Here is a 288,358-nt window from a genome sequence, read left to right as displayed (position 1 = left end):
TGTCTCAGGACCATTTCAGACTGAGATGAGGAGAAAAGTTTTCACTCAGAGGTAATGAACCTGTGGAATTCTCCACCACAGAAGGCTATAGACATAAAACTACTGAATATATTTAAGAAAGAAATATAAAGATTTCTAGAAACTAAAGGTATCAAGGAATGTAGGGAAAGAGGAAGAGTATGACATTAAGGTAGAGGATCAGCCATGATCATGTTGAATGACAAAACAGGCTCAATGGGCCAAATCAAATCATTGAGTCATCATACAGCACAGAAACAGACCTTTCACTCCAACTCATCCATGCTGATCAAACTTCCCAAACTAATCTAGTCCCATTTGCCAGCACCCGGCCCATATCCCTCCAAACCCTTCCTATTCATATACCCATCCAGATGCCTTTTAAATGTTGTCATTGTACCAGCCTCCACCACTTTCTCTGGCAGCTCATTCCATACACTCAATACCCTCTGCATGATAAAGTTGCCCCTCAAGTTCCTTTTAAATCTTGTCCCTCTCACCTTAAACTAAAGACTGTATTTTATGTGAATGTAGGAAGGGATTGCAGAATCCTTCAAGGTGGTTGATGAAGTTCTTTAGATTAGATTAGATTACTTACAGTGTGGAAACAGGCCCTTCGGCCCAACAAGTCCACAATGACCCGCCGAAGCGCAACCCACCCAGACCCATTCTCCTACATTTACCCCTACACCTAACACTACGGGCAATTTAGCATGGCCAATTCACCTGACCTGCACATTTTTGGATTGTGGGAGGAAACCGGAGCATCCGGAGGAAACCCACGCAGACACAGGGAGAATGTGCAAACTCCACACAGTCAGTCGCCCGAGTGGGAATTGAACCCCGGTCTCTGGCGCTGTGAGGCAGCAGTGCTAACCACTGTGCCACCGTGCCGCCCACAAATAAATAATATATATAATACAATATATATAATACAATACATATAATATAATATATATAATATAATATATAATATAATAAATAATATAAAATCCTTAGCTTCATAGACAGAGTACAGAAGCAGGGACATTTAATAATCATTGGCTTGGCCTCTGTAGGAATGTCCAATCCGGGCACCTTGGCTTTGAACTGATGTCACAGATACAGAGAAGTCCAGAGAAGACTTTCAGTATGTTCCAGGACTAAGAGATTTCAGTCACATGGTGAAGTTGGGACTGTTCTCCTTAAAACACAGCAAGTCAAGAAATTATTTAATCAAGATATTCAAAATTATGAGGGATTTCAACTAGATTAATAAAGAGAAACTGATTCATGTAATGGGAGATTCAGTAACTAGAGAATACAAAATCACAGAGATTGGCAAAGGATCCAAAGGGAATAGACAATAGACAATAGACAATAGGTGCAGGAGTAGGCCATTCTGCAATGAGGGCAATGTTTTACACAGTGAGTAGTTGTGAACTGGAATGCTTTATCTGAAAGGGCAGTTGAAGCAGATTCTAGCGGATCTCTCCAAAAGGGAATAAGACTTTTATTACATAGAAAAGAAGTTTATTCATAAAACATCTCAAAATTGATTCCAAAACATTTCAAATTGAACATATTGGCAAATGCAATAAAAATAAATATCCTCCATTGATCATGTTACATTCATGGGTGTCTCAACCCAATTGCAAAACAAGTGACATTTACTCTGCATATTCAGTGACAAGGTGTTATATAAGTTACCATTCTCCAAAAGGAAGAATTTGCAGGACTGATAGTCAAAAATGCTGGGCCACACTCTATAATCTTTTATCTGATGGAGATAGACATTACAAATATGCCCCAATAATAGGTCTTAGGTCCAATCTGTTGCTATATATACAAGTGAACCCCTGTTTACTGATTATCTAGCATTGATTATAATTAAAACCGTATGAATATACAATTAACATAGACTATGTAACTAATGATGTGGAGGTGCCGGTGTTGGACTGGCATTGACAAAGTAGAAGTCACATGACACTAGGTTATAGTCCACAGGTTTATTTGAAACCACAAACTTTCAGAAAATAGTTGGCGCTTATTGCCTGATTTAAATGTTTCCAGGTTGAGACTTAGGTTGGAAACTGTTGAAGCCCAGGCAGACCATATGGAAGTCCTCATAGAATGACTGTAATATCTTTTTTTTTGCTTTATTTCTTACTTTCATAACTTATACATTTGTGGGATGCGGGCATCGCTGGCTGGACCAGCATTTACTGCGCATCCCTACTTGCCCTCAAGATAGTGGTAAGCTGCCTTCTTGAACCGTTACAAAATACCTTTGTAAATCTGAATATAGTGTAACTTTTTTTCTTTATTCTCTTTATTCTTTGCACCTAAGATTTGTACCGAGATACTTTATACCTCAGACGTTGCTGTGTGTTAGCGACATTGTACATTTTTCACTGCGCCCCTGTTCTCTTGTAAATTGAGTGCACATGACAATAACCCTAATTCTAATTCTCAGAAGTGAATCCCATAAAAGATAGAAAGATCATGTATTTCACAAAGTGCAAAGTGCTTCACAGATGTTCAATTTTGAAATGTGGTACAGGTCGTTCTGCTATAACACAAGTTTGTTCACACAAATTCGCTGTAACGCAATGGACGAATTGGGGACACTATTTCTAAAGCACAAACTTTTAAACATGTGTTGGCTGTAACCTGATTACATCAACCACATTGCACAAGAATTTAATTCATGTATCGTTGGACATCAGAGTGCAGAGGGTGGTACGTGTATGGAATGAGCTGCCGGGGAAGTGGTGGAGGCTGGTACAATTGCAATATTTAAAAGGCATTTGGATGTATATGTGAATAGGAAGGGTTTGGAGGGATATGGGCCAGTGCTGGCAGGTGGGACTAGATTGGGTTGGGATAGCTGGTCGGCATGGACAGGTTGGACCAAAGGGTCGGTTTCCATGTTGTATATCTCTATGACTCTATGACTCTATAACACACCCATTGCGTTATAGAAGAACTGCCTGTATAGTGGTATGGAAAATGCAATTACTGATGTTCAGCTTTACGCAGAGCAAGATTCCACAAACAGCACTGTGACAATTCAAGACACTTTTCAGTATCCCTTTTAGTTATGATGATTGATGGATAAATATTTGGCCCTTGACACAATATTTACAAATCACCACTTTGAAAGAGAGGACCAAGAAAGCCTTGGGCTTTGGTTTAATATCTCATCCAACAGAAACATTCACAACAATGCAGCACAGCCTTAGTACTAGCGGTAGAATATGACTAAAGAAGAAAGGGTCAACACAAAATCGAAAGATAAAACGTTGCAACAATCTATAAATATTGGTGTCTGGAAGTAAAGCCCTGCAAAAGGTGACCAAATAAATAACTACAAAAAGACAGTATAGGAGAAAAACTTGCAAGGGACACCAAAATCAACACAAAACAACTTTTCAATTATGTTAGGAAAACAAGGATGGGTCAGTGTTAATGTGAACCTTTCCCCCCCCCCCCAAAAAAAAAGCTGATACAGTCAAAATAAAGACATGATGGACCAGCTGAAAATGATTTTGCATCAATGTTGGTGGCAATGAATTTGTGGCAAATAGATTTCAATGGAGGTAAACATACCCAAAATGTAGAAAACATGGGACACACTAAATGGGGGAATGCAAGAAACTTCAATGTCCAGGTAATACAGATTATTAAAATGCAAAGAACAGGTACAAAAAGTAATCAAAAAAACCCAGTGGAATGCCAGCCTTTATGTTTAGAGGGGTAGAACACATGGAGTTGAGGTGAAGATTCAGCTGTAAAGCCCTGATTACACCACACCTGGAGTTACTGTGACCTGTTACTGTGGGCGGCACGGTGGCACAGTGGTTAGCACTGCTGCCTCACAGTGCCAGAGACCCGGGTTCAATTCCCGACTCAGGCGACTGACTGTGTGGAGTTTGCACATTCTCCCCGTGTCTGCGTGGGTTTCCTCCGGGTGCTCTGGTTTCCTCCCACAGTCCAAAGATGTGCAGGTCAGGTGAATTGGCCATGCTAAATTGCCCGTAGTGTTAGGTAAGGAGTAAATGTCTGGGTATGGGTGGGTTGCGCTTCGGCGGGTCGGTGTGGACTTGTTGGGCCGAAGGGCCTGTTTCCACACTGTAAGTAATCTAAAAGTAATCTAGGAAGGACATATTTGCCTCAGAGGGAGTGCAGTGTAGATTTATCAGGTGATATTTGGAAATCAAAGGTTAAATTTCAGAGAATTACTACCACATAAAATAAAGGAGAATCAGATGGGGTTTATTAAGGGCCATAGATCATCCAATAATATTAGAAGGATTTTGAATATGATTCAAGCCTGCCATCAGGGAAAGATACCAGGAGTAGTAGTCTCATTAGATGTGGAAAAGGCATTCGATAGGGTTGAATGGTCATATTTGTTTGGCATTGGAAAAGTTTGGCATTGGAAAGGTGTTTACCAAATGGGTCTCAATATTGTATAGTGATCCCAAAGCAGTTGTGGTTACCAATGGATTAGGCTCGGATAGCTTCAGTGTGGGTAGGGGCTGCCGTCAGGGATGTCCCCTCTCGTCATTGTTATTTACGCTAATAATTGAACCACTAGCAGAAGCTATACGAGCTGATCCTAATATAATGGCCCTGAGGATTAGTACAGGTAAACATAAAATTACCGTTTGTGCAGATGATGTTCTTCTATGCCTCAGTAATCCTCTGATGTCCGTATGTCTCGCTTAATCCAAGTTATTAATACATTTAGTGCATTCTCAGGCTATAAAATTAATTTCTCAAAATCGGAGGCTATGCCAATGGGTGGTCTTGCTAGCATATCCCACTTATTGGACGGATCCCACTTTCCCTTTCGGTGGTCCCTGGAGGGTTTCTTATATTTAGGCATTTTTATTACCCCAGTATTTGGTCAGTTATACAAGGCTAACTTTGTGCATTTACTGGAAAGGATAAGGCAGGACCTCCAGCGATGGGGAGACCTTCCAATTTCCTGGCTGGCTAGAATAGCACTAATTAAAATGAATGTCCTGCCCCGTCTCCTATATCCTATGAGAATGCTTCCGGTGATGCTGCCGAGGCTGGCACTACGTAAATTATATGGCTGGTGGTTCCTTTATCTGGAATCATAGACGGCCCCTCATTAAGCTGAAGAAGCTACAGCTTCCACAGGCAAGGGGAGGATTGGACTTCCCAGATTTTAGGAAATATCAGTTAAGTTCCCTATTTAGTTACATAGCTGATTGGGTCTTGTCTGACCCGCAATCAATGTGGTTGGACATCGAGGCTTCTCAAGTAAAATGCCCACTTATTAACCTTTTATTTTCAGACAAGAGGAAAATCATTACGGATCACTGTAAAAACTCTATAATACTAAACGCAATTAAAGCTTGGAATATAATGCGGCAAAATGAGGGCAACTCACATAAAACATCCCCCTATGCGCCGATAGTGGGAGCATGGGGATTCCAACCGGGGTTTACAGATGCCACTTTTAAACTCTGGAGATCCAGGAGTATCTCATGTCTAGGGGACCTATTTAAAGATGGGGTCCTGATGTCTTTTGAACAGCTGCGTCAGAAATTCGGATTATCTAATGGAGACCTCTTTCGATATTTTCAAATTCGAGATTATATACAGAAGAAGACTACGTTATTAGATAGTCTTTATAAATCAGATAGAGAATGTAGAGTGCTACGACCAATGGGGGTATCTTCCGTCAGTACTATTTATCATTTACTACATGATGAAGTATCGGGAGATATGGACAATCTGCTTAAAACATGGGACCAGGATTTGGGACTAGAAATCTCTATAGAAACGTGGAATGACATTTGGGAAAACGCCAGAAGAATCACCATCTGCAACAGAACTCAGGCTATCCAGCTGAAGATACTTCATAGGGCCCATATAGCACCGGCTCGATTGGCAAAATTTAAGGCAGGAGCATCTCCAATGTGTCCCAAATGTAAAATAGAGGTGGGCACTCTTGTACATTGCCTATGGACCTGGCATAAGATCCGTAGATACTGGATTAAAGTAGCAAGTACCCTGACAGAAATTTTAGGAACGGGAATTAAAGTGGACCCTGTATCTCTCCTTTTGGGCTTTTCGAATTTACCCTCCCTGGATCTGCATTGGAAGAGATTATTTTCTATTCTCTCTTTCTGTGCAAGGAAAAATATTTTGGTAAACTGGGTGGCTGAGGGCCCCCCTGGACTTTCAAATTGGCACAGACTAATTATGGAATGTATTCCCCTTGACTTCCTTACAAATATGGTGCACCAAAAGACCAAACTATTTCATAAAATTTGGCAGCCCTTCTTGAATTATATGAATACAGTTATTTCGGCTATCCTAACAAGGGCTTTTATTTAATTGAGATTGCGAACCTGGCTGGTCCAGGGCCCCTTGGGAGAGGAATCCCGCAAGAATACGGGTTTTGTTACATTTGATGTTAACACATCCCGAGCATATATCTCACTATCCAATTTCTGTGTTATCCGTTGGCTTTTTTTTCTTTCTCTTACTTGAATAATGTAAGAGACGTAATTATACACTCTGGTTAGTTGTAGGTTAGATTAGTAGTTAGTTGAGTTTTGTTTTTATTTCTCGGTATTTTTCTTTTGTTAAATTTTGGTTATTGTTTATTTAAGATTTAATTGTATATCAATGTTTGTACTTGAGAGTTTTGTTTATTTTTGTAAACTTGTAAAAATGTTAAATTTCCAATAAAATTATCTATAAAAAAAAATTTCAGAGAATAACATAACACATAGAACTGGAACAGGCGACTAGTGTTTATGCTTCACTTGAGCCTTTTCCCATCTTCTCTTACTTAAATCGATCAGAGAGACACTTTCTTCCTGTCTCTCTTTATCCAGCCTCTCCACAAATGTGTTGTTACTATCCTCCTCAATTTTCCATGTGGGACCCATGAAGAGCAGCAATTACGAAAGCGAGGATTGTTTCCCGTGGAATTTGGAAGATGGAGGGGTGATTTGATCAAACGTTTTAAGGTATTAAGGGGAAGGTTGAATTGAGAAAACCGCAGGTTGGGGAATCTAAGACTGGTCCACAATTGGATCCAACCTTTAAGGAGCAAAACGATGCAAGATGTTTGGGACTTCCTTCCGTCAACAGCAATGGATCAATTATTAATTTGATGACAAAGTTCAATTGTTGTTCTATTTCCATAGGAATAGGAGGCAAAGGTGTGTGGTGTTACACTGCAGATTGATTTCATTGAATGAACAGAGTGGAGGAGCTAACTGATCTCCGTCTATTCCTATCCTCTAGGTACTGACCTGGATTAAATTCTGATGTCTCTCAAGTAGGACCTCGAACCCAGAGCCCCAGAATATCTGATCCCGGCCTCATTCTAATGATTAAATCTCCCCATCCCGCACACTTGCTCAGGCACATAACATCAACAAGAGCTGAACACAATCACCATGTGCTCTGTCAGCTCCCAGCATGGGCGCTATTTTACCGCATTGCCCTGCTACACATGTTGGCAGTTAAATGCCAAAGATTCAGGACTTTCATTGATGTATTGTTTTTGTGTTTTTCTAATAATATTGAGGCTGTGGTGGTTGAGGAGGTTTGAAGAATTCCGTTTAGAAAGGGATTAAGGGGTGGGTGGTGGTGAATGGGTGGGGGTTGGGGGGGGGTAGCGAACGTGTCTTTATCCTGATGTGGTAACGACACTTGTATGTGAGACAGGCTTCCGCTGACAGAGGAGAATGAGATAAAACCCAAAGCTAGGGCCTGCTGGTCACCATGAGCTTCAGTCCGGAAAACATACCATGACATGAAGGGAACTGTGATAAAAATGAACTTAACTAGGATATGAAAGCAGAGAGATTAATGATAAAACTGTCACAATAGCTTAATAAGGCTGTGGCTTCAACTTAAAAAAAAAGGATCCTAAACAGTTTATGAATCTTTAAGTGAGGCTTTGCCAGTATTTGTGTTTTGTTTTATTTTCTAGTCACACATGCACATGTCTAATTGTCTCTGAGTGATGTGAGAGGTCACTCAGAATAATTCAGCCACAGGAGTCAATTGTAACGTTCATCACAATTACCCTTATTGATCTAACAGATATTTATAACTTAATGTTTTAGAGTTTTTGCCAGGTAAGGAATGTTATACACAAGAAGATAACAGCATTGAACTAATTCAAAAACACTTTTAGTGAGAGCTTTATTTAAAATAGTCACACTCCCATAAAACTCACTCCCCAATGATCACTCGCTCCTCATATTTATCCAACCGGCTCAAACCCAATTAAGTCTAAATTAGTATATCCATGACCTTTTCACACATTCCATTAGTACTCAGGCATTCCTTCAGACCCTGTTAAATATAAACAAGAGAATTAAGAGACATGCGGGGTGGAACAGGATGAAGGGACTGAATGGCCTTTTCCTGATCTACAGATTTTATTTTGTTATTTTCTGCTGAGCCAAAATGTCCTGATTAAAAGTTAAGGCCCAGAGATTTGCAACAATAATCGGTCTGGTCTGATCTCAGATCAGAATAGGCTGACCTTCCAGCAATTTAACCCTTTAAGGGCTGAGGTGCTGAATATATTTTTCCATCGTTTTTCTACCCCTGTCCACCTTTCAAAAGGTTATGGCTTTCAGTTAAAACATAGACTGCCGCTGTCAATCTAGGAGTACCGTTGGAGTGCTGCATAGCAGAGACACTGCCTTTCAGATGAAATGTTTAATCCTGTAGGGATATGAAAGCCAATGATAACATTTCGAAGGACAGCAGGGGAGTTTTCCACAGTGCCTGGCCAGCATTCATCCCTTGATCTCAAGTCAGGTTATCTGGTCATTTACTCAGTGCTTATGATGGGATCTTGCTGTGCACAAATTAGTTGGCATGTTTCCTGTATTACAACATTGGCTACCGTTCAAAGCATACTTCATTGGCTGTGAACCACTTTGAAACATGCTGAAGCTGTAAAAGGGGCTACAAAAATGCAATTACTTCTTTCTAATGTTCTTTCCATATCATGCCCAGTTCTCCTTAAAGTTGCGATCTATTGCTACCTTACTATTAGAGGAGGGCAGGGCATGTGTTGTGTTGATCTCTGCATCGTGACATTATTCAGAAAGGACAGCCAGAAATGATACCTGAGTGACAGAGCCATCTGTTCAGACGTGATCAAAGATGCTGGCATTGCTGCCACTGGTGTCTGTGACAATCTTTGGAAAATTGGCAGTGGACAAGATCTGACCCAAACGTGCCTTATTCAGAAATAAGTGTCAGGCAATGACAATCTCCAATAAGAGACAATCTAACCACTGCCCCTTAGGATTTAATGGAATTACCATCACTGAATCCTACACTATCAACATCCTTGGTGTTACCATTGACTAGAAGCTCAATGGGACTTGCCATATAAATGCAGCAGCTATAAGCACAGGTCAGAGGCTATGAATACTGCGGTGAGTAACTCCCCTCCTGACTCCCCAAAGCCTGTCCACCATCTACAAGGCACAAGTCAGGAGTGTAATGGAATACTCCCCATTTGCCTGGATGGGGGCAGCTCCAACAACACTCAAGAAGCTTGACACCATCCAGGACAAAGAAGCCCACTTGATTGGCACCACATCCACAAGCATCCATTCTCTTCTCCACTGATGTTCAGTCACAGTAGTGTGTACCATCTACAAGATGCACTGCAGAAATTCACCAAAGTTCCTTAGACAGCACTTTCCAAACCCATGACTTCCATCTAGTAGGACAAGGGCAGCAGATACATGGGAACACATCCCCTGCAGGTTCCCCTCCAAGACAGTCACCATCTTGACTTGGACATATATTACTGTTCCTTCAGTGTCGCAGGGTCAAAATCCTGGAATTCCCTCCCTCAGAGCATTTTGGGTCAACTGACAGCACATAGGCTGCAGCGGTTCAAGAAGGCAGCTCACCTCCACCTTCTCAAGGGGCAACTAGGGATGGGTAATAAATGCTGGGCCCAGACAGTGGCATCCACAGCCCATGAGAGAATTTTAAAAATCTCGATCTCCCTGTCACCACATCACATTGTCAAACTCTGCTTCTACTGACTGGGATTAACATCACTGCTGAAAGATCACTTCAAACAATCTGAATCATCCTCTGTAAATCTGAAATTGTGGCATGAAATCCCATTCAACTACCTCAGTCCAACAAGACCCCAACTATAAAACTCTTATCCTTGTTTCCACATCCATTGGGGTGGTCTCACCGCCATCCTATTCCCTCTAGCCTCTGCAACCTTCCAAGGTAGTTACAGAATAGAATAGTATCCCTACACTGTGAAAACAGGCCCTTCAGCCCAACAAGTCCACACAAATTCTCTGAAGAGTAACCCATCCAGACCCATTCCCCTATCCGGGTAAAAACAATGACTGCAGATGCTGGAAACCAGATTCTGGATTAGTGGTGCTGGAAGAGCACAGCAGTTCAGGCAGCATCCGAGAGCCCTACTCCTATGACTCTACATTTACCCCTGACTAATGCACCTCACTGACACATCCCGAACACTATGGCCAACCCACCCTAACCTGCACATCTTTCGACTGTGGGAAGAAAACAAAGTACCCAGAGGAAAGCCACACAGACACAGGGAGAATTTGCAAACTCCATACAGATAGTTGCTGAGGCTAGGATTGAACTTGGGTCCCTAGTGCTGTGAGGCAGCAGTGCTAACTACTGAGCCTCTGTGCCACCCCTATCTGCACTTAACTCATTCTGGCCTCTTGTGAATTCATGACTTTAGTTGCTCCACCGTTGGTGGCTGTGCCTTCAGCTTTGGAATTCCTTTGCTGACCCTCTCCACCTCCTTCTCCTCTTCGAAGAGCTCCTTGAAGCCTATGACTATGTCTTAACACCTCCCAGTATGGCTTGATTCATGATAGTCCCTATAAACGCTGTTGTTTTCTGTGGCCATTTGTTACAATGTGCCATACATTTAAATATTTTTGCAAGCAAATTAATTTGATTGGCCCAATGGCCCCCTCCAGTTTTTTTTTACTCCAACATTCTGCAGCCTCCTCCTTCAGGGGCAATAAGCATGAATAAACATTTAACAAATCTTTTAAAATAAATTAGTAGGGGGGAAAAAGCCACAAGGCGAAACAAAATGGAAAAGGCATCATTAAACTCAAACAATTTGCAAATCCTTCATCTCAACCTTCTGATTGCAATCTGCTCTTTGTACAAACAAGTAGCTTCAGCCGGGCCTTCAAGCTCTCTGTGATCCTGCTGCATTCTTTGTGGTGCCCACTCCCTGCAGTTGTGGTTTCCAGATTTCTAGTTTTGTGGGACAGACTCTCCAAATCAGGGCCCTGCCAACCCACATCAACACCACCCCAACCCAAACAACTCCTCACATAAACCCAGTCAATCAAAAACACAAAGATGTAAGGAGCATGGTTATAGCCAAGAGAGCCTGTAATTGTAACCACACCAATGGGTCTCTGGGATGCTTGGCCTCTCCCTCCTTTACAAACACTCACCATCACTCACCCACTGCCCATGGTGGAGAGGTAGTGAGTAATTTAATTTCTCTCCAGAAGGATCCTGGAACACGTGGGTACAATCTTTAAAGTTTTGGTCCAAGCCTTTCAAGGGCGATATCAGGAAGTAATTCTTCACTCAAAGGCAGGGGGGGGAGACCACCGACCCTCCCATCACCCCCCGGAGGCTGTGGATCAATTGAAAACTTCAAAACTGAGACTGAGAGATACTCGTTGGGCGTTGATGGTTACAAGACAGGTAACTGAGTTCAGACACAGACAAGCTGTGATCAAACTCAGTCGGGGTCTGAATGGCCTCCTCCTATTCCGACTTTTGAAATAACACGAAATTTTTTAATCCTGTTTTAATCCTGCTCTCACAGCTCAGACGTTTCTTCTGATACTTATCTCAGACATGTCTCCTGGACAATACACAGGACAAAATTGCCATCTGATTGGTGAATCCAGTATCTGGCCTTTAGTGTTAGTCTCTTAGTTGTGGCTTTCATTATCCAATTAGGTATATGCTCCTCTGAACTTCTACTCCTCCTAAACTAGCATTCTGCAAAGAAATAATTCCCAGGATGTGAACATTACTGACAAGGCCAGCATTTTATGAGGCATTTCAGAGTCAAGCACAGAGGGTGTGGGGTTTGCACTCACATTTAGGCACAGACTGGGTAAGAATGATAGCTTTCCACTTATAAAGATATTGACAAGACAATTGGATTTTCGCAACAATCTGGCTAGATATTTTTCCAAATATTAGACGGAAATAAAATTCTCAAGCAGCCTTGTTGTGATTTGTTTTCACAGGACCACCTAATCTTTACACTTGCCCGACACCGTCTCCCTGGTTTCTGCATCTTTACATTAAACTAAAAACAAGTTATGGAGTTATAGATTTCTACAGCATGGAGACAGGCCCTTTGGCCCAAACTGGTCCATACCGACCAAGATGTCCATCCACACTAACCCCATTTCCCTGCACTTGGCCCATATCCTTCTGAACCTTTCCTATCCATGTATTGATCCAAATGCCTTTTAAATGTTGTTAATGTACCCGCCTCAACCACTTCCACTAGCAGCTCATTCCATATGCGTACCACCCTCTGTGTAAAAATGTTGCCCCTCAGATTCTCTTTTTTCCCCCTCTAACCTTAAACTGATATCCTCTACTCCTCGATTCCCTCGATTTCTGGGAAAAAGACTGAGTGCATTCACCCTATCCAAGCCTCTCATAATCTTATACACTTCTATAAGATCCCCCCTCAGTCTCCTACACTCCATAGAATAAAGTCTGTTTGTCCAACCTCTCCCAATAACTCAGACCCTTGAGTCCCGGCAACATCCTTGTAAAGTTCTTCTGCACTCTTTCCAGTTTAATAACATCCTTTCTAGAGCAAGGTGACCAAAACTGAACATAATACTCCAAGTGCGGCCTCACCAATGTCCTGTATAACTGCAACATAACTTCCCAACTTCTATACTCAACGCCCTGACTGAAGAAGGCCAGTGTGCCAAAAGCCTTCTTCATGCCCTGTCTACCTGTGAGTCCACTTTCAGACAATCGTGTATCTGAACTCCAAGGTCCCTCTGTTCCACTAATTGTAGATTCTCTTGAAGCAAAATGATTCCAATCAGTTAAACATATATTTGGATCCACTTACTTTACTCAGGTCGCTAAGGTTGGTTAGTTCCATTGGCAGGATGGCTGGTTTCCAGCACAGAGTGAGGCTAACAATTCCTGCACCAGCTGAGGTTACCATGAAGGACTGTCCTACTCAACCTCTCCCCCTCGCCTGAGACATAGTGACCCTCAGGTTAAACTGTCATCAGTCATCTCTGACTCTAACAACAAAGTGGGACTACGATGACTTTGCCTTTACCTATTTTGCTCACAAGTCTCCCAGTGGGTCACAATTACATTTCTCTTCACAGACCACACATTTCCCACTCATGCAAAGTAAATTCTTTATGACCACCACTACATCCAGTTCAGTGTCTGGACTAGAAATTGATTTCTCATCAACAATGTTGGAACATAGGAGCAAGAGTAGGCCATTCAGCCCATCAATACTGCTGCACTGTTCAATTAGTGATGACTGACCATTCAAGGAGGAAATCACAAGAGGACATGGTGGGACCAAGACAGAAGAACCCTGGATGTCAAGGGACGTAAAAGTTAGAGTTAAGAAAAAAGAGAAGCTGATGGCAGGTACGGAGGGCTTAATATGGCAGAGTCCTTGGGAGAATATAAAAAGTGCGGAGATGGGGAAGGAGTCCTTAAAAAGAAAATGAGGAAAGCAAAGAGCGTACGTAAGAAAGTATTGGCTCGTAGGATAACAGAAAATCTAAAAAGTTTTTTATAAATATATAAGAATAAGGAAATTAATGAGGGAAAGAGTAGGGACCATTAAGGGCCATAGAGGTAATCTGTGTATGAACCCAAAAGACAAAGCATAGACCTCAATGAACACTTTATGTCAGTCTTCACAATGGAAAAGGGCAACACAGGCATAGATTTCATGGTGGAGGACTGTGAAATATTGGAAGAAATTAGCATAGAGCGAGAAGAGGTACCAACAGGTTTTGCAGCCTTAAAAGTAAGCAAATCTGTAGGCCTGAATGAGGTGTATTCCAGGCTGTTGAGGTGGAGGGGGGGTGGAAGGGAGGAGACAGCAAAGGCCCTAGCAGTAATTTCAAATCTTCTCAGGTCACAGGTGAGGTATTAGAGGACTGGAGCTCTGCTAACATTGCCCCATGTTTAAAATTTCTCTGTTCACAGACACTGCCAGGCCTGTTGATTTTCTCCACCATTCTCTGTGGTCTTTTCAGATTTTCCACATCTGCAGTATTTTGTCTTTATTCATGGATTTAATAAGGGAAAGTCATGTTTGACAAATTTAATTGAATGTTTTGAAGAGGTAACCAGGAATGTTGGTGAGGTTAATGCAGATGATGTGGTCTACATGGACTTCAGCAAGACTCTTGATAACACGATCCCTCATGGCAGACTGCTCAAGAAAGTAAGAGCCCATGACAAAGATCCAAGACAAAGTGGCAGTTCCAACAACACTCATCCAGCTCAACACCATCCAGGTCAAAGCAGCCCACGTGGTTGGCACCACATCCACTCCCTTCACCACCAACACTTAGTAGCAGCAGTGTGTACTATCTACAAGATGCACTGCAGAAATTCACCAAAGATCCTCAGACAGCATCTTCCAAACTATCAAGAAGGATGAGGGCAGCAGATAGGAACACCACCCCATCTGTAAGTTTCCTTCCAAGCCACTTATCATTCATGGGCAACAAATACCAATAATACCCCTGAATGAATGAAACAAAAACTTACATGTATGCTTATTTGATTGTTGACCTGCAGTTTTAGTGTCAGTTCTGTCTCACCTGGAAACATTTATGCTTCTGAACCGGAAGTCTGTGTGTTCAAGTCCGAGTTGGGGGAGCTGAGCACATGCTCCAGGATAACAGCCCCACTGCAGTTCTGGCTTTCTTTGGCAAGGTATTCAGCTGAGCTCTTCTTTGCTCTCTCACACAGATGGCACTATTGTCACAGAAGGGGACATTTTCCCAGCCATTATTTATGTGACACATTTGATGTCACATAAAGTGGGGGTTGGCTTGCAAAGCAGTTTGAAGCCAACAGCATGGTTTCAATTCCCATCACCAGCTGAGGTCAACATGAATGACTTTCCTTCTCAACCTCTCCCCTCACCTGAGTCATAGTGATCCTCAGGTTAAATAACCATCGGTCATCTCTTTCTAATGAGAGAATAGCCCATTGGTCTGTTAAGACGATGGCGACTTGACTTGATCACATCAAACAGGATTGCCTTTTGTAACCACGTTGATGTTTGCAAGATCTTGCCATACTCAAATTGCCTCCTGCATTTCCTACATTACAGCAGAATTGAAACTTTGAAAGTAAATTCAATTGTATTTTCCAAGTATGCCCTTAAAAGGGACTTAAAAGGGGCATATAAAAACAGGTTGGCACTTCAAATTTGAATATTAGCCTTGAAATGAGCCCTGACCCTGTTTCAGGCATCTGTTGAAGACACCTAACTGATAGGGCTTTGACTTATGACACCTGCACCAATGTTGAACTTTGAGATGCTTCCGTTTGAGACAGATCAATCAGAAGTCAGTATATTCCAAGGTTCAAAGACTCTAGCCATCCCAAGGAAGAACCTTGTTTTGAACGGACTTTAATCATCTGGCTTTGCCAATTTGAAATACAAGCATTGAGATCTTGGTTCTCAGAACACTTGAGCAAATAATCCTGGTGGACAGTCCCAATACAGTCCTGAGGGAATTCTGCACTGTCAGAGGTGCTCTCATCCAGGTGAGACGTTACACCAAAGCCTATCTCAGGTCCATGGATGATCTCACAGCATGTCGAAAATGAGCATGGGAGTGCCCCCAGAACCAACAACTAACCCCCAAATAACATCATAATGTAAAGGCTTATCTGGTCCACATCAGTGAGACTGCACCTGGAGTATTATGTAACATTTTGATCCCCTTACTTGAGAGATGCAGTTGTTTTGGAGGCAGTTCAGTCTGCACAGCGGAGTTTGACACCTCATGTCTGGCTGATACCAAGTGTGTGTTAGCTGTTCATAAATCATTATGGCTCTGCTTTTTCAATCACTCGTGACACCTAGGGACCTCTTGCCAGTCAGCATTTATTGCCGGTCCCTAGTTGCCCCTTGACAAGATGGTGGTGAGCTGCCTTCTTGAACTTCTACTGTCTACAGGTCATGGGATCATATACAATGCTGTCAGGGATAGAATTCCAGGATTCTAATTCAGCGACACTGAAGAAATTGTGATATATTTCCAAGTCAGGATGGTGAGTGGCTTGGAGGGAAACTTGCAGGGAATGGTGTTCCCATGTATCTGCTGCCCCTGTCCTTCTAGATGGAAGTGGTCATTGGTGTGGAAGGTGCTGTCTGAGGATCTTTGGTGAATTTCTGCAGAACATCTTGTAGATGGTAACCACTGCTTCTACTAAGCATCAGTGGTGGAGGGAGTGGATGCTTGTGGATGTGGTACCAATCAAGTGGCTACTTTGTCCTGGATGGTGTCGAGCTTCTTGAGTGTTGTTGCAGCTGCCCCCATCCAGGGCAAGTGGGAAGGAGGTGTAGTCTAGGTAGCTGTGGGAGTCGGTCGGTTTATAGTAAATGTCCGTGTTGATTCGGTTGCCCGAGATAGAAATGGAAAGGTCTAGGAAGGGGAGGGAGGAGTCTGAGACGGTCCAGGTGAATTTGAGGTTGGGGTGGAAGATGTTGGTAAAGTGGATGAACTGTTCAACCTCCTCGTGGGAGCATGAGGCAGCGCCGATACAGTCATCGATGTAGCAGAGGAAAAGGTGGGGGGTGGTGCCAGTGTAGCTGCGGAAGATGGACTGTTCCACATATCCTATGAAGAGGGAGGCATAGCTGGGGCCCATGCGGGTGCCCATGGCTACTCCTTTGGTTTGGAGGAAGTGGGAGAATTGGAAAGAGAAGTTGTTCAGGGTCAGGACCAGTTCAGTCCCATGAGCACCCACATGGGACCCAGCTTTCCATTTCTATCTCGGGCGACCGAATCAACACGGACATTTACTATAAACCGACCGACTCCCACAGCTACCTAGACTACACCTCCTCCCACCCTGGCCCCTGTAAAAACGCCATCCCATATTCCCAATTCCTTTGTCTCTGCCGCATCTGCTCCGAAGAGGACCAGTTCCAATACCGAACAACCCAGATGGCCTCCTTCTTCAAGGACCGCAATTTCCCCCCCCCGACGTGGTCGACAATGCCCTCCACCGCATCTCCTCCACTTCCCGCTCCTCCGCCCTTGAGCCCTGCCCCTCCGACCACCACCAGTACAGAACCCCACTGGTCCTCACCTACCACCCCACCAACCTCCATGTTCAGCGCATCATCCGCTGTCATTTCCGCCACCTCCAAACGGACCCCACCACCAAGGATATATTTCCCTCCCCTCCCCTATCAGCGTTCCGGAAAGACCACTCCCTCCGCGACTCCCTCGTCAGGTCCACACCCCCCACCAACCCAACCTCCACTCCCGGCACCTTCTCCTGCAACCGCAAGAAATGCAAAGCTTGCACCCACACCTCCCCCCTTACTTCCCTCCAAGGCCCCAAGGGATCCTTCAATATCTGCCACAAATTCACCTGCACCTCCACCCACATCATTTATTGCATCCGCTGCACCCGATGTGGTCTCCTCTACATTGGGGAGACAGGCCGCCTACTTGCTGAACGTTTCAGAGAACACCTCTGGGACACCTGGACCAACCAACCCAACCACCCCTTGGCTCAACACTTCAACTCCCCCTCCCCACTCCACCAAGGATATGCAGGTCCTTGGACTCCTCCATCACCAGACCATAGCAACACGGTGGTTGGAGGAAGAGCGCCTAATCTTCCGCCTAGGAACCCTCCAACCACAAGGGATGAACTCAGATTTCTCCAGTTTCCTCATTTCCCCTCCCCCCACCTTGTCTCAGTCAAATCCCTTGAACTCAGCACCGCCTTCCTAACCTGCAATCTTTTTCCTGACCTCTCCGCCCCCCATCCCCACTCCGGCCTATCACCCTCATCTTGACCTCCTTCCACCTATCGCATTTCCAACTCCCCTCACCCAAGTCCCTCATCCCTACCTTTTATCTTAGCCTGCTGAACACACTTTCCTCATTCCTGAAGAAGGGCTCATGCCCGAAACGTCAATTCTCATGCTTCTTGGATGCTGCCTGACCTGCTGTGCTTTTCCAGCAACACATTTTCAGATCATGTAACTGAATCAGTACTATACAATACAGCACAGAACAGGTCCTTTGGCCCACCAAGTTTGTATCAATTCCTAATCCTTATTTAGACCCAGAATTCATTGCCCATGCATGGTTTCTATATCTCTGTTCTCCTCCTGATCATGTGTCTATCAAGAAATGCCTTAAACATTGCTAATGAGACTGCTTCCATCACCTCCACTGGCAATGCATTCCAGGCACCCACCACCCTCTGGGTGAGAAATTTTCCCCACACTTCTCCCCTAAACTTTCCCCCTCTCACCTTGAACCTGTGCTCTCTTGTCGTTGACCTATCCACCCTGGGAAAAAGCCTCTGACGATCCACCTTATCTATGCCTCTCATAATTTTATAGACCTCTACCAGGTCGTCCCTCAGACTCGATCTTTCCAGTGAAAACAATCTGAGTTATTGTGTAAAGTGAACAGTAGTGACAAGTTGAGGTTTTTCCAACAACAACAATTTTGTGGAGGCTTTTAAAGGTATTAACTTTCTTTATATTAAACCAAATTGAAACTCTCAATCTGCTCAGGGTGGGATTTCGATTCATGATCTCTATATTGTTAACTCACTAACATCACAACTACTCCTTAGGGTGGTGTAGCATTGTAGGATAATGTCACTAAATTGATCATTTATCACCCCAGGTAAATGTTCAGATGACCTGGCTCCAAATTCCTGTGTAGCAGAACAGAAATGTGAATTAAAATTTTTAAACTCTGGAATGAAAAATTGACTTAGTGGCAACTACTGACAATTTCTTTGGTTTACTAATGCCCCTTAGTGAAGGGAATCTGCCACCTTAATCTGGGCTAGTTTACATCAGCACCAATAACAATGTGGTTGACTCTGAATTGCCTCTGAAATGGTCTTGTGACCCACTCAGCTCAAGGGCAATTAAGGACAGGCAATAAATGGCCCTGCCAGGTTCAAATAAAAAAGATCAAAGCCTTGACATATTTTCTTTATCTCAGGATGTGCTGAGTTCAAGCCCAGCAGCTTTTAGATCCAACATGGTGTCTCTCTGAGGGAACAGTTGAATGGCCATCTCCTGCTTTGCACAATTATATGAGGTACAAGGGACAACAGAAAATTATGTGATGAGGAGGAGCCGATGTTGGACTGGGGTGGACAAAGTCAGAAATCACACGATACCGTGTTATCGTCCAGCAGGTTTATGAGAAATCACAAGCTTTTTAAGCACTGCTCCTTTGTCAGGTGAAGTGAGAGGGAAGCACACAGACACAGAATTTATGGGCAGCAACATTAAGAGCAGAGAGATCACAGGATCATACAGATGGTGTGAGTGGAATCGGATAATAAATCTCTCCAGGTGATCAAGAGTGTCAGACAGTGTGAGTAAAGTGTCAACAGCTGAATAATAAGTGAAGGGATGATCTATAATCTGATTAAATATGGCAGAGAGATAATTACAAAAAATTAAAAATAAGGTGGTGCTGGAGACAAACCAAATGACTGGAAATAACATGATAGATATGCTGAGGGTCTAACCAAAGTAATAAATAATACATAAAACTGTACAAACTAATTAAGGTAGAGAGATCACAACAAGTTGACGAAAGTTTTTTGAAGTTTTTTGAAGAAGTAACAAAGAAGATTGATGAGTGCAGAGCAGTAGATGTGATCTATATGGACTTCAGTAAGGAGTTCGACAAGGTTCCCCATGGGAAACTGATTAGCAAGGTTAGATCTCACAGAATACAGGGAGAACTAGCCATTTGGATACAGAACTGGCTCAAAGGTAGAAGACAGAGGGTGGTGGTGGAGGTTTGTTTTTCAGACTGGAGGCCTGTGACCAGTGGAGTGCCACAAGGATTGGTGCAGGGTCCTCTACTTTTTGTCATTTACATAAATGATTTGGATGCGAGCATAAGAGGTACAGTTAGTAAGTTTGCAGATGACACCAAAATTGGAGGTGTAGTGGATAGCGAAGAGGGTTACCACAGATTACAACAGGATCTGGACCAGATGGGCCAATGTGCTGAGAAGTGGCAGATGGAGTTTAATTCAGATAAATGTGAGGTGCTGCATTTTGGGAAAGCAAATCTTAGCAGGACTTATACACTTAATGGTAAGGTCCTAGGGAGTTTTGCTGAACAAAGAGACCTTGGAGTACAGGTTCATAGCTCCTTGAAAGTGCAGTCGCAGGTCTAAACCCTTCCTATTCATATACCCATCCAAATGCCTCTTAAATGTTGCAATTGTACCAGCTTCCACCACATCCTCTGGCAGCTCATTCCATACACGTACCATCCTCTGCGTGAAAAAGTTGCCCCTGAGGTCTCTTTTATATGTTTCCCCTCTCACCCTAAACCTATGCCCTCTAGTTCTGGACTCCCTGACCCCAGGGAAAAGACTTTGTCTATTTATCCTATCCATGCCCCTCATAATTTTGTAAACCTCTATAAGGTCACCCCTCAGGGCCAAGTGCTGGCAGGTGGGACTGGATTGGGTTGGGATATCTGGTCGGCATGGACGGGTTGGACCGAAGGGTCTGTTTCCGTGCTGTACATCTCTATGACTTTATGACTCTAAGTGAGGACTGCAGATGCTGGAGATCAGAGTCAAGATTAGAGTGGTGCTGGAAAAGATCGTAACAAGCTATCAAGGTGACAGTGTCAAAACAGGACAATAAGGAAGATTTTACAGATACAGAACAGTATAGTGGGGTTACAGTCTTGGTCACCTGCAGAGATCTATTATCCGACACTCCACTCACACCATCTGTATGATCTTTTCATCTCTCTGCCTTTGATCTCTCTGCTCATACATTCCGGATTTGGACTGGGGGTTTCAAAGTTAAAAATCACAAAATACCAGGTTATAGTCCAACAGGTTTATGTGGAAGCACTAGTTTTCAGAGCGCTGTTTCTTCATCAGGTACCTAGTACTTCCAAATAAACCTGTTGGAGTATAACCTGGTGCTGTGTGATTTTTAAATATAAATTCTGCGCCTGTCTGCTTCTTTCTTACTTTGGCTGGCAATGGAACAGTGCTCCATAAGCCTGTGATTTCAAATAAACCTGTTTGTCTCTAACCTGGTATTGTGTGACTTCAGAAAATGATGTCTCAGGGTATATGAAGGCATGTGGTTTATTTGTTGATGAAATGTGTCATCTAGTGGCCAAGAAGTTGTTGACAGAGACTCAGCAGTGGTTCAGTGCTGCAATCAAGAGGCAGCATCCACTCAGCAACAACAGTGACTTGCATTCTTGTGGTGCCTTTGATGTAGGAAAAGCTGCAAAGCACTTAATAGAAGCTTAAATATAGTTGAATACATGGGAGGCCTTGCAGTGGAGCAGCACACTGGCTCAGTGGTTAGCACTGCTGTCTCACAGCATCAGGAACCTGGATTTGATTCCACTGTTGGGCGACTGTGTGGAGTTTGCACATTTTTCCCTGTGTCTGTGTGGGTTTCCTCCCACAGTCCAAAGATATGTGGGTTAGGTGGATTGGCTGTGCTAAAGTATACAAGAAGATTTGCCATGGGAAATGCAGAGTTACAGGGATATGGGGCTAGGTGTGGGTGGGATGCTGTTTGGAGGGCCATTGGGCCAAATGACTTGCTTCCACATTATAGGGATTCTAAGGAGTGATTACAGAAATCAAACAGGATGTAGGTGTTGATGGCTAGGTCAGAATTTATTGCTAATTCCTAAATGCCCAGAGCAGTTCTGTTCATTGCTGAGGACCTGGAGTTACATGTAGTCCAGATCAGGTAAAGAGAGTAGATTTCCTTCCCTAAAATACATTGGTGAACTAGATTTTCTTTTAACATGGTCAACATCAGGCCAGCTTCTACCTCACAGAGTTCTAAGGCTGCCAAATGTTGCAGAGATAAGGAAGAACACAGCCATGGAGGGAACTATACTCCTCTTCTTAACATACTGACTGTATGATTTTTATGTCCACCAGGGAGAAAAGATATAGTCTAGTTTCATGTGGACCATCTGAAAGACAGTTCCTCTGACTGTGCAGCATTCCCTCAGTTCTGCAATGGAATGTCAGCCTAGAGTGAGCACCACTTCATTGATACTACTCCAGGGCATCTAACATCAAAGTCAAAAAGGAAATGATGTTTGAATCCCAGCTCTATTTCCTGAGAGTGCCCTTACACTCTCATGTTTTAAATGATCTTTGTGTTCCCATACACTACATTACTCTTCCTACTGTCACCTGGGATTCAGCAGGTAAGTCCAGCTCTGCGAACAGAACATTGTCAGGTTGGATCCCACTGCATAATTCTGCATCCACAATCCAGAAGCCCAGTGCAACATAGAGGGAGTACTGCACTGTTGGAGGTGCTGTCTTTCAGATGAAACATTAAACTGTCTCATCAACTAAATTGAAGGATCTGAGAAGTTAACACAAGACAATGCTTGGCTAAATCCTAGTGAATATTCTTTTCACATTTCACAGCTTATGTTAATTGGTTGACTGGCAATTGCTACTCACAAAAGTTGCAAACAGTCCACCTTGTACTTTATATATAGCCATACCTTACATCTGATCTGGAGGTGCTGGTGTCGGACTGGGTTGGACAAAGTTAAAAATCACACAAACACCAGGTTATAGTCCAATAGGTTTATTTGGAAGCACTAGCTTTCAGAGCCCTGCTCCTTCATCAGGTGGTTGTGGAGAATACTTCACAACCACCTGATGAAGGAGCAGCTCTCTGAAAGCTAGTGCTTCCAAATAAACCTGCTAGACTATAACTTGGTGTTGTGGGACTTTTAATCGTGTTATATGTGTGTGAGAGACAGCTTGTGTTTATTGTGAGAGGAAATGTGTGCTATATGACAAAATGTGTATGTGTGTGTTTTGTGTGAGAGAGAGTGTATGTGTGTGAGGAAGTGTGTATGTATATGAGTGTGTTATGTGTGTGTTGTGAGAGAGTGTATGACAAAGTTTGTATTTGTGTGAGTGTGTACGTGTGTGTGAGAGAATATGTGTGTGTGAGAGAGAGACAGAGAGAGAGAGAGGGAGAGTGTGTGAGCGAGTATGAGTTTTCCTTCCGTAAAACAGTTATATATAAAATCTGCAATTTGTCATTTGGTGAATAGTCTAAATTAAAACGGTTGGTGACCACAAAACCAGACATGTGAAGAGCTGAGAAGCCAGGAGAGATTTTTCAAGCAGTAGTGGAAGCATATTTTCACCGAACATCATTGCAGCTTCATCCTGTGAAATTAATGAATCCAGATCCAAATATCAGACAGAATTCCTCAAAGTTACGTCTTATTCATTTAGGGGATGTGGGTGTTGCTGACAAGGTCAGCATTTATTGCCCATCCTTAATTTCCCTTGAAGTGTAAAGAAAGTACAGAATGAGGAAGAAGCAGTCAGCTGGACTGTGAAACCTGCCAGGGTCTTCAGGTAACATGGGATGTAGGATCACCTTCTGTTGTTGCTCCAAGCCTCCTGACCCTCTATACAACATCCAGCTGTTAGTCAAATGAAACTTCACTTACCCTTCCTGATTCAGCTGTTGCAAGTTAGTCAAAGAGGCCAATTTACTCCTTTAACAGTTTTGTTCAGCTGTGAAACCCCAACTGCAATTATGTCCTGGAGATTGATAGCATATCTGCTGGGTAAGGAGAGAGAGGGGGGGACAAAGAGAGAAATAGAGCAATTAATTTGAATTTGAATTGAATTGAATTTATTGTCCCGTGTCCCGAGGCACAGTGAAAAGCTTTGTCTTGTGAGCAATCCAAGCAGATCACAGAGTTACGTAGCATCGATAGCAAATAATAGATAAACAGTGGCAAAAACAAAAACAAAGGTAGAGGCGAATGTTAAGAGTTTGAGAGTCCATTCAGTATTCTAACAGCAGTAGGGCAGAAACTTTTCGAAAATGGCTGGTGCGTGTGTTCAGGCTTCTGTACCTTCTCCCCATGGTAGAGGTTGGAGAAAAACATTGCCAGGGTGGGATGGATCTTTGAGAATGCTGGTGGCCTTTCCTTGACAGTGGGCCTGGTAGATGGATTCTGTAGATGGGAGGTTGGCTTTTGTGATTGTCCGGGCCGAGTTCACCTCTCTCTGTAACCGTCCCCGATCTTGAATGGTACAGTTGCCATACCAGGTAGTGATACATCCAGACAGAATGCTCTCGATGGCGCCCCTATAAATGTTGGCAAGGGTATTCGCCGTCATGCCAAATTTCCTCAGCTGCCTGAGGAAGAAGAGACATTGTTGGGCCTTTGTAACCAGTATGTCCACATGAAGAGTCCAAGAAAGCTTCTTGCTGATGACCACTCCCAGGAGCTTTACACAGTCCACTCTGTTAATGTATTGGGCTGCATGAGTAACATCCCGCTGAAAGTCAATAATGAGTTCCTTGGTTTTGCTGGCATTAAGAGCTAGGTTGTTCTCAGTGCACCATTTTTCCAGGTCTTCCACCTGCTGTTGTAGTCTGTTTCATCCCCATCTGAGATTCGACCGACTATGGTGGTGTCATCAGCGAACTTGTAAATGGCATTGATCTGGTATTTGGCAATGCAGTCATGGGTATACGATGAGTACAGTAGGGGGCTGAGTTTGCATCCCTGGGGGGGGGGCTCCAGTGTTGAGTTTTAGTGAGGATGAAATACTGTCCCCAGTCTTCACTGATTGTGGCCTGTGGGTCAGGAAACTGAGGATCCGGTTCCAGAGAGTGGGGCTTAGTCCGAGATCATTAAGTTTTGTAATCAGTCTCGAGGGGATAATAGTATTGAAGGATGAACTATAGTTAATGAGTAGGATTCTTACATAGCTGTTCTTGGTGTCAGGACATTCTAGGGAGGAGTGAAGGGCAAGTCATATGACATCTGACATGGATCAATTGGTCCAATAGGCAAATTGGAGTGGGTCAAGAGTAGTGGGGAGGCTGGAGTTGATTAATGCCATGACCAGCCTTTCAAAGCACTTCATGACCAGCGAGGTTAGGGCCACTGGGCGGTAGTCATTGAGACATGCTGCATGAGCAAGGGTGAAAAAAAGCTAAAGAGAAAAGACAGGTCAAAGAAAAGGAGAGAAGAAAGAAAGAAAGATGAAGGGAAGCAAAAGAAGAGGTGAAAGAGGGAAAAAGAAAACACAGAGAGAAAGGGAAAAAGTTGGAAAGAAAGAACTTGCATTTTTGTATTGCCTTCCACAATCTCTGGGTATCTCAAATTGTTCAAAGACATTTGGAACTGTTGTCACTGATTTTTTTTTAAATTTATTCTGAATCTGCCATCATCCCAACTCCCTCCTTCCACCAAGTATCAATCCATCTCATTGATAAAGTAACTCTGTTCTTTGCCCTTTTAAGTAAATGCTCCCTCAACTGATTGAGGAATTTTCCTTTCTGCCTTGCTATCATTGCAGATGAATGTTCATATTCAGTCAAAGATCTTTTTACATTATTAGATGGTTAACAACATAATATTTTGGTGATGTTGACTGAGGAATAAATATTAAGCAGGAACCCAGAGAGAACTCCCCAGTGTCATGGGATTTTTTACATCAACCTGAACAGGTAGAGGGGGTCCTCTGTTTCTACTTGAACACGTAAGAGATTTTCCGAATAATGCTACACCTGAAGGACAATGCAATGTTCTCTCAGTATAGAAGTGGCAGCCTCAGGTTTTACACTCAAGTCCTGGAGTGGGACTTAAACCTGGGAGCTTGATGAGTCAGTGGAAATAGGACTGACCAACTGAGTTATGCCTACTAAGGATCATCTTGATCTAATGATCTGAATCCCAAATGCCGAATAAAATCCAGGCAATAAAGGCCATTCAATCAAGCAGTTGCAAATCTCACTGTGTTTTTTGGATGAGAGGGTTTAACTAAAGACCCCACAGACAGTTGTAAAACATCCCATTGGCATTATTGTGATTAAGAGTATCATGGACAACATCATGAGAAACACATGAACTGATCATTATCTGATCTCTGTGTGGAGTTTGTACATTCTCCCAGTGTCTGTGTAGGTTTCCTCCGGGTGCTCCGGTTTCCTCCCACAATCCAAAAACGTGCAGGTTAGGTGAATTGGCCTGGCTAAATTGCCCGTAGTGTTTGGTGAATGGGTAAAGGGTTTGGGTGAGTTGCGCTTTGGTGGGTTGGTGTGAACTTGTTGGGCCGAAGGGCCTGTTTCCACACTGTAAGTAATCTGATTGCTGTTTCTGTGATTATGCCATGCTGCCACATTTTGTCCCACCCACACTGTATCACCATCGTCTTACTAGACCATAGGTCCTGCTCTCTCATTAGAGAGAAGCAACTGGTAGTGATTTAACCTGAGGGCCACAGGTGAGGGAAGAGGTTGAGAAGGAGAGTCCTTCATGGTAATCTCAAACCAGTGGTGGGAATTGAACTCATGCTGTTAGCATCGCATTGCGCTGTAAACCAACAATTCAGCCAAATGAGCTAAACCAATTCCCCACATTTTATCCATTACAGCAGTGACCACACTTCAATGTTACTTCACTGACCACAAAGAACTTTAGGGTATCCTGAGATTGTGAAAGGTGCTACATAAATGCCAGTCTTTCTTTCTTGCTAGATGTTACAATTTTAAAAGGTCTATAACAATAAAGAAATCTTGGAATGGGTAAGTACAAATGTTAGGCAGCACCTCATAACAAGATGAAGGTATTGATCTAGAACCCAGCTAATATACAGAAGAACTCCGTCTAATATTCATAGGGATACAGGTGTGAATCCCACATTGGCAGAGAGTGAAATTTGAATTCAATTAAAATCTAGAAATCAAGATGAGCAGGTAACCATTGTTGTAGAAACCTATCTGATTCACTAATGGAGAAGGAAATCTATCATCTTACCTGGTCTGAACAAATGTGAACCTCGACTCACATGGTTGACTCTTAACTGCCCTCTCAGCAATTAGGGATTGCAAGAAGTGTTGGCCCATCTAGTGATGCCCACATCCTGTGAGAGAATGAATTAAGAAGAATTGCTGAGCCTTTATAAGGTGTAAGTTTGGATCCTGTTCTGGGCATCACACAGAAAGTCATGAAAGTTTTGTAAAAGGTACTTGAGGTTTTTTGGAATGCTTCCAGGGATTTGGAATTGTGTGCGTGTAGACAGACCAGAGAATTATATATTCTATCACAGGTCCTTTTCAAACCTGGTCTAAAGCTTGTTCCCAGCCAGTGGTCTCCATTCTTCCTCTCATGATAAAGCTGACAATCTGGTACAAGTCATGGCTCTGAAAATTTCTCCCAAAGTTCTTCATTCCATTTCGCTCCCAACTTTAATGGACAGCACTACACCTCTGAGGACAAGTTGCATAGACTTGGCATGAATAAGGCAGATTAATGGGTGATCAACTTGAGGTGTATGAAATGATTTGAGGAATAGACAGATCAGTAGAAAGTCTCAACAAAGAAATGGAAGCAGATGGAGCACCAGCATTGATTTAGACAAGAGCAGAAACAGCCCTGTCAACTCTGCAACCCCGTCCTCATTAACATCTGGGGCTTGTGCCAACACTGGGAGAGCTGTCTCACAGATTGTCAAGCAACAGCCTGAAATGGTCATACTCATGGAGTCATAACTTACAGACAATGTCCCAGACACCACCATTACCATCCCTGGATATGTCATGTCCCAGTGGCAGGACGGACCCAGCAGAGGGGGCAGCACAGTGGGATACAGTTGGGAGGGAGTTGCCCTGGAAGTCCTCAACATCATTCTCCATCAAGAGTGTTTTGGCAGCAGCACTATTAATCGAGCTGGTCGGGTCCGAAAAGACATAGCTGCTAGACTGGGTCTGTGGCAAGTGGTGAGGGAACCACCAAGAGGGAGAAACATACCTGACCCCATCCTTACCAATCTGCCAGCTGCAGATCCATCTGTCCATGACAGTATCGGTAAGAGCGACCACTGCACAGTCCTTGTGGTGACAAAGTCCTGCCTTCACATTGAGAATAACCTCCATTGTGCTAGCTGGCACTATCACAGTACTAATTGGGACCGACTTTAAACAGATCGAGGAACTCAAGACTGGGCATCCATGAGGGACTGTGGGCCATCAACAGCAGCAGAATTGTACTCCAGCACAATCTGTAACCTCATGGCTTGGCAAATTCCCCACTCAACCATTACCATTAAGCCAGGGCATCAACCTTGGTTCAGTGGAGAGTACAGGAGGGCATGCCAGGAGCAGCACCAGGCATACCTGAAGATGAGGTGTCAATTCGGTGAAGCCACCAAACAGGATTGCTTGCATACCAAACAGCATAAGCAGCAAGTGATAAACAGAACTAAACGATCCCACAACCAATGGATCAGATCTAAGCTCTGCAGTCCTGCCACATCCAGTTATGAATGGTGGTGGACAACTAAACAACTCACTAATATCCCCATCCTCAGTGATGGAAGAATGCAGCACATTAGTGCAAAAGATAAGGCTGACGTATTTGCAGCAAGTTTCACCCAGAAGTGTCAAGTTGGTGATCCATCTCAGCTTCCTCCAGTGGTCCCCAGCATCACAGATACCAGTCTTCAGCCATATTGATTCACTCCATGTAATATCAAGAAACTGTTCGAGACTCTGGATACTGCAAAGGCTTTGGTTCCTGACAACATTCTGGCAACAGTACTGAAGAGTTGTGCTCCAGAACTTGCCGCTCCCCTAGCCAAGTGGTTCCAATTAAACTACACCACTGGAATCTACCTGGCAATGTGGAAAATTGCCTAGCTGTGTCCTGTACATAAAAAGCAAGACAAATCCAACCTGGCCAGTTACTGCCCACCAGTCTGGTCTTGATCATCAGTAGGAAGGTGTCAACAACAGTGTTATCAAGTGTGGCATCAAGGAGCTCTGAAAAAGCTACAATCAAAGGGTATCAGGGGGCAAACTCTCCGCCAGCTGAAGTCATACCTGGCACATGGTTGGTTGTTGGTAAGTCAGTCAACTCAACTCTAGGACATCTCTGCAGGTGTTCCTCAGGGTAGTGTCCTAGGCCCAACGTACCTTCAGCTGCTTCATCAATGACCTTCCCTCCATCGTAAGGTCAGGAGTGGTCGCTGATGATTGATAATGTTCAGCACCATTCGCGAATCCTCAGATACTGAAGCAGTCCATGTTCAGATTCAATAAGATCTGGACCGTATCCAGGCTTGAGCAAGAAACATTCATGCCACACAAGTGCCAGGCAAGACCATCTCTAATAAAAGGAGAAAGTGAGGACTGCAGATGCTGGAGATCAGAGCTGAAAATGTGTTGCTGGAAAAGCGCAGCAGGTCAGGCAGCATCCAGGGAACAGGAGAATCGACGTTTCGGGCATGAGCCCTTCTTCAGATTCCTGAAGAAGGGCTCATGCCCGAAACTTCGATTCTCCTGCTCCTTGGATGCTGTCTGACCTGCTGCGCTTTTCCAGCAACATATTTTCAGCTCATCTCTAATAAAAGACAATCTAACCATCATCCAATAAAATTCAATGCTGCTACCATCACTGAATGCCCAACTATCAACATTTTGGGGGTTACCATTGAGCAGAAACTGAACTGGACTCATTACATAAACATCGTGGATATAAGAGCAGGTCAGAGGCTAGGAATACTGCAGAAAATATCTCACCTCCTGACTCCCTGTCCACCAACTACAAAGCACAAGGCAGGAGTGTGATGGAATACTCCCCACTTGCCTGGATGGGGGCAGCTCCAACAACACTCAAGAAGCTTGACACCATCCAGGACAAAGCAGGCCATTTGATAAGCATCACATCCACAAACATCCCCTCCCTCCACTTCTGACTTGCAGTAGCAGCAGCGTGTACCACCTACAAGATGCAAAAATTCAACGGGATCCTTAAACAGCACCTTCCAAGCACACAATCACTTCCATCTACAAGGACAAGGGCAGCAGATACATGGGAACTCCACCCCCTGCAAGTTCCCCTCTAAACCAATCCCAATCCAGACTTGGAAATATACCGCCGTTCCTTCACTGTCAGCTGGGTTAAAATCCTGAAACTCCCTCCTCAATGGCATTGTGGGTCTACCCATAGCAGATTGATTGCAGCAGTTCAAGAAGGCAGCTCACCACCACCTTCTCAAAGGGCAACTAGGGATGGGCAATAAATGGCGATATATTCCCAAGCAGGATTATGATGGGTCGGAGAGAAATGCAAGGAGTGGCATTCACATATATCTGCTTCCCTTGTTTTTCTAGAAGGAAGTGATCGTGGATGTGGAAGGTGCTGTCTGCAAATCTTTGATGAATTGGTGAATACCAGACAAATGTTTCTACCCTGCAGATGCTGTGCTGTCGAAATGGACATTTCTGTGTGAAATTATTTCATTGGATCCTGGACCTATTTTTTTGCCCTGTTCTCAGACTTGCTGCAGAAAGGCATCAGAGTATTCCCCTTTGCTCCCAATGGCAAGCTGACTCATGCTGCCAAACAGGCATTGTACATTGCAGTAATGAGGCATGATGGCACAGAAAGGGTACCAACTGGGTCACTTGCCCCAGGTGGTGAAGTGCTATTACTGATCTCAAGTGAAGCAATGTTAGGGCATGGAATGCTTTTTGCTTGATTAGCTATTGAAGTGAGACCATCATGTCAGCTAAAGGTGGAATTGAACAAGACTGGAAAAGGAAGATATCAAATAGATATGAGTACGGGGAGCGAAATGGAATTACAGTGGCCAGCAGCTCCATTGAAGAGTGCTGAATCCTATAAATTCTGTGAGTAGTGGTGAATTCCAGTCCAATATATGCGTGAAGTCCCAGCCAAGTGAATACATTTCTGACACTGACTCTCTAAAGCCTCTGCGGTTGCTTGAGCATGAATCAGGACGTTTATTCCGAAGTACGGAAACAATAGTGTGCTGCCCAATCATGTCCTCCTCCTCCCGAACCATCCCCACGCCTCTCTAAACACCCCCTCCCCCTTCCCACCTACCCCACCCCCTCCATCCCTTGGGCCAGCTGCTTCAGCATGAGCAACTGAAGACAAGCATTCCACACAAAGCTTCCTGTGTGAATCTAGACAGAGCCTGTGTTGCCAGTCCTGGGTTTCCGGTTAATAGCTCTGCCGCTGCCAGTCTTGGGTTTATCAGTGGGGTGCCAGGTGGTGGTCAGGATACTGTGGTAAAACTGGAGAACAGGAGCCATCATTTGGGGTTTTCTTGAGTGTCAACTCTAAGACAGATTGGAGTTCCCGCATGCGGCCTTGACAGTTAGGATTGCATGAGCTGGGTTGTTTATGTCATTCCTTGACATCTTCAATCAACATGTAGACACTTTATCAAATATTCCAATAGCTACATTGTGAGAATTAAGAGATTACACAACCATTTCAGCCATCCAATTGCAAGTTTCATAGTGTGGGAGCCAAGCACATCAGTCAACTTACACACAGACATCATCAAAGTATCTTTAGTGCTTATTCAATCAAAAGGAGATATAAACAGAAATCTACGCATTTTTTTCTTCACTTATATTATCAAGTACGCCTTTGGTCAGTTCCCATGTTAGAATTTCCTCGTGTTACCATTTTATTTTCTCCTTTTAACCCAAAGGCAGTAATTGCTTACTCACTTATCTCTAGGTCAGAAGGAACCGACATCTTGCTTTGGCATTTCAGGTCAGGACACACAAAGGTGTATAAGAGTCCCACATGCCAAATACCATATGGTTCTGATACTGAAGACATGTCTATAGTGGCCAGATCATGCACTGCAAATGTTTGATAAGCAAATCCTGAATATTGTTTATGGTACTTTGACAATTACAAGGCATTGAAGTTGGTCAAAACTGATATTTTTTCATTCACTCATGGGACATGGGTGACTCTTGCCCTTAAGCTGCCTACTTGAACTACTGCAATCCATGTGCTGTGGGTAGACCCACAATGCCCTGAAGAAGGGAATTCCAGGACTTTGAATCAATGAGGCAATGGTGATATATTTCCAAGTCAGAATGATGAGTGCCTTGGAGGGGAATTTGCAGGGGGTGATTTTTCTTGAGTATGAATCAGGTCACAGAGTGCTGTCAATCATCTCCTCTTCCACCACTTAACTGCTATCTTAAAAGCTACATTGAAATAATACAATATAAATGCTCACCTGTGAGAAATCCTGTCCAAGCTACGGAAACAATAATGAAAAACATCCATGAAAATGCCTCCTACTATGAGACTATGCATTGCTGGCATTGAATGTATACTGCTGCTGACCTGCATGGACAATGAACATTCCAATCTAGCGCATTGTCACAAGTGTTACCTCTCAGATGAGATATTAATCCAAGGTCCCAACTACCTCTTTGAGTGGTCAGTTATGCTAAAGGGCCCATGGAAACCATTTGTTGAAAAGCAAAATGCCTTGGTCTAGCATTCCTCCCTCATCATCCAAAATAGATTGTCCAAGTCATTTATACCATGACCAGTTGTTGGATCTTGCTATTAGATTAGATTAGATTACTTTACAGTGTGGAAACAGGCTCTTCGGCCCAACAAGTCCACACCGACCCGCCGAAGCGCAAACCACCCATACCCCTACATTTACCCCTTACCTAACACTACGGACAATTTAGATGTGTATGTATATTTTCACACTTAACAACAGTCATAATATTGCAGAATGTAATTCAACTCCTCATGAGAACTTTTTTAACATGTTTATAAGAAACCTGATAGGATGGAAGAGAAATTATACAATTTCTTACAACTGGAAATGTATCTTCTCAAAGTTTATCTCAGCCTTGATCTCATGAAAAAATTCCTACTGCATTGTTAGGGTACTCAATCCTATTCTCAACAACCTCTGACCTCTCAGGGTATTAATGTGAACGTAGCGCATGCTATTCTCATGATATTGTTTCCATAGAAATAAATTTCTGCACAGCCCTCAGTTTGATGAGATCTTTGCTCCTTTTTATTTGTCTTCTGCTGTTGTTGTTGTTATTACAAGTTGTTGTTGTTCTGGTCTTTCTCACACTCCTGGATAAAATACTGCCCATCATAAATTATTTCATAATTTATATGTTTTGGAATATAACTTGTGGTTTTAAGAATTAAAGTTTAACAAAAGTGAGGGGGTCCTAATCAGAACTGGTAATTATCTGATGTGATGCAACTCAAACACATCTGTGTTAAGGGAGGACAATGGATTGTGTTCAAATAATGAGCAAAATTGGTGAGTGGCAAAAATGGCAATCCCAGCTCAAGTTTGAGTCAGTAATAGAATCCCAAAATACAGTTCTTACAAGAGCCCCTTTATACACAGTTCTTACACATGTTAAAATTCCATTACTATAGTGTTACATTCTTTTATCTACAGTACACAAAGATTTGATGCATTCATAGTAATTGTCTCTAACACCATTGTAACACAAGATGAATCTTGTGTACAACAGTTAATATCTCTCTCACATAAAATCTCCCAACTTCTTCCTTTCATCCATTTCTTGATTCACTCAACTGTATTGCTATTATAGTAATAGTAATAGAATACAAGCAGGAGTACACCATTTGGCCCATCAAGCCTGCTCCACTCTCTGTTAAGATCATAGCTGATCCATCCATCGCCTCAGGTCCTCTACAATATCCCCATTCTGTCTTTAATTCACCCACCATGCAAAATCCCAACCAATTCTGTCTTGAATATATTTAATGAAGCTGCCTTGTCACAAAGCTGGTCCCATTTTTGACCTGGGATATATTCCATCAGGACCAGGGGACTTATCTACCTTTAGAGCCTCAAGTTTGCTCAACACTACCCCTTTAGTGATAGCAATTGAATTGAGGTCCTCACCTCCAATCGTATCCTTAACACCATTCATTGGCATTTTAGACACATCTTCTACTGTGAAGACTGACACAAAATAGTTATTCAAGGCCTCAGCTGTTTCCACATTACCCAATATTAATTCCCTTTTCTCATGCTGCAAGGGACCTATGTCCACTTTAGCCACCCATTTCCATTTTCTATATTTATAAAAACTTTTACTATCTGTTTTTATATTCTGTACTAGTTTGCATTCATAATCTATCTTTCTTTGTTGCTTACTTTTGTTGTTTCTTAAAGTTTTCTCAATCTTTCTGTTTCCCACTTCTCTTGGCTACTTTGTAAGCCTGAGCTTTTAATTGGATGCCTTCCTTTGTTTCTCTAGTTATCCAAAGCTGGCTCTTCCTACCCTTGCTATCCTTGTTTTTGATCGGAATATACTTTCTATGAGCGCTGTAAAGTCCTCCACTGTTCCTCAACTGTTCCACCATATAATTTGTTATCCCTATCTAATTTAGCGAACTCCTTTCTCATTCCATGATAGTCTTCCTTGTTTAAGGGTAACACCCTGGTTTTAGATGATACTATTTAACCCTCCATTTGTATCTGAAATTTGAACTGTGATCACTCTTTCCGAGAGGATCCTTAACTATGAGATCATTAATTTTACCTGTCTCATTACACAGGACCAGATCTAAGATTGCACCTGCCCTTGTAGGCTCAATAACATGCTGTTAAGTAAGTTATCTCACCTCGCGCCCAGCGATGTTTTGGTGCTTGTTACAAAGTTCTGGTGATGAAGTGTTTTGGAACTCATATTCTGTAAGGTCCAACTGGCTGACCTCATTACAATCACTACGATGGTGATGCATTCCTGAGGCCAACTCCATTTCTCTTGACCTCCATTTTCACTACAGTGAGATAGCATTTGTGTAAATGTAACAATCATCCTAATCCATCAGACTACACCACATAACGGATTTTTTTTGTTTCTTCATTTTCTCTCTCCATTGTAAAGTATTCCCCAATAACCTGGCGTAGTTGTATTAAATTATCTAAAAATATGTTAATCACCAAAATGAAACATTTTTATTCAACTTGTCCAGTCCTCCAAATAATCTGATTGCTGGAAATCACTTTACTGAACCGGTTAGGTTACAGTGGTGTACACCAGATAGTTTTGGCAGTAAATTAAATCACTTTTTGTCTGAGAATGTGTTAAAAATGAGCTGACCAAAGCCTGTGCACTTCACAGTATGAGTGCAATTAAAGAGCGCTAACCAATCAGAGCAATCCCCAGATACTTACTGGTTTGACTAGGGTGGAATGGACTGTTTTATGCCCAGGGGTCTGATTCAGACTAACTGATTCGTGAACTGGTCAAATATTGCAGGAATCCTGAGCATTAGCTGTTTAAGGTGTAACTCACTCACATTAGCAGCATGTTGCTCAGTGGTTAGCACTACTGTCTCACGGTGCCAGGGACCCAAGTTCAATTCCAACCTCATGTTCTCCCTGTGTCTGCGTGGGTTTCCTCCAGGTGCTCCAGCTTCCTCTGTTACAAAGTGTAGGTGTGTACTGTACATACAACACGTAAAGTACAGTCCCTTCAGCTCATGATGTTGTGCCGAGGATTAATCCTAATATAAAATAAAATAACCTAACCTATGCATCCCCCCAAAATGTGCATGTTCAGTAGTTTGCTAAATGTCCCCAACGACTCTGCTTCCACCATCACCGCTGGCATTCCATGCTTCACAACTCTCTGCATACAAAACCTCCCTCTGACATCTTAAAACTATGACACCATGTAGCAGTCAATCCTGTCCTGGGGAAAAGTCTCTGGCTATCAACTCTATCCATGCCTCTCATTACTTTGAACACCTCGATCAGGTCACCTCTCTTCCTCCTTCGCTTCAGAGAGAAAAGTCCAAGCTCAGTCAACCTCCTCACGTAAGACAAGCCCTCCAGTCCAGGCAGCATCCTGGTAAACCTTCTTTGCACCATCTCCAAAGCGTCCATATCTTTCCTATAAAAGGGCAACCAGAGCTGGACACAATATTCCAAGTGTGGTCTCACCAAGGTTTTGTAGAGCTGCAGCAAAACCTTACGGCTCTTAAACTCAATCCCCCTGTTAATGAAAGCCAAAACACCATATGCTTTCTTAACAACCCTATCCACTTGGGTGGCAACTTTGAGGGATCTATGTACTTGCACACCCAGGTCCCTCCGTTCCTCCACACTACCAAGAATCCTGTCTTTAATCCTATATTCAGCATTCAAGTTTGACCTTCCAAAATGCATCACTTCACATTTATCCAGGTTGAACTCCATCTGCCATTTCTCAGCCCAGCTCTGCACCCTGTCTATGTCGCGCTGCAGCCTGCAATAGCCCTCAATACTATCAAAGGCACCACCAATCTTTTTGTCATTGACAAACTTACTAACCCACCCCTCAACCTCTTCATCCATGTCATTTATAACAACTACAAATCACAGAGGCCCAGGAATCGATCCCTGTGGGACTCCACTCACCACTGACCTCCAGGCAGAATACTTTCCATCTACAACCACTCTCTGCCTTCTGTCAGCTAACCAATTCTGAATCCAGACAGCCAAGTCTCCCTGTATCCCATACGTCCTGACTTTATGAATGAGCCTACTGTGCTTTGCTGAATTCCATGTACACCACCTCCACTGCTTGACCTTCATCAACCTGCCTTGTCACCTCCTCAAAGAACTCAATAAGATTTGTGAGCATGACCTGCCCCTCACAAAGCCATGCTGACTACCTTTAATCGCGCTATGCTTTGCCAAATCGTCATAGATCCTATCCCTCAGAATTCTTTCCAAAACCTTGCTAACCACAGACATAAGACTGACTGGTCTGTAATTGCCAGGGATTTCCCTATTCCCCTTCTTGAAAAGAGGAACAACATTCACCTCCCTCCAACCCTCTGGTACGACTCCTGTGGAGAGTGAGGATACAAAGATCTTCACCAGCAGCTTAGCAACCACCTTTCTAGCTTCCCGGATCAACCTGGGATAAATCTGGTCTGGTCCTGGGGACTTATCAAGCTTACTGTTTGCCAAACTTTCCTGAACATCAACTTCCTCAATCTCGACCTGTTCAAGCCTGTTTCCCCACTCCTGAAAGTTCTCATTCACAACAAGGTCACTTTCCTTAGTGAAACCAAAGTAAAAATTCATTTAGGGCTTTCCCTATCTGCTCAGACTCCACGCACAAGTTCCCTACGCGATCCCTGGCCTTACCTTCTCTCTGATCATTCTCTTATTCCTTATGTACGAGAAAAATGCATTTGGGTTCCCCCTAATCCTTCCTGTCAAGCCTTTTTGTGCCCCCTCCTGGCTCTCCTCAGTCCATTTTTGAGCTCCTTCCTAGCAAGCCTGTAATCTTCTAAAGCTGTGCTCGACCCTTGCTTCCTCGACCTTACGTAAGCTGCCTTCTTCCTTTTAACGAGAAGCTCCTCTGTTCTCATCATCCTTAATATTACACCTTCTTCCCTGTCTCTGAGGAACAAATTTATGCATCACTTGCAACAACTGCTCCTTAAACAGTCTCCACATGTCTGTTGTGCCCTTTCTGTGCAACAATCGATCCCAATCTGTACTACCAACTCCTGTCTGATAGCGTCATAATTTCCTTTTACCCAATTAAATATCTTCCCTTGGTAACTGCTCCTTTCCCTCTCAGAGACTATGGTAAATGTGAGGCAGTTGTGGTCACTGTCACCAAAGTGTTCTCCCACTGCAGGATCTGACACCTGTCCTGGTTCATTGCCGAGCACCAAATCCAAAATGGCCTCTCCCCTCATTGAGGAATGCTAATCAGAGAGTACGTCGCAGCTACAGAAATGAAGGTTGTCGAGGAAGGTTTGTCCACTGAGTCAGTATGAGTGGAAGTTAGGAACAGCAAGGGAGCAACCACCTCCTGAAGAAGGGCTTATGCCCGAAACGTCGATTCTCCTGTTCCCTGGATGCTGCCTGACCTGCTGCGCTTTTCCAGCAACACATTTCCAGCTCTGATCTCCAGCATCTACAGACCTCACTTTCTCCTCTCCCCTCATTGGCCTGTCTACATACTGAGTAAGGAAACCTTCCTGAACACACCTGACAAAAACGGCTCCATCTAAACTATCTGCACTAAGGAGGTTCTAATCAATATTGGGAAAGTTGAAATCACCCATAACAACAACCCTGCTATGTCTGCACTTTTCCAAAATCTGCTGGTCTATGAGTTCTTTGATTTTTTTACTGCTATTTGAGGTCGGTAGAAGATCCCCAGTGAGGCGGTTGCTCCCTTGCAGTGGACAAACTCAGTGGACAAACCTTCCTCGACAACCTTCATTTCTGTAGCTGCGACGTACTCTCTGATTAGCAATGCTACACCCCCTCCTCTTTGTCCCCCCTTCCTTGTTCTTTTTAAATGTTCTAAACTCTGGAATATCTAGCAACCATTCCTGCCTCTGTGAAACTGATGTATTCGTTACGGCCACAACATCATAGTCCCAAGTACTGATCCATGCTCTAAGCTCGTCACTCTTAGTTCTGACACTCTGTGCGTTAAAGCAGACATACTTCAACTGATCCCTTTGTTCCATCACATGAAAAACCTTTAAGAGAGATAGGAAGCTAGCAAGGACTGACAGAAAGCAAAGAGAGTGCTGAACAAGGTAAAACTGTAACATTTGGTTGAAACAAATAGCTGGAGTTGCATTTCCATGGAACAAAAACAAATTTAAATTATGCCCCAGATACCAAACTCCAATTTAATTTGAATTTAGAGTTTTGATGACATCAAACCAATGAAATTATCCAATGTTTTGAAGTATAAAAACAGACATTTTGAGCAGTTAGGGGGAGAACTGCCAAGCCACCAACAAGTAAAGACTGCTAGCCGAAAGTCTCTCTGAAAGGCACCTGTCCATAACAGCAGAACCAAAGAAGAGACGACCCAGGAAAATACAGAGGAAAATCTACAGAGACAAATCTACAGAGGAAAGTCAACAAAGCTGACTGGTTTTGAAACATAAATCTTAATCGGGGTTTTTTTATCGGACCAGTAAGTGGGAGGTAAAAGATAGGTTTAAGAGAAAGGAGTTGTAAATAGTGATTTTAATGTTCTCTTTAATGTTCTTTACTGCTATTTGGACTTTAAGAATAAAATTGTTAATTTTTACTCTAATAGTAAAATTTGGGATGGTTCTTTGCCTCTTGAAATTTAATAGATTACAGCGTGAGATGAACTTCTCTGTGTGGCATGTTTAGATTAGCACAGGAGTTTACCCCGCGATGTAACACCTCTCACAGTCCAAAGGTGTCCAGGGTAGGTGGATTGGACATGCTAAAATGCCATGTAGTGTGTGTGTAAGCTAGGTGGTTTAGCCATGGTAAATGTGGGGATATGGGTATAGGGTAGGAGGCTAGGTCTGGGCGGGATGCTATTTGGAGGGTTGGTGCAGACTCAATGGACTGAATGGCCTGAATCTGTGCTGAAGCAATTCTAAGGTTTAAAACTTCCATGATCATTTGCTTTGAGTTTATTTACAATTCCAATATCATTCTACAATTTAAATTTAGCCCCAAATTCTATGCATCCTGATTTCTTAGAATCCTCTCCTGCACCTTCTCCACCAAAACTTGTGGCCACTCATGCAAGAAGTATAAGGACTTCTTTCAGATTAGCTGCCTCTGCTGTGTCTGCTCCTTCCAATGGCCTGCTAAAAGCTTCCTTTAAACTGCCTGTGCCTCAGTCTTGAATTTGTATCCTTCTCTTGTTTCTCTCGAAAGCTGATTGGAGGCAGATGTTGGCAGGTAAAGGGACGGCTGGACAATGGGAAGCCTTCAGAAATGAGATAACAAGAATCCAGAAAAAGTATATTCCTGTCAGAGTGAAAGGGAAGGCTGGTAGGTATAAGGAATGCTGGATGACTAAAGAAATTGAGGGTTTGGTTAAGAAAAAGAAGGAAGCATATGTAAGGTTTGGACAGGATAGATCAAGTGAATCCTCAGAAGAGTATAAAGGCAATAGGAGTATACTTAAGAGGGAAATCAGGAGGGCAAAAAGGGGACATGAGATAGCTTTGGCAAATAGAATTAAGGAGAATCCAAAGGGATTTTACAAATACATTAATAAAGGGTAACTAGGAGAGAATAGGGCCCTCAAAGATCAGCAAGGCGGCCTTTGTGTGGAGCTGCAGAAAATGGGGTAAGTAAGGTGTTCGACAAGGTTTCCCATGGGAGACTGATTAGCAAGGTTAGATCTCACAGAATACAGGGAGAACTAGCCATTTGGATACAGAACTGGCTCAAAGGTAGAAGACAGAGGGGTGGTGGTGGTGGGTTGTTTTTCAGACTGGAGGCCTGTGACCAGTGGAGTGCCACAAGGATCGGTGCTGGGTCCTCTACTTTTTGTCATTTACATAAATGATTTGGATGCGAGCATAAGAGGTACAGTTAGTAAGTTTGCAGATGACACCAAAATTGGAGGTGTAGTGGGCAGCGAAGAGGGTTACCTCAGATTACAACAAGATCTGGACTAGATGGACCAATGGGCTGAGAAATGGCAGATGGAGTTTAATTCAGATAAATGCGAGGTGCTGCATTTTGGGAAAGCAAATCTTAGCAGGACTTATATATTTAATGGTAAGTTCCTAGGGAGTGTTGCTGAACAAAGAGACCTTGGAGTGCAGGTTCATAGCTCCTTGAAAGTGGAGTTGCAGGTAGATGGGATAATGAAGAAGGCATTTGGTATGCTTTCCTTTATTGGTCAGAGTATTGAGTACAGGAGTTGGGAGGTCATGTTGCGGCTGTACAGGACATTGGTTAGGCCACTGTTGGAATATTATGTGCAATTCTGGTCTCCTTCCTTTTGGAAAGATGTTGTGAAACTTGAAAGTGTTCAGAAAAGATTCACAAGGATGTTGCCAGGATTGGAGGATCTGAGCTACAGGGAGAGGCTGAACAGTCTGGGGCTGTTTTCCCTGGAGCATTGGAGGCTGAGGAGTGACCTCATAGAAGTTTACAAAATTATGAGGGGTATGGATAGGGTAATAGGCAAAGTCTTTTCCCTGGGGTTGGGGAGTCCAGAACTAGAGGGCATAGGTTTAGGGTGAGAGGGGAAAGATATAAAAAAGACCTAACGGGCAACTTTTTCACGCAGAGGGTGGTACATGTATGGAATGAGCTGCCAGAGGAAGTGGTGGAGGCTGGTACAATTGCAACATTTAAGAGGCATTTGGATGGTATATGAATAGAAAGGGTTTTAAAAGATATGGGCTGGGTGCTGGCAGGTGGGACTAGATTGGGTTGGGATATCTGGTCGGCATGGACAGGTTGGACCAAAGGGTCTGTTTCCCTGCTGTACATCTCTATGACTCTCCTGTGTCCCCTCTGAGCTCATCTTGTCCATGAGACCCAACTCCTGATCCCTCAACTCTATTCCCATTCAACCGTTGATGACTCAACACCATCGTCGCTATGCTAGCCAATCCTTTTAATTATTTTCTTTCTTTCGGTGTTGTTTCCCTCATTTAAATCTGTTGACAACATTCCTCTCCTCAAAAAACAACCCTTGACTCTACACATCCTAGCAAACCACCCTCACTGTGAAAAGGACAGAAGGAAGTTGCCAGCAATTATAGATAGGTTGAGTGAGTTAACAAAGTGTAGGTGATTAAGTATAATTTGAAAAGAATGTAGAATTGTTCAATTTGGAAGGAAGAATAAAACGTGGAGTGTTATTTATGAAGTGTAAAGGGATCTAGGTGTCATAGTGCAAGAGTCTCAGGAGGTTAGTATGCAGGTACAGCACATAATCATGAACACGTTTGTCAGCAAAACAAAATAACTGACCATTGACTTCAGGAAGAAAGGAGAAAGGCACACCGCCATCTACATCAATGGAGCTGAGGTGCAGAGGGTTGAGCACATCAAATTCTGAGGAGTGACGATCACCAACAATCTGTCCTGGACCTGCCACATAGATGCTACGGTCCAGAAGGCACAACAACACTTCTTATTCCTCAGGAGGTTCAGGAAATTCTGCAAGTCCATAAGGACCTTCACCAACTTTTACACATGCGCCATTGTAAGCATCCTGTCCAGATGCAGAACAGTTTGGTTTGGCAACTGCTCTGCCCAGGACTGTAAGAAACTACAGGGAGTTGTGTGCACAGCCCAGACCATCATGAAAGCCAACCTCCCATCTGTGGACTCAATTTACACTTTTTATTGCTGTGAAAAAGGCTGCCAACATCATCAAAGATCCCTCCCACCTTGGTAGTACTCTCTTCCAACTTTTTCCATTGGACAGTAGTTACAGAAATTTTGAAACACATAGCAACAGGTTCAAGAACAGCTTCTTCCCCACTGTTATTAAACTGCTGAATGGACCTCTCACATTCCAAATCTAATGTTGATCATGCTTTTGTGCACCTTTGGTGCTAACCTTGTCTTCCTTGCTCTGTCTAACACCCTTATGATCTGTCTGTACTGCTTGCAAAACAAAGCTTTTCACTGTATTTGAGCACATATGACGACAATAATTCTAATCGAATCACATCAAATCAAATCAACCAAAGGAATGTTATCCTTTACTGTAAGAGGAATTGAACATAAAAATAAGGATATTATGCTGCAGCTGTTTAGGGCATTGGTGAGACCACATCTCGAATACTACGTGTAGTTTTGGTCACCTTATGTAAGGAAGGATGTAAATCCATTGGAGGTGGCTCAGCGAAGGTTTACCACATTGATACCTGGAATAAGTGGGTTGTCTGATCTGGAAAGATTGGACTGACTGGGCTTGTTTCCACTAGAGTCTAAAAGAATGAGGAGTGACTTGATTAAAGTGGATAAGATTTTGAATGGTCTTGACAAGGTGGATGCAGTGGGACAGTCTGCAACTGGCAGAGTATAAGACAGAGCACATCTACGACAGAGATGAGGAGAATATTTTTCCTCCAGAAGATTGTTTAGTTTTGAAACTCTTTTTTTGAGAAGGTGATGGGGGCAGGTCCATTTAATATTTTTAAGACTGAATTGGAAAGATTCTTGTTGAGCAGAGGAATCAAAAGTTATCAGCAGTAAGTTGGAATGTGGAATGCAAAATACAAACATATTTGGCATGACTGTATTAAATGGTTCAAGAATCAGAATGGCCAGTTCTGCTCCTAATTTGTACCTTTGACTGTTACATCTCCAACCTCCCTTCCCTTTTTTTTAAACTCCATGCTTGTATCTCTCCAATTAAGTTTCTGATCCTTAGGTACTGAAATTAAGTACTTATTCAGCCCTTCTCAAATCGCATCCTGTGAGATTATGACAAAGACAAAGTTTTGCTCCTTGCCGTACTTGACCTGTCTGAAGGTCTTTAATATTGGTGACCATTTATTCCTCCTCCAATGGACAGTGACCTCCACTGTCAGTCAGGAACTTTTCTCACTCAATTCCTATTTATCCATTGTATCACTGCCAGGTGATAAGAATGACATCTCTTCCTGATCGGAGAAAGTGAGGACTGCAGATGCTGGAGATCAGAGCTGAAAAATGTGTTGCTGGAAAAGCGCAGCAGGTCAGGCAGCATCCAAGGAGCAGGAGAATCGACGTTTCGGGCACAATCCTGAAGAAGGGTTTATGCCTGAAACGTCGATTCTCCTGCAATTCCTGAAGAAGGACTTATGCCCGAAACTTCGATTTGGATGCTGCCTGACCTGCTGCGCTTTTCCAGCAACACATTTTCAGATCTCTTCCTGCTCTCAAACCTCATTACCTCATATTTGCATCATTACTAAAACTGCCTATTTCCACTTCTATCGCTTTGCCTGGTTTCTGCCCCTGTCACAGCTCTCTGCTGTTTAAATATCATTCATGCCTCCATTAAAACCTAGACATGATTACCCCAATGTATTCTTGGCTGGCCTTGTATGTTCTATGCACTGCAGGTTTGATGTCATCCAAAACACTCCTGCCTGTGTCCCACCTCTCAGTGAGTCTCATTCCCCTATCACCCTTGTACTTGCTGATCCATATTAGTTCCAATTATGTAACATCTTCATTTTGAAGTTATTATCCTTGCTTTCAGGTCCATCCAAGCTCTCAATCATCCTATCTCCATAATTGTTTTCTCTCCTTCCTAATCTCTGAGATATCTACACTTCCTCTAATTCTGGCATCATGTACATCCCTGATTTTAACAATTCTATTACTGGCGGCTGTACCATTAGTTGCCAGTATCTTAAGTTCTGGAAAATGCTTTCTGCACCATTTTGCCTTTCTGATACATGCTACTCATTTGAAAAAGATTTTTCAGTCCTAACATCTTATCTGTGATGAGAAGTTTTATTGCTTCAGGCACTTTATATATAAAGGTTGATATGTTGGAAGTCAGATAAATGTATGATGAAGAAAGATATATGGAGAGGCTGTGTTAGAGTTTGGTGGGAACCATAAACACTGGTATGGATCAAATGGACACATTTCAGTGCTGTAAAGTAAATAGGTAAAGTCTCCATAGGAGAAAGTGAGGACCTCAGATGTGGAGATCAGAGTTGAGAGTATGATGCTGGAAAAGCACAGCCAGTTAGGCAGCATCCAAGGAGCAGGGCAATCAACGTTTTGGGCATAAGCCCTTCATCATTCCTGATGAAGGGTTTTTGCCCAAAACGTTGATTCTCCTGCTCCTTGGATGCTGCTTGGTCAGTTGTGCTTTTCCAGCACCACGCTCTTGAATAAAAGTCACCATACTGGAACATAGTGTTGCTTTCTCATTAGAGAGATTCAACTTGGGGGTCACCACACCTCAGGCAATGGGAGAGGTTGAGATGGGGAGTCAGTCTTGGTAAGCTCAGCCAGTGCAGCTAGATTGGCATCACTCTGCATTGCAAACTAACCAACCGAGCTAACCAACCCCTTCCATATAAGACATGCATATGGGTATATATGTATGACTGACAGTCAAGAATCATCCAACCTAGTGGGACAGAGGATATGGTGAGGATGGACTTTGTGGACAATTGAAGAGAATGGGAATAGGCGGAAAACATAGTTGTGAGAAAACATCTTGGAATATGTCCAGCCAGAGTCGGCAACCAATCTGGAAAGGTAGGGTGCCCAAATATTATTTCTCATTGGAAATGATAAAGTGATGTTATAAGAGTACACACCGACAATTGACTCATATCACATAAATAATGTAATTGTTATGAGTTTATTTAATCCACGGGTGTCCAGCCTGCAGCCTGTAATCTACATAACTGCCCTCAGAGGATTTCATACGATCTGACTTCAGATTTGCTGGTAAGTGTATTTACAGCTCTCTCATAGGGTTCTCATAAATAATAATTCCAGGAGAAGTGTCATAGACCAGGAAAGAATCATGCAAAAAGTGAAAGTTTATTGTCTTTTGAAATTTTCATTTTATTGTATTAATGTTGATTTGAAGCCAGAGCTTCAAATACAGATAAGTATGAGTGGAAGATTTTGTAATGATTTGCTCCTCCAATCGGAAGCTTTTTCTCTCTGGGAGCAGCCTGGGACCTGGAGCCATGGCAGTGAGTCTGCAGATCGGCTCTGGGAATTTAGACTCTTGCTTAGGGAGGAAGTGAAGGAAATAAAGATCCTGGCATTCCCTCCCTAAGGTCATCGTGGGTCTACATACAGTCCATAGGGTTTAAGAAGGCAGCTTATCCCCACCTTCCCAAGGACAATGAGGGATGGGCAACAAATGCTGGACTAGTTCACATCCTATGCATGAATTTTTAAAAATGGTGGAGAAGGCAATGAGAGTCGAACAGCAGAGGTCCCAACTGTGTTAGGGGAATGATAGCCAAGTCACTCCCACTAATTGTTTCTCAATTCATTATCTTTTCCAAATTACATTTAAGTTCCTCTGGAAAAAAAGATTGGCTTCCTTTGCTTCTTTACAACACGGACCTTTCCTTTGTAATAATCAGAGTCATATAGCGTGGAAGTTGAAAAGTGTGGTGTTGGAAAAGCGCAGCAGGCCAGGCAGCATCTGAGGAGCAGGAGAATCGACGTTTCGGGCATAAGCCCTTCTTCAGGAATGAGGCTGATGTGACAAGTGGGCTGAGATAAAAGGTAAGGGGGGGGGGGAATTTTGGGGAGAGGCACTGGGAATATGATAGGTAGAAGGAGGTGAGGGTGAGGGTGATAGGCCGGAGAGGGGGTGGAGGCAGAGAGGTCGGGAAGAAGATTGCAGGTCAAGAGGGTGGTGCTGAATCCGGGGGTTGGGACTGAGATAAGGTGGGGGGAGGGAAAATGTGGAAGCTGGAGAAATCTACATTCATCCCGTGTGGTTGGAGGGTTCCTAGGCGGAAGATGAGGCGCTCTTCCTCCAGGCGTCGTGTGGCCAGGGTCTGGCGATGGAGGAGGCCAAGGACCTGCATGTCCTTGGTGGAGTGGGAGGGGGAGTTAAAGTGTTCAGCCACGGTGCGGTTGGGTTGGTTGGTGCGGGTGTCCCAGAGGTGTTCCCTGAAGCGTTCCGCAAGTCGGCGACCTGTCTCCCCAATGTAGAGGAGACCTCGTCAGGTGCAGCGGATACAGTAAATGATGTGTGTGGAGGTGCAGGTGAATTTGCGATGGATATGGAAGGATCCATTGGGGCCTTGGATGGAGGAGAGGGGGGAGGTGTGGGCGCAAATTTTGCACTTCTTGCGGTTGCAGGGGAAGGTGCCGGGAGTGGAGGTTGGGTTGGTGGGGGTTGTGGACCTGATGAGGGAGTCGCGAAGGGAGTAGTCTCTCCGGAATGCTGATATGGGAGGGGAGGGAAATATATCCTTGGTGGTGGGGTCTGTTTGGAGGTGGCGGAAATGATGGAGGATGATACGATATACCGGAGGTTGGTGGGGTGGAAGGTGAGGACCAGTGGGGTTCTGTCCTGGTGGTGATTGGAGGGGCGGGGTTCAAGAGCGGAGGTGCGGGAAGTGGAGGAGATGTGGTGGAGAGCATCCGTCGACCACGTCGGAGGGGAAATTGCGGTCTTTGAAGAAGGAGGTTGTTCGGTAGTGGAATTGGTCCTCCTGGGAGCAAATGCGGCAGGGGTGAAGGAATTGGGAATATGGGATGGCGATTTTACAGGGGGCAGGGTGGGAGGAGGTGTAATCGAGGTAGCTGTGTTGAATCGGTCACCCGAGATAGAAATGGAGAGGTCTAGGAATGGGAGGGAGGAGTCTGAGACGGTCCAGGTAAATTTGAGGTCGGGGTGGAAGGTGTTAGTAAAGTGGATGAACTGTTCAACCTCCTCATGGGAGCACGAGGTAGCGCCAGTCCCTATACACTTCCATCCGCCATCACGAAGGCATCAAAGCCTTCCGCTTCTTCTGCTCCCGCCGACCCAACCAGTACCCTTCCACTGACACCCTCCTTTGACTGACTGAACTGGTCCTCACTCTTAACAACTTCTCCTTCCCACTTTCTCCAAACCAAAGTAGTAGTAATGGGCACATCATGGGCCCCAGCTATGCCTGCCTCTTCGTAGGATATGGGGAACAGTCCATCTTCCGCAGCTACACTGGCACCATCCCCCACCTTTTCCTCCACTACATCGACGATTGTATTGGCGCTACCTCGTGCTCCCATGAGGAGGTTGAACAGATCATCCACTTTACTAACACCTACCACCCCGACCTCAAATTTACCTGGACTGTCTCAGACTCCTCCCTCCCCTTCCTAGACCTCTCAATTTCTATCTTGGGCGATCGACTCAACACAGACATTTACTACAAATCGCCACCAGGACAGAACCCCACTGGTCCTCACCTTCCAACCCACCAACCTCTGGATACATCGGATCATCCTCCGTCATTTCCGCCACCTCCAAACAGACCCCACCACCATGGATATATTTCCCTCCCCACCCCTATCAGCGTTCCAGAGAGACCACACCCTCCGCGACTCCCTCATCAGGTCCACACCCCCACCAACCCAACCTCCACTCCCAGCACCTTCCCCTGCAACTGCTAGAAGTGCAAAACTTGCGCCCACACCTCCCCCCCCTCACCTCCCTCCAAGGCCACAATGGATCCTTCCATATCCGTCGCAGATTCACCTGCACCTCCACACACATCATTTACTGTATCCGCTGCACCCGATGAGGTTTCCTCTACATTGGCCGTCTACTTGCGGAACGTTTCAGGGAACACCTCTGGGACACCCGCACCAATCAACCCAACCGCACCGTGGCTGAACACTTTAACTCCTCCTCCCACTTTGCCAAGGACATGCAGGTCCTTGGCCTCCGCCATCACCAAACCCTGGCCACATGACGCCTGGAGGATGAATGCCTCATCTTCCGCCTAGAAACCCTCCAACCACACGGGATGATTTCTCCAACTTCCTCATTTCCCCTCCTCCCACCTTATCTCAGTCCCAACCCCCGGATTCAGCATCACCTTCTTGACCTGCAATCTTCTTCCCAACCTCTCCCCCTCCACCCCCTCTCCGGCCTATCATCCTCACCCTCACCTCCTTCCACCTGTCGTATTCCCAGCGCCCCTCTCCCAAATTCCCTCCCAACCCTACCTTTTATCTCAGCCCACTTGGCACACCAGCCTCATTCCTAAGAAGGGTTTATGCCCGAAAGGTCGATTCTCCTGCTCCTCGGATGCTACCTGGCCTGCTGCGCTTTTCCAGCACTACACTTTTCAACTCTGGTCTCCAGCATCTGCAGTCCTCACTTTCTCCTCATATAGCGTGGAAACAGACTCTTTGGTCTAACTCGTCCATACCGACTATGTTCCCAAACTCAATTAGTTCCACTTGCCATATCCCTCCAAACCTTTCCTATCCATGTACTTATCCAAATGTCTTTTAAATGTTCTACCTAGACCTGCATCCACCACTTCCCCTGGCAGTTCATCCCACATGCTAACCACTTTCTGTGTAAAAATGTTGCCCCTCATGTCCTTTTTAAATCTTTCTCCTCTCACCTGAAAAATCTGCCCCCTAGTCTTGAACTCCCCTACCGTAGGGAATGCTCCTCATGATTTTATAAACCTCTATGAGGTTTATCAATAGTGCTGATAAAATGTTTTTAGGAGCAAAGCCACAAAGAGTTAAAGGGGCAGAATAAGACAAAAAGAGTGAGAAAGAAGAGACAGAGGTATAGTGAATGGGGAAGGATTGAGAAAGGGAGAGAAAGAGGTAAAGAGTTAAGAGTGTGATAGATCAAAAGGGGAAGGGGAGAAATGGAAAACAGGCTGTGAGAGGAGAAAACCCTACGTTGGGAGTAAATTCACTTCCAACTCCCACTTTTATGTAAATTCCAAAGACCAGCTCGAAGTGTGCCCCACCAGAGACATAGAGTCACAGACACGTACAGCCCGGAAACAAATCCTTCAATCAAACTCATCCATGCCAACCAGATATCCTAAATTCATCTAGTTCCATTTTCCAGCATTTGACCCATAAACCTCTAAACCCTTCCTATTCATATCCCCATCCAGATGCCTTTTAAATGCTGTAATTGTACCAGCCTCCACCACCTCCTCTGGCAGCTCATTCCGTATGTGCACCACCCTCATGTGTGAAAGCTTACCCCTCAGATGTCTTTTAAGTCTTTCCCCTCACCTTAAACCTATGCCCTTTAGTTTTGGACTCCCCTGTTCTGGTGAAAAGACCTTGTCTATTTACCCTATCCATTCCCCTCATAAAAGATCACCCCCAGCCTCCAACACTCCAGGGAAAATGGCCCCAACCTAGAAACAAAGAAAATTTACAGCCCAGGGACAGGCTCTTCGGCCCTCCAAGCCTGAGCTGATCCAAATCTGTCTAAACCTGTCGCCCAATTCCTATGCATCTGTATCCCTCTGCTCCCTACCTGCTCATGCATCTGTCTAGTTGCATTTTAAATGAATCTACCATGCCTACCTCTATCACCTCTGCTGGCAACGCGTTCCAGACGCCCACCACCCTCATTTATATAAATGGCAAAAGTAATGTGAAGTACTTGCCGTGTGTATCCTCTTTAAACATTCCACTTCTCACCTTGAAACCGTGACCTCTCGTTATTGAATCCTTCACCCTAGGAAAAATCTTGTCTCTATCCACTCTAACCAGCCTCTCCCTGTAGCTCAAACCCTCCAACCCCAGCGACATCCTTGCAAGTCTTTTCTGAACCCCTGTTAAGTTTCACAACATCCTCCCTATTGCAGGGAGACCAGAACTGAACATAGTATTTCAGTGTCGAACCAATGTCCTGTACAGCTGCAACATGACGTCCCACCTCCGATATTCAAAGGCAAGCATACCAAATGCCTTCTTTACTATCTTGTCTACCAGCAACTCCACCTTCAAGGAACTATGAACTTGTACCCTAAGATCTCTTTGTTCAACAACTCTCCGCAAGACCCTACCATTAAGTATATACATCCTACCCTGATCAAAATGCAACAACCCATATTTATTTAAATTAAAGTCCGTCTGCCACTCCTTGGTCCATTGGTCCATCTGATCAAGGTCTTGTTGCACACTGAGATAACCTTCTTCACTGTCCACTACACTATCAATATTTTTGTCATCCGGAAACTTACTAACCATACCTCCTATATTCACGTCCAAATCATTTATATAAATGGCAAAAGTAATGGACTCAGCACTGATCCTTGCGGCACATCACTGATCACAGGCCTCCGGTCCGAAAAGCAATCCTCAACCACCATCCTCTGTCTCCTACCTTCAACCAATTTTGTATCCAAATGGCTAGCTCTCCCTGGATTCCATGTGATCTAACCCTGCTAACATGTGGAACCTTGACGAACGCCTTGCTGAGGTCCATATAGATCACATCCACCACTTTGTCTTCATCAATCTTCTTTTATCACTTCATCAAAAAACTCCAGTAAGACATGATTTCCCACACACAAAGCCATGTTAGTAATTCCTAATCAGTCCTTGCCTTTCCAAATACATGTAAATCTTGTCTCTCAGAATCTCCTCCAACAACTTACCCATCACCGATGTTGCGGACATCAGTTTTCCGCTTTTCCTTATCATCTTTCTTAAATAATGGCTCCACATTAGCCACCCTCTAGTCTCCCGGGACCTCACCTATAGCTATCGATGGTACAATTATTTCAGCAGGGGCCCAGCAATTACTTCCCGGCTTCCCACAAAATTCTGGATACACCTGATTAGTCCTCATTATTTATCCACTTTTATGCATTTTAAGCCATCCAGCAACTCCTCCTCGGTAACGTGTATACTTTTCAAGATATTACTATTTATTTCTCCAAGTTCTCTAGCTTTCATATCCTTCTCTACAGTAAAAACTGACACAAAATACTTGTTTAGTATCTCATCCATCTCCTGGAGTTCCATACATAGATAGCATTGTTGATCTTTAAGGGGTGCTATTCTCCCACAGTTACTCTTTTGTCTTTAATGCATTGGTAGAATCTCTTCAGATTCTCCCCAACTCTATTTGCCAAAGCTATCTCATGCCCCCTTTTTGCCCTCCTGATTTTCCTTTTGAGTATACACCTACTGGCCTTATTCTTCTCTTATTCAGTCAATCCCTGCTGTCTGTACCTGACAAATGCTTCCTTCTTTCTCTTGACCAGTGCCTCAATTTCTCCAGGCATCCAGCATTCCCTACATCTACCTTGCCCTTCACACTAACATGAATATACTCACTCTGAACTCTCATTATTCATTTTTAAAGGTCTCCCACTTTCCAACCATCCATTTCCTGCAAATGGACTCCCCCAATCAACTTTTGAAAGTTCTTGCCTATTGCCGTCAAAATTGGCCTTACCCTAATTTAGAACTTTAAATTTTAGACCAGGTCTATCCTTTTCCATAACTATTTTAAAACTGATAGAATTATGATCACTGGACTGGTCCCAGAGTGCTTCCCCACTCACACCTTAACCACTTGCCCTGCTTTATTTCCCAAGAGGTCAGGTTTTGCTCTTTCTCTAGTAGATATATCCACATACTGAATAAGAAAATTTTCTTGTACACACCTAACAAATTCCTCAACATCCAGGCACTTAACTGGCAGTCCCAGTCTGTGTTTGGAAAGTTAAAATCCCCTACCATTGCAACCCCATTATTTTTACAGACATCTGAGATCTCCTTACAAATTTGCTGCTTAATTTCCTGCTGACTATTGTGGGGTCTGTAGTACAAGCCCAATAAACCACCTGATGAAAGAGCAGCGCTCCGAAGCTAGTGCTTCCAATTAAACCTGTTAGACTAAGTCTAGCTATCACCATTGTTAACAGCTAAGCTGAGAATGCAACTCTTTTAAAAAAAGGTTTTGTGATTTACACATGAAATAAGTGAAACTGTCATGGTATTTTAACAGATGAAAGGCTTAACAGACGATCAATTTTTCAATGTATAATTTCAGTTACATCACACTATAAATTTTTGCTATAAATTCTGTGTTAGAGTTGAGCTCTCCATACCATCTGATGAAGGAGCGACGTTCTGAAAGCTAGTGTGCTTCCAATTAAACCTGTTGGACTATAACCTGGTGTTGTGTGATTTTTAACTTTGTAAACCCAATAAAGCGATCATCCCTTTCTTATTTCTCAGTTCCATTCAAATAACTTCACTGGACATCCTCCCAGAATATCTTCCCTAAGTACAGCATAATGTTATCCCTAAACAAAAATGCCAATCCCCTCCTTTCTTGCCCCCCTTTTTAGCCTTCCTTTTGCGTCCAAATCTTGGAACATTAAGCTGCCAGTCCTGCCATTCCCTGAGTCATGTTTCTGTAACAGCTATGATAAACCCCTTAGCTTCACCCAGTTGCCGTGCTCTTCCCTGGTGTCCATGAATGGGGACTGATTCTATCTCTTTCTGACTCTTGCTTCCTAACCAAAAAGAAAGCTGGCTTTATTGTTAAGCTTTGCTGCTTGGCACTTTGTAATGATCTTATTCTATTAATTATTCATTTAAATGTTCAATTTACAGTTTTTCTTATTTTTGCTTAATGAAGTTTCATGGTGACTTTTGTGGTGATCATTGTATTTTACTTCCCCACCCCACCAAAACCCAGTGGCTTTTCAAATCTAAACCCAAATAATTCTGACAGGAAGTGAGGCAGTTCTGAGGAAGGATCACTCGAGCCGAAATGTTAACTTTGATTTCTCTCCACAGTTGCTGCCTGAACTGCTGAGATTTTCCAGCAACTTCCGTTTTAGTTTCTGACAGGCAGTGAGTTGGCCGCTATCCGTTGCTAAGGGTGGGAGGGTCCTTGAAGACAGACGCCGCCATCTTGTTGTGGGATGGGGGAGGAGAGAGCGAGGGAACCGGAGGCCGGGCGGAGCTGATCAAAATCCATCTCCATCCGTTCTTTATGTGAGGATGAAGGTTCTTTTCACCCACATCATCCTCTTCTGCGGGCTCTGCTCTCCCTTGCTGCCGGTGTATGGCAGCTCCCTGGTGAACGAGGATGTCAGGCGCTCGATAGATTTAGCGACTCACTTGGCAAAAATTACTGCCGATGTGACGCTGTCCAACAGCGGGCCCTCCCCGGCTTCATCCTTCATCCTGGCGGTGGAGCCGGGCCTGGAGAACCACTTGGCCTATATAGGAGTCACCGTAAGCGTTTTTTTTTGTTTAATTTGTCCGTTCAAGTTCAGTTACTTTTAATTGCATTTTTGTATATTTTGCTTAAAAAATACCCGGTCCTCTTCGTAAATACGAAACCTTTACAAATGAACGGTAAATGCTCAAAGGAATAAATATGTTGCATTGGGCTACACGGTTTGCGTTTTGCAAAAAGAGAAGGCTAACGTGTCTTTGAAAGTTTTTTTTTTGTGTGGCTGACCGGGGGTTTGGTGAATGAATGATACTGAGCTTTGCTTCCGTGTTGGTGCAATTCCAGGAGTTTGACACGTATGCATAAAACTCAAGTACTTCAGGGTCAGATACCCACACGCTGCAGAGTTAAATATATTTTAACCCTACTGCAATTGTCAACTAAATGTACAGAAATACATATTTTAATTGCAATTGCAGTTTAAGAAAACAACTTAATGTCAAAAAGCCAAACCTTGTATTCAAATATTTAGTTAAAAATCACACATCAGGTTATAGTCCGTCAAGTTTATTTCGAAGTACTAACTTTTGGAGTGCTACTCCTTTGTCAGGTGGAGCAGGATCATCGGACACAATTTATAGCAAAATATCACAGTGTTGTACAACTGGGCCTGTATTGAACAAACATTTAAATTTAATATTGTTGGTCTTTCATTTTCTCTCACATTGTTCTCAAACACTCCCTAAATTGTTGCATCTTAAATTTGTTTGCCCTAGTTCATAGAGATGTACACCATGGAAACAGACCCTTCGGGCCAACCAGATATCCCAACCCAATCTGGTCCCACCTGGCAGCACCCAGCCCATATCCCTCCAAACCCTTCCTATTCATATACCCATCCAAATGCCTCTTAAATGTTGCAATTGTACCAGCCTTCACCACTTCCTCTGGTACCTCATTCCATACACTTAGCACCCTCTGGTGAAAAAGTTGCCCCTCTGGTCTCTTTTATATCTTTCCCCTCTCACCCTAAACCTATGCCCTCTAGTTCTGGACTCCCCAACCCCAGGGAAAAGACTTTGCCTATTTACCCTATCCAAGCCCCTCATAATTTTGTAAATCTCTATAAGGTCACCCCTCAGCCTCTGACGCTCCAGGGAAAACAGTCCCAGCCTGTTCAGCCTCTCCCTATAGCTCAAATCCTCCAACATCCTTGTATATCTTTTCTGAACCCTTTCAAGTTTCACAACATCTTTCCGATAGGAAGGAGACCAGAACTGCATGCAATATTCAAACAGTGGCCTAACCAATGTCCTGTACTCAATACTCTGATCAATAAAGGAAAGTATACCAAACGCCTTCTTCACTATCCTATCTACCTGCAACTTCATTTTCAAGGAGCTATGAACCTGCACTCCACGGTCTCTTTGTTCAGCAACACTACCTAGGACCTTACCATTAAGTGTATAAGTCCTGCTAAGATTTGCTTTCCCAAAATGCAGCACATTGCATTTATCTGAATTAAACTCCATCTGCCATTTCTCAGCCCATTGGCCCATCTGGTCAAGATCCTGTTATAATCTGAGGTAACCCTCTTCGCTGTCCACTACACCTCCAATTTTGGTGTCATCTGCAAACTTACTAACTGTACCTCTTATGCTCGCATCCAAATCATTTATGTAAATGACAAAAAGTAGAGGACCCAGCATCGATCCTTGTGGCACTCCACTGGTCACAGGCCTCCAGTCTGAAAAACAACCCTCCACCACCATTCTCTATCTTCTACCTTTGAGCCAGTTCTGTATCCAAATGGCTAATTCTCCCTGTACTCATTGAGATCTAACCTTGCTAATCAGTCTCCCATGGGGAACCTTTTTAGTTCTAGACTTAGAAAGTATTTTCAAAACACAAATTCTGATTCACTTCTATCAAAACTACAAAAGATTTTCAGCACTTTTTTGTTTGTAATGTCTGCTAACTCACCTAGAGTTTTGACAGGTAGTTTTGTTCATAATGCCTGTCTCCAAGTGAAATAAACTAAAAGGAAGATTTCCATCTGTATCGCACCAGCCACAATTGAAATGTGCCAAAATGTTTGCAGCAAGTTAAGTGTTGTCACTGTTTATATCAGGAATTTGTGCACAGCTTGTTGCAACAAATATCAAGTGGAAAAAAGTGCTTGTATACAAATAGCACTTTTTACCTCACTGTCTCAAAGAGCTTCACTGCCAATGAAGCATTTCTGAATTATAATCACTACCAAGCAGCCAATTTGGACACATCAAGCCTTAGAAACAGAAATGTGATAATATCCATGTGATATTGGTTTTAGTAGTGTTAACTGTTGAGAGATAGATATTGGCCAGGCAACTGCAATAGAACCAAGGGATTGTTTACCTGAAAGATCAGATGTGACCTCTGCTTCATGTCTCATCTAAACAATGTACTCACTTCTGTACTGAGTGTTAGCCTGAGTGGATGCAAGTAGTGGATAATTCCTCGATCTAGAATCTGAATGAGAGGTCTAAGTGTAACGCACTGAGACTTAGCTGTTCCAGAAATATGTTTACTAATGGGAATTGAAATAAAAACTTTTAATGGAGATCACCAAAGTATTCGGATCAGTCACATCACAAGATGTTTAGAATCTGTTTTCAGATTGAGAAATGTCTACACATTTTGTTATATAACGGTTCTGCAAGCCTGTTCCAGCCCTGTTATTGCCGTAGCTCGTACTGATGAAGCGCTCATTTATTTCTGTAGCTGGCATGCTGTTACAGTACCTGTCGACTTGACTATTCCACTGTTACTCTCCCACATTAAGTTTATTAAATCCACTTATTCCTGCCAAAGCTGCAGTGTATGGTCTGTATGTGATAATGTCAAAAAGCACTGCAGTCTCATCAGTGAAGGAAACTGAGGGTAGTGTCTTTTACAACTTCATGTTGCAAATAATTTTTTTTTGTCCTGTTTGTTTAATCTGTGTTGACAGGAGGAAGTAGGAATGCAGATGCTGGAGAGTCAGAGTCAAAAAGTGTGGTGCTGGAAAAGCACAACAGATCAAGCAGCATCTGAGTAGCAGGAGAGTCAACGTTTCGGGCATAAACCCTTCATCAGCCTGCCATTGGTGTTGACAAGCACAGTCATCCTGATTCAAACCCAATCCCATTGACCAGTGCTTGCTAACCTCTGCTGGCTTCCAGTCCAGTACCTCAACTTTAAAATTCTTCTCGATGGCCTCACTTGTCCCTGTCAGTGTAAATTTCTCCAGTCTCACAACTATCAAGCATTCCATCATTTCTGTGCAACCTTCATACCTAACTTCTTTGCACTACCATTGCTGGATGTACCTTCAGCTTGCAAAGCTCTGAGCTCTGGAATTCCTGTTCAGTTCTCCACATAAAAATAAAAAAAACATTCCCGATGAAGGGCGTTTGCCCAAAACGTTGATTTTCCTGCTCAGATGCTGCCTGACCTGCTGTGCTTTACCAACACCACACTCTCAACTCTAATCTCCAGCATCTGCAGTCCTCACTTTTGCCACATAAATAGTGTCCAACTTTACATTATTGCACTTTACTGAATGTCTCATGACTCTCTCTTGCACTCAGCTGTCCTCCATATTAAAAGGTGGCATCTAGATAAAGGATAATAAGAATAATTTGGTCAATGCTAGGAAACTAAATTGTTAGTAGAGAACTTTTGGAGTGTATTTTAAATAACAAGGATTATTGAAAACACAGAACAGTACAGGCCCTTCAGCTCTAGATGTTGTGCTGTCCTTTTATACTACTCCTAAGATCAAACAAATCTACATACCCTTTATTTAACTATCATCCTTGTGCCTATCCAAGTGTCGCTTAAATGTCCCTAATGTATCTGACTCTACCACCACTGCCTGCAGTGCATTCCACCCACCCACCACTTTCTGTGTAAAGAACAGACTTCTGACATCTCCCCTAAAACTTTCTCCAATCACCTTAAAATTATACCCCCTCGTGTTAGCCATTTCAGCTCTGGGGAAAATGTCTCTGGCCATCCACTCTTTTTCTCATCATCTTGTACACCTCTATCAAGTCACCTCCTATCCTCTTTGCTCCAGTTAGGAAAGCCCTGCCTCCCTCAACCTTTCTTCATAAGACCTGCCCTCTAGTCCAGGCAGCATCCTCTAAAGCTTCCACATCCTTCCTATAATGAGGCAATCAGAACTGAACTCAGTGTTCCAAGTGTGGTCAAACGGGGTCTTTGCAGAACTGCAGCATAACCTCTCAGCTTTTAAACTCAACCCCCCTGCTAATGAAAGCCAACACACTATATGCCTTCTTAACAACCCTATCAACATGTGTGGCAACTTTGAGGGATCAATGCACATCGGCCCCAAAATCCCTCTGTTCCTCCACACTACCAACAATCCTGCCTTTAGCCCTGTAATCTGGTATTCAAATTTGACCATCCAAAATGAATCAGTTCACTTTTCCAAGTTGAACTCCAACTGCCACTTATCAGCCCAGCTCTGCATTGTCAATGTTCCATTGCAACCTACAACAGCCCTCCACACTATCTATAATTCCACCAACCTTTGTGACATTGGCAAACTGACTAACGCACTCTTCCACTTCCTCGTCCAAGTCATTTATAAAAAATCACAAAGTGCAGATGTCCCAGAATAGACCCCTGCAGAACACCACTGGTGGCCGAGCTCCAGGCTGAATACTTTCCATTGACTACCACCCTCTGTCTTTCATGGGCCATCCAAATCTGTATCCAGACAGCCAAATTCCCCAATATCCCATGCCTCCTCACTTTCTGAATGAGTCTACCATGGGGAACCTTATCAAACGCCTTGCTAAAATCCATGTTGACCACATTCACTGTTCTACCTTCAATGTTTTGTTACATCTTCAAAGAATTCAGTAAGGCTTGTGAGGCATGACCGGCTCCTCTCAAAGCCGTGCGGACTATCTCTAATCAAACTATGCTTTTCCAAATAATCATAAATCCTGTCTCTCAGAATCCTCTCCAATAATTTGCCCACCATCAATGTAAAACTGGTCTGTAATTCCCATGGTTATCCCTATCCTTTTCTTTAACAAGGGAAAAACATTTTTCATCCTCCAATCATCTGGTACGACTCCAGTGGAGAGTGGCGATGCAAAGATCATCGCCAAAGGCGCAACAATCTCTTTCCTCTCTTCCCTCGCTTCCCATAGTAACCTTGGGCATATCCTGTCTGGGAAATCTCCTCCCACCCTATCTCCTGTAAAAACACTATCCCTTACTCCCAAGTCCTCCACCTCCGCTGCATCTCCTCCAAGGAGTACCAATTCTACCATAAAACATCCCAGATGGCCTCCTTCAAAGACCACAATTTCCCCTTCCAGTCAACAATACCTTCCAGTGCGTCTCCTCCACTTCACATACCTCTGCCCTTGAACCCGATCCCTCCAATCCCAACAAGGACAGAACCTCCCTGGTCCCCACCTTCCACCCCACCAAACTATGGATACAATGCATTATCCTCTGCCATTTCTGCGACCTATAGACAGACACCACCACCAGAGGTATTTCCCTCCACATCTCTTTCTGCTTTCCGCAGAGACCATGCCCATCGCGACTCCCTTGTTAGGTCCACGCCTTCCACCAATCCACCCTCCACTCCCAGCACCTTCCCTTGCCCACACCTCCCCCTCACCTCCATCCAAGGCCCCAAAGGATCCTTCCACATCTGACAGAGATTTTCCTGCACCTCCACACACGTCATCTACTGTGTCCGTTGCTCCTCTACACTGGGGAGATAGGACACCCACTTGTGGAACATTTCAGAGAACATCTCTGGGACACGCACTAAACAACCCCACTGCCTGTGGCTGAACACTTCACTCCCCCTCCACTCTACCAACGACATGCACGTCCTGGGCCTCCTCCACCGCCAGATTCTAGCCACCTGACGCCTGGAGGAAAAATGCCTCATCTTCCTCCAACCACACGGAATCAATATTGATTTCACCAGTTTCCTCATCTCCCCTACCCTCCCCTTATCCCAGATCCAACCCTCCAACTTGGTACCTCCCTCTTGAATTGTCCTACCTGTCCATCTTCTTTCCCTCCTATCTGCTCCGCCCTATCACCATCACCCACCACCTTCATCTATCTATCGCATTCCCAACTACCAGCCCCATGCCCCTCCCATTTATCTCTCAACCCCCTTGGGCATCCTCCACATACCTGATGAAGAACTTATGCTTGAAAAGTTGACTCGCCTGCTCCTTAGATGTTTCCTAACAGGCTGTGCTTTTCCAGCACCACACCTTTTGACTCTATTTCCTGTCTGGCCCAGGAGACTTATCAATCTTTGTTTTTCAAAATTTCCAGCACATCCTCTTCCTTAACATCAACCTGTTTGAGCATATCAGCTTGTTTCCCACCGTCCTCACAAATGACAAAGTCCCTCTCCTCGTGAATACTGAAGCAACGTATTCATTAAAGACCTCCCCTACCACCTCTGACTCCAGGCACAAGTTCCCTCCATTATACCTGATCAGCCCTACCTTCACTTGCCATATTTTCTTTTCCTCTCATAAGTGTAGAATGCTTTGGGGTTTTCTTTAATCCACCCTCCAAGGCTTTTTCCTGCCCCCTTTTAGCTCTTCTAAGTCCATTCTTCAGTTCCTCCCTGACTACCTTATAACCCTCGAGCCCTGTTTGATCCTTGCTTCCTTCTTCCTCTTGACTAGATCCACATCTCTTGTCATCCAAGGTTCCTTCAATCTCCTGTTCCTTACTTGCCTCTGTGGCACAACTTATTCAGCACTCACAGCAAGTGCTCCCTAAACAATCTCCGCATTTCTGTTGTGCACCTCCCTGAGAATATCTGTTCCCAATTTATGCTCCATAGTACCTGCCTAATAGCATTGTAATTTCCCCCTCTCCCAATTAAATACTTTCCCGTACTGTCTACTCCTATCCCTCTCCATAGCTATAGTAAAGATCAGTAAATCCCTAGCCTCCCTAGGGATTTCTTTTAGAAAGGCAAGTAACTGACATTCATTATATGTGAGAATCTAGGACGACCACTTAACAGATGCTCTTAATATCCTCGGTGGCAACAAGATGCCTTCTCGATGCAACTAATATGACAAAATGGCTTCTAGGCTGCAAACTGACAATTCTGCTAAAGCTGCATAAAATGGTTTTTAAGTTACTAACTGCTAATTCTGCTAGAGCTGCCTATGTGGCTCACCACAGTCTGCTTCAATACAGATTAACAGACAAAGCACCCTTTAAAGCATATAAATAACTCGACTAGGTACGACATTACTAGTCATCCTGACTGACCTTCGGGTGCAGGTGCAGTCGCTCAGTTCATGAGGTAAGAGTGGCCTAAGCAATGGAAAATAAAGTTGGTTCGCAGGAAATATCATTGGAGCAAGTAACTGTCAAATAAAGCAGTGTTGTATATTGATTGTCCATTCAAACAATTACCAATATGATCATGGCCTGTACCCTTCTTTAAGAAAAATATTAAAATGTTTTAAGCCATTTGTGCAGATCCTCTGAGGAAAACGGAAGTGCTGGACCCCCGCGGGTCCAGATCTTCATAAGTAAGATGAAGATGCTGGAACAATTAGTAGTACAGAGGAACCTCTTATTCGAACGTCAATTATCCAAACAAGATCTCTCAGTCTCGATGTAAACTGTATTTTCCGAACGTTCGATTTCTCAGAGCAAAATACTCCCTGCTTGTGTCTTTCAGATAATCAAGATTCTTCTGTAGGTGGTTTGCATGCAAGCTGGAGCCAAGCTTGAGATTCAGCCAGCAACAAGTAGCTGGTTATTTTGTGGATTAGTGTCCAGCTATTGATGAGAAAGGCTTTGTGCCTGCTAGCAACAATGTGATTGGTTCCCAGGAAGTTGAACAGAGAGGGGAAGAAACCATCACATCTCCATTGGCTTAGGAGTTGTTTCTGTTTACAACTTTAAGCCTGAGGGAAACCAGTCTCTCTTTAGTTTTCCCTTCAGTTGCTGTAAATTATTGCTTTTAACTAATAACTCAAAAGCCTTTTTCTAAATGTGAACCAGACTCCTGTGTATCCTGCAAACAAATAGAAGTACAGCAAGGGAAGATCTGATCAGCACAAGAATCCCCTCAGCAAGCCCTGTGAACAGGGACCATTGAACAGCTTTCCCAGTTTTACCCTCTGCCCATAACACCTGTGTTTTTTTAATACTGTATCTGGAAGGGGAGTTTAAGGCGGAGTTGACGAATTTGAATTCATAGAGTTACATGGTGATGGTTCATAATTAGCTCAGGTAGACAGTCTTTATATAATAAATAGTAATTCTTGTTAAGTACAGAAACCTGCTCTCTGCTTTCTGTCAGCCTAGGTCTGAAAGACGGGTAAATTTGTGAATTCTGTGTACTTTTCAAAATATTCAACTTCTGTTTGTATCAGGATTTGATTTCCAGCACATTACCCAGCGAGGCATAACAGTGTGAAACCAATGTTGAGGCTTCAATTTGCTAGTCTTGAATCAGGTTAGATAATCTTGCCTGAGAGCTGGATGTTTTTGTTCTTAAGTCTAACTCAAGACTGCAATTTAACCCAACAATTACAGTACCAATATCCAAGAGTACGTCATTGAATTGATTTATTGTCACGTGTACTGAGGCACAGTGAAAAGCTTTGTCTTGGGAGCAATACAGGCAGATCACATAGTTAAATAGCATAGATAAATAAATAATAGGTAAACAGCAGCAAAACCCAAAACACAGGAATAGGCAAATGCTAAGAGTTTGTGGGTCCATTCAGTATTCTAACAACAGTCAAGCAGAAACTGTTTCGAAACCAGCTGATGCGTGTGTTCAGGCTTCTGTACTTTCTCCCCAATGGTAGAGTTGTAGAAAAGCATTGTCAGGGTGGGATGGATCTTTGAGAATGCTGGCAGCCTTTCCTCGACAGTGGGCCTGGTAGATGGATTCTATAGATTAGATTAGATTACTTACAGTGTGGAAACAGGCCCTTCAGCCCAACAAGTCCACACCGACCCGCCGAAGCGCACCTACCCAGACCCATTCCCCTACAAATACCCCTGCATCTAACACTACGGGCAATTTAGCATGGCCAATTCACCTAACCTGCACATCTTTGGACTGTGGGAGGAAACCGGAGCACCCGGAGGAAACCCACGCATACACGGGGAGAATGTGCAAACTCCACACAGTCAGTCGCCTGAGGCGGGAATTGAACCCAGGTCTCTGGTGCTGTGAGGCAGCAGTGCTAACCATTGTGCCACCGTGCTGCCTAATGGGAGGTTGGCCTTTGTGATTGTCCGGGTCGAGTTCACCACTCTCTGTAACCGTCTCTGATCTTGAATGGTACAGTTGCCATACCAGGTAGTGATACATCCAGACAGAATGTTCTCAATGGAGCCCCTATAAAAGTTGGCAAGAGTATTCGCAGTCATGCCAAATTTCCTCAGTTGCCTGAGGAAGAAGAGACATTGTTGGGCCTTTGTAACCAGTGCATCCACATGAAGAGTCCATTGTTAGACATGCCAAATTTTGGATATGTTAAACCAATATCTCATCAGATATAAAAATTCACAGAAGAGTGGGGAAGCTGTCTCCTGTCATACACATTGATCCCTCATCTAATATCATTAAAGATATATCTGGTTATTAGTTTATGCTGTAGTCTGTGTCCAAACTGCTGAATTGCCTTAACAGCTACTTTCCTTCCTTCTGAAACTCAACTATTCCCTGCTGTAACTGACAGATTTCAATAAATGCTAACTCTTCATGCCTGTTTCTCTTACCTAGTGTCTGGCTATTTGTCTTATTTTAGCATCACACTTTTTCTTGTATGGGTCAATGGGTTGTGTGGACCCCTGGTTGTTCACTACAATTGGTCCCTGTAGTATATTATTACCAAGAAGCTGCAGGACTGAGCCCTTCTGTAACCCCTTTCTTTTTCCTTAATCTGTGCAGAGTTATCTGATTAAAATCGGCACACTGTTGAACAGTGAGTATGTCCTTCTTGCTTCACTTGTGCTTGATCTCAGAAAATTCAAGTGATATTTGTGAGACTTGGATATGTTGTCTAGATTGAGATTGCAATGCAATACTGAGAGGCTGCTGAACTGATTTGGCTTTTGGGTGAAGTATTAAACCAAGTCCTTTGCCATGTCTGTCTGAAATGCGCTTGTTTACTCTTAGGCCATGAAAACACGATTGCCGTGCCAATTTATTAATTATTTTCATGTTTGTGGTTCTAACCCTGTGTTGAACAGAGGGAAGAAACCAATGATTTCTATCTAGTGGCGGAAAGTGTTCTGTATGGACAGATTTCATCCCTTTGTAAAACTTGCTGAAATTAGTATCTGGATCCCTACATATTGTTCACTTGGCTGAGAAAGCAAATGATGCTTGTAGCAGTGAGACATCATCCCAGCTGGAAGTCAGTGCCTTCAGGGAAGTGGGGAGCAAATTAGCAGTGAATAAACCGTGCACTGCAGTTGAGAGTGGGAGCACAATCCTTAGACTGAGGTATCAAGCTAATGTCTGTAATATCCTACCATGAGCTTTTTAGATTAGATTAGATTACTTACAGTGTGGAAACAGGCCCTTCGGCCCAATCAGTCCACACCGACCCACCGAAGCATAACCCACCCAGACCCATTCTCCTACATTTACCCCTTCACCTAACACTACGGGCAATTTAGCACGGCCAATTCACCTAACCTGCACATTTTTGGATTATGGGAGGAAACCGGAGCATCCGGAGGAAACCCACGCAGACACGGGGAGAATGTGCAAACTTCACACAGACAGTCGCCCGAGGCGGGAATTGAACCCGGGTCTCTGGCGCTGTGAGGCAGCAATGCTAACCACTGTGCCACCTTGCCGCCCATAAATGTCCCTACTGTTTTCACCATTCCTTATTTTTGACTCTAAGTTATTTGTGAGGGTGGTTTGTTAATTGTTTGAACTCCATTTTACAATTAATTTGACTTCTCATTTTATCCAGCTGAAAACTGATGATGATGAAGAAACCTCATTGTTATTGGAAGAGACGCGTATCACAGGCCAGAGGTAAGTGACTTAACTCTATCTTGTTTGTATCTATTCCCTATCAAAGGGTTCACGCTTTTATTTGCACTTTAACCTGGTAAAATCTGCACTTTTAACTATATAAAGCAGGCTTCAGCAGTCTCTGACTAGTTCAGGACATGAGACAAGTGAGAAAGGAAGGAGGAACTTCTGCAGTTCTGCTGCGTCCTGCCCAATGATTGCTGCTGTTCAGATGAACAGCACTCATTAGCTGATTGGTCAGCCAGTGGAGATGATCTACTGCACCAAATTGGCTGCTCTGGGTACTGACCATTTTATTGACATTACTTGGCCAACAGGCCCAGCTGTGATTTTTTTTTCACACCTCTGCACTAGCTTTTCTGGACCATACTGCATTACACAGCTGTCATTACAGATTTGGGAATCACAACCCCCACTCCACAAAAAAAATTTAAGCAGCTAATACTGCTGGCACTTCTTGATAGCCCCCTTGCAATTTCTCCACATTGTCTTGTCTGCTTGATTTAAGACTAGTTGTAATGTTACTGCTGTCCCCATCTCTGCCAAATTCTCTTTTTAGCCAAGCGGACACTGGGAAGTTGTTGTAGTGAACTAGGCCAGAGGTTCTCAACCAGGTGTCATACAATCCATTCAGCAAAGTCACTGGCAGCTGAGCGTGACCAGTCTCAGAAATTTCTTTCTACTGCTAGCCCATTTCCTTGTTGGAGGGCTTGCACTTTTTTGCTTGTAATGTTCCCTTCTCTGAGAAATTATTGCCATGCAGCTCATTTCATAGCAACAAGGTGAGAGAAGTTGTGATGTTTAGTTTATCGTCTTTGCTGTTATGTTGTTGTGAAATGTAACAGTATATATCTGAAGAAGTCAAAGTGTGTCACTGGAAAAGCACAGCAGGTCAGGCAACATCTGAGGAGCAGGAGAATCGACATTTCAGGCAAAAGCCTTTCTTCTTCAAGATATCTGAAGAAGGGTCACTGGACTTGAAATGTTAACTCAGATTTCTCTCCACAAATGCTGAGTTTTTCCAGCAATTTATATTTTTGTTTCTGATCTTCAGCATCTGCGGTTATTCTGACTTTTGAACATAGAACATTACAGCGCAGTACAGTTCGGCCCTCGATGGTTTCACCACCTTGTGAAACCAATCTGAAGCCCACTGAACCTACACTATTCCATTCTCGACCATTTAAATGCCCGTAAAGTCAGCGAATCTATAACTGCTGCAGGCAGTGCGTTCTATACCGCTACTACTCTGAGTTTAAAAAAAACTACCTCTGACATCTGTCCTATATTTATCACTCCTCAATTGGAAGCTATGCCCCTTCGTGCTAGCCATCATCATCCGAGGAAAAAGGCTCTGCCTACGGGATCTAATCCTCTGATTATCTTTAACCCTCTGATTATATTAAATCACCTCTCAACTACCTTCTCTCTAACGAAAGCAGCTTCAAGTTCCTCATCCTTTCCTCATAAGACCTTCCCTCCATACCAGGCAACATCCTAGTAAATCTCCTCTGAACCCTTTCCAATGCTTCCACCTCCTTTCTATAATGCAGTGACCAGAACTGTACGCAATACTCTTAAGTGTGGCCGCTCCAGAGTTTTGTACAGCTGCAACATGATCTCATAGTTCTGGATCCCTCTACGAATAAAAGCTAACACACTGTATGTCGTCTTAACAGCCCTATTAACCTGGGTGGCAAATTTGAGGGATCGATATACATGGACACCCAGATCTCTCTGCTCATCTGCACTACAAAGAATCTTACCATTAGCCCACTACTCAGCGTTCCTGTCACTCCTTCCAAAGTGAATCACCTCTCACTTTTCTGCATTAAACTCCATTTGCCACCCCTCAGCCCAGCTCTACAGCCTATCTATGTCCCTATGTAACCTACAACATCCTTTGGCACTATCCACAAAGGATGGCTTAGTGTCATCTGCAAATTTACTAAGCCATCCTTCTACGCCCTCAACCAGGTCGTTTATAAAAATGACAAACAGCAGTACATCATTAATACCTGAACTCCTGCATGAACATTTCCCATCAACCACCAACCTCTGTCTTCTGACAGCTAGCCAACTTCTGATCCTAAGTGTATATCTTGTGGGGTTTTTTTTTCATTTTATCCATTTGAACAATGACAAACACTCAGCAAAATGACAAATTCTGAAATTAAGAGTGTCATGGATACTGTATTGGAATGTAGTATGTTTGCATAATGGGTACTAGTCTCAGTAATATTTAGAAGCAGTGAGATCAGAGTAATTTAGATCAAGATCTCATCTATTCACTTACCTCTATCCCACCATTATTGGCTCTGCCATTGAATAATCATGGCCCTTCTTCCCAGAATTTCTCCCTGCCATTCTAACATCCTTCACGTGGGATGTATCTGTGCTAGATATCCTATTTGACCCAACCAGTCTGTGCCAGTGTTAATGCTCCTTTCAAACTTCCTTCCAATTTTCCTCATTTAAACTTGTCGTTGTGATCCTGTTTTGCTTCCCCCTTGTGCTTGTCTATCCATATATACCAATGTATGCCATATACAACATGCACTGCAGGAACTTGCCAAGGCTTGTTCCCCAACACCTTGCAAATCCTTAATATCTCCCACTTAGACTAGGTGGCAACAAGTGCTTGGGAACACCACCAGTCTCCAGGTAACACACCAACCCCACTTGACAGATACCAACTGTTCCCTTTTTTTTGTCATAGTCAATAACCTGGAATCCCCTTACACAGTTGAAGGAGAGGGATAGGCAGCAAATGCTGGCCTAGCCAATGACTCCCAAATCCTGTCAATTTTTGTTTTAAATTACCAGGAACAGTTGTATAGTCAGACTAGAGTTCATATCCCAACAGGGAAAGTTATGAAACTCATGGAAATAGAGCCTGAGGAAAATTGACCACTGATTGAGCAAGACTTTCTTTTGTTTAAAAAAAAAATCAGTCAGACACCTTGCCACTCTTACCTGCAAAGTCTACATGGGACTCCGATCCCTTGTTGTGAATTAGAACATAGAACAGTTCAACACAGTACAGGCCCTTCGGACCTCAATGTTGTACCGACCTTTTATCCTTATCTCAGATCAAACCAACACATGTATTTGACATTTTACTATTATCCCTGTGCCTATCCAAGTGTCGCTTAAATGTCCCTAATGTATCTGACTGTACTACCACTGCAGGCAGTGCATTCCATGCACCCACCACTCTGTGTAAAGAACCTACCTCTGACATTTCCCCTAAACCTTCCTCCAATCATCTTAAAATTATGCCCCTATGTGATTGCCATTTCCACCCTGGAAAAAATTCTCTGGCTATCCACTCTATCTATGCCTCTCATCATCTTGTACACCTCTATCAAGTCACCTGTCACCATTCTTCACTCCAATGAGAAAAGCCCTAATTCCCTCAACCTTTCTTCATAAGACCTGCTGTCCAGTCCAGGCAGGATCCTCGTTAATCTCCTTTGCAACCTCTGTAAAGCTTCCATGTCCTTCCTATAATGAGGTGACCAGAACTGAGCACAGTATTCCAAGTGTGGTCTAACCATGGCTTTATCGAGCTACAGCATAACCTCGCAGTTCTTAAACTCAGTCCCTCTGCTAACGAAAGCCAACATACCATACATCTTTGGCCAAGAAAATTACTCTGTTATAAACATGAATTCAACTGGAAAGCCGAGTGTATGTTATGGCGTTAAAGCTTTGTTGGGTTAACTGGTCAAAAATTTGTGGATTGGATTTTGTGCACTAAAATATATTTAAAACAGATAACCTTTGAACCCCATGACAATCAAGAACTTATGGGCAGAAAGCGGGAAAATAGGGTTGAAAAACCTATCAGGCATGATTGAATGGCGGAGCAGAGTCGATGGACCAAAAGACCTCATTTCTGCTCCTGTGTCCTATGGTCTAAAGAATCTCTTTGGATCTATCTGAGCACTTTCTATTTTATTTGCAGTGGCAAGTTCTTCAAAGTTAAGCTGGGAACGCAGTTGGCTGCTGGTGCCAAAGTCAAGCTCGCACTTGAATCCACATTCACACACGTTTTGCAGCCTTTCCCAACCCACATTGCCCAGGCTGAGAAGCAATTTGTCGTCTTTGAGGGCAGCCATTACTTCTACTCGCCGTATCCCACCAAGACCCAGACCACTCGGGTCAAGCTTGCTTCGAAGAACATTGAAAATTACACCAAGCTTGGTAATCCTAGCAAATCTGAAGACACCATTGATTATGGGCCCTTCAAGGATATCGCTGGCTTCAGCCAGGTGAGGATAACATTCTTATACCCTCACCAGTCACCTTGTCTTTTTCCTGTATATCTAATTTCCAGGACTGAAATTTGACATAAACTATGCAAGCCCCACATTTTGTATCAATTAAGATTTTAGAGATGTGACCAGCCAACACATTGCCTACTCTAATTAACTTGGATGTGTATCTCCTGCATATTTTTAATTTTATTGTAGAGCTGCATAGATGTTTGGCAATGCTGCTTATAGTCGTTTGGCCATCTGTTGGAAAAACTTCTGCTGTGACTGTGCCTGTAGAGTCTAATAAGATCAGAAATTACAGAATTGTACCATATTGAATACCTGGTCAATTTTATGGAGAAAATTGAAAAGAATCATAGACTGCAGGGAAAGAGCAGTGGAGTAGAGTAATTGGATAAGATTCAGCATAGACACCCTGTTTGCTCGATTGAAGTTCTTGGCTGTGACATTTGCATAGGGTTATCCTTGGTACTGTTGCCTCCGTGGTAAATAGATTTCAGTTTATCAGCTTCTATAAGAATGGAAAAGCATGCACTTGTTCATTGCATGTCTCACAAATATCTTAAAAGCATTTTGCAAATCAAGTAGTTGGTTTTTAAGAGCATTGTTATATCAGGAAATGTGACTGTCAATTTGCACAAAGTAAGTAATTGGTCTGGGGTAATTTGCATTTGTTTATTCAATTTCTGACTCTTATGTTCTGAGAGTCTGAAATGATATGCCCTTTATGGTGAAGAACTGCTTGCCCCAACCCCTGACTCAGATTGGCAACTTGGCAGAGATACATGATCTGGTTTGGATTACATTGTGACAGTGCCAGAGACATGAAACAAGCAGTCAAATCTGTTCCCTCCAGACTGAATTCTATACTGCCAAGATATTTGAGAAAATGTAGCTCAAGTGTTTTGGAAACATATGTGATGGACTTAGACAAGGCAAGAATCCAGGATCTCTTTTGTGATTGTGTTTCATGGCTGATGTCATGTCCTATGATCTGTCCTTGACATTTCAGGATACACTGAGGGTGCATTATGAGAACAACAGCCCTTTTCTGGCCATCGTCAGTATGACCCGTCTCATTGAAGTGTCACACTGGGGAAATATTGCTGTAGAGGAGACCATTGACCTGAAACACTGCGGCGCAGTCCTGAAGGGACCATTCTCACGTTATGACTATCAGAGACAGCCTGACAGTGGGATCTCTTCGGTTAAATCTTTCAAGGTAATTTTCATGTCTCGAGTACAACAGTTATTCAGTGTGCTGCCCCGCCACATTCGAGATTTAAGAGATGCCATAATACACTGTGCTGTTGCATTGTTGATGCACTGATATCTTGGGTCATTTGGTCTAGTGACTGATCCTTTTATAGAATTCCACAGATTTAAATGGCAAGAGTCTAGGGATCGATTACAGAAAAACCTACTTAAGCTAGCATACATGTAGTGAGCTGAATGGTTTCCTGCTGTGCTTTCTCATCCTATAACTATAAGAATGGAGGTCCAGTCCTAACCCAGATTTCAGAGTGGTTATACACAAATCCTTGAAGGTCCAGGGTAATTTTTGGCATGGTTTGCTGGATTCTGGGCTTTATGCTTTCGGAATTAGGACCATGAATACGCATAGAGTACAAAAGCCAAGAAGTAGGGCTAAACTCGTCCTACGTAACTCGTATGTTGTATTCCATTATGGGTAGCACATAGTGTAAGCGACTGGATAAGCTACAGAAAATATTTATGTACGTTCCTTGTTAGATATGTACTCACTACTTGTTGAAAAATGTGGTGCTAGAAAAACACAGCAGGCCAGGCAGCATCCGAGGAGCAGAAGAATCGACGTTTCGGGCATAAGCCCTTCTCATTACTTGTAGACATGCATTCCCATGAGATTGGCCCAGACCCGATGATTTTATTTCCTAATTGACAGGTTTTGATGGATCATACGCTCCTTTGCTGTAGATAATGGATTTCTCTTACTGTGATATTCCTGTTTTTGTGTTATCTATAGGAGTTCCGTGCCCCTATCCCTCATGGATGACCAGGATTTATGGATGGCCAATTAAAATGATGTTTAAGATGAGAGATTAGTTTTGTGGAGAGACTGAGTTCTCCTTGGAAATTTGATGTTTTGCAAGATTTAGAGAATGGGCGGCACAGTGGCTCAGTGGTTAGCATTGCTGCCTCACAGCGCCGGGACCCGGGTTCCATTCCCGCCTTGGGCAACTTGAATTGAGTTTACACGTTCTCCCCGTGTCTGCGTGGGTTTCCTCTGGATGCTCCGGTTTCCTCCCACAATCCAAAGAAATGTAAATTAGGTGAATTGGCCATGCTAAATTGCCCATAGTGTTAGGTGCATTAGACAGGGTAAATGTAGGGTAGGGGAATTGGTCTGGATGGATTACTCTTTGGAGGGTTGGTGTGGACTTGTTAGGCCGAAGGGCCTGTTTCCATAACGTAGAGAATCTAATGGGACGTAACTGTTTACAGTGGCTAAAGGGTTGATAACCTAACACAGGTGATTGGTAAAAGAATCATAGTATACATAAGGAAAAGCTGCTTTTTGCGCAATTAAATGTTAGGATTTGAAGTGGTGAATACAAGTTCATTAGTTCAAAAAGGAATTGGAGAAATACTTCAACAAGAGTTGATAAGATATGGAGCTGGAAAAAGCACAGCGGGTCAAGCAGCATCAGAAGAGCAGGAGAGTTGACGGTTTGGGCAGGACCCTTCATCAGGACTTGTTAAACAGTGATGCTCTACAGACTTTGCTAGCCGGGTTCACTGTTACGGTTACTTCAAGAAGAAAATAACTTGCAAGGTATGGGGTAAATGGTGGTTCGGGGATTAAACTGAACCATCTAGATTTCCTTGTGAAAGATCTCATGCAGACTTGATGGGTTGAATGGACCATTTGTACTATACTGTTCTGCAAAAGATTACAGTAATCTATATGAGGCTGCTCAGTGGAACTGAACTCTACCACTAGAATTACATCATTCAGCTTGTGTTGTCTATCCACATTCCTCCTGCAAAAACGTATTGCCTCAGACCTTTTCTAGGTTGAATTTCCTCCCTTACTCATTCACCCATTCCACCACGTACGCTCTGCTTCTTTGATGTTTGTCGCTATCCTCAACTTACAGTTCTTTCACATTCTGTATCATCTGCAAACTTCAAAATTGTATGTATGCATGTCTGATTCATTAATATTCTTCAGAAAGAGGAGTGAGTCTAGTGCTATTTCCTGCTTGTTGCAGACCATCCTGCCTGCTGCAGCCCAGGACGTATACTATCGTGATGATATTGGAAACATCTCCACCAGCCACCTGATTGTTCTGGATGATTCTGTGGAGATGGAGGTCCGTCCACGTTTCCCACTCTTTGGCGGCTGGAAGACTCACTATGTCATTGGATACAACCTGCCCAGCTATGAGTATCTTTACAATCTCGGTTAGTATCAGTCCTGACTTCTTAAGTGGGGAACAGTGATGTTTGTTCTGAGCATGTTTGTATGATACTTTGTATGATGTTTGTACACAGCATCCACCTGGAAATTTTCTTTGCACCCTACCAGTGGTAATACTTTGTGGTTTGTGGAGGTACCCATGGTAATCAGCCTGAACAGAATATGTTTGTGGATGGTGGCTGATACAGGGTTGAGGGCTAGATTGAAGCCTGTTAACTCTGGGGAAAAATGCCCCACAAGCCCACTTCTTGTTCTTTTTCTCTCTGCTCTCCTGCAAACAATAAATTTTGCTGAGCCTTCCAAGTAGTACCTCTGCCAAATGACTGGCCCGCACATGCAAATGAGATTGAGAGTTGGCAGAATCCACAATAGAAGGTTTCCTTGGATCACATCAGTCTGCGTACCTTCTCGCTCTCGCTCTCGCTCTCGCTCTCGCTGCCTGATTTTGCAAGAACTCACTGACCTATCGGGATATACTTCACTCCATCTCGAACACTGCTGTGATTTGGTTAAATCGCCATGCACTCGATTCCTGGAGCCTGCTTCACTACTGAAATTGGTCACTTCAGCACCTGTGGCATTACTGTGTATTCATTCTCTTGCTGTAATTGATTTGATTCCATGTCTGTTATACTTTGTCTTCTGCCAGGTGACCAGTATGCACTGAAGATGAGGTTTGTTGATCATGTGTTCGATGATCAAATAATTGATTTTCTGACTGTGAAACTCATCCTACCAGAGGGAACGAGGTAAGTGATTGATCAGATGTTACAGAAGGGGGTCATTTGGAAATTGTTTTGACTATTTTCTTGACTGCTGGAATTGTGTCCCTCCTGGGTATTCTACGTACTGCATCCAGCAAAGTAAGCACAGGTCTCCAACAATGTCCTTTATTCTTTCTGGGGTTTGAGCATTGCTGGCAAGACTAGCATTGTTATCCATCACTAATTGCTGTTGAACTGAGTAGTTTACTAAGGTATGTCACAGAGCAATTAAGAGTTACCCACATTGCTGAAAGTCACATGTCAGCCAGACCAGGTAAGGACAAGGGTTTTACAGTGGTCAGTGACAATTTCATGGTCACCATCACTGGGACTAGTTTTCAATTCCAAGTTTTTATTGGTTTAATTTCCAACAATTACCATGGTGGGATTTGAATCTATGTCCTGAAACTATAAACCTGGGTCTTTAGATTATTCATGTTGCAACATTACCACTACACCACAATCCCCATATATTCACCAGTCCACGTCTGGTCAGGGCTCTCTCATTATTCTAGCCCAGTGCCAAACTTAGTCCTGCACACTTCAGACAGATGTGTTCACCAGCACACTCACTATCACCCCTGTTCTCACTGTTGTACATTAATTCCCAGTTAAACAATCATTCATTTTAAAATTCTCATCCTTACTTTTGTTACTCCATGACCTTGCCTCTCGTCTCTCCATATCAGTTCCAATTCTAGTACCTCTAAGATTTGTGTTCCTCAGATTCTGCCTTCCCGATCATCTCATTTTAATCACTCCAAAGTGGACGATAGTGTTGTCAGCTACCTGGGCACCGAGTTCTGGAGTTTCCTCCCTAGATAACACTCACCACTCACTCTGTCTCCTTCATTTGAGGTGCTCCTTAAAACTTGCCTTCAGTCATCTCCTTTAACAAATTTACTGGCTAGTATCTTTGAGTTTGGCCTCCTCTAAGTGTAGAGATTTTTTTACTTGAATGTGTAAAGTTGATCTCCCCCTTTTCCCACTATTTTGAGGTGTGTTTCATCAAGGCATTTGAGTTAGGTGGAGAACCAAGATTCACCCAGAGTTCCGAAAGACCTGTTACTCACCGGAGACCGTTTCTCCTGATTTCCTCCTCCAGCACCTTTGTGATTTACAAATGCTTTTCTCATCTCCTCTTAACCTTTTCTGCTGTAAACAATCCTAATCTCCATAGGGAACTGAGTTCCGTCTTCCCTTGAATACAACCACTTGCAAGTTTTCCTCCAAGCCACTCACCATCCTGACTTTGAAATATATCACAGTTCCTTCAGTGTTGCTGGGTCAAAGTCCTGGAATTCTGTCCCAAGCAGTATTGTGGATCTATCTACAGCACATAGACTGTAGCAGTTCAAGAAAGCAACTCAACACCACCACCTTGGGGCAATGAGGGATGGACAGTAAATGCTGGCCGAGCCAGCAATGCCTATGTTCAACAAATAAATTTTAAGGAAAAAGTCGTCTTGGTACCCTGGCCAAAGTTATGACCACATAGCTGCAAGGGTCTTTTGTAAATTTGCACATCATCATTGGGATCATATATGCCGCTTAAAGGGGCAGAAATTCCCTATATATCATCAGAATAACAATTTTAACATGACCATTTAAATTGTGGATGTTATACATCTAGATTAGATGCAATTTTTCAGGCTGTGATCATGCGCTTCCAAAACTGGAAAAGGTTTGGTTGGGAAATGAGCAATCTCTTGTGGTGGTTGATGGGAGAAAGGGAAAGGGAGTGTAGTAGGGGTGCACCATGATTTGGCCGAGACAGACATTAAGCCAATCTAGTTAGAACCTTTTATCTAGTCCAGTGTTGTACCTGTCCTGGGAGTCTTTTGAGGACTGTGCAGAGGAAGCGTTACTGTATTTAACCCTTTGCTGTACTTAACCTGGGAGTGTTTGATAGGGAAGCTTTACTCTGAATCTAACCATGCACTGCACCTATCCTAGGAGTGTTGGAGAGATACTATGCAGAAATAATGGAGAATTCCATTTTCCAGCATTATCCTCCTTGCCTTGAGCATGTAATTCTAAATAGTTCATTTTGCCCTTCAATTTCACAGGAACATTCATGTGGACACTCCATATGAGATAGATCGAAAGCCTGATGAGCTTCACTATACTTACCTGGACACTTTTGGACGGCCTGTAATTATTGCTCACAAGTCTAACCTGGTGGAGCAACATATTCAGGATATTGTAGTAAGTTGACTAGATGGGAGGTTACCAGTGATTGTGGCACCTCATGGTTGATACAGTGAGTGGGGTGGGAAGGTGAGAACTGGTATCATGTACAGTGAGCAAAAGGTTCCTGTTTTGGTACTAGTGATATTCATGTATGCTTCTGAAACTGATGTCTGTGCTACCAGGTTCTCTTAGCCTTTCAGTTACCTGACTTTGGTAATAGTGAGGCTGTGTTTGTCCACCCATGGACCATTCCAAAGCCACTGCCATTTAACAAAAGGGTTTACCTGGGTTGGTGTTTTAACTCCTTCAGGTTTACACAATGATCATCGTGGCTTTGGGAATGAGGCGTGTTCTATTGCGCTCTTGCTCTCCTCCTCCCCTCCCCTCCTCTCTTCTCCCCACAGCCCCAGCAGATGTGCAGCTCACATTCAGAACCTACATCCATCATGATCTGAGCGTCAATACATTGCTTAACAGTGGCCCATTTGACTAACAAGGCATCTCAGTCCAGCTTAAAAGAATAGACGTGCCTGTAGTTTGTAGCAGTAGACACTGACCTATGACCAGGAACTTTGTTTCTCCTCTCAGTGAAAGTTGGCTGAGACCCTTTACTGCTCTCTGACAGGTGGCTCATCTGGGTTTGTCACCTTTTGCAGAGACCAAGGACCAAATCAAGGACGTGCTAATGTGTGACTCAGTGCCCTCCATTGTAGGTGTGATTGGTTTGGTGCAGGAGCAGGGGTGTTGCATGAAACCTATGAGGAAATTGCCTGCAATAATGACCACAGTTGCTCAGGCTTGTGTTCACGTTTTCTCTCCCTCTCCTCAGGTCCACTACACGTTCAACAGGATCCTGATGTTGCAGGAGCCCCTGCTTGTGGTCGGAGCTTTCTACATTCTCTTCTTCACCGTCATAATTTATGTACGGTTGGACTTCTCCATCACAAAGGTGAGCCTGTTAAAGTGATGATTAAGACATTTTGTCATGGGACTGCCTCTTAAGTTGGTCCCCAGAAAAGTTTGGCTTGTGTAGAATTCAGCTGCCCATATCCTATTGTTGCAAATTCCAGTTCCCCATCACCCACAGGTGCTTATGTCCTGGATTTTGCTCCGAGACTGTCAAAAAGTTGTTTTTATAACCTCCCACTAAGTTTGTGCTTTTGCCAGCTCGTAGCATTTTTGCCTTTGAGCTACAAAATTGTGGGTTCACTCCAGAATTTGAGTCCAATAAAAACCAAGGCTGATAAGAGTACAGTACCAAAGGACTGCTGGAAGGTGCAACACTAAATATAAAGCCCACATGCCCCTTCAGGTGGAAATAAAAGATCCTGAAGTTATTATTTTGAGGAAGAGTCAGAGAGGTACCCCTGTATCTTATAACTATCGATCCCATCATCAAAACACAAAAGCAGCCCATTGGTATTCTGTTGCTGTTTGTAGGATCTCCCTGTGTGCAATTTGGCTGCCATATTTCCAATATTACAATGGGAACTCTATTTTATGCAAGTTCTTCATTACCCATAAAGCAGTTTGGAACAGTCAGTGGTTATCAAGAGCACTTTGTCAACGCAAGCCCATCTAATCTCTGAATCCCTCCAGAGCCTCATTTCCTAATCTGTATTATTCTTCAAACCTTTAAAGACCACTGTGTTCTTTCAGTTCTGGCCTGTTGAATATCTTGGATTTTATTTGTTCCAGCAGTGGAGCTGCCTGGGCCATAAGCTCTGGAATTCCATCCCTCAACTTATTTGCACCTGTACCTTGCTCTCCTTTTTAAGATGCTTCTTAAAGCTAACCTCTGAGCAAATTTTTGTTGTCACTTGCTGTCAGATTTGATTCATAATTATTCATAGAACATTACAGTGCAGTACAGGCCCTTCGGCCCTCGATCTTGCATTGATGTGCGGAACCAAACTGAAGCCCATCTAACCTACACTATTCCATTCTCGTCCATATGCCTATCCAGTGTCCATTTAAATGCCCTTAAAGTTGGCGAGTCTGCTTGTGTTGCAAGCAGTGTGTTCCTTGCCCTTACTACTCTGAGTAAAGAAACTACCTCTGGCATCTGTCCTATATCTATCACCCCTCAATTTAAGGCTATGTCCCCTTGAGCTAGCCATCACCATCTGAGGAAAAAGGCTGTCACTGTCCACCCTATCTAACCCTCTGATTATCTTATGTCTCAATTAAGTCGCCTCTTAACTTTCTCTCTAACGATAACAGCCTCAAGTCCCTCAGCCTTTCCTCATAAGACCTTCCCTCCATACCAGGCAACATCCTAGTAAATCTCCTCTGAACCCTTTCCAAGGCTTCCACATCCTTCCTATAATGCAGTGACCAGAACTGTATGCAATACTCCAAATGTGGTCACACCAGAGTTTTGTACAGCTGCAGCATGATCCCATAGTTGTGAAACTCAATCCCTCTATCAATAAAAGCTAACACACCGTATACCTTCTTAACAACCCTATCAACTATCAACCTGTGTGGAACTTTCAAGGATCTATGTACCTGGACACAGATCTCTCTGCTCATCTACACTAACAACAATCTTACCGTTAGCCCAGTACTCTGCATTCTTGTTACTCCTTCCAAAGTGAATCACCTCACACTTTTCTGCATTAAACTCCATTTACCAACTCTCAGCCCAGCTCTGCAGCTTATCGACGCCCCTCTGTAACCTGCAACACCTTTTGTCACTATCCCCAACTCTACCGACCTTAGTGTCATCCACAAATTTACTAACCCATCCTTTGTTGTCCTCATCCAGGTCATTTATATAAATGACAAACAACAGTGGACTCAAAACAGATCCTTGCGTTACACCACTAGTAACTGAACTCCAGGATGAATATTGCCCATCAACCACCACCCTCTGTTGTCTTTCAGCTAGCCAATTTCTGATCCAAACCGCTAAATTCCATGCCTCCGTATTTTGTGCAATAACCTACCCTGGGAAACCTTATCAAAGGCCTTACTGTGGCATATACCTATCCCTTTCCATCACTGAAGTAAACGTAACCAAATTGTGGTCACTATCACCAAGGTGCTCACCTATCTCCAAATCTTAACATCTGGCCGGGTTCATTCCCCAGTACCAAATCCAAAGTGGCCTCACCCCTTGTTGGCCTGTCTACATACTGTGTCAGGAAACCCTCCTGCACACATTGAATGAAAACTGACCCATCTAAGGTACTTGAACTATAGTATTCCCAGTCAATATTTGGAAAGTTAAAGTCCTCCATAATGACTACCCTGTCACTCTCGCTCCTATCAAGGATCATCTTTGCTATCCTTTCCTCTACATCTCTGGAACAATTTCGAGGCCTATAGAAAACTCCCAACAGGGTAACCTCTCCTTTCCTGTTTCTAATCTCAGTAGAGGAGTCCCCAAACATCCTTTTTGCAGCTATAATACCGTCCTTGACTAACAGTGCCATGCCACCTCCTCTTACCATTTTCTCTGTTCTTACTGAAACATCTAAATCCTGGAAGCCGCGTAACCATTCCTGTCCCTGTCTCTGAAATGGCCACAACATCAAAGTCCCAGGTACCAACCCATGCTGCAAGTTCACCCATCTTATCCTGGATGCTCCTGGCGTTGAAGTAGACACATTTAAAACCAACTTCTTGCCTTCCAGTGTCTTCTTGCGACCTTGAAATCTTAGTTCTGACTTCACTACTCTCATCCTTCCATATACTTGAACTACAATTTCAGTACCCATCCCCCTGCTGAATTAGTTTAAACCCACTCGAAGAGCATTAGCAAATTTCTCTTCCCCCTCCCCCCAAGGATATTGGTGGTACTCTACAAACAGGATGGTCTTCACCTGAAGCAGAGTCCCACCTACCCCAGAAAGAGCCCCAATTATCCAGGAATCCAAAACCCACCCTCCCTGCACCACATGTTCAACTCCTCTCTCTCCATATTCCTTGCTTCGCTAGCATGTGGCACGGGCAACAAACCAGAGCTAACAATTGTGTTTATTCTAGCTCTAAGCTTCCACCTTCGCTCCCTGAATTTCTGCTTTAAATCTGCATCTCTCTTCCTACCTATGTCATCGGTGCCTATGTGGACCACGACTAGGGGCAGCATCCCCTCCCCTGCAAGGATCCTGTAAACACGATCAGAGACATCATGTACCCTGGCACCTGGGAGGCAACACACCAAACATGAGTCTCTGTCGTTCCCACAGAACCTCCTATTTGTCCCCCTTACTATGGAGTCCTTAATGACTAATGCTCTGCTCTTCTTCCCTTCTGAGAAACATGGACAGAGTGCGTGCCAGAGACTTGTGCCCCATTGCTTACTCCTGGTAAGTCGTTGCCCCCCCCACACAACAGTATCCAAAATGGTATACTTGTTGTTGAGGGGAACGGTCACAGGGGATCTCTACACTGCCTGCCGGTTCCCTTTCCTTGATGGTAACCCATCTACCTTCTTGTTTTGTGACTACCTCCCTGTAACTCCTCTCAATAACCTCCTCCACCTCCCGAATGATCCAAAGTTCCAGCTCCAGTTCCCTAACGCGGTTTTCGAGGAGCTGGAATTGGGTGCACTTCCTGCAGATGCAGTCAGCAGGAGCACTATTGGTGACCCTTACCTCCCACATTCTGCAGGAGGAATATTCAACTGCCCTAACTTCCATTCACAGTATTCTAAATTCCCAACGAAATTACTTAAAAAGTAAAAAAAAAAAGAAACCAGTCAACTTACCAATTGGCGTACAGAACCTTTTTTTGGTTAGAGGAGGAAGACAGGTGGGAGACATGACCTAAGTAGTGTTTCGGGTAAAGCAACCACCAAAATATAAAGCTTCACTTACCCAGCAGTCCTGTGCCTGCTCCTGCTCAGTGGGCGCTCTACAAATTTACCTTCCCGTCAGGTCTCTGGTACTCGCTATCGCTCCTCCCACTCCAACTACTGCCATTCCTGAGAGTTGTCTTGGGGATATTTACTATGATAAAGGTTGTATTGTTAATTTCTAAGATTGCATCACCACACCTTAAACTTGCTGAATCAGAATTAGCTTTGTTCTCTTTAATATTCTTCCTCCTCGTTTCTAGAGCCCATGGAGACATTAAATTATAGGCAGGCCAATTTGAAGCGCACAGTTTTTATTTTAAACATTGCAAGCAACGTTTCTTTCTTTTGTTTTATTTCTCACTTGTTTCCACACTCTTGCCCATGCAGGACCCAGCTGCAGAAGCCAGAATGAAGGTGGCATCAATTACAGAGCAGGTTCTGACTTTGGTGAACAAGAGACTGGGATTGTATCGCCATTTTGAAGAAGCTGTGAATAAATACAAGCAGTCGAGGGATGTTGGCACACTGAACAGTGGCCGCAAGACCCTGGAGACAGAACATCGAGGGCTTTCTGCTGACATAAGCTCCCTGCAATCCAAGCTAAAGGCTGAAGGATCAGATCTGGCTGAGAAGGTAAGAGATTTGTGCTTCGTGTAACCTGGGATACATTACTGAAGTCACGCTTCCATCATTTAAAGGCCAGGTTCAGCACAGGGTTAGATACAGAGTAAAGCTTCCCCTTTTAAACTGCAAATAAAGCTTCTTGTATGCTGCCCCCATCAAATGCTCCCAGGACAGTTAAAGTACAGGGTTAGGTAAGAGTAAAGCTTTCCTCTCTACTATTTTAAACTGAAAGTAATGCTCCCGTGACACAGTCCTCATTCAAACACTCCCAGGAGAGGGACACAGTGGGGTCATATGCAAAGCTTTTCTACTCTTCTTTTAAAGTAGATGTAAACTAAAAGTAAAGCTCCCTCAACACTGTCTCCATCAAACCCACCCAGAACAAGACAGAATGGGACATCTACTCTTTTAACCTGAAAGTAAAGCCCTTTCCACGCTGTCCCATAACACTCCAGAGACAGGTAATTGCTAGTTTTTAATGAGCTGATTTATTAGGAAACTAAGCAACACATTTTTTTCAATCTACATTATTTCTGAAGTTAAATCCTAAAGCCCATTGAATTCATTGGGGGAGGCAAGGGAATGAAAGAAATCTACTTTGTATACTGTCTTTCACTCTCGAAGGCTGCGGATCCCTTGTTTGGAGGACGGTTTTTCACTATGTATTCTCCAGTCCAACTGTATTCAAAATGATTCTTAACAGGATCATATGAACATATTGAATTAAGATAGGCTGTTCAGCCACTCAAACCTACTCTGCCATTCATAATGGTTATTGCTGATCAGTTTATGTTTTGAATCCTACTTGCCCACTGATAACCTTGGAATTTTGTTATGCAAGGTCTATCTATCTCTGCCTTTAAAAATACTTAATGACCCACCTCCACTGCTTTGAGGCAAAAAGTTCCAAAGAGTCTCAGTGCTGTGAGGAAAATATTCTTCTCATCTGTCCTAAAATGGCAAACCCCTATTTTGAGAGTGCACCCTAGTTCTGAACTCACCCACGAGGAACCATCCCTTTCACAATCACCATGTCAAGATTGTTCAGGATCTGGTGTACTTCAATCAAGTCATCAACTCTTCTAAACTCCAATGAAAACAAGATCAGTCTGTCCAACCTTTACTCATGAAACAATCTGCTTGTTCCAGGGATCAAGCTAGTTAATTTCCTGCCTCCAAAACATAAGTGACAAAACTACGCATAGTATTCATGATATGATCTTACCAATATCCTTTATAACCTCTTACCTGTAATGTTCAATTCCTCCTGTAATAAGGATAGTATTCCGTTAGTCTTAATTACTTGATGTACTTGCATAGTAATGTTTTGTGTGACTTTTATGTATTAGAACACAGATCGCTTTGCACATCAAACTTCAGTGGGTTATTCTCCATTTTAGTAATACTCTGCTTTCTTATTAGATTAGATTACATTACAGTGTGGATCAGGCCCTTCGGCCCAACAAGTCCACACCGACCCGCCGAAGCGCAACCCACCCATACCCCTACATTTACCCCTTACCTAACACTACGGGCAATTTAGCATGGCCAATTCACCTGACCTGCACATCTTTGGACTGTGGGAGGAAACCCACGCAGACAGGGGGAGAACGTGCAAACTCCACACAGTCAGTCGCCTGAGGCGGGAATTGAACCCAGGTCTCTGGCGCTGTGAGGCATTATTGTCACATGATACTCTTTTTCTGTCAGATGTTTGCCCACTCAACCTATCTATACTGGACTGCAATCTTGTGTCTTCATAATGTATCTTCCTACCTATCCCTGTCATCCAGCAAATGTAGGTATCATACCTTCGCTTATCTAAGTCATTAATGTAAAGTTATTTAAAAAGTGAGGGCCCAGCACAGGTTGATGGGGGACTTCTCTCTCTATCCCCTACACAATTTGTTTCTATTCTGTGCAATGATCCTTTTTTTATGTGAAACCTTGTTAGAAGCCTTCTGAAACTCTGGTAGAATATGTCCACTGGCTTCCCCTCTCCTCCACAGAGAACCGTGCTGACTCTTCCTACTTACCTTGAGTTTTTCCAGGAGCACAGTCACAATCTCTTTAATAATTCTAACATCTTCCCTACAATAGACATTAAGCTAACTGAAAACTGGCCATAGTTTCCTGTTTTCTGCCTCCCTCCCGCCTTGAATAGAGGGATTCAGTTTGCTACTTTCCAGTCTAATGGAACCTTTCCAGAGTCAAGCAAATTTTGGAAAATTAACATTGATGCATCTTTTACCTTTATATCTACCTTTTTGAAGACCCTATGGTGAAGTTATGGTCAGGACCCAGAAATTTATTAGTCTGCAGCTCCATCATTTTGCTCAGTGCCTTTTTATTAGTAATTGCAATTTCGTCAAGTACCCCTATGTTATAATATGTATCTAATTATATAATACCAAGTCTAATGTAACCTATTCCCTGGTTAGTCCCACAATATGCTGCTCTGAGAACACTCTCAAGCATTCAATGATCCATTCGTCCAGGCTACCATTAACATTTTGATTTTTCCAGTTTATATGTGAAGTCGCTCATGATTATCGCCACGCCTTTTTTACAAGCACCCAACATTTGTCTTGTGTTTGTAGTTACTGTAAGGGTCTATAGATGACTAGTGGGATCATCCTGGAATGCAGAAGTACATCCTGGTTTCTCTTTAATACAAGCCAACTCCTTAAATCACACTGTCCTCTTCCTTCTGTATGCTGATCGACGTGAGAGGAACTCATGGACTTGTCTTACTGAGAGTGAGAACTTGTCGCTTCCTTCCTTCCTTTCCCTAGGTCATTATTGCCAAACTCTACTAAATGGTTCTTTTCTGCTCAACCTGGAATTCACATTGTCTCCTATCTCCCTTCATCTTCTCTGAGCTCCCTTTCTCCATGAGAACCACCTTTTGTTCCCACTTGGGGTGTTTTGTTCCATTAATAGTTATCATCGAACATAGAAAAGTACAGCACAGAACAGGCCCTTTGGCCCACGATGTTGTGCTGAGGATTATTCCTAATCTAAAAATAACCTAACCTACGCACCCTTCAATTCACTGCTGTCCATGTGCATGTCCAGCAGTCACTTAAATGTCCCTAACGACTCTGCTTCCACTACCACCACTGGCAATGCATTCCGTGCATTCACAACTCCCTGCATAAAGAACCTAATTCTGACGTCTCCTCTATACTTTCCTCCTAATATCTTAAAACTATGACCCCTTGTACCAGTCAATCCTGCCCTGGGGAAAAGTGTCTGGCTATTAACTCCAACCAAGTCTCTCATTACCTTGTATACCTCGATCAGGTCACCTCTCTTCCTCCTCCTGTCCAGCGACAAAGGTCCGAGCTTAGCCAACCTCTCCTCATAAGGCAAGCCCTCCAGTCCAGGCAGCATCCTGGTAAACCTTTGCACCCTCTCCAAAGCCTCCGTATCTTTCCTATAATAGGGCAACCGGAACTGCACATGATATTCCAAGTGTTGGTGACTCTGGCAGGATGAGCTTGATTTTTAGGGAAAACTGATTCACTTCATACTGGTAGTGAACAGTCATTTTGCTTGATGGCTATGATGTGTTGTTGGGTGGGTGTTGTTCAGGAGAGGTGGAAGGTTTGGGCTGTGCGTAGCTCACTGGCTGATTCTCTTCCACAGGTGGCCGAGATCCAAAAACTGGATGGCCAGGTGAAGGATCTGGCGCTGAAGGCTTCTCAAGAGGCAGAACGGCTGGTGGCTGGCAAAGTGAAGAAGGACGCATACATAGACAGCGACAAACAGCTGTCCTCCAAGCGGCAAGACCTGGTGTCCAAGATTGATGTTATCCTGGACACCTTGTAGTAGCAATCAGCAAAGCCCTGTGTGCATTTGATTAATCACCTCCTCTCCTGTAAATGCAAGATCAGATGGTATTAAATCAATTGTTTCTTTTTCTTTTGATGTATAACAAGAGTCAAGTATAAATGGGTCAAGGGACAGTGACTGCTTCAGGGATTGAAGTTTTTACGGCATGTCGGAGAGATGGTTCTTTTCAATTCTCAAGCACTCTGCTCCCCTTGACCCTGACTAGTTTGAGGTGTTGATAGCAGCTGCCAAAAGAACATGGTGTTGGAAAGGGCACCAGTGGTTGGGAGGGCTGGGGAAAATATGGGTGGCTGTTGGCATGGAGCAAGATGCAATATGAGGAGCTGAGTCTGTAATCGTTTGATTTTTTAAAAAAAAATTTTTGTAACACAGATAAGAAAAGGCTGTTTTGTTTTACTGCAAATCTTTGTGGAACTTCCAAAGCTCTGCAAGGCTGTTCCTTGGGGTATGGTCTCTCCCACCCTAACTCAGCTTCCACCCTCCTACCTTTCTCCCACTCTACTCACCCAGTGTCTAAAACAAATTTTCAACACTCTTAGATTTTTTTTTAAATGGAAGGAGCAAAAATTAAAAGTACAACAAAACCAAATTTCCTGTCTCTCTGATGTTTTCCATCTCTCTCACTCTTGTACTTTGGGGTGATCTGAGGGAGGATTGAGTTAGAGGTAGGAAGGAATAGTTCAAGGCATATTGAACACTGCATATGCATCAAGAAGTCTGCTTGAAGTGAGGAAGAGAGAAACATTTGAGATATCTGATAGCTGTAAAGTAGCTTTTGCAGGGAAGTGCGTGTCTAACGATCAGCTGAGGACCATTTTAGATTTGGTAGCAGGTGTACCATCTAACACACATGATGGATGGTCAGTTGAGTACTTGCTGTCTACAAACAGTCAGTTACCATGGGAGATTGTACACGTGTGTATGTGCACATAAATACCGCAGCCAGCAGCCCTCAGCACCCAGAAAGAGTTGGGGTAGCAGAAGATGAGAAATGTGCAATTCACTTTCATAGTTTGCCTCTGTTGATTGTAGAATAGTAAGTGATACACTTCACAATTGAACTCATTTAGATTCTGTGGCATTTTGATGAAACCAGAATCCCTGCTATTTAAAAAAAAAGCATAAGACCCATAAGAGAGAGAAACAGAATTAGACCATTCAACCCATCAAGTCTGCTCTGCCATTTGATCGTGGCTGATCTGGCTATTTCTTTTGTGGATTCTTGCTGTGCACAATTTCCTGCTATTTCCTACATTTGTAAGTACAATTCAAAAATGCTTGGCTCCAAAAGACATCCTAAGGCACGAGGTGAATGCAAGAATTTCTATTCTTTGAAAAACCGATGGTTAAAATTGTTTTATTTTGCTGATTTCTCTCTAGCTCATTGTTGCCAATGACATTAGATGCACACAAGTCCACAACCGAAATCCTTAGCCTATGTAATTTGTGTATAGTTAGTGTAAATGATTAGTTACTGCCATCTAGCAAAATGACTGTTCACTACCAGTGTGAAGTGCATCAGTTTTCCCTAAAGATCAAGTGTCTGAGAGTTCTACTATATTACCAAGTTCCACTATATACGAAGTCAGCTAATTGCTGGAAGTGAAGCTGTAACTGTCCTTGGCAAAGAAAAACAAATCAGCCCAGGCTCAATTGTTCCCAGGATGATGACTACAGTCAAATAGCTGGCATAAAACAAGCATAACAGTTGGGAAGACAACTGGCAGGAACGAAAACTGTTGGAAAATAAGCAGAATTATTCGATTGAAATTGTCAATTTAAATGGGACAAATGAAGAATGCAGTTAACTTTAAATTGTTCTGACCTACCATGATGGCAGTAAGAGGTTTGCGGAGCGGGATGACATTGCAAGGAATGAGTTGGTGTGTATGTGTGTGGGTGGGGGGAGGGACACGAGTTACTTGGAGGCAGAGGCTAGGGTTGAGTGAAACTCTTGACTGTTCCATCAAACACTCGTCAGGTACTTGTCACCTTTACCTGGGAATGATTGAAAAGTACCTCCATTCCTACTGTTTCCAGGTAAGAAATTGAATGCCTCTGACTGCTTCTTGATTATGCCACATCTTCTAATTGATCACATTTGGCCATAGTCCCAAGTAATAAACAGTGACAGTGTACAGGCCAAAAATAACACATGGATTTTTAAAATGTGAAAAATACTGTGGATGCTGGAAATCTAAAATGTAAGCAGAAAGTGCTGGATATATTAAGCAGTTCAGGCTGCGTTTATGGATAGAAAAATAGGAAACCGTTGCTTTGAAAGTAAAAATGGCATGTAGGTACTTGGTAGTGCAATCAATTAAATATAAAAATTTGTTTGTTTATTAATCATTTTAGAGTCAAAACTTATTTCTGACTTGAGAATAATGGATTCCTTGTGTTTCTGATCTCACTGCTGGATGCATTTACCAATTAGACCACTAGAGAGAGCCCTTGAAGTATTTTCACATCCGTTGTCCTAAGATTCGAACCAGCTCCTGGATTTTTAATGCTCAGAATTGTCAGACATTTAAATTTGATTATTTCCTAGTTTGTGTACATACCAGATAAAGCTGAGTTAAAGGGCTAAGTTGGTACATAATCACTCTTGTTTTCAAATCCCTCTGTGGTCTCGTACTATAGAGTCATGGCCTTTGGCCCAAACTGGTCCATACCAACCAAAATATCCACCTACGCTAACTCTATTTCCCTGCACTTGGCCCATATCCTTCTCAACCTTTCCTATCTATGTATTTATCCAAATGGCTTTTAAATATTGTTAATGTACCCACTTCAAGTTCTGCCGGTAACTCATTCCAACTCACTACCAAAGAAGTTGACCCTTGGGTTGCCTTTTATTCTTTCCCCTCTCACCTTAAACTGATGCCCTCTAGTCTGCTATTCCCCAGTCCTGGGAAAAAGACTGTGCATTCACCCTATCCATGCCTCTCATGATCTTGTACACCTCTACAAAATGCCCCCCTCAGTCTCCTACACTCTAAAGAATCCTAGCTGCTTGTCTTCTCTCTATAAATCAATCATTGAATCCTGGCAACATCCTTGTAAATTTATTTATGGTTTAATAACTTCCTTCCTAAAGCAAGGTGATCAAACACATTACTCCAAATGCGGCCTCACCAACATCTTGTGCAACTGCAACATAACTTCCCAACTTCTATACTCGATGCCCTGACTGATGAAGGCCAGTGTGCCAAAAACCACCTTCACTGCTCTGTCTACCTGTGAGTCCACTTACAGAGAACCGTGTATCTGAACTCCAAAGTCCCTCTGTTCCACTACACTCCTTAAGACCCTACCGTTCACCACAAAACTCCTATTTTGATTTGACTTTCCAAAATGCACAACTTCGCAATTATCTATATTAAACACCATTTGCCATTTCTCAGCCCATTTCCCCAGCTGGCCAAGGTCCTGCTGCAATTTCTGATAGTCATAGAGATGTATAGCATGGAAACAGACCCTTTGGTCCAACCCATCTATGCCGACCAGATATCCCAACCCAATCTAGTCCCACCTGCCAGCACCTGGCCCATATCTCAGATTCTTCTCAAGTAACTTATCCACTACAGATATTAAGCTCACTGGTCTATAGTTCCCAGGTTTTTCTTTGCAGCCCTTCCTGAAAAGGCCACAATATTTGTTACTCTTCAGTCTTCCGGGACCTCAACTGGTCTAATACTGGTGCAGAAATGTCAGCCAGGGCCCCTGAAATTCCTTCTCCAGTCTCTTGCAGTGTTCTTGCACATATCTGGTCAGGAGACCAGCAGATTTATCCACCTTCATACATTCTAATATGTCCAACACCACCTCTACTGTGACATAGAGTGCCCTTAAGATGTGACCGCTAACTTCCCCAAGTCTTCATGTCTTTCTCCACGGTAAACACAAGTGAAATATTTATTGACGACCTCTCCCATCTCCTTATGTTCTCCATATACATGTTCCCTTTGGTGTGTCAAATACGAGTGTGTTTAAAAGGATGTGTCCCTATGTGGGTTTAGGATTGTTCCTTCTATTTGTATGCTGTCCAATATTTATCATTCAAACATCACAAAAACAATACTCAAAAGAAAAGTCTTTGTACTTATGCATCACATTTAGCAACTAATGCATTCCAAACTGCTTAGTAAACAATGTAAGTGTTGGACGTGGAGTCACTGCTGTAATGTTGGTGATGCAAAACCCAATCGCCCTCTGCAAGCTCCTGGGGCAAGTGACAACTAACTAATTTCCTGATGCTGATTGAAGGATAAATACTGACAAGAACATTTGCACTGTTCTTCAATATAGCACCTTGGGATCTTTGTCCATTCAAACGATTGGGCCTCGTCTGACTGATCTCATTCGAAAGACAGCACCTCTGAGTACCGCAGGTAATGCACTAGAAGTGTCAGCTTTGATTTTTGTTTTCGTTCCTGGATTCAGATTTGAACTCATGACCTTCTGACTCAGGACAAGTATTGGATATTTATTACGTTTTGTGAGATCATACCGCCTTCAAACTGGTGACCACGCCTCGTTATAATTATAACTACATTATGGAAAGATACTTCACTGAGTTGAAAGCATTTTAGCACCGGGCACCAGCATTTATATGTTTCTTTCCCCCCCCAAGTGAACAGATATATACCATTCCGACTGGTCAAGTTCAGCCGAGTGTCTCAACTGGACCCAAGAATGAGCTGACTAACTCCTACGCCTGATTGCAAAAGAAGCATTTGTCTGGTTAATACGTATTAAACTGTGTAAATTCCCACATAAATAAATCTTTCTTTTAAAAAAAAAAGCCAAATCATTTTAAAACAAATGTTTTGTTTAACATTAAGGTCTTCTTGTGGCCAGCCTTTTTATAGGTGGCTAATGTATTAGCCTATTCTATCAAGGAATATTTTCACTGGAACGTGTACTTAGTAGAGCCGTCTTTAAAACTTTATTTCTGCTTAAATTATTTGGAGTTTAATATATATATATATATATATATACTGCTGTCTTTCCCTATTTGGTATTTCGATCATCCGGGGATTCGTCACTTGTCTTTCGGTGTCTGCAGAAATTGCCTGTCACTGAATTATTGTTCAATTCGTGTTATTTTCACAATATGACTGGGCTTATAAAATCTACAACTTAGAAGAACATTATTTTTCACCCACGTGAGACCAACAACCACCTCCAAAAAAAGACAGAAATCCTCCCAACCCCACCCTGGGGGGGAAGACCTATCTGACATCCGGGCATTCCACCGTACCAACCCCGCCACTGTTTAGTTGTCCGGAATGTTTGCCGGCGGAGAAAAAAGGAACCTGCCAAAAGAAAGTGAACGCTGCCTCAATAAGGCTTTTAAACTCATACGAAAATGTTTATTTTTAATTTAAGAGAAAGAAATAAGGACAGGGGATTCGACCGGAATAGTTCCCCGGGCGAAGTGTTGCAGGCGGACGATTAGGGCAGCCCTGATCGTGGGTCTTTGTCAGTGGGGAAGGGTCCTGCGCTGACAACATCCGGGCTCCGTTCTTCTTCGCCCGCCGCCTTTTCGGGGAAAGCGGCGCCAAGATGGCGGCTCCCATACTGAAATGGAAGCGCGTAACCAACTCGAGCGGGCCGGTCCCCCGGCCTCGCCACGGCCATCGCGCCGTCTCTATCAAAGAGCTGATGGTTGTTTTCGGCGGGGGCAACGAAGGGATCGTGGACGAGCTGCACGTTTACAATTCAGGTAGATACAAATAAATGACGATATAGCCCGTGATGTGTTTTCTTCTCGTAACTCGCGTCTGCCTTCAGCAGCTCCTCTCCCTCCCCACCCCCACCTTCCGGACAACAGACGTGGGAGGAGGAGGAGGAGGAGGAGGGGCGGGGGGTTTGGAAGGGGCGAGTGCGCGCGCGCGCCGGGCCATCGCTGCCAAAATGGCGGCAGCGAGGGAAGTGGTGGGAGGGAAACGGGTGAGGAAAGTGGGAAGGGTGAGAAGATGGAGAGGGGCAGAGAGACCAAAATACAGATATAATGTGAGAGAGAGAGACACACACGCGCACACACAGACCGGGTAGCGGACTGAATGCTGCCGCTCTGCCCCTCCCCCGGGGGTCCGCCTCAAAATGGCTGCCGCGCGCCCGCTCTCCCGTCCGGAGCGCGCCTTTTGGCGCCAAATCTCTCCCCTCACACACTCAAGTAATAACAATTATTATGACTGTTTACTTCTGGGAAGAAAATAATATCCGTCTCCCTGTAAATTCTCGCGTGTTTAATAAACACATCCTGAGGTAAATGTCGGCGAATTTCGACCTGAGGCGATCCCGTGAATTGCATTCCCGCCCCCCCCGGCTTCATCTAAAGGAAAATAAACTGCCCGCTTTGGTGTCTACTACACGACAATTTGTTTTCAGTCCGTGCAATGTTGTGAATTTAAAATTGCAGCAATATCGAGAATTGGTATTTGTTGCACATCTCTGCACAGGTTTTTTCCTTCTTGTTTGCCCCATTCTCAGGATTTTCACGGTAGAGGGAAGCCTAAGGGGTTGGATGTGTTCATTAAATTATTGAGAAATGTCAAACCCTCTTTTCCGCCGGTTCCGTTTGTGAAGGGAACTCGACATGGCGGCGCCCGGTCGATCAGTGTCTTGTTTTTACCTCGGTGTGAGGCGGTTCTCCAATGTTTTTAACGAATAAAAGAAACCCGACCCCGTTTTGTTTACCTCGCCACCTTTAAAAGTTAATGTTTGCTGTGCCGAGTCTGTTTTTATTTCCCTTCCCAGTGGCAGTGTTTTTCCCTCTCTCTGTGTAATGTGTACAAACAGGGCGCCATTTCTGCTCGGTTGTCAGGGGAAGGAGCTTCTAAAGCTTCATCATGTGTCCAGGGAGGTTTTAAAAGGCATTTCAACATCCTCCTGCAATAAAGGAAGCCGGGAAAAAAACACACACACACACAAGTTTGAAATCCAATCCTCCTTACCTTTTGAACCTTTTTAAAAAAAATCTGAGGCATCATTTTATCCTCCCCGCCCCCCCGAAGCGGTAGATATTAATCTCGCACTGTTTTCAAATTTTTGTTTTCGTTGAGCGAGTTCCAAAATTCATATTGCAGTTTTGTTAATATTTGGTTGGTTGGTTTTGTTAAGCTTACTGCAGTCGGTGTGATATCCACAGTTGCTGAAGGGTTTTTGTTGAGTGCTCGATTTGGTTTTTCATTTCCAATTTAAAGTTGCCTCATTCGGGCTGTTGTATGATGTCTTGTGTTGTGTATGGGCTAATTCAGTTCCTCTGTGCTACCGTCTAAATATGTTTTTTAAATAGTTAGCTTAATATTCCTAGACATAAATATTATTGCATTGCTTCTGAGGATGCTCTAAATAAGAGCTTATTACTGCAAGTTGCAATTAATTTCTCATAGTCCCAGTTCATGCCAATTGATCCTTACTGTCGAAGTTACACGAACATTTGCAGTTTTTCATGAACCACTGTTTACATGGGTCTTTGGCGGCACAAAGCAATACACCAAAGTGTATTGATTTTTAAGAACGTGGCATTGATGACAGCACAAGTGAACTTGAATTGTTATTTATTTTGTATGGCTTGAGCTAGTCTGGTCAATTTATGCAGTCCCTTCTCCCTGAAACCCACATACCCTTTCCTACCAAGTGTCTGACTTTCCCTCCTACTTATATGTAGGTAATGCATTTGATTATAAAAACCTTTTATCATAGAAGTTTTAAAAGCTGGAATCCAGATTAGAAGTTAAAAGTCTTGGTGAATTTTATTTCCTACCAAGTCAAATTGTGCAAGTTGTAAGGTGCTGAAACTGTGAAAGCTGAAAAGGCATTAATCCGGACCTTTCCTTGGGTTATGGAGTTGCAGTGATAATCTGCTGTTAGGTATTTTCCAAATTAGAGATGTGTAGCAGAACACAAGGTTGTTGTTGGTGTATGTAAATATCATACCCATGCTGACTTCATCCCTCTCTAGTGATATAAATAGACCAGGAAAGCGGTTCTGCTGAGCTAATATGAGTAGCTAGGGAATAAATTTAAAAAGCAGAACCAAAAAGGTTGTAATGAACCACAAGGTAATTGGCACATGGTCGACAACTACTAAAGAGGTAAATGCTTGGGAGAAACAAGTTTGAATTCATGATGTCTTGGCACCATTACTGTGGAAAGAGGGAGCAGTTCCAATGCAATGGGCTCCACCTGAAATATACTGGGACCAGAGTCTTGGCGAATTGCGTGGATAGGGTTCTTAACTAAACAATGGGTGGAATCAGTTGCTTGGAAAATTATGGAGAAAGTTAAAGGTGCGGTTGGGGGGGGGCTCCGCAGAGCTTATTAGTTTCCAGAACAGGTAATATGACAGAGAGTTTGAAAAAGCTCAGGAATGTAACTTCAGGTATGGCAGATAAGGAAGGGGACAGTCAACACAGGACTGAAGGTGTTGTACTTAATCTACACTGCATACAAAGCAAGGCAAATGAGCTTTTAGTGCAGATTGAAATTGATGGGTACGATTATGGGCATCAGAGATGTGGCTGCAAGGGAATCAGGACTGAGAACTAACTATCCAAGAGTACATGTCCCATCGAAAGGACAGACAAAGGGATGGGGTTGCCTTGCTAGTAAGAAATTTATTTTGATAGCATGTAGTGACATAGAGTTGGAAGGCACAGAATCTGTGTGCATAGAGTTGAGGAGCTTCAAAAGAAAAAAATGTTCTCTTTGGGAGTTGTGTGTAGGTCTCCCAGCAGTAGTCAGGATGTGGAGCAGGAAATAGAAAAGGCATGTAAGAAATGCACTATTACAATCATCATATGGTGTTAGAGGCAAAGTATTGGCATGGATAGAGGATTGGCTGACTGGCAGAAGGCAGAGAGTAGGGATAAAAGGGTCTTTTGCATGATGGCAGCCGTTGATGAGAGGAGTTCTGCAGGGGTCAATGTTGGAACCACAACTATTCACATTATAAATTTAAGGGTCTAGAGGAAGGACTGACAGCTTTTTTGCGACGTTTGCAGATGATACAAGGGTAGCTGGGGGAACAGATTGTAATAAGGAGGAGGCTGCAGAAGAACTTGAACTGGCTCAGAGAGTGGGCAAAGAAGTGAAAGATGGAATCAAGTGTAGGAAAGTGTGAGGCTGTGCACTTTGGTAGGAAGAATAGAAGCGTAGATTATTTGCGAAATGGGGGAAAAGGCTTTAGAAAACTGGAGCTTATTCCTGTTCAGGATTTTCTTAAACTGGCAGTTAAAGCAAGTGCAATATCAGCATTCATTTCAAGAGAGCTAGAATACAAGAGCAGGGATATGCTGATGAGGCTATAGAAGGCTCTGCTCAGACTGCATTTGAAATACCGTGACCAGTTTTGGTCCCTGCATCTAAGGAAGAATGTACTGACGTTGCAGGGTTCCAAAGGAGCCCTACAAGAAAGATTTCTGGGATAAAGGGCTTGTCACATGAGGAGTGGTTGAGAACAGTGGCTCTGTACTCTGAGTTTAGAAGGATGAGGGGGATCTCATTGTAACTTAAAGTAAACTGAGACACCTGAACATAATGGATGTGGAGAACATGTTTTCGCTAGTCAGAGAGAGTAGGCACAGCCTCAGTGAAGGGATGACTCTTTAGAACTGCAATGAGGCATTTCTTCAGCCAGAGGGTGGTGAATCTGTGGAGTTCATTACTGTAGAATGCTGTGGAGGCCAAGTCATTCTGTGTCTTTAAGAAATGAGTTCTTGATTAGTAAAGGGATCAAGGGTTACAAGGAGAATGGGGTTGAGAAACATCAGCCATGATCAAATGGTGAACCAGACTAGATGGGTTGGATGGTCTAATTCTCCTTCTTTCTCTTAGTGTCCTTGATTGCTTTCTGAAGCTGGACAAGACCATATGTAATGTGCCTGTATTCTTTTTGACCACGATCACCTTCCTCTTCTGTAGCATCACCATCTCCATACCCTAGGGAAAGTGACCTTGCTATTCACCTTATCTATGCCTCTCCTGATTTTATAAACCTTCATAAGTCAACCCCCCCCCATGAAAAAAATCCCAGCCTATCTAGCAAATTTTTATAACTCAAGCCCTCCATTACGAGAAACATCATGGTAAATATTTTCTAAATTTAATAATATCTTTCCTGTAGCACAATGACCTAAACTGCACACGCTTCTGCAAAAGAGACCTCTCCAATATCCTATCCAAGCTCAACGTGATGTCCCAACTTTAATACTCAAAGATCTGAGTAATGAAGGCAAGCGTGTTAAACACCACCTTAACTACCCTGTCTATATGTGATGCAAATTTCAAATAATTATGTACCTGAACCTCTAGCTCTCTCTGTTCTACAGTACTCCTTGGGGTCTGACCAGTAATTGTACAAGTCCTGCCCTTGTTTCTTTTACCAAAACGCAATACCTCACATTTATCCAAATTAAACTCCGCCACCTCTTAGCTCATTGACCCAGTTGTCAAGAGCTCCTTGTAATTTTAAATAACCACCTTCACTGTCTACTAAACTTACCAACATCCCACCTATATTCTATTTCAAATAATTTATATAAATGACAAACAAAAGTGGACTCGGTACTGATCACAAGCCTCCAGTCCAAAAAACAATCTTCCACCATCCTCTTGTTTCCTACCATCAAGCCAATTTTGAATCCAGTTGGATATTTTAGAAACAGTTATCATTTTATGGCTCATGTCAACTTTTATAGCACTCTTATCAAAGGCCCTGTGGTATGTTCAGATATGTTCAACTATATTATAAGTGCAAGTTGCTGTTTGGAAGTGCAAGTTGCTGTTTGGAAGTGGCAAGGCAGGTTGATAAGGTTTTCAAATTAGTCTGTGGGATCCTTGGATTCACGTGTAGACTTCAAAAGCGATGACATTACACTGAACATTTATAACTCACTGGTTAGGCCCCAGGAGTGTTACAGAGACTAAGAGAAAGTGAGGACTGCAGATGCTAGAGAGTCGGAGTCGAAACATGTGGGGCTGGAAAAGCACAGCAGGTCATGGAGCATCCAAGGAGCTGGTGAGTCAACATTTTGGCAGTAAGCCCTTCATCAGGAATGTGAGGGGAGAAGGGGGCTGAGAGATAAATAGAAGGGTGGGGTTGGGGATGGGTGAAGGTAGCTGGGAAAGTGATAGGTGGCTGCAGTTGGGGGATGATTGTGATAGGTTGGTGGGGAGAGTGGAACAGATAGGTAGGACAGGTCAAGAAGCTGGTGCCGGGTTGGATCTGGGATGAGGTAGTGGAAGGGGAGATTTGGAAACTAGTGAAGTCGACGTTGATGCTGTATGGTTGAAGGGTGCCAAGACGGAAGATGAGGTGTTCTTTCTCCAGTCGTCGAGTGGCTTGGATTTGGCGGTGGAGGAGGCCCAGAACTTGCAGGAGGAGGTGGAACAGTTCATCAACTTCACTAACACCTTCCCTGACCTTAAGTTAACCTGGACCATCCCGGACACCTCCCTCCCCTTCCTGGACCTCTCTGTCTCCATCTCCTGTGACCGCTTCACACTATTTCAAACCCACTGACTCCCACAACTACCTGGACTACATCACCTCCCTTACAATCCCTTACATTCAATGCCTCCACTGTATCTGATCCCAGGAGGGCTGAAAATGTGTTGCTGGGAAAGCGCAGCAGGTCAGGCAGCATCCAGGGAACAGGAGAATCGAGGTTTCGGGCATAAGCCCTTCTTCAGAAAGGGCTTATGCCTGATCCCAGGAGGAGCAGTTTCACTCAGACACCCCAGCTGGCCTCCTATTTCTAGGATTCCCCTCCCACGTGATTAGCCATGCTCTCCAGTGCAATTCCTCCATTTCCCACACCTCTGCCCTTGATCTCTTTCCCCCTCCAACAGCAACAAGGATAGAGCCCCTGGTCCTCACCTTCTGCCCCACTAATCTCCAGATAGAGCGTAATATCCTTCACCATTTCCACCACCGACAATCAGACCACACCATCAGAGACATATTTTCTTCCCCTACCCTATCTGCGTTCCACAGAGACCATTTCCTCTGTAACTCCCTCATTAGGTCCATGTTCCCCACCAACTCACTCTTCACACCTGGTACCTTCCCTTGCCGCCACAAGAGGTGTAAAACTTGCATCCACACCTCCCTCCTCACCTCTGTCCGCGGCCCCAAAGGATCTTTTCACTCCCGGCAGAGATTTTCCTGCGCTTCCTCATTTACTGTGTCTGTTGCTTTCAATGTGGTTTCTCTATATTGGGGGACAGAACACCAACTCGTGGTGCATACAGGGAACATCTCTGGTCACACTCGCTCAACAACCTCACCACCCTGTAGCTTAGGGTGAATCCAAGCCACCTGACAACTGGAGGAAGAACACCTCATCTTCCAACTTTGGGTCCTTCAATCACATGGCATCTATGTCAACTTCACTACTTTCCAAATCTCCTCACCTCATCTCAGATCCAACCCTCCAACTCAGCACCACCCTCTTGACCTGTCCCACCTGTGCATCTTCCTTCCCACCTATCATAATTGCACCCCGCCCCACCTGCATCCACCTATCACCTTCCCAGCTACCTTCTTCCCACCCACCCCATTCTCCTATTTATTTCTCAGCCCCCTTCTCCTCTGCCTGTCCAATCCCCACATTGCTGATGAAGGTCTTGTGTCTGAATCGTCGATTCTTCTGCACCTCGGATGCTGTCTGTGCTTTTTCAGCGACTTTTTTTTTACTCCAGAGTATTAAATTCAATTCTGCAGTCCCCAATTTTGGAAGGGAGTAGATCAAAGAAACTAATTTGCTCTTTCTGGAGAAGAAAAGGTTAAGGAAGGATTTGACAGAATTTCAAAATTATGAGCAGTGTTGACAAAGGATGAACTAGTGATAAATACTCCTGCCAATATAGAAAGATACAGATAAATTAATTGGCAATGGAGCCAGAGGGAGAATTAGTATTTACACTGCAGTTGTGATCTGAAATACGTTTTCATTTAAAGCATTTTGGAAGAAGATTCATTAATAATATTCAGAAGGGAACAAGTAGATCCTTGAATAAGGAAAATTTACTAAGTGGAAAGAGCAGGAGTGAAGTGGGATGCTAGGATAGCTCTTTTATAGAGAAAACAGGCATTATGTTTCGAATGAATACTCACTGTGGTAAGATCTTATGATCAATAGAGGAATGACGCAGTATGAGGCGTGATGGTGTATTTTCAAGCTGAGTTCAGCTTGCTTCATTACAATAATGAACTGAAAACAGTGGCAGTAGACTCTCACCAAGTTGTCTTGCAATTCCTATACAGGTCTTTTTGTTGACAATGATGCTTGGAACTTAATGCAGGCATTTTCTGGAAATGTTGATATTTTCATGTTATGGCTCATACCCTTTTGAAATTTGAGATCAAGACTGAAAGAGAAATGTTGCTGAAGGCTCTTGTCTTGTATTCCTCAGAGCAAATGCAAGAATGTCAAATTTCAAATGATCACAACAATTGTACCACAGTGATAAGATTGCTGATTGGTCTCTGCGAACAAAAGGATTGTATTTAAGCTTTGCACTTCTAAAAAATATGCCGGAGCTTGTGGAGTCTGTCATTCCTCATTACGTTCTCCATGGCAACACCTCTGCTTATCATCATTCGCTTGCCAACTAATCAGCACTCTTGCTCCCTGTGATGCACGTGATTGTTTGAAATTTGGCATTCTTGTTCTGGTCCTGATGAGTAAAGACCAAAAGCTTCTACATCTCATTTTTGGCAATATTTAATTATTGCACTACGAGTTCCAATATGTAGGCCAACCATTTTGTTTTTAGTTACATTTTCTTCAATCAGCAGAGCCTCCTAGAAATATAAAGTTAACTTGTAACAGCCCTGTCAGATTGCCATGTGCTTTTGTTTTGCCTCCCCCACCACCACCCCAGTTATAAATATCAGCGTAGCAATTGCTAAGAATTTTTACCTGTACAAGTTTCAACGCTGTAATTGTATTACCTTGCTGCATTGTCTCCTTGTGATTTACCATCGAATAACTCCCATGAACAATTTCAAAACCCAGGGTGCAATGTTATTTTGTTTACATTAAAATTTGTTCTTAAGTCCAATTTTAAACTTTCCTGCATCTCTGCTTGTTTTATCAGTTTACCCTGTCCCAAATCTGTTGCTGGCCCTTTTAAATTGTGAAGTTGTCTATTTACTTTAACTCCTCAGTCCTGAAGAAGGGCTTATGCCCGAAACATCGATTCTCCTGCTTTTTAGATGCTGCCTGACCTGCGCTTTTCCAGCAACACATTTTTCAGCTCTGATCTCCAGCATCTGCAGTCTTCACTTTCTCCTATTTACTTTTACCCCATCTTGCTAAGTTTCATCTTTTCCTCTTCTAGTCACTTTGTTACACTTTCATTATAATTGTTTTTTTTTTAATGACGACAGCTTATCATTTTAAGAAGTGTGAATTTCAGATTGGAGTCCCCTCCCCGGTTCGCTGAGGGTTTGGTGAAAGGATGAGACATGGTGGGGGAAAGACAGCGGAAAGTATCCCAAATACCCTATTCTTCACCTTTGAACCACGACTAATGGTATGGTTGTTAGTAACACTTGATGTTTTTGAGTTCAAGCCCAACCCCAGAGACTTGACATGAAATCTAGGCTGACACTTCACTATTCCGTTGAGAAGTGCTGCACTATTGAAGGTACTGCATTTCAAATTGACGAGTGTGCTGAAAATCAAACCTCAGGAGTCATTGTTAAGCTTTTGAAGAGTGTGCAAAATCCCTCAATTTACCGTCTTTTAGGCCCAGGTTGACTGAAAGCATGGGCCAGGTTTGTGTACTTGACAGGAATAATTATTTATTACAAGTAAATAGATTCCAGCTACAGAGAAACTAGTATGAACCATTGACATATATCTTGACTAGTTAAAACACACTAACTTGCTTTTCAAGCTCCCCTTATACTTGCATGTACACATGTGCACAATCAGAAACATAAAGCAAGTATGATGGGCAGAGAAACAGAAACTGGGGAGGCAGTTGGAATGGTTTCTGTTCACATAGTTTGCTGATATGGTCCTTTTGGCTTGTCAGTAAATGCTGCTTCCTGATTCTCCTTCCTTAAATACATGCACATGAGTGCAGACATTTTTGGCTGGTTCACATACAAAACTCCTGGCCTACTGGTTAAAAGCCAAAGCTTACAACAACTGATGGCAAAATAAATTGGCTTTCTTCAAGTTTAAGGTTGTCTTTACTGCAGAGAAAAGCAATTGCTGCTCCCCTTATGGAGTTCTGATGGCTTCTCCTAAACACTCCCAACCCTAAGTTGCTCACTGGGAGGCAATCACGTAGTTGTTGGCAGGTGAAAGACCTTTGTCATTGGTAACTAGCTCTGTTTGTACTTGGCTCCAGCTTCTCTGCAGACTACCTCCACTATATGACCTCTCTTCCCCACCCCCACCCCACCCCACCCACTCACACAACTTAAGTGTCAGATGACTTTTAAAATGTGCAACAATCCTTCAAAAGATGTAAGTGTTCTTTTCCCATTTCAATCCACGATCAAAAATACAGAAAAATAAGAAATAGACATTACACTGTTCACAGAGACATGAAGATTTCTATAATTGCCATTTCAAAGAAGAGCAGGAAGATTCTACGTAGTGCTATGTCTAATTTTTACCCCTCTGCCAAAACCTCAAAAACACATTGCATTTTCAAATTGGTATGTAAGAGATTTAAACATCACCTTTGTTTGCCACTGTTTAAGTTCTGTAATTTGTGTAATTACAGCAGTTGTTGCACTTCAGTAGGTATTTCAGTGCTTGGAAAGTGCTAAGGGGATTCCAGATGTTATAAAAAGCACTACAGCAATGCACATTTTTTTATCTTAATAGTTTAAGCTCAGTATCCTACTTTCCCTAACTAGGGATTTGTATGTTGTTCCTTCTCTGGATTAAGTCAATGACCCATTTATTGGCTGCCCTAACTTGCAAAGGCCACTTCAGAGGCCATTGTGAACCAACCGTGAACAGAACATAGTTGTGTCATCTGTAGGCCAAACAGTCTAGGGCTATCAAGGTTTTTTTTTTGCTTGAAGATTATTGTTGAAACTGTCAGGGGTTTTAATAGCAGTCCAGCTTGTTCTGTGGTTATTGTCCAGGTGACAGTGACCAATTTATCGAAATCAGAAGCTGAGTGGCCCAGGCAGAATCCAAGCTAAGTATCTATGTGCAGCTTATTACTATGTATGTGTCACTTGATAGTGTTACTGTTGATCAAGAATAAATTTAATGTATTGCAGTGATTGGCTAGATGGAAGTTTTCCTGCTTAATATGGACAGGATATATCTGAACCATTTGCCATATTGTTGGGTAGATGCTAGTGTTGTTTCTGTACTGGAATGGCTAGGCTAGAGCTGCAACTGGTTCTAGAGTGCGTGCAGTGAGGAAGTTGTCAGGGCCAATATGTCATTGTCATAGAGATGTACAGCACGGAAACAGACCCTTTGGTCCAACTCGTCCATGCCGACCAGATATCCCAACCCAATCTAGTCCCACCTGCCAGCACCAGGCCCATATCCCTCCAAACCCTTCCTATTCATATACCTATCCAGATGCCTTTTAAATGTTGCAGTTGTACTAGCCTCCACCACTTCCTCTGGTAACTCATTCCATACAGGTACTACCTTCTGAGTGAAAAAGTTGCCGTTTAGGTCTCTTTTACATCTTCCCCCTCTCACCGTAAACCTATGCCCTCTAGTTCTGGTCTCCCCACCCCAGAGGAAAGACTTGGTCTTTTTACCCTATCTATGCCCCTAATGATTATATAAACCTCTACAAGATCACCCCTCAGCCCCCAAAGCTCCAGGGAAAACAGACTTGCCTATTCAACTTCTCCCTATAGCTCAAATCCTCCAACCATGGCAACATCCTTGTAAATGGTTTATTGTAGCTAGTGTAAATAGAAATACGTTAAATTCACTGAAGAGTGGCATCTGTGAAGCTTGACACATCAGGAGGAGGCCACATTGGATCATCCAGTCAGTACCTCTTGCTGTAGATGGGGTTGCAAATATATTTTGCTCTGATGTTGACTTAGCAATTATTGAAGACTGGGGTTTAGCAGTTTCTTTTCCTCCCATTTGGGAATTATCCAACACCAATCACAACTGGATATGGTATGACTGCAGAGCTTTGATCTGGTCCTTGAACTACAAGATTGTTTAGCTCTGTTAGCAAGTATTGAGAAGATCTGTAGCTCAGTGAGTGAACCTTCTGGGTGTAGGTTAGCACGCTGAGCTGGAAGGTTCATTTTCAGACATGTTGTCACCATATTAGGTAACATCTTCAGCGAGCCTCCGGACGAAGCACTGCTCGTGTTTCCTACTTTCTATTTATATGTTTGGGTTCCCTTGGGTTGTGATGTCATTTCCTGTGGTGACATCATTTCCGGTGGTGATGTCATTTCCTGTTCTTTTTTTTTAAGGGGGTGATAAATGGAGTCCAAGTCAATGTGTGTGTTGATAGAGTTCCGTTTGGAATGTCATGCTTCCAGGAATTCTCGTGCGTGTCTCTGTTTGGCTTGTCCTAGGATGGATGTGTTGTCCCAGTCGAAGTGGCATCCTTCCTTATCTGTATGTAAGGATATGAGTGAGAGAAGGCCGTGTTGTTTTGTGGCTAGTTCATGTTCATGTATAGTAGTGGCTAGTTTTCTGCCGTTGTCCAATATAGTGTTTGTTACAGTTCTTGCACGGTATTTTGTAAGTGACATTAGTTTTGCTTGTTGTCTGTAAAGGGTCTTTCAAGTTCATTAGCTGCTCTAATATTGAACTACAGAAGCTATCATCCCAATGTTCACAGATGAAGCTGCATCAGAACATTATTTAAACGAGCCACCACACACTGCAGCACAGAGGAACTACGCAGAGAAAAATCATCTATACAATGTATTCAAAAAGAACGGGTACCTAATGAACACAGTCTGCCGATTTCTCAGCAACAAACTCAAACAAGCAGACAAAACGCATCCAGAAACCCTAGCCACTCTCCCCACCATTCAAAGACATCTCGGAAATGACTGCCAGACTACTCCGACCCCTCGGCATCATGGTAACCCACAAACCCACTAACACACTATAACAGCAGCTAATGAACTTGAAAGACCCTATACAGACAACAAGCAAAACTAATGTCATTTACAAAATACCATGCAAGAACTGTGACAAACAGGCAGAATACCAGCCACCAGGATATATGACCATCAACTAGCCACAAAACGACAGGACCCTCTCTCACTAGTATCTTGACATACAGATAAGACTGAGACGACACATCCATCATAGGACAAGCCAAACAGAGAGAGACACAAGAATTCCTAGAAGCATGGCATTCCAACTGGAACTCTATCAATAATCACATTGACTTGGACCCCATTTACCACCCTCTGAGGAAAAAAAGAACCATAGGAAATGCCGTTGCCAGCGGAAAGGAAATCTAAACATATAAATAGAAAGCAGGAAACATGAGCAGTGCTTCATCCGGAGGCACACGGAAGATGTTACCTAGTATGGTGACAAAAAGTCTGAAAATGAACCTTCCAGCTCAGCGAGCAAACCTATACTCTGTGCTTAGCTCTGTCTGTAGCATGATGCCTCAGCTACTTGCCATCTATTTAGTGCTCTGTAGCTTCAGAAATGGTGACGATGTTGTTACTGGACTATTAATCAAGGTCCAGACTAACAATCTAGCGATATGAGTTCACATTCATGTATAGTAGTTGGTGTCCTTCTATTTTAATTAACTAAGTAAGAATGTAGCATCAGTAATGATGAACACAAAAGAGCTAAATTGGTTAATGATGACCCATTAGAGAGGGAAATTACTCTGTCCTATGTCTCATGCAACAATGTGATTGATTTTAACTGTCACTTTTTAAAATATATTCAAGAAGGCAGCCCACCAACCAGCTTAAGAAATTGAAGATAAATGTTGGCTTTGCCAGTGAACTTTTATTTTACAAATGAAAAGTTTGTAATATGCGCTTTAGTGTGCAGGTAATTGTAGAGCATTCTTATGTAGACAGTCTCACTGTGCAAATTTGTGGAGAAAGTCTTAAGCCCCTTTGCCTGCACAGAATCATAATTGGTTGTTACTGGGGTTGTTTACATTATTGTCACCTACAATAGAACCCAAACTAAAATATTGCCTTTGCTGTTTGTTCAAGTCGTTTCCCCTTCTAGTACCAGTACTGTTACAGGTACCCTAGAGTTTCAAGTAGATACAGTCTTTTGTCTAACCTTCATTGCACTGACCTCGACTGTTCTTAACCCTCATTTTTGGGGAGGTGGGAAAGAGCTAGGTTCATCCAATTATCTGTTGAACTAATATGATTATTTAAGTTGTCATTGTGTCAGAATGTTATGGTTTAGATCTCACTAGAATTGAGCATTTATTTATCTGACACTGTTTCCTGCATTCTTGTGTGCATAGTCACGCATGAAGAACAATTCAGTGTGCTAGCTACACTCTGAATAAGATGGCTGCTCGTGTGTAAAAGGAATACTGCATTTGTTTATTTTAAACAGTGTTTGTCTTTCAGCCAGCAGGATAACCGAGCTAAGATATGCAGCTCTTAGCAAATAATACTAGAAAATATCTTTGGTCGCAGTTCATGTTTGATCTTACTTTGGACAGTCAGTTCAGACCTTCGAAAGAAAAAGGAGACATTAACTGGTTTGATTTTGTTGGACTTGGTTATCATTTTCCTTTTTTTAAAATTCTGGTTTTGGCATGTCAAGAATAAAATAATCTTGAAACCTGAAGGCATCATCACCATGCTTCAGTTTGTAACTTGATTATCATTGTATTGTGGTAGGTGGTGAATCTGGATGGGTCTTAGAATTTTTTTTGTTCAACCTAGCAATTCCTACGTTATCTACAAAAGAAATTGCAGTTAGTTTTGCTTTTCAATCATCATAGTTGTCAAGGACAAGTTAGACTTGAATTTATATTTCAGCTTACAATGGTATTTTCCCCATCTTCACTTTGTGTAATTCACCTCTTGCATTTGATATAAATGGGCGTCTAAAAGGTATTTGATAAGCTGTAACATAAGATTTGAAAGTCTTGAAAATCATGGATTAAATGGATAATGATGGTGTAGACACAATAATGGCTAAGTGGACATTACCTTTAGTTATGGTTAAAAATAAAGTTGCCATTATCTTACTAGACCATAGGGCTTCTCTCTCATTTAGAAAGAGATGACTGGTGGTATTACAACCGGAGGGTCGTCATAACCTTGGGCAAGATTTATAAGGAGTGTCCTTCATGGTGCTGAGAGTTATGAATCCTGCAGCGTGTTAACTAACCACCTGTCTGCCCATAGCTGGAACACCATCTACAAGGCACTAGTCAGGAGTGTGATGGAATGCTCCCTACTTGTGTAGTTCTAACAACACGTGAGAAGCTTGACACCATTCAGGACAAAGTAACCCAGTTGATTGGCAATGCATGTACAAACAATCAGTCCCTCGACCATAGACGTTCAGCAGCAGCAGCAGCAGTATGTACCTTGTACAAGATGCACAGCAAAAATTCACCAAGGCTCCTAAATCTGCACCTACTAAAAGGATAAGGGAAGCAGGTCCATGGGAACACTACCACCTGCAAGTTCTTCAGTATACAGGTCAGTAAGGGTGGAAATCTGAAACAGGAAAGGAGCCGTCACTTTATTGGGAGTTTTCTACAGGCCTCCTAATAGCAACAGAGACAGAAGAGGCAGATTGTGAGACACACATTGGGAGGCAGATTTTGGAAAGGTGCAGAAGTAACAGGGTTGTTGTCATGGGTGACTTTAACTCCCCTAGTATTGATTGGAACCTCCGTAGTTCAAATAGTTTGGATGGAGCAGCTTTTGTCAGGCATGTCTAGGAAAGATTCCTGACTTGATATGTAGATAGGCTGACTAGAGGGGAGGCCATATTGGATTTGGTGCTCAGCAGTAAACAGGCCAGGTGTCAGATATTTCGGGAATAGTGACCACAACTCCCTAATCTTTACTATAGCCATGGAGAGGGATAGGAGCAGACGGTATGGGAAAATATATAATTGGGGCAGGAGGAATTACAATGCTATTAGGCAGGAACTGGGGCACCTAAATTGGGAACAGATGTTATTGGGGAAATGCATGACAGAAATGTGAACGTTGTTTAGGGAGCACCTACTGATAGTGGGATAAACCTATCCAGCACTGAGGCAAGGAGAGGGTGGTAGGATGAATGAACCTTGGATGACTAGGTTTATGGAACATTTAAGTAAGCTTCCTTCTTCCTCTTGACTAAGGTTAGGATGCAAGGATTAGACAGGACCCTAGAGGGTTGCAAGGTAGCCAGGAAGGAGCGGAAGAATGGATATTGGAGAGCTAGAAGGGGCATGAAAAACCCTTGGGTCAGATAAAGGAAAAACCTAAGGCAATCTGCACTTATGTGAGGAACAAGTGGATGGCCAGAGTGAGGGTAGGGCCGATCAGGAATAGCAGAGGGAACTTGTATCTGGATTCAGAGGAGGTAGGGAAGATCCTTATTCACTAGTGAGACGGGCCTTGTCATTTGTGAGGGCAGCGTGAAACAGGCTGATGTTAAGAAGGAAGATGTACTGAAAGTTTGAAAAATATAAGGATAGATAAGTTCCCCTCGAGCTGGGATATACCCAAAGTTACTACGGGAAGTGAGGGAAGAGATTGCTGCGCCTTTGGAGATGATCCGCACTGTCCACTGGAATTGTGCCAGATGATTGGAGGGTGGCAACTATTATCATCTTGTTCAAGAAAGGGAATAGGGATAACCATGGGAATTACAGACTAGTCAGTCTTATGTCAGTGGTGGGCAAAGTATTGGAGAGGGTTGAGAGTCAAAATTTAAGTTTACTTGGAAAAGCATATTATGGTTAGAGCAAGTCAGCATGGGGCAGGCCATGCCTCACAAGCCTTATTGAATTTTTTGAGTATGTGACAAAACGCATTGAAAGTAGAGCAGTGGATGTGGTGTATATGAATTTTAGCAAGGCGTTTGATAAGTTTGGTAGACACATTCAGAAAGTGAGGAAGCATGGAATATAGGGAAATATGGCTGTGTGGACACAGAATTGGCTGGGCCATAGAAGACAGAGGTTGGTAGTAGATGGAAAGTACGTTCAACCTGGAGCTCGGTGACCACTGGTGTTCCGCAGGGATCTGTTCTGGAACCACTGCTCTTTGTGATTTTTATAAATGACTTGGGTGAGGAAGTGAAAGTGTGGGTTAGTAAGTTTCCCAATGACATGAAGGTTGGTGGAGTGGTGGATAATGTGGAGGGCTGTTGTAGGTTGCAACATTGACTGGATGCAGAACTGGGCTGATAAGTAGCAAATGGAGTTCAACCTGGAAAAGTATGAAGTCATTCATTTTTGGAAGGTCGAATTTGAGTAGAGGATTAAAGGTAGCATTCATGGCAGTGTGGCGGTACCGAGGGATCTTGGGGTCCAGGTCTCTTGATACCTCGAAATTGCCACCCAAGTTGATAGGGTTGTTAAGAAGGCGTATGGTGTGTTGGCTTTCATTAGAGGGACTGAGTTTAAGAGCTGCGAGGTTTTCCTACAGCTCTGTAAAGATCTGGTTCGACCACACTTGGAATACTGTGTTCAGTTCTGGTTGCTTCGTTATAGGATGGATGTGGAAGCTTTAGAGGGGGTGCAGAGAAGATTTACCAGGACGCTGCCTGACTGGAGGGCATGTCTTATGAAGAAAGGTTGAGAGCTTGGGGTTTATTGATTTAGAGCAAAGAAGGATGGGAGGTGATTTGATAGATGTGTACAAGATGATGAGAGGCAGAGATAAGAGTGAATTTTTCCCAGGGCAAAAATGGCTATCACAAGGGGGCATAATTTTAAGGTGATTGGAGGAAGGTATTGGGGAGATGTCAGAGGTCGGTTTTTTACACAGAGTGGTGGGTACGTGGAATGCACTGCCAGCAGTGGTAGTAGCGTCAGATACATTAGGGACATTTAAGCCACTCTTGGATAGGCCCATGGATGATAGTGAAATATAGTGTATGTAGCTTAGTTTGATCTTTTGAGTAGAATGGAAGGTCAGCACAATATTGAGGGACGAAGGGCTTGTACTATACTGTTCTATGTTCTCCAAACCACTCAGCATCCTGATTTGGAAATATATCGTTCAGGAAGTGTTACTGGGTGAAAATCCTGGAACTCCCTCCTTAACAACAATGTGACTCCAGGGCTTCAGTAGATCAAGAAGACAGTTCATTAACTCCTTCTCATAGGAACATTCTAAAGAAGAGTTCTGAGGAAGGGTTACCAGACTCTGATTTATCTTCGCAGATGCGGTCAGGCCTGCTGAATTTTTCCAGCAACTTCTGTTTTTGCTTATGATTTACAGCACCCACAGTTCTTTTGGTTTTTATTTGAATTTTTTGAACCCTGTTTCTCTCTCGACAATGCTACCAGACCTGCTGAGTTTCTTTTGCATTTCGTATTTTCATGTCACCTTTCCAGTTTCCTCAGTATTTTGCTTTTATTTGAGTAATTTACAGATGTCACGGGAATAAAAACCGAGAAGAGTGTGTTAGTTTGATTGGATTATTTCTGTCTGATTTTTAACCGTACAGGTATATTTGTTATTCTGTGCTCCTTGGGGTATCTAAGAAAGATTAATATGGCCAGTTCCTTAAAAGAATATGCATAAACCATAAATACCAGCCCTAATACAAAATCTATTCTAAAGGTTCCTGGAATGAGAAATGGAAAAATATTGCCTTCTGTTCAATGGAAGGTTGAGATTTTAGAGTTTGGCCTTTTTGAATTGTTGCTTTCCCTGGAGGAGATTTGCAGTTTCATCAGAACGTAATTTTGTATTTTCCTACCAGCTGTTTTCAGTTAGAACTTTCCTCCGATTACTCCATATGTGCAAAACATAAGCACATGTTTCTGCATATTCACCACTTTACCCCGTCACTCAGTGTGTGTCATCCTTTTAACATTGCAGTGAGCTAGAGCATTCCGAAACCTTTGTAGAGTCGTGGCTTCTGTCCTTCGCCAAATTTCGCTGTTTAACCATTTTGGGAAAGCAAATCTTAGCAGGATTTATACACTTAATGGTAAGGTCCTAGGGAGTGTTGCTGAACGAAGAGACCTTGGCGTGCAGGTTCATAGCTCCTTGAAAGTGGAGTCGCAGGTAGATAGGATAGTGAAGAAGGCGTTTGGTATGCTTTCCTTTATTGGTCTGTGTATTGAGAACAGGAGTCGGGAGGTCATGTTGCAGCTGTACAGGACATTGGTTAGGCCATTGTTGAAATATTGCATGCAATTCTGGTCTCCTTCCTATCAGAAAGATGTTGTGAAACTTGAAAGGGTTCAGAAAAGATTTACAAGGATGTTGCCTGGGTTGGAGGATTTGAGCTACAGGGAGAGGCTGAACAGGCTGGGTCTGTTTTCCCTGGAGCATCGGAGGATGAGGGGTGACCTTACAGTGGTTTACAAAATTGAGGGGCATGGATAGGGTAAATAGGCAAAGTCTTTTCCTTGGGGTCAGGAGGGCATAGGTTTAGGGTGAGAGGGGAAAGACATAAAAGAGACCTAAGGGGCAACTTTTTCACGCAGAGGGTGGTACGTGTATGGAATGAGCTGCCAGAGGAAGTGGTGGAGACTGGTACAATTGCAACATTTAAGAAGCATTTGGATGGGTATATGAATAGGAAGGGTTTAGAGGGATATGGGCCGGGTGGTGGTAGGTGGGACTAGATTGGGTTGGGATATCTGGTTGGCATGGACAGGTTGACCCGAAGGATCTGTTTCCATGCTGTACATCTCTATGGCTGCCATGTAGACCAACCATGTAGAATTCTCTCCCTAAACTCCTCTGCTGCCCTTTGCCAATGCCTTTGTCCTGATACCTTCTTGTGTCCTTGGTGTCAATTTTTTTTTTACACTTTGTTAATAGTTATTGGGTTATTTTACTACATTAAAAGTTAGAAAATAAAAAGCATTGAGAAAAGAAATAAGAGTAATTCTCCCTGAATATAATTTATTTTAAATATGACACAATCATTGTCCCATGATAGCTTGAAATAACAGTTCAAGAAGTAAGACTGTTTTTCTTGTGATGAAATTATTTTGTTTAATGCATTGCCATTGGTGATGGTGTATCACATGCAAATTGAATTATGTCATTTTCTAATCATGAGAATGAGTTTTGCACCATAACTTTTTTCCCAAATAAATTATTGAAATCGGCATCTTCAACTTTCTTCCCACAGCATCAAAGCAGTAGTTTTGTTTTGTTGAGACAAACAAAGTGGAAGGTTTCAGATTTTGGAGAAGATTTGTAACTCAGTCATGATAAGGTTGTAAGTTTGCTCAGTGAGCTGGTGGATTTGTTCTCAGACGTTTCATCACCATCGAGGCAACCTCATCTATGAGCCTCTGGTGAAGCAGGAATAGCAAGCAGGACAGAACACCAACACTTCACCGGAGACTTACTGATGATGTTACCTAGCATGATGACAAAACGTCTGAGAACAAATCCACCCCTCAGCAAGCAAACTTACAACCTGAAAATGGAAAGTAGTCAAATGTTAAACTCTATTCGTCAAATGTAATCTTTTTAACATGTGACCTGACTAATGATACCTGTGGTTCTATTTGTGACACCAATTACGGTTTTTCTACTTGTATCACTTTACATTGATCTTAACTCTGAAGTCTAATCTATTTATAATAGATCCCTATGATCTTTTCTTACAGTATTTTGTTCTACTACTTGAAATTTGAGTTGCAGTTGAGAACAGAAAGGTTTGGGAAACACTAAGTTTGTTTTCACCAACAGTCACCTTGTCAGTGAACCAAACTTCCTTAATCGCAGCATGTCTAATTTTAGGGTAAAAGGCATGGGGGAGTTGTTTTACTGATAAAGGAGTATCTCATAGTTGTATTGAGGGAGGATACATCAGAGGACTTGTGCAGCAAGGCAATGTAGAACTCGGGATTAGGAAAGGTGAAATTGCAATGCTGGGGTATTCTATAGGTCTCCCAACAGCCAGTGGGAGATGGAGGAGAAAATATGTAGATAGATGATGGAAAGACATAAAAACAGCAGGGTTGCTGTGGTGGTGGTTTTAACTTTCTTGATATTGATTGGGACTGACTACGTGCTAGGGGCTTGGATGTGGCAGAATCTGTAAGAACCATTCAGGAGGGATTCTTGACACAATAGGTAAAGTCCAACCAGGGATGGGATTATACTGGACCTAGTTTTGGGAATTGAGCCTGACCAAATGAGCGACCTTTCAGTGGAGGAGTATTTTCAAGAGTTTTAATATACTCACCGATAAGGATAACAGGAGTCCTCGGGTGAATGTGTTAAACTGGGGGAAAGTGACCTATAACAATTTTGGGCAGGAACTGGAGAATGTTGATTGGAGGCAGCTGTTTGAGGGTAAATCCACATCGGACATGGGAGTATTTCAAACAGCAGTCGATGGGAGTTCAGGATAGGTACGTTCGTGTGAGAATGAAAGACAGGTACGGCAAGTTACGTGAACCTTGGATGAGAAAGGAAAACAAAACATATGTAGGATGGGAACTGATGAAGCCCTTGAAGTATATAAGGAAAATAGGAAAGAACTTAAACAAGGAATTTAAAAAGGCTAAAAGGGGTCAGGAAAAGTGATTAAACAGAACTAAGGAGAATCTCGAGGCTTTTTATACATAAATAAAAAGAAAGAGGATAGCCAAGGAAAGGGTTGGTCCACTCAAGGACAAATCTGTGTGTGGAACCAGAAGAGGTAGGTGAGGTCCTAAATGAATGCTTTGAGTTAGTATTCACCAAAGAGAAGGAATTGGTGGAGGATGATCTCAAGGAAGGAAGTGTTGAGTTTCTAAGCCAAGTTGCTGTTAAAAAGGAAGAGGTGTTGTCCGTCTTAAAAGGTAGATAAACTCCTTGGGCCCTGATGAGATCTATTCTAGAATATTGAGAGAGAGACAAGAAAACAAATTTCTGGAGCATTGACACCCACCTTTGTATCCTCTTTGGCCACAGGTGAGGTCCCAGAGGACTAGAGAATAGCCAATGTTGTCCCAATGTTTAAAAAGGGTAGCTGGAAATCACCGACCTGTAAGTATCACTTTGGTAGTAGGGAAATAATTGGAAAAGATTCTCAGGGACAAGTTCTATACACATTTAGAAGCAAATGGATTTATTAGCAATAAATAGCATGGTTTTGTGTGGGAGGCGGGTCATGTCTCACTAACTTGATAAAGTTTTTTGAGGAGATGACGAAGTGGATTGATGAGGGCAAAGCGGTTGATGTTGTCTACTTGGAGTTCAGTAAAGCCTTTACAAGGTCCCTCATGACAGACTAGTACAAAAGGTGAAGTCACGTGGTATCAGGGTGAGCTGGCAAGATGGATACAGAACTAGCATAGTGAAAGGAGACAGAGGGGAGCGGTGGACGGATGCTTTCCGGAATGGAGGGTTTTGACTAGTGGTGTTCCACAGGGATCAGTGCTGGCACCTTTTGTGGTTTGTGGTCTACATAAATGATTTAGAGAAAAACATGGCTGGTCTAATTAGTAAGTTTGCAAACGATACATAGATTGGTGGAGTTGCAGATAGTGAGGAGGATTGTCAGGGGATACAACAGGATATAGATCAGTTGGAGGCATGGGCAGAAAAATGGCAGATGGAGTTTAATCCTGACAAATGTGAGGTGATGCATTTTGGCAGGTCAAGTACAGGTGAAAGTTATACAGTGAAACAAGGGCAGAACCCTTAGGAGTATTGATTTGTACATTCAGTGTGATCATGGATGATCATCTGATTCAGTCCCCTCTTCCTGCTTTCTCCCCATTCCACTTGATTGGTTTAACCCAAGGAGCTTATGACTAACTACTTCTTGAAAACATCTGAGAATTTCACAGGCTCAGCACACTCTGGGTGAAGAAATTTCTCCACCTCTCAGTCCGAAATGGCCTACCCCATATCCTAAACTGTGACCCCTAGTTCTGGGCTCCCCTAGTCATTGGGAACATCCCACCTTTGCACGTGAGCACATGCAGACTCACAATTAATCTCTCAATCTCCACCGGGGTTTGCTGATACAGTAATCCATGTCAAAATTAACATGTCAAAAGCACTTTTTTTAAAAAAGATATTTTAGAGCTGGCAATGGCTGAGTTGCAACTCACTTGCCTAAGAGTCAAAAGATTCAAGATCTGTTAAGGATTTGAACTCAAAAATGTGCTAATGGACAATACACAGCAAAGTTGACGGAACATCACTTTGTCTGAGGAGCCATCTTTCAAATGAGATGTTTAACCTGGGCCCCATCTGTAAGCTTGGGTCGGAGTAAAAGATCCTATGACAGCATTCCAAAGAAGCACCGGGAAATATCTCTGATGTTCTGGCCAATGCTTTTACCTTCTTCAACAAATTACATTATTTGGTCATTATCAAATTGCTATTTGCAGGGGTTTGCTGTGTGCACATTGTCTTGCTGTGTTCCTTATGCACGGCAGCTGAACTTGCAAGGGCGTACTTCACTGGCTGGGAAGCACTTTGAGAAATCTAGTGACCATGAGAGCACCTCATCAACACCAGTCTATTCTGTGTTTACTGTGATAAAGTACTATATATGTACAAGCAATAGGCCTTATTTTGTACATTGATATAGGGATAGAATAGAGAAATGTCACTTTCTATCTTTTTGCCTGCTTTTAGCAACCAATCAGTGGTTCATTCCAGCGGTGAGGGGGGACATTCCTGCAGGCTGCGCAGCCTATGGATTCGTATGCGATGGGACTCGACTGTTGGTGTTCGGTGGCATGGTGGAGTATGGAAAATACAGCAATGAGCTCTATGAGCTACAGGTAATGTAATGCATGTGAAATGTTTTGAGACATCCTAAGCCGACATATATATCTTCCATTTATATATGAATAAATTTTTCTTTGTTAACGGCTGATATCACCTAATGTTTATAACATAAATTAACTCTCTGCAAGAGCACAGTTTTCCTTTGGGGAACCAGTAGGAATTTGCGCTTTCAGCAGTGGTTGTCTCCGGTGTCCTCTTTCCCCTGGCTGTAGATCTCCCTAGGTCATCTTTGGTCTTTTTCACATGAACCATCTTTGTAGCAAAAGGTACCTTTGATAGAGAGTGTTTTGCTCGCAGTTACTGTGGCAGTTGGCCGCGCTCTCTGGCTAACTCAAAATGCCGGCTTCTTTATACCTCAAACGTCGGATCATCTCGTTGGTTTGATATTGGCAAAACAGTAAAATTCAAATTCGATTGGGTTTTAGTATCTTGGGGCATAATTTAAACTGGTTAAATTCGAACTGTTGTGAAAACATAGTCACCAAAACTCAGGTACTTGTTTCGTAGCCAAATAGTTTCAATTTTCCAGTACACTGAGACCACTAGTCAGTCACATGGTGCCTGCAAGCTCTGTGTAAAACTGTTTTCACACTCCCTTAAAGGTACAGTATACACAGTCAACTTCATAATACCTCTCCCCTTAAGAAAAATAATGAAATGTTGGCTTTTATTTTTCTTAACCCCATTACAATGAAATACATAAGACATTAATCTAAGTTCATATTAATTTCTGCACACACATATATAACATTGGTATCGGTTGAATCCTATCTGTACCTTATCCATTAAATCCACAATAACGCATCTGCTATCACAATTGTTATGATCCGCAACATGTACAATTTGTAAATTCAAAATCTGCAACATAAGACTCCAACAAAATAGTCTCATATTCTTCTCTTTAAATCATTCCAAGAATGTAAGAGGATTGTGATCCATGTATGCAACTGTCTCCGACACATTGTTTGTCACATAAATGCTATAAGTCTAATACCAAACTCAATAATTCTGTTGCGATGGTAGAGTGTTATGACGCGGGGTAAACCCTCCTGCTTAATTTAAACCAGCAACATAGAAACGGTTTATCCCGTACAGTCATCTATGAAAATTTGTTCAACCAAAAACTATTTAAAGTAAAAATTAATAACTTTATTTCTTGAAGTATAACAGAGAATAATTAACTCACAACCATTTACAACTCCCTCCTCTGACGTATTTTGTACTTTCCCTTCTATAATACTAGTCAGTTCTCCTCTCAACTGTTCAATTTTTCTGACTTGTACCCCCCCCCCCCCCCCGCCACCTAAAGCATTGGATTGTGTCATTGGCTTTTAAGATTGTTAATATACTCAATTCAAACTTAATTGGAGTTTGGTATTTTTTGGGGTATAATTTAAACTGATTGGCCTAAGTAGAATCTGTTTTGATGTTTCCAGGCAATTAGCTACTGAACCGCAGTATACAATATAATGTTACATTATATCTTGTTCCGAACATTTGGTGCTATCAGGTAGTTCTGCTAGCTTTTAACTCTCTTTAACGGTACAGTACATCCACATCTTCATAGCATAGTATGGGTGTTGAGTTTCTTTAAAGAGTAACCAACTGGCTGTTCCATTTCATCATCACCTTCTTGTAGCAGTACAGCACCAACTCCAATGTTGCAAGCATCGATTGCAACTTTGAAGGGTTTCAAAAAATTTGGTGTAGCTAAAACTGGCACTAAACTGCTGAAGTTTGGAACAAACTTCCGGTTGCAATCCGCGCAGTCCTAGATTACCTTTGTCTTTGCATTTCTTGCGGTCAACCTTCCATACCGATGTTATGTCCCAAGAACGTCACCTCTGCTTTCACAAATGTTTTTTTATTACCAGTTTTGCTTCTCTTAATCGTTCAAAGAGCTCTGCCAACTGTAACGTGATCTTTCCATGACTCACTAAAGATCACTACATAGTCCAGATAGACTGCACAGTTTGTTAACCCAGCCATAACTCTGTTCATGAGTCTTTGGAATGTGGCTGGTGCATTCTTCATTCCAAAGGTCACCTCTTTGAATTGATATAGCCCATTTGGGGTTACAAACACAGAAATTTCTTCGGCTTTCTCTGATAAAGGGACTTGCCAATAACTATGCAGTAAGTCCAACTTTGTGATGTAACTGACTTGACCAACTTTTTCTATGCAGTCCTCTGATTGTGGTATTGGGTATGAGTCTGATTTTATTATGGCATTGACCCTCCAATAGTTCACACAAAATCGTTGAGTCCCGTCAGGTTTAGGAATGAAGACAATCGGCGAGCTCCACTCGCTCTGACTCGGTTTGATTATATCTTTGAGCATTGCATCACTCCTTTCTGGACATGTGTAGCTTTGAAAGGATTAAGCCTGTGGGGGCTATTGTTTTTGTCAGAACAGCATTCCCTACTTTTACCTCATGCACAATAGCATTAGTCCTCCCCATCTTATTTCTGCATATGTCCTCGTACTGCTGCAACAAACGTTCAGCTGTGTACTTTGCTCCTGAGGCAGCAAGTTCACTAAATTATTCCACTCCTTAAGGACCACCTCATTGTTTAACGTATTTTGAGGCACATCAAACTCCACAGCATCTGGATGTGATTACTCACTCTGTAGGGTAGTAATGAACACCTGTTTCTCCAGTTCCTCCTCTCTGCTATTAATAAGGTATCAACATATTCACAAGACCTACCCAGTGCAGTTTTTTCCTATCCGGCATCTTTACCAGATAGTTTACATGACTCAGCGTTTTCTAAATTTGATAGGGACTGCTAAACCTAGCTTTGAAGGGAACTCCTACCACTGGTAACGATACTAATTCGTCATCCCCACGGGAAAACATCCAAATTTTATTTATCTGTCACTTGCTTCATTATACACTGTGTCCTCAGGTGCTGTTTAGCCCTCTCACATACATCTGGGTGGCACGGTGGCTCAGTGCTTATCACTGCTGCCTCCCAGCACCATGGTCCCAGGTTCAATTCCAGCCTCTGGTGATTGTCTGTGTGGAGTTTGCACATTTTCCCCGTGTCTGCATGGGTTTCCTCCAGGTGCTCCAGTTTCCTTCCACAGTCCAAAGATGTGCGGGTCAACTGAATTGGCCGTGCTAAATTACCCATAACATTAGGTGCATTAGTTAGAGGGAAATGGGTGTGGGTGGGTTACTCTTCGGAGGGTCGGTGTGGACTGGTTGGGCCAAAGGGCCTGTTCCCACACTGTAGGGAATCTAATCTAATCTAATATGTGCTGGATTTGAAGTATTGTATGCCTAAGCTATCCATGACTTCGTTAAACAATCAAATTAGACACTTGGTCTGACTGAATCTCTCTGGGTAGCCCATACCGCATGAAGAAAGCTACCAACTCCTCTACCACCCTTTTTTTGCCTTAATACTCTGTAATGGAATTGCCTCCAGAAATCTGGTAGATACATCCATTATGGTTAGCGAGTACTGGTTCCCACTTTTACTTCTCGGGAGGGGACCTAAACAGTCAATCACAACCCGCATGAAAGATTCTCTGAATGTAGGAATTGGCAACAAAGATGTTGGTTTTATTACTGCCTTTGGCTTACCTAACACTTGGCATGTATGGCAACAGTTAGCCACGCCCATGTGCATTCCAGGCCAATAGAAATGCTTTTGTACCTTAGTCTGAGTCTTCATACACTTAGGTGACCTCCTACTGGAAATTCATATGCTACCCATAACACTTCCTGCCTGTATGCTACTGGCAAAACGTTTTTGTGCACTTCTGCCCGTTTCTCCTCTTCTCTAACCTGCTGCGGTCTCCATTTCCGTCTTAGGATTCTATGTTTAAGATAAGCTTCAGGAATATTCTCTGACTCCTTTTCTGAGTATGCATCAACATATATATCTTTTATTGTCTAATCTTTCTGTTGTAAGTCCATTAGCTTTTCAGGACTAAATACCTGACCCTCTGCCTGTTCAGGATTTTCCTGTACCATTATGTCAAATGGGGTATCCACTAACTAAACTTCAACTCCTTCATTTTATTCTTTAGTTTTTGCTTTGTGCTGTATGGTAGTGGGATCTTGTAACTGCACAATCTGGGAAAATTCCAAGGTATTTTTCTTTTAACTCCTCAGTTCCCTGGTCTTTTGGCTTCTCCACAGCCAGGGTTGTCACTACCATCTTGGATCCTACTAAATCATTCCTAAGAACAAACTATGTTCCTGGAACTGACACTCTGTCAATCACTCCCACTGTTTCTTCCCCAGTCTTGAGTTGGCACTCCAACCTGATCTTATATGGACAGAAATTTAGCATTCCCCTATCAGACAAATTACCACTCTCTCTGGTAACAGGTCCAAAAGAATGCAAGTGTATTCATCTCTTATTATTAGAGACTGACTAGGTCCTTTATCTCTCAAAATTATGACTTCTTTCCCTTCCCCTCTTCTTTCTGAGTAAACTTGACCCACCGAGGCTAATTCTTTATGAAGAGCAGGCACAAACTCCATTCCCAGCCCCTGCCTAGGCTCTCTGCTGCAGCTCCTCTACCTTTCTTGGGGTTTCCTTTACTACTTTCACTAATGCCACAGGTTTAGCTTCTTTTACCATGCCTTTTCCCACAGAGCCTTTCTTTAACAACCAGCACTGTGTCTTTGCATGTCCCACTTTGCCACAGTGGAAACACCTGAGGCCTTTCACCTCCTTTCCACCCTCTTGGGCTTCTTTTTTAACCTGTGGTAAACAATTACCAGTGTTGTCTACTCTTTGTTTTGTAGTGTAGGATCTCCCCTTCTCCCAATTTCTATCCCTCACAGGATGAAATTCTTGCTGGAAACTAAACTTTGCCTTATGCATCAATATATATTCATCTGTCATCTGTGCTGCATTTCTCACTTCTTGAACTTTTCATTCATCCACATGAATTCTTACCATCTCTGGAACTGAGTTTGTGGGAAAAGATCTGCCACCCTGCCTGCCCATAGCATGCCCACACATAACACAGGAAATCAAACCTATCCAAATCATTCAAAAAACACCCAGAATACCTCCGTATTGACCAAATAAGCTGATAAGAGACTCGCAGACAAGGGAATACACTTCCCAAGGCAAACTAACAATAAGTTTCCTGGACCCGGTGAACACAGCTGTCCCAAAACCCCAAGGGCAGTGTCATAACCCAGTGATACCAGAGCCGCACACAGGACAGATCAGATGGAGAGGCACTAGAATACCTTGCTCACAGGATAGAAACAATGGAAACACCTTACTGTTTCAAAAGATTTGGAGACACCAGTGTTAGACTGGGGTGTACAATGTTAAAAATCACACAACACCAGGTTATAGTCCAACAGGTTTATTTGGAAGCACTAGCTTTTTGAGCATTGCTCCTTCATTAGGTGGACCTGCTGAAGGAGCAGTGCTGCAAAAGCTAGTGCTTCCAAATAAACCTGTTGGACTATAACCTGGTGTTGTGATTTTTTTTAAACTTTGCAAGTAGGCGAGAATCTCTCTTTTGAAACAAAGAGAGCTGGAATCTCCTCATCCCATCAAGAACTCATTGGTGCTGGCAGGATGTTACATTGTATTGACAATCAGGACATTCTTCTGAACTGTTTTTCAATTATCATCAAATTTTCAAATTAATTTTCAAATACATTGTATTTTTCCCCATTTTAATTAACCTTATTGTACAAGATTCCTATAAAACCTGGCTTGATTCTCCACTCGAGGAAGAGATTTTCTGCTACCTGGACAGACTGTCTGTGCTGTTTCAGCTTAATAAATTTCTCTTCAGCAATATCACCATACTAATTAAGTGTTTGTTCACTTCAATCTGTATTTTGTGATCTCTGCTTTATTGGGCTAATTTCTCCGACCAGAGTTTTTAAACTCCTCCAGCAGAATGATCTCTCTTAGAACCTATTAGGTCTTATCTATTTTAAGGCTCACACTCATTTATCAAAAGTACTATGTTTAATTCTTTCAAACTCAACATGAGTCTGACCTGGTTCCTCCTGTGTTTCTGAACTGCTTTCAAACGCTTCTGGTACCAATTCATAAGCACTTAAAGTAGCCTGTTTGACATCTTCGTAATCTCTTGATCCCTCATCTGACAGTGCTGCAAATACCTCTCTAGCTCTGCCTACCAGCTTAGTCTGAACTAGCATTACCCAAAAGTCCATCTGCCTAGCCAATTTTTCCAATTGAAATAAAGAAAGCTTCGACATCTTTCTCATCAAAATGTAGCAGTGTTTTAACATATTTGTATGTATCATTACCTTCTCTCTTCATCTCCATCCTGTTAACTTGACTTTCCTGACTAATTTGCAACTTCTGAAGTTCATATTCTCTCTCGCGCGCTCTCTCTCTCTCTCTCTCTCCCTTTCTTTATCTTCTAACTCCATTTTTCTCAATTCTGCACTTGTCTGTTTCTCTGACACACCTAATGATTGACTAACTCCCTTACAATTTCAGCTTTACTTTTGTCCCTGGTTAAACCCAATTCTAACCTCTTTGTTAATTCCAAAAGTATAGTCTTTCTCTGTCCTTCTAAACTTCCATGGCAAATTTGGGAATCATCTTCAAACCATAGAACTACTTTATCAATTTTAAGAGCCATTTCTATCACTTTTAATTTCAGTTACTCATGGTTGGTTAAATTAAACAAATTCTCTCAACAGCGTTTTATTTAAAGATCTAGGACCCTAATCAGCAAGTATTTAAATCTGCTAGGATCTTTCATACCCCAAATCTGTCCAAATCTCAGCGTGGATCTGTCTAAACCTGTCCAAATCAAGGACCCCAGCCCCAAAACTATTACAACACAGCGGTGAACCCCTCTGTTAATTAAACCAAACACCCCAGAAAAGCTCACCTTGCCTCGTAATCTAATAAAGTATGTGACAAAGAACTCTGAAATTCCACTATTTAAAGAAAAATATCAATTTATTCCTTTAACTCTAAAAGTGAACATTAAGCAACAACTATTTACAACTCTCAGCCTCCTTTTCTCCTGACTGCTTGTTATCTGCCTCCAACTCTATAACAATATACTGTTCCAATAACCACCCGCATTAAAATTACATAAATGTAATTTTCAAAACCAGACAGCGGCGGTAGACTGTTGTCCTCCCTCTGGCTGTAGATCTCCCTGGATCATCGGTCTTTTGCTGCAAAGATGTTTCATGTGAAAAAGGTACCTTTGATCGTGTTTTGCTCGCAGTTACTTTGGCGATGGCAGTTGGCAACTCTGGCTAACTCTCAAAATGCCGGCTTCTTTATATCCCAAGCATCAGATTGTCTCATTGGTTTGATGTTGGCAAAACAGTAAAATTCAAATTCGATTTGGTTTTAGTGCCTTGGGGCATAATTTAAACTGGTTAAATTCGAACTGTTGTGAAAACATAGCAACCAAAACTCAGGTACTTGTTTCATAGCCAAATGTTACATATTTTCAATTTCCCAGTACACTGAGACTGCTAGTCAGTCACATGATTGGCGCTGCAAGCTCTCAGTGCAAAACCACTTTCTTTCACACTCTTAAAGGTACCACACATGCCTTCAACTTCATAGCAAACTGATCTTCCTATTTGTTTTTTTTTAATTTGGTTTCCACCACCCCTTCCCTGCTTAAAGTTTGGGAGACATTGAGACTTTTTGTAGGAGCTTGCTGTGTCCAAATTGTCTTGCTGTGTTGCTTATACACACAGTCTGTAATTGAAAGGGAGTACATTACTTCATTGGCTGTGGGGGAAAAAATGTTTCTCCATCTGCTATTGTTCATCTGACAAAAGACTAGAGATTGAGCCTGAGGTTGAGTAGTACACAGATTGATTATATGTAGCTACTGACTCATTAGGCAAGTTTATCTTTATTGGTAAGTTCTTTGTATGTGTTCAGTGAAATATTCACAACCTTTTACTTCCAACCTAAGTTTTTTTTAATGTTTTTTGTGTTTTGGGGCTTGTTTCACATGAAGGCTCTTCAGCCAAATATTACCATCGCTGTAATACCTTATCCAAGCTCTTGCATTCCAGGACATGTTTACCAAAATGAAGTTATTGAACTCCTGGAGCTTTTAGCACGTTCACACTGTTCTGGTAAAAACAAATTTGCTGTGACCTAGACTGAATAAATCGTAGAAATCATACAGTATAGAAGAGGCCCTTTAGCCCATTGAGACTGTACTGCCAAAACTGCACTAAATCTACAGTAGTCCTATTTTATCCATCTAGGCAAATAGCCTTGATTATTATGCCATTGCAAGTGTTCATCCAAGTATATAAAATATATCATGAGCAATAAAGTACCCTGCAGTGATCCCTTGCACACATGCGCTTCCAGTCACACAACCAATCTTCGATCACTGTTCTGTCTCCTCCCACTAAGCCAATTTTGGATCCAACTTTCCAAGTTACCTTGGATGCCATGTGCTTTAACCTTTATTTATTAGTCTATTATGTGGGATCTTGCCAAAGGCCTTGCTGAAATTCTTATAAACTACAACTGCATTATCCTCATCCAAACACTTGATCACTTCCTCAGAAAATTCCAGCATGACCTTTTTTTTTCTGAGAAAGCCATACTGCCTATCCCTGATCAAACTTTGTCTCTCTAAATGGAGATTTAATTCTCTCCTTCAGAATTTTCTTCAATACTTTTCCTACCACTAATGTGCAATTCGCTGGTCTGCATTATTTCTATCACCTTTCATGAAAAGTGGAATCATGTTAGTCATCCTCCAGGCCTCTGGCACCTTCTCTGGATCTTGTCTTTTTTTCTCAATAGCTGAAGGGTGTGGTGCTGGGAAAGCACAGCCGGTCAGGCAGCATCTGGAGAGCAGGAGAATCTACATTCAAGCAAAAGCCCTTCATCAGGATAGAGGCTCATTCCTGATGAAAGGCTTGTGCCAGAAACGTTGATTCTCCTGCCACCTATTGGGCTTTGCAGCATCACCCTCTTGACACTGATTTCCAGCATCTGCAGTTCTCACTTTCTCCCTTTTGTTTACAATAGAAGCAATTTTTTAAAAAAACAAAAAGACATTGGACTCTTTGCAATGACTTTCTAATGACATGATTAATTTAAGCATTTTGATGTGGAGCTATAAACTTTAAATCAGCTAATGTTATTTGTCTATTATCCTGAAGTTTTCAGTGACCAGAATACTTCCTTAGGGACATTACGTTCACAGGAATAGAGCACAGGAAATTTTCTCTCTTGAAGATTTTGGGAGGCGGATGGAGGAGAACCAGCTCTGAGATCAGAAATTTCTGGCTGTTTGAACAGTAATTCATTTGTCCAAGAACAACAGGTTATTCCAGAGTATTAGGCTCTGCAGTAGTGTAGTAGATACATGCATAGGTCTTCAGTCTTGTTCAAAATTTAATAGTGTTATTGTACATTTAGTTTAAATGTTTAGCATTCCATGGGACATTAATTACATTTTGCCTGCTCAAAGAGTAATGATCTAGGCTAGATATAATTCCACTCAGCAGGTAGTCACTCTGCACAACTGCTCAGTCTTTTTGGCACAAGTCCCACACGGACTCCAGACCACCTTTAAACCAGTAGAGTTCAGACCCGAACAGGACAAACAGTACAGACTACAGATTCAAAAACACCAGCAACAGTTCTCCTTCAAGATCCTCCACTCCACGCTTGCAGCAATGCGCCGGCACCTAACCTCTCGACAGTCAGCCCTGCCTCAGCTGAGGGCCGCACTTTCTCAGAATTGCAAAGGACCCACTCTGTACTACATCCTCAGGAGAATTCATACTCTCAACAAACAGTATTTCAATTCCATCTCAAACATCAAAAACTGTAAGTACAACAAACTTTTATCCACCCACCTCCATAACCAGCGCTCCTCAAACATTCCAGAAGATTCCCCTGGCCTCGGAACCTATTCCATCATTAGCCATGCAGCTGCCACCCCCATGCTGATTGATGATGTCACTTCCACCCACATCATGGCCACTCCCACAACCACTTCCACCCCCCTCAATTCCTCATGCATCACACGTGACATCACTTCCGCCCCTCACATCATCGCTGATGCCACATGCTCAGTGATGTTTGCCACCCCTACTGTCGTTGTCACTACCACTCCTGCCCCCACCAGCGCCACTCACCTGCATTCTGCTGACATGTCCCCCACAGACCGCACTGTCACTATCCCCACTGCCCCCCCCCAGAACCCCGAGGGGAACATTACCCCTGCTCATGACTCCACCCCCATTCCCCCACCATCACACCCACTCCAGTTACAGGTTCCGCCCCCACTCCCTGCTCTACACCCACACCAGATCCCAGCTCCCAGCCCTGCCGAGATTTCACCATCCCCCCAGTCTTCCCCCTCACTGAGGACGAACGATCAGTCTTCAGCAAAGGACTCACCTTCATCGCCCTCCGTCCACGTATCAATGAATTTAATACATGCCGTGATGTCGAACAATTCCTCCGTCGCCTCCGCCTCCAAGCTTACTTTCACAATCGGGACTCCCGCCCACCTTCCGAGGACCCCTTCGCCCACCTCCCGCGGACCCCTTCGCCCACCTCCAACACACTGCATCCACCTGGACACCCTGCGCTGGCCTATTATCTGCCCTCGACCTCTTCATTTCCAACTGCCACCGGGACATTAACCGCCTCAACCTCCCTCCCCCACTCCAACCTCTCACCCTCACAACGCGCAGCCCTCCAATCCCTCTGCTCTAATCCCAACCTCACCATCAAGCCAGCGGATAAAGGGGGCACAGTGGTAGTCTGGCACACTGACCTCTACACCGCTGAAAACAAACGTCAACTCGAGGACACCTCTTCTTACCGCCCCCTTGACCATGACCCCACCCCCCATCACCAAACCATCATCTCCCAGACCATACAGAACCTCATCACCTCAGGAGATCTCCCACCCACAGCTTCCAACCTCATAGTCCGGGAACCCCGCACTGCCCGGTTCTACCTCTTTCCCAAGATCCACAAGCCTGACCACCCTGGCCGACCCATTGTCTCAGCATGCTCCTGCCCCACTGAACTCATTTCTACCTACCTCGACACTGTCCTATCCCCCCTAGTCCAGGAACGCCCCACATACATTCGAGACACCACCCACGCCCTCCACCTCTTCCAAGACTTCCGTTTCCCCGGCCCCCAATGCCTCATCTTCACCATGGATATCCAATCCCTCTACACCTCCATCCGCCATGACCAGGGCCTCCAAGCCCTCCGTGTTTTCCTCTCCAGACGTCCCCAACAGTACCCTTCCACCGACACTCTCATTCGTTTGGCTGAACTGGTCCTCACCCTTAACAATTTCTCCTTCGAATCCTTCCACTTCCTCCAGACCAAAGGGGTAGCCATGGGCACATGTATGGGCCCCACCTATGCCTGTCTCTTTGTTGGCTACATAGAGCAGTCGATCTTCCGTAATTACACCGGCACCACTCCCCACCTCTTCCTCCGCTACATTGATGACTGCATTGGCGGCACCTCGTGCTCCCGCGAGGAGGTTGAGCAATTCATCAACTTCACCAACACATTCCACCCTGACCTTAAATTTACCTGGACCATCTATGACACCTCCCTCCCCTTCCTGGACCTCTCCATCTCCATTAATGACGACCGACTTGACACTGACATTTTTTACAAACCCACCGACTCCCACAGCTAGCTGGATTACACCTCTTCCCACACTACCTCTTGCAAAAATGCCATCCCGTATTCCCAATTCCTCCGCCTCTGCCGGATCTGCTCCCAGGAGGACCAGTTCCACCACAGAACACACCAGGTGGCCTCCTTCTTTAGAGACCGCAATTTCCCTTCCCACGTGGTTAAAGATGCCCTCCAATGCATCTCGTCTACACCCCGCACCTCCGCCCTCAGACCCCACCCCTCCAACCGTAACAAGGACAGAACTCCCCTGGTGCTCACCTTCCACCCTACCAACCTGCGCATAAACCAAATCATCCGCCAAAATTTCCGCCACCTCCAAATAGACCCCCCCACCAGGGATATATTTCCCTCCCCACCCCTTTCCGCCTTCCGCAAAGACCGTTCCCTCCGTGACTACCTGGTCAGGTCCACGCCCCCCTACAACCCACCCTCCCATCCTGGCACTTTCCCCTGCCACCGCAGGAACTGTAAAACCTGCGCCCACACCACCTCCCTCACCTCTATCCAAGGCCCTAAAGGAGCCTTCCACATCCATCAAAGTTTTACTTGCACATCCACTAATTTATTGTATCCGTTGCTCCCGATGCAGTCTCCTCTACATTGGGGAGACTGGGTGCCTCCTAGCAGAGCGCTTTAGGGAACATCTCCGGGACTCCCACACCAATCAACCACACCGCCCCGTGGCCCAATATTTCAACTCCCCCTCCCACTCTGCCGAGGACATGGAGGTCCTGGGCCTCCTTCACCGCCACTCCCTCACCACCAGACGCCTGGAGGAAGAACGCCTCATCTTCCGCCTCAGAACACTTCAACCCCAGGGCATCAATGTGGACTTCAACAGTTTCCTCATTTCCCCTTCCCCCACCTCACCCTAGTTCTAAACTTCCAGCTCAGCACTATCCCCATGACTTGTCCGGACTTGTCCTACCTGCCTATCTCCTTTTCCACCCATCCACTCCACCCTCTCCTCCCTGACCTATCACCTTCATCCCCTCCCCCACTCACCCATTATACTCTATGCTACTTTCTCCCCACCCCCACCCCCACCCTCCCTCTAGCTTATCTCTCCATGCTCCAGGCTCACTGCCTTAATTCCTGATGAAGGGCTTTTGCCCGAAACGTCGATTTCGAAGCTCCTTGGATGCTGCCTGAACTGCTGTGCTCTTCCAGCACCACTAATCCAGAATCTGATTTCCAGCATCTGCAGTCATTGTTTTTACCTCAAAATTAAAATCTGCCTTATCATGGAACCTTTCACAGCTATAATTATTTTTAAATCAATCTGTTTGGACAGGTTAGATTTCCAGAGCAGGTAGAAGCTGGATTTTCTGGCTCAGAGATAGGTGTACCACAACAACCCTCAAATGCTTTATTTTGGTGCGCATCAGAATGCAAGTTGCAGAGAATGCCAAATCCACCCCACCATATGTGCAATTTTGGAGGAACTGGAATATTAATGAGAAGGGGGGAAATCATTGGCTTATTATAAGTGGCTCCTCCCGTCGATTTTCATTTTTACCCTGCAAAGTGCAAAGGTTATTTACAGAATCTGCCTGGCAGCTGATTTCACCACAATCAATCTAACTTGGATTCCTACTGCTTGAACAGGGAGTTTTTTTTCTCCCCTGAATAAATCCAGGTAATTGCAGTAATAGGGTGAAGAACCATACTATTGTTTTTTAGAAAATTATTTGGAGGCATTTTTAAATTGTGGATTAGAATTAGTGAAACAAATCTATCAAATGTATTGCAAAATACAAAGAACTGTTAACTATCCATGTTAGTGCTGGTTAGTGCAGGTCATAGACAGAGAACACAGGGGGCTAACACCTGCAACACATTGTCTAGCTATCACCATTGTTAATAGCTAACCCAAGAATGCAACTTTTAAAAAAAAGGTTTTGTGATTTACACATGAAAGAAGTGAAACTATCACTGTATTCTAACAGATGAAAGGCTTAACAGACAATCAATTCTTCAATGTATAATTTCAGTTACATCACACTGCAAATTTTTGCTATAAATTCTGTGTTACGATCGAGCCCTCCACAATCACCTGATGAAGGAGCATCGCTCCGAAAGCTAGTGTGCTTCCAATTAAACCTGTTGGACTGTAACCTGGTGTTGTGTGATTTTTAACTTAGTGCTGATAAAGTGTGTTTTGGTGATACACCTGTTCTGTGAATGAGACTGTTGTCCAAGGTTAGCTTGCAGTCCTTATTTTGACATAGTTTTGACACTCTTAAGGCTGTGAAATTGACACCACAGCTGGGTAATATTCAGGAAAGAAATCAACAATCATTAATGTTACTGTGCTTTATTTTTCAGGCAAGCAGATGGGAATGGAAAAAGTTGAAGGCCAAAGCCCCCAAAAATGGTCCCCCACCATGTGCCCGTCTCGGACATTGCTTTTCTGTAATTGACAATAAATGTTATTTATTTGGGGGATTAGCCAACGACAGTGAAGATCCAAAAAACAATATTCCGCGGTAAGAAACCTGGGTGATTACTCTTCTTTAAAACGTCTCCTTTTTCAAAGTCGATATTAATCCAGAATTCAAGAGGTGATACTGAGTTAATTCCAAGAGAGCAGCATAGTTGATTGGGTTGTGAATAGGAAATGAAAGATTCTCTCTGGTTTAGTATTAAAGAAGCACATCTGCATCCTGGAAATGGGAAACCAGTTCAGCTTTGAGTTTCCGCTGGCTGAGAGTCCATTGTCAACGTCATGAGAGCTGTCCTGTGATTATAAGAACACATGATGCAGGGATATCATCATGCACTGTCTTAAAAACGAGTCAATTTTGTTTCTTGAACTTGCACTTCAAGAAGATAAATGCATACCTTTTGTGCAGGGGGCAAATGAGAAATTAAGTGCACGCAGTTGTTATTGCATCAGCAACTCAAATTATAGGCTTTTCACTGTCTAGCTTCTCAACTGCAGCAGCTTAGAAGGTACTGTGGAAGCTGATTTAAATGGGTATTTCTATCTTAAGTGCCGCTGGTGTTATTTCTACTGTGAGGTGTGCATTTTGAGATGTTTTAACTGTGGTCTTGTATAACAGTGCCTCAATTACATTGTGCATGCAGAGTGCAGTGAAAATTAGCACAACATTGGTTAAGATTTCGATTAATTTCAGTTGTTACTAAGTCATCTTCCTCCAATTCTTATGATAATCATTCTGAAAAAGAATAGGTAAGGTTCAGAAAATCTTTAGTGGGGAAAGCCAAAACAAGAGGACAGAATGTTAAGCTTGCATGTCACATGCATGGTGTATTGAACTAAACTTGTGGAGGTGTAGCAAGGAGAATGTTAAAGTTAGAGTGATTCTGTGAAATCAGGAAACCCGTTTTCATTTAAAAAAATTAGTGGGAAGGTGAAACTCTTTCCTCCAGAATCTATAGAGTGATTCAAATTCTATGGGACCGAGATCAAGATGATTTTATTAGGTTAGGGTGTCAAGGCATTGAAACAAAGACAAGTAAATGGAGAAGAGTCACTGGACCAGAAAGATTAACTCTTCTTTCTCTCCACAGGTGCCAACAGACATGCTGAGTTTTTTCAGCTATTTCTGTTTTCGTAGCAAGTAAATGGAGTTTAAGGTGTCAGTTGAGTATCATCTAAATGAGGGGCTGAATAGCTCATTTTGTTCCTGTGGTCTTGTCAGATTGTAGTCCTTATAAGCCAGACAAGTTAGGAACTGTAGGTTCCCTTTACCGAAGGTTGTTAATAACAGTTTTGTATTCACGATAGAATGGTAGCATTCACTATCCTTTCTCTCCTGGTGTCTGTCCAGAAATTACTGAATGCTGGCTTGGCCAGCATTTATTGCCCATCTGTGTTTGGCTTTGAGAAGGTGCTGTTTAGCTGCCACCTTCAATTGCTGCAATCCATTTAGTGTAGACACACCCAAAAGCCATTCGGGATATGAGTCTCTGATTTTCGTCCAGCAACACTGAAGGAACAGCAATATATTTCGAAATCAAGATGCGTGAGTATCTTTGAGGAGATCCTGCAGGTAGTGGTGGTTTTGAGTTTACAAGATGCTGTCCAAGGAGCAGTTGTGATTTTCTGCAGTGTAATTTGTAGATGATGCTCATTGCTGCAACTGAGTGGTGGAGGGAATAAGTGTTTATGGATATTATACCAATCGAGCAGACATCTTCTTCATGGATGTGTCAAGCCTCTTGAGTGTTGTTGGGGCTGCAATCATTCAGGCATGCGGGGTGTATTCCAACACACTCCTGACATTTGCCTTGTAGATGGTGAATAGGCTCTGGGGAGTTGAGAGGTGAGTTACTCGCTGCAGGATTCCTAGCCTCTGACCTGCACTTATAGCCACAGTATTTATTTGGTGAGTCCAGTTCAGTCTCTAGTCAATGGCAACTTCTTGAATGTTGATGGTGGGGGATTCAGCAATGGTCATACCATTAACTGTCAAGGATGATGGTTAGATTCTATCTTGTTAGAGATGGTCATTGACCTTCAATTGTGTGGCGTGAAGTTACTTGCCAATTGTCAGCCCAAATCTATCCAGATGTGGAAGCAGAAATAAGCCATACTGCAAGTCAAGTCAGTTCTGCTATTCAATGAAATCATGGCTTTTTTTTTTTACCTTTCTCCCCCATAGCCTTGATTTTCCTTGATATTGTCCAGATTTGTATTTGAGCTTCTGCATCTGATTACATTACCTGTTCGGTAAAGTGTGATGGATGGTCCGGTTTACGTATGTTTTAACATAATTTATTTTTGAGATTCGAACTGTTTGCATGATTTATTTGTTAGTATTTCTGTAACTATGGGGCTTTATTTTAAAACACAGTATCCAAGAGTTTCCTGGAATTTTCATTTACATTGGAAGAATTTGAGTTTAAAAGTAAGCAATTGTCCTCTAGGCTCCAGTTTTAACTGGGCAAGAATTGATTTTTCTTTAGGGAACACACCTAGCTTGGAGTAAAAGGGTTGAGTTTCAAGTTCGACTTGATTCTTGGCTGACGCTGGGTTTGTAAAGCAGTTGCACTTGAGAAAGGGGTAGTTTAGAATTGTTAAAAATCAGTTACTTCAGTGTAAGTAGTTTGGTAAACGTTCCAGACAAGAAGTGCTTGGTTAAAATCCTGAAACGGTTATTTGAAGCTGAGCAAGTTTTTAAGCTGAGTTGTATGAAGGTCCCAGGAAGAGACGATATCAAATTCTCAAGACTAAGTGTTGAAGTCACAGTTACATTAAGCCCTATGGGGGTGATAGAGAAGAGAAATCTCTCTAGTATGCATATTGTAAATGCTTTTGACATTAATGGAATTACATTTTTGCATGTTTTGGAAGTTTTTATTTGCATAACGCCAGTTTGAAAGCAAAATACTATGAATGCTGAAAATCTGAAAGAAACACAGAATATTGGAGAAATTCAGCAGATTTGGCAGCACCTTTGGAGTGTGAAACTGAGTTAATATTTCAAGTCCAGTATGACTCTTCAGAACCCAACTCAAAACATTAACTTTCTCTCTCATCAGATGCTGTCTGATTTACTGAATTTCTCCAATGTTCTCCATATGTTTGTATCTAAATGGTTTGGTTTACTCTATTTTATCTTCATTTGTTACTCATAATAACTTCAGTTTTATTACTGAAACCAAATATGCAGCATTGCATGATTATCTTTTAAATGAGGCCAACTTGTTAAAACAAAGAAAAAAAACAAAATTTGATCTTTCAAATAGTCTGGGTCTGTCTTGACCCCAGTAGTGATGTCAACTGGATTCATGACAAAGGTATCTGCAGAATTGAGAGTAAAATCTAAAGATTCTGGTTTTCATTCAAAAACTGTTGTTTTTTGTAAAAAGGTATTTAAATGACCTGTATATATTGGAACTAAAGCCAGGATCGGGAGTTGTGGGATGGGACATACCAGTCACCCATGGCACACCACCACCACCCAGAGAGTCTCACACTGCAGTCGTGTATCGCAACAAAGAGAAAAAACCAAAGCTTGTCATCTATGGTGGAATGAGTGGCTGTCGACTTGGAGATCTGTGGATACTGGATATTGGTAAATTTGTATTTTATTTCTCTGCAGTTGACAAATCTGTTTTAGGAGCACTAAAGTTTAAAAATGCACTCATGAAGCAGGAAGTATGACTTCTGCACGCTGTTTTCTAGATAATTATACCACAATGAGCGAAGACTTGCTGAAATCGGAGACCTCTGCCTCCATTGTTATAAGCTAGAGAAATGGTTTTTTTTTTTTGCTTTCAAATTTACGTAGAGGCCTGATTCTGACTTGAGTCTCCCCTAAGAGCAAAGAATTCTGTGTACCTGTATTTTATATTCAGAAGATCACTTTATGGTAGAAGCAGCTTGTGTATGCCATCTATTGCATTTTCTTAACACAAAAACATTTAGGATGTTCGTGTACTCATTTCAGCATTTAATGGAAAATGCAGAAATCTGAAAGTTTGGCATTCAAAAGCATGATTGGAAGATATTGCAATTAAGCCTGTTCAACAATTACACAAACCTTTAGCTAAGTTTGCTAATGATGCAAATAAGAACCACTCTCTTGGTGACATTTGGGCTGACCATAGGTCAAACTTCAGAGCTCTGATCTCTATGGTTACGCCATGTACTGAACTGTAGAAATTTGTTACTTGCTCCCACCAGTTAGTTAGATTTCTCCCTGCCCTGTCTGCTGTCAGTGCTTGCTGATCTATGTGTCTAATCTCCAGCACCTCATCAGATTGAATATATAAAGTGACTTTGTGCTGTAGTTTGGGAGAGGAGGAAGTCACTGTCAAGTTGGTCTTGATCTGTCCTAATGTACTGTACATGCATATGCGCATGTGTGGTTTCCAGAAGAAACTGCTGGTAGAGACCCACTTCCGTCCAAGTGGCTCCTAACCTATGTGTGGTAGCACTATTTTCTTTCCAGCTCCATTTACTCATTAAATTAATTCTCTAATTATCGGAGCTTTAAAGTTGGAGAATTTATTAACATTTTTTGAAAGTGAAAATTGGAAAGATGTTTCAATTGTAGGGTGATATACAACACAGAAGAAAGCTATTTGTCTTATCCTGAACCAGATCTTTGTAAGAGGCATGCAATCAGTTCTGTTTGGCCTGCTGTTTCTTCAAGTTGTCCTTCACCTCCCCACAAAACTCCCCCACCCATAATAAATAAATACATTTATTTATTTTTAAATGTTCTCTTTGAATCTCCGCAGGTTCTTTACGCAGTTACCAAAATAATGTTTTACATATTTATTTATTTACCAAATGCTTGTATTCTATCAGATTAACAAGTTTCTTGAATATGTTTTATTTGTATGATGCAGAGAGCTTAACGTGGAACAAACCAGAAGTTGCTGGAGTTCCACCACTGCCCCGAAGTCTACATTCTGCCACGATGATTGGGAGCAAGTGAGGATCTATTCTATGAAACATGTCAAATTCTTAAGAATTGCACTGCCAGTTATGCTCACAACACAGAGTTTTATTGTACAATTTGTTCCCATCCCAGAATGTATGTTTTTGGTGGCTGGGTCCCCCTTGTGCTGGAAGATGTCAAAGCTCCCACGCATGAGAAGGAGTGGAAATGCACAAATACTCTGGCATGTCTGGATCTGGGTACGATGTATTGCATTGTAACTATACCACTTATTAATGCTCTTTAATCATTGTCCTTATATTGTTTTATTAGTTGTAAATCGTCAGTGGAGCTTAGTAAGTGCCAAAGTCAGTATTTTGTATATTTGTCATTAAAAATTGATTGTAACTTGGGAATTCTGACAAACTATTGTGCTCTTGCAACTGAGAGTGAAGGAATCATGCAATATAAACCAGTCAACTTTGATCTTCTCTGTCATTTGAATCATGGATTGAGATTAATGTTATAAGCAATCGTATATATCTCTAATTTTTCAAAGGTATTATAGAGATGTACAGCGTGGAAACAGACCCTTCGGTATAACTCGTCTATGCCAGCCAGATAACCCAACCTAATCTAGTCCCACTTGCCAGCACTCAGCTGATATCCCTCAACCCTTCTTATTCATATACCTTTCCAGATGCCTTCTAAATGTTGCAATTGTACTAGCCTCCAACACTTCCTCTGGCAGCTCATTTCATATGTGTACCACCCTCTGCATGAAAAAGTTGCCCCTTTTTTATATCTTGCCTGTCTCACCCTAACCCTATGCCCTCCAGTTCTGCACTGTCCCACCCCAGGGAAAAGACTTTGTCTATTTATTCTATCCATGCCCCTCTTGATTTCATAAACCTTTATAAGATCACCCCTCAGCTGATCTCACCGAATGGCAGAACAGATTCAATGAGCCGAATGGCCTATTTCTGCTCTGTGTTATGGTCACACCATCTCACAGTCAACCACATGCTCACTATGCTTCAAATTTAAGGTTTTCCCTCTTGTTTAAATTCCTTCAGCACTATAACCTAGGTGACCTCTACAATTCTCAGATCTATCTGTCTGTGCCCCCCCCCCCCTCATTTGTTTTCACTCCACCACTGTGGCTGTCCCTTTAATCATCTAAATGCCATGCTCTAGAATTAACTTAAACCCCTCAGTCTCCCTTTTCTTACCCAAGATCTCTCTGACAAAGCTTTCACTCACAGTCTACCTCCGAACCCATTTTTGTCTGATTATGTGAAGCAGTGTGATAATTTTTCTGTAAATTAAAGTAAAAATTTAATTCAACGTCTAATTTGTTTTACTCCAAGAATACAAGTTGCAATATGTTGGAGATTGAAAAGAACATAGAACACTACAGAGCAGTACAGGTCCTTCAGTCTTCGATATTGTGCCAACCTGTGAAACCAATCTAAAGTCCAGCTAACCTATAGTCTTCCATTATCATCCATATGTTTATCCAATGGTCATTTAAATGCCTTTTTAATGTTGGCGAGTCTACTACTGTTGCAGGCAGGACATTCCATGCCCTTACTACTCTGAGTAAAGAACCTACCTCTGACATCTGTCCTATATCTATCACCCTTCAATTTAAAGTTATGTCCCCTTTTCCTCATCCGAGGAAAAAGGCTCTCATTTCTCCATCCTATGTAATCCTCTGATCATCTTGTATGCCTCTATTAAGTGTTACGACACTGGGTAAACCCTCCTGTTTAAATTAAAACCAGCAACACAGAAAAGATTTATCCCGTGCCATAATCTATAAAAATCTGAGTGGCCAAGAACTATTTAAAGTAAAAAGTAGCAACTTTATTTCTTAAAGTAAAGCAGAGAATAACAAACTAACCACTGTTTACAATTTATTCACTCTAACCTATCTTTTACCTTCCCTTCTATAATACTAGTCCAATAAAACTCCCAATTAAGATTTACAAAACCACACTTCTTATCTCAAACCAGGCAACTTTCGTGCTTCTATTCAGATCTTCTTGTGTCGTCTTATCGTTCTCTTAGGAATTTCTGCGTCACAGATTACCGATCGAAAAGGTACTTTGAAGAGAGCTATTTTTCAAGCATTCTGTTTACATACTGGGCTTGGCAGTTCTCCTCTCAACTGTTCAATTTTCCCCAGTCTTGTATCCCCAAATCATCGGATAGTCATTGGCTCTTAAGATTGTCAATATACTCAATTCAAATTGGATTGGAATTTGATATTTTGGGGGGTATAATTTAAGCTGCTTGGCTGAATTCGAATTTGTGTTTTTTGTCTCATAGCAACTCAGCGAGTGCTGTTTGTTCTTAATCAAATGTTACTTTGTAAATTCTGCAGCACTCAGTGTACCTTCAAAGAACACCCACATCTTCATAACATAAGTCACCTCTTAACCTTTCTCTTTCTAATGGAAACAGCTCAGGTCCCTCAGACCTTCTCTCCATACCAGGCAACATTCTGGTAAATCTCCTCTGCACCCTTTCCAATGCTTCCACATCCTTCCTATAATATGGCAACCAGATACTCCCAAGTGCAGCCACTCCAGAGTTTGTACAGTTGTAACATGACCTCATGGCTCTGAAACTCAATCCCTCTACCAATAACACACTGTAAGCCTTCTTAACAACATTATCAACCTGGGCGACAACTTTCAGGGATCTATGCACATGAACACCGAGATCTCTCTTGAGAGTGTGATGCTGGAAAAGGACAGCCAGGCAAGCAGCATCTAAGGAGCAGGATGATTGATGTTTCAGCATTAGTCCTTTATCAGGAATGAGGCTTGTGGACCAAGGGAGCTGAGAGATAAATGGAAGGGGGCTGGGGCTGGTTGACGGTAGCTGAGAGTGCGATCGGTAGATGAACGTGGTGGTGAAGGTGATAGGTCAGAGAGGAGGGTGGAAGGAAGATTGGCAGGTAGGGCAGGGCTAGAGGGCGGTGCCTAGTTGGAAATTTGGATCTGGGATAAGGTGGGGGGAGGAGAAATGGAATCCAAGGCAGAAGATAAGGTGTTCTTCCTCCAGGCGGCAGGTGGTAAAGGTTTGGCAAAGGTGGAGGCCCAGCACCTGCATGTCCTTGGGGGAGTAGGAGGGGGAATTAAAGTGTTCGGCCATGGGTTGGTGAGGTTGCTTCATGTGTGTGTCCCAGAAATGTTCTCTGAAGTGTTCCGCAAGAAGACGTCCTGTCTCCCCAACGTAGAGGAGACCACATCAGGAGCAATAGATACAGTAAATGGCTTGTATGGAAGTGCAGGTAAATCTCCGATGGATGTGGAAGGCCTCTTTGGGGCCTTGGATGGAGGTGAGGGGGGAAGTGTGGGCGAAGGTTTTGCAATTCTTGTGGTGGCAGGGGAAGGTGCCAGAAGGGGAAGGGAGGGTGGATTGGTTGGAGGGGGAGGTGTGGACCTGACGACAGAGTTACGGAGGGAATGGTCTTTACAGAACGCAGATAGTGGTGGGAGGGAACTATATCACTGGCAGTGGGGTCTGTTAGTAGGTGGTGGAAATTTCGGAGGATGACGCAATGTATCTGGAGGTTGGTGGAGTGTAAGGTGAGGACCAAGGGGGTTTTTTCCTTGTTGCGGTTGGATGGATGGGGTTCGAGGAGGTGTGGAAAGTGAATGAGATGCGCTGGAGGGCATCATCAACCACATGGGAGGGGAAATTGCAGTCTTTGAAGAAGGAGGCCATTTGGTATGTTCTGTGGTGGAATTGGTCCTCCTGGGGGCAGACTCAGAAGAATTAGGAATAAGGGATAACATTTTGACAAGAGGCAGGGTGGGAGGAGTGTAGTCGAGGTAGCTGTGGGAGTCGGTAGGTTTTTAGAAGATGTCCATGTTGAGTCAGTCACGTTGATGGAAATGGGGAGGGATAGTCCAGGCGAACTTAAGGTCAGGGTGGAATGTGTTCGTGAAGTCTGTGAACTGTTTGACCTCCTCATGGGAGCACGAGGTGGCGCCAATACAGTCAACAATACAGTAGAGGAAAATGTAGGGAATGGTGCCATTGTAGCTGTGAAAGATGAATTGTTCCACATACCCAACTAAGAGATAAGCAAAGTTCCAAGAACATCTCCGGGACACGCACGCGAAGCAACCCCACTGCCCTGTGGCCGAACACTTTAACTCTTCCCTTCCACTCCCCCAAGGACATGCAGGTCCTGGCCCCCTCCATCATGCAACAACCTGCAACATCCTTCCACACTTTCCTTAACTCCACTGACTTTCGTGTCATCCACATTTACTGACTCATCCTTCTAAGCCCTCATCCAAGTCATTAATAAAAATGACAAACAGCAGTGGACCCAAAACTGAACCTTGCAGTACACTACTAGTAACTGAACTCCAGGATGAATATTTTCTATCAACCACCACCCTCTGTCTTCTTTCAGTTAGCCAACTTCTGAACGAAACTGCTAAATCACCCTCAATCCCATGCCTCTGTATTTTGTGCAATAGCCTACCGTGGGAAACTTTATCAAATGCTTTACTGAAATCCATATACACCATATCAACCACTGTACTCCCATCCACCTGTTTGGTCACCTGAGGTTTGTGAAGCACGACCTACCCTTCACAAAACCATATCAACTATCCGTAATCAAATTATTCCTTTCTAGATGATTATAAATCCTAGCTCTTATAATCCTTTCCAAAACTTTGCCCGCAACAGAAATAAGGCTTACTAGTCTATACCTACCAGGATTGTCTCTAACCACCTCCTTGAACAAGGGGACAACACTTGCTATCCTCCAGTCTTCTGGCACAATTCCTGTAGACAATGATGACATAAAGATCAAAGCCAAAGGCTCTGCAATCTCCTCCCTCGCTTCCCAGAGAATCCTAGGATAAATCCCATCCGAACAAGGGGAATTATTTATTTTCACACTTTCTAGAATTGCTAACACCTCCTTATGACCCTCAGTCCCATCGAGTCTAATAGCCTGTACTTTAGTATTCTCCTTGACAACATTGACTTTTTCTTGTGTGAATACTGATGAAAAATATTCATTTAGCGCCTCTCCTATCTCTTCGGACTCCGCGTACAATTTCCCACTACTGTCCTTGACTGGTCCTAAGCTTCATTCCTGATGAAGGGCTGATGCCCGAAACATCAATTCTCCTGTTCCTCTGATGCTGCCTGACCTGTGCTTTTCCAGCACTACGCTCTCGACCCAAAGCTTACCCTAGTCATTCTTTTATTCCTGACATACCTATAGAAAGCTTCAGGGTTTTCCTTAATCCTACCTGACAAAGACTTCTCATGTCCCCTCCTGGCTCTTCTTAGCTGTCTCTTTAGGTCCTTCCTGGCTAACTTGTAACTCTCAAGTGCCCCAACTGAGCCTTCACGTCTCATCTTTATATAAGTCTCCTGCTTCCTCTAGACGAGAGATTCAACTTCTTTAGTAAACCACGGTTCCCTCACTCAACCACTTTCTGCCTGCCTGACAAGTACATATCAAGGACACGCAGCAGCTGTTCCTTAAACAAGCTGAATATTTCAATTGTGCCCATCCCCTGCAGCTTCCTTCACCAACCCATGCATCCTATATCTTGCCTAATCGCAACATAATTGCCTTTCCCCCAGCTATAACTCTTGCCCAGCAGTATATACCTATCCCTTTCCGTCACTAATATAAACATAACTGAATTGTGGTCACTAGCACTTAAGTTCTCTCCCACTTCCAAATCTAACATCTGGCCTGGTTCATTACCCAGTACCAAATTTAGTGTGGTCTTGCCTCTTATTGGCCTATCTACATTCTGTGTCAGGAAACCATCCTGCACACATTGGACAAAAACTGACCCCCTCAAGTACTCAAACTATAGCGTTTCCCGTCAATATTTGGAAAGTTAAAATCCCCCATAACCAACTACCTTGTTACTTTGGCTCCCATCCAGAATCGTCTTTGCAATCCTTTCCTCTACATATCTGGAACTATTTGGAGGCCTGTAGAAAACTCCCAACAGGATGACCTCTCCTTTCCTGTTTCTAACCTTAGCCCATACTACCTCAGTAGATGAATCCTCAAACATCCTTTCTGCCACCGTAATACTGTCCTTGACTAAGAATGCCACACCTCCCCCTCTTTTACCACTTTCCCTGATCTTAGTGAAACATCTAAACCCTGGATCCTGCAACAACCATTCCTGTCCCTTCTCTGTCCATGTCTCTGAGATGGCCACAACATTGAAGTCCCAGGTGCCAACCCTTGCTGCAAGTTCACCACCTTATTCCGGAAGCTCCTGGTGTTTAAGTAACACACTTCAAACCACGTTCCTGTCTGCCAGTACGCTCCTACGACCTTGAAACCTTATTCATGACCTCACTACTCTCAACCCCCTGTACATTGGAGTAACAATTCAGGTTCTCATCTCCTGCTGAATTAGTTAATACTCTCTCCAAGAGCATAAGCAAATTTTCCCTCAGGATATTGGTGTCCCTCTGGTTCAGGTATCGACCATCCTGAATAGCTTCACCTTTGGGAGCAGGGCGGTGCTGGGTGAGATTAGAAACTTTTTTTTTTAATGAATCCTCATTCCCTTTCCTTTATTTCTCCAATGAAATGTCTGCATTGTGGTCACTAACACCAGTGCTTCACCGGAGGCTCACTGATTATGTTACCTAGTGTGGTGACGAAACATCTGAAAACGGACCTTCCAGCTCAGTGAGAAAGCTTACATCCAGGACCTCCACCTGAGCTATAAATCTTCTCAAAAGTTGCTAACATCCTGGAGTCCTTTGTAGTCATACCTGTCAGAAATGGCAGAGTTTCTTCCCTAAAGTTATGTATGAACCAGATGGGGTTTTTACAAACTTTGTTGATTTTGTGATCACCATTATTGAGGCTACCTTCAAGTTCATACTTACAGAAATTGCTGGAAAAACTCAGTGGATCTGGCAGCATCTGTGAAGAGAAATCAGCGTTTCAGGTTGAGTGACCCTTCCTCAGAATTGATTAACTCCTCAGAAGTTAATGAATTGAACTTAATGAATTTGCACTACCTGCTGTGGTGGGATTTGAACTCCTGTCCCCACAGCATTAATTTGGGCCTGCAGTTTACTAGTTCTTTACCATCACCTTAGATCATTGCCACCTCTCTCTCTTCTTCCGCCCCCCACCCCACCCCAATAACAACTTGGACAACATGACATATTGACATGTGAATGTGTTTTCTGCACCAACATGCCTTCAAGAGCCTATTGATCTCCCATTTCTTTGTTGAACTAGAAACAATGACTTGGACTCAGATCTCCACAGAATCATTTGAAGATAGTATTCCTCGTGCAAGAGCTGGTCACTGTTCAGTTTCCATAAGTACACGGCTGTACGTGTGGAGTGGGCGAGATGGCTACAGGAAAGCTTGGAACAATCAAGTCTGTTGTAAAGACCTGTGGTATCTTGAAACAGGTAAGTGTATTTTAGGGAAATCTATTTACAGTGCTATACCTAAAAGTACATGTTAGAAAAGATGAAAATATGGAAGAGAAGATTGAAAAGGTATTTTAGAGATCCCATTGAGAGCTTAAGACTATATTAGTGTGCTAACCAACATTCATTCTTGAACCAACTATGTTAAAGCAGGTTACCTGATCACTGTCACATTACTAATTTTGATCCTTTGCATGCGTTTTGACTGTTCTATGATGACAATTGTGTCATGACCCATTTGGGAAAGTGTGCTGATTTTAGCATCCAACTACTCTTTTGGTCATCACAAAAGTTAAAAGTCCACAATTTGCCCACCTTGTGGAGTAAGTTTTACAGAAAATGCTGACCAGGGTTCTGTACTTAACATGAATTAGTATTTGGTGCAAAGTAGTAATTTTAACCACAGGATATACATGAATATATATGAAGTGTCAAAATGTAACTTTAAGAAGGGGTTAGAGTTTTAGTTAGTAAACCCCAACACATGCATGCAATCAGACACAAACTGTCTGTTTGTGTCTGATTGCATGCATGTGTTGGGGTTTATAAGCATGGATGGAGGAAACGTACTGGGCAAACACAGCTCAATAGCTCCAACACACGGATTTGATGAGGTGTTCCTTATGTTGCTTCTAAGTCCTTCTGATCTCCAGTCTCCTTATTTTCAACTTCTTTAATTTTTTTAAGTCACGGGGTGTTTGCCACACCAATTGTTCTCTTTTTCCAGAATCGAGTTAGATGTAACAATTCCAACAAATGGTGGGGGAGGATAGCTAGCTTTCTTTTAGGTTTCTCGTTATGTTACTGCAGAGGGAAAGAGACCTATTTCTTTTTGCAGTCTGGAGGTTTCTGGTGTACTATTCACACACAAACTGGCTTCCACAACTGGTCCTGATTGCATAACTAAATCATCTCTGTCTATGGAAGAAGCTTGCTCTGTGCCTACACTCATGTGAGAGCAATATAAGATTATGGAGGACTTAGCGTGAATAGAAAATAACTATTTCCCTCCGTTGGAGGGTCAGTAAACATAATTTTAAAGTGAGCGACAGGAAATTTAGAGGGAACTTGAAGAAAAAATATTTTTACTCAAAGGGTGGTGGTGGTATGGAATGCACTGCCTGGGAGGATAGAACATAGAAGAATACAGCGCAGTACAGGCCCTTCGGCCCTCGATGTTGCGCCGATCCAAGCCCACCTAACCTACACTAGCCCACTATCCTCCATATGCCTATCCAATGCCCGCTTAAATGCCCATAATGAGGGAGAGTCCACCACTGCTACTGGCAGGGCATTCCATGAACTCACGACTCGCTGAGTAAAGAACCTACCCCTAACATCTGTCCTATACCTACCCCCCCTTAATTTAAAGCTATGCCCCTTGTAATAGCGGATAGTTGAGGTGGGCAACCTCACAACCTTTTCAAAAGTACTTGAGTGAGCATTTGAAGTGTCATAGCATTCAATGGGCCTACTGCTGGAAAGTGGGACTGGTATAGCACGTAGTACAGACTTAATGGGCCTAAGGGTCTCTTCTGTACTGTATGATTCTAAAAAGGTGTAGTTTTCACAGTGGCTAGACTTGAGTGGCTGTGCAATGCTTTGAGAAATTCTGAAGTTGTGAAATGGACTATATGGTTTCAAGTTCTTGCCTTTTATAAAAATGATGAAGTAGAGCTAAAGCGTATGATGGTGCTGTCACTTTAAAAATATTATTTTATCCTGGGTTTTTGTTTGGGAGAGGTTGTAAAGGCAGAAGTGCAGAAGTCTAGGGAGCTAGAAAGATAAAACAATCTAACAATGGAAGGGGAGGGCCAGTTCTCCCAGTTCAGGGCTCTCTAGTTTTTTTTTAACTGTAACAGTCACAAGATGTTGAAGTGCCAAAGAGTTGCAAGTTTCAGTAGATGATTCCTAATTGACTCCCCCTGAAATCTCTCTGGACGTTGTTCCCTCCTGCCTGTAAGAATCTGTCTTTGAATTTACTTTTTTGGTAAGGGGTGTGTTTATGGGATATTACAATGTTGGAACAGTTAATTAGTTAAGATGCAGTATCGAGTTGGTTAAGTTATCCCATAGTTATGTTATTCTTTCTTTTGTTCATTTTTCAATTCTGTTTTGATAAAGCTAAGTGGTTTGACTGAACACCCACTTCACACCTACCTTTAAAATAACAAAAAGTTAGGGTCTAGGCTACCTTAAAATAACTTCAGAGGCCTGGTCCATAACAAGCTCTACAAATTATTGATTACACCATAATTATGAGAGAGACCAGTTTTAGACCTCTATTTCAATTAAACTGCCAAGGTACAAAGATGGTGCTAAGGATAGGATTGAGTGGCATTTAGTTAAAATGGAAAAACTAGACTGAACCATGAATGTAAAAAAGAACTGATAGAAATGTTCAAAATTTATAAGGGTTTTGATGAGTTAAGGGGGTTGGGGATAGCTGATTTACATTATTCAGGGATTACATTTGAGTGCATCACCAAAAGAACAAAGGGTTAGGAGGTGGTATTAGATTGTTAGGAAATGGAGGGCCTTACCTGAAAAACTGTCAAATTAATCCATAGCAGCTTTTGAGGAGTATTGGTTAAATGCTTGGAAATGATTGAACTGCTCTAAATAAGAAGTGTTTTGAAAGATGGTACATACTCTGGGTAGGCAAATGGTCTCCTTACATAACATTCTAAGCAAGAAATCATCACTGTAGATCAAGACACTTGGGAGTAAGTTATTGATGCTGAAAAATGTGTTGCTGTAAAAGCGCAGCAGGTCAGGCAGCATCCAAGGAGCAGGAGAATCGACGTTTCGGGCATAAGCCCTTCTTCAGGAATGACTGAAGAAGGGCTTATGCCCAAAACGTCGATTCTCCTGCTCCTTGGATGCTGCCTGACCTGCTGCACTTTTCCAGCAACACATTTTTCAGCTCTGATCTCCAGCATCTGCAGTCCTCACTTTCTCCTAGTAAGTTATTGATTCACATTTTGCAAGTCCAATGACAGGAAACATCATTTGGTATTGACAGCAATACATGAAAAGATAGTGGACTCAAAAACTCTAAAGCAGCATACTGTTTTGGGTGGAAGGGTGAGCTAGATTGATCAAATGGCCCATGCATCTTAACTACTATCTTATCTCCCATTCTAACTGTACCTACTTCTAGGGAAAATAAACTTTCCATTTTTTTTCTTCATAGAAAAGCCGCCTGCTCCTGGCAAAGTCCAACTGGTTCGAGCAAGTACCAACTCACTTGAGGTCAGCTGGGGGTTGGTCTCCACTGCCGACAGCTACCTGCTTCAGCTTCAGAAATACGATGTTCCAACGGTCACTGCTGCTGTTACTCCTTTGCCAAGCTCTGCAGTTGCGGGCATCCGGCCATCCTGTAGTCCCGCTCCTGCGGCAGCAGCATCAGTATCACCTTCTCCAGTACAATCAGGAGTCCGCTTTGTTACACAGACGACCCCTGCTGTGGGAACACAGGCTGCATCCCTAACCACCAGTGCAACATCGCCTTCTGTAGTCCGGATTCCCATGGCTGCAGCTTCTCCACGTGGGCCAGGTAAGATACTTCTAACTTTATTTGGTAGAAAAAAGCACTAGTGGAATCTTTGTACATGTTAAAGTCACCCTTAGTCGCAGAGGCCTGCTCTCACATTGGAGAGACAACTGGTGGTACATAACTCGAGGGTCACTGCGTCTCCAGTGAAAGGCGAGGACGAGAAAGTGGACCGTTCATGGTGACCTCAGTTGGTATGGGAAGTGGACCCTTCATGGTGACAACACTTTTTGTATCGCACGATAGGCATTCAGTCCAGCCAAATGAACTCACTCACCTTTGTGCACGTGTATGATGATGTGCAAGAGTTGCATTTTCTGACACACAGCAGTGAATTTAAAATACTTGTTATTAGTGTGTAAGGAACTAAGCTATTCCTAGCGTAGATGTACAAATTGTTGTAACGCTAGTGAAAATGGCATTGTGCCTTCATGCTCACCCATGTGTTTCTAGAAATTTCTATAATTGTACTGTTTAAAGCAAATTAACTCCCCACAGAGAATGTGTGGACTGGCATTTCAATTATTTGTTTCAAATCTATTAAATCCTGAGAAAGTATTGAAGCCGGCATCTCAATGTTTCCTTAGTGCCTTTTAACACTCCCTTAATCCTTAATATTTTTCTTCTCTAACTTGACTGTAATTCACCTGAATTCTTTGTCATTGTTTGCTGTTTCTTTAAATTGTATTGGGTTAAAGAGGTTGACTGTTGGCTCATTGCTCATCAAAGTCGGTGTTGCACTTCCACTTCTACCAATCCATGGCACAACCATTTTTAAAGCTGATGGTTGAGAATGGAAGCATCTTGACAAAAAAGATACATGACCCCACTCAACAAATTCTAGTCAATGTTCTTACTGACAGGAGCAATGTGCTGATTATCAAGCCCTAATACTGTTCCAATCACACCATTGGTATGAATGTGTTGGTTCCGTTACCAAATTGGCAATTGATTCTCTTGTACCACTAATCAGAATAAAAGAAACATTCCCCAGACTACTTTAGTAAACTCCCTAAATAAAACTTACTATTTAAAGCAAAAGCAGAAATTATGCTAGAGAAACTCAGTAGGTCATCTTGGACCTGAAAGGTTAACTCTGCTTTCTCTTCACACGGTGGCACAGTGACTCAGTGGTGAGCACTGCTACCTCTCAACACCAGGAGCCCAGGTTCAATTCCACCCTTGGGTGACTCTGTGGAGTTTGCACATTCTCCCCGTGTCTGCGTGGGTTTCCTCTGGGTGCTCCAGTTTCCTCCCGCAGTCCAAAGATATGCAGAGGTTTGTAGAAGTCTCTGAGCAGTCAGAGCTGGAAAGAGTGGGTTGAATCAGAAATCTTCAAGTTAAAATGGGAATGATGCTTCACTGTGATTGAGTATCTGTGTAAAGGGAAAAAGATTTGAATTTTTCTTTTCTTTTTGCTATTTATGTTAAGATTTTTTTAATTGTTAATGTTTTTATTATCATATTTATATGGTGTGTATGGAGCTGTTTTAGTTTTCTTTTTATGTAATAGCCTCTGTCCTTTTGTTAAAAGAACATGGCCAAATCGGTATGAATATATAACCACGATAGTAACTAAACTGCAAAAATAAAGCTCTTGTCTTATCAAACCAGGTATCACTCTGAGATCTGACTTGTCCAATATTGCCTTCAGGTGTGATCATAACAGTGATATAGAGCAATACAGACCAGAAGTTTAACTGAACACGGTCAAAAGAAACCCTTGGGCACTGAGTGCCATCAGAGATGGAACATGTTTCCCGCAGTTTTTAATGAACAGGAATTCACCTGGAGGTCCCTGAACCATTAGCAATAATAATGGGCCATCAGACGTCTTTATTGCTTTCTATTTGTAGAACCTTGCTAAAATGTGTATTTGCTCACAGATCAACAGTGATTACACCCTAGAGATAATCCATTCATGAGAAGTGCTTTGGGACATCTTAAGGATATGATGATGCTACAAAAATGAGGCATTGTTCTCTTTTCCCTTATCTCCAACCTTTACCTCTAACTCAAATTAGTGAAAATACGTAACCTTAGATTTATGCAGAATAATGGCAAAGCTAACAAAACATTTCATAAGGATTGGAAAGTTCCGTGTGTTTCCCCAAGAGATTTGCGAGGTTAAAATGCAACAAAGTGTCAGCTGTGGTTCAAAAGCAGTTCTTAAATCAGAGTGCAACATTTAAGATGAACGTGCCAGTGTACTACTGGGGGATAGCTCCACTGTCCCAAGATGCCACTTACACAAGACATCTCATAAGTCTTCTCAGAGGAGCAGCGAGTCCTTATCAATGTACTGATCAATTTAAGCCTAAATCGAGAAAAGAAATGGTCTGATTGTGATCGTATTGCTGTCTGTGGAGATTAGATTAGATTACTTACAGTGTGGAAACAGGCCCTTCGGCCCAACAAGTCCACACCGACCCACTGAAGCGCAACCCACCCAGACCCATTCCCCTACATTTACCCCTATGCTGTGAGCAAATTGACTTCTACGTTACAGCTACGTCATCAATTCCAACCAGTACCTCATTAACTGCAGAATGCTTTAGGATGTTCTTGAGCATACAAAAGCACAATAAAAATACATGTCTTTCACTTTTGAGGCTAACTGGTTTCTTTGGACTGACATTTAATTGATCTCTCAACATAGCCTCACCGATGATCAGAGCCACAACAGGGCAGCCAGTGGTTGCGTCAGCAGCTTCAGCACCCCTCATCACTGTACAACGGCAAGCTGCACCTCAGGGCAAAACACCCAATACTGTGGCAGCCCTTCCACCAGGTGTTCGCATGGTGATGCCAGCACAGACTACAGCAGGGACTGTAAGTTTTGTGTTGTGGTTTTTGAAGAGTAAAGTCTTCAGTGAACTGTTTTGCAGGTGCAGAATTATATATTATCTCTTATGTTTGTCTCCAAAGCTCTAATTTCTAGTCAAACTCTTCAGCGTGGGTAACTGCTGATGCAACTTAAATTAATCAGGATACTAACTCCAGCTGCCACTTTATATAAACAAAGCTTTTGGTTTAATGGTCAACATTTTAGGCTGTGTAATTTTTATTTTGCAACGCAAATGTGGTAGTGGTTTCTTGGAACATTACACCAGAAAAATGTTTTGTGGATATTTCAGTAAACCATTAATCTGAGAATTTTGCATGTACTCAAAGTCCCTGCCCTGTTCTCCATTCAATTGACAGATATTAATTTGTAAATTTAGCCTGGGTGAGGCAAAGGGGAAGAAAATCAAGCAGCATACACATCATTGCTTACTATCTAATAATTGTTACAAGAATGAAAAAGGAATGTTGGAGGAAGTAATCAGCATGTTATTCAGCATCTCCGTAGGAAGTGGACCAAATGGTCCTGTTTCCATGTTGTACAGCTCTATGACTCAACAACTCTATAAAAAGTTACAAATTTGTTCTGAATTGATGACCTTTCATCAAACCTGGAAGATTTTAGGTTTTAAATAGAAACACATAGAGGTAATGGCAGGAGATAATGGGAAAAGCCTGTGACAGGATAGAGGACAGAAGCGATTAAATGACAAAAGGGATGATGGAATAAGGTTGGGGAAAGGGTGACAATGAGACAAGTATAAAGCAAAACGTGGATCCAGACCAGATCAGTTAAAACTGAATAACAGTGGCCAATGGAGGGAGAACTTGTGGGTAGCACTTAGCCTTATCAAGTGAGTTTAGGCAAAGGGCTATTGCCTGGGAATGGTGGATGATGAGCTGGTAGACCTCTGATATACACTACTGACTGTATACCAATGAGCCCCTCTGACTAAGAAAATGGGAGCAGTTATTAAAATAATCTTGTATTAGAAATGTAGATGTGTATGAATGACAGGCTATATCTTGCGGGCTTATCTTTTATTCTTTCATGGAGCATTCCTGTCGTTAGCATTTGTGACCTATTGCTAATTGCCCTTAGACCAAGTGATTTGGTGGGATGCCATTTCAGAGAGCAGTTGAGGGTCAGTTAAGTTGCTGTGGTTCTGGAGTTGCATGTGGCCAGGCCAGGTAAGGACTGTACATTTCCTTCCTGAAAGATTGTGAGTAACTAATGTTTTTTTTTATGACAATTGATCATAGAACATCAGTTATAGAATCTCAGAATTTTTACAGTGCATTATGTTTGCATTTGCTGCCTGAATGAGCAATTCACTTAGTGCCATTCTCCTGTTTTCTCCCCAAATCTCTGCATGTTCTTTCTTTCTTGGATGACAGTCTGGTTTCCTTTTAGAATATTACAATTGAGCTGCACATTTAGGTAGTGCATTGCAGGCTTAACCATTTTAGTATGAAAAAGTGTTTTCCTGATGTCACTTTTTTGTTTGCTGCTTGCACCGGTTACTTAAATCTATGCCTCATCCTCTTTATTAGTGGGAGCAATTTCTCCCCATCTACTCTGTTCATTGTTTTGAATAATTCCATCAAATCTCCTGTCAAATTCATTCTCTTCAGCGTAAATAGTCCTAATGTCAAGTGACCTTTCTGCTCTTGTACTTTATCCCCCTATTGATAAAGCTATTTTAAAGATACTGTATGCTTTATTAATCGCTTTCTCAACCTGTCTTGCTACTTTCAATGACTTGTGCACACATACACCCAGGTCCCTGTGCTCCTCAAAAGTTGTAAACTTCATTTAAAATTGTGTGTCCATGTTCTTACTACCAAAATGATGTACTTCATATTTCTCCACATTGAACTTCATCTGCCACCTGTCTGCCAACTCCACCAACTTGACTGTTCTGAAATTCTATGCCATCATTCAAGATTCATATCAAGGACAGCACGGTGGCTCTGTGATTAGCACTGCTGCCTCACGACGCTGAGGACCCAGATTTGATTCCAGCCTTGGGGTGACTGTCTGTGTGGAGTTTGCACATTTTCCCCGTGTCTGCGTGGGTTTCCTCCAGGTGCTCCAGTTTCCTCCCACAGTCCAAAGATGTGCAGGTCAGGTGAATTGGCCATGCTAAATTCCCATAGTGTTAGGTGCATTAGTTAGTGGGAAATGCATCTGGGTGGGTTACTCTTCGAAGGGTTGGTATGGACTTGATGGGCCGAAGGGCCTGTTTCCACACTGTAGAGAATCTAATCTAATACAACAGGCCATCGTTAGTCAGAGTAGCTTTTGGTTTCAGATTTTATTAATTAATCATCCTTAAATTCCACCTGTGGTATGATTTGATCTCATGTCCCCAGAGTCTTAACCTGGGACTCTGGATTACTATTCCAGTTACATTACCCTACACTGTCTCCTCAACTGTGATGGCCTTCTGAACTGGTAACCAGCTAAAACTCCTATGATGCCTGTGCAAGTTCTTCGAAAGATCTGGCAATTAATCCCACTTCTGTTCCCTTTCCCTATAGGTCTACTCATTTTTTTTCCCCTTCAGGTATTTATCCCTTTTAAATGTTGTTACTGTGTCTGTTTCCACCAACTTTTTCATGTACTGCATTCACAGCGTGTTTTTCTTTGTATCATTGCTGATCTTTTGCCAATTGCCATCTGGTTTCTGTATCTTCTACTGGAAACTGGTTCTCATTATTTACTCCATGAGATTCATAATCTATTTTTGAACTTCTATCAAATATTCCTTCAACCATTCCTGTTTAAAGAACTGGTTGAATTTTCTGAGGAGGTAACGAGGAGGAATATTGAGGACAGTGTCTTGCCGGGGTTTACATGGATCCTTGTTAGGGTTTGGTACTGGCTTCCTCGTTGTTCCTAATATATATCAATGATTTGACCAATGGAGGGTGCATGATTTTAAAAGGTTTGCAGATAGAAATTCAGCTTTAAAAGTGGGGAAGAAAGACTGTAGATTGCAGGAAAATATTAAAGGACTGGTAAGAAGAGTAGAGAAGTGGCAATTGGAATTATGTAGCAGAAGTATGCACCATCACCAAGGTGCACTGCAGAAATTCACTAAGGCTTTTTAAACAGCACCTTTCAAATCCATGATCACTATGGACTAGAAGAATAAGGGAGGCAAATGCCACTTCCAGGTTTTCCTCCAAGCAACTCACCATCCTTACTCTGAAATATATCAGCATTCCTTCAGTGTCATTAGGTCAAAATCCTACAATGTTCTTCCTAATGGAATTCTATTGCAACAGATCTCATTTTTCCCAATGTTGGGTCACTTGGCCAAAATCTCGAAAGTCCCTTCCGAACAGACTGTACCACATGGTCTGCGGAGATGCCATCACCTCTAGGGAAATTAGGGATGGGCAACATATACTGGCCCATTCAATAACACCAACCTCCACGATTATTTTAATTTTAAAAATTGCAGTAGGGAGGTCACAGAGGAAACTTCCAAGGATGTTGCCAGGAATGGAAATTTTTTGTTAAGACTAGGTAAATCTTGAGGACAGTTTTCTTTTGGGATGACAAAGGATAAGGCACGATTTAATTGATATGTATACAATTCTGAAGACCCAAAAAAAATGGGTAGGAAGGACTCCTTTCCCTTATCAATCAGGTCAATAAACATTTAAAATCAGTGATAGAAGGATTAAAGAGAAAATGAGTTATCTTTTCACCCAGGGAGTGGTGGTGGGGGTCTACCTGAAAAAAGTGGTTGAGACAGAAATGCTAATCAACTTTAAAAGTAACATATTTGTATGCATAGATAATGTGCCTTAACCTAGCTAGAAAATGAGATTGGACTGCATAACTGTTGCTCAGCTGTACAGCTGCTTCTTGAAGTTTGGTGCCCAGCATTGGTGACAATACTCCAGCTGGTTGCTAACCATTGTCTACAGCTTTCTTGCTTTTGTATTATGTGCTCCTACTTATAAATTTAGAGACCTTAAAAATCTTAAAAGCCCAAAAATCCCAAAAAAGCAATCTCAACCAATTCTATCACCTTAAAGACCTGTATAAGTACACCTTCTGATCTCTGTGCCTAAATTCCATTTAAAAAAGTTATACCATTTAGTTTCTATCACCTCTCTTCATCCACCTTGTTGAAATAAATCTATTTGCTCTTTTCTGTTAAATTTCATCCTCCAATTCCATCTCCTGAGTACATTGATAGATCAAGAACTTTATGCATATCCTTTTGTTTGTTTCTGTTTTGTCTCCATACTGATTAGTCTCCACTCTTTAGAGAAAGGAGAAACATGGGAAGTCAGAGGACGCATCCAGGACCTCTACCAATTGAAAGCTTTCTTATAGATTTTTTTGTTTGTCTTTACAAACTTGATTTAGAAGATGTTCTCTCTCCTTCCTATTTACTCATTTTTGTGAAGTTGTTGTAAGTGGAAAGGAGGTTTGATTTTGTGTTGGAGGTTAGCATTACATTCCACTCATTTTAACCATTCTTTTCCCAGGCACTCACTTCCAGCCCACAGATGAGTGGAATGGCAGCTTTAGCTGCAGCAGCTGCTGCTACTCAGAAGATTCCTTCCAGCACGGCAGTTACCTCAGTTGGACTTCATCCTAGCACAACACTGGTGAAAACAATCGCAGTTGCTCCCGGAGTCAGTACCTTGGCAACCACTGTGAAGGTAGCCACTCCATCAGTCATGGTATGTCATTTCAAAAAGCCATTGTGAATAACTTTTTTTTTGTACCTTTTTTATTCTTTGGACAGTTGTGTGAAGTAGGATTTGCAGACTGATTAACAGTGACCGTGGATTCTGTTTCCATGGTCATAGTTGTCTTTATATTGGCCAATAAAGTGTTTATGACACTTAGAAGCAGAGAGGATTTTGAGCTCCCATAAAACAGATAAAAAACAACTGACTAGATATACAGCTGAGCACCACATAAGCTATGCAAATTCAGAAGGCCTGTTGGAGCAGGCAATAGATGCTCACTTTACAGTGATGGCCACTTTCTGAAAATGGGGGAAAAAAAACTAATATTGAAGCATTAACTGCTTGGTCGAGTTTGAGCCAGACACTTATCACACGCTCACTGCATTCCCAGTCTTTTCTCAATATACTGCCGTTTGAAAACTTGGACATGTTACATTAATTTGCTATATTTCTACTGCCATCCCTTACCCCCTCAACAACTTTGCACAACCCAAACTCAGTATTATAGTTTAGTAGATATATCACAGTTCCAGGAGTGAAATGAGTTAAAATAAACTTGACCATCCACCAATCTCTGAACAACCCGGGTAGCAAACATGGGTCTATACTTGCATATTGTTCTGTGTTACGCTGGATTATCCTGACCTGACTGCTTTTTTTTTATCGGGGGGGGGGGGGGTGGGTGGAGGTGGTGTGTTGGGCTGTATTATGGAAATGGTGGTGCCACAGTGTGTTATCAAAAATCCTTTGACCATAATATCTTCATATTACCGTTTATCACACAACTTGATTTGCATGTCTTCCAGGTCAACACACCGGCGACCTCAATGTTGAAGACGGCTGCTGCCCAGTTAGTGACACCGACCCATGCTGCCACTTCCACTGCTTCAGCTAGACCCATCATCACAGTGCACAAATCAGGAACAGTCACTGTGGCTCAGCAGGCACAAGTGGTGACCACTGTAGTAGGTGGGGTCACAAAAACAATTACACTAGTCAAGAGTCCTATCTCCATGGCTGGAGGAAGCACATTGGTAAGGGTGTCAACATTCAATTGTGTTCCTGTTTACTTTAGCAGCTCCAAAATTGATGAGTTCCTGAATGTTCTGTTATGGATAGAAGAATAAGATATTACCTTGTGCTTTCTGAAAGTTTAAATCATGAGCCTTTACTCTCACCTGTTTAAAGGAGTACAATGGGAGGCTTTGAAAGTCCTTTAGAACTAGTCCTTGCATATATGCTGTTGCTGCATATTGAGACTAAGGTTTGGTGCTGTTTAATGCATTTTCTGACCTTGCTGTACATCCAGAAGTCAGGCAGTACTTTATCTTCTGACCTGTGTCATTTTTACATTCTGTATCAACAGTTCCTTGAATCACTATTTCAGGAGGGAAAGAGTCAAGATGGCATTAGGCCTATCAAGTCCATGCTAAGTCTCTGTAGAACAATCCAATCAGTCTCATTTCCCGGTCTATCCCATGAACGCTGCAAGGTTATTTCTCTCAAGTGCCCGTCAAATTTCTTTTTGAAATCATTGTCTCCGCTTCCAGTGACTTCAACGGGAGTGAGTTCCCAGTCTTTACTGTGTACCGCATAAAAAGCTTTCCCTCACATTCTCCATATTTCTTGCCCAAAACCGTAAATCTGTCCATTCAATTCTTTGTAACATCGTTTGATGGGTACAACTTCTTCCTACCTTATCTGAACCTGACCATAAAATTGAACACTTCTATCAAATCACCTATCAATCTCCTTAGCTCCAAGAAAATAACCCAATCTTCTCCAACCTAACCTTGTAAACAAAATACTGCATCACTGGAGCTGGTTGGAAAATTTGCACTCTGTCACCATTCCAATGTGTAGTGATAAGAGCTGGGATACTACTGTACTATTGTTGGTTTTATCTATACCAGTTACTTTTATTACACCCTGCCCAAGCAGCCATTATTACTTATTCAACTTGGTGCGTGTCAGCAGACCATTTCATAGTATGGGAAAAGACTGACCCTCTCCCTCTCTGAACTTATCCTGCAATCAAAAGTAGTGACCGAGGTTTCTTTAACCTGTTCAAGGGATGTTCGAGTGAATTTTAATAGGAAAATATTCCTGAATATATCTCCAATTAGCTGCCCCCTAAGGAAGTCACTTTCATCTCTGGATACAAAATTCATGTGAGAAATGAGATTCTATGCAAAGGGTGATGATCTCCAAAAATGTATTACTACAGGGCAAGTCCTTTTAAAATGGCAAATTTCAAAATCAGACTTTTGAACAGCCATCAAGTCATACAGCACAGAAACAGACCCTTAGGTCCAACTCCTCCACTGATCAAGTTTTCCAAACTAAACTAGTCCCACTTGTCTGCATCCCTCTAAACTTTCCTATTCCTACATCTGTCCAAATATCTTTTAAACGTTGTAACTGTATCTGCATCTACCACTTCCTCTAGCAGTTCATTCCACATATGTACCATCTTCTTTGTAAGAAGGTTGTCTCTCAGGCCCCTTTCAAATTTCTCTTCTCTTCTCTTCTCTCCCCTTAAAAATATGCCCCTAACTTTGCACTCCCCTACCCTAGGGAAGGATTCCCTAGGGTATCCTATTCACCTTATCTGTGCTCCTCACAGAGTCATAGACATGTACAGCACAGAAACAGACACTTCGGTATAAACCTCTAGAATCACCTATCCCATGCTCCAGTGCAAAAATGTCCCATTCTATCCATCCTCTCCTTTTAATTCAAGCCAGTCTCCTCAACCTTAAATCTTTTCTGAACCATTTTGTGTTCCTTTAAAGTGTTTTTTTTTGTAATCTTCAGAATTATTGTCAAATCTTTCAATACATTTCCCGAGTCCCAGAATTGTTGTGGTATCGTTTGGTGCATCATGTCTGTATCATTTATATTCTTGTAAACCTCCTCTCCAATGCATTCCCCTCCTTCCTGTAGTGTAACATCCAGAACTATACATAATACTCTACAGAAACTGAAAATGGCACAGGAGTAGGCCATTTGGGATTTTTGAGTCTGCCCCACCATTTTAATATGACCATGGTTGATTGACTTAATCGGTACCGTGTTTGGCTTTTGCCTCAAACCCTTTGATCCTTTTAGCTCTAAGTAGTACATCTATCTCCTCCTTGAAAACATTCAACATTGATCTCAATTGTGGCAGACAGTTACCTAGGCTCACCACACTTTTGGTGAAGATGTCTTTCCTTATCTCTGTCCTAAATGGCCAACCCGTATCCTTAAGCTGTGATCCCTGGTTTTGGATTCCTCAGTGATTAAGAACTTTCGTTTATCCAGTCTAACCATGTTAGAATTTTATAGTTTGTATGAGACCCTCCCCAACATTCCTTTAAATGCCTGTGAATATAGAATCATAGAAGAATTATAGAACCTAACGATTCTAATCCCATTTTCCAGCACTTGGCCCATAGCCTTGTACACTGTGGCATCACAAGATCATATCTAAATACTACTTAAATGTTTGAGACTTCCGGTGTCTACTACCCCTGCAGGTTACTGAGTTCCAGATTCCCAACATCAACTTAGTTGGAGAGATTTTCCTATAAAATGGCAGGTGCTGCAAATGTTCAATACATTTTACATTACATTACATTACAGTGTGGAAACAGGCCCTTCGGCCCAACAAGTCCACACCGCCCCGCCGAAGCGAACCCGGCAATACCCCTACATTTACCCCTTACCTAACACTACAGGCAATTTAGTACGGCCAATTCACCTGACCCTGCACATCTTTGGACTGTGGGAGGAAACCGGAGCACCCGGAGGAAACCCACGCAGACATGGGGAGAACGTGCAAACTCCACACATTCAGTCGCCTGAGGCGGGAAGTGAACCCGGGTCTCTGGCGCTGTGAGGCAACAGTGCGAACCACTGTGCCACCGTGCCGCCCACTTTTTTCTAAAATTCCTTTTCTTGCGAACCACTGCCAATCTTATGTTACCAGTGCCCCTGCATGCTGATATCACCCGTGATTACTGTACTTTCCCTTTTCTACACATCTTTTCTATCTCCTGGTGTATCTTGTGCCCCAGCTCTTGACTACCCTTTGGAGCCCTGTACAAGACTTCAACTGTGGTTGTCTTACCTTTGTGGTTCCTCAATTCTATCCAGGCTGATTCTACACCATCTGACATCTGGTAGCCTCTGTGCCAACAGCAACAAAATCAATACTTCATGTCAATATCTTTTCTTTCTTTTTACTGTGTAGAGAGAGTTGAACTGATTATTTGCTTATTCATTCATGAAATATGGGAACTGCTGGCGAGCCCAACATTTATTGCCCTTCTGTAAATAGCCTTGAGAAGGTGGTGGTAAACTCGAAACATTGCAGTCCATATGGTGAATACACTTGGTGCTTTTAGAGAGCGAGTTCCAGGATTTTGACTGCAATGTCAAAGCCAGTGCTGAAGATCAATTTTTTTCACTTTTGTTTTAATTTGCTTTCATGGGATGAGTGTGTCACTGGCAAGACCATCATTTGTTGCCCATCCCGAGTTGCTCTTGAACCAAGTGCCCTGCCACGTCAATTGAGAGAGCAATTTAAGAGTGGTGTACAGCAAGGATCTGATTTGGGTCCACCACTGTTTGTCATTTTTATAAATGGCCCAGATGAGGGCATAGAAAGATGGGTTACTAAATTTGCAGATGACACTAAAGTCAGTGGGGTTGTGGAAAGTGCTGAAGGATGTTGCAAGTTACAGAGGGACATAGATAAGCTGCAGGGCTGGGCTGGGCTGGGCTGGGCTGAGCTGAGAGGTGGCAAATGGAGTTTAATGCAGAAAAGGCTGAGGTGATTCATCTTGGAAGGAGCAACAGGAATGCAGAGTACTGGGCTAATGGTAAGATTCTCGGTAGTGTAGATGAGCAGAGAGATCTCTGTGTCCGTGTACACAGATCCCTGAATGTTGCTAGGATTGTTAAGGCGTCCGGTGTGTTAGCTTTTATTAGTAGAAGGATTGGGTTTAGGGGCCACAAAGTCATGCTGCAGCTGTACAAAACTCTGGTGCGGTCACATTTGGAGTATAGCTTACAGATCTGGTCACCGCATTCTAGAACGAAGCCTTGGAAAGGGTTCAGAGGAGATTTACTCGGATGTTGCCTAGTATGGAGGAAAGGGCTGAGTGACTTGAGGCTGTCTTCGTTACAAAGAAGAAGGTTGAGAGGTGACTTAATTGAGACATAAGATAATCAGAGGGTTAGATAGGGTGGACAGCGAGAGCTTTTTTCCTCAGATGGTGATGGCTAGCACGAGGGGAGCTTTAAACTGAGGGGTAATAGATATAGGACAGATGTCAGAGATAGTTTCTTTACTCAGAGTAGTAGTAGGGGTATGGAATGCCCTGCCTGCAACAGTAGTAGACTCGCCAACTTTAAGGGCATTTAAATGGTCATTGGATAAACATATGGATGAAAATAGAATAGTGTAGGTTAGATGGGCTTCAGATTAGTTCCACAGGTTGGCGCAACATCGAAGGCCAAAGGACCTATACTGCACTGTAATGTTTTATGTTCTGTGTTCGAGGGAAGGAGGAAGCTTGCTTAAGTTTGAGGAAGCAAGGATCAGACAGGCCTCCAGAGAGTTACAAGGTCGCCAGGAAGGAACTAGTAAATGGACTTGGGAGAGCTAGAAGTGGGCATGAAGAAATCTTGGAGGGTAGGATTAAGGAAAACTCCAAGGCATTCTACACTTATGTGAGGAACAAGAAGTTGTCCAGAATGAAGGTAGGGCTGATCAAGGATAGTGGAGGGAACTTGCGCCTCTAGTCAGAAGAGGTTGGGGAGGTCCTTAATGAAAACTTTGCTTCAGTATTCACTCGTGCGAGAGACCTTGTCGTTTGTGAGAACAGTATGAAACAGGCTGATGTTAAGAAAGAGCATGTGCTGAACATTTTGAAGAACATGAGAATAGAGAAGTCACCTGGACCAGACCAGGTATACCCAAGGTCACTACAGAAAGCGAGGGAAGAGATTGCTGCACCTTTGGCAATGATCTTTAGTGTCCTCACTGTACACTGGAGTAGTACCAGATGATTGGAGGGTGGCAAATATTATTCCCTTGTTCAATCCTCAGAATTACAGGCCAGTCAGTCTTGTGTTGGTGTTGGGCAAATTATTGGAGAGGATTCTGAGAGACAGGATTTATGATTATTTGGAAAAGCATAGTTTGATTAGAGATAGTCAGCATGACCTTGTGAGGGGCAGATCATGCCTCACAAGTTTTACAGAATTCTTTGAGGATGTGACAAAACACATTGAGGGTAGAGCAGTGGATGTGGTGTATGTGGATTTTAGCAAGGCACTTGATAAGGTTCCCCATGGTAGGCTCATTCAGAAAGTGAGGAGGCATGGGGTATAGAGAAATATGGCTGTGTGTTTACAGAATTGGCTGGCCCATAGAAGACAGAGGGTGGTATTTGATGGAAAGTATTCAGCTTGGAGCTCGGTGACCAATGGTGTTCTGCAGAGATTTGTTCTGGAATGTCTGCTCTTTGTGATTTTTATAAATGACTTGGATGAGGAAGTGAAAGGTTGGGTTAGTAAGTTTGCCAATGACACGAAGGTTATTGGAATGGTGGATATGCAACAAGACATTGACAGGATGCAGAGCTGGCCTGAGAAATGGCAGGTGGAGTTCAACCTGGAAAAATGTGAAGTGATTCACTTTGGAAGGTCGAATTTGAATGCATATTACAAGGTTAAACGCAGCATTCTTGGCAGTATGGAGGAACAGAGGACATCTTTGGGTGCAGGTCCATAGATCCCTCAAAGTTGCCACCCAAGCTGACAGGGTTATTCAGAAGGCATATGGTGTGTTGGCTTTCATTAGCTGGGGGGTTGAGTTTAAAAGCCGCAAGGTTATGCTACAGCTCTGTAAATCCCTGGCTAGACCACACTTTGAATATTGTGTTCAGTTCTAGTCACCTGATTATAGAAAGGATATGGAAACTTTGGAAAGGGTGCAGAGGAGATTTACCGGAATGCTGCCTGGACTGGAGGACATGTCTTTTGAAGAAAGGTTGAGGGAGGTAAGGCTCTTCTCAGCATGAACCGAGTAGAAGACCAGGAAAGTTTCACGTTTGCTTCCCAGATTAAATTTGTCATTGGTGACATTATGGTAGAGGTTGTCATGTGGTCAGCTAAATTCATAAAATATCCAGGATTCCTGCTTCTAACTCATTGTGCAATGCAAGAGGAGCAATTAGTTGACTTCACTATGATGCAGTTGACCATAGAATAACTTGTTGGCACTGACTTTTCTTTGATTAGTGAACTGTTATTATTTGGGTATAGTGCCAGTGACATTTTAATCCAATAAGATTTTCTGCTACCAGGAGAAATGGGAGTCAGGGAGCAAATGCAAACATTGTGCTGCACAAATTTAGGAAACAAAATACATTGCTTTTTAACTTGGTGACCTGGTAGTGTACATGTGACTGTACAACAATAGTCCGAGAATTGAGTCGCAGAATTTATGCTGAGAAATATTTAACACGTGAGTATTTAGACAAAATTTCACTAAGGTAAAATTATTTATCTAGTTTGTGGTGGCTTAACATGGGGAAGGTCAGGTAAAGTCTGCATTGGTAATTATAAAGGAAAGTAACGCAAAAATGAAAAGCACTGGAGGTGAGACTTGGTATTTATTACAATTAAATGTCTTTTGGGTGGTTGATGTAATGATTTCCCCAGTATTTTACTAATGTTGCAGTTTTCCTCGTATCCTAGATTTCCAATCTGGGAAAAGTGCTCACCCTGCAGGCTAAACCAGGGCAACAAGCCACCATCTCAAACCCAGGCTCCACTGGGCCACTTACACAGATCTTCCAGGTTAGCATTTCGTGACGTTGCTAATGTGTTCTATAGGTTAACATTATGCTTTTTAAAATCACCGTTACTGGAAAACATTATTTATAATAGAGGTAGAAGCTGTGGCAACTTGAGTGAAACAAGCAACAGGTTTGATAGATCATCTGGTCTTTTCCTTGCCATCAATTTTGTGTGGTTGCGTATCGTGAAAGTGCACTAAAATAAGTGGATTTGCATATCCCTTGAATGGGATTGAATAATTACAACTCGCAACTCTTAAGGTATCAAACGTCTTTCATTTGTGGGCCTTTTCCATGAGCCTTGGGTGTCACAGAATCCATGCATTCCCTTGGCCTCCCAGCCATCCCCATTTCTCTTCACTGAGATTTATAGACCAATTGGATGTGACATTGGCAAGCAGCTGTTATGCCAGCCGTGTCCACCCACGCTTCGAGAGCTAATCCATTTCTGTTTGTTTCAGAAAGAAACTTGCCTTGCTTCCAAGAAAATCCATTTGTTTCAAAACAACAGTTCAATTAATACGAACACTGAGCCAATTCAGTGATGAGAAATTGAATGTCTTATGACTTGCATGAGATTCCTGAAAGGACTGTGTAAATCCTACTTTCAAATATGCTGCTATAGACCTATCCAGATTATTCTCAAGTTACACATCAAGTGTAAAGCTTGTATATACAAAGAACAAAGGAAATTTACAACCCAGGAACAGGCCCTTCGGCCCTTCAAGCCTGGGCCGATCCAAATCACTGTCTAAACCTACTGCCCAATTCATAAATACCTGTATCCCTCTGCTCCCCACCTCCTCCTGCATCTCTTCAGACGCTCCTTGAATGAATCTACCATGCCTGCCTCTACTACCTCTGCTGGCAACATGTTCCAGCACCTACCACCCTGTGTAAAGTAATAGAACCTAAATAATGCCCAGCATGTTTGCTGAAATGCATGTGTTACAAACAAACAAATTTTATGGTGTTTTGGCTGACTGCAAAAAAAAGTTTTGTCAGAAGTTAACTATTACAGCTGTTCTCTCAATCCTGTTTCATGTATTAGTGGAGATTTTACTTTAAAACTTAAATAAGATTCCTTTTCACACATTGTCAGGCTTCTGTGAGAGGAGTGTTTGTCCAGATTGCAAATGATATTGAGGAATTCGATTTGTTCTGCAATATAGCTAATAGGTTTTTTTTTAATTCATCAGACCAAAGGTCAACTGCCTCCAGGAGCTACCATTTTGAAACTTGTTACTTCAGCAGATGGGAAGCCTGCCACCATCATCACCACCTCACAGGCTGGGAATGTGGGCCTTAAGCAGACATTCGTCAGCCTCAGCAATGTGTCACCTGCTTCTTCGAAACCAGCGACCACCATTCTCAAAACCATCCCTATGTCTGCACTTATTTCACAGTCCGGAACTACGGGTATAGACCAGAGAAAAGCATTGATCTGTCTAATATAGCTAAGTATTGGGTGATGCATTTGAACGGAGGAATGAGGAGGCAACTTGCTGCTTGGAAAGCAGGTGTCTAAATGAGCAACAGAAGAAAAGCGATTCAGGGAAACTGATGCACAAATCATTGAAATAGCAACACAGTTTAATGAGGCCATACAAATGCACCAAAGCACGGGTATTAATTTCTATGGGACTATAATTGAGAAGCAGTGAATTGTTGTTGGGATTGTATAGAGTTTTGGTTAGACTGCACTTAAAATACTTCGTGGTTTTGGTCTGTATAATTATAAAAATGATGATTGTATTGGAGTATATGCCAGTTCTGAGGGTTTAACTTTTGGAACAGATTCAACCTTTCAGATTTCTTATTTTCTGCTGTAGAAAATTGAAGATTGATGGGTGACCTGTTGGTGGCTTTTAAAATGCTTAAAGGGTTAAATAGGCTAGACGTAAAAATGCACAGCTGATGAGCACACAGTTTGTAATATGAAAATATAAATGTTTGCCCCTCTAAATATTGGAAATGGCACTCATAAGCATGTATGTGTGCAAACCAGGTGAAAGGACAAAAATTATTCCTTTCTGCAAAGATTGACTAAAAAGCACTTTGGCCAATAATCTTTGATTCTTGAGGACAAAATGCATAAGGTTTTAAATGCTCAGATGGCTGTCATTCTGTTCCACAAAGACAAATGTTGACATCATAAGAGATGTAAAAACAATGACTGCAGATGCTGGAAACCAGATTCTGGATCAGTGGTGCTGGAAGAGCACAGCAATTCAGGCAGCATCCGACGAGCAGCAAAATCAACGTTTCGGGCAAAAGCCCTTCATCAGGAATAAAGGCAGAGAGCCTGAAGCGTGGAGAGATAAGCTAGAGGAGGGTGGGGGTGGGGAGAAAGTAGCATAGAGTCTCGGATGCTGCCTGAATTGCTGTGCTCTTCCAGCACCACTGATCCAGAATCATAAGAGATGTAACTACTAGGAAATGCCTGGCTTAAAAAGGTGTTCCAATGCCTGTCGTTCACCTTTTCTAAAAGAAAACTGTATATCCTTGGTCCTTAAACTCATGTTCACAAAAGTGATTAAATATGAAGTTTCATAGCACCGAGACCTTTTCTTTGGGGTGTGAATATGTAGGCATTATAGGAAATGAAATGCCATTGGTAGCAATAGAAACCAAACATTTCCAAAATCATCAATTTCAAATTCAGCTTTAGGCCTGGGAACTCTATCAAAGCTTACTTTCTCTGTTCTTGACAGCACTTGCTTTGCTCCAAGTCAGTTACCTGTGCTTTTGCAAACTTGATTTTTGCAAGATTTATCACCAAATTGGCTGGTTGTAACTTTCTAAATAGAGTTTCTAATTGATTCAAGTGGCTATTGTAACAGTCAGAGCACCAGTATATCATGAAGGTAAACAATGCAGTTAGGAACACATACTACTATTTGAATCATTAACCTCTAGAAAGTGGCTGTGATTTTTTTTTAAGCCTGGGTGGCATCATTCAACATTGGAAAAGACTATTTGGTGTGACAAGGGTTAATATCTCCTTAGCTTGTGTTAAAGTCATACATTGGTAAGAAATATGGCATACCAGCTTTATTAATACAGTCTTTCAAGCATGGAATTGGATTGCAAATTGTCTTTATCACTATGTTGACCTTTTTGTAGTTAGTGCAACTAGATTCTGCATATCTGGTATTAGGCACACACTCGTCTGGGGAACTCCAGCTTCTTTGACTGGGTTCAGTTAGGTGATTTTCTAACATGTATTGGATTTCTACTATGTTTCTGTAGACCCAAACAGCAAGGATACTATTTTATAGGAGACAATTCCTCTATATCCATTTAATATATGGCTAAAGCTGTAGGAATCCTGGCAGACTCCTTTTTAAATTTGACTTATTACCAGCTAGTTTACTGAGCTCCAATAAAAAGTGTTTTCTTGCTTGCTTTACAACCAGATCATAAAATGCAAGTACCCTTGTTAGGTGTATTTGTTCTGTTCAGCTAAGTATGAGAGCATAGTATCTAATGTTCTGATTAGTCCAATGTTAGCTTACTGGACAGTAATGTTTAGTTTATAAATTATTCCGATTTCTTCCTCTCATTTTCGCTCTGCCTTTCACCCACAATTGTCCTAACTACCTGACACGTGTGTGTATCCTCCTCCCTGGTAATGGTACTATTTCAACATATTCAACAGACTGCTCTTTCTGGCGATCTGAAGTACAAGTTGAATAATTTGCTTAACTAATGATCTTGACTGCCTTATGTGAACCATTAAATTGTGCTTTCAATGGTTTACCTTGTATCCTCTGCTTCATGATTGTGAAGCTTTAAAGGTTTCCTGAGCCACTTTATAGGCTTCCACAAGCTGTTCTCCGAATGGAAGATTTGTTCTTCGGTACGAAGACCTTTGTTTGATTAGTTTGAGGATCATCTTGTCTCTTATCCATGAACTAATTCAAAGGGCCACTGATAGATTGATTAGGTGACTTTCAAGTAGGAAACAAAGAAATTTCCAGTCCTTTATCCCAATCACAGTGCTATTCATAATAGTATACTCTGATCATTGCTTTTAGGATTTGATGGTACCACTCTAAGGCTGTTTGTACCTGTGAATGGTGTGTTGAAAACTTTTAACTGTTTTGTGCCCAGATTAGGCTCATCAACTTTTGAAAAGGTTTAAACATAAAATTGGAACCTTGATCCGACTGGATGTCTGTCGATAATCAATACTGCACAAAGAACTGGGAGGTTTTGTTACCATTCCCTTAACGATAATTGTTGTCAAGGGAATGGTCTCTTGGAACTGACTAGCCGTATCCATAATAGCAAAGAATACAGGTGGTGTGTGTTTTTGGCAAAGGCCCTGCACTTGAACGGTCATATCAAACTTGAAAATGTAATTCTCTTTGTCTCTCCACAGATGCTGCCACACTTGCTGAGATTGTCCAGTATTATCTGTCTTTTGTTTGATAATTAGAGATGCCTGTTTGATTGTAGGTTGTGGTTTTTCCACCATCTGTCACATATGGCACATTTAACAAAACTGCACCATCTTCCAGTGAAGACCTGACTAATTAAAATTTTGATTTGTATTTACTTGGGTCTTCTGAAAAAGTCTTTTGACATGCTTTGCCATAGAAATTTCATGGGCTATCCTTAACATTTCTTGACTATTTGGCCAGAACTATTTTCTAATGAATGACCACCCACTATGCGTCCTCAAGGTGCAAGTGTAGGATAGCACTGGGGAATGTGAATTCTGCCCCTACTTCTGCCTTGCACCACACTGGACCCATATTAAGGTTAATTCTCAAGAAGCAGGTAAACAGCCGAGAAGTTTTTTGTTCTTTGAGCCGGCTTCTCCCCAACTAGTTTGATCAATATCCAAAGCAGAAGTTGGAAACTGATAATTGTGGATATTTTCTAACCCACCTGCTCAGAACTATTATTCTACATCTTTGGAGCAGGTGGAACTTGAATCCAGGTCTCCTGATTCATAGATATGAACATGAGGTGGGAACAAGCTAAGCAGCAGGTCTGTCATGAGTGTCAGTTGTTTGGTGAAAGGTGAGCAAGTGAGCTCTGAGTTTCTTTCGAGTATGATCCCATGTTGGTGCTGCATTCAGTCCAGATAGACTGTTATGTTTCAACTGTATCCAATAAGAGCTTTGAATAAGATTTCACCTCATGATTTTTAACTTGAGAGGCATATGCTACTGATTTGTACCATCTTGGTGTTTTAATCATCAAAAATATGTTTACCCCCTCCTAGGTGGGACAGCCCTTGAAAGTATCTGAGGCAGTACTTGGTTACAGGTACTTAGGTTGCCAAATAATGTTGCCTGCCAAAGCTGTGAGCTGAATGATGGCAGGTTTGATGGAGTATAAGGATTTATGCCTAACCCCCATTTTAGCACCTTCAGAAAAAGGAAGTCAGTTCTGTCTAGGAAATAGTGCCACAACAAGGAAGGTGACATCATTTGGCCACATTGGGAAGAGGAAAATTTTTAAAAGATAACTATGCCAGCCTTGTTCTGTTTATTGCTTTCAAGGACTGGAGGACAAGAATTTGGGACAGTTCCGCTATGAAGTTATTGTATGGGTTAACATAACTAAATATTTTTCCCTCAATTCGATAGATGAATGTTCAAATAGTTATTCCTCAAGCAATGTCACTAAATCAGATTATCTGGTAATTAGTTAGTTTTGGGTTTTGTAGGTTCTTGCTAAATATAAAATAGCTACTACTTTCCCTACACAGCAACAAGTGACTACACTTTAAAGCAAAAACAGAAATTATTGGAGAAAGTCAGCAGGTCCGACAGCATCTATGGACAGAAAGTAGAGGTGGCGTTTCTAGTCCAGTGTCCCTTCTTTATTTCACCCTTTGTTCTGAAGAAGGGTCACTGGGCTGTAAACATTAACTCTGCTTTTAACTCTTCAGCAATTTCTGTCGTCTTCATCTATAGGTTAACCTAGACAAATAGAATTGCCATGTAATGTACTAAGAATTCATGCCTGAGTGTGGTGAGTGATTTTAATTTCACTATATTTTCTGCGCTTTCTATTTCAGGTGTCACAGGAAGTCCTGGTATGAAATCCCCAATTACCATCATCACTACAAAAGTAATGACCTCCGGAACTGGAACACCAACAAAATTCATCACTGCTGTACCCAAACTGCAGACAGGGCAACAGGGACTTACCCAGGTTGGTACAGGATATAGACTGCTGTGAATCTTTTTCTGATTTAAAATTCTTTCCTTGCCCATTTTCTCAAAAGGAAAAATAATATGGATAACAATCTCAAACACCATGGATTAGGTAGTTTTAAATGTTCAGTGCACAAGACTTGCTTTTTTTTCCTTTGCAAAGAAACCCAACTGCACAGGAAGGCTGTAGTATAGAACTTGGCCTAGATTGTGGAATATTCTAATTACTGGAGAGAGCTTGGATAAATTCTTCGTAAGAAATTGCGAGTGTGGAGGTAACATGGCAGGGTGCGAGAAGCAAAGTCTTGAACATTGTAGTATATGCAGTGTTGGGAAATGGAGATGTTGATGAGAGATGAATGGGTAAGAAAGTTTTCTGAGTCATCCATCAATTCAAAGATTGGAAGTTATTTCTGATGTTTGCCTTGATGATCAGCTTTGATGTGTTTTCTTCTTTATAAGTCCCAACAGAAACCATGCATTTAACACATTTGCCAAGAAAATGTCTCGCTTTCTTTTCTGCATGTAGATATTAGTACTAAATGACTCCTTCAGAGCAGGTATCTTGATGCCAAAACTGCTGACATTCCTGGAAAATAGGATTGAGTCAAAAAAGGCTTCATCTTATTATTTTGATGATTTTTAGCATTGATTAGTATATGCTTTTGCCTGCTTGTGTAATTTAAATGCCTTTCCCTTCTCCTGACTTCCCCCCTAGGTGTTGCTGAAAGGTGCTGCAGGACAGCCTGGCACTATCCTGCGAACATTATCTGGGACACCAGTTACTGGAGTCAGACTGATCACTCCAGTAACTGTATCTGCCGCCAAACCAGCACTTACAACTTTGGTAGTGAAAGGGACCACAGGTATGACCAACACCATGTATTGATAGCTTTTGTTAAGCAGTCTGCTAACACCATATAACGTATTTATGCCTTCTTTCTTAAATGTTTTGCAACATTCGTTATGTTTGGAGTAAAAGGCACAAAGCAGCGTTGGTTGTGGGTTGGGCAAATTGACCAAAGATGTGGTCAAAAAGATATATTTTAATCCACTTCCAAGGAAGTGAATAACAGAACAAAGGCTTTTAAGGAGACCATTGTGAAGTGGGCCCAGCTGGCTCTGGATTGAACAGAAGGAAGAACTGAGTGGATGCCACAGTTGGAGAATAAGATGGTGCATTCATATTTTAAAACTGGCAGAAATTACAAAGAAAGGGAGGAATGACGTTTTGTAAGGAATTGTGGAAGAATGTAAGGATTGTAAACATTGTCCCAAATTTTGCCATTGTACAATAACAAATGAGATGATCATTCAGTTTATGCTTGTAATTAGAAGATTAGCAAAGTATTGAATAGATTATGTTTAACGTTAGGGCCTGGATGAGGGCATCATTAGAAGTGAATGTATCCTTTCTTGACGTCTTGACTGAGAGGACAGTGGTACAGATATGCTCCCTACGCTGGTGTGGAAGCATGTGGAATCAAGGGATCAATACCACAGATAAATGGCAGTGGAGCATGCAAAATGATTAAATCCCACAATGGCTATGGGGAACAAGGATGAATGAGGTACCACAGTGATACTGAAAGAAGGCATGTATGACCTTGAGAAGAGCAGTCCTACAACGGAACTGAAAAGAACAGGAAGAATTTTTTAAAAGTTATGGTATTAGGTATGGATGACACAGTTTGGTGGCAAATTGTTCAGCATCTGAAAGGGGCAGAAAGTTGACCATTGGTTGATTTATAGAAAAGAACAAAGTGGTCAAAAAAACCTTTTTTAATAGGGTGAATGGATTCTGAGCAAAGGAAATCATTACCTGCCCCCAGGTGTTGAACTGAAAATTATGTAATGAAGTGTTGGGATATGAGAAAATTGATGAGTGCACCTTGTTGAAAATTTGAATTAAAATAATTTTGGGGAACTGACATTGGGGAGAGAAGCACAATAAGTCCAGTGTGATTTGTTTTTCCAAAGCTGAAGAAAATCCATTAGTTCTGTTGACTTAAATTTGCAGGTGTGGAAGGCTTAGTACATTTCATTCGATCAAAAGAGATGGTTTATAATGGTGAGAATATGTGTGGGTTGTTCTTTTCTGTCCACATTATCCCAGAGTAGTAGGGAAGATTTGACCATGTTTATGTAGAATCATAGTGGTACAGCATGGAAGCAGACCCTTCGGTCTAACGTGTCCATGGTGACCAAGTTTCCCAAACTAAATTAGTTGAAACTTTATTGCTGGAACAGCACAGCAGGTCAGGCAGCATGGATGCTGCCTGACCTGCTGTGCTGTTCCAGCAATAAAGTTTCAACTTTGATCTCCAGCATCTGCAGACCTCACTTTCTCCTCAAACTAAATTAGTCCCATTTGCCTGTGTTTAGCCCATATCCCTCTTAAGCCTTTCCTATTCATGTACCAAGTACAATCCAGCCACCTTCCCTCTTAAGTTGTTTTTCTTATTCAAGAAAAGTGGCTGTCACTAGCTGGGCCAACATTTCTTGCCCATTCCGAGTTCCCCTTGGGAAGGTGATAATAAGCTGTCATCTTGAACCGCTGCAGTCTTTTTGGTATAAATACACACAATGCTATTAGGAAAGGGGTTCCAGGAGTTTGAAACTGTGATACTGAAGGAATGGCATTCTAGATCTAAGTGAAGATGGTGAGTGCCTTGGAGAGGAATTTGCAGATGATGATATTCCCATTTATCTGCTACCCTTTTCACCTTCTAAAGGCTGATGGTCATGGCTTGGAAGGTGCTATCAATGGAGACTTGCTGAATTTCTGCAATGTATCTCATTGATGGTGCACACCTGACCCTATCGTATCTGTTGAGAAGGGAGTTAATGTGGTATTAGTCAATTGGTCTGCTTTGTCCCAGATTATATAAATTGCTTTGAGTGCTACTTGCCAGTTGTCAGCCCAAGCCTGGATATTGTTCAGATCTTGTTCCATTTGAAATGGACTGCATCAGTATCTGAGGAGTTGAAAATGGTGCTGATCATTAAGCAATCATCTGTGAATATCCCCACTCATGACCTTTACGATGGAGGGAAGGTCATTGATGAAGCAACGAAAGATAGTTAGGCCGAGAACACTACCCTGAAGAACTCCTGCAGAGATGTCCTGGAGCTGACCTCCAACTACCACAGCTGTCTTCCTGTGTGTCAGGTATGACTCCACCAACCAGTGTGCTTTCCCCGATACCCATTGATTCCAGTTTTTCTAGGTCTCCTTGATGCCACACTCTGTCAAATGCAGCCTTGATGTCAAGGGTTGTCATCCTCCCCTCTCCTCAGGAATCCAGCTCTTTTATCCATGTTTGAACCAAGGCTGTAATGAGGTCAGGAGCTGAGTGGCCCTGGTGGAACTCAAACTGGTCGTCGCTGAGCAGGTGCTGCTTGATAGCACTGTTGATGTCACCTTGTATCACTTTACTGATGATCGAGAGTAGACTAAGGCAGTAATGGGCCAATTTGGATTTATCCTGCTTTTTATGGACAGCACATACCTGGACAATTTTCCACATTGTCGGGTAGATGCCAGTGTTGTATCTTCGTGGAACAGCTTGGCGAGGGGAGCGGCATTTTCTGGAGCACAAGTCTTCAGCACTATTGCCGGAATGTTGTCAGGGCCCATTGCTTTTGCAATATCAGTGTCTCTAACCACTTCTTTAATTCACATGGAGTGAATCGAATTGGCTAAAAACTGATATCATTATACTGGGCACTACTGGAGGAGGCCAAGATGGATAATCCATTCAGCACATCTGGCTGAAGATTGCTGCGAATGTTTCAGCCGCCTTGTTTGCATTAATTTTCCATCATTCAGGATATTTGTGGATACTGCTCCTCCAGTGAGTTTAACTGTCCACCATTCACAACTGGATGTGGTAGGACTGCACAGCTTAGATCTGATCTGTTGTTTGTGGGATCACTTAGCTCGGTCTATCACTTGCTGTTAATGATATTTACCAAGGAGCATGGCTAGGAAGGGATGGAAGATGTGGATTTTGAAGCTGGAAATGAGAGAACAGTTGAGTATGTGAAAAGCAGGTGGAGGGTCATGGCAAGCTGTAATACTGCTTTCCTAAGATGGAGAGGCCCAACAAGATTCCACTTGCAATTTTAGTAAATTCCATCTAATTAGGGCAAGACAGTGGAGAGAAGGAAGGCGTCACTCTATGATGCCCTGAGTACAGCTGCAGTTTCTATTAGTACAGAGGAACCTCGACTATGCGAAGGACACGGGCGGGGAGTGTTTCGTTCGGTTAATTGAATTCCGGATAATCAAATGCTGGAGTTAGCCAATTATCAGGACCTTGCGATCTTGCAGGTTAATCCAATATTTGGATAATTGAGGTTCCGCTGTATACTGTCTTTAACGTAACAAATTACTGAAGGCACTGCACAGGAGTATTTTAAAACCATGTGCTTCTGAGCCATGTAAAATAATGTTTGGTCAGATGACCAAGAGCTTGCTTCAAAAGATAAGGAGTGCCCTAATGGGGAAAATGAGCTGGAGAGGCAAGAGTGTATTCCAGTGCTCTGGGCTTAGGCAATTGAAAGCACAGCCTCCAGCAGAGGTGCGATTCTGATTGGCAATGCATGAGCAGTCAAAATCAGGAGAGTATCAATATTGTAGGATAGGACATTGCAAAGACTGGGGAAGCAAGGCTATTGCTGGATTTGAAAATGAGTGTAGGAGCCTTAAAGATGTTGCTTGATTGTGACCCAGTGTGGGTTGGTGTTGCTCAGAAAATGGAATTTGTTGCAAGGTAAGGCATGAGTAGCAGAGATTTGGATGACCACTAGTTTATGGAGGATGGAGAGTAGATTGTGGCAAAGTAGCCTGAAGTATGTCAGAATAATGTAGTCTAGAGGAGTTAGTAAAGGATTGCATTAACTTTTCAGTTGTAGATTAACTGAGACATGGGCAAGCAAAGCAGTATTACAGAGGTGATAATAGGTAATTATAGTGATAGCACAATTGAGGTCAGAAGCACATCTCATCAACTGCAACACCAAGATTGCATTCAGACTGGCTTAAGCTGACTGTTGACAAGGAGACCAATAGAGGTAGTATTGAAGGAATGGAATTTGTAGCGGGGATTGGAAACAGCAAGTCTGACCTTCCCAATATTTAATTGGAGGGAATTTCTGCTTAACCAGGATTGGATGTCAAATAAATAATCTGATATTTTAGCAACAGTGGAGGAATTCAGAGGGCTGATGGTGAGATTGAGTTTGGTGCCATCAGTACATGCATGAAGACTGTGAGACCGACTTTTATCCAAGTGGCGGTAAATAGATGAGAAATGGGCAAGGATCGAGAATAGATTCTTGAGGGACACCAGAATAACCATAAGGGAGCAGGAAAAGAAGTCAGTTCAAGTGATTCTGTGATTTGTGTTTTCATTCTTATCTAATAAATCATATGACATGTGCAACCCAAATAATAACATTGATGTGATCCTCCAGCCCCTGTCCAAAGACATCTGGAGAAGGACAAGGATGAAACACTTGCCTTTTGTCTCATTCACATAGGATGTCATTTGTAACTTTGAAATAGTCAGTGCTGTGGAGGGAAACCTGATTAGAATGACTGAAACATAGTGATGGTAAGATGAGAATGGATTTAGAAGATGACAATATATTCGAGGACTTTGGAGGAGAAATAAAAGTTGGATATGAGGCCAGATATGCAAGAATACAGGAGCCAAAGGTTTTTTCCTTTTTTTTTGAGGGATGAAGAGAAGGTCTAACTTCATCTAGCAGGAGGGTGTGGCTGATGAGAATCTTGCTTTCAATATTTTTTAGGACAACATGATTTTGAATGATTAGCAGGAAACCTGCTCAGATCATGGCTCAGCATGCAAATATGCATGCAGTCTTGCTGTACCCTATATAGAGGCCTGGAAGATCTTGTTTTTGATCCATCATTCTCTAGTGAGTCAGTCAGCATGTCACTGTAATTGACTGCATAGACCCGAGGTTGGAAAAGTACTAGCAAGAGTTTGTACTCAACATCTATATACAATCCCAGATCCTTGGGAGTTGCTACAAGAGCTATGTTCTCACTTGTGTTTGTCCCTTCTTCATGTGTCAGGCCAAATAGACAAGGAATAGACAGTGAAAAAACTTGCCAAAAAACGGAAATTGAACAGGAGTCTGCAAGTATTTCTCAAAGAAATGTAACTTAAAATGGAATTTGGTTCACTTGTATATTTTTTGATTTTGATGTTTGGGAATTGATTGTAAACTGTGTTGTTCAAGTCTTGTCATAATTGTCTTTAGGTGCAAGTACATTGGGGACGATAGCAGGTACAACACTTGCAGGAGTGTCCACCGTTTCACCAACACTCAACACTCCCATTGCCACTCTTGGTACCATTGCCAACCTTACGGGCCAGATAATCAGTGCTTCCCCTAACACCACTCAGAAACTTACTGCTGTAACTGGAGCTACTTCCCCCATCATCACCATTCAGGTAGGAAAGGCCCAAACTTTCAAAATGTTACTGTAATTTCAATTCAATGGAAATGTTGTGACTTTGACAAGATAATGAGGCTTGGCTGCTAAACAACCCTCTGGGTCCTCAACAAATAATGGGAATGCAATGTCTACCGTGTTACTACTGTCCTTTAGCCTAAAGATAGCACGGTGGCTCAGTGGTTAGCACTGTTGCCTCACAGCACCAGGGATCCAGGTTCAATTCCAGGCTAGGGCGACGCTTTGTACATTCTACCAGTGTCTGCATGGGTTTTCTCCAGGTGTACCAATTTCCTCCCACAGTTTAAAGATGTGCAAGTTAGGTTAATTAGCCATGCTAAATTGCCCATAGTGTTCAGGGAAGTGTAAGTTAGGTGCATTAGTTAGGGATAAGTTAGAGTAGTGAGTAGGGGAATGAGTCTGGGTGGGTCACTCTTTGGAGGGTCAGTGTGGACTTGTTGGGCCGAAGGGCCTGTTTTCCCCACTGTAGGGATTCTATAAAAATTCTATAAATGGTATCATGTTAATGTCACTGAACAAATAATCCAGAGACTCCAATAGAATTGTGATAGAATTTAAAATGCAATTAATAAATGTTGAGTACAAAGTTAGTCTCAATTTTATTTATCATTCATGGGATGTTGATGTTACTGGCTGGGCCAGCAGTTATTGATTATCTTTCACTGCCCTTGAGAAGTTAGTGTTGAAATGCTTACTTTGTTACGATATTGGGTAAATCCCTCGGCTAATTTAAACCAGACATACAGAAAAACACACCTCGCACCATAATCTGTTAAGTTTTAAGTGGCAAGAACCACCCCAAATATTGCTATTTAAAGAAAAATTTAACCATTTTATTCTTTTAAGTCCAAAAGAGAACATTAGACCACAACTATTTACAATTCCTTTCTCTTAAACGTGTCTTTTATCTCCCACTCTACAATACTGATCCAATAAAAATCCCAATTAAGATTTACAAAAACAAATCACGTTTCAAAACCAACCAGCGAGGTTGATTCTCCCCTGTAGATTTTCCTGGGTTGTCTTTTTTTTTGCTGAAAATGTGTTGCTGGAAAAGCGCAGCAGGTCAGGCAGCATCCAAGGAGCAGGAGAATCAACATTTCCGGCATGAGCCCTTCTTCAGGAAATGATCTTTTCTTTGGTCTTCGGCACAAATTTCTTACGGACAGGTACCTTTCAGAGAGCTATTCTGCTAGCAGACTGCTTAGCTGCTCTTTGCGTTTCTCCCCAACTATTCAAAATATCCGATTTTATATACCCCAAAACATCGGACTGTCTCGTCAAAACATTCAAATTCAAATTTGATTGGATTTTGATATCTTGGGGCATAATTTAAACTGATTGGCCGAATTCAAATTTGTTGTGTACCATGTCACCTAGCTCCACCTATTTGTTTCACAACCAAATGTTGCATTTTTTAATTGTTCAGCACACTGTGCTTTCAGTCAGTCCTTGCCAGCTTTCATTCTCTCTTAAAGGCCTACACCTTCATAACAACTTGAACCACTGCAACCCATCAAGTTTGAGTAAACCCACTATGATGTTGAGAAGCACGTTCCAGGATTTGTAATGGTAACAATGAAACTATCATCACTTGTGGGAAGAACACACTTTGGGTAATGCCCTCTAGGGAAGGAAATTTGCATCCTAAGCCTGATTTAAAAACTGGGAGAAGGAGTAGGACATCAGGCCCCTTGAGCCTGCTCTGCCATTCGATAAAATCATGGCTGATCTTTTCATGGACTTAACTCCACTTATCTGCCCTCTCACCATATCCCTTATTTCGTTTATTGTTCAAAAAAAACTCTGACTTTAAAACCGTTTACTGCAATAACGTCAACTATTTCACTTGGCAGGGAATTCCATAGATTTACAATCCTCTGGGTGAAGAAGTTTCTTCTGAATTCAGTCATAAATCTGCTCCTCCTCATTTTGAGGCTATGTCCTCTTGTCCTAGTTTCACTGGCCAATGGAACCATCCTCTCTACTTCAATCTTATCGATTCCCTTCATAATTTTATATGTTTCTGTAAGATCCCCTACTCATTCTTAGAAATTCCAATGAATATAATCCCAGTCTACTCAGTGTCTCCTCATAAGCCAACCCCCTTAACTCCAGAATCAACCTAGTGAACCTCATCTACACCCCCTCCAGTGCCAGTACATTCTTCCTCAAATAAGGAGACCAAAACTGTACGCAGTCCTCCAGGTGTGGCCTCACCATCACCCTGTACAACTGCAACATAATCTCCCTGCTTTTAAACTCAATCCCTTTAGCAATGAAGGACAAAATTCCATTTGCCTTCCTAATTATTTGTTGTACCTGCAGACCAACTCTATGATTACATATGACTCCAGATCCATAACAACGTTTTTGACTCTTAGCTGCCCTCTGAAATGGCCTAACCAATGGCTTCAATGGCATTTAGGGATGGACAACAGACATTGGCCTTCCAACACATACCCATATCCTATGAAAGAATAAAGGGGGAAAATACACGACCGCTTGCTGAAATTAAGCCTCGTATTGGGTTTCACTATTCCAAAGCGGAGGTTGATCTCTATACTCGACTCCCACATGTCCGTAAATCTGTATTTCTAGGTCTGTGGATACTCCACTGGTAAAAGGGAGCCGCGATTTGTAGTATTACTGGCACTGTGGGTTTTATGGATAATATTGTCCAAAAATGCAAATTAAAAGAGAAATGTAAGGAGTAACAAATTCCTCACTAACTCGTAGCCAGCTATAACAGTCTCTGAACTGAAATTAGCTTTGTGCAAGCCAGGTGTTTTTATCTTGTATGGTAGTTTGCATCATATTTGCCCACTGATTCATCACTCAGATTTGTTTGGATATTCCTCAAAATACCTTTTGTTTGAAACCAGGTCTTACTACATTGTTGTGCACCTCAGTTAGTAGGTTAGTAGGTAAAGTGCATTGTCTCATTGGCATTGTTTCTCCTTTTTGCATCTCTTACCTGCGTCTGTGAATTTTTCTCTTTTCAGCCTGTGTCTGAGCCAAACCGTGTCACGATTGTCGCCTCCCCTGGTGGTATGGTTGCACAACAAGCACAGCAGCTTGTAAATTCAGGATCAGCTTTGGTGGCGGCACCTCGAGTTGCTACTGTGAATTCAGAAACTCAGACCCACAGACTTGAGTTTGTTGAAATGCCAGTCAGATGTTCAAATCCTCCCCATGAGACGTCAGAAACCAACACCACCAACACATCTACAACTACCACAGCAAACATTGCAGCAAACCAAGGCAAGTATACCAGAGGAACAAGAACATTAGGAATACTTTGGTTTACTGATTTAATGGTTATTTTTGTTGATCACCTCTGTGACCCACAGAACTAAGGCAAGTAGATGACGTTTTGATTCAGATCAGCCATTATCTAATCGAATAGTGGAACAGGCTCAAAAGACTGAATGGCATCCCGTTCTTATGCTTATATGTCAGTTACACACACCTGCATGCATATGTCAAGTGACCCTTCCTCAGAACTGTAATAATTTGTTGTCTACTTGCAGAGCTCATGAGTGAATTAACTGCTCATAATAGAGTACTGTCAGCTGTGGTTCAGTTGGAGGCAGATTTGCTTCTGAATCAGAAATTGTGGATTCAGGCTATAAGGTTGTAGAGGCAAGTAGCGTGGAAACAGGTGTTTCGCCCCAACTTGTCCATGGCAACCAATCTCCAATTCTGAACTAGTCTCATTGGCCTAAATCCCTCTAAACCTTTCCTATCCAAATAATTATAAATGTTGTAATTATATCTGCCTGTACCACTTCCTCTGGCTACTCGTTCCACATAGATACCATGTGAAAAAGTCAAACCCTAGGGACTGAAGTGCGCAAGGGTTTAAAGGGTTAAAGCTGTTAATGCAATGCCGATGCAATGCTGCATTTGCTGGATGCACTGTCCTTCAAACAAGGCATTAAATCAAGACCTTGTATGTTCTCTGAATGTAAAAGATGCCATTGTGCTAATTTAAAGAGCAGGCAAGTTTCCATCACTGTTGTTGTCAATAGTTATCCCTTAATCTGCAAAACCCAATCAGTTTATTCTAGTCATTATTGCACTGCTGCTTGTGGGAGATTGTAGTGTGTAATTTAGCTGCCGTGTCTCCTACGCTGCTACAGTGACTACCCTTCAATAGTATTTCATTGGCTGTCATGTGTCCTGAGATTGTAGAAGATTATATATAAAAGTGAGTCTTTTTTGTTTCAACTATGATGGTTAATTTATCATGGGAAGCCTTGTGTTGTGTAGCACATTTTGTTTCTACACTGCGTTGAGACATGTGTTAAGTAAAGTTTGTTACATAATTGAAACTGTAAGTTAACTTAATGTTCAATCATCATTTTTTTTGTGCTCATCCAACTCTGCAGTCCAGCCACCTGCCATGAATGCACAAGGTATTCCTGAAAGTGTGCATGGTGAAACAGCAACAGCAGGAACAACAAACACTGCAACCACTGCATCTACAGCACAGAGTGGGGCAGTTACCATGGTAACACAGTCCACACCTGCCCCTGGACCTTCCACACAGGTACGGCAAGGAAGAAATACATAGGATTTGGGACTGTACCGGGATGTGGGCTTAAAACCCAATTAAATGCTTTTGGATAGCAAGCAATCTTTAAACAGTGTCCTCTGACACAAGATGTAGACTACTAGCACTGTGGAGCTGTACATAGCAAATGTTGGAGGAGCCATGTTTAAGATGGGACTTCAAAACAATTAGATGTAAATTGTATTAATCAGAGTATGGCATGGCCTAGTCAATGTGCCTACTACATCTAACGGCACGCAAAGCCTGATTCAAGTGGCGTTTCGTTCATTGTACTTGGCCATACAGAACCAGATGCTGCACTAATCCACAGAAAACAAACAACTTGTATACTTGGAGTAAAAGAATTTGGACCTTGAATTAAATTTTAACTTTAATTTACAGAAAAATTCATGCTTCACGTAACCAGACAAAAATGAGGTAGAATGCGAGTGAAAGCTTTGTCAGAGAGATCTTGGGTAAGAAAAGGGAGGCTGAGGGGTTTAAGTTAATTCCAAAGCATGGCATCTAGATGATTGAAGGGACAGCCACAGTGGTGGAGTGGAAAAGAAAATGGAGGCGGGGGCACAGGCGGACAGATCTGAGAATTGCAGAGGTCACCTAGGTTATAGAGCTTAAAAGATGAAGTGCTGAAGGAATTTAATCAAGAGGGAAAACCTTAAATTTGAAGCATAGTGAGCGTGTGGTTGACTGTGAGATGGTGTGACCATAACATAGAGCAGAACTAGGCCATTCGGCTCATTTGAGTTTGTTCTGCAAATCGGTGAGATCAGCTGAGGGGGTGACCTTGGAGGTTTATGAAATCATGAGGGGCGTGGATAGGATAAATAGACAAAGCCTTTACCCTGGGGTGGGGGAGTCCAGAACTAGAGGGCATAGGTTTAGAGTGAGAGGGGCAAGATATAACAGAGACTTACGGGGTAACTTTTTCACGCAGAGGGTAGTATGTGTATGGAATGAGCTGCCAGAGGAAGTGGTGGAGGCTAGTACAATTGCAACATTTAAGAGGCATTTGGATGGGTATATGAATAGGAAGGGTTTGGAGGGATATGGGCTGCGTGCTGGCAGGTGGGACTAGATTGGGTTGGGATACCTGGTTGGCATGGACGAGTTGGACCGAAGGGTCTGTTTCCATGCTGTACATCTCTATGACTCTATGAATCCTCAACTCACTTTTCTGTCATCTCCCATAACCCTTGATTCCCTTGCTGATTTAGTATGTCCATGTCCGCCTTCAATATAGTTAATGAACCAAGATCCACAGCTCTCTGTAATTTAAATAAAATTCTACAGATTCACCACACTCTGAGGGAAACATTCCACTTCATCTCTGCCCTAACCGGGTGGCCCCTTAGTCTGAGATTGTTCACTTTGGTCTTAGACTGACTCACAAGGGAAATTAGCCTCTCCATATCTACCCTTGCAAGCTCCTAAGCATTTTGTATGTTTTCAATAAAGCCACCTGTCATGCTCTAAACTGTCATGAGTATAGGCCCACCCCATACAAGATGTTCTCCTGAGACAATCTCGGGATCAACTTAGTGAACCTTCTCTGCCTCCAGTCCTGTCTATCTTAGATAACGGGATCAAAACTGTTCATGATAACTTATGCTTTGAATCAAGACTTCCCTATTTTTATATTCCATTTTCTTTGAAATGAAGACTGACATTCCCTTCCCTGTTACCTCCTAGCTTTTGGTATATTGCACAAGGACACTCAAATTCCTCTTTTGCTGGAGCTTTCTAGAGTTTTCCTGTATTCATATGATATATTCAGCTTCTCTGTTCATCCTGCCAAAGTGCATAACCTTACATATCCCCATATTCTATTCCATTTCTTAATTTTTTTACCCACTCACTCAACCTGCTTCTATCCCTCTATATGTTTTGTGTTATCACTATTTGTGTTCTCACTTGTATTTGTCTCATCCATAACACTTGGCAATAGTACACACTTGTCTGGCCAATCCATTGACTTGTCCTTTGAAGTTGTGCACCATCCTCTCAATTCGCAATGCTTCCAAGTTTTGTATCATCTGCAAACATTGAAATTGTGTTATGTACACTAAGATCAAATGATCAAGAAAAGCTTGAGTCCCAAAGCTGATCATTGGAGAACACTGCTACAATCCTTCCTCTAGCCCAACAAAGCAATCAATACTGCTACCTCTGCCCTTTTTCTTTCACACCTGAATACTTTGTTTCCAGAAATATTTAAAAACGTTGTCTTGCCCTTCTTTGAACCAGGTCTCTATTATTGCATCATAGCATTCCATTACAGCATTGCATTTCAACATAGCAATCTGCATGTGTAACTCATCAATTTTATTTACCACACTCCATGCATTCAACTATATGCACAGTAATCTTGATTTGGACTGTTACTTTCTCCCTTAGCCTCCTGTTAACTTATTATCCCTTATTCTAGTGCTAGTATTTTCTGCACCTTGGTGCTCCTTTCTAATACTGGTTCCTACATCCCTGCCAAATTGGTTTAAACCCTCATGATGGCATGAGTGAAATGTTTTGCAAGGAATTCCATTCCAGCTCTATTCAGGTTGAAGCTGATCAGTTACTCAAGATTCTCAAGAACTCATTGTTGCACCACCTTTCCAGTCCCATATTCATCCCCTTTATTCTCCTATTTCTCAACTTGTTTGTATGTGACGTTGGGAGTAATCTGAAGATTACTTTTGAGATCCTATTCCACCTGACACCCTAAATTCTGCCTGGAGGACTACCTCCTTAATATCTGTATCATTTATACCAAAGAGGACTATGACCTGCTGACTGTTCACCCTCCCACCTCACGCCCCTCAGTCACATTCTTGATTATGGCACCAGGAAGGCAGTCCACCATCCTGGAATCATGCCTATTACTTCAGAACTCCTATCTTTGTCCATAATATTGAATCATGTATCACTGTTGCACTTCTGGTATTCCTTGTCCATAAGCTGACAACCCAATAGTGCCATTAACATGGCTTATGCTGCACTCCCCAGATGAACCATTACTTTCATGAGTATTCAAAACTGAATGCATTCTGGGTGCTGTTGCACTAACTGTCTATTATATTTTGATTGCCTAGTGGTCATCCATGTACTTTCCATGAAGTTCTTCGCCTCAGTGAAAGCTTCAGAACTTCCCCACCACTTCACTGAAGCTGGGAGCTAATACTGAGGATAAGGGAAGTTTGAGTGAACAACTTTGCTATTTTCTATAGTGAAGATGCATAAGAGCTGTGTGAACCCTTGCTTGAACATCTAAATAATAACCCGAACAAGCTGGAGAACAGACACCTGAGATTTCTTACTAATTCCATCTGAAGATTCAGATCGATTAATTGTTCTGTGCAGCAATTAGAACTGGCACCATGACTTAATTACTACAATGTAAATGAGCTGTGAAATTATTTTTCTGTTCCTGCAGGCAATCCCATCAACTGAAGGACAGTCTAATAGCATTGAGCAAGGTTCTGTGTCTACAGTGGGACAGAATGTTGTACAGATTCTGCCTACTAGCTCCACTGGTGTTGGTGCCACAATAGCAGTTAGGGTCTCCAGTACAAACCAAGAAACAGCAGCGGCCTTGAATCCTCAACCTAGAGTCAGGTTGCAGCAAGATCAGCTCCTCCCTCCGCGAGAGCTGCTGGCTGATAGCCGGCCAGAGACCCTTGCTGAACTGGGACTGTCTCCTGAGGAGCTGGCTGTAGCAGCTGCCGCTGAGGAAGCAGCCCGTTTCGCAGCACTGGAAGAAGAAGCGAAGGCAACAACAGCGACACAAACATCTCTGGTCTCTAAAGGGGCTGCCCCTGCAGGTAGGTGTACACAGAGGTTTGAGTTCCCAACTACAAGGTTAGCAATAGTAAGTGGGAAATTGAGAAGCAAATTTGTAAGACCTTGGATTTGTGTAAGAACAATAAGATTGTAATGGTAGGGAATGTAACTTTCCAAATATAGACCGGGACTGCCAACGTGTTAAGGGCTTGGATGAAAAGGAACTTAAGCGTCTACAAGAAAATTTTCTTTTTCAGTATGTGGATGTACCTACTAGACAAGGAGCAAAATTTGATCTTCTCTTGGGAAATAAGGTTGGGCAAGTGATTGAGGTGTTAGTATGGGAGCATTTTGGGGTCAGTGATCATAATTCTATCAGTTTTAAAATAGTGATGGAAAAGGATGGACTGGATCTAAAAGTTAAAGTTCTAAATTGGAATAAGGCCACTTTTGATGAAATTAGGCAAGAACTTTCAAAAGTTGATTGGGGACAGTATTTGCAGATAAAGTGAGAGTTGGAAATTGAGAGGCTTACAAAATGAATTAACGAGAGTCCAGAGGCAGTTTCTGGAGGTGAAGAGAAACTGAAGCTCTGGTCAAGAACAAAAAGAGGCATGTGACAGCTAGAGACAGGTAGCATCGAGTCATACTCTAGAGGAGTATTGAGGCAGTAGGAGTATACTCAAAAGGGAATGAGGAGGGCAAAAAGGGGACATGAGACATCTTTGAACTATAGGTTTACAGAGAAGCCAAAGAGATTCTACAAATACATTAAGGACAAAAGAGTAACGAGGGAGAGAATAGGGCACATTAAAGGTCAAGGCTAACTATGTGCAAGTGAGGTCTGCAGATGCTGGACATCAGAGTCTAGAGTGTGTTGCTGGAAAAGCACAATAGGTCAGGCAGATTGCTACTCCTTCAACACCCGATGCCTGGAGGAAGAACACCTTATCTTCTGCCTCGGGACCCTTCAACCGCAGGGCATTAATGTGGACTTCACCAGTTTCCTCATTTCCCCTCCCCCCAGTTTCAACCTTCTAGCTCAGCACCGTCCTCATGACCTGTCCCACCTGTCAATCTTCCTTCCCACCTATCCGCTCCACCCTCCTCGCCAACCTATCACCTTTACCCTTACCTCCATCCACCTATTGCACTCTCAACTACCTTCGCCCCAGTCTCACCCCTCTTCCATCTATCTCTCCATCCCCGAGGCTCCTAGCCTCATTTCTGATGAAGGGCTCCAGCCCGAAATGTCGATTCTTCTCCTGCTCCTCGGAGCAACACACTCTCAAGGCTAACTGTGTGTCTGACCATAGGAAACGGTTGAGATACAAAACAAGTGTTTTACGTAAGTGTTTACTGTGGAGCAGAATATGACAGTTAGAGATCTGGGAGAAGGACATGGGAAATATTGAATGTGGGGAAATAGATGGTGACATCTTGAAAAATATCCACATTACAGAGGTGGTGGTGCTGGAAATGCATAAAGGTGGATAAATCCCCAGAACCTGATCAGGTGTACCCGAGAACTCTGTGGGAATCTAGGGAAGTGATTACTTGGCCCCTTGCTGAGACATGTGTATCATCGATAGTCACAGGTGGGATGCTGGAAGACTGGAGGTTGGCTAATGTCATGCCACTATTTAAGAAAGGTGGTAAGGAAAAGCCAGAGAACAATAGATTGGTGACCCTGACATCAGTGGTGGGCAAGTTGTTGGAGGGAATCCTAGGGAACAGGATTTACATGTATTTGGAAAAGCAAGGGCTGACAAGGGATAGTCAACATGGCTTTGTGCATGGAAAATCAGGTCTTGATTGAGTTTTTTGAAGACATTATGAAGAGGATTGTTGAGGGCAGAGCAGTGGATATGATCTATATGGACTTCAGTAAGGCATTCGACAAGGTTCCTCATGGTAGACTGGTTAGCAAGGTTAGATTACATGGCATACAGAGAGAACTAGCCATGTGGCTCAAAGGTAGACGACCAGAGCGTGGTGTTGGAGGGTTTCTTTTCAGACTGGAGGCCCGTGACCAGTGTCAGACTGGAGGCCCGTGACCAGTGGAGTGCCACAAGGATCAGTGCTGGGTCCACTGCTTTTTGTCATTTATATAAATTATTTGGATGTGAACTTAGGAGGTATAGTTAGTAAATTTGCAGATGACACCAAAATTGGAGGTGTAGTGGACAGCAAAGAAGGTTACCTCAGAATGCAATGGGACCTTGATCAGATGAACTGAAGAGTTCCAAATAGAGTTTATTTTGGAGAAATATGAGACGCTGCATTTTGGAAAGGCAGATCAAGCAGGACTTGTACACTTAATGGTAAGGTCCTGGGGAAGTGTTGCTGAGCAAAGAGACCTTGGAGTGCAGGTTCATAGCTCCTTGAAAGTGGAGTCACCGGTAGATAGGATAGTGAAAAGGTGTTTGGTATGCTTTCCTTTATTGGTCAGAGTATTGAGTACAGGAGTTGGGAGGTCATGTTGCAGCTGTACAGGACATTGGTTAGGCCACTTTTGGAAAATTGTGTGCAGTTCTGGTCTCCCTCCCAAAGGAAAGGTGTTGTGAAACTTGAAAGGGTTCAGAAAATATTTACAAGGATGTTGCCAGGGTTGGAAGGTTTGAGCTATAGGGATAGGCTAAATAGGCTGAGGCTGTTTTCAATGGAGCATTAGACGCTGAGGGGTGACCTTATAGAGGTTTATAAAATCATGAGGGGCATGGATAGGGGAAACAGACAATGTCTTTTCCCTGGGGTACGGAGTCCAGAACTAGAGGGCATAGGTTTAAGATGAGAGGGGAAAGATTTAAAAGGGACCTAAGAGTCAACCTTTTCACACAGAGAGTGGTGCATGTATGGAATGAGCTGCCAGGAGGCGGTCTAGTTGCAACATTTAAAAGGCATCTGAATGGGTACATGAGTAGGAAGAGATTAGAAGGATATGGGCCGGGTGCTGGCAAATGGAACTAGATTAGTTTAGGATATCTTATTAGCATGGACGAGTAGGACTGAAGGGTCTTTTTCCATGCTGTATATCTTTATGACTCAAAATAAATAGTAATATCTTGAAAAGTATACATATTACAGAGGACATGGTGTTGGACATCTTAAAACACCTAAAAGTGGATAACTCCCCAGGTCCAGATCAGGTTTGTCCCAGAACTTTGTGGGAACTAGATAAGTGATTGCTGGGCCCCTTGCTGAGATATTTGTATCATCAATGGCCATGGGTATGTGCTGGTAGACTGGAGCTTGGCTAATGTGGTGCTATTATTTAAGAAAAGTGGTAAGGAAAAGTCAGGGAACTATAGACTGATGAGTCTGACATTAGTGATGGGTAGGTTGTTGAAGGGGATTCTGAGGGACAGAGTTTACATGTATTTGGAAAGGCAAGGACTGATTTGGGATAGTGAACATGGCTTTGTGTGAGGGGAAATTGTCTCACAAACTTGATTGAGTTTTTTGAAGATGGCAAGGTTAGATCTCACGGAATACTGGAAAGCTAGCCAATTGGATGCAGAACTGGCTCAAAGGTAGAAGACACAGGGTGCTGGTGGAGGGTTATTTTTCAGACTGGAGGCCTGTGACCAGTGGAGTGCAACAAGGATTGGTGCAGGGTCCTCTACTTTTTGTCATTTACATAAATAATTTGGTTGTGAGCATAAGAGGTACAGTTAGTAAGTTTGCAGATGACACCAAAATTGGAGGTGCAGTGGACAGCGAAGGAGGTTAACTTAGATTACAACAGGATCTTAACCAGATGGGCCAATGGGCTGAGAAGTGGCAGATGGAGTTTAATTCAGATAAATGTGAGGTGATGCATTTTGGGAAAGCAAGTCTTAGCAGGACTTATACACTTAATGGTAAGGTCCTAGGGAGTGTTGCTGAACAAAGAGACCTTGGAGTTCATAGCTCCTTGAAAGTGGAGTCACAGGTAGATAGGATAGTGAAGGCAGCGTTTGGTATGCTTTCCTTTATTGGTCAGAGTATTGAGTACAAGAGTTGGGAGGTCATGTTGTGGCTGTACAGGACATTGGTTGGGCCACTGTTGGAATATTGCGTGCAGTTCTGGTCTCCTTCTTATCGGAAAGATGTTGTGAAACTTGAAAGGGTTCAGAAAAAATTTAAAAGGATGTTGCCAGCGTTGGAAGATTTGAGCTATAGGGAGAGGCTGAACAGGCTGGGGTTGTTTTCCCTGGAGCATCGGAGGCTGAGGGGTGACCTTATAGAGGTTTACAAAATTATGAGAGGCATGGATAGGGAAATAGACAAAGTCTTTTCCCTGGGGTTGGGGTGTCTAGAATTAGAGGGCATTGGTTTAGGGTGAGAGGGGAAAGATATAAAAGAGACCTAAGGGGCAATTCTTTCACACAGAGGGTGGTACGTGTATGGAATGAGCTGCCAGAGGAAGTGATGGTGGCTGGTACAATTGCAACATTTAAGAGGCATTTGGATGGGTATGTGAATAGGAAGGGTTTGGAGGGATATGGGCTGGGTGCTGGCAGGTGGGACTAGATTGGGTTGGGATATCTGGTCAGCATGGACGGCTTGACCGAAGGATCTAAGTGCCAAAGAGGCTTAATGAAGGCAGAGCTGTGGGCGTTGTCTATATGGACTTTCACAAGCTGTTCAATAATTCTCTGCATGATAGACTGGTTAACAAGGTTGAATCACATGGAATCCAAGAAGTGGATACATTTGGATACAAAATTGGCTTGAAGAAAGAAGACTGGATGATAGTGGAAAGTTGTTTCTCAGACTGGAGGCAAATGACCACTGTAGTGCTGCAAGAATCAGTGCTGTGTCTTCTGGTTTTTGTCATTTATGTAAATGATTTGGATGTGAATATAAGGAGATATAATTATAAGTTTGCAGATGACAGCAAAATTAGTGGTGTAGTGGACAGTGAAGAAGATTATCTCAGAGTACAATTGGATCTCAAATCACATGGGCTGAGTGACTGTTGGAGTTTAATTTAGGTAAATGTGAGGTGTTGCATTTTGATAAGGCAAATCAGGGCAGGATTTACACAATTAATGGTAGGGTTCTGGGGAGTGTTGCTAAACAAAGAGACCTTGGAGTGCAGGTTCATTGTTCCTTGAAAGTGGAATCGCAGGTAGACAGATAGTGAAGAAGGCATTTGGTATTCTTGCCTTTATTAGTCAGTAGCGTTGTGTATAGGAGTTGGGATGCCATGTTGCAACTATACAGGGCATTGGTTAGGCCACATTTGGAATACAGAGTTTAATTCAACTCCCTCTGCTAAAGGAAAGATGTTGTTGAACTTAGAGTTCAGAAAAGATTTACAAGGAAGTTGTTGAGGATTGAGGGTTAGCATTATAGGGAGAGGCAGAATAAGTGGGACAAGACCTTAAGAATGGCTTGAAGCTAAATTTAACTCATGATCATCCTTTCATAAATATTACATGCTTGATGTGAGCATTAAGTGCCACTGGACAACAAATTTACAAGGCTGGGCATTATTATGATCACCTCAACATTTCAGTCATTGATCAGTGTATAAATAGGAAGCCATTAGGTATGTCTGATCTTCAATGCAATTTGATTATGGCCTGTATATTAACTCCATTTATATTCTTTTGTTTCAAATATCCTGGTCCCCTTATAAAAATCCAAAAAACTATAGTTGCTAGAAATCTGAAACAAAAACAGAAATTGCTGGAGAAACTTGGCAGATCTGGCAGTATCTGTAGAGAGAAAGCAGAGACAACATTTCAGGTCCAGAGACCCCCCTCCAGAGCTGAAGAATTAGTTTTGAAATTAAACTTCTCAGCTACAACTATGGTATTTGAATTCACCTTTCCACGCCAGTCGTCAGGCCTCTGGATTACTCATATAATACATAACTACACTATACCTACCTGCTGTACAGTTTCTTTCTTTTAAAAAATGATTTTTCTTTATAAACTGACATTTGTAGTTCTGCTGAATTGTTAACAAATCTTTGTACTCTTCAATCTACTCTTGACTAACTATTAATAACACTGAAGTAGTTTTAAACCTTTTCTGCCCCTTTGATTTACAATACAGCAAGGCAAGAGACCATGGATACCTCAACAGCAGAATTAACAACAATACAACCAGCACAGCTGTCACACCAAGCACTGCAGACACTGGTGTCTCTTCAGTCTATTGTACCATTGGCTGAACTTGCACAGCAGGACATAGAAAGAGCACACCAGCAACAAGCAGCAGGAAGCAACCAGCCCTCCAGACCAGCAGAGGCGCTAGCTCCAGCAGACAGTCTCAATGATTCTACCTCTGAGACCAATGGGCCACAGGAACTACCTAGTACAGTTTCAAGTGTTCAGTTACCTATTCTGAAGACCACAGGTGTGTGTTGTTCTTCTTCAGCTTTTCATCCAAAGCTCTCTTGTCCTCGTTCTAACTAATTTTACATTTCATCCCCATGATCACTGATCTGAATTAGCTCTAGTATTGTTTTGAAATTCTCATTCTGCTTTGCCGATCCTTCATAGTCTTATGCTCTGAACTGTGTCTTATCTGCAGCCTTATGAATCTGTGATCAAGGAGGGGTCTCTGAAGTTCATGCCTGGAGTAGTTAGGACTTAAGCTCTGCAATTTCCTTGGTATCTCTATCTTGCTGTCCTTTTAATACACTTCTTAACACCTACTCTGGCCAAACTCTTGAGCTTTCCTAACATCCCATTATTTGATAAGTTCTCAAATTTTGAGGGATTCCCATTTGTCTTTGGACATCTCACTATGTTAAAGGTGCTGTATAATGCAAGATATTTATAGGATATACGCGATGATGGTCAGCCCACATGAAAGGAGCACTATGGCATTCTGCGCTGTTGTTTAATAGAGTAGCTTGTTCGAGCTTTGGACTTAAATGAGCAATTCAATGTCCTCAGTCTGGGTAGGAGATGACAGCTTCCTAACTGCACATCAGTGAACTAATTGGGTTGTTGTAACAATCTATCAGCTTTTGTGGCGACTTCTTCCCTATCCTTATCATGCAATGCAGTTTCATAGTGTCATGGTGCAATGTCACTTTGTCAGTTTTGGATTATTTCTCCAATCTCTGATATCACAGTGTTAAACAGCAGTAGGTAGGAAAATGCTACTGATTTGATGGTTAAGTATCCAAAGTAGCGGACAAATGTGCAGGTACTTTATTTTTAAAATGCGCTAAACAAAAAGTTGCCTCTTGGCTCGTGTATATTATTGACTACTTTTAATCAGAAGAAACCTTATATTTGTAGTGCATTCTAAATGAAAGAGTGACTCGTGTCAATGTAATAAATAATTAACAGTCTGTATCCTGCACCAGAATTGTATTATTTCCATCTTATGTTGAATAAAACTCTTGCAATTTTAGAACACTATGGTTGAAACAACTCAAAGTACTTGACTAGTTTTTGGAGTGCTGTGTTAACGAGGTTATAAGTGAAGCTTTTCCAATAATTAACCACAGATAGCAAATAGGTTATAGTTGTTGGAACCATGCATAGAATCTTGTGTTCTATTCCTGTAATAGTCTAAAACAGAGTTTTGATTGTCTGTCATTTTAAAAGACATGAACACTTACTCTGTGCTCCAAGGACCATTTGCAGAAAGAAATAATTAGAACATAGAATTGTAGAGCATAGGAAGAGGCTGTGGACTGACCAAGTCTGTGCAAACCCATGTTGCAATTCTAAACTAATCCCACCTACCTACACATGGTGCTTATCCCTTTATTCCCTGCTTGTTCATGGCTGTCAAGAATCTTAGAGTTATGCAGCACGGAAACAAACCTTTTAGTCCAACTTGTCTGCACTGACCAGATATGCTAAACTGATCTAGTCCTGTTTGTCAGCATTTGGTCCATATATCTCTCACCCCTTCATATTCATGTAACCATCCAGATACCTTTTAAATGTTGTAATTGTACCCACTTCCACCATCTCATCTGGCAGCTGTTTTCATCCATGCACCACCCTCTGTGTGAAAAGTACCCCACAGGTCCCTTGTTAAACCTTTCCCCTCTCACCTTAAACCTATGCCCTCTAGTTTTGGACTTCACTATCCTGGGAAAAATAACATTGACACTTCCATCCTATCCATGTCCCTCATGGCTTTATAAACTTCTGAGGTCACCCCTTGGCCTCCAAGGCTCCAGAGAAAATAGCCCCAGACTATTCAGTCTCTCCCGATTTTGCTCAAACCCTCCCTTCCTGGCAGCATCCTCGTAAATCTTTTCTGAACCCTTTCAGGTTTAACAACATCTTTCCTATTGCAGGGAGACCAGATTTAAATGAAGTATTTTAAAAGTGGTCTCACCAATGACCTGTACACTGCAACGTGACATCCTAATTCCCTCTTAAACATTTTTATTGTATCTGCTTCTATCCACTCCCCTGTTTCTGTGCTGCATGCTTGTGACTGTTATCCTCTGCGGAGGCTGGGGGGGGACTTGCTTTGCAATCTCTTTTCATCTTTACTCCTCTCACCTTAAACTATGCTCCCTTGTATTTGACATTTCTACCCTGGGAAGAAGACTATGACTATCTACCTTATCAATGCTTCTCGTAATTTTATATACTGCTATTAAGTCGCCCCTTAGCCTCTGACTCTCTAGCAAAAATCATCCAAGCTTTGTCCAACCTCTCCTTTTATAGCTAATACACTTTCTAATCCATGGAACATCCTGATAAACCTTTTTCTGCATTTTCTTCAAAGCCTCCACATACTTCCTGGAGTGTGGCGACTTGAACTACACACAATAGTCCAAATGTGGTCCAACCAAATTTCAATACAGCTGCAGCACAACTTGCTAACTTTCCTGATAAAGGGCTTTTGCCCAAAACGTTGATTTTCCTGCTCCTCAGATGCTACCTGACCTGCTTTGCTTTTCCAGCACCACGCTTTTGACTCTAATCCCCAGCAGCTGCAGTACTCACTTTCGTGTTGCTAACTTTTATACTCAGTACCCCGACTGATGAAGGTAAGCATGCCGTATGCCGCCTTTGTCTCCTTATCCACTTGTGTTGTTATTTTTGGGGAACTATAGATTTGCACCCAACAATCCCTCTGAATATCTTTGCTTCTGTGTCCTGCCATTTACAGTATACTTTCTTCCTGCATTTGACCTCCCAAAATGCATTACCTCACTCTTGACCAGTTTAAACTCAATCTGCATTTCTCCACCCAACCTTTCAACTGATCTATATCCTGCCAAGTCGTTTGACAAGCTTCCTCACCATCCGCAGCTCCACAAATATTTGTGTACTCTACAATTTTAATAATTTGATAATAAAAATGTATTTTATTGAAGTAGAACTGATCCTGTTGTGGTATTGCTACCTTGATGTATTTGTTTTCCCTGTCTGCCTTTCTTGACTAACTGCTTCATGCTGGCCCACCCTCCTTGGCTGCTTCAGTGGCCTATTGTCCTGAACGTAAATCATTTATTCCCACCTTTCTCTCGAGTTTATTGTTCTTCCTGTTATTCATCTTACTTATTAGTCATCATCTAATAATCAATGAGTTACTCCTCAACTTTTGACTTGAGCTTTTTCGTCTCAGCTTGACACAACTGTCAACTAATCAGTGCAGTAAATGTGGGCTCCTTAGGTTAACTGAATTTCCGGGTTGAGAATATTAGAAGGATGTGGCATAATATCTGAATGCGGGGATTTTGAAATTTCCCACTATCTGACAGAAATGCAGTAAAATTGACCAGTCCTTTCCTTTTATTGCAAACCAGGATTGACACCATACACTTCTCTCCTGACATCTACAACCAACCAAAACTCTAGTCCAATAAAAACACAGGCAGCCACAACTTTAGCCCAAGTAGCCAATGGAATTGGCCTACCTGCTTCGGTGAGTACCCCTGTAAGGATGGGCAATTTGAAGTTGTTACCTCTCTTTGAAGTTATAGGTTGGATTATGCAACTAGTCTTGGAAATTTCAAGATGAACAAAATGAAAGTCAGCAATTTTTTTTAAAAATCTGCATTTATATCATGCCTTATTACAATATGTAAACATCTGAACTTCTCACAGTTAGTGATAGGAAGTCTGATACAGAGTTTTTTTTTATTCTGGGTCATAAATTCCGAGAATTGGCATCTCTCTTTTTGCTGATTTGGACAGTTCTTCAGTGACTCCACAGTACCTGTAGGATCTATAGTAGAAACCTGACTCCAATTCTGTCTTTTTCTGAAATCTAATGAGAATATGACCTGTTGATATTGCATGGGTGCTTCTTCAAGATATCACTGAAATATATGACTCTAGGAGCAGTGAAATTATTCTCAGTGCTCACTTGGGATCATCCGTACTGGGGATAATTTGATTTTTTTTTTGGGCCACCATAATGGGAAGGTGTTGCATTCTCCATTTCAATTAATTCACTGAGGGTAAGCATCTGCTGACAAGTTGCCATGTCATGAGAATTCTGCCATCTGGAGATCAGAGTCGAGTGTGTGGTGCTGGAAAAGTACAGCAGGTCAGGCAGCATCCGAGGAGCAGGAGAATCCTGATGAAGGGCCTATGCCCGAAACATTGATTCTCCTGCTCCTCGGATGTTGCCTGACCTGCTGTGCTTTTCCAGCACCACACTCTCAACATAGATTTAAAGTTGGACTACAAGCATCCTTTTATTTGCTGTCAAGTAGTAGCTTATCACATTCCTCTCTCCTCTCTCTCCCAACCTCACTATCCAATAAATGGAAAAAAGTAAAACACTTAATTTTATCCAGATTATTCACTGTATTTCAGAGTAGTTTAAAGAAACATCTGAGAACCATTTTTTGCATAGCAAAATCGCAAACCTCTTCAGGTTTGATTGATCAGTTAGTATGTTTTAGTGGTATTGATTCATGCAGAAATATTGATCAGGATGCAACCTGAAGTAGTTAACACAGAGTTGCTGTTGATTGGCAGCAGTCATTATGTAGAAAGCGTTGGCAGTCATTTTGTGTTAATGTTGCTATTTTAGAGAGTTTCAGTTTACCAGGGAACTGTGTGCCCATCCTGTGGATCTAACCCTACCCAAACAGCAAGCGGCTCTGTGGACTTGGAATCAACCCAATCTTCACCTAACACCAACATACAGAGCTGGCTATTTATCCTTAGTAATGTCATGTTACTGTAATAAATATTGGCATATTTTCCAAAATAAACAGGAACCTAATTTTTATTCGTAAAGATTCTATGGGACTAGCACTCTGTATGGGTGTTATTCCAATAATTTATTTCACCGTTAAGAGTAATTGCGTAGCATAGTGAGGCTCAAAATTTGTTGCAACTTTCGTGTTGCAAAACAGAAGTTGGAGAGCTGAAGGCAAAATGCATAAACAATTAAAATTTATGAACACAACGCTAAAATTCCACCTGGACACACACTAATGCTGGAGACAATCTAACACAAACTAGAATATCCTGTAATGTCTCTACCTGTTTGAGCTTTGTCAACAATTGTTGCCACCAGGTTATCAACAGACAAGGAAATTTTATTGAAATGTTATGTGTTAAAAAATGATGCTATTGGATCAATAGATCAAAGGAATATGGCTGGGAGATGTGATGCAGCATGCAAGTAAAATCCAGACTGGTATATAATTCTAATGTAGAGAGGCTAGAAAGTATGAAGTGTGTTATTCAGGAAAATCCCAAAGAAGATTTGGAACGTGATGGCTCAGTGGTTAGCACTGCTGCCTCAGTGTTAGGGCCCTAAGTTCAATTCCACCCTCGGGTGACTGTGCAAGCTCCAAACAGACATTCTTCCCATGTCTGCATGGGTTTCTTCCGGGTGCTCCACTTTCCTCCCATAGTCCAAATATGTGCAGGTTAGGTAGTTTAGCCTAACCTGCACATGCAGGGTGATGGGATGGTTCTGGGGTGGGATTCTCTTCAGAGATTGGTATGGAATCAATGGGCCAAATAGCCTACTTCCAAACTGTAGCGATCAGACCATCTTTGAGGTCTGATTCGAGGATGTGTCTGACCTTGGGATATTTAACGGAGTTAGAAGTGCTAATTAGTTCACATTGCAGATGGAGACAAACCTTGTAACCTTTTGTCTGTGTACCTTTTAGAACAGAAATTGTCAGAAGTGCATAGATCTGCTAGCCTCTGTAAAACTGGTCAACATTCCAGGTTTATGTCCCATCATCTGTAGGGTTGTCTTTCTGATTAGTTCAGGTTTGCCCCAATTTGTTCTCCAACTCTCATACAGAAATGTAAAGCTGATTACTTTTTGGGTGATGGATATTCTTAATTCCTCAGAAACAGGATGCGTCTCCTAATACCCAGCCAAAACCAACAGCCAGGAAGGAACCCAATCAGTGGTATGACGTCGGTGTATTCAAAACGCTGAGCACAGTAGTGGTTTCCTACTTCCTGCCTGCAGAGGGCTCTCAAGGAGAAGAGGTAAGATATGTATGCAAATTTAATGGTTTGAAAGTGTCCACGCCCTTTTTAAGTACTGAAAGATTTTACAGTTTAAAAATATCTTTTATTCCCTCTTGCTGGTCTCCTAAAAACACCAGACTTTTTAAGCATGTGGTTCAACGGGCACCAGCTATCTTCCACCCATCCCCAACACCCCCATCCCCACATTATCTGTTCCCTTCCCCAGTACCACCACCAAGTGGCTATTCTTCTGATATGAACCAAGCATTGTGCTTGACTGTGTTGAGAATTGGGCACCATCTGAGCTGTAGGCTGTGCAGTGTCCCCAGTTACTGAAATCCAGAAAAGATGAAAGCGACAATTCTTTTGTTCCCTCCTGCTCAGTACTGCACAATACCACACAATACATCACAATACATATCTGCTGTTGACTATCTGGAGTAAGGAGGGGTGGGGGATGAATCTGTTCCAGAATAAGGTGTTTGACTGGAGAAGGTGACTGATCTCATTGGCTTATTTAATTTCTCCTGTCTTATCTGTGATTTTGTCAGTGCCATAATTTAACTTCATATTTTTGAATCTGTTACTTTGTAACAGACAAATCTTTTTTTAGTCAAGTAATGTAACTGCTGAGAATTATGTGGAATCTTACAGAACAGTAATAGGCCACTCCCCTCAGTCAGTTTTTTTTTCAGTGTTTCTGTTGTTTATAAACAGGCAGCGTTTTCTGACACTAATGCATGTGTATTTATGCAGTTTAAATTCACTGCTGTGCATTGAAGCCACTTGTGTGGGGGTGGGGGAGGAGATAGCTTGGGGATGGGTCCCTGGAGAGGGCTGATAGGATCTGGGAGAGGATAGGAAGGGACCTCCCAGATCCTCCTTCACTCTTCCCTGCATTCGCACTCCTTTCCAACACCACGTCTATCCCTCCACTCTGATTCCTCACTCCCTGCTGCTGAACCCTAGTTCAGAATGGTGCAGCAAAAACAGACATTACTGAAAAAGCTAAGCAGAACACTGCATATATGCAAGGCGGCCTTTGTGTATGACTGCCTGTGAGAGTGCATCTTGGGTCTGGAATTAGGCATGCGCAGTTGCAGCTGTCAGGCAATGCCTTAAATAAATAAATGGTAGTACAGAAAACAAACCTTTTTGGTAAAAGGACACTAGAAGATGAAGCTCTTTACCTTGTTCTCATCAGAACTAGGACTAAAATAAAAACAGATTTGAACGAAGAGACACCATTTTATACAAAATGAGAAAAAGAGTTTTATATTTGGGCCTCTATCAGCAAAGAGCTACTACAGCAAGAAAGTTAACTATCGATCTTAATTCTTAAACCAGAGAGACAGATTCTGATTACAAGTGCAGTAGAATTAGGCTGTCTCCAGATACTCTTTATTTTGAAAAGGTGTAATTCCTTTGAGGCTTTTTCGCAGGGTGAAACTACCAAGAGGGCACAGATTAAAGTGGAGAAAGTGAGGTCTGCAGATGCTGGAGATCAGAGCTGAAAATGTGTTGCTGGAAAAGCGCAGCAGGTCAGGCAGCATCCAGGGAACAGGAGAATCGACGTTTCGGGCATAAGCCCTTCTTCAGGAATCCAGGGATTAAAGTGAGCAGGGGAAAGTTTAGGGGAGAAGTGTGAGGAAAATTATTTTACACAGAGTGGTGGGTGCCTAGAATGCACTTCCATTAGCAACGTTTAAGACATATCTTGATAGATACATGAGCGGGAGGTGAACAAAGGGATAGAAACCACGTGTGGGCAGTAAGTCAAGGGTCTGAATAAAGATGAGGAATTGGTGCAAGCTTGGTGGGTTGAAGGGCCTGTTCCTATGCTGTGTTTATTGTATTGTATGACCAAATTCCTTTTGTTTACATAAAAGCAAATCCTGAGTATTTAAGTGTGTAGCTCCTAGCACATGGAAATGCATCTTGCTACTGGCAAGGCTGATCATTTTAAATTGCTTTCTGGTGTAACTTTTGGCACAGTCGTTATTGTAATAAATTATTTTCAGTATGAGAATCACATTTAATGGTGGTTATACTTTTTCTGAGATTTGCAAAAATAGGCTGGTTGAATACAGTCAGTATGTTGCCAGCTGTGAATGGTCAGTGGACTTGTTGTTTCATGCAGCCTGCCAGTCATTGGGACGTCCGACCTACATACACCCATCCCATTGGCACTGGAACTCACAACACATTGCTTATTAGAATGGTAGGCAAAATGTTGTTCTGACGTGACATCAGCATACTGAGTGGAGAGATCACTTGTGAATTTACTGCATTGTAACAATGTGAGACGGCTTGCTTCAGCTATTGTTCACATTTTTAAGACCCCTTCCTCTTGCAGGGTAATCTGAGGTAAGACTGGGCACCATTTCAGGGCCAAAAATAATGGATGTAGATACTTTAATGAGTGTTTGCAATACACAATGAGTGATGACTTGATTGATATATCCATCATTCTGCAAGATAGTTTTGATATGCCCTATCTCTGCATCATGTATACATGATGCACAGGTAGCTAGGATTCTATTCCTGAGGTTGTCAATAAGATTGATCATGAAATGTGTGGGTCTGCAGGAATCCCAGTGTATATTGATCAGTGAACATAGACTTTCAAATGATAGCAGGAAGGAACTCATTTTCAGATTTCCCATTTCATACATTGAGGAGTAGGAGCTCATTTGATGCTCCATTTCAATGGAGTTTATTAAGCTGTGTAAATAAAGTCTTTCGGCTTTGAATTGAAATATCATAAAAGTGTCACATACATATTGGAAGAATGTGACGTGGTAAGAGGTTGGTGATCTTCCATTGAAGATGTGTTTTTCACAGTAACCAACAAAGCCATTCACAAAAGCTGGGCCTATCGGGTATCCAATGGCAGCAACATCTATTTGAATGTACATGATATCGGTGAAACGGAACTCCACATCAAGTGTTACTAAGTTCATGAGTTTGAGCACGATTCAGATACCAGTTACAGTTGTCACGGTATAGTGGTATTGATTGAAGATTATTTGTTTCTTTCAATGGTATGTTGGTAGATAAGTTGGCAATGTCAAAAAAAGCATGAGGGTGTGCTATTGTCTTGTATGGTCTTTGAAGGTGAAAGAATCTTTAATTGGGTATATGGAAAGTTCATTTGGAACTAGTTACAATAGCTCACACTGCTGTTTAGCCGACGCATATTATTACATATATTAGGCCATTCTTCAGTCTTCTGTCCTTGAGTAATATGCCCTGGGCTGTTTATATTTTCCCATTGAGCATAAGGTGTCAGTTCTGTTTTTATCTGAAATGACAGTTGAGCTTTTGCACCTTATATCCCATTGTTGTCACTAATTAGATTGTGATAGACAAGAAAAGTATATTCATTCTCAGACTTGGTCGTCTTGAAATGCTGATTCAAAAGTAGTCTTTTACTTAGATTATTAATAGGGAAGTAAATTCTTCTGCATCATGGCATTTTAAAAGCTTTTTATTTATTTTGACTTGGCATGTAATTCACTTGTCGGCTAAAGCTCAGTTGCTGTCGTTCTTGCTTTTCTTGTCAGAAGGTTGTTGGTTTGACCCTTACTGCAACTTGATTGTGTAATCTGGACTGACAATGCCAGCAATTGGATTAAATGTCCTCTCTTTGTGGAGTACATTCTGTGTAATTGGGACCTTATAATTGTGAATAAAGGTGAGATCAATTTAGAGATTCATTCAGTGAGATTTTTTTTTCCCATAGGATGGCAGTGGGGATAACATCCCTGACCACAGCAATCTAAAGACTGAGAGACTGGAATCGGGCACTGCTTATAAATTCCGAGTTGCTAGTATAAATGCTTGTGGACGGGGACCATTCAGTGAAGTCTCAGCTTTTAAAACCTGCATGCCAGGATTCCCAGGTGCACCATCTGCCATCAAGATCAGCAAGGCAAGTATTGATGGTTTTAAATCCCAACTCCAATCTGAATTTTGACGTCTGATCTTGAACCAGAATAGCCATTGAATAATTGAAAATAGTTTATTGTTTGAGTGGCCTTACACTCAATTTCTCCTGAATGCTGCTACATTTTTGTCAATGCTCATTTTAAACATCATTCCAGAGCAGAAGCCTCACTGTAGGGCACAGCTATCTTCAGAGTTGGGTTTTTCAGATTTTTGAAATCTCCCTGATATAGCTGTGGTGAGCAGTGTTGTCCGAGTCTGTATCTCTTTACTTCTCCCTATTGGTTGACTGAGCTGTCATTCTATTTCTGTTGCTGTTAACAAATACTGCTGATGCTAAACTTGGGCTGGCCTTTTATCTTTAGTTTAGTTTATAACCCACCATGTTCTCCAAAATGCACTCATTTTAATGCAATCAACCTTACCAATGGGTTACTTGACTGTGGGCAGCATAACTGGGTCCAATTTTATCCAAATCAGATGTCAGTTTGGGCACTCCCAGCAAAGGGTGGTGGATCAGGGTGGGTGACCTCACTGGTTAGCCCTCAACTGATTCCACTTGCCCCACCATCCCAGAAATACTCAGCCAGATGGTAACTACAATATGGCTTAGCCCTGCCACTTGCTTCTTTCTGTTTAGCCACTCTACCAAACACCTGTTGCTGAGTATTTACTGACCCAGGAGTGATTTAATCAAGAATAGTCAGTCAAGATTGTGCAAGCTGCTTACACAAAGATGTTGTCATTTTCAAACCAGATAATGTCAGAAGCTTAATGGTTGACTGTGAGAAGTTCAAAACCAGCAAAAGCTGATCATTTGATACCTTCCATCTATTTAAAAAAGAAATTGTGTGTCACCAATTGTGTATTTCTAAGCTCACAATTACTTTGCTTGCAAAAGAATGATTATGCTACTAATGCAGCACCTAGTCTATACAGAACAACATTCCACATGTAATAGGAGAAAGACTAAGCAATTCAACTACTTTTGGGCAATATTGGGAGGCGGGTGGCTGGGTGCATTGTAGGTGGCAGTGACATGAATGAGTGTAATGTGGTAAAGAATTCCTCTGGTTTTAATTAGTGCCATGGAGTTACTTGAACGTGCGGATAAGGTTTAGTGTTCCATTTGAAAGATGCCGCTTTCAAATTTGTCCCTTAATACTATACTGGAATTATGTGCTCGAGTTCCTGAATTTGAACTTAAATCCATTAATTCAGAGGTATATGGTTCAATAATTTCCTTTTGGGGAAGAAGATTTACCATCCTTGTGTATTCAGACCTATTAGCAATGTGGTTGTCCATTGTTCGATGATTTCAGAGGGCACTTAAGCTCCCAGGTTATTAAGGCAATTCACCACCACCTTTCTGAGGGCAATAAGGGATGAGCAATAAATAGATTTACCATCACTGAATTCCTCCACTATCAACATACTTGGGGTTACCATTGACTAGAAACTCAGCTGGACTCACCACACAAACACAGTGGCTACAAGAGCAGGTCAGAGATTAGGAACGCTCCTAACTCCCCAAAGTCTGTTCACGATCCACAAGGCACCAGTCAGGAGTGTGATGAAATACTGTCCACTTGCCTGGATGGGGGCAGCTCCAACAACACTCAAAAAGCTTGGCACTATCCAGGAGAAAGCAGCCGCTTGTTTAGCACCACATCCACAAACATCCATCCACTCCCTCCATCACTGATGCTCAGTAGCAGTATTGTTTCCTATCTACATGATGCAATGCAGCAATTCGTCAAAGACAAGTTTCTCTCCAAGCCACTCACCATCCTGACTTGGAAACGTATTGTTGTTCCTTCAGTGTTGTTGAGTCAAAATCCTGGAATTTCCTTCCTAATAGCATTGTGGGACTACCTACAGCTAATGAATTGCAACAGTTCAGGAAAGCTGCTCAGTACCACCTTCTCAAGGGCAACTATGGACAGGCACTAAATGTTGGCCAGCCAGCAATGCCCACATCCCATGGGTAAACATTTTTTTAAAAATGCGAGCCTAGTCAGCACAGTGGCTCTGCCCACAGTGCCAGAGACCCAGGTTCAATTCCCGCCTTAGGTGACAGTCTGTCTGGAGTTTGCACATTCTCCCTGTGTCTGCTTGAGTTTTCTCCGGGGGCTCCCGTTTCCTCCCACAATCCAGAGATGTGCAGGTCAAGCGAATTGGCCATGCTAAACTGTTCCATAGTATTAGGTGCATTAGTCAGAGGTAAGTGTAGGGTGGGGTAGTTACTCTTTGGAGAGTCAGTGTTGGCCTGTTGGGTCGAATGGCCTGTTTCCAGACTCTGGATAATCTAATCTAATCAGTCAGTGTTGTGCACGTTGCGTGAATTAATTCAAAGCATCTGATTCCAATAATATCCACTGCTAACTTCATTTGATCACTGCTTGTACCACAAAGTGTTAAGAACACCAGCATTCGAAGCAGAGTATTAGTGCCAAAAGATTAGGCAGGTTATTAATTACTGTTTAAAGTATTTGATTAGCAAATCATGTGTGCAGATCAGTTTTGTATCAGTTGATAATGTTATCTGGACTCTGAGCCAGATCAATCCCTGATTGTTTTATGTTTATAATAGGGGATTTTTGAAAATAATTCAGAATTTCATTTAACGAGATTGGTAATTACAGATAATTTTTTTTATATAGGTTGCTGAAGGTGCACAGCTCTCCTGGGAACCTCCTGCTGTTACTTCTGGCACCATCATTGAATACTCCGTGTATCTGGCACTACCAGGGTCACAGGCAGCAGATCCCAAACCTGCAGGGACTTCCCATCTGCTCTTCGTCCGTGTTTACTGTGGACCTGTACCCAGCTGTCTTGTGTCTTCATCAAACCTAGCAAATGCACACATCGATACAACCACAAAACCTGCTATAATCTTTAGGATAGCAGCCAAAAATGAGAAGGGCTATGGGCCAGCCACCCAGGTCAGGTGGCTGCAAGGTGAGCTGGGATGATTCCATATTATTGTGCATGAAGTGAGCATCAGGTATAAGCATGAAAAACCTGCAGTCTATAGCTCCATTGTACATTTATTCTTTTAATAATGCTTTAAACATAATGTTGCAAGGTACTTCACAGGAGCTTGTACAAACATGCAGTAATCGGATACAAGACCAAAAGGATGAACGAGAGGTAGGGCTTAACAAGCATCCAATGAGAAAAAAGAAGCAAAGAAGTTTAGGGAGGGAACTTCAAAGCTTGTTGTGCAGGGAGAACAATAAGGGGATTTGTTGGATGTTTTTAGTCCAAGTTCAAATTGGGTAGAACTTTGCTGGATAAGGGATTCCAGGGATATGCAGAAAGGGTAGCTAAATGGAATTGTGGTACAGATCACCAACTGTCTAATACGATAATCAAACTGACTTGAGCAGAATGGTGTGCTCCTGTTTATTTTTCTTTCCCTCCTCCCTTCATAAAATGCAGAGTTGTGTGGGTTGCTGTTCCATTGTCTACCTTCACCTATTGCTTCCTCCCGTCCATGAAACCAAAACACTCAGAGAGCAGCAAATGGTACTTGCCATTTGCCATTCAGTTCTCTGCTTCCCTTTTGTTTAGTTCAACTCCTTTCCAATTATCAAGTTAAGTAGCTTTTTTCTAGTTGAATAAGAAAATACATTGAAGCAATATAGAGTCATGAAGATATACAGCACGGAAACAGACCTTTCAGTTCAACTCATCCGTACTGATCAGATATTCTAAATTAATCTAGTCCTATTTGCCAGCGCTTGGCCAATATCCCTCTAAACACTTCCTATTCATATACCCATCCAAATGTCTTTTAAATGCCATAATTGTACCAGCCTCCACCACTTCCTCTGGCAGCTCATTCCATACTCGCACCACCCTCTGTTTGAAAAAGTTGCCCCTTAGGTCCCTTTTATATCTTTGCCTTCACACCCCAAACCTATGCTATCTAGTTCTGGACTCACTCACCCTAGGGAAAAGATCTATGTCTATTTATCCTATTCATGCCCTTCGTGATTTTCTAAACTTCTATAAGGTCACTCCTCAACCTCTCGATGTAAGACATTTATTTCGAGAGCCTGAATTCTCTACCTCACCTTATTTCACTTGTAAAGAATTGTTTGTCCATATTCCAGCATTTTGTATCTGTTCAAAGTTGTTCACGTTGTGGCAGTTCTCCACAGGAAGGCTTTATTCGCTGACTTAGACAGCTAGTTTCAAAGTCGACTGTTTTTCAATGGCTGAGTTGATAAATCCATCAACTGGTTTGACACCAAAATATATAGAGCGAGGCATCTGATTCATTCCAAATCTAAGTTGGCTGATAAAAGAGCATAGAGTCATAGAGATGTACAGCACGGAAACAGACCTTTCGGTCCAATTTGTCCATGCCAACTAGATATCCCAACCTAATCTAGTCCCACTAGCCAGCACCTGGTTCATATCCCTCCAAACCCTTCCCATTCATATACCCATCCAGATGCCTTTTAAATATTGCAATTGTACCAGCCTCCTCCACTTCATCTGGCAGCACATTCCATACACGTACACATACCATGCATGAAAAAGTTGCCCCTTAGGTCTCTTTTATATCTTTCCCCTCTTACCTTAAACTTATGACCTCTAGCTCTGGACTCCCCGACCCCAGGGAAAAGACTTTGTTTATTAATCCTATCCATGCCCCTCATAATTTTGTAAATCTCTATAAGGTCACCCCTCAGCCTTCGCTCCAGGGAAAACAGCCCTAGACTGTTCAACCTCTCCCGATAGCTCAAATCCTCCAACTCTGGCAACATCCTTGTCAATCTTTTCTGAACCCTTTCAAGTTTCACAACATCTTTCCAATAGGAAGGAGATCAGAATTCGCACGCAATATTTCAACAGTAGCTTAACCAATGTCCTGTACAGCCGCAACATGACCTCCCAACTCCCGTACTCAATACTCTGACCGATAAAGGAGCTATGAACCTGCACTCCAAGGTCTCTTTGTTCAGCATGACTTCCGAGGTCCTTACCATTAAGTGTACAAGTTCTGCTAAGATTTGCTTTCCCAAAATGTAGCACCTCACATTTATCTAAATTAAACTCCATCTGCCACTTTTCAGCCCATTGGCCCATCTGATCAAGATTCAGTTGTAATCTGAGATAACCTTCTTCGCTGTCCACTATACCTCCAGTATTAATGTCATCTGCAAATTTACTAACTATACCTCTTATGCTCACATCCAAGTCATTTATATAAACAATGAAAAGTAGAGGACCCAGCACCAATCCTTGTGGCACTCCACTGGTCACAGGCCTCCAGTCTGAAAAACAAACCTCCACCACCACCCTCTGCCTTCTATCTTTGAGCCAGTTCTGTATCCAAATGGCTTGTTCTCCCTGAATTCCATGTGATCTAACCTTGCTAATCAGTCTCCCATGGGGAACCTTGTTGAATACCTTACTGAAGTCCATATCCACCATTCTGCCCTCATCAATCCTCTTTGTTACTTCTTCAAAAAACTCATTCAAGATTGTGAGACCTGATTTCCCACGCACAAAGCTGTATTGACTATCCCTAATCAGTCCTTGCCTTTCCAAGTACATGTACATCCTGTCTCTCAGGATTCCCTCCAACAACTTGCCCACCGAGGTCAGGCTCACTGGTCTACAGTTCCCTGGCTTGTCCTTTCCACCTTTCTTAAACAGTGGCACCACGTTAGCCGACCTCCAGTCTTCCAGCACCTCACCTGTGACTATCGATGATACAAATATCTCAGCAAGAGGCCCAGCAATTATTTCCCTAGCTTCCCACGAGTTCTAGAGTGCAACTGATCAGGTCCTTGAGATATATCCACTTTTATGCGTTTCAAGACAGCAGCACTTCCTCCTCTGTAATATGGGCATTTTTCAAGATGTCAAATTGCATTTAAACAGTATCTTTCACAACTTCATGATATACCCAGAGAACTGTACACCAGTAGCATTGTTGTAATGAATGAAGAATGATAGCCAATTTTCACACATCAATGAGAAAATAAGTAGAAAATATATTTTATTGATGACATTTGTTGAAGATAAATATTGTCCAAGACACCAGAGGGGACCCCGTATCCTCTTCGAAATAGTGCTATGGGAAGCTTTGTTCTGCCCCCTCATCCAAGAGTTAAATAATAAAGCCTTGATTTAACATCTCATCCAAAAAAGCACCTTCAACAAGATAGCACTCCCTCCGTACAGCACCACCTGGATTATGTCTTCAAATTGCTATAGTTTGATTTCAACCCACAACCTTCATATTGAGATGTGTGTTATCTATTTATGGTCAGTACCTAAAATTAGTTTGGGGAGAAGGGAAAAGTTGATTTTAACAAGTTTCTGTTTCATTTTTTAGATACAAGCAAAGATGGAGCAAGACCCGCAATTAAGCGATCTGTTGCATCCTCTGATGAGTGAGTATTGTGGAAACTGCTCCTGTTAAGAATTCAATTAAGGCTCATTATGTGCCTCCTCACACAATGGGTTGTTTACATGTTTCCCCAGTTAGCCATTGAATCAGTTATGTTGCAAAGTTAGGAGATAATTTGAAATATTGGACTTAAAGAAAATACATATTGTATCAAATACATTCAAGGGCTCTTCTGAAAGTGGGATTAATGCAAATTGAGGTAATGTGGAAGGAGCATTTCTGTGTGTCTCTAACCCCATGCAGTACATGTCCTGGGAATGTTTAGGGACAGTACAAGCAGAGCTTTACTTTCTGTGTGCCCTGGCTAACAAATTGACTGAAAGTCTTCATCCTTTTTTAGGCCAGAGCCAAATCTAGAATCAATGGCACTTAAGGATAACAAGCAGACCATCCACTTCTCCTCTTACATGATTAAAAGCTGACTTCATTCTAGATCTGTGTTTTGTGTCTGATTCTTCATGTTGAGTATCAACAGGCTACATAGCTGAAAATCACAGCCCTTCCTGACCATATCCAGAAGAGGCAATCCCTTATTGCACCACCAGAAATGGAAAATGAATTTATTTTGCCTCTTTCCCTCCTGTGCTGAGGTCAGTTGGAATGTCCATGTTATTGCTGAGCCTGAGATCAGCTAATGTGGTTCACACCAGGGGCACTTGTGATCTGTTCAACTTGACAGTTCAGAGGTGCTCCAAATCGGTCTTGCAACAGGTCACCAGCAAGAATTACAGGAACCAAAATTTCTCTGATCAAGGTGGTGAACTGTTACCAAAAAAAATTGTTGAGTTCTTTTTCTGGAAAGGTCATTTCAAAGGAGTCAAAGACCTGTTTTCTTGAGGGTTTTAACTTGACCTTTTGAGTAACCCATTTACTTTTGTTTATAAGGTAATACAAACTTGAATTCCTTTTGTAAGATTAACACTCATTCTCTTCTCTTCCTTTCACTGGAACAGCAAGCTAATAAGCGTGAATAAGAAGCCAAGAGGAGATGGGTCCTAAATTCCACGTGCATTATGAACTTGCGCCTTTTTATTTTAAATAACTAAGAACTTGACTAGATTCAGAACCTACTTTGGTATATCGGCACACCACCCAGCAGGAGGATTTTGCTTCAGAAGAACCAAGTCCTTACTTTTATTATTGCTCATTTTAAGAGGACAAGAATCTCATTTGAAAGTACCTGCAGTGAACTGATGGTATTATTTGAAGGAAAGACACCCTGTTGTATTGAAGTGTATTTACCTGCCAAATGATCCAAATCGCCAAACGTATTTTATTGAGATTTCTCATCAGAGTACTCTATTTTCAAAATCTATAACTGTCTAGTTCTTCCTCATCATCCCACAGCCATTTTCAAAACAGCAATAATTTCTTCCAGCATGTCATGTGACTGTCTCTAACTCATTTTGTTTTGACAACCTGAAAATCCTGAGACCAGAGTGTACATCCAGCATTATCAATGATCTTGCAGTCTTTAAAAGGAATTGTTATTTAGAACTTCAAATGACCATTTCTCTCTCGTAGACCTAATGAGGATAGAAGATTACTAGCTTTTTAACTTTGTAAGTGAACTGTTGTGTCTCTTTCTCTGTCATAGTGTCTCTCCCTTCCTCTCTCCTTTTTACTGCCCCCTCAATTCCCAAAACTCTTAACCTTTGAATCCTGAACAAACATTTTTCAATTTATGCATCTTCACTCCATCCCCAAACCCAACTTAATGCTTCAGCTGTCTCCTGCTTAAATATGTGTGTGTGTGTGTGTGTATATGCTATTGCGTTATACTTATTAGAGGGAATTGTGAATATCTAAAATGTTATGGTTTGGTTTGACACTGCCACTGGACAATTCTGTCATAGGTTTACACAAAAGGAAACTGCAGTGTTTGCTGCTTGTCAGGACCGTTGGGCCATGTTTTAGAGTGAGTTCAAGTTTTATATTAAATTGGGGTTGAGAAAAGCGGTTTTAACTCTGACCAGAAATGAAATTAATTCAGGCGTGGGTTTTTATGGAGGATGCTGAAGTTTTGAACCTTATAACATGTACAGTTCTAAGATTGTCTGAGGTAGCATCCCTCTGTTTGTCTGTGGTCGGTGTGCTATTGAGATGATTTCTGATGTTAACTCAAATAACTTGCACCATCCCAGACTGACAGGGAGAAGCATAACATGTATTTGTGTATGGGTCCCGCCATTCTTCATGTTGTTCTCAGCCCTTGAATATGCCCTCTTGTTCAGAATCTTGGTTTTCTGCACTTGCCCCACAGTTCTAACTTAATTGTGATATAAAAGGTTTGAGATTGAGATTAGGTTTGAAGGGTGGCTAGGTAGGCAAAACCAACTTCCCTGCTTTACTGTTGTGCAGCCATGTCACAAGGAAATAAATGACATTGTGACTGGATCTGTGTATACAACTGAAGCAGTCTGTGGCATGACTGTATGGGTGTGTCTAACCTTTTCTTTGATATGTAGGGCTGTGACCCGCACGCACATTCCCATGATCACATCACCTGTTTTCAGAATGGTCTTTGTGCGTGTATCACATTCCAATGAGTCGGGTCATGGTTGGGAAGATTTGCCAGTTGGATTGATGGGTATTCACACAGCCTACATTTGGCAAGGAGTCAGGGAAGAGGACCAATAGATCCAGTATTCAACTACAAGACCTCTCCTGAGGTACTAGGTGGTTCCACAAGGGCTCCGAGGAATTTTGACTGGCTTTGATGGTCACCCAACAGTAACTGCTGGATCTGGTCAGACCACTCTGGGCTTCAGTACCATGCCTTGATGAGAGTGTAACATTTGTTACTTAGACTCATGAAGAGCATAAATTAATGGCAGCAGATGTCTGAAGCCAAAGCCATGTCAGAGAATCATAAGGGAGAATTGAGGTGGGAGGGACTTTTTCTTTTAGCTTTCATGCTCCAACTTTGAATAACCAAATGTGCTCAACTTCACATGTACTTTCTGTTCATACTGTAAGCATGCAGCACTACCTTTTGTTTTCCAAATCCTTTCACTTTTGTATTGGGTGGGTAGATTCTTTCCAGATCAATGTCTTGTACTCTTGTCTCTCAGATTTTTTTCACATTTTGGTGCCATTACACTAACGAGATCTGTCCTGCATTGACATGTACCTTCATCCCCTCAAATAACTTCCACCTCCATTGAACATATACCCATTAGAGTCTGTACTGTTGTATTAATGTATTCCAATGTGATATAATTACAGACCTATACACACCACTACCATATCCCAGTATTAGAAAGCAACTGATCTGTACCCTGGCATTTTATAGATCCAGGTATTCTGTCCAGGTACCAATGTGGAAGAACTATGTGTGATTTGAATCAGGAATATTTAGTTTCAAATGAATGAAAATTTCACCTATCCATTGTTACTCTGTACCAAAATCCTGAGCATCTTGCAATTTATTCATAAGCTACATTTGACTTCTGATGAAAATGGAATTTTTAAAAAGTGTATACATATATTTATATGGATTTAAAACGATACCCTCCAGGATTGTTCCCTGTGAAAATATGACCCATCTGTTCTGAAAGCAAATACTTGTCATTGGGCAAAACCTTGATAATGTTTTACTCTTTTTTTTCATGAAGCTCCTACAGAAGAATCCAGCATATTGGAAACATCCAAGTTACTGCTGGAATAAGAGCCAAGCCCCATTTCAATATTTTTGTTTCTTATTCTATTATAAATAATCATTTCTATTTAACTATCAGGGTAAGTGTGGACAAGGTTGGGGGATGGTGTGAAGCATTGCAGTCCTCAGCTATGGACAGCCACTCATTTCGTTCAGCAAGATACTCCGAACAACATCTCCAATGCAGCATAATAATTGCCGGGGTTTTGTTTGTCGGTGCATGGAAACCTAAGATTTTTAAAAATATACAATAATTAATCTGCAATTTTAACCTATATATCAGTCTGGGAGAAGGAAAAATGCTGATGTTTTCTCCCACTATCTTTTATTTCTTTACAAAACAAAATATATTCAATGTGTCCATCTAAATTTCATAATTTTGGAAACCGTACATTTTAATTTTCTGGATCTCTTCTAGATGTTGATGTTCAAAGGGTATACCCCTCCCACTGGTCATATGCTAGAAGTCTTTTGCTTAAGCTTTCAGGAAGATATCCTATGGTTTATTGTTTCTTTTGACAGGTAGGCCACTGGTAAGATTGGAAGGGTTTTGGTTATCTTGAGAGAGCTGTTCTCTCTGTACAGGGTATGTCTTTAAATGATGCAAAAAAAAAAGGCCCAAGTTTGGCTCAAGTCATTTTGTAATATTGTGTACAGCTTGGATAGGAAGTGTGCTAATGTGTTTTTTTTTTAAAGAAAAGGGTTTTGTATAGTTTTTACATGTTTAAACTGGGCAGGGAGGGAGGTGGGGGGAAATGCAAGTAGTTTAGAATTCGCTCTCCAAAAGATGGTATTTCCCTCTTTCTCCCGCCCTGAATTCTGTATGTAGCTATGTTTCCCCATGCTGTGAAGTTGGTACCATTTATATGTACTTCTCTGCTGCTTTCACCAGTTGTAATGAATTTATATTTTTTTGGATTTAAAGGAAAATGCGGAAAAAAACATTGTCCATTGTAGAAAAGTCAAAATATAAATCATTTTGCTACCTTTTTGTGCTTTTTTTTTGAATAAAACCTTTTTTGAATAAACATTTTTTTGTTTCCCTTAACTTAATCCTCTTTCTTTTCTTGAATCTATATTTTCAGTTGTCTTGGTTTGATGTCTTTGTTTGTCCCTCCCCAGTGTTGTCCAAATGCCCTAGGTGAAAACAATGTCTGCAGATGCTGGAAACCAGATTCTAGATTAGAGCGGTGCTGGAAAAGTACACCAGTTCAGACAGCAACCAAATGCAGGAAAATCAACGTTTCGGGCAAAAGCCCTTCCAAATGCCCACGTTGAGAAATGTATCCTGAGGCTTTGAAGTATAGCTGAACTGTGTTGGCATTCAGGTCTAAAGTTCATTTCAGCAACAACTCTGATATTGTAATCTACCCCAAATTATACCCCCCCCCCCCCCCCCCCCCCCCCCCATGCTATAAATCAAAGAAGGCACACAAGAAGAATATTGGGCCAGATGAAGGGGACATAAATTTAAGGTGAAGGGTGGAAGGTATAGGGGAGATGTCAGGGGTGGGTTGTTTACCCAGAGAGTGGTGGGGGCATGGAATGCGCTGCCTGTGGGAGTGGTGGAGTCGGAATCATTGGTGACCTTTAAGCGGCAATTGGATAGGTACATGGATGGGTGCTTAAGCTAGGACAAATGTTCGGCACAACATCGTGGGCCGAAGGGCCTGTTCTGTGCTGTATTGTTCTATGTTCTAGATGATCAAAAGCTTTGATGAAGAAGCAGGTTTTAAGATGTATCTTTAAGATTCAAGAGCTGGGGACTTTGGGACTTAATCACCAATGGTGGTGTGATTAATATCAGGGTGCATGAGAGACTAGAATAAGAGGCAGAGATCATAGGGCTAGAAGACATTACTAGGGAGAGATGCAGCCATGAAGGGATTTGAACACAAGGCTAACACTTAAAATTGAGACATTGGGAGCAAATGTAGGCAGCAAATATAGGAACAGGCTGTTCAGCCCCTTGAGCCTGTTCCACCATTCACTGAGATCTGTGGCTATTCTGTGTCACTCACTCCACGTACCTGCTTTTGATCCATAACCCTCATACCTTTCGCTTAACAAAAATTTCTATCTTAGATTTAAAATTAATAACTGATCTGCCACTGGGTGCCATTTGTAGAAAGGGGTTCCAAACCTCTACCATTTCTTGTGTAGAGTTTCCACGTCTTGTGTAGAGAAGTGCTTCCTAACTTTTCTCCCAAATGGTCTAGTCCAGATTCTTGAACTATGCCCCCTGGTTCAAGAATCTCCAACTGTTGCAAATAATTTATTTACCCTGTCAAGTTATTTGTTCCTTAATAACTTGAAGATTTCCATCAAATCACCCTCAACCTTCTAAATTGTAGCAAAAACCAGACTAATTTGTACAACTTCTCTTCATAAGATAACCTTTGAAATCCAGGTATCATTCTTATAAACTTACATTATGCTCCCTCCAAGGCTAACATTTCCTTCCCTAGGTGTGGAGCTCAGATCTGCTCACAGTTTTCCAAATGGGGTGTAACCCAGGGTTTTTATGTAACTGCAGCATAACTTCTGTATCCTTACGCTCCAATCCTTGAGATATCAAGGAATATATATTCCATCTGCACCAGAAGGTGGTGATTGGTGAATGGAGCTTGATGCAAATTGTTCTGTGTCTCAAGAAGACTAATTTCAACCAGGTAAGTTGTTAAATTGGCCACTGTTGACTCCAATTTACAGAAAATTCAGGCAGAGTAACATGAAACATGGAAATGTTAGTGCCTGAGAGAGCATAGTCTTTCTGATGGTAATTCTTCACACAGTTTAATCCCATAGAGACAAATCTAGACAAATTATCCAAAATACTGCAATCCCCAATGCATCACAGACCAGCACCGTTCTATTTTAATATATATTATTTGCAATAAACTTAGATGTACAAATAGGCAGATAAACAGAGGAATTGTTTGTAAGTTCATGCATGATGTTTAGCCAAATCCCTAATGTTCAAAGAGGAGACAGGAACTAAACACGGGAAATAACTGGATAAACATTTAATGCTGGGCCATATTAAGTTATGAACCAAGTGCAGGTAAATAGGATTAGTATAGTTTACATTACATGGAGACAGGGTGGTTAAGAAGGCATTTAGCATGCTTGCATTCTTTGCTCAGACCATTGAGTACAGGAGTTGGAACGTCATGTTGAGCCTGTACAGGGTGCTGGTGAGGCCTCTTCCGCAGTTCTGGTTGCCCTGCTACAGGAAGGATATTATTAACTTGGAGAGGTTCAGAAAGATTTAACAGGATATTGCTGGGAATGGAGGGTTTGAGCTATAGAAATAAGCTGGGACTTTTTTCACTGGAGCAGAGGAGGTTGAAGGATTTATAAAATCACGAGGGGCAAAGATAAGTAGCAAAGATCTTTTCCCTAGGGTGGGGAGTTCAAAGCTAAGGGGCATATTTTTAAGGTGAGAGGAGAAAATTTTAAAAAGAACATGGGGGAGACAGTGGTTAGTGTGCGGAATGAACTGCCAGAGGCAGTGGTGGATGCTGGTATGTTTAAAAGACATTTAGATAATAAGATTCATAGGAAAAGTTTGGATGGATATAGATCCAGGACAGGCAAGTGGGACTAGTTTAGTTTGGGGACATGGTCACCATGGACTAGTTAGAAGGGTCTGTGTTCATGCTGTATGATTAGTTCATTGATTGGAATAGGCACTTTGGCTCACCATCTCTATTTCGATTCTGATTGACTCAATAACTGCGTCCTACAGAGATGATATGCATTGGGTTGGACTAGGACGGCCTAATGTTGAGTTTCCTTTTGTGTCTCAAATTTTCCTGAAAGTTATTCCACAGCATAGGATTTGACAATGAGGCTGTCGACCAGTTCTGATGAAACCCTTCAGGCTTGGACTGGGGGGTGGAGTTCCCTGAAATGATAAATATTCAAAGCAACGTGTTCCAAAGGAAAGTGAATTTCAGTTCCCGTTTCATACAGTTGAATTAAACCCTTGCAGGCATGTGTGCAAGGCTGAACAATTTCCTGTATGAAAACTTCACTCCTACTCAAAGGAAGTCCTGATTTTTGCAATCTTTTATCACCCTAGCTGCATAAACTTAGAAACACAAAGTATACTTTAGTAATTCAATTCAATGTGAATAAATGGTGCTTATAGAAGCAATATCGAGTCAGCAGTGACATGGGCTGCCTACACCCATCAAGGCTCTGTCAAAAATAATAAATTTCATTTTATCTGTCATCTCAATCTTCTGCCCCCCCCCCCCCCCACCCCAGGTCAGTAATCCGTGTCTAATTTGCAGTGTGTAGCCATTCTTGTCCTTCACTTTATTCTGCATTTTGGATAATGTTTCAGTATTTCCATTCAGCACAGCTAACCTTCCTCTAACAATTCAACAGCATTATTATCAGAGTTGAAAGCCTTCCTCATCAACTTTCTGGGATCATCACTGACTTAGTCAGTGGGATAAAAATAATCTGAACTCCTGAGCCTATCCCATTTTAAAACCATGAAAAAAAATAGAAACAGGAGTAGGCCAATCGGCCTCTCAAGCCTGCTCTGCCGTTCAATAGGAACCTGGCTGATCCAACGTTCCTCAGGTCCATCTTTCTGCCCTTTCCCTGTAACCCTTGATTCCTTGACTGATCAAGAAAATATCTCTCAGCCTTAAATACTCTGAATACACAAGGTCTCTGGCCCCATAGCTCTCTGTGGCAAGGAGTTCAAAGGCACTCAACAACCTGAGAAAAAAAAATTCCTTCTCATCTCAGTCTGAAACTGGCACCCCTTTTATTCTGAGACTGTGCCCCCTGGCCCTAGACTCTCCTGTGAGGAGAAACACCCTCTCAGCGTTGACCCTGTCAAGCCCCATAAGAATCCTCTATGTCTCAATGAGATCGCCTCTCATTCTTGTAAACTTCAGTGAGCAAGAGTCTCAACCTGTTTAGCCTTTGCTCATAAGACAGTCTCTCCATACTAGGGATTATCCTAGTGAACCTTCTCTGAACTGCCCAATGAAATGATATCTCCTTTAATAAGAGGACCAAAACTGTTCACGGTACTCTGGATGTGGTCTCACCAGCCCCTTGTACAGTTGCAGTAAGACTTCCCGATTCTTATAGTCCAACCCCCTTGAAATAAGGACAACATTCCATTAGACTTCCTGATTACCTATGCACTAATTTCTGGGTTTTGTGCAGAAATTCCCCCAAGTCCCTCTGTGTTGCCACTTTCTGGTGTTTTTCTCAATTTAAGTAATGCTCTTTTGTTGTTCTTCCTTTCAAAATGAACTTCACATTTTCCCACACTATACTCCATTTGCCAACTCTTTTTTTTCTACTTATTTAACCTATCAATATTTCTCTGTAGATTGTTTGTATCCCTCTCACAACCTGCCTTTCCAGATAGATTAGATTAGATTACCTACAGTGTGGAAACAAGCCCTTCGGCCCAACAAATCCACACCGACCTGCTGAAGCGCAACCCACCTATACCCCTACACTTGCCCCTTCACCTACCACTACGGGTAATTTAGCATAGCCAATTCATCTGACCTGCACATCTTTGGACTGTGGGAGGAAACCGGAGCACCCGGAGGAAACCCACACAGACACGGGGAGAATGTGCAAACTCCACACAGTCAGTTGCCTGAGGCAGGATTTGAACCCAGGTCTCTGGTGCTGTGAGGCAGCGGTGCTAACCACTGTGCCACCGTGCCGCTATTTTTGTGTCATCTGCAAATTTGGCAATAGTATATTCACTTTCTTCCTCCAACTCATTAATATATTGTTATGCCACGGCGGCAAACCCTTCTGCTAATTAAACCAAACACACAGAAAAACTCACTATTCTTTAACACGAAAAGTGAACGTTAAACAACAATTACTTACAGCCTCCTTTCTCTTAAAGGTCTGTTATCTACCTCCAACGCTATAACAATATACTGATTCAATAAAAGCCCCTATTAAAATTACATCAACTAAATTTCAAAACCACTAGCAACTGTCATCATTGGTGTCTGTCTTCTTTCAGCTGCAGATCTTCCTGCCTTCTGTTCAGTCTTTTGCTGCAAAGGAGTTTCATATAAAAAAGGCACCTTTGATCGAGATGAGATTCCCTACCGTGTGGAAACAGGCCCTACAGCCCAACAAGTGCACACCAACCCTCTGAAGGGCAACCCACCCAGACTCATTACCCTATCTTTATATTTACTCCTGACTATTGCACCTAACCTATGCATCCCTGAACACTATGGGCAGTTTGGCATAGCCAATTCACCTAACCTGAACATCTTTGGATTGTGGGAGGAAATCTACACAGACACAGGGAGAATGTGCAAACTCCACTCGGACAGTTGCCCGAGGCTGGAATTGAACACGGGTCCCTGGTGCTGTGAGGCAGCACTGCTAACCACTGAGCTGCCCCAAAAGTTCAAAAAAAGTTAGAATGCCTTGTAATATTCATAAAGTATTGGAATGTTATTTGATTCATGGAAGTGTCATGTTGTTCATGTTCATATGATCTCAAAATGTTTTTATTAAACCAGTATTACAAAAGACCAAATAAATGTGATACTATTTTCAGTCTGTTCTGTCTGCAAATACAACATAAGATATGATTGAAGTTGCAGCAAGTGTGCTGAATTAGCAATATTTATTAAGACATACTGACGAAAGAATGTAGCGCTTGGACCTTGTGGTACAATGGTAGTGTCCTAATCTATGGCCCAGGGCACAAGTTTTTGATTGGATTAGATTCCCTACAGTGTGGAAACAGGCCCTTCAACCCAACCAGTCCACACCGACCCTCCGAAGAGTAACCCACCCAGACCCATCTCCCTCTGACTAATGCACCTGACACTATGGGCAATTTAGCATAGCCAATTCACCCTGACCTGCACATCTTTGGACTGTGGGAGGAAACTGGAGCACCCGGAGGAAACTGGAGCACCCAGAGGAAACCCACGCAGACACGGGGAGAATGTGCAACAGTTGTCTGAGACTGGAATCAAGCCTGGGTCCCTGGTGCTGTGAGGCAGCACCTGCTCCAGATGTTTGTCATAGCAACCTTCAACAGGTTGATTAGAAAATATCTAGAATGTAGTATTTGAAAAGCAAAGGATCATAGTGGCCAACTAATTACAATATACTCATTGCTTCAATACTGAAACTTGAACCCAAGACCAAATTGACAAATATTATTTAGTGAGCTTTAAAATGGTGTACCTTTGTTTGTTTGAGAATGCTATGAAGAGGTCGAAGGCAGGTAGGAGGCCAGCACGGGGTGTCCAAGTGGATGGGGTGTGTTGGAGGCGGGAGAAGGGGTCGTCAGAGGGTGGGCGGGAGTCTTGGTTAAAGAAGTAGGCACGGAGGCGAAGGCGGCGTGCTATGAAGAGGTCGAGGGCAGGTAGGAGGCCTGCTATGAAGAGGTCGAGGGCAGGTAGGAGGCCTGCTATGAAGAGGTCGAGGGCAGGTAGGAGGCCTGCTATGAAGAGGTCGAGGGCAGGTAGGAGGCCTGCTATGAAGAGATCGAGGGCAGGAAGAAGGGCTAATGCCCGAAACGTCGATTCTCCTGTTCCCTAGATGCTGCCTGACCTGCTGCGCTTTTCCAGCAACACATTTCCATCTCTACCTTTGTTTGTGCCTATAATTGGAACTAAACTCATAAGCTTAATTTTAGTGTGAAAATTAGGGAATCTTAAACCTACCCACTTCAGAGTTTATGGAGCTCGGGCCAGGTGTAGCCAAACAGTTAACTCCCAGATGGCAGGCTGACAATATCAAAATGGCTTCACCTATAAAGGGCTCTACAGGATGAGGATTTGATTCTTCAGAATGCATCAAACTTAACTTGACTTGGAACCTGCTTCACAATGCTCAATGCTGACAGGAAGCATGGTCTGTCACTGAAATTGACTTTGAGACAGGAGTTTGGTATGGAAACAACAGCGTGCAGACAAACCTTGAGTTAATATCCAGGTTGATGTTTCTTTTAAATTCTCTCTCGTTTGCTACTTGCTTTTCACAAAGCTACTTAGAATCATAGAATTGTAGAATCCCTACATTGTTTAAGCAGGCCATTTGGTGTAGAGTCCACACCTACCCTCCGAAGTGTGTCCCACCCAGACTCACTCCTCTACTTTGTCCCTGTAATCCTGCATTTCCTTTGACTAACCCAGCTAATCTGAACACTATGGGCAATTTAGCCTAGCCAATCCACCGAACCCGCACCTCTTTGGATTCGGTTGACTTGTGTTGTGGTATAGTTCAAGGAAATTGGTTGTTCTCTCAGGTTGGAATAAATGGACATTTTAACTCTGATGCTAGGCTGTCCATCCAAAGGAACCATGAAAACCAGGCTTAAGTGTGTTTCCATGAGGCATATGTGTTCTGTCATAGGAGACATGCGTTTGATGACCTAACCTATTCATTAAAAATTTATTCCAATACTTATTCCAATCCTAACAGTAGATATTAGACTCTACTAACCTGCTTTTTTGCCTCCCTTTTTGAATAAGGGTGTCACATTAACAATTTTCCAACCTATAAGACGATAAAATATAAGAGTAGAATTAGGCCATTCGATCGTGGCTGATATGTTTCTCAAATCCATTCTGCTGCTTTCTCCCCATAACCCTCAACTCCCCTATCAATCAAGAACCTATCTATCTTTGTCTTAAATATAGTCAATGACTTGACCTCTCCAACCCCTGACCCCCATGAGTTCCAACCCCTCTGGCAGAAGAAATTTATCCTCATAAAAGGTTGTGCCTTCACTCAGAGGCTATGCCCTTGGGTCCTCGTCTCTTGTACTAGTGGGAATGATTTTTCTATGCCGACTCTACCCAGGCCTTTCAGTATTTTGTAAGTTTCAAGTCTTTGAAGTGACAACCCCTTCATCCATGGGATTATTCTTGTAAATCTCCTCTGGACTTCCTCCATGCCAGCATATCCTTACTTACATACAGGGCTCAGAACCCTGACAATATTCTAAATGCAGTCTGACCAGAGCTTTATACAGCCTCAGAAGTCCATCCCTGTTCATGTCCTCTCAAAATAAATGTTAATATTGCATTTGCTTTCTTAACTGACAGCCCTTAAGAGAATCCTGAACTGGGACAACTGAGTCCGTTTGTGCTTCAGATTTCTGAAGCTTTTTCCCATTTAGAAAATAGTCTACACCTAAACCTACCAACGTGCATAACCTCGCGCTTTCCCATATCGTGTTCCACCTGCCACTTCTTTGCCCACTCTCCTACCCTGTTCAAATCCACCAACAGCCACTCTGCCCCTCCACCTATCTTTGTGTCATCTGCAAACTTAGAAACAAAGTCCCAGTTCCTTTGTTCAGATCATCAATGTATGATGTGAGTAGTTGTGGTTCCAACATGAACGTGCCATCCTGAAAAAAAACGCCTTTATCCCCATTCTCTGCCTTCTGCCAGTCAGTCAATCCTTATCCATGCCAGTACTTTGCCCCTGACACTGTGTGTTCTTATTTAGCAGCCTCCTGTGAATCTTGTCAAAGGGCTTCTGGAAATCCAAATAGATCACATCTACGGGCTCCTCCTTTATCTAATTTATTCATTACTTCCACAAAGAAGTCTTAACAGATTTGTCAGGCATTTGTCACCTCTCCTTGATGAAGTCATGCTGATTCAGCCCTACTTTATAGAACAATATAGCGCAGAACAGGCCCTTCAGCCCTCGATGTTGCGCTCACCTGTAAACCCATCTAAGCCTGCCCCCTACACTATCCCATCATCATCCATATGCTTATCCAAGGTCTGTTTAAATGCCCCTAATGTGGCTGACTTAACTACATTGGCAGGCAGGGTATTCCACGCTCTTACCCCTCTCTGAATAAAGAACCTGCCTCTGACACCTGTCTTGAATCTATCACCCCTCAATTTGCAGCTATGCCCCCTCGTACAAACTGGCACTTTCAAGTAGCATGGAAACATACCCTTCAGTCCAACCAGTCCATGCTGACCATGTTCCCAAACCAAACTAGTCACACCTGTCTGCGTTTGGCCCATATCCCTCCACACCTTTCCCATTCATGTACTTATAAATGTTGTAATTGGTAGCAGCATCTACCACTTCCTCTGGCAGTTCATTCCACACACCAACCACTCTCTACGTAAAAAGGTTGCCCCTCATGTCTTTTTTAAACCTTTCTCCTCTCACCTTAAAAACATTGAGCAGTACAGCACAGGAATGGGCCCTCCGGTCCATGATGTTGTGCTGAACATGACACCAAATTAAGCTAATCCCTTCTTCCTGCCCTTTGTCAATATCCCTCCATTCCTTGCTTATCTGAAAGCCTCTTAAAAGCCCCTATTATATCTGCCTCCACCTCTACCCCTGGCAGCATGTTGCAGACTCCTACCACTCTCTGTGTAAAACACTTGTCCCTCACATCTCCCTTGAACTTTCCCCCCTCACCTTTATATGTATGACCCCTAATACAGTATAAGACATTTCAACTCTGGGGAGAAACATTCTGACCGTCAACCCTAGCTCTGCATCTCATAACTTTATAAACTTCTTTCAAGTCTCCCATCAACCCCCACCACTCCAGAGAAAACAACCTGATTTTTTCTAGCTTCTCCTTATAGCTCATACCCTCTAATCCAGGCAGCTTCCTGGTAAATCTCTTCTGCACCCTCTCCAAAGCCTCTACCTCCTTCCTGTAATGTGGCGACCAGAATTGGATGCAGTATTCTAAGTGTGGCCTAACCAAAGTCTTATAAAGCTGCAAGATGTCATTATGACTCTTGTACTAAATTCCCTAACCAATAAAGGCAAGCATGCTATATGCCTTCTTTACAACCCTATCTATGTGTGTGGCCACTTTCAGAAGCTATGGACTTGAACCCCAGATCCCTGATTAACTGTATACATTTCCTTAACATTTGATCTCCCAAAGTGCAGCACCTACTTACCCAACTCCATCTGCCATTTCTCTGCCTATATCTGCAATTGATCTATATCCCACTGTATCCTGTGACAATCTTCTATACTATCCACAACTCCACTGATCTTTAAGTTGTCTGCAAACTAACTAACCCACCCATCTACATTTTCATCCAAGTTATTTACATATATAGCACAAACAGCATGGATTCCTGTGGAACACCACTAGGCACAGACCTCCAGTCTAAAAAAAACCCTTCCACTACTACCCTTTATGAGTAAGCCAATTCTGAATCCATGTGGCCAAGTCACTGTGGATCCCATACATCTTAATCTTCTGGATGAGCCTACCATGAGGGACCTTGTCAAAAGCCTTAATAAAAACCATATAGAAAACATCCACTGCTCTATCCACATCGATCACCTTCGTCACCTCTTTGAAAAATTCAATCATTAGTAAAACATGACCTGCCCCACACTAAGCCATGCTGACTGTCCATAATTAGGCCATGCTTTTCCAATATGCTCCCTAGTTTTAAAATGCTGCACTGTAGGGAAATGACCTTGGCTATTCACCTTATCTATGCCCCTTATGATTTTATAAACCTTTACCTGTATATGGTCACCCCTCAGCCTACTACACTCCAGGGAAAGAAAACCCAGCCTATCCAGCCCCTCTTTATAACTCAAACCCTCCAGTCTCCATAACATCCTTGTAAAACTTCTATCCACCCTTTACAATTTAATAACATTATTCTGGTAGCAGGGCGACCAGAACTGTAGCTGTCACATCACAAAGACTGCAATGGTTCAGAATCATAGAATCCCTACAATGTAGAAGCAGGCCATTTGGCCCATCGGCTCCACACGAACCCTCCAAAAAGCTTCCCACCCAGACCCACCTTTTTTTTAAAAGAGAATTAGTTTGTAGAAGTGGGGCTCCTCACCACCTTCTGAAGGGCAGAGTTTTTCATTTCAAAAATATACTTTATTCATAAAAATATTTTGATATCTGTATAATTGGTGATGCCATTCATATGTATACATTGCACATCTTTACATACAGAGATCAGACTGAATCATTTGTATATGCAAGTCTGTGTGTTGACCATCCAGATATTCTGCTGAGGCGTCAGCAGAGCCCAATTACTGGGTGGGCCCCCTGTTCGTCTTCTGGATTAGTGGTGCTGGAAAAGCACAGCAGTTCAGGCAGCATCCGAGGAGCAGTAAAATTGACGTTTTGGGCTCCTCAGATGCTGCCTGAACTTCTGTGCTTTTCCAGCACCACTAATCCAGAATCTGGTTTCCAGCATCTGCAGTCATTGTTTTTACCCTGTTCTTCGTAGGCAGGCAGACCTTACACGGTGGTCTTTCCCCACTGCGCCTTGGCAGCAGCTGCCCCAAGCTGCAGCGTGTCCCTCAGCACGTAGTCCTGGTCTTTGGAATGTGCCAGTCTGCAACACTCAGTCGGGGTCAACTCCTTCAGCTGGAAGACCAACAGGTTTCGGGGCAGACCAAAGAGCGTCTTTCACCAAATTGATGATCCTCCAGGCACAGTTAATGTTCGGCTCCTGGGGAACAGACCGTAGAGCACTTAGGGCGAGGCAACAAATGTTGACCTTGCCCATCATTACCACACTCTGTGAACAAGAGTAATGTAGGATATTTCATTTTCATCTTTAAGAGATAGAGAGGGTCTCAGTTTAACAGCTAAACCAAATCAGCTGAATGATAGATCGAACCTATAAGCAAAGTCATATAGATGGGGCATGAACCCATGACCTTCTGATTCATAAAGAGAAGAAATAGGTACCAACAAACTGATACCTGCGGGTCCTCAGACTCTTCTTGTCTACGACTGGATAGATATTAAAGGAAGCAGATAAACTGATATTTACATTGATGGAAGGGCTTAGTCAACCTTGACATGCAGATACCAAACAGTGATAACCTGCATCGTCATCAAAGTATCTTCACGTGATTGATGAGACATGAGTCAGGAGTAGGTGTTTGGATAAATACCGTGGTTTCCAACGTAACTATTGCAGAAGTCACAGGCAATTCCTCTGAATAACAAGTGAGGTTACGCAATGCGCATTGAATCATAGAGTGTTTACAGCACACAGACAGAAGCATTGTGATTGCACTGTCCAAAGAAATGAGTGTAATCCTGCTTTCCAGTACTTGATCCATAAATTTCTGGGACTTAAGGTTCACATCCAGACACCTTTTGTAAATGAGTTCAGGATTCATGCCTATAATGAGTTCCAGAGTCCAACCACCGTAAGGGGGAAAACAATTTCTTCTAATCTTTTGATCAATCACTGTCCTGAGTAACTGCTAAGCTAAATAAGCCTTTCCTGTCCACTTCATTCGGATGTCTCTTACCAGCTTGTACACTTCAATGAAGCCAACCCCAGCCTGCTCTGTCCCATCTTTCCTCATTGCTGTATTAATCACTGGCTTAACTCTGCCCAAACTGGAGGAGGAGCATCTGGGAAGGTGTTGAGTGCCTCGAGGATTGCTGAAGAGAAAAAGGGGACACCCGGCAACAACAGAGTAAGGAGGGTGCTGCTACAACAGCACCCCACCCACCCCCTTCCTATGGCCACCACCTGCCCCAAGTGTAACACAGTCTGTGGCAGCCCCATCGGTCTACACAGACTCACCCTGAGAGTGGAAGAGAGTTATTCTCGTCTGTGAGGCACTGCCAATGATGTATCTTCCAGTCCTAGCAGCACCTTCATAAACCCTTTCTGTTCCGTCGCGAGTACAATTATATCCTTTTCGTAATGAGGTGACCAGAACTGCATGAGCTGAAAATGTGTTGCTGGAAAAGCGCAGCAGGTCAGGCAACATCAAAGGAACAGGAGAATCGACGTTTCGGGCATAAGCTCTTCTTCAGGAATGAGGAAAGTGTGCCAAGCAGGCTAAGATAAAAGGTAGGGAGGAGGTGGGGGGTGTGGACCTGACGAGGGAGTCACAGAGGGAGTGGTCTTTTTGGAATGCTGATAGAGGAGGGGAAGGAAATATATCCCTGGTGGTGGGGTCTGTTTGGAGGTGGTGGAAATGACGACGGATGATACGATGTATATGGAGGTTGGTGGGGTGGTAGGTGAGGACCAGTGAGGACCATCCGACCAGAACTGCATACAGTACACAAGTTGTGGATCAATTAATTTGCATTGTGGGTCTACCTGCAGAACATGGAATGCAGCAGTTCAAGAAAGTAACTCACCCCTCCTTCTCAAGGGGCAACTGGGGACGGGCAATAAATGCTGGCCCTGCTGCGCTTTCCAGCAACACATTTTTCAGCTCTGATCTCCAGCATCTGCAGTCCTCACTTTCAGCCAGTAATGCCCACATTCCAGAAAAATGATAAATAAACAATTACTTGTACAATTCCAGTATCACCTCCATGTTCATAAGTTCTATTGCTCAATTGATAAAGGACAGGATTCCATTTGCCTTCATGAGTATCCAATCAATCCTTCATTGTCCCTTCTGGGGATCTGTCAACATTCATCCAAGGTCCCTCACTTCCTATGCACCTGTCAGTTTCCTCACATTTATTGTCTATTCCTTGTTTGACTTTCCCAAATGCATCATCTCACACTTCTTCACGTTAAATTCCCTTTAAGTGAGGGTTCACTCAGCTGATCTCAGGTATGGAGTCCCTGATTTATAAGGAGAGGTTGAGTAGGTTGGGTGTGTACCCATTGGAATATGGAAGAGCCAACATTACTGATGCATGCAAGATTCTTAGGAGACTTGGTCGGGTAGATGCAGAACGGTTATTTGCCATGTGGGAGAGCCTAGGCTCAGTCAGCATCATCTCAGAATAAGGGGTCACCCATTTAAGACAGAGATGGGATGGAATTTCTTCTCTCAGATGATAGTAAATTTGTGGAATTCTTTAACACTGAGGGCTATCGAGTCTGGGCTGTTAAGTGTATCCAGGCTGAGATAGGCAGATTTTTAGTTAGGAGGGGAATCAAGGATTTCAGGGAAAAGACAGAAGAGTGGAGTTGAGGTTTATTGGATCAGTTATGATCTAATTGAATGGTGGATCAGACCCAATGGACTGAATGGTGTCCCACCTGACCAGTTCATTGATATTCTCCTGCGGTCCTCAGTTATCCTTCTCAGTACTGAGTGTGCGACCAACTTTTGTGTTGTTTGCAATGATCAGGTCCCCCTACATTTACATCCAAAGTGTTAATATTTAACAAAAAGCAGGCAAAGAATAGTTAGCCCTACAGAACCTTAGCCTTGATGGTGACATTGAACATCTATCTGCTCACCCCAGGTCAAATCAATCAGCAGATACTTATCCTTCTGATTCACTCTAAATAAAAAATCCAGCAGTCTCCAGATTCATTGTCCAGCACAACAACTTGATTTATGTAACACCTTATATAATATTGTAGCATCATTAGTCCTAAGTCACTTCACCAGAGAGTATTTTTAAAAAAAACTGAACTTAGCCACTCATAAAGAATGCTTAACAATTATTTCATGGGATGTGGGCTTTGCTGACAAGGCCAGCATTTGTCACCAGCATTGCCCCTAAACTGACTGTCTCATTAGGGCCATTTCTGAGGATAGCTCTGAGTCACCCTCATTGCTATGAGTCTAGAGTCACATGTTGGTCAGACTAGGTAAGGACGGCAGATTTCCTTCCATGAAGGTTATTACTGAACTGGATCAGTTTTTAAAACTATTGATGAGTTTCATAAAAACCAAAACAACTGTGGATGCTGTAAATCAGAAACAGAAATAGCTGGAAAAGCTCAGCAGGTCTGGCAGCATTTGTGAAGAGAAAGTGAGAACTGCAGATGCTGGCGATCAGAGTCAAAAAGTGTGGTGCTGACAAAGCACAGCCAGTCAGGACGTTCCTGATGAAGAACTTATGCTTGAAGCTTTGACTGTCCTGCTCCTCCTTTGCTGCCTGACTTGTTGTGCTTTTCCAGCACCACACTTTTTGACTGTGAAGAGAAATCAAAGTTAACATTTTGGGTCTGGTGACCCTTCCTCAGAGCTGATGGGAGCTAGGAAAATGTCACAAATCACACAACACCAGGTTATAGTCCAACAGGTTTAATTGTAAGGACTAGTTTTCCACAACCACCTGATGAAGGAGCAGCGCTCCGAAAGCTAGTGCTTCCAATTAAACCTGTTGGACAATAACCTGGTGTTGTGTGATTTTTAACTTTGTACACCCCAGTCCAACACCGGCATCTCCAATTAGGAAAATGTCGGTTTATATGCAGAAGATTGGCTGGGGGCAGGGAGTGTGGAGTAAAGGATAGGTGGGAATAGAGCTCAAAGAGAGAGAACAGTTGGACAGACAAAGGAGTTGATAATGATCTGGCTTATTATCAGATAGTGTACCATTATACACTACCTATTGTTAATCACTAACAGTCACCAATAACAACTATTCATTCTCCCAGCCAGATTGGAGACCAGCTTTCAATTCCAAATTTATTCATTAAATTTAAATACCACCAGCTGCTAAAGTGGGATTTGAACTGGTGTCTGGATTACCAGTTTTTAAAAGCCAGTCGCTGTTTATAAGTACAGAAAATGTTTGTATGTCAGATTTTTAAAATTACACCCTAGTGTGAGATTGCATTCATAAGTATGCGTGTTCATAAGTCAGATGTTTGTAAATCAGGGACCTCATGCACATGAGTCTTCTGGCTCACCACTAATCTTTGTCACATTGTATGGTTTTATTCCAAATTTGATACTACCCTTTAACTCCCTTGGTTAGCCATGTTGGTTTATCCCTTCCTAGAATCCTTCTTCCTCACTAGGAAACATCTTTGTTATGAGTCTCCCATTGTTCACAAATATCTTTTCCTCGACTGTCCTCGACTGACCAACTCTGCCCTCATTTCTTTGCAATTACCCTTACTTAAGTCCAGCACAGTTATTTCTGAGCCAAGTTTCTCACTCTCAAATTGAATGTCAAATTCCACATGTTATGGTCACTGTTTCCTAACAGATCTTTTACACTGACATCATTTATTAAACCTACCTCATTACACATCACCAGTGACTCAGGTATTAATCCTGGTATTATTACCCTGGAGATTTTGTTTTAGTTTTATTTTAGCTTCTAATGGTTCAAGTTCTTGTAACAGAGCCTCCTTTTGAATCTGGTGAATGTTGTTTCTATCAGGAGAGCTGAGGCATGGACTCCACACAGATGGAGTGAAGCTTCATCATTACTTCCATCCCGTTAGTTTGATTAGACTTGTTGTTCTTTTCCCACCTGATGCCTAGTGGCAAATATGTCATCTGTTTCTGTAACTAAATCCCCATAAAGGGGCTTTCAGGGCTGCCTCACTCCACATCAAGCACTGGCGGCCCCACAGGACTCTCCCACTCTTGCCTCCTGCCCCCTGGTGTTTTGGATGACTGGCAGGCTGTTTGGCTGTGTTACAAACACCCCTTCCATGAGCACCAAGCCCAGAAGTGAGGCTCGAACCCAGACCATCTGACCCACATACAGGGAAACCACCCCCTCTACGCCAAGAGCACCCCTGCGCCCCGAGACTTGACTTAATATTTCTGGGCCCTTCCACGGGCGCTGCATGTCTCATAGCAGCATCAGAGCAGATGCAGTACTTTTTGAAGCAGTGCAGTCACTGTTGGCACAGTCATAGAGATGTACAGCACGGAAACAGACCCTTCGGTCCAACCTGTCCATGCTGACCAGATATCCCAACCCAATCTAGTCCCACCTGCCAGCACTCGGCCCATATCCCTCCAAACCCTTCCTATTCATACACTCATCCAAATGCCTTTTAAATGTTGTAATTGTATTAGCCTCTACCACTTCCTCTGGCAGGAGAAAGTGAGGACTGCAGATGCTGGAGATCAGAGCTGAAAAATGTGTTGCTGGAAAAGCACAGTAGGTCGGGCAGCATCAAAGGAGCAGGAGAATCAGGGAAACAACACACCATTCTGCTTTTTCTCTGCTGGCCACAGAAACGTCTGTCTGTACCTCTGACTACAGAATCCCCTAACACAATTGATCTCTTGAAACCCAACGTACCCCTCATTGCATTAGAGCCAGTCTCAATACCAGAAACTTGGCTGTTCATGCTACGTTCCCCTGAGAATCCATCACCCCCTACATTTTCTAAAACAGCATACCTGTTTGAAATGGATATAGCCACAGAAGACTCTTGCACTAGCTGCCTACCTCCCTTACCCTTCCTGGAGTTAACCCATCTATGTGACTGTACCTGTGACTTTTCCCCCTTCCTATAACTGCCATCCACCACATCCCCTTGCTCTTGTAAATTCCTCATTGTCTCTAACCGTCTGTCCAACTGATCCATTCGCTCTGATAGGATTCACAACCAACAGCATTTATTGCAGATATAATCCTCAGTAATATGTAAACTCTCCCTAAACTCCCACATCCAACAAGAGCATATCACTCTACTGAAGGCCATTTTTGCTTCTTTCAATCTACAGACCCAGAGAATAACACCGTCTTATTCCTCTACAAAACACTACTCCAGGCTAACTCAGTACTTATGGCTTATATTTTTAAGTTTAATCAAGAGACATATCTCAATAAAACATATAATCGAGAAAGAAACCACTCTACTAACTAATCCACACTTACAGTAAGGCCATACTTAAAAATAGGAGGAGAAAGTGAGGACTGCAGATGCTGGAGATCAGAGCTGAAAATGTGTTGCTGGAAAAGCGCAGCAGGTCAGGCAGCATCCAAGGAGCAGGAGAATCGACGTTTCGGGCATGAGCCCTTCTTCAGGAATGAGAAAAGTGTGTCCAGCAGGCTAAGATAAAAGGTAGGGAGGAGGGACTTGGGGGAGGGGCGTTGGAAATGCGATAGGTGGAAGGAGGTTAAGGTGAGGGTGATAGGCCGGAGTGGGGGTGGGGGCGGAGAGGTCGGGAAGAAGATTGCAGGTTAGGAAGGCGGTGCTGAGTCCGAGGGTTGAGACTGAGACAAGGTGGGGGGAGGGGAAATGAGGAAACTGGAGAAATCTGAGTTCATCCCTTGTGGTTGGAGGGTTCCTAGGCGGAAGTACTTAAAAATATACAGTTATCTGTCTCAGTGCTGTGACCTCTCCCAAACAGTTCCTCCAAGATCAGTTGTGAATTTCACTGTTTGTTAATTTTCCCAGATGCACTCCGATGTCCAGCGACACATGAATTCAAACAGCAAAGGCGGTAACTGCGCAGGTTCACTGCTGTGTCAGTTAGCAGTGTGGGTTTCTTTCTCTCTCTCTCTCCCGCACTGACCTCACCATGTGCTGCCTTTGTCTGTTTCTCTCCCTTTTAAAAGTGCTGTTGTTTGACTTTTTTTCCCCAAAGTTCCAAAACAATGCAACAGCATATAAAACAGTAATTGCTGCTCCTGGAATTCGAGGAAATCACCTCCAGCACCTAAAATACCTCAAAAAAGGAGCAGCCTGTTACAGCCAGAAATGTTTCCCGTCCTCCATCTCGGATTACTCTAGAAAATTCACCAACCAATATACAGCAAGATCCCACAGCCACCAGTCTGGTAATGAGCATGGAATCTGTATATATGTATTCTAGGCCGAGGATTCAATATTGCGCATGACACTAGGGTGAACATGGATTCTGGATTAGTGGTGTTGGAAGAGCACAGCAGTTCAGGCAGCATCTGCTTTACTGCTCCTTGGATGCTGCCTGAACTGCTGTGCTCTTCCAGCACCACTAATCCAGAATCTGGTTTCCAGCATCTGCAGTCATTGTTTTTACCTAGTTGATTTTAACTAGGGTGAACATGACTGCTTTCCAATTGAGTCAAAATGTGTGGCGCTGGAAAAGCACAGCCAGTCAGGCAGCACCCGAGGAGCAGGAGAGTAGACTTTTTGAGCCTAAGCTTTTCATCAGGAATGATGAAGAGTTTCTGCTTGAACCGTCAACTCTCCTGCTCCTCACATGCTACCTGACCGGCTGTGCTTTTTCAGCGCCACACGTTTTGACTGACTGTCCAGCATTTGCAGTCCTCACTTTCTCCCTGCTTTCCTCTTGAACCAGTGGCTATGGGATTGTTTTACTTTCACCTGACGGGGAAGACAGGGGGTCCATTTAACATCATATTTGAGCAATGACCGAGGGACAGAGGATGAGGTTCCCCAGGCACCCCATCCTCAGTAACGGACGAGGCGAGCAAGCAGGGGAAAAGTAACTCCATTGCAGGGAAACCTAAAAAGAATCAAATCAGAAAAATATGAGGAAACCACAAACCTAATGATGTAATTCCCTGTGCACAGAGGGAAGTTGCTCAGTCTCACAAGATGTACAGAACGGGACCATCTGGCAGTGTATGAGCTAACACAGTAAGCAACCCGGTACATCTGTAACCGAATCAGCAGCACCCCTCACCCACACTCAAAGGTGACACCTGAACCTGGCCAAAAAATCAGTTGTTTCATTGCTGTTTACGGGAGGATGCTGTGCACTAATTTAAAGTTGCATTATCTACAATAGTGCCCAGACTTCATGGTCTGTGAAATGCTTTGTGTCAATCTCAGGTTGTGAAAGATGCTGAGGAAATATTGACACTTCTTCCTCTTGAAATACATTTTCCATCATGGAGCCGGGGTGGGGGGGAGGGATCTGATTGGGGAAGATACAACGTTCAAGGGGATTGATAAGGTGGATGTTGAACAGAGGTTCCCCCCCCACCCCCCCCCCCCCCCCCCCCGTGGCACAGTCTTGGACAAGAGGACACGGGGTAAACTGAGAGGTGGTAGGTTCAAAACTGAGATGAGGAGAGAAGGCTTTTGTCAGAGGGTTGTGGATCCCCGTACCCCAGAGTACAGTGGGCGCAGAATCAATCAACTGATTCAAGAATGAAATGTTTCTGATGGAAAGGGCAATGGGGGGCAGACAGGAGAGTGGAGCTGACACCAGGATAACATCAGCCCTGATCAGGTCAGAGGGTGGAGTGGGCTCAAAGGGTTGAATTGCCTACTCCTGCTCCTAATTCTCACGTTCCTAAGACTCCTCCCCACCATAGTTGACAGGGCTCTCAGCCGTGTCCAACCCATCTCCCACACAACTGCCTCACCTGTTTCTCTTCCCTCCAACAGCGCTGCTTAGGTGTCCCTGGTCACTGACCAGCCCTCCACATCCAAAGGATTGTAAGCTGCCATTTCTGCTGATTTCTCCAGCAGGATGCTACAACCAGACTCATATTTCCTCCCCTCCTTTGACATTATTCCACAGGGACCATTCCCTCCAGAACACCCTAGTCCACTCCTCATCCATTCCCAACACCCTCCCCACATCCCCATGGCACCTTCCCCTGCAACTGCAGAAGGTGTAATATCTGCCCATTTACTTCCTCCTTCCTTGCTATCCAAGGACTGAGACACACCTTCCAAGTGAAACAATGATTTGCCTGCACTTCTCTCAATATACTGAGCTGTATTTGCTGCTCACAGTGCGGTCTCCTCTACACTGGGGCGATGAAATGCAGGCTGGGTGACTGCTTTGCAGAACACCTTCGTTCTGCCCATAAAAAAGCCCCTGAGCTTCCAGTTGCCTGTCACTTTAACCCCCCACCCATTCCCTGGCCGAGATCTCTGTCTCAGGCCTACTGCAGGACTCCAGTGAAGCTCAGCATAAGCTGGAAGAACAGCACCTCATTTTCGGCTTGGGGACCCTGCAGCCTTCAGGAATCAATATTGAGTTCCACAATTGTAGGGTCTGAGCACCTTCTCTAATGTCCTTTACCCACCCCCAAAACCCTCAGCCCTGACATCACATGGGCTGCTTTCAACACAGCCAACCCATTTTCACCTACTCGTTAGCAGCTTTTCTCCTTCTCTGGTTTACTATCAACAATCCTGTTTTTGGCCGAACTTTCTCTCTCTCTCTCTGTCTTCACCTATCTGTTCATTCCTCCCACCCTGATTCCTCCCCCCCAGACCCTGCCATCAAGATAAGTACAACTTTTCCTGAGATGCTCTGAGTTCTGAAAATTGATGTGGAGGTGCTGCTGTTGGACTGGTGGGGGCACAAAATTAAAAATCAACTAGGCGAAAGTGAGGACTGCAGATGCTGGAGATTAAGTTGAGAGTGTGGTGCTGGAAAAGCACAGCAGGTCAGGCAGCATCCGAGGAGCAGAAGAGTCAACATTTCGAGCCTAAGCCTTTCATCAGGAATGATGAAGAGCTTCTGCTTGAACCGTCAACTCTCCTGCTCCTCAGGTGCTACCTGACCGGCTGTGCTTTTTCAGCGCCACACGTTTTGACTCTGACTGTCCAGCATCTGCAGTCCTCACTTTCTCCCTGCTTTCTCTTGAACCAGTGGCTATGGGATTGTTTTACTTTCACCTGACAGGGAAGACAGGGGGTCCATTTAACATCATATTTGAGCAATGACTGAGGGACAGAGGATGAGGTTCCCCAGGCACCCCATCCTCAGTGACAGAGGTGGCCAGCTAGCAGGGGAAAAATAACTCCATTGCAGGTGTGATTCTTGATGAAGAGTTTATGAGTATGGAATCTGTGTGTATGTATTCTAGGCCGAGGATTCAATATTGAGCAAGACACTATGGTGAACTTGACTGCTTTCCAATTGAGCCAAAAAGTGTGGTGCTGGAAAAGCACAACCAGTCAGGCAGCATCTGAGGAGCAGGAGAGTCAATGTTTTGAGCATAAGCTTTTCATCAGGAATGATGAAGAGTTTCTGCTTGAACTGTCAACTCTCCTGCTCCTCACATGCTGCCTGGCCTGCTGTGCTTTTCCAGCACCACACTCTCAACACCAGGTTTTGGTCCAACAGTTTTCGGAGCGCTGCTCCTTCATCAGGTGGTTGTGGAGAGCAAGACCATACGACACAGAATTTATGGATTAGGATTTCAGTGTGATGCCACCGAAATAATATGCTGAAATAAAAATGGATTGTTTATTAAATCTTTCATCTTTTAAATGACCAAGTTAGTTTCAGTTCTTTCATATGTAAATCCCAGAACTTCTTTAAAGTTACATTGTCAAGTTAGCTTTGACAATAGGTGCCATCTCAGCTCAGATTCTGCTTTGAAGGTGTGAGGTTAAAGTCTGTCTGTGTCCCAATGTTCAGACTGATTCTATTCCTAAAGTGGGATTTACAGAATCTTACATGGATTTATGTAGTTTTTGAGCAAAATAAAATGTAATGCTGCAAGTACAAATTCACCCCACAAATGATACATGTGTGCATGCAGGGGAGACAGAGTGAGTGTGTGCATATGGTTTTGTGTGTGGGGGGGGGGGGGGGAGGGGGGGGGGGGAATGTGAGTGTCTGTGTGAGAGAGAGTGTGTGTGTATAATGGAGTATAAGTCTGTGTGAGGGTGTGTGTGAGTGTGGGGGATGTATGTCCGAGCTTACGAGAGAGAGCTTGTGTATGAGAGAGGGTGTGTGTGTGTGGATCTGTAGATATGTGTGTGTCTGTGTGTTTGCACACCACGCTTGTGTGCGTGTGTGATAGATTGTATTATGCAGTGGGGTCACCTGTAGTGTGATATGAACCCAAGGTCCCGGTTGAGACCATCTCCATGGGCACTGAACTTGGCGATCAGCCTCTGCTCGGCCACTCTTTGTCATTGCCTGTCCCAAAGTCTGCCTTGGAGGGTGGTCACCCGACGGTCTGAGGCTGAATGTCCTGGACCGCTGAAGTGTTTCCCGATTGGGAGGGAACACTCCTGGCTGGGTGATTGTTGGGCGGTCCCCATTCTTCTGTTGCTATAGTCTCTGCTCAGTCTCGCCAATGTACCATGAGGAAGGTTCACTGGATTTGAAATGTTAACTCTGTTTCTCTCCACAAAGATGCTGTCACACCTGCTGAGTTTCTCCAGCACTTTCTGTGTTTGTTTTAGATTACTAGGACCCACAATTCTTTATTGTGTCTTGCCCTCCCCCCCCATAATGTATTTACTTTCCAGTTCTAAGCAATCACATCATAAATCCTCCACAACCCAGTAATGTCCAAATATGTCCATATTCTAATTTTCATCCCATAAATGTATGCATCCTAACATACAGCACTTTTAACAACCACCAACATCACTCTAAGTACTTTACAGGCAATTAAATACCTTCTAAGTGGGAACTGGGCCAGCCAGCTAAAACCCATAAGTGACTTCCAGGTATCTACCACCCTATGAGTGAAAAACACTTTCCACAAATTCCCTCTAAACCTCCCTCTCCTTACCTTCCCTTATCCAGTCTCACTTCCTACCTCTTTTCCATACACCAATCCTAATGTGGACACTAGGAGCAGCAGTAGACCATTCAGCCCTTTGAGCCTGCTCCACCATTCAATATGATCATGGCTGATCCTCAATGCCATATTCCTATTTCCTCCCCCTATTCCTTGATGCCTTTAAAATCTTTCTTGAATATACTGACTCATTGACGTGACCATTCTTTGAGTGAAGAAACTTTTCCTTATCTCACTCCTAAATGCATCCTGAACCATGCCCCATTGGTCTAGACTTCCCAACCAGGGAAAACACCCTCCCTGTATCTGGTCTGTCCAGCCCTGTTAGAATTTTATCAATCAGATTCCTTCCCATTTTTCTAAACACTAGTGAATACAGGCCCAGTTGAACCAATCTCTCCTCACAGGACAGTCTTGCCATCCCTGGTATCAAGCCTAGTGAATCTTTCCCGCACTTCCTCAATGACAATTATATTCATTATTAGGTAGGAAGACTGTAACTGCAAGGGAGAAAGTGAGGACTGCAGATGCTGGAGATCAGAGTCGAGAGTGTGGTGCTGGAAAAGCACAGCAGGTCAGGCAGCATCCAAGGAGCAGGAGAATCGATCTCTCATCAGGAATGAGCTGTAACTGCACACAATACTCCAGATATGGTCTCGCTAAGCCACTGTATAATTGCTGTAAGACATCCTTTTTTCTGAATCTAAATTCTCATTCATTAGGTTCAATGTACAACTTGCCTTCCTGTTTGTTGCACCTAGAATAGTGTTTTGACAGCACAGAAAGAGGCTCTTCGGCCCATTTTGTCCACACAGGTTATGAAATATCCATCCATTCTCATCCCATCTTTCAACAGGTTGTAGGACTCAGTGACACTTAGCCTGTAACCTTGTATGCTATCTTAGTTCTGAAGACATCATACCACATTTGAAATATTAACACTGTTACTCTCTCCAAAGATGCTGAGGTTCTCCAACAATCAGCTCAGTTGGCTGGACAGCTGCTTTGTGAGGCACTATTCAGTGCAAGTTTAATTCCCAGGGAGAAAGTAAGGACTGCAGATGCTGGCGATCAGATAAAGGGCTTATGCCCGAAACGTAAATTCTCCTGCTCCTCGGATGCTGCCTGACCTGCTGTGCTTTTCCAGCACCACACTCTTGAGTTTAATTTCCATGCTGGCTAAGATCATCAAAGTCCTAAAATACAACAAAGAAACATGGATGATGAAAGTCTGAAACAACAGGCATTGCTGGAGAAGCTCAGCAACTTTAGTTCTGAAGGTTATCTGGGTTCAAATGCTGCTAGACCTGCTGAGTTTCTCCAACACTTTCTGTTTTTGTTTCTATCTGGCATCCACAGATCTTTGTTTTACTATTACAGGAGTAGGCCAGCACAGGCCCCACAGTCTGCTTCGTCATTCAATGGTTTAAATCCTTAAGGCCTTCAGAAGAGAAATACCAGGATGTTGCCGGGTATGAGGATTTAAGTTGTAAAGGAAGGCAGGATAGGCTGGGGCTTTTTTTTCATTGAAGTGTAGGTTGAGAGGTGAACTGATGGAAGTATTTCAAGACTAGGGGTTACATTTGTAAGGTGAGAGGGCAGAGATTTTTAAAAGATAGAAGAGGCAAAGTTTTTACACAGATTGTGGTTCTAATGTGGAATGAACCTTCAGAGGAAGTGGTGCATGAGGGTACATTTAAGAGGCATTTGGATGGGTATATGAATAGGAAGGGTTTGGAGGGATATGGGCCGGGTGCTGGCAGGTGGGACTAGATTGGGTTGGGATATCTGGTCGGCATGGACGGGATGGACCGAAGGGTCTGTTTCCGTGCTGTACATCTCTATGACTCTATTTGTAAGGCGAGAGGGCAGAGATTTTACACAGATTGTGGTTCAAATGTGGAATGAACCTTCAGAGGAAGTGGTGCATGAGGCTGGTACAATTACAACATTTAAGAGGCATCTGGAGGGGTATGTGAATGGGAAGGGTTTGGAGGGATATGGGCCAACTGGAGCCAGCTGGGACCAGTTTAGTTTGGGATTATGTTCAGCATGTACTGGTTGGACCGAGGGGTCTGTTTCCGTGCTGCATGACTCCATGTTCTGCCCTGAGATCACATCCCAAATTTCCCTGTTCCCCCCCCCCCCCCCCTCTCCCTGCATGGGCGGGCGCTAGGACCCGTCAGGGCTGCCCGCAGTCGAACGCCCGCAAGTCACGCGGTGGGCGGTCCCGCGCGGTGACGCAACACGCGCCGACGTGGTACGCGGTGACGTCAGACGCAGGGTGCGGATGATAAGCGGCGAGTCGGAGGCAGCAGCTACGACAGCAGGAGCAGCCCAGCCCAGCGAGCGGCTCACGGAAACCAAACCGTCAACAGGCCGGGCAGGGGCAGCTCTCTTTCTTCAACCTCCCTTACCCTTTCAGGTGAGTCGGACTCGAGGACCGGGGTGGTAGGCCGCTCAGCCCGCGGGTGTAAGCAGCTGCTGCTGCTGGTGGTGGTGGGGGGCGGCCCGAGGCCTCGAGAGAGACAACGAGAGTCAGACGGGGGCCTAGGGTCCGCCCAACGGCCGCGCTCGCGGTGCTGCGTGCTCCCCTCCTTCCCTAGCAACCGTCCCCGGGCTCATCCTAGCAACGGTCCCCCCCCTAGTGTGAGGGGGGGCTGAGCCCTAGTAACTGTCCCCGGGGCCCCTTAACAACGGCCCGTGCGATTGACAGGAGCTCTCAGCCCTGCAGGCCCTGGCAGCCCCAGCGCGTTAGCATCTGCTGCATCAAATATACATGAGTGTCCTGCTGGGGAGTTGTCTCCTCTTTCCTTTTCTCACTCTTTCCGCTTTAATAATCCGCACGGTGCAAAACACACAAGATTACTGGCTGACATGATGTACATGTTATCACTTGCGCTCAGTTCTTCAATATACTCTTAGTCCTGATTTAGCACGTAAAGGAGCTGGAAAAATACAGTCTGGGCGACTCTTTAATATTTCAGTGGTATACGTCTATTTAGCTCTGAAGCTTGGGCTTGCTTTGACAGCTTCCATGTAGCTGTGTGAGCTCCTCTTCCCCCTCCCACACCAATATCTGTTTGTTGTTCGAACCGTCGACGCTGTATTGCAAGTATGGAGCCTGTGGAAACTTTAAACCTGCCTCACTTGTCTTTAGTCTTCAGGGTGACTAAGCTCTTTGAGTTGGTTTCACTTTTAATATCACTAAGATTTCCAGGTCTTTAGTGATCGAGGTAACACTTGTCTGTTGTGGCGTTCGCCAGTTTCAAGGCTTGTTGATCACGAAGGTTTGTACTAAATCGAAAGCGGTATTTGATTTTGTTCGCGTGTCAAAATAGCAGTATTTCCGACACTTCTTTCTTTAGTAATACTTCTCTAAGCAGAGCAAATGGTGCATAATACCACAGCACCCCTTCAGTCTCTTAGCTAGTTTGTCAACTTTTTTTGCATCTGAATGTGCGACTTCATTTCTGTTTGCGCGATGGACAGCGATCTGTGAACTGCATTGTTGTGAGATGGGTATCACGTTGTGGCTTCTGCCCAGTTGGCAAGACTGGGGGATGGTTGATTTCGTAAATAAGATTGTTGCTTCGTTCTGGAAGTCCAAGAAACCTGCTCGTGATTGTTGCAGCTGATGAAACACATGACTTGTCATTACTCTGAATAGCAGACTTGAACACTGGATTTGTGTATATCTTGTTGCCAAGGATGTTTCCCTGTAATAGAATGTCCCCCTTGTGGCTCATGGTGCCACAGACTGACATGATAAACTGACTTTAGTGCCCTCGTTGATCCTGACAGCAAACTTGACTAACTTTTAAATACTTGTTTCTCCTGTATAAAAGTATTATCCTAATTTGTTTAGGTGTATGGTGTGGGAGAATGTAACCACATTGCTGCTGTCCCTGACAGCTGTGTGCATGTTTTCTTGAGGTCTGAAGTATGATTTGTTTACTTCCAATTTGAGGTTGGGTAATCTAGTACTAGTGTTAGGTTAGGAGCCAATTGGATTTTGTCCCTGAACAGTAATGTATTTGTTTTGAATTGTCTTTTTGGGAGCAAAGTGAAATGTGGTTAGCCATAACATTTAAGTATCACTTTTCACAAAGTGAATGCAATATAGAGCTCAGCTTTAGTGAGCCAACCTGTTCAACCATGTTAGGATCTTGTTAGGACTAGTCAGACATGATCACTGGTCATACCTCATCTTGCCCAGAGGTGGAACACTACCAGATCAGTTTGAGTGGTAGATTAGATGCTAGCTTAAACTTCTGGTTTGCTTGGTATACTTGTGGAATTAAATGACTAAAGTTGGAATGCAGTTGCTTATCTCATCAACTCTGCATGAGTGCAGGTGAGAATTAGTGGAATTAAGTACTGTGCAGATCTCAATAGTTCATCACTTGGGTACCCAAATGTGATTTACCTTGCTTTGAGCTATTATCGTGGAACTGATTTCATCCTGTTGTCTTGTAGACATTTTCCAGCTGGGTGTAGTGTTTTTGGTATTTGTCCTTCACTACCTGCCCCCAGGAGTATGGCGAATGAGAGCAACTTGAGACATGGCTAAGATAGCTGGAACACTCATTCGGAGGGGACAATTGCTTCTGAAAGTATGGATGACTTCACCAGAGGCTAGGGGTGACTGATGTGCAAGAGATATGGATAAGGGGGTAGTTTAGTTTTCCCTGCTAGGTTAGATACCTCCAATGAGGGGTGGAGGTTCAAGATGAGTTTTTTTTTGCAAGAATATACAAGATTTTTACTTGGTGTCTGGAACATGTGGTCTGGGGTGCTAGAAACAAGAGCAACATTTTTAAGAGGCCTTTATACAAAGAGCAGAAAGGGACTTGAAGAATACATGCCATATGCAGGCAGATAGGATTTGTTTTAAATGGAGTTTTGCTTGTACAAGCATTGGGCTGAAAGGCCTGTTCCTGGGCTGAACTGTTCAATGGTGTATACTTGATGTAGTAATTCATTAATACAACTTCATTCAAATGCTTAACTCTTTCCACCTACAATTATAACTCTAGGCAATGGCTTGTGGACACTACTATTGTAGTGAACAATTTCTCCTATGAATCCTCCCACTTCCTCCAGACCAAAGGGGTAGCCATGGGCACACGTATGGGCCCCAGCTATGCCTGTCCCTTTATTGGCTACGTAGAGCAGTTGATCTTCCCGTAATTACACCGGCACCACTCCCCACCTCTTCCTCCGCTACATTGATGACTGCATTGGCGCCACCTCGTGCTCCTGCGAGGAGGTTGAGCAATTCATCAACTTCACCAACACATTTCACCCTGACCTTAAATTTACCTGGACTGTCTCTGACCCCTCCCTCCCCTTCCTGGACCTCTCCATCTCCATTAATGACGACCGACTTGACACTGACTGACATTTTCTACAAACCCACCGACTCCCACAGCTACCTGGATTACACCTCTTCCCACCCTACCTCTTGCAAAAATGCCATCCCATATTCCCAATTCCTCTGCCTCCGCCGTATCTGCTCCCAGGAGGACCAGTTCCACCACAGAACACACCAGATGGCCTCCTTCTTTAGAGACCGCAATTTCCCTTCCCACGTGGTTAAAGATGCCCTCCAACGCATCTCGTCCACATCCTGCACCTCTGCCCTCAGACCCAACTCCTCCAACTGCAACAAGGACAGAACGCCCCTGGTGCTCACCTTCCACCCTACCAACCTTCGCATAAACCAAATCATCTGCCGACATTTCCACCACCTCCAAACAGACCCCACCACCAGGGATATATTTCCCTCTCTGCCTTCCGCAAAGACCGTTCCCTCTGTGACTACCTGGTCAGGTCCATGCCCCCTACGACCCACCCTCCCATCCTGGCACTTTCCCCTGCCACTGCAGGAACTGTAAAACCTGTGCCCACACCACCTCCCTCACCTCCATCCAAGGCCCTAATGGAGCCTTCCACATCCATCAAAGCTTTACCTGCAAATCCACTAATATCATTTATTGTATCCGTTGCTCCCGATGCGGTCTCCTCTACATTGGGGAGACTGGGTGCCTCCTAGCAGAGCGCTTTAGGGAACATCTCTGAGACACCCGCACCAATCAACCAAACCGCCCCATGGCCCAACATTTCAACTCTCCCTCCCACTCTTCCAAGGATATGGAGGTGCTGGGCCTCCTTCACCGCCGCTCCCTCACCACCAGATGCATGGAAGAAGAACGCCTCATCTTCTGCCTCGGAACACTTCAACCCCAGGGCATCAATGTGGACTTCAACAGCTTCCTCATTTCCCCTTCCCCCACCTCATCCTGGTTTCTAACCTCCCCTTGACTTGTCCGGACTTGTCCAACCTGCCCAGCTCTTTTCCACCTACCCACTCCACCCTCTCCTCCCTGACCTATCACCTTCATCTCCTCCCCCACTGACCTATTGTACTCTATGCTACTCTCTCCCCACTCCCACCCTCCTCTAGCTTATCTCTCCATGCTTCAGGCTCTCTGCCTTTATTCCTGATGAAGGGCTTTTGCCCGAAACGTCGATTTTGCCTGTCCTCAAATGCTGCCTGAATTGCTGTGCTCTTCCAGCACCACAGATCCAGAATCTGGTTTCCAGCATCTGCAGTCATTGTTTTTACCACTACTATTGTAGTAGTCCATGGGTTTCTTCAGTTAATTTCCTCACTTTTTTTATCCAAACTAAAATCTGAGCGGATTCTCCTACCAGCCTTTAGGCTGGTGTCTACTCTAGTTCAAGGTTGTGAAGCATCCTTCTGAGACTAGAGTAAATGTTCCATACTACCTGTTACAATACAACATTCCGTAACACTGATCAAACTTTTGGCTGAGGTATTGAGTTAACTGAGTGGAAAAAATTTAAATTGTTTGAAAAGTTGACTTCATTCCCTCACACAACTACTAAAATAGTTTAGTGTAATTCCTGAAAGATGTTCATGCTTGTTGGGTCCATGTTTGAACATGGGTGTCTACCACTCTTCAACATAGTATCATGGTGTTTTAAAAGCATGCTTCTGCTGCTTTAAAAAGCAGAATCTGGCCATTGGAGTACTTTAAAAGGCCTCAGTGACCATTCACCATTTCATATCCTCGATGGATACCATACTGAAAGCAGACAATCTCTACCATTCACTTGCATTAACCTTGCCTGTGCTTCCTGTTGAATTTCCATCAATGGTGATAGGCTAGCCATTACCTGCCATGCATTGAATGAACAAGATATTGGAGATAGTGAGGACTGCAGATACTGAAGTCAGTGTGGAGCTGGAAAAAGCAGCAGGAGCAAGTGAGATTTCTAGTCTGACCTCTCTAAAGGTCCTGACCAGAGATGTCTACTCTTGCCCCTCTGACCATGCTTTTTCCCAGGATATGCTGTTCAGTAACAGCTGCTGGGATTATGTAAAACTTTGCACCATCTAAATGGAAGATTTGTTCTGTCAATAGTAATTAACTGAAGCAATTGTTAATCTTAAGTCTCTTGCAAACTGTCTTTTTGACAGTCATAGTTTCACCACCTTAAATTCAGACTTTCTCTTAAACACTGCTTCTGCATTAGAACAGTGATCAAACTTGTTAGGGGTTGAAAAGCCTGTATCAAAGACATGAGTTTCTGAACAAGTACAGACATTCCTGTCTATTGTGTTAAGTTGCTGATTTTAAATGCTCAGTCTGATTTCCTGTTTTAGAGCTCAAACTTTGACAGACATCCTATTTTTAACTTGCAACTATAGATTGGTCCTTTGCAATATCCAATCATGGCTACCCCCATATATGTACACCTTTAAGTTAACTGTAATTATCCCTCTTATCTGACTCCACCTATGAGGCTTGGGTTTGAGAAACTTCAGCTAAGTTCACTACAACATTTTGTAGTTTCATTTAAAACTTAAAGGCTTTATAGTGCTGGAATGTCACCACAGAATGAGTGATTTAGACTTGTGTAGCTGGCATGTTATTGCAGTGATCATCTAGTTTAAAACCCCAGTGTATTTAAAAATGCCCTCTGGAATTGCCAAAATTCATGGTCAATGGATGCAGGAATAGACATGGTGTTTTGAGTAGGTGGCTAAATCTTTCTTGCTGGGATTTAGTTGCACAATAAGTTTGAACAATTTAAATGGCAAGTTTGCCCTCCAGGTACTGTCCCACTCGGGGCACTGTCCAGTCTTTAAGCATCCATAAGGTGTGACTAGGATCCCACATGGCATTGGGGACTTGGTCATACAGAATTTCACTCTACTCTGAAAGACTGAAGGGAAACTTCAACATGTTGAAATGGAGGTTGTTGCAGAGTAATGTTCCTGTGAGTACATGCACATGAGATGAAACTTGATCTTTCCACTCCTGTGAGGGAGCACAGGAAGGTGGCCATTGTTTCCTGAAACAAATGGCATGGGATCAGATGTCAGTTTGCACCAACTTGGAGTGGAGATTTCAGAATAGCACGTCCTAAAAGAGCCAGATAAAATGGCACTTCCCTGGGTGATATTGCTTTGAATGGTTGATCAGGTGTCCAGTCCTATGCAAACTAAGATCCAGATGAGTTGGATGCTTGGATTTTAATTGGGGCAAGATCTCCACTAGTCTATCCTGCAGTTGTAGTCTCTTCATTGGAGGAATCTCATCTGTTATGGTGTTGCTAGTTGGCCTAAATTTTTGATGGAAATAAAACTAGGTTGCAAAAGAAAATATTTTTTTAAAAAAAAGACTGCAGATTCTGGATTAGTGTTGCTGGAAGAGCACAGTGGTTCAGGCAGCATCCAAGGAGCAGTAAAATTGACATTTCAGGCAAAAGCCCTTCACCAGGTTGCCTTAACATCTGGTTAAATTGGTGAAGCTGCACCTAATTAAAGCATGAAATTGGGCATTGTGGCTAAAGTCAAAACATAAACTGCTGAAGATCAGTTTGTCTCTTGAGCCACTGGCTTTGTTTACTAATGACACACTCTTTAGCCAGTTGTTTGCTGAAAGAATCATTGCAGCTGCTATGCATGATCTGTTCAGTACTTGATGATTACACTATTCTTGCAAGCAGCTAGTAAAGGGCACCTACTCATAATCTCTTTATTGCTGTCTGCACTGAATCTGGTTCACTGGGCTGTCTGGAATCCAGCTTGAAGTTCTGTGATTCTAGCTGAACTAGATAGGTCTGTGATCCCAAAGTGGAATCTGGCTTGATTGACCATAAATTGATGGCCACAATAGAGGCTAATATACTTGGGTCATATTGTTTCCAGTCAAATAGCTTTAAAATTGGATTACATTATCCCTCCATCTCCATTTTGGATACTATGGATAACCTCAAAGTAGCAGCCCAACTGTTGGCATTGGCTGTGTAAAGGAGGCCTGTTGTCATAGGTACAGGTCTTTGTGGCCATGAAAGATTGAAGTGGTGTTGATTACCTGGTGCCAGGGTCAAGGATGTCTTGGAGCAGTTTCAGCACTCTCTCCAAGGGAAGCATGAGCAGCCAGAGGTCATTGGTCACAAGACTACTTCTGGTGCATGTTTTAGTGAGGAGGAATAGGTGTATGACAATGAATGTGGCTGAAGAGCTAGGGCAGGGATTTGGTTTTGATCACTGGATCTCTTTGTACAGTCACTTCCCCTCCAGGAGGATCAGATTGCACCTAAATTGGAAAGGGATCACATCCTGGTGGGAGACTTTCCTCAAACTAATGAGTTAAATCCAGTAAAGATGGTTGAGACTGGTGTTGGGTCTGCATCTTAAATGGACAAAGATGCGCATGGCAGAGAATGAGGGAATACTTAAAGGCAGTTTCTGTCAGCAAGAGGCCTGACAAGTAAAACAGATGAACTGTAGCATGGATGGAATATGGAACTGGGATATCACTTCTAAACAAGACCTACCTGAAAAGGTACAGGGTTGGCAGTTGTGTTCCAGGTATAGATCCTAAAGGAAGAATAGAACAGGAGGTAAAATCATGGTGTTTTTGGTGAAAATGTCCCAGTAATACTTGGTATTAAGGGATATCTTTGGAAGATATCTTTCCAACTAGAAAGAGGGTGATCACTTTGGGGATGCAGTACAATCCCATAGTTGGTGAGAAATTGAGCAAATATAGGGAGACTTGCTTTCTGAACAGACTGACCTTAGTGTGGGTAAGAGCTTGGCTGGGGGGGAATTTAGTTCAAAAAATCTTGTAAATGCCTGTTCTCATTGTGCACAATATGACCTCTTGAGAAATGAGGCACAGCAAGTGACTGGTGTTAATGGGCAGCACTGGGATCTGGGACCACAACTAGCTTTAAAATTTCCATGGAAAAGAGAAACCTGACCTGAAAGCTTGCTCTAAACTGGGGCTGGATCAAAGACCTGCAAGTTCCCTCCCCTGGATTAATGGTTGCCTTAACCAAAGGGAACTTTCTTGGAAAATTAAGTCGACCATTTAATGTGCATTGGTCCATCTTATTGTATAAGACTTTAGCAAGTAAAGATTTGAGTAAATCAAAAGGATTTATTGCCTCTTAACTGCAGTCTGGAAATGACCAAGGGGCCATCACCTGATGTGTACAACCCTTCTTGGCCTTGAATGCCTACAGTCTGAAGGATGAAGACCTCCAATTTAATAGCAAAGCTCTCCAAAATAAACAGCCCCTTTGGTCCAACTCATCCATGCCAACCAGATATCCCAATCTAGTCCCAACTGGCTCATCCCTCAACCCTTCCTATTCACATCCCAAGGAGCAGGAGAATTGACATTTCAGGCATGAGCCATTTCTTCTTGAAGGGCTCATGCCCGAAATGTCAATTCTCCTGCTCCTTGGATGCTGCCTGACCTGTGCTTTTCCAGCAACACACATTTTAGCTCTGATCTCCAGCATCTGCAGTCCTCACTTCCTCCTATTCATATACCCATCCAGATGCCTTTTTAAATGTGGCAATTGTCCCACCCTCTACTTCCTCTGGCAGCTCATTCCATGCATGTACCACCCTCTGGAAAAAGTTACCCCTTGGGTCTCAACTTTTTCCCCTCACCCTAAACCTATGCCCTCTAGTTCTAGACTCTCCCACCCCAGGGAAAAGACTGTCTATTTACCATATCCATGCTCCCTCATGATTTTGTAAACCTCTAGAAGATCACCCCTCGGCCTCTGCTCCAGGGAAAACAGCTTGAGTCTATTCAACCTCTCCCTATAGCTCAAATCCTCCAACCCTAGCATCATCCTTGTATATCTTTTCTGAACCCTTCCAAGTTTCACAACATCTATGGTTAACATTTCTGGGGCTGCTGGCATGAAGGCTCATTAGGGGGCTTGAGTTATGTTAGCCAGAAAAGATCTAGAGCTGAGAGCCAGGTGGGGACATGAGTTGCTAGATAAGAGCCAGGAAAATTCTAAGGCCTTTATTTAATCAGGAATAAAAGAATGACTAGACTAAGATTAGGGTCAATTAAGGACAGTAGGAAGTTGTTTGGAATCTGAGGACACAAAACATGCTTAATATTTTTCTTTTCACATTATTCCCACTAACCTTGGAAAAAGGCAGACATACAGGCTACTAGATTAGAGGGATTGTGGTTGACAAGAAGTTTTAGCATTTTGGAAGACTTGAAAATAGGACCCTGGGCCCGATGGATTTATTCTTTGAATCTTTGGGAAGCTAGGGAGGAGATTGCAGAGCCTTTGGCTTTGATCTTTGTCGTCATTGTCAACAGGAGTCGTGCCAGAAGATGGGAGGATAACCAATCTTTCAAGGAGTTGGGACAACCCTGGTAACTGTAGGCTAGTGAGCCTTACTTCCCTTGTGGGTAAGGTCTTGAAAGTTAAGGATTTCTAATCTTCAAAAGGAATTTGATTAGGGCTAGTAAGTTGAGGGTTAGGTTATAACTAACTAATGTGACCAAACAGGTGCATGAAAGTAAAGTAGCTGATGTGGTGTACATGGATTTCCTTGGGCATTAAGGTTCCATACAGGCTATTGTCCAAAGTTTTGGTCAGAAGGTGATTTGCATCAGAAATTGTCCAGCTGAAAAGGCAGGGTAGTTGAGATGAATATTTGTCCTGCAGCTCCACTAACAGTGGTGTGCTGTAGGGATCTGTTTTGGAGCCACTGCTGTTTACCACTCAATGATCTGGATGTGGGTGTAGAAGGCTGGTTAGTAAACTTGCAGATGACACAAGTAGGCAGTTGAGTATAGTGCCAAAGGATATTGTGGATTACAAGGGGCATAAGATGCAGAAGTGAGCACTGCAGATGCTGGAAACTAGACTCTAGATTAGAGTGGTGCTGGAAAAGCGGAGCAGGAAAATACATGTTTTTGGCAAAAGCCCTTCATCAGGAATAGCTCTAGAGTAATGCAGAAAAGTGATACTTCTGAAGTGAACTAACAGGAACAGTACTGGGTTAATGCTGATATTCTGTTCATGTACATTACCAAGATCAGTCCAGGTGCATAATAGCTGAAGGTTGGTACCCAGGTTGATGGCATGATTAAGTAACGATTATTGGTAGGGGCTTGAGTTTCAGAGCCGCTAGATCATGCTTCAGGTGTACGAGACACTAACTGTACACTTGGAGTACTGTGCAGTTCTGGTCACTGCAATATAGAAAGGATGTGGAAGTTTTGGAAAGGGTTCAGATTTACTAGGATGCTTCCAGGTATGAAAGGAAGGCATTGAGGGAACTGAGGCTGTTTTTGCTGGAGACCAGGTTGAGGTGACTTGAGACACAAGATAATCAGAGGGTTAGGGTGGAATGTGAGCCTCCATCCTTGGATGGTGAAGCCTAATGAGAGACTTGGGACAGATCAGGGTAGTTTCTTCAAATAGGACATGTAACCTGCCTGCAACAGTAGTAGACTTGCTGACATTAATGGCTCTTCCATGTCCTTTGGACACATCCATAGTGGAATGGTGCAGGTTAGATGGGCATCAGATTAATTTCACACATTGGCACAGCAAGGGCTGATGTGCCTGTATTGCATTGTAACAGTTAACTGAGGTTGTCTGGAGTAAAGTCAAAGTCTCTTCTCTCCCCACCCCCAATAGTAGCACCTGAGTTACTTTGTTTTTAGTTTTGTAAACCTGAAACTGAACTGGGTCACAAGTTTCAGAGCAAGCTGGATTTTCTGTTCCAGTAACCTCTGATCAGAAGTTCTTGCATTGCTGCCTCCCTGTGGTTGGGTTCTTAATCAACTTTGGACTGAATTTGTTCCTGTTTTCATCCTATTGATAAGGGAAAAACATCCTTAAGCACTTTCTGCAGTCTTCCATTTGGAGAATAGTTCTAATTCTGATTTTAGAACAAGGTGGTTAGATGGCAATTGGCTTGTTTTTCAACTTCTAATCTGCATAGTGGCACCAAACTAATCTCTTAGTACACCTTGTCAAGCAAGTAGTGAGCTTGTTTAGTATTTCTCATGTCCAAATATGCTGCCTTCCTAATAGGAACATCCTACTTGAGTGGGAGAAGGCAATTCAGCCCTTCAAACCTCTCTTTAACATGGCTGATCTTATCCTGTCTTAATTCTTTTTCTGCCCACTCACATAGAGCTTTTATTCCCCCCCCCCCCCCCCACAACTAATCCTTGAAATGAGTTGGTGGTTTTAGCAGCATTTTCACTACTTGAATAGTGAAGGATGCAGTTTGTGGGGTCTGCCAAAGAAACTATGGCAAGTTCATTCAGCTGTATCAATACTACTTTTTAAATTACCGACAGTGTGGAAACAGGCTCTTTGGCCACACTGACCCTGAGTAACCCACCCAGACCCATTCCCCTACCCTATATTTACCCCTAAGTAATGTACCTGGCAGAAGGCAATTTAGCATGGCCAATTCACCTGACCTGCCCATCCCTAGATAGTGGGAGGAAACCCACACAGACATGGAGAATGTGCAAACTGTCACACAGTTGCCAAGATGGGAATTGAACCCAGGTCCCTGCTGCTAAGGAAGCAGGGCTAGCCACTGTACTGCCCAGGTTGCTGATGAATATTTTTATCTACCAGTTGAGTAGATAATCTGGGGAAAGAATGTGGAGTTAGTGTTGATCCAGTGGTCTGAACAATTCTTTCTGCATTGTTCTGAAGGTGGTCACTGGATTATATTCTGACTCCATTCTTTTCCCCAGATGCTGCCAGACCTGAAGTTTCTTGAGCAACTGGTTTTCAAATTTCCAACATCGTTTAGTTGGACTAATTTTTCTTGCATAAATACTGACCTGAGGCTGCAGTTTACTGCTGTAATACACACCATGCTTTGGGTGGCTTGAACTTAAGGACTGGCTAATGCAGATGCCCTGCCTTAGACTTCAGTACCTTGACACTTGCCAGTTTATTGCTGCTTCATGGTAGCTGAGGCTGGAGATGGAATGCCAGAGGTATTTGGCAATGCCATTCCTCTTGAGGTTAGGTGCTCATACTTCAAGAACTGTAGCCATAATCTGAGTTTAGGCCCATAAAGACCAATGAAAAATGCATACAGTTGAATCAACCCACCCAGTAGTTTAAGGCATTGGGGAGCAACCATGTAAAGTTGTTTCTCAGGCCTGAGGAATGACCACATTCTAGGCTGGTGGTGACTACATTAGCACCAGTTTGAGGGCCGGCTGAACTTTTTGATTCATCTTTAGTTTCCCTCCTGGTTGGGAGGGAAAGATTCTGGCATTTAATCAAATTGAAATTCCATCTGCAGCCTAAGCTACCATGAAGTAACTTTCACTACTTCACCACCTAGGAAAAATCCAGTTAGCAATTTGTCCCAATTTTTCAATGACTACCTCCAGATTAACATGGCCCCATTTGTCAACACAACTCTTTGATCCATGTAAACCTTATAAATCAAGATTTTAACTATTTAAGAAAAGCCAGGAACTATAGACTGGTGAGCCTGACATTGGTCAGCAAGTTGTTGGAGGGAATCCTGAAGGGCAAGATTGCTTTTGCTTGGAAAAGCAAGGACTGACTAGGGATGTCAGTGTGGCTTTGTGTGGGGAAATCATCTCCAAACTATTTTGAAGTAACAGGATTGAGGGCAGAGCAGTAGATGTGATCAATCTAGACTTCAGTAAAGTGTTTGACCAGTTTCCTTATGGGAGACTGGTTAGTAAGGAGTACAGGGAGAACTAGCAATTTGGATACAATTGGCTCAAAGGTAGCAATGGGTTGCTTTTCAGACTGGAGGCCTGTGACCACTGGTATACCACAAGGAACAGTGGTGGTCCACTATTGTCACTTGGATGTGAACAGAAGTATAGCTGAAGTTTGCAGGTGACACAAGAATAGTAGACAGTGAAGATTACCTCAGTACAGTGGGATCTTGATAAGCCACTGGGCAGAGTGATAAATGGCATTTGAGGTGCTGCATTTTGGAAAAGCAAATCAGAGCAGGACTTGGACACCTTCATAGTAAGGTCCTATGGAGTGTTGTTGAACAAAACTTAAATCACAACACCAGGTTACAGTCTGAGCTTATTTGAAGTACCTGCTTGGAGTGCTTCATCAGGTGGTTGTCCTGATGCTAGTGCTTCCAAATAAGTTTGTTGGACTAAACCTGGTTTTTAACTTGGTACACCCCAGTCCAACACTGGCATCTCCTAATCCATTGCTTAACAAAGGCCTTGGAGTGCCGGTTCATAGTTGCTTGAAAGTAGTGGGGTAAATCTAATGAAGGCATGTTTATGCTTTTGTTGAACAGCATGGAGTATAGAGTTGAGGTCATGTGACTATATAGGACAGTGGATAGGCCACTTCTAGAATATTGCATGCAATTCTGACCTGCCTTTCAGAAAGATGTTGTCAAACTTGAAAGTTCAGATTTCTAAGGATGTTGCCAAGGTTGGAGGGCTTGAGCTATAAAGAGGCTGAAGAGTGGGACTGTTTTTCCTGAAGTGTTGGAGGCTGAGGGGTGACCTTAGAAATTTGTAAAATCATGAGGGGCATGGATAGGGTAAATACCCAGGTCTTTTCCCTAGGGTGGGAGTACAGAACCAGAGGGCATAGGTTTAGGGTGAGAGGGGAAAGAGAAAAGGGACCAAGGGGCAACATTTTCAGGGTGTATGGACTGAGCTGCCAGAGGAAATGGTGGAGGCTGGTACAATTGCACCTCCTTTAAAAAGCATCTGGATGGGTAATGAATAGGATGGGTTGAGGGGGATATGGGCCAAGTGCTGGCAAATGTGACCAATATGGTTAAGTTGAACCAAAGGGTCTGTTTGTGCTGTATACCTGACTCTAAACTTTTAGAAGTTTAGAATCTAGTCTCTAGTGACAGCCTGATGGCACACCCTAACTACATGGTAGTTTCCTTCTGCATGAGTTGGCCTGTTCAGGCTGCCAGGGCAGTAGTGTAAAAAGCTTAGTGTTGTTGGAAAAGCACAGGTCAGGCAGCATCAAAGGAACAGGAGAACTGACATTTCAGGCATAAGCCCTTCAGAATCAGGAGAATCAACATTTCCTGAAGGGCTTATGCCTGAAATGCCAATTCTCCTGTTCCTTTGCTGCCTGACCTGATGTGTTTTTCCAGCAACATTTTTTTTAAGCTCTGATCTCCAGCATCTAGTCCTCACTTTATCTGGCTGTTTTAAAAAATCAAGTGAACTGATTCACTAGTTCTCCCAGTCCATCACCAATGATTTTAGAATAGTGCAATTGAATGTTCCTCCTGCAGAATGTGGGGAGGTAAGGGTCACCACTAGTGTCTGTGACTGTATCTACAGAAAGTGTACCCAACTGCAGCTCCTTGAACCATGTTAGGGAATAGGAGCAGAAGCTGAAGTTCCTGATCCTTTGGGAGGTGGAGAGGAATTACAGGGAGGTGGTCATGCTTCAAGAAGGCAGATGGGTTACAGTCGGGGGGACAGAGGCAACTGGCAGTGCAGGGAACAATTGTCTAGTCCCCTCTATCCAGTTTTGGATACTGGGAGAATGACTTTACAGAACTGTACCCCAAGGCTTACCCTAGTATAGTCTGTCCCAGTTCCTCAAAGGGGAGGTGAGTAGAGCACTCATTAGGTCCTCCATAGTTAGGTTCTGTGGGAACAAGATTTATGTTGGTGTTGCCTCCCAGGTGCCAGGGCTCATGGCCTATGTTTAGGATCCTTGAGGGGGAGCAGCCCCCAGTCATGGTCCACCTAGGTACTAATTTCCTAGGTAGGAAAAGGGATGGGGACTAAAGGCAGAAATTCAGAGCTCTGGTTGCAGCTTAGTGTTGGAACAGTTATCTCTGCTTTGCCTGTGCTAGTGGCTTTTGCCCAAATGTTGAGGTTTTTTCCTGCTCTTCAGATGTTGCCTGACCTGTGCTTTTCCAGCACCACTCTAATCCCCACTTGCTAGTGAGGCAAGGAATAGGGAGAAGAGTTGAACACCTGGCTACAGGATGGTGCAGGAGGGAGGGCTTCAGATAATTGGGGCTCATTCTGGGGTATGTGGACTTTTTATAAACCAAATGCTGTACAGCTGAACCAGAGGGATCTCCATATCCTGACAGGGAAACTTGCTGAGGCTCTTCAAGAGGGTCTAAACTAATTTGGCATGGCAACCCAAATTGTAGGTCATGTCCAGGAGGTTCAGTAGTGAGGTCAAGGATGCAGGAGTTCACTGGCAAGCAGAATGTGGTTTGAAGTGTCTACTTCAACCAGGAGCACCTGGAATAAGTGGGTCAGCTTGCAGCATGGGTACCTGGGACTCTGTCTCCCTTTCAGAGACATGGACAGGAATGGTGGTTGCAGGTTCTGGGATTTAGCTTCTGTAAGAACAGAAGATGGTAATGGAGGTGTGGCATTTAGTCAAGGACTGAATTACCATAGGGACATTTTGAAGACTTGAGGTTAGAAACAGGAAAGGAGAGGTTACCCTGTTGGGGTTTTCTATAGGCCTCCAAATAGTTCCAGAAATGCAGAGAAAAGGGTTGCAAATTCTGGATAGGAGCAAGGCTAACAGTAGTTACAGGACTAACTTTCCAAGTTGACTAGAAATATTCGTGTTTTTAGATAGGACAAAACTGCCCCATGTGCAGGATCGATTCCTGACAGTATGTAGACAAATCAACAAGGGGAGAGGCCACTGATTTGGTACTGGGTAATGAACCTGATCAAGTGTTAAATTTGAAGGTAGGTGGTCACTTTAATAGTGGCCATAATTCCATTGTTTCCTCTAGCAGTGGATAGATATATAATGCTAGGGAAATGAAACAATTAGGCAAGACTGTGTAGGATGGGGGAAAAACTGCAGGGGATGGGCACAATTGAAATATGGGTATTGTTCAAGGAACTACATGTCCTTAAGTATGTCCTTTTTTTAGGCAAGGAGGATGTGGTTTAAAGCAGCTTTTCTAAGCTGAAGGCTTGTTAGGATGAGATGTGAAGGCTCACTAGGTTGATTGAGGTATTCCTGATGAAGGACTTTTGCCTGAAACATCTATTTCACTGTTCCTCAGATATGTCTGAACTGCTGTGCTTTTTCAGCACCGCTCTACTCCAGAATCTGGTTTCCAGCATCTGCAGTCATTATTTTTACCTGCTTGCCATATAGGCTAGCCAGGAAGGACCTTAAGAGCCAGTTAGGTTTTTCTAAGGTTTCTCACAATGCAATTCACACACCAATTTCTACTAACAGTTAAGGTTTATTAAAGCTGGTGCAAGCAGGGTGACTTCCCTCTTTGACCCTCCTTGCAGGTGGGCAACATCAAGTCAAATGATATCCTGAACAAAGGAAACACATCTTTCAGGTCAGTTGGTAATGCTCAGATACTCTGGCCACTCCCCCATAACATGTTATCCCAGGTAGTAGTAGGATGAGGTCACTTCAATATAAATACCTAATCCTGGGGAATTGTCATCCAAACTATTGGATTGAGTTTAATTTCATGGCAGGAGTAGTGATAAATGGCTGGCCAAATGAAGTGAGTCATCCACATTCCTGCATGAATATCACTCTTCCCAAAGACCGTTTCTCCTTCTTTAATATTACAGGGAGATGGCCCAATTTAATCTTTAACATTAAACCAGGAAGGGCCATGAGAAGTTGGCAGATAGGTTTATTCCTGATCCTAAGGCTTTCTATATTTGTCAGGAATAAATCTCAAGGTTATGACCAGTGGAAAGTTGTGGAGTCAGGGAAAGTACTAAATATCTCCAGTGTGAATACTGACAAAGTAATGTTGAATACTGAGTTGACTAGACTAGACAGCATTAAGGTTCACCAGGAAATGACTAGAGTTGAGGGCATGGAGATGTTATCACACTTTACAGAATTGCTAAGTTCCCTGGGCTGGATGGGATTTATCCTAGGATTCTCTCAGAAGCCAGTGAGGAGATTGTAGAGTTTGGCTTTAATCTTTGTTGGTGGCAGGAATATTGCCAGAAGACTAGAGGATAGTAAATATTATCTCAAAGGGAGTAGAGACAACCCTGGTAATCATAGACCCAGTGAGCCTGCTTTCAATTGAGCAGTGTTGAAAAGCTTTTTGAGGATTTATTTCCATCTAGAGGAATAAGTTGATTAGGAATAGTCAACCATTTTGTGAAGGGTAGGTCATGCCTCAACCTTGGTTTTTTTTTTTGAGAAGGTGACCAAACAGGTGGATGAGGGTAAAGCAGTTGTGGGGTATAAATTTCCATAAGGCCATTGAGCCCACTTTAACATTCAATCATGGCTGGGTATTTTAACCCCTTACCCACCCTCTCCCCATAGCCCTTAGATCCTTGGTCAAGAATTTATCAATCTGTCTTGAAGACACTTAAAGTCCCAGCTGCTACTGCACTGTGGCAACAAATTCCACAGGCCCTTCACTCTGGCTGAAGAAATGTCTCCTTGCTGTTCTAAATTGACCCCTCTAATCCTAAGCCTGTCACTGGCTCTAGTCTCTTTGACTAACATTCCCAGCAGCCACCCTTTCTAAGCCATGCATTTTCCAAGTTTCTTAGATCTCCCTTCAACCTTCTAAACGCTATTGAATATAATTCCAGGATCATTGGCCATTCATTGTATGTTAGGCCTAACATTCCAGGGATCATCCATATGAATCTCTGCTAGACATGCTCTGGTGTCAGTATGTCCTTCCTGAGTTTAGGGTCCAAAATTTCCTTAAAGCAGTGAAGGTTCCCACAGTAGACTATTGCACAGATTTTAGTTTGCATCAAAAATGAGTTGGAAATGTTTGCCGTAGAGTTCAGTTACTATTGTACCACAAGGCTCTGTTTTGGGGCCACTGTTACTTAATGTCATAAATGACTCACCTAGAGGGTATAGCAGGATGATTAGTAAATTTGCTGATGACACTCAGTTGTGGATAGTGCTGAAGGATGTTGCATGTTAGAGGGACATAAGCTGCAGAGCTGGTCTGAGGTGGCAAATGGAGCTTAATGCAGAAAAGTGAGTTGTTTTCTCCTTTTTTGGAAGGAGGAATGCAGTACTGGGCTAATGGTAAGGTTCTTAGACACCAAGATTTCTGCTCATTTACACTGAGTAAATCCCTGCAAGATATATATGATTGAGCTTAAGGTTGACCAACTGTTGCCTAATTGAGCTAGTCTTTGGACAAGACAGTAAGGATGGCTTTATGTACTAAAGGTAAGACTTGAATGTGTAGGGTATTGTGGAAGTAAAGAGCAAAGACAAACCTGAAGGAAATAGCCTTGCAAGGCCAGTGCAGGTTAGGGTTGGCTGAATTGCTTTACAGAACTGACAAATTTTTAAAATTGAAAACTGAGCCAGATCTGCAGCTAAGAACCAAACAAGCCCTACTCATTTAAGAGTAGGCAGTCTTAAATGAGGGATCAAGTGGGCTAAAGGGGTCATGAAATAGCTTTTAGCAAGCAGAATTAAGGAGAATAGCAAAGCACTTGCTTAATAAAATGGGTAACTAGACAATGGGTTGGTCCATTAAAGGATTCCTTCAGGAAGGCTGTCAAACCTGAGAATGAGATTCTGCATCAATGCTCACTGAGAGGAACATGAATGTTTAGTCTGGATCACACTTGGTGTAAGTAGGGAAGATATGTTGGGTAGGCTAGAGGTTAAGGTGAACAAATCCCCAGGACTGGATGGGATCTATCCCAGGTTGCTGAGGGAGGTTAGGGAATAGCTGAGGCTCTGATTGTGGCATCCTTAAACACAGATGAGGTGCCAGAGGACTGGAGGGTTGCTCATGTTGTCCCCCTGTGGTAGGGATATTCTGGGTAACTACAGACCAGTGAGCATGATGTTATTGGTAGGAAAGTTGCTGGATAAGTTGAGTGATAAAATCACTCTTCTTTAGAAAAGAATGGGCTGATCAGTGATAAACAAAGTTTTGTGTGGGGGAGATCATGCCTTACCAACTTAATAGTTTGAGGAAGTGACCAAGTTGAAGGGCTGTTCTATACATGGACTTTAGTAAGGTGTTTGGTAAGGTTCCCTGTGATAGACTAATGGAGAAAGTGAAGTCACATGGTGTGCAGGGTGTTCTAGCTAGGTGGATAAAGAACTGCCTGAGCAACAGGAGACAGAAGTAGTTGGGAGTTTTTCAATGGAGAAAGTTGTGATATGCATAAGTGCCTTCCAGATCACTTGTGATCAAGTTTGCAGATGACAGTAAGATTGGAGTAGCAGAAAACAATGGATTGTCAGTACAGGAGAATATAGATAGACTGGAGAGTTGGGCAGAGAAGTGGCAGATGGTTTTCAATCCAGACAAATGTGAGGTGATGCATTTAGGCAAGACTAATTCTAGAGCAAATTATACAGTGAACAGAAGAGCCTTGGGGAAAAGTTGGGCAGAGATCTGGGAGTGCAGGTCCACTGTACCCTGAAGGTTCCTGCACAGGTGGATAGTGGTCAAGAAGACATATGGTATGCTTGCCTTTGGATGAGGTATGGAATATGAGCTGGCAAGTCATTTTAACATTGTACAAAGCCCAGTCCAACACCAGCATCTCCATAACACTTGTACAAGACATTGGTTTGGCTGCATTTAGAGTACTGTGTATGCTTCTGGTCACCATATTACCAAAAGGATGTGGACACTTTGGGCCACAAGGTTACAAGAATGTTGCCTGGTATGGAGGGTGCTATCTATGAAAGGTTGAGTAGATTAGGCTTATTTTCCTTAGAAAAAAGATTGGGGGGGGGGGGGGGAACCTAATGGAGGTTTACAAAATCATGAAGGGTATAGACAAGGTGGATAGAGACATCCTTTTCCTGGGGTGAAGGATTCAATAACAAGTTCTTTCAAGGAGAGGTGGAAAGTTTAAGGGGGATACATGCAGCAAGTACTTCAGAGGGTGGTGGGTGCTTGGAGCACTGTCAGCAGAGGTGGTAGTGGCAGGCACAATAGATTCATTTTAAGATGTCTGGATAAATTCAGGAGTAGGTGGGGAGCAGAGATACAAGCACATAGGAACTGACTGGGTTTAGACAGTACATTTGAATCGGCTCCAGCTTGGAGGGCTGAAAGGGCCTGTTCCTGGGCAGTAAGTCTTTTTGTTCTCTTTATCGCTTGACGCCATTGAATTTGTATAATGCAGAGAGAGGCTGTTTGGCCAATCAAGTCTCTGATCCAACCCCCACTTACCATGGCTAGCCCTCCTAACTGGACACTACAACACAATTTTTAGCAAGGCCAGTACACTTGCCCAGATTGGGGAAAGCAATGCAGACAGCAATATTTTAAACTCTAGTCACCCAAAGCTGGAATCCAACCTCATTCCTGGTGCTGAGGCAGTAAAGTTTTTATGGGGGTGGTTTTCAGTAATGTCTAGCATAGAAACAGACCCTTCAGTCCAACTTGTCCATGCTGACCATCTAATCCCACCTGCCAGCACTTGGCCCATATCCCTCCTAAATATTTCTTATTCCTATACCCAACCAGATGCCTTTTTAAATGTTGCAATTGTACTTGCCTCCCCCACTTCCTCTGGCAGTTCATTCCATACATGTGCCACCCTCTGAGGTGCTGCTTAGGTCTTTGTTTATATCTTTGCCCTCAACCTAAACCTATGACTTCTAGTTCTAGCCTCCATTTTTTTTTTTCCCCCTGCAAAAGACTGTATTTATCCTATCCATGCCCTTCAGATTTTGTAACCTCTAAGGTCTTCTAGAGGTGCTTACATGATCTAACTGCAATACACCAGTTCTATGAACAGCCAAATTTCTAAGCAAATACAGTATAAACTTTGGAGAAACTGTTTAGGCTCTTCATGCTTGAAGCATGTAAAGAGGTCTCTGAACAAGGGAACAGGCCCTTTTATACAATCTTAGCCCTTAGTCACTTACCCCTCAAGACAATACTGTGACCACATTTCCAGAAACAATATAATATAAATCTCCATGGCAAAATCTGAATTGTTTTTAACTACAGTAGTAGTCAACATTCCAACTGCAATGTCTCCAGATGATGCAAGTGTGTAGATTAGTGTGGAAGCAGGCCCTTCAGCCCAAGTCTACACTGACCCTCCAAAGAGCAACCCATTCCCCTACACTTAACATTACAGGCAATTTAGCATGGTCAATTCACACCTAACCTGCCCACTTCAGACTGGGAGGAAACCCACGCAGACATGGAGAATGTGCAAACTCAGGCAGTTGCCTGAGGTGGGAATTTAACCTGGGTCTCTGCTGTGAGGCAGCTGTGCTAACCACTGCTGCCCATTATATCTGAATAATAGTTGGTCATGCAGATGGCTCAATGTAAGGAATCTACATTACCATCCCTTGCCAATCTACCTGTAAGGCAAAGGCATCCCACACAAGCTGCAGGATATCCAATATCCTGCAGGTCAGCAGAGCACATTAATCTACTTCTACATTTCAAATGAACTTGTCTAACCAGTTTAACTTGGTGCAAGTTGTCTTGTTCAGGGCACCAAATTTAAGGTTCCTTGGATATCCTTACTAATCCTGGCAGTACTGAGTTTCCCTAATTATTTCATAATGCATTCCTGTTTAATACACTCTATCGAATTCAGCACTGCCTTCCTAACCTGCAATCTTCTTCCTGACCTCCGCCCCCACCCCAGTCTGACCTATCACCCTCACCTTGACCTCTTTCCACCTATCTCATTTCCAACACCTCTCCCCCAAGTCCCTCCTCCCTACCTATTATCTTAGCCTGCTGGACAAACTTTCCTCATTCCTGAAGAAGTCAATGTCAATTCTCCTGTTCCCTGGATGCTGCCTGACCACCTGTGCTTTTCCAGCAACACATTTCCAGCTCTGATCTCCAGCATCTGCAGACCTCACTTTCTCCTCAATACACTCTATAGTTTGAAAATAGAATATTCACCCCCTTGGGAAGAGAATTTCCCATTGGTTCTACTTTTCATAACCTGTAAGCCTATACAGCTGAGGCAAGCTGAAGTCTAAACTTCACCTTTCAATGTTTTAGTCTAGTGTCTTAAAATACCTGTCACTTAATTTTGTAATGGGAATTGATTGAGAACATCTGGAAACTTGTCTGATTTACATGTAAACATCAAGATGGCACCTGATATAATAAGACTAATAGATTCAGATCTTTAGAACAAGTTGCATGAAGGTATGTCACTAATCACAAAGGCAAGATGTCAGCACAGGCCTAGTCACATTCCTGACTAATAGACAACAGTATTTGGTGTGGCCAAATTAGCAAATGGCCTCCTTTGCTCTTATCATTTTATGAACATCCATTCCTTTTGAGGGGAAATGAGCATAGTCTAGAGCTTATTGGTCATACAAAGCTACTTAATGAAATTGGCTCCCTTTTAGCTCCTTTTTTGTTCTTTAACAAGTTCAGTTGTCTGAAGCTGGGCTGAATAATTAAATGTTCACTGACTATTTGAGTAACTTTGCAATATTGCACATTGAGTGAGTTAGTTATGGGCTTGGTGCAGTTGGCTAGAGATTAAGCCCACCTGGACCCAGTTATCCAAATTGCTTTGGACACCATGAGCTCACTTTTTGACAAGGTCTAATGGCAATGTTTTTAAAAAAAAACTTGAAGGATTATCCTGTCCCCCTTGAGCACTCAAATGTGGGTTGCCACCTTCAAGGTTAATTCTCTTATTCAGAATAAAGCAATCATGCAGTTTCTATAATTGACTAAGTCCTGCAACTTACAGGTAATGCAAACATTCTTAATGGCAAAACTATTGCACTCTATTTGTCTGACACTTAACTACCTGGAATTATCTTAATGCCTCCACCTATATATTGTGCACTTTCTTCCACTGCTTCTAATGAAGCAGTGTTCTCAAAGCTGAGTTTAAACCTAGTGTCATGACTTCTGACTCAGCCATTAAAACATGATTTGGAGATGCCACTGTTGGAGTGGGGTGTACAATGTTTAAAAATCAGACTACCAGGTTATAGTCAACAGGTTTAATCTGAAGCATAGCTTTTGGAACACCGCTCCTTCAACCACCTGATGAAGGAGCAGTGCTCCAAAAGCTAGTGCTTACAATTAAACCATTAAAACATAGTACTAACAGATTGTTCTTTTGAGCATTTCAACTCTCCCTGCTTGGCCTGCAGCAAATTGGCCTTCCGTGTGGGCTAATTCTCTCCAATGGCACTACAGGTGTACTGCAATGGTATAAAGCAGCTCACCATCCCAATTAGGTATGGGCAATAAATGCTGGCCACATCCCACAATGAGTTCTAATCACTTAAAATTTAGACTACAAATACACTAATCCAAACTGAAAGCCCATTTAAAGCTATTGCTCAGCTTTTGTCCAACACTGTTCTGACTTCACAGCAGTCATTGTGCATTTTAAATGGCTATCCATTGAGTGGTTTTTGAAAAACAAATTTAAGACACGAAGGAATTGTCTAAATGGAGTTATACTTGGAAAATATTCTCAAGTCAGGGTATGAAGGATCCTGTAATAAGCATGTTCTTGGCACCCAAGCATTGAATCAGAATTTGGGCTTCAACTGGAATCACATGCCATATTGACTTTTCTCAGTAAATTAAACTGGGTTATTCCTGGAATGTTTATCGTTCACTTTTTGGTGTTCATTAAAATAGTGCAAATGCAGTTGCCTTTATCAAAAAGTAAGAACTTGGGAAGCAAGGGGCTCTTATAGTGATAGTAAGCCTGCCTCTGAATCATAGTCCTAGATATGCATATAAACTAACTAAAATATTTTACCATTAGTGTAAATTTGTCAAATCACTAAACAAGTACTAAAACTAGAACAGGACAAGATTTTTCATCAGGAGAAAGTGAGGTCTGCAGATGCTGGAGATCAGAGATGGAAATGTGTTGCTGCAAAAGCGCAGCAGGTCAGGCAGCATCTAGGCAACAGGAGAATCGACGTTTCGGGCATTAGCCGCCCTTCAGATTTGTCATCACTCCTGCACAAGGATGACCTTGTGAAATATCACTTTTGGGATTTTGTGGAATAGAAACAACCCTGGGTTCAGGTCCTGCCTGCTAGAAAAGTGCATCTTAATGTGAATATCTTAAGTCTTTCAAAATAACAGTAGACTCTTAGTCAAATGACAAGTTAACGTGGCTCCTGTAGTGCAGAGATAGTGTCCTACCTCTGCACCAAAAGTGTTCAAGTCTCCAGTACTTAGACTTGTTTTTCCAACCATTTACTAATGCTAAATACTAAAGATGATTCAGTGTCACTTCAGTTGTAAATATTGTTTCATTCTCATTACTCAAGTACCAACTAATGTCAACAGCAAATTTGTACAAATGTTTAACAAAATCTTTCTCTTCCAGCCACAAAAATGACATCTAGGAAGAAAGTTTTGCTGAAAGTCATTATCTTGGGAGATTCAGGGTAAGTTATTTTATCACTTTTTTTTAAAAGATCTTTGTGGATGAGCTACCTTTTTTTATTAACAAATGACTTGTATGAAATCCTAGTTAAGGTTTGCTTCCAAACTTGATTAGATTAGATTACTTTACAGTGTGGAAACAGGCCCTTCGGCCCAACAAGTCCACACCGACCCGCCGAAGCGCAAACCACCCATACCCCTACATTTACCCCTTACCTAACACTATGGACAATTTAGCATGGCCAATTCACCTGACCTGCACATCTTTGTGACTGTGGGAGGAAACCGGAGCACCCGGAGGAAACCCACGCAGACACGGGGAGAATGTGCAAACTCCACACAGTCAGTCGACTGAGGCGGGAACTGAACCCGGGTCTCTGGCGCTGTGAGGCAGCAGTGCTAACCACTGTGCCACCGTGCCGCCCACGAACTTGCTCCCTCAAACTTACAAATACAAGAGAAATTTCAGATCTTGCCAGACCTGGAAAGAAACTAAAGTCCAATGACTCTTCAGAACTGAAAGGGCTTGGAATGTTTAAGTATGAAAGTGTAAAACAGTTCCTCTTACTGAGCAAATAAGATGGGGAAGGAAAGCTGTAATAACAAGTGTATGCAGTGTGGAAACAAGCCATTTTTGGTCCCACACTGACCCTCTGAGTAACCCACCCAAACCCATTCCCTTCCCATACTGTACACTTTACCCTGACTAATCCACCTAACCTACACACCCTTGAACACTGGGCAACTTAACATGGCCAATTCACCTAAATCCACCACTTTGGATTGCAGGTGATAACCAGAGTTCCTGGAGGAAACCACAGACATGGAGAGATTGTGCAAACTCTCCAGTCACCAAGGCTGGTGTCAAACCTGGGTCACTGGCACTGAAGCAATAGTGGTAACCACAGCCACTGTTCAGAAGCTGTTGAATTAAGATTTGGACTATAATATTCCTAAATGGTGTTCCTGGCACAAGCTGCAGTCTGAATGATTTATTGAAATGACCAATCCAGATCATTGCTATAAACCAAGCAGGTGTTCTCTAAAGCAGTCACCCTGTTGGCATTGCTCTTAATGTAAAGGAGACCATTGAAAGGCAAATAGACTAGATTTAAAAAAATGCAAGTGAAGTCTGATTTTTAGACCTTGGACAGTGAAGATGAATGGGTTGATTTTGCAATTTTAGCAGTGGCGTGGATGGTGCCATGGAGTAATTGAAGTGGGCAGTGTCATGGAAGGAGCAGTTTCTCTGGCTTGCTGACAGGATGTTTCCTGGCTGCCTCCTGGAGCTAAAACACCTGCTGTTAGACTTTTTCAATATTGCAACCTGATGAAGACAACTCTTTTGGGAAGATGAGGGCAGATATCCAAGAAGAGTTAGGCATGGCTGGCTTTTGCTCTCTACCTGTCCTGTTATCTTCAATGATCCATGTATCCCTCCACTCCTACTTAGAATTGACCCTCTTGTTTTGGTGGTCTTACTACCAAATGTTCACCCCTCACTTTGCACTGAAGTTCCTCTATCACTTGTCTGCTCACTTGTCATCTGCAAACTTTGGATATATATGGGACAACTTAATCACTTTTTTAATCAAGAAAAGGGTTACAATGCTGTCACTCCATAGAAGCTCTATCAAAGCTTCTAGCCTAGAAGGGAAATAGCAGATTGCTGGCAATTCTCTTACATTGCAAGATCTAAACTACATTCCATATCTACATGAGTACAGCTCATGACCAAGTTTTCATCCCTTGACCTTCCTTTGGGTCTTGGCTGCTATGTTGGATCATCTGTCAAAGTCTATAGTTAATGAGCATTTCAAATCTCTAATGAGAATTGTTCTGGTCGTCTTATGGTGATAAACTAGTTTAAGTATTTGGGTCACTTAGTTTAAGGCACCTTGCTTGTGGAACCTCATCAAAACCTTATTTATACGTTTTGATATGGCTGGCTGACTGGTTTACTCTACCCCTCTGACCATTTTTTTTTTGTTGTAGTGCTTATGGTAGTTATTCCCCATCCAGGGGTAAAGACTAGGAACACCTTTCTAAGATTAAGGGTGGTGGATGTGGGTACAACTAACACTTACCCATTTGGACAGAGCATATGGGCAGTGGGCAAGTGCATTTAATTGAGTTTAGGATTGTTTGACTTAGACTGAAGGGTCTGTTTCTGTGCTGCATGACTTGAGGCTTAAAGGTAGTTGGATAATCGTTCTGCAAGTTGATCTGAGCATAAGTGTTAAGAAATTCACATGTTAACCTATCTCTCCCAAACTTGTTTCCAACTTGGAAACAAAGGAGTTATGGAGTAGTTGAACTTCAAGGTTTTATTATGGAGCTTGTAAGAGGGGGTGGTGTTTTAGTGGATAACATTACAGCTGTGTCTAGGAGCCTATTCCTAGGAATTGGTTCAGGTTGTTTGTATCTCAGAAACATCACCACTGTATTGGGATTGTACAATAGACCCTATTAGCAGGAAATGGAGAAGCAATATCTTAACCATATCACTATTCTTACAAATAGGGTTGTTGGACCCTTAATGGACTGGGACTGCTATAGTGTTAAGGGTGTGGATGAAGAGGAATGTGTGCAAGGTTTTCAGATTCAATATGTGGATGTACCCACTGGAGTATAAAACATTACCTTGTGGGAATTAAAGAGCAGGTGACTGAGTTTTAAGGGGAGCATTGAGTAGTGAGCATAATTCTTAGTTTTAAAATAGCCAGAAGGATAGACTGGATCTAAAAGCTGAAGTTCTAAATTGGAAGAAAGCTAGGTTTGACCATATCGTAAAAACATTCAGAAGTTGAACCTTGCAGTTCAGGGACAGCTAGGAAATGGGAAGCCTTCAAGACACTGTCACCCTACTAGATAACACCTTCAGTGGGCCTCAGATGAAACACAAGTCCTGCTTTCTCTGTTTGAATAGAAATCTTTATATATGGAAAGCAGGACTTATTAACAGTGCTTTGCCTGAGGCCCACTGAAGATGTTACCTAGTCAGGTGACCATGTTTGGAAATCTTCCATCTGTGAGCAAACCTACATCCAGAATCTCCACCTGAGCTACAAATCTTAACTCATTGGGAAGCCTTCCAGACTGAGTAGATCCCTTTCAATGAAGGGAAAGGCTGGTAATTTGCAAATGCAGACTAAAAAAACTGAGGTTTTGGTCAAGAGTAAAGGTTGTAATGTATTTGCACCCTTTGACTTCCTGAAGAGTATAAAAGCAAGGGTATACTTGGAAATCAGGGCAAAAAGGGCAAGAGCATGGCAAATAGGGTTTTGGAGGGATCAAAGGGATTTTAACCCTTAAAGACCAGGGTAACTAGGAGGGAATAGGGCCTCTTAAAGATCAAGGCCAAATGTGGAACCACAGATGGGGCAATACTAAATGAGTATTTCACATCTCCTTACCGTGGAGAAGGATATGGAAGACTAATGTGGGGAAATGGCATTCTTCAATGTTACTTATGGTAGTGCTAGACAATGATTCATTTAAGTGGATAAATCCCTAGGACCTGAACCAATATACCCAAATTCCAGGAAGCAAGGGAAGAGTCTGCTGGGCCCCTTGCTGACACTTGTATTATTGATAGTGACAGGCAAGGTGAGAGAAGACTGGCATTTGGCTAACATGGATTCCCCCCACCACCCTTAAGGAGCCACCATCTTGGTGCCTCATCTAGGAGAAGGATGATGTTGCTGAGCTCCATGCCACAGCACAAGTGGGATGAATTTCTAACCCACCCAACCTGGACTATTGCAATATCCTGGGACTCCTGAAAGCTGAGTCTCTAAACTGAAAAATTACCAGAATTTTTGCCATCCAGAGATGGAGATCCAATGTCTGGCCCATGGCCCAGCTTGCAAGATTGACTAGATTGCTTACCCAACAGAACTCCTTCACCAGGGCCTGGTAGGCAGAGAAGCTGGTCTCTCTTCTAACATGCTGTAGAAGCATGAACAGCAAGGAGACCTGGAAAGAGGACAGATGAGGTTGAACAGTCAGTGCTGGAAGTTGATCCCAGTTCCTCCAAGGATGGGATCCAAATGTAGAGTCAAAATTTGCATTACCAAGTGGATGATCTTGGGCAGGAGAGAAATACTAGGGTCAGTCTGCTGGAGGGTAAGGAAGGTGAGCAGCTGGCAGAATGAGGACTGGTTGCTTGAAATGCCTTGATTTGAGGCTAAAATGAGACTTGAGGATCAAGAAGGCTCACTGGGTCACATCACAGATCAGGTTTGGGTCAATGTCCTCCTCACTCTAGTTTCCTTTATAGAGGTAAGGAGAGAATTCTGGAAGCTTCCAGAGTCTGGGGAAGATTCCAAAAGCCCTAATTAATGAGTTTTTCCAGTTCTTAGCAAATGGTGATCCAAGACTGAAGGAGCTTGGGATCCAAATGAAAGTATCAGCCAGGGCTTAGGATCACCTGTGATGGAGATGGATTGCTTTGACACCTTGGAGAAGGCAAGAGTGGACAAAGTAACCTAATCTGTACAATTTTCAGTATATACAAAGTGTTTAGGTGTGTGGTTTTTAAAAGGAATATCCAAGGAGCAGGAAAATCAACATTGTGTGGGCAAAAGCCCTTCACATCATTCCTGATTAAGGGCTTTGGCTTAACATCTGCTTTTTCCTGCTCCTTGGGTGCTGCCTGACTTGCTGTTTTTCCAGCACCCCTCTAATCTAGACTCGCTCTCAGCATCTGCAGTCTTCACTTTGTTCTTAAACAGTAAGTCTAGGACTTTTTTCTATTTTATTGGTAATCTGGTTTAAACCAATGTTTGGCAGTTGATGTATACCTTCAAATTCTAACAAAGGATGTGTGGGATATTCACCACTTTTTTTAAAAAAAACTTTATTCATTGTTCCATAGTTTTTTGCTTGTTTGCAGTGTGGCTCTAGCTAGGAGGAGAAAATGGCTAGATGCCTACTGACAGGCAATTTATACCCAGTTCAGTACTTAAATACCCAGGTTGCAGTTTTCCCAGCAGGATGGGCTGGGTTTTGGGGCTAGGTGGTTGCCCTTTAGGCAGAGGGATGAGTTCCCCTATTAGCATTTTGGTTGTGTATATAATTTTGACTTTTGGCTTCGTAGATCTTGTGACACTAAGGATCAGTGATTGTTGTGGCTCCAGTTCCTTCTCTAATCTAAATGCTATTACAGAAGGTTATGGCTAAGACTTGATTAGATGGTGTACCTGGAATATCAAGGGAGTTGCTCTTCAATGACTAGAAAGAAGTACTTTGCAGGAGACTCCCTTGGATGATAGAGCACTTGAATCTACAGCAGAATGGCTTGGTCAGATTTACTTTTCATTTATAGAAAGTGATTATATTGGTTAGGAATCTTCTATTTAAGTTAGTTCAGACAGGAGGTTTTGTAATGATCAAAGCATTGACAAATGGAAGGGTATGGTTTGAAATATTTATTGCCCTCTGGCCCATACCATCAAACTTTTGGCAGATGTGCTTTCTAAGTTAATCAGTCTTGAATCCTGACATGTCATTTATAGGGGAGACTGTGTCTCATGGACAGGTTGCCCAAAGACCCCTCTACAAATTAAACAATTAATGGATCTCTGTTGAGGAATATACAACTCTAGGAAGGGATTTTGTTGTTGCAACTCTGGTGTGACATCTGTGCAAATTTTGGGTTTTTGACCCCATGTTAACACTGGACTTAGTGGCATCTTGTACAATTGGTAATATTACCATCACTGATGTTCCAGTGTACCTCTACCTCTTGAGATGGATGCTAGTGGATCTGAGGCACTGGCAAATCATCCCTTTACTTTAGAGGATGACTCTGGAGTAATTATCTAGGGAATTTCAGGAATTCCTAGACATAACTCAGTCTCTGTTAGTAGCCCATCTGTCCTTTGGGAGACTGTCAAAGCCTATGCCAGGGTTACTACTTCCCCCTCCAGTAGGAGCAGCAACATCTCAAAGCATGGCTGAAGGCAGCTGAGAAGGCTGGCTTTGACCAGCCCTTGGTCAAACTACAGGGATTATGGTGCTGCAGTCTGCATTGAATTGTGTTCACACAGACAACAGACTCTTGCAAAGCAAGGGTTACACAAGCATGGTGACAGGTCAGGCAAATACTGGCATCTTGCCAGAAAGTGTACCTCAAGCCATTACAGCAATTGGGGAAGGGTCTGGGAACCTAACATCTGACTCCAAAAAGATTAGGCACTTCAGAGATCCTACCCTGGTATAACAATCTAAGGCTTGAGGAGGTGCAAGCCAAAGTAGTTAAGGATCTGGAGCTCCTGGGCATGACTCCTCCCCAACAGTCTTTATGGTTTATATCTTGCAACTTCCCAAGCAAGGTGTGCCCTTATTAGCTTGCTGTTTTTGGACAAAATGAGGACTGAAGAATATTGCCATAACCCAGTAGTTATCAATACTGCTCAAGCATGGAGTGCAATTTGGCAGAGGGAAGGCAATATTGGCAAAACATCTTCTCTTACATCTATAGTAGGTATGTCTGGTTTTCAACTAGAGATGAACTCAGGATTTAAACATTGGGCAGCTAGGCATGTCTTCCATGGGTGACTTGAGGGAGATGCAAGCATGTATTTCCATGCTGACTGATCAAAGGACAAGCTATCTACCCAACCTAAAGTTTGGGATTCATTCAAAGACTACACTTTTGACTGCCTAAATCTGACAGGAGGGTACTTGGTGCAAGTACATGTTCTGTCAGCACTATATCACCAATTGGAAGGTGCCCGCTCAGTTCAGTTCTCTCCGGTATGGGAAGATATTTGCAAAAACTCCTCAATTTGCAATAGGACCCAGGCTTACAGTTGAAAGATTCTCCACAGGGTCCACTGCCTCTAGACCATTTGTCAAAATTTAAACTAGGAACTTGAAGGTACCACTAGTGTAGGGTCTGTACAGGCACTCCTTACCTGTTGTCCCTGGGCCTGTGGTAGGCTTCAAACATACTGGAGTGGGTGCAATAGAGGATGTTGGTGGAGAAGGACCTAATCTTTTGGCCTGCCCAGTATGTTCCCTGCAGATGCACACATATCCATTGTGCAGAAAGTAAGTTTATCTCGGTTTGGATATCCAAAACTCCTCAGGTTGACAAGATTGTCATGGAGCATATCCCTTGGACTTTCTCAAGTATGGTACACCACAAAACTGAATTTTAAGATATGGCAGCCCTTTTTGGGGATAGTGTGGCAGATAAATGTGCCCAAGTAATGGTTTTAAGTTTGTTTTTTTTACAAGCCCAATTTCCAGGGAGGAGGAACTGCAAACATGGGTGTCTTGTCTAAGTGGAGTTATTAATAATGGTTTTATATAAAAATATACATGTACATGAGGGTGTTGGGTTTACTTGTGTACTTGCAACAATTCAAAATACAATTTTCAATAAAAACTTAAGGTGATCAGGAAAAGCCAGGTAACTATAGACCAGTGTCCAACTTACTAGGGAAGTTGGAAGAAATTGAGGATTATGATTTGGAAAAGTGAGGACTGATTAGGAATAGTCAACATGGCTTTTTGTATGGGAAATGTCTCCACTTGTGGGTTTTTGTAGAAGTATTGAGGACTGATCAATAGTGATCTCTCTGGATGTCAGTAAGGCATTTAACAAAGTTCATGATAGACTAGTTAGCATATTAGATCACCCAAATACAGGGAGAGCTCTCTCTTTGGGTAGAGAACGAGCTCAAAGGTAGATGGTAGACAGGCTTCCAGTCTGAAGTGACTGGCTGTAAAAGGACTGGAGGTGAGTCCACTATTCTTGTCACTAATCATATCCAAATCACTATGTAAAAGGAATTATGGTTAACTTTGCAGATGGCACCAAAATCAGATCTAGTGCATAGCAAAAATTACCTGGGTGCAACAGTCTTGATCAGATGGGCTAGTGTGCTGAGGAATGATAGATGAAGCTTAATTTGGATGAGGTAGTGGATTTTAGTAAAGGCCAGTCAGGGCCAAGCTTGTACACCTTAATGGTATAGTCCTGGAGAGTGTTCTGAACAAAAGCTTGAGTACAGGTTTATAGTTAAAATGAATTGCAGGTAAATGGGTGTTTATAGAACAGAACATTACAGCACAGTACAGGCCCTTCAGCTCTCCATGTTGCTCTGATCTGTGGTGCCAAACTGAAGCTTATCTAATCTACACTTTCATCCAATGTTCACTGCTTATCCAACAATTGCTTTAAGGGCATTTAAGTTGGCAAGTCTACTATTGTAGGCAGGGTATTCCACACCCCTAAGTAAAGAAACTCCCTCTGACATCCATCCTATCTGTCCCCTTGTGCTAGCCATCACCATCTGAGGAAAGGCTCACTGTCTACCCTATCTAACCCTCATGTCTCAAGTCACCTCTAACCTTCCCTAACAGCCTCCAGTCCCTCCCTTTTCCTCAACCTTCCTTCCATACCAGGCAGGATCCTAGTAAATCTCCAACCCTCTTCCCAAGCTTTCATATCCCTCCTAGATGCACTGACTAGGACTGCACCTCCATGTGGCTGCACCAGTTTTTTTTGTACAGCTATAGCATTACCTCATGGGGTCAACTCAATCCCTCTTCCAATGGAAAGCTAACACCCCATATGCCTTAACTATCAACCTGGGCAGCAACTTTCAGGAATCTACATACATGGACACAGATCTCTGCTCATCTACACTGCTGAGACTCTACAACTTGGCCCAGTGCAGTGTATTCCTGTTTCACCTTCCAAAGTGAATCACTTTTTTCCACACTAAACTCCATTTGCCACCACAGCCCAGCTCTGCAGTTTCTGTCCCTCTAACTTATAACCTTTCAGTACTATCCACACTCTACTGACCTTGTCATTTGCAAATTTACTAGCACATCCTTCTATGTCCTTTAAATCACTTATGACAAACAGCAGTGGCCCAAAAGATTTCTGTATCACTAGTAACTGAACTCCATGATGAACACTTCCTATCAGCCAGCTAGCCAATCTGATCAATTGCTAAATCTCCCTTAATCCTTTCTCTTTGTGCAATAGCTGTGAGGAACCTTTTTTAAATCAAACTCCTTATTGAAAGAGGCCAAATAGGCTGGTGTCTTCCCTAGTGTTGGAGGTTGAGGGTGACCTTTTGAGGTTGATGAAAGTGGCATAGATAGGATGAATAATAAAGTCTTTCACCAGGTGGTTGTCTAAAACTTAAGGCATACCTTAAGGTAAAGGAGATTTTAAAAGGGACTTGAGACATTCCACACGCACCACTCTGCATGGAATGAGCTACTAGTGGACACTTGTACAATTGCAACTTTTTTAAAAGTAATCTGGATGACTAATGAATCGAAGGGTAGAGAGGGATATGGGCCAAATGCAGGCACATGGGGCTGGATTAATTGACCACATTGGTCAGCATGGATAAGTTGGACTGAAGGGCCTATTTCCATGCTGTATATTTAACATTATGGCTTAGACTCAGTTACTATCATCCAATTTAGATTGTAAAGGAAACTGAAGTTTGCAAGACTAATAGAAAAGATGCTTTCCAATTGTAGGATAATCAGATTGCTGTATCAATGAGTTAGATTCATCAAATTGTATGAATGGCCTTTCATCCATGGGGGCTCTCACTTTATAGCATCCTAAATACAGGGTGAGTAACCAGAGGAACTTGTAGATTTTATTTGAACATTAATTAGCATTACTAACTTGTACAATATTGAGCATTAACATTCAGCCACAGCCATTTACTCAAATAGCCAAAGGGGTAGAAGGATTAGCAATTACTGACAGATTTTTCCCATCTGCAATGTATTGTCTTCAAAGTAGATTATTTCATTCTTTGCCAAAATATGAAGTTTTTAAATCTTTGGGTTGAGTAGGATTCAGTGAATTATCTCAACTGAGCATGAAATGAATGGCCATCCTGAATAGTTAAATTTTAAGGAACTAACTTTCAAATGTAAGCTTCGTGTTTTGTGTAATCATTAATACACTTTGGTGCTTTAATTGGGAATATTCCCAGTTAGAGCTAATGTCATGACTTGGGTTTGTCTCTGAAGCCTCAGTTACCCTCTTTCTCTTCCACCCCCCCCCCCCCCCCCCCCCCTGGCTCCCAGGCTCATTCCTGATGAGCTCCAGCCCCAAACTTCAGTTTTTCCTGCTCCTCGGACTCTCTGACCTGTTGAGCTTTCACAGCAACGTGCACTCAATTCTGATCTGCAGACCTGTCTCCTTTTTGTCTCTGCAGTCCAACTTTGGCTTGCTTTAGAGCAAGTTACCACTTTAAATCTGCATAGGAGATGCCCTAGCCATTTTTAGCTAAAGCTTGCTTCTCTAGTTTCTCATTTAACAAAGGATAAATTGGTTTGCTTTTGGGGTTCCCTAAGACTTTGCTCACCTTTGACTGCAAAGCAATCTTGTATAGCTTCATTTTAGCTTGTTCCCCTGTTGCTTTTCAACTGAAGATTATTTTCACCAGTTTTAGATGTTTGGTAAAGCAGATGTTATCATTCTCCCCAGCTTGCCCCCTTTGGAATAGTCTTTTTGGCACCTGTTCCCATGTGTAGTTTATGCTGAGATTAAGTATGAAAAAGCTACACAAGGAAACAGATCCCAAAAGACAAACTAGTCCAAAAGGGGCAAGCTGGGAATGATTAAAGATGCTTGGCAAAGCAAATTTTAAGACATTGGTAAGATGTCAGTTGGACTTAATTTTAGTTTGGCTAGATTGTAGCCAGCCCTTCAATCTCCTAGTGTCTAAATGTGTAAACATATCAGCAATCTGACTTCAGTTTGCAGTGGGCACCTCCACTTAGAACTGTAGCAGTATTTGTGGCTGTTTTCCAGAAACAATTCAACTACATACTCTTGCCCCCATTACTGTTTTCCCTCTGACCCTTTGTCCTTTTTAATCTTGGCAGAGGTACTTCAACTGCACCCCCATTATACACTTTCTATGACCACAAATAGATTTCTAATTGCCCTCAAACTATAGAAAAGCCCTCACCTGTCATTACACTGCAGACAAGGCTGAAGAGTTGTAATCTCAATTTCCTTTCTAAATCTTAAACTAATGAATTTCATGTTTGGTATCATCCAGTTCCACTTTTGTGCCCTTTCAAAAATGGATAGGGCACCAAAAACTAGCCAGACCATCCTATTGAGATTTTTTACACCGCTTAGTATCTTGTAGCTTCACTGATAGATCCAAGGATTTTTTGTTGAATACATTCTTGGGTTTTCCCCCATTTTACCATATTTACCAGTTTTCTTGCCATGCTCTAAATTGCTATAAGTAGTCTCTCTAAGCAAAATCTATTTGTCCTTCTAACCAGTTTCACCATGTGCATAAATCAATGTTCACTGAACCTATCAACTTAAATAGGCAAATAACTCTTGCAGGTCATTTCTAGATATTACTGATGTAGATTAATGTAACCAGGTATTTTGGGTTTACCACAACTGGCTACAGGTTAACTGCTGTTTGGTGGCAAGTTTTTCTATAGTTTAAACTCTTAGATTCCTGTTTGGGTTTGATCATGGACAAAAGTCGTCAGCAAAATAAAACTATTTTCTACATTGCTATTTGGGCTGAGCATACTAATTGCTTGACCTCTTTAATTTTTGGAAAGCTATTCCAGGTGTGAGCAATGTTGGCAATACCATACAATTTAGGAATAAGAAGCTGCCTCATTCCCTGAGCCTACTTTTTAAAATGAAAGTTGAAATCTGGTAATGATCTAATTCTCTTTCCTGACCACCTTGAATAATTGAGAATCTAGCTACCATGTTCTAGAATAATTACCCCCACTTTCCAGCATAATGCAGATCCAAATTTCCCAAGAATCTAAAACTTAGTTTACAAATTTCTAGTCTCCACTCTGGCATGTGGGTACAGAATCAGTAATATGAAGAGCATAGATTGTGTACACCAAGCTATGTAGTTCAATGCAAGAAACATTGAAGTACATAATGATGACTAAGAGATGGACATGAGGAAGAATCAAGAGTTCAGGATGCTCTCCATCTGAGCTGAAAGTGCTGGTGTAAGGAGGCTTCACTGTTTGAGCCTTGGTCAAATTGAATGCCACTTGTGGCTGAAGTCACAATCTCTAGAGCAACACCTGATTAGAAGCCACTCATCAAAAATGGGAGTGCTGTAACCTGAGACCAACAGCTGGCCTGTGCTCAACTGTCCTGGCATGGTATCTCGCCAACTGAAGTGAGGCTTACACCCAGACCTCCTGGCTCAAGTAGAGATGCTGTCATGGCAACAAACTAAGCTTAAAATTGCATATCAGCAGGAAGTTATTCAATGTGATAAACAGCCCTCCTTTCAGTAACTGAGCCAATTGCCCTGTCTTTATTTGAAAGAGCTAGTACTTGAATGTAGGTGTCTGACATGTGCCTGACTTGCCTGGAAAGGTGTCCATGAACTGCCACCTTGAACCAGCCCAATCCATGGGAGTAGATACACCCACTTCAGGTTGTCAGATTTTGACCCCAGCAACAGTGGAAAGAACACCAGAGGTTTCCAATCAGGCTGCTGTGACTTGTGGACAAACTTGCATATGTACCCATACATCTGCCCTCCTAGGTGGTAGCAGTGAGCTTGTTGTATCTTCAAATGCAGTGACCTCTATAGACATCAGATGTGACTGGTCTGATCTGGTACTCAAAGCAATATTAGTGATATTCCAACTCAACTTTGTTTGGAACCTCAGTGATCATACAAAAGATTTTAGGCATTTAATCATACAATTTACTAGGTGAAATATTTTAGTGTACTTTCAGAATTTGGCTGTGGTGTTATGTAAATGTTCAAAGTTCAGTAAGAACTGGCATTCTCTGCACAACTGAGTGGAGCTGACTTGATATCTTCTGTGGAAAGCTACAGATTGAAAGAAAGCTTTTGCTGTGTCCTGTACTTCAGCTGTAACTAGAGCTGCAGCTTGCACAAATAAATCTGACGTCATGCCTTCAAGCCCAGTGAAACAAGTGGTGCATAATAAAATGGATTGAATCTTATTAGTGCCATAATGAATTGTTCCCATTTCAAGTGTCTGTTGTAAACTCCAGCGTAATCATGTGCCATAACTGTTTTTAAAAACTTCATTTTTAATGGGTAAAACCTAACAATTTACCTGCTTCTGTGTTGTCAATTGGTGGCTAATCAACAGCTGACTTGTTCTCTCCAAGTGGGTGGGAATGTGTAAAACTGCAATTTCAAACAGTGGAATAGAACACTAAAACTATTTGGCTTGGCAGAAAGTCAGTGTTATAACTAACTGCCACCAGTGATGGTAAACACTCCTCATGTAACTTATGAAATTTAGTGCAACTTTTTTACTATCCAAGCTTGGTGATCCCAAAATATCCAGCCAGAAAATGAATTTATTTGGTCCACTAACTGCAAAAAGCTTAGCTTTTTTAAACCCCTGGGTTGCTTCTACAATTAAAATGTAAGGTGTGAAACAGTTGAAGTATAATTCTGTTGGTATCTTGACTCCTACACTAATTTGTCAGAAACCAGTTTTCTTTACAAAACCAGTGTTCACTTAATCTAATGTCATATCTTTCAAGTGTCTGATTCTCCATAATCATTTTGACATTAAATACAATCATAAAGCAACACTTTCACTGAACTGCAATGTCCCCTTTAGAAATCAGTTGCTACTGTTCAGCCCTCCAGGTAAAATTTCTCATCATCCACAATTTAAATTCTAAAACTATAATCTATAGCTTTACCCCATAGCAAAGACTAAGTGGACTGTTAAAACTGCAGTAAATCAAAAGTTAAAATTACCTGATGCAGTTGCATCCTTAAGGTAACTAATACTCCAGATGTTGACCAGTGCCTATATAATTGAAGCACATGACTGCACAGTCTTCTAGAAGTCACACCAACATCCTGTTAAAACCTCCATGACCTCCCTCTTGTACTCAGTGATCTGAACAATGAAGGCAAGCATACTGAACACTGCATACTAGACAAAATGATTCCCCTAGGTTCCTGTTTGCCTTGTTCTTCTATGGTAGGCATGGGGAATGCTGGATGACTAGAGAAATTGAGGCTTTACAGGAAAAATGTCAGGTATAGATAGTATCAAGTGAATCTCTGGAAGTACATGGGCAGTAGGAGTATTATTGAGGGGAAATCAGGGCACAATGGGACATTGGCATGGGATTAAGGAGCATCAAAGGGATTCAATAATACATGAACAGAGGAATGGAGAGAATAGGCCCCATTAAAGATCACCGGGTTGACTGGAACTGCCAGAGACAGGTGCCATACTCGAGTATTTTGAAACTCCTTAATGTGGAAAGGGGGGGAAAAAGAGGGAGTGAGAATCCATATCTTTTCAGACCAGGAGCTGTATATCTTTAAACCTGACCTTACTGGGTATACCCTAAATTTCCCAGCCAGCTAGGAAACTGACTACTTGGTCCCTCACTGATGTTTGTACAATCAATGCTGACAGGTGAGGTGCCAAAAGACTGGAGGCTGGCTAATGAATGCAATGTTTAAGGTGTTAAGGAAAAGTTAGGAACTATAGACCAGTGAGCTTGACATCAGTGGTGACAAGTAGATTTACATCTTTCACCAGATGCACAGCATGGAAACAGACCCTTTGATCCAATGTGTCCATGCCAACCAGAGATCTCAATCTAGTCCCACCTGCCAGCTCCTGGCCCATATCCCTCCCAACCCTTCCTATGCATATACCCATCCAGATGCCTTTTTTAAATGTTGCAATTGTACCAGCCTCCACTACTTCCTCCAGCAGTTCATCCCATACATGTACCACCCTCTAAGGGGCAACTTTTCCACAGTCTCTATCTTCCCCCTCACCTTAAATCTATGCCCCCTAGTTCTTGACTCCCTGACCCAGGGAAAAGACTGTCTATTTATCCTACCATGCTCCCCATGACTTTGTAAACCTCTAAGGTCACTCCTTGACCTAGACTCCAGGGAAAAGAGCCCCAGCCTATTCAACCCCTCCATTCCTCCAACCCTGGCAACATCCTTTAAATCTTTTCTGAACCACTTCAAGTTTCTCAACATCCTTCCAATAGGAAGGAGACTAGAATTGCACAGGATATTCTAACAGTGGCCTAATCACTGTCCTATACAGCCACATGACCCAACTCCAGTCCTCCATACTCTGACCAATAAAGGAAAGCATACCAAATGCCTTCACTATCTACCTGTGACTCTCCTTTCAAGGAGCTATGAACCTGCACTCCAAGGTCTTTGTTCAGCAACACTCCCTAGGACCTTGCCATTAAGGTGTATAAGTCCACTAAGATTTGATTTCCTGAAATGCAGCACCTCACTTATCTGAAACTCCATCTACCACTTCTCAGCCCATTGGTCCATCTGGTCAAGATCCTGTTGTAATCTGACGGAACTCTCTTCGCTGTCCACTGCACCTCCAATTTTGGCGTCATCTGCTAACTTACTGTACCTCTTGTGCTCTTATCCAAATCATTGAAGTCCATAGATCACACCAACTGCTCTGCCCTCTTCAATCCTCTTTTTGAAGAGTAACAATCAAGTTTGAGACATTTCCCACAAAGCCATGTTGACAATCCCTAATCAGTCCTTGCCTTTCCAAATACATATGCATCCTGTCCCTCAGGATTCCCTCCAACTTGCCCACCACTGTTAGGCTCACTGGTCTATAGTTCCCTGGCTTGTCCTTACAACCTTTCTTAAACAGTAGCACCACATTTGTCAACTTCCAGTCTTCCAGCACCTCACCTGAGTATTGATAAATCTCAGCAAGAGGCCCAGCAATCACTTCTCTAGCTTCCCACAGTTCTAGGGTACACTTGATCAGGTCCTGGGGATTTATGCACTTTCGTGCATTTAAGACATCCAGCACTTCCTCCTTTTGTAATTTGGGCATCTTAAGATGTCACCATCTATTTCCCTACAGTCTATCTTCCATATCCTTTTCCACAGTCGGTATTCCCCCACTTTCTGCAGTTCTACTCAAAGGCCACCTTGCTGATCTTTTGAGGGGCCCTATTCTCATTACCCTTTTGTCCTTAATGTATTTGTAAAAACTCTTTAAAAGGCAATGACTGATTTTAGGAGTAGTTGGCATGGCTTTGGTAAATCCTGGATCTCTGACTTGGATTTCTTGAAGTGACAATGGACTAAGAACTAGCCAGTTGTCTGCAGAACTCAAGTAGACCAGGTTGCTTTTTGGACTCTAAGCTGACAGGACTTTGATCCAATGGGCTAAGTAATGGTAGTTCCTGGTTTTTGGATAAATGAGGCACTGCCCATTGGAAGGGCCAATCAGGACAGGATTTTTGTACATAAATGGTGAGGCCCTGGGGTGTTGCTGAGACTTTGGCATGTAGGTTCATACTTCCTTAAGTGAAGACACAGGATCATGAATGCATTTGGTATGCTTGCCTTGGTCAGTGTGTTGTCTACAAATTGGGTGATGTTGTGACAGTGGCTGCTTGAAATACTGCATTCAATTCTAGCCAGCCTCCTACAGGAGAATGTTGAACTTTGATCAGAAAAGATTTGACATGTTGCCTGGATTGCTGGTTTGAGCTAAGGGAGAGGCTGAATTGACTCTCCATTTTATGTTGGAGGATGAGGGTGACCTTTTTAAAAGGCCCTATAAATTAGGGCATGGATAAGGTAAATAGCCAAAGTCGGTGTTCAGGGTAGGGGATTCAAAAACTAGAGGACATGGGTCTTTAGCTTTCCCTCATCTTAAACTGAAGGGGCAACATTTTCAGAAGGTGGTGCAGAGGAGGTAGAGGCTAGTAAAATTATAGCACTTCAAAGGCATGTGGATGGGCACATGAACAGGAAGGGTTGAGGGATATGGACTAAATGCTGGCTCACAAGGTTTGGAAATCTCTTCAGTATGGAGAAGTTGGACTAGAGATGTATAGTGCAAACACACTATCTTCCTTGTCACTTCAATATATCAGTTCTGTCTGGCCAACCTCCAAGCTCGCTGCATTGTTCCAGCAAAACACTATGCAAACTAAAAGCACCTCCCCTTCCAATGGGAACCCTGAAGTGCTCTGGACTTTGAGTTCAACTTTAAAGCTGAGTGCCTTTTTCTCCTTGTGCTTTTCCCCATATACTAGGCCTTGTCTTTACACTACCCATTCAGTGACTAATAGTTCCGGTAGCAGTTATTCATTGTCTCCTTCAAACTGATCCTTGACCACTACTATCTGTTAAGTTTGGGTGCTTTGTTTTCCCTTTTTGGGGCTCTTATCTCCACATTATCTTTGCCTTCTGACTCTTCAAAGAAACTAATGGTAGCTAGGAAAGTTCTGAAGGGTCACTGGACCTGCCAGTCTAGAGTTTCTAATTGTTTTTGTTTTCCAACATACAGTTTGAAGTTTTGTTTGTGTACAGACTTCCTGATCAACTGATGCTAATCTAGCTGTAGTAGAACAGCTGCACTAGATCCAACAAGTTCTGGAGCACATCTATATATACTATTGCCAAAATGTGGACTGGAAGCATAACCTCTGTAGTATCCAGTGCCTCTAGTTTCTTTAGTTAGTTCAGCTAACTGAACTTGAATCTGTGGTCTTCCATTCTCTGGAGACCAAGAATGGAATATCCAGCCAGAAACTCAAATGGGATGTTGAATGCTTTAGGAGCTCAGCCCAAAAATACACTGGGTTAAGGATATTCCTGGATCTGCCTCAAGTGAGTTAATTGTCAACATCTTAACCCTCTTTAGAAGTTCCATGCATTAGCAGCAATAGTAATGCCATATACCACAAGGTTAATGTTGGAATAAAAGCACCCTATGAAGGCTCAGTTGCCCTTAACTTACACCAGTGCAATCCCTATGTTGTGGGTTGATCCAAATGCCTTTAGGGAAGGAATTTGAGAATTTTGATCCAGTCACTGAAGGAATATTTCCAAATCCAAATTGTGGATGGCTTGGAGGGGGACTTGCTGGTAGTGTTTCCAGTCTGCTATCCCCTTGAGGTGGGGAAGGTGCAGTCAAGATCCTTGAATTTCTGTAGTAAACACTTCTGCTATAATCAGAACTAGAAATTTGTGGTGCCAATCAAGCTACTGTACTAGATGGTGTTGCACTTATCCTGACTAGTCAGGAGTATTTCATTACACTTCCTTCTGAGCACAAAACATAGCACAGTACAGGCCCTTCCACCCTTGATGTTGTACTGACCAGTCATGCCAATCTGAAGCACATCTACACTATTCCATGTACATCCATGTGCTTGTCCACTGACTAAAATGTACTTAAAGTTGACTAATCTACCATCGTTGCAAAGCATTCCACACCCTTTCGACTGAGTAAAGAAACTACCTCTGGCATCTGTCCTATATCTATCACCCCTCAATTTAAAGTTCTGTCCCCTTGTGCACACTGTCGCCCTACTGGGGAAAAAGCTCTCCCTGTCCACTCTATCTAACCCTCTGATCATATGTCTCTATCACCTCTCAACCTTAACAGCCTCCAGTCCCTCAGCCTTTCCTCATAAGACCTTCCCTCCATACCAGGCAACATCCTAGTGAATCTCCTCTGCACCATTTCCAAAGCTTCCACATTCTCCTTGTAATGTGGTGATCAGAACTGTACACAATACTCCAAGTGTGGCTGCACCAGTTCAGTACATCTGCAGCATAACCTCATGGTTCTGGAACTCAATCCCTCTATCAATAAAAGCTAAAACACTATGCCTTAACCCTGTCAACCTGGGTGGCAACCTTTCAAGGATCTGTGTACCTGGACACAAATTTCTCTGCTCATCTACACTACCAAGAATCTTACCATTTTTAGCCCAGTACTTTGCATTTCGGTTACTGATTAGTCTAGATGGTGGACTGGCTTTAGGAGTCGGATGTGTACTGGCTGTAGTATTCCTAGCCTGACCTACTGTAGTTACTTCCAATGGAGTCCAGCTGACTTTCTGGCCAGAACCTGAAAGGCATCAATAGGGGATTCTGATAGTAATTGAATGTGTAGTTAGATGCAGGTTCCTGGCATTTGTGGCATGAATGTTCACTGCCACTTGTCAACCCAAGTCCTGGATGTTCTGATCGTATTGCATTCGACTTGGTACCAAGTTGTGAATGGTCCTGGACATTTTGCAGTCATCAAACATCCTCATCTCTCTCCTCCATAAGAGAAGCTCACTGAAACAATAGGCTAGGTTGAGTCCTTATCCTGGAGCTGAAATGATTAAGGTGGATCTTGAACAAATGTCCTTTTTTTTTTTTTTATAGGACTGTCTTGAGGCCATAACTAGTGAGGTAGGCTCAAACTTGTCAATGCAGTGGAGGTAGAATCAATGTTCAAGAAAAATTGAGCTTTCTAGGAAGCCAGCAGGAAAGTATAGCTGAGCTTGGTCTTAAATGGCAGAGTGGACTTGAAGGGCTAAACTGCCTAATCCTACTCTTGGTTCCATTCATAAGTGGACCAGACATCACCCAGGTTGTCCCACTAAACAAGTGGATCTGTATAATGACTAGTTTTTGACTAGGCTGAGACTGTTCCCACTCAGTATGGAGACTGTGGGATCAACCTGTTTCCAGTATTTGCCTGGTGGTCAGTCTAGTTTCATTCCAAACCCCTCTTCAGGCAACTAGTACTGTGGGTCTTGGACTTTAGCAGGTTGTTGTGGCTCTGTTCACCGAGTTGGGAATTTGTGGTGCAGATGTTTCTTCCCCTGTCTAGGTGACATCCTCAGTGATGGAGCCTCCTGTGAAGCGCTTCCATGTTTCCTCCAGCGTTTAGTGGTTTGTCTCTGCCACTTCCAGTTGTCTGCTGCAGTGGCTGGTATATTGGGTCCAGGTTGATATGTTTGCAGCTCCTCCTCAGATTCTAACAACAATCAACAAACACATCGACCTGGACCCAATATACTGGCCACTCCAGCGGACAGCTGGAATGGACAACTGGAAGCGGCAGAGACCAAACACTCTAAATGCCGGAGGAAACAACAGAAGCGCTTCACAGGAGGCTCCCAATCAGGATGTCACCTAGATGGGATAAAACGTCTGCAACACACATTCCCAGCTTGGCAAACAGAATCGCAACAAGCACCTGAGCTACAAATCTTCTCTTTGAACTTTAGCAGGTGACTGGATTGCCTAAGTGCTACTCTGCCTTGCCTCCCCTGTTCTGAAATGGCTGATTTTAGTCTGCCACTGCATCTCAATTGACAATCATTAATGATTTGCTGTTTCATTTTAGTCAGTTATTCATTCCTTTGTTTCCTAATTTTAATATGGAAGTTGAATGACCACAGGTAGTCTAATAACTTGAAATAAAGTTGGGTGCTGCTTCTTCAGGTAAAGTCACCTGATGAAGGGACAGTGCTCCAAGCTGGAGTTCAAACCTATTAGACTAAACCTTGTCGCATAACCTTGTCCACCCCAGTCCAATATCACACTTGTGCTTAATCTTGATCCACTAACCCCTCCCTCTTCCAAATAGGAAGTGGTCACTGCTACCTCATGGTCTTTGAGATCACAATCCTATTTCCTTAACACAACCAGGTCTGGTATGGCTTTTTCTATTATCTCCCAATCTGTTCTAAGATTACCCTAAATCTTCATTATCTCTTACCAATCTGACTCTTCCCACTTTTTTGTCCTTGGCTTTAATGCCTCATTGTCACCCTTTCAGAACACTGCTCCACTCCACATCATTCCCTCAAGTGGCAACCACATGGCAGAGGCCACAAATGCAGTCTTGCCCTATCACTTGTTTCAAGTTGAAACTGTCTTCACAATGGGTAGCATTTAAGTCACCTTTTTTCCCAGCATCTGATCACTGTGTCCAAAGTTCCAGTTAACTATCACTGAATCACTTACTGTAAACTTTGCTGTGAAACAGTTGCTATCAGCTGCCATGTTGATTAGCAGGAGCTGAATTTTTAATTTGAAGCAAACTGAATAATATCCTTAACTTTTTTTTTCTTCTCTAGGGTAGGGAAAACCTCCTTGATGAACCAGTATGTGAACAAAAAATTCAGTAACCAGTACAAGGCAACTATAGGTGCAGACTTTCTCACCAAAGAAGTGATGGTGGATGATCGATTGGTGACTATGCAGGTAATGCCAAATCAAATTTACTTTGCCTGCTTGGTTTATTTAGCAATAATATTCACAAGGTATCCCAGCTCCTTATATAAATGCTGCATGTTTTCTCAGGGCTCAGTAAGCTGAATACTAAGCTTGGCTCCTTGCAGCAAGTTCAGTGATACATCCTTTGAATTTTCCTCCAGTTCTAAAATCTCTGGCTAACTGAGGACCTCAACTGAAAGCCTGTATGATACTAAAATTAATGGCAAAACCAGGAAAAGCTACTTTTTAGAAGCTAGTAGTGACATGAGGGAGAAAGCTAGGAATGGTAAAATACTCTAGTTTTTCCATAAGCCAAAATCCACTTAAATCCTGTAAGCTTTCTCAATTGGTCTCATCCACTCCAAGAAATAAGACAGTTGCTGTTGGGTGCTGTTACTAAATAGCTGAGATTCAAGTCAGGAAAAGTGCACTGAGAGAACTGGGACTGGAAGCTGACCAGTGTCTTGGAACTGATCACCTGCATACTGTGAAGTTGCCGCAGAAGATTTGAGTGCATCTATTTTGCCACCAGAAAAATAAGACTGACAGCCAGCTAACTTTTTTTAAAGAAAATCCACTGAGATAGTAGCAGGCCACTGATTTAACTAAACAGATGTATAACTTTTGTGAACTAATCTTGTTACAAGCTAGGCACGAGCCAATAGACCCCTTTCTAAAGGGCAGAGATAAAGCTACCCTCATTGGGGAAAAATAACATGAATAATTGGTCAGCTTGCAGCCAAGTCTCCTTTTGGTTGACTGAGGGCCACCAATTGCTAAAACCAATATTTTGCCTTTAAGGACTCTGGTGAAATGGTCAGTAAACTCCTGGAGTAGGAAAACAGATTGCAGGGTAAACTGTTAAGATGGAGGCAAGTTTGAGTTTGTCAAGTTTGAATTTGACTTGTGTTGAACTTTATTTCTCCAAACTGCTGGAGAATTTTTTCAAGTTTCCTATAAAAAGGCAGACAAAAGGCCTGCTGTCAAATCGCTGACTTTTATTGAATGTGAATAACCTACTTCCCTACTGCCATTCCATGCATGGAATTTCCATAGTTAGGATTAAGTGTTGAACTTGGATATTTTAAGAACACTCGGGTTACATGGATGCTAATATGATAAAGCCCACATTCTGGCTATAGTACTGAACTGTGTCCCAGAAATAGTTGCACCCAAAGCCAAGTTTTCCAGTACAGCTACAATACTGGCATCTGACAGTGTGAAACCAAGCAGGACTAATTCAGCCTGGTCAACTAACACATGATACTGCTGTCCAGTGGTGGATAATACTTTTAGTTGTGACCTAAGCACTACCAGCTGGCCAGCATTTATTGCTTTTCTGTAATTGCCCTGTTGATTCTGCTACTAAGCAATACTTGGAAAGGAACAACTTGATCATTGGAGCCACTTGGTTCCTGACATTGGTCAAAATGTGGGCAGTGTAGTTGAATTCAAGGTGAGGGTGATTGATCTAAATGGCAACATTCGGTAGCTCCTTTCTGCCATGTTAATCAAATTTAGTCAGTGGGAATGCAAAGGTAAAACTGCTCAGCTATCTCTGAAGGAAGATAACTGTAGTTAATGGTCACCACCATGGCTCAGGACAGTTGTCTTCAACTATCTTCAACTGCTTCATCGATCTGAGGTCTATTGCACTAGCAGCCCACGTGCAGCAAGATCAACATTTAGGCTTGGGTTCTGTAGAGTCAAATGTACAGCATGGAAACAGACCCCTTTGGTCCAACCCGTCCATGCTGACCAGATATCCCAACCCAATCTAGTCCCACCTGTCAGCACTTGGCCCATATCCCTCCACCCTTTCTATTCATATACCCATCCAGATGCCTTTTAAATGTTGCAATTGTACCAGCCTCCACCACTTCCTCTGGCAGCTCATTCCATACATTCCACCCTGTCTGGAAGAAGTTGCCCCTTGGGTCTCTTTTATATCTTTTCCTCTTCATCCTAAACCTATGCTGTCTAGGTGTGGACTCCCTGACCCCAAAGAAGACTTGTCTATTTATCTTATCTGTGCCTCAAATTTTGTAAACCTCTAAGGTCACCCCTCAGCCTCTGACACTCTAGAGAAAACCACCTCAGCCTATTGAATCTCCATATAGCTCAAATCCTCCAACCCTGGCAACATACATCTTTTCTGAACCCTTTCAGGTTTCACAACTTCCTATCAGGCAGGAGACTAGAATTGTGCACAATATTCCAACAATGGCCTAACCAAGTCCTGTACAGCCAAAACATGACCTCCCAACTCCTGTACTCCATACTCTGACCAATAAAGGAAAGCATACCAGCACCACCTTCACTATCCTATATACCTGTGACTCCACTTTCAACAAGCTATGAACCTGCACTCCAAGGTCTTTGTTCAGCAACACTCCCTAGGAACTTACCGTATAAGTCCTGCTAAGATTTGATTTCCCAAAATGCAGCACCTCTCATTTATCTGAATTAAACTCCATCTTTTGCCAGCCAGACACTTGCCACTTTACATGGTAAAATGCCATGTAATTTCAATGGTGCTACCACACTTCATAGTCCACAATCAACATCCTAGGGTTGACAATCTCAAACTGCCAGGATCAGCTGTATAAATGCTACTAGGCAAGCTTGGAATTCTTGCCAGAACCTCCTTTGTCTCAATTCTTAGCCTTCCTTGCAAAATGCTGTTTGAGTAATGGTATACTCTTGTCTGGATGGATGCTGTTCCAGTAGCATGTGCAGCTTAATGTTACCAGCCAGGGCAAAGCATCCCTTTTGGCATCCATCCATCCATTACCTTCAACATTCACCCTCTTCTATTGGCAGAATATAGTGCATCCTATAGAGTAGAGACTTGCCAAGCCTTTCAATAGTGCCTTCCAGACATGCATTCTACTGCCTAAAATGTCTGTATACCAATTGTCCCTGCAGGTTTTTAGTGTTGGCCAACACTATACTTTCAAGTCACTGGCAAGGCCAGCACTTGTTAACTATATAACTGGCTTGCTGTACCACTTTAGTGGATCTGGTGTCCTGTCAAGCTAAGTGAAAATGGTCATCTTCCTTGCTCTACAATAGCATGAACCAGATAGGGTCTACCCAATCATTATTGAAACTCACTTTACAAACTAATTTGATTTAAATTTAAATCTAAATCCACTGTCATGGTGTTTAAACTCTCCACAGTATTTTCCTGGGCTTTGAATGCCATTCCATCATACCAGTAGTCTTAACCATGACCGGACAGTGGATTCAAGAATTTTTCTGGCTTTCAATCTAAAGTTGAATTAAGTCTAAATTTTAATGCAAGTATTTAAACTCTCCATTTTTGAGTTGCATAAGCCTCTGGTTGTTGAAAAATCAACCACAGTGGATGAATAAATGTCTTAAATATTTGCCAGGCAATGAAAGCTTGTATGTGTGGTGGGTCTAGGCATGCTTTCCTAGAGATCTAATATTGAAGCTGTGGAATTTTAAACTTTCCCCTTTAGATCTGGGATACAGCTGGACAAGAGCGGTTTCAGTCATTGGGTGTAGCGTTCTACAGAGGAGCTGACTGCTGTGTGCTGGTCTTTGATGTAACGGCACCTAATACGTTCAAAACTCTTGATAGCTGGAGGGATGAGTTTCTCATTCAAGCTAGTCCGCGAGATCCAGAAAACTTTCCATTTGTTGTCCTTGGAAACAAGATTGATTTGGAAAACCGACAAGTATGTATAACTTTGATGCATTTTTGTATAACCGATTAAGGTGTTACAATCCTAAATTGCTTGGCTTGGTTTCCCATGTCAGCCTGGTGCTTAACCTACTAAATCCTATTATTCCAAACACTAGACTACAAGCTGGGCTCTCCAGTTCAGCAACCTGGAGAAATTCAGCAGGTCTGGCAGCATCTGGGGGGGAAAAAAGCTAATGTTTAGTGTCAGGTTCTGATTTCTTTGTCACTGAACTCTATCTACTCAGATACTGCTAGACCTACAGTTTCTCCAGTTTGATTTTTGTTTCTGAACTCCAGCATCTGCAGTCTGAGAATTTTCTTTTTACACCATTCATTTGTGGGCAGCAAGTGGTTAATTGTTAGGGCTGTTTATTGCTCATCAAGCCAATTCACATGGGAGTAGGAAATGGTGTGAAACTAGAGTCTCAGCCAAACTGGCTTAATCATAGCTTTCCTACCTGAAAAGCATGTGGGTCTAATAGTTGAATCTTGCTCAGACTGGGAGCTTAATTACCACTTTGAGAATTTTAAATCCTATTAAACAAACTGCCTTGACAGGATTTGGATTTCCATTCTCTGGATAATGTGTTCAGATGCTTTGCCTACTTTTACCTAATTGAGGTTTATATTCTAGACTAGATGTACAAACACTCGGTTTGTCCTGCTGCAGGACAAACCAGGTGTTGGATCTGCTTCCATGAGCCTCTGAACAATGTTTAAAAGCAGTTGAACACTAATGGACAGCACTTAACTAGAAACCAGATTTCTTTCTTTTTTAATAACTTGGTGTCCAGCCAGTTTTTTAATCTTTGTTCACTCTAGAGTCCTCATTATCTTGTCTTCTTTGAGCCCACCCTCCCTCTAGCCTTATGAACCAAATAGGTCACTTGAAAGACTTGCATTTGGTGTAGTGGCTTTTATGATTTCTTGACCAATGAACTATTTTTAAAGTTTAGCCACCAGTTGTAGGAAAATTGACAGTTGTTTCAAACTCTAGTGGTTTAATCTGATTCGTGATGGATAAATAATAATCTTGACACTAAATTTAATTGTGCCATGGGATATATTAAATTCCCAATAGGTTGGTGTTCCCTCAGTGCATTGGGAATGAAAGCCTTTTCTTAACTCTGAATCCTGGAATCTAAAACTAAGTATGAACCACCTATTTGAAGGTGATGAATACAGAAACTTCATCCAAAAGTTAAACTGTCTCCCAGAGTGGAGACTGAGATTATAGCTGTCCAGATAGATCTGCATGAAAGTGATACTACATGAACTTTTTGATTGTCTCCCTTTTCTCTTTCAGGTCACTGCAAAAAGAGCACAAGCATGGTGTCAGAGCAAAAATAATATCCCTTATTTTGAAACCAGTGCAAAAGAGGCAATAAATGTGGAACAGGCTTTTCAAACAATTGCACGGAATGCACTTAAACAGGTATGACTTGTATTTTAAAACCAGCTGCATACTATATGATCAGTCACCTGGTCCGCACCAGTTTTCAAACATGATCAATTTAGAGGCACAGTTTATTTGTTTTTGAGGTGAGGTGATCTCAACTCTGTTCACTTGGTCTTGTGACCACTTCCTTCTGAAGGAATGAATGTTACATATTGGCTTATCCTCCTCCCCTGACATTCTTAGACAAAAAGCCAAGAATCACTTTGGAGAAATCGGTTAAGCAGCTAATTCCCTTGAGACTAATTGGACACTGGTCACCCTGAAATACTGCAGAAGGGTAAAAATTGGACTGTACATTCACTTGACTTTGTTTTCCTCAAACAATTTCCGCTATCTTGCTTTGCCTACTTTTTTTTAAAACGGCATATCAATAGATTGCATTTTACAAGAGGTAAAAGATCCACCCTTTTGTAGGAAGGAAGTCTAAAGCTTGAATTGAATGCTATTTGTACTTCCTGATGAAGTCACCCTTCAGTGGGCCATGACGTTGACTCTTGGTTTCATTTGTCTTTTTAATTAGTGAAATCTTTGGTCTCTAGTGGCACATTTCCCTACCTGCAACACCACCCCACACATTCATCCCCTCCCTCTTGTTTTAATCTTGTGATACTTGTCTTCCAACTTTCTGCTTTGAGCAAACATTGGGGAAAGGTGTAACCTCTACTGCTTTTCCTTTCAATTTGTTCAGCATCTATCAGAGTAACCTTTTGTAGATAACTTCAGGCAAAAAGTCACATGCTCTCTCCTACTTGCAATCTGCTTAAACTGTTCTCTCCTCTGTCCACTTTTCCAAAACAAAACCATTCCCTGTTCTCTGGTACAAGTAGCCAGTCCTCAAGAGTCCTATCACAGCATCTGCTTGTCTGAACACCAATTTGGGAGTTGACTACAGTGAATTAGTGATGCTGGACAAGCGCAGCAGGTCAAACAGCATCCCAGGAGCAGGAAAGTTCTCATTTAGGGATGAGATCATTCCTGATTGAAGGGCTTGTGCCTGAAGTCTAATCTCAGATATTGCCTGATCTGTGCTCTTCTAGCACCACACTTGTGACTCTAATCTCCAGCATCTTTCTCACTTAGTGAATTATTCTACTAGTTGCCTTATCCAGTGCTCCCCAACCTGTTCCTACTGTTTCCCTATTTTAAGTAGCATGGAAAAGAACTGTTGAACCCCACTTTGAGGGGTGGGGGAAGAAGCAAGTGGCATGATAATTTGAAGACACCTGTATCTTTTGGAGCTACACTGAATGGAGACTTAGCATTTAATCCCAGTAAAAGTGCACAGCCAGCTGTTTTGACATTTGAGAAATTCAGAATTCAAAGTGACAGATTGAAATTTTAATCTTGCTGAACAGCAGACTCTCTAAGTCAAATAGGCCTTGTAACAAAATCAAAGCCTATGGTGATAGGGTCTCTTCCCTTTTTTCTCCTCTTTCCTCCTCCCCCCCCCCCCCCCCCCCCCCCCAGTCTGAGTGGGACTTGGGTTAACTTTGCAGAACAACCTTTTTAATGATTTAACTTTACAAAAAATCTTCAGCCTCTGGAGCTTTTGGGATTTTGGGTAGGATTGTCTACCTGTACTGTCATTCACCACTGCACCTTTCAAGTACCACTTCTGTCAACCATTCAAGGAGCTTCTGCTGTGCCTCAACGGCTGCCCCTTGTACTCAAATCCAGGCAGTAAATAGCTCCAAGGGGAGAAAATTCCCAGAGAGTCTTTACTGTAAAATTGCTATTTGATGCCTTTGACTTTGATTAGGCAACCCTACTTTAAATTCCAATTTGTATCACCAAAGGCATGAGCTGAGTATATATCACTTACCACCTGGTGTACTTTATCTGACCCCAATAACTGATCAGACTTGATAAGTTTGATAATGCATCAACATTCCCTATACAAGACTGCTTTGTTAAGCAAGTTTGCAACAGGCTGGTTTCCCTTAAATTCCAGGGACAGAAGTGTGTAGGTACTTCAGAATTCAAAACTGTAATGAATGTTCCTATGCATGTTAAGTGACTCTAGATTTAGGCTTTTAAGTTGTTCAAACAAAAGCTTGTAGTCTAAACCATAATTTAATTTTTCCTAGGAAACTGAAGTGGAACTCTACAATGAATTTCCAGAACCAATCAAACTAGACAAGAATGACCGGGCAAAGACTCCAGAGAGCTGCAGCTGCTGAGTGGGTGGGAAAGTTTCCTCAAATTAGGCCTTTGACACCAGTCCTCACCCCTGCCCTTTCCCCTTCCCTCAACCACAAGCCAAGATTCCTTTGTGCACACTGCGTAGTGCCCTCTGTGCACAAGGAAGAGTTGCATCTCATTAGCAGAGCTGTTGTATAACTGGTAGTAACATTGGAAGGAAACTAATGTATACTGAACAAAGTTTATTGTTTGAAGACCCATGTTTTACAATTGTACTGTAAAATGAATGATTAAATGATTTTTAAAATCTGTTCTGTCTAAAAGGTGAGAACTGGAGATGACCAGTGCTCTTTCTCCCAATCTTCAAAGCCCTTTTTTTTTTTTAAACTGTTCTTGGAGATAATTGAGGGAAAGTCATCTTGCTGTGGATTATGTTCATCCTGTTCCTTATCTATTTAGTGTTGCACATTGCCTCCCCAGTTCATGGTGACCTCATTTGAAACACCATTTACTTCGAACTGATTTTTGGGACAAGGAATAAAATGCTCAATGAGCACCAGCAATTCTTGGGAGATGGTATGACCAGGCCATACTTTATTGGCAATTAAACGTAAATGACTTTGGTCCAATATTCCAAAAAATACATCAATTGCTTAATCTTTGCATCTGGGTTTTCAGTTTATAAGTGTTCTTAAATTGATTTACTTATGCTTTGAAGTACTGTATGCAAAAATCAGTATTAAAGTCAACTTGTTTTGCCTGCAGCTACCCACAGAAAAGATTAGTAACATGAAGTTACTGCTGAACAGACTTCGTCTGGTACTAGTGACTCTTTGCCAAAGTTGCTAGTCTTGCTTCTTAGCTTTAAATTACACTTCCATCTACTTCCTGCAAAGGTTCACATTATAGTAAATGGGATAAATTTCTGTAATCATGAGGATATTGCCAATAAATAGAACAGGAGTGACTTTGTTTCTTTCATTTTTGTCTCTTCAAATGTATGGTTTTGGTCTATTTTTACTTCATCCAGACAATTTCCCCCTTCTCCCAAATCCCTAACTCAACCCAGGTTTTGCCTATCTTGAATTCTCAACTACCTTGCTTCTGTTTTCCATCTTATCTAGTTAACATTGGTTCAGAGTCAGTTGGTCATGGGGATCCATACCTGTGACAAGTGTAGGGGGAAGCATTGACTCATTGGTGCAGTTTATGTTCCAGGCCACTCCAGTTAATGAACCTTGTATTACTAGGTACAACTTGAGCCAGATCTGTGTACATTCCAAGTTAATGACCAATTTGCTATCCACAAATAGTCTACAGCATGGAACTTGCTGTAGACTATTTGTGCGCTTAACTTTTTTCTTCCTCATCTGAAAAGGGAGTGGACCAGCAGAAGGTGGCTATACACTTGTCCCTTGGTACCAATGACAGGTTCTGCAGAGAATAGGAAATTAGGCAGGAGGTCCTCAAGGCTAGTAATATCTAGATTACACCAGTGCCATGGGCTAGTTGTTAGGAATAAGATAGGGCAAACAATTGAGATGGAAATGTGTTGCTGGAGAAGCGCAGCAGGTCAGGCAGCATCGAGAACAGGAGAATCGACGTTTCAGGCATTAGCCCTTCTTCAGGAAACAGCTTGATTCCTGAAGAAGGGCATATGCCCAAAACGTTGATTCTCCTGTTCCCTAGATGCTGCCTGACCTGCTGCGCTTCTCCAGCAACACATTTCCATCTGATCACCAGCATCTGCAGACCTCATTTTCTCTTCACAGGGCAAACAAATGCCCAGCTAAGGAGCAAGCACTCACATCTTGGACCATTGGGACTTCAGGGGGAAGAAGTGACATGGAAGGGAACCAATATCCTGGTGGAGAGACTCACCAGTACTGAGGCTTTCCACTAAAGGGATATGTGGGACATAAAGATGGTGTGAAAAGAGGCTGGTAAAGTAGATATGGGGAGCAAGTTGCAAGAGCAGAGAATGAGGTCTGATTTTAACTGCCTTAATAATGCAAGGGGTATGGTGATGAACTTGGGTCATGGTTGGGAATGGGATATCATAGCTATTACAAAATGTGGTTCAGGGAGGGGCATGACTGGCTGATCTGTTCTGGGGTATAGATGTTTTAAGGGACAAGTGGTTTTGGTTAAGGATAACATTAAGTTTGTGGGTGGCGCAGTGGTTAGCACTGTTGCCTCAGTGCCAGAGACCCAGGTTCAATTCCCACCTCAGGCAACTGACTGTGGAGTTTGCATGTTCTCCCCATGTCTGCATGGGTCTCCTCCAGGTGCTCTGGTTTCCTCCCACAGTACAAAGATGTGCAGGTCAGGTGAATTGGCCAGGCTAAATTGTCCATAGTGTTAGGTAAGGGGTAAATGTTAGGGGCATGGGTGGGTTGCGCTCCGGCAGGGCGGTGTAGACTTGGGCCGAAGTGTGGAAACAGGCCCTAAGTAATCTAATCTAGTGGTACTTTGGAGGATAATTTCAGG

The 288,358-nt window shown here is 42.7% G+C and overlaps 3 protein-coding genes across 3 annotated transcripts; all 3 read left to right on the top strand.

Annotated features, from left to right (window-relative positions):
* Positions 1-53,390: 53,390 nt before the first annotated feature.
* On the top strand, positions 53,391-85,317 carry rpn1 (ribophorin I). The gene is made up of 10 exons (XM_043707578.2): positions 53,391-53,703; positions 64,672-64,736; positions 68,707-69,013; positions 70,032-70,241; positions 72,274-72,466; positions 73,132-73,231; positions 75,316-75,454; positions 76,269-76,388; positions 80,634-80,879; positions 84,522-85,317. Exons 1-10 carry the CDS (start codon positions 53,467-53,469, stop codon positions 84,702-84,704), a joined length of 1,800 nt encoding a protein of 599 aa, XP_043563513.1. The 5' UTR covers positions 53,391-53,466; the 3' UTR covers positions 84,705-85,317.
* A 4,944-nt stretch (positions 85,318-90,261) lies between these two features.
* Positions 90,262-207,653, top strand: LOC122558798 (host cell factor 1-like). Its single transcript, XM_043707576.2, has 26 exons — positions 90,262-90,459; positions 113,476-113,624; positions 127,629-127,789; positions 131,142-131,347; positions 132,630-132,714; positions 132,815-132,921; positions 139,944-140,123; positions 143,341-143,703; positions 146,360-146,532; positions 151,060-151,257; positions 152,076-152,303; positions 159,025-159,126; positions 160,325-160,544; positions 165,166-165,302; positions 166,023-166,170; positions 171,602-171,795; positions 174,824-175,082; positions 176,213-176,373; positions 179,825-180,212; positions 186,223-186,525; positions 189,908-190,026; positions 192,435-192,578; positions 196,306-196,494; positions 199,172-199,469; positions 202,870-202,927; positions 203,898-207,653. The coding sequence occupies exons 1-26, from the start codon at positions 90,300-90,302 to the stop codon at positions 203,941-203,943; spliced, it is 4,776 nt and encodes a 1,591-aa protein (XP_043563511.1). The 5' UTR covers positions 90,262-90,299; the 3' UTR covers positions 203,944-207,653.
* A 25,381-nt stretch (positions 207,654-233,034) lies between these two features.
* On the top strand, positions 233,035-286,835 carry rab7a (RAB7a, member RAS oncogene family). The gene is made up of 6 exons (XM_043707575.2): positions 233,035-233,181; positions 257,420-257,480; positions 278,414-278,540; positions 282,041-282,259; positions 283,574-283,702; positions 285,814-286,835. The coding sequence occupies exons 2-6, from the start codon at positions 257,428-257,430 to the stop codon at positions 285,904-285,906; spliced, it is 621 nt and encodes a 206-aa protein (XP_043563510.1). The 5' UTR covers positions 233,035-233,181; positions 257,420-257,427; the 3' UTR covers positions 285,907-286,835.
* Positions 286,836-288,358: the final 1,523 nt, after the last annotated feature.

Source organism: Chiloscyllium plagiosum, unplaced genomic scaffold (genome assembly GCF_037043375.1).
Source record: "Chiloscyllium plagiosum isolate Xiang-an unplaced genomic scaffold, Cpla_swu_hap1 HiC_scaffold_14, whole genome shotgun sequence".
Classification (NCBI taxonomy): domain Eukaryota; kingdom Metazoa; phylum Chordata; class Chondrichthyes; order Orectolobiformes; family Hemiscylliidae; genus Chiloscyllium; species Chiloscyllium plagiosum.
Note: the sequence above shows the minus strand (reverse complement) of the source record. Positions and strands in the feature narration are given on the sequence as shown.

Coding starts and splice junctions, on each gene's coding strand:
- rpn1 (XM_043707578.2), top strand. CDS start 53,467: ATGAAGGTTCTTTTCACCCACATCATCCTCTTCTGCGGGCTCTGCTCT. Junction 53,704..64,671: donor TGGCCTATATAGGAGTCACC/GTAAGCGTTTTT, acceptor CATTTTATCCAG/CTGAAAACTGATGATGATGA. Junction 72,467..73,131: donor TGAGTATCTTTACAATCTCG/GTTAGTATCAGT, acceptor GTCTTCTGCCAG/GTGACCAGTATGCACTGAAG.
- LOC122558798 (XM_043707576.2), top strand. CDS start 90,300: ATGGCGGCTCCCATACTGAAATGGAAGCGCGTAACCAACTCGAGCGGG. Junction 113,625..127,628: donor ATGAGCTCTATGAGCTACAG/GTAATGTAATGC, acceptor TTTATTTTTCAG/GCAAGCAGATGGGAATGGAA. Junction 146,533..151,059: donor CACAGACTACAGCAGGGACT/GTAAGTTTTGTG, acceptor TTCTTTTCCCAG/GCACTCACTTCCAGCCCACA.
- rab7a (XM_043707575.2), top strand. CDS start 257,428: ATGACATCTAGGAAGAAAGTTTTGCTGAAAGTCATTATCTTGGGAGAT. Junction 257,481..278,413: donor ATTATCTTGGGAGATTCAGG/GTAAGTTATTTT, acceptor TTTCTTCTCTAG/GGTAGGGAAAACCTCCTTGA. Junction 278,541..282,040: donor ATCGATTGGTGACTATGCAG/GTAATGCCAAAT, acceptor TTTCCCCTTTAG/ATCTGGGATACAGCTGGACA.